Source organism: Squalius cephalus (genome assembly GCF_949319135.1).
Source record: "Squalius cephalus genome assembly, chromosome: 10".
Classification (NCBI taxonomy): Eukaryota; Metazoa; Chordata; class Actinopteri; order Cypriniformes; family Leuciscidae; genus Squalius; species Squalius cephalus.
The window spans coordinates 37,416,696-37,705,053 of record NC_137131.1 but is presented as its reverse complement, the minus strand read 5'-3'; the positions used below and the strand labels follow the sequence as shown (position 1 = coordinate 37,705,053).

At 38.1% G+C, this 288,358-nt stretch overlaps 9 protein-coding genes and 1 long non-coding RNA gene across 14 annotated transcripts; 7 read left to right on the top strand and 3 right to left on the bottom strand.

Moving 5' to 3' along the window:
- The first annotated feature begins 99,161 nt into the window (after positions 1-99,161).
- Positions 99,162-113,163, top strand: vps16 (VPS16 core subunit of CORVET and HOPS complexes). The gene is made up of 22 exons (XM_079884952.1): positions 99,162-99,380; positions 100,548-100,636; positions 100,746-100,837; positions 102,038-102,166; positions 102,251-102,395; positions 102,517-102,632; positions 103,641-103,763; positions 103,967-104,022; positions 104,129-104,313; positions 104,797-104,873; positions 105,076-105,207; positions 105,319-105,482; positions 105,629-105,737; positions 106,832-106,966; positions 107,064-107,172; positions 107,299-107,396; positions 108,106-108,210; positions 108,446-108,523; positions 108,669-108,838; positions 111,574-111,670; positions 111,747-111,850; positions 112,357-113,163. Exons 1-22 carry the CDS (start codon positions 99,331-99,333, stop codon positions 112,499-112,501), a joined length of 2,508 nt encoding a protein of 835 aa, XP_079741078.1. The 5' UTR covers positions 99,162-99,330; the 3' UTR covers positions 112,502-113,163.
- Positions 113,164-113,888: 725 nt separating this feature from the next.
- rgn (regucalcin) lies at positions 113,889-123,362 on the top strand. 2 transcript variants are annotated; one of them, XR_013822625.1, is made up of 8 exons: positions 113,889-114,032; positions 115,160-115,325; positions 115,538-115,723; positions 117,904-118,110; positions 118,193-118,324; positions 119,632-119,786; positions 119,876-121,178; positions 121,856-123,359. XR_013822625.1 is itself a non-coding variant. In XM_079884796.1 (7 exons), the coding sequence occupies exons 2-7, from the start codon at positions 115,163-115,165 to the stop codon at positions 119,924-119,926; spliced, it is 894 nt and encodes a 297-aa protein (XP_079740922.1). In that variant the 5' UTR covers positions 113,889-114,032; positions 115,160-115,162; the 3' UTR covers positions 119,927-123,362. The 2 variants fall into 2 exon arrangements, 1 of the variants encoding a protein (XP_079740922.1); XM_079884796.1 differs by having other exon boundaries at positions 119,876-123,362.
- An 84-nt stretch (positions 123,363-123,446) lies between these two features.
- Positions 123,447-134,059, top strand: LOC307166433 (PI-PLC X domain-containing protein 1-like). The gene is made up of 9 exons (XM_079884792.1): positions 123,447-123,863; positions 123,989-124,125; positions 124,402-124,530; positions 124,614-124,769; positions 125,160-125,340; positions 125,456-127,641; positions 128,952-129,200; positions 132,852-132,950; positions 133,304-134,059. Exons 1-6 carry the CDS (start codon positions 123,761-123,763, stop codon positions 125,701-125,703), a joined length of 954 nt encoding a protein of 317 aa, XP_079740918.1. The 5' UTR covers positions 123,447-123,760; the 3' UTR covers positions 125,704-127,641; positions 128,952-129,200; positions 132,852-132,950; positions 133,304-134,059.
- Positions 134,060-134,550: 491 nt separating this feature from the next.
- Positions 134,551-139,302, top strand: sft2d2b (SFT2 domain containing 2b). The gene is made up of 8 exons (XM_079884797.1): positions 134,551-134,788; positions 135,025-135,114; positions 135,208-135,293; positions 135,704-135,785; positions 135,910-135,945; positions 136,097-136,155; positions 136,701-136,730; positions 137,164-139,302. The coding sequence occupies exons 1-8, from the start codon at positions 134,726-134,728 to the stop codon at positions 137,201-137,203; spliced, it is 486 nt and encodes a 161-aa protein (XP_079740923.1). The 5' UTR covers positions 134,551-134,725; the 3' UTR covers positions 137,204-139,302.
- Positions 139,303-139,833: 531 nt separating this feature from the next.
- tbx19 (T-box transcription factor 19) lies at positions 139,834-153,883 on the top strand. The gene is made up of 8 exons (XM_079884791.1): positions 139,834-140,280; positions 142,172-142,436; positions 144,984-145,118; positions 146,359-146,420; positions 150,740-150,801; positions 150,950-151,150; positions 153,222-153,357; positions 153,486-153,883. Exons 1-8 carry the CDS (start codon positions 140,054-140,056, stop codon positions 153,721-153,723), a joined length of 1,326 nt encoding a protein of 441 aa, XP_079740917.1. The 5' UTR covers positions 139,834-140,053; the 3' UTR covers positions 153,724-153,883.
- A 2,674-nt stretch (positions 153,884-156,557) lies between these two features.
- iqcb1 (IQ motif containing B1) lies at positions 156,558-235,207 on the bottom strand. Of its 2 annotated transcripts, none has more exons than XM_079884784.1 (13): positions 235,147-235,207; positions 165,166-165,331; positions 164,949-165,069; positions 163,835-163,928; positions 163,652-163,751; positions 163,389-163,561; positions 162,793-162,899; positions 162,207-162,328; positions 160,555-160,697; positions 159,656-159,804; positions 158,988-159,119; positions 158,701-158,857; positions 156,558-158,346 (listed from the first exon to the last, which is right to left on the bottom strand). In XM_079884784.1, the coding sequence occupies exons 1-13, from the start codon at positions 235,181-235,183 to the stop codon at positions 158,126-158,128; spliced, it is 1,722 nt and encodes a 573-aa protein (XP_079740910.1). In that variant the 5' UTR covers positions 235,184-235,207; the 3' UTR covers positions 156,558-158,125. The 2 variants fall into 2 exon arrangements, with proteins under 2 accessions (XP_079740910.1, XP_079740909.1); XM_079884783.1 differs by lacking the exon at positions 235,147-235,207 and adding an exon at positions 165,615-165,869.
- On the top strand, positions 178,301-180,680 carry LOC307165453. Its single transcript, XR_013822485.1, has 4 exons — positions 178,301-179,860; positions 180,064-180,152; positions 180,240-180,469; positions 180,611-180,680. It is a non-coding gene; the product is annotated as an uncharacterized lncRNA (long non-coding RNA).
- On the bottom strand, positions 182,182-189,585 carry LOC307165951 (coiled-coil domain-containing protein 14-like). Its single transcript, XM_079884036.1, has 10 exons — positions 189,472-189,585; positions 189,311-189,366; positions 189,152-189,221; positions 188,985-189,057; positions 188,756-188,903; positions 188,144-188,214; positions 184,545-184,683; positions 183,522-183,615; positions 183,207-183,381; positions 182,182-183,134 (listed from the first exon to the last, which is right to left on the bottom strand). The coding sequence occupies exons 1-10, from the start codon at positions 189,499-189,501 to the stop codon at positions 182,224-182,226; spliced, it is 1,767 nt and encodes a 588-aa protein (XP_079740162.1). The 5' UTR covers positions 189,502-189,585; the 3' UTR covers positions 182,182-182,223.
- Positions 186,585-188,135, bottom strand: ccdc14 (coiled-coil domain containing 14). Its single transcript, XM_079884790.1, has 2 exons — positions 187,996-188,135; positions 186,585-187,100 (listed from the first exon to the last, which is right to left on the bottom strand). Exons 1-2 carry the CDS (start codon positions 188,062-188,064, stop codon positions 186,627-186,629), a joined length of 543 nt encoding a protein of 180 aa, XP_079740916.1. The 5' UTR covers positions 188,065-188,135; the 3' UTR covers positions 186,585-186,626.
- On the top strand, positions 193,487-283,137 carry kalrnb (kalirin RhoGEF kinase b). 3 transcript variants are annotated; one of them, XM_079884771.1, is made up of 48 exons: positions 193,487-193,623; positions 219,571-219,663; positions 219,847-219,961; positions 220,667-220,859; positions 221,585-222,085; positions 223,336-223,458; positions 223,587-223,778; positions 226,743-226,874; positions 228,365-228,595; positions 230,603-230,725; positions 230,943-231,134; positions 231,917-232,089; positions 232,818-232,992; positions 233,976-234,171; positions 239,876-240,042; positions 243,749-243,868; positions 246,395-246,613; positions 247,916-248,065; positions 248,391-248,505; positions 248,622-248,737; positions 249,465-249,587; positions 249,707-249,889; positions 250,057-250,181; positions 250,434-250,500; positions 250,665-250,771; positions 251,749-251,818; positions 252,143-252,232; positions 254,282-254,374; positions 254,476-254,587; positions 254,846-255,036; positions 255,158-255,259; positions 255,847-255,989; positions 256,157-256,259; positions 261,110-261,356; positions 269,781-270,058; positions 270,344-270,457; positions 271,162-271,268; positions 271,407-271,473; positions 271,842-271,945; positions 272,916-272,985; positions 273,076-273,162; positions 273,244-273,336; positions 276,188-276,238; positions 276,356-276,433; positions 277,530-277,715; positions 278,237-278,408; positions 278,573-278,736; positions 282,062-283,137. In XM_079884771.1, exons 1-48 carry the CDS (start codon positions 193,554-193,556, stop codon positions 282,278-282,280), a joined length of 6,942 nt encoding a protein of 2,313 aa, XP_079740897.1. In that variant the 5' UTR covers positions 193,487-193,553; the 3' UTR covers positions 282,281-283,137. The 3 variants fall into 3 exon arrangements, with proteins under 3 accessions (XP_079740897.1, XP_079740898.1, XP_079740899.1); XM_079884772.1 differs by lacking the exons at positions 193,487-193,623; positions 219,571-219,663; positions 219,847-219,961; ... (28 more) ...; positions 255,847-255,989; positions 256,157-256,259 and adding an exon at positions 258,267-258,478; XM_079884773.1 differs by lacking the exons at positions 193,487-193,623; positions 219,571-219,663; positions 219,847-219,961; ... (29 more) ...; positions 256,157-256,259; positions 261,110-261,356 and adding an exon at positions 265,469-265,669.
- The last annotated feature ends 5,221 nt before the right edge of the window (positions 283,138-288,358 follow it).

Sequence of the window (288,358 nt, the reverse complement as noted above, 5' to 3'; positions counted from 1 at the left end):
AATTTGAAAACCAAATCGGACTGCAGTGTGAACATTAGAAACTCTTATAATGTCTCTCCTCATTAGCAGCATCTTATCAGCACTGAGGAAAATCTAAATCTGCAGGCATATTAATGCACTGAAATGAAAATGATCAAGGGTTATCTTCCCATCTCTCTCAGTCTTGTTTCTTTTCATGAATGAACTTGGTTTTAATTGCCAGTTGTATCCATATCCTCGCCTTTTCACCCATGTCTGTTGACATAATGAAGGGGGAAAGATGCAAAAGAAGAGTTTTCAGAAGAAAGCTTGATTTCAGCTTAAATCATCTTTTGGAATTAAAGTTCAACGCAGCTTAAGTCATTAAAGGAGTTTTGATGAGAACGGCATGCTTGTGTTTGGATGTGTTTTCAAACAAGCTTAGAATTGGGGAAATATAGTGTCTGACAAGACAGAAGAAGTTAAAAGTGAGGGCTGGTTTAAGAGCTCGGAAGTAATTTTCTTTCACGTCAACTGGAATGTTGTGAAAATGATAACCATTGAACTTGTCAGACTTTTGAAACAAGCAGTGCTGGTGATAGTGTGCTTATCTATGTCACGTTTGGAGAAAAGGAGAGAATTCCAAAGAAAATGATGGTAAGATTAAAAGGAATGCTGGGAGAGATAGAAAAGGCACACAAATGTATTTACAAGTACTCAACGTTGATAACCCCTAGTCAAATATAATGTAGTAAAAGTATACTGGTGAAAACCCAGGTCTTTGATCCTCCCAGAAGAGCGAGGCAAAGAAATAAAGCGTTTTCATGCAGTTGCATCAAAAACTATGAAAACGCACCTAAAATCTTTTTTATTTATTTATTTATTTATTTATTTTTTACATATTTTCAGCTGTAACTTCTAAATATCTTTTTCATTTTTGTGCGAAGAAAGAGCTCCTCACAATGTGGTGAGTTATGCAGAAGAAAAATAAACAAAGAAATAGTTATTATTATTCTAACATTGTTAATTAACATATTATTGCTACACTGCTAATACAGTAGAAATTAAGAAAAAGTGCCAGTACGCGTGTGCAAATTCAAAAGTGATTAAATTCCAAAGCTTTTTCTTCCTGTACACTACTGTTCAAAAGTTTGGTGTCAGTAAGATGTTTTAATGTTCTTGAAAGAAGTATCTTGTGCTCACCAGTGCTGCATTTATTTGCTAAAACATACTGTAAAAATACTAATATTGTGAAATATTCCCCTGGTTTCACAGACAGGGCTTAAGACTAGTCCTAGACTAAAATGTAAGTCTGAGCTGTTTCCACTGAAATAAACTTGCACTGACTGATCTTAAAAATATATCAGTGCCTTTTTAGTTTTAAGATGCACATCGGTAATGTTTTTTTCTAAGCATGTTTATAAAAATTGCTTAAATGTCCTAATTGATCTATGGTCTAATCCTGGCTTAGTCTAAGCCCTGTCTGTGAAACCGGGCCAGAATTACAAATGTTTTCTATTTGAACATATTTCAAAATGTAATTTATTCCTGTGATGGCAAAGCTGAATTTTCAGCATCATTACTTCAGTCTTCAGTGTCACATGATCCTTCAGAAATCATTCTAATATGCTGATTTGCTGCTCAAGAAACATTTCTAATTATTATCTTTGTTGAAACCGGCAAATATATATATATATATATATATTTTTTCAGGATTCTTTGATAAATAGAAAATTCAAAAGAACCGCCTTTTTTAATTAAACTTTTAATTTATTTCAAATGTGGGGTAAGCTGTCACATTGGAGCTTGCCTTTAAACAGCCTAGGATTTTAAGGCCAATTAAATCAATTATGAGTCACGAAACAGTTGATGAAACGTCGATGACAGTCAATTAACATAATGCATAACATTTGGTAAACATGTTACAACTCATAGAAATAAGACAACTTGGATTATTTTTCCACAGAGCATGGCAAGGATGATTATGTAGGCAGTTCCCTTGTGTGTTGACAAATGTATATTAAGAGATCTGACTTTCAAATGACCTTAAAAGCTGCAAAGACTGTATCCCATCTCAAAGGAGAGCCAAGGTCAAAGGCCTGTGTGAGAGCGAAGAGAGAGATTTTCAATCCTTACAGGATTCTCCCACACTCCTGTGGAAATACATAAATAACCAGCATTAAAAGCATATTATTGATATGCATGACCTTTTAGGTCTTGAATACATTAACACGATCATGTGTCATTATCTGAACACTGAAGCCAGAGAAGCTGAAGATTTTTCCATGCGATAGCCCGTCTTCTTTCTCCCTCTCATCTCCGAAAAAACAAGATGTTTCACCTCCTCAATCTGTTGTGTGGAAAGAGGTGCGTGTGTTTATGTGTGCGTGCGCATAAAAGAAGAGAAGAAAGAAGATATGAGAGGACTTCTCATTGCACTGTTTAAATGCCATTTTACTGCAGGGTAAAAAGGAGAATGAAACCGCGAAGAGTTATCTGAAAGAAAGATTTGTTTTTATCTGTGATAAATCATGCTGTCGCTTTGAGCCGTTTTGCTGTTAAATGACAGGTCTTTCAGCTTCTGTAGCTCTGTACGGCTGCTAAACGCAAATCTTCATAGCAGCATGAAGACCGAATTTCACAGCCTTTCCACAATGATAAAACAGTCACAACATGCCAAAGAAAATGTACGCACCTGGTTGAGCTTTGAAAAGTAACTAGTGAGAATTTTGTCACATCGCAAACTTTTGAAAACAGAGATTAAAGCTGGAAAAAAAGAGAAGGAGAGGAAGAGTTTGGATAGACAGATGCACGGATACTTTTTCTGTCTGCATCTGTGATCGAATCAAATCTGTAAATTATCTTTCTACTTTCGCTGCAGGGGGTGGGGCGGTAATATTCAATTCAAGAGATTCAGTTTTTCTTTTATCTTTTATCAACTCTTTTCCCCCCATCTGATCTCTCTCTTATATGCAGACTCTAACGCTCGCACCAGAGAGATGTGTCTGAAATACAGGAGCCTCCCTTTGAGCATGTGTGCTGAGGATAAAAGAATCTCATCTCATATAAGAGTTTAGAATTACTTTAACAAAAAGAATCAGAAAGTTCTTTCCTCTGAAAATGATTAAGTCCACCCATCTTTAGAGGACCTGAGTGTGCTTTGACTAGATTTATGAATACACACAAGAATAGCAATTTTCACTCTATTAACATTTTGTGTTTCTTTGTTTATTTTCAAAGATATTTAGTTTTGCTGTGTTTGCTGGGCCTATAAAGCATAAAACTGCATGACAATTGAATAGAAATCTACTATAAGTTGGGATTTGCAAAATTATATATATTTAAAATATGCTAGTCAGGGGTCATCTGAACGATTAGTTCATTAGTAGGTGGGTAAATGACTGATAATTGTCTCACACACACACGTTTATACGTTTTTGGCAAGCCACACCATATGACATTTTACAACCTAAAAATATCAGACATTTTAAGAGACTTGTTTTCATTGTCAAACAGTTGTGATGGTCTTCTAAATACGGCAAGTGGCAACAACGAAGATTTGTAATTTATAGAAGATAATGATTAACTGATTAATATATATATATATATATTTTTTTTCAAGAACTTCATGAATTTCAAAATTATTTTTAATATAGAAATTACAAACATTCTCATCATAGAATAATAATAATAATATTTCGTTACATTTATATAGCGCTTTTTCTGAGACCTCAAAGCGCTTTACATAGATGGGGGAATCCCTCAACCACCACCAATGTGCAGCATCCACTTGGATGATGCGACGGCAGCCATATTGCGCCAGAACGCCCACCACACACCAGCTTACTGGTGGAGAGGAGACAGTGATGAAGCCAATCAGTATATGGGGATGATTAGGAGGCCATGATGGACAGGGGGCGGCCAAGGGGCAAATTTGGCCAGGATGCCGGGGTTACACCCCTACTCTTTTTCGAAGGACATCCTGGGATTTTTAATGACCACAGAGAGTCAAGACCTCGGTTTAACGTCTCATCCGAAGGACGGTGCTCTTTTGGCAGTATTCACCTTATTCCGCCCCGCCCACTTTTACTTCTGTCCAGTACTTCCGTTGTAAACCAACTTCCGGTTTAGCGGACCCTCATTCAATTTCGAGGAGAACTGCAGAGAAGTCTCACTGATAAAATGTCACATAAGATAAGCTAATTTGTGCCAAATGTGCTATGTACGTGTGTACCAACAGCACAGCAATGCACTGTTTCTCGGGGTAATTTTTAAACGACTTTTAGGTGTTTATATGACCCGTCTGCCTGTCTGATCGCAGCCCGGCCGATGTGTAGTGTTTAGCCTACATTAGCCACAAACATCTAATGTTGTAATGGTCTCACTACAGGACACATACACATGCTATACCTTGTTTGAAAGCTATGGTCCTCTAGAATTCAGTCGCTGGATTTATTTTACAGCCATTACTTGTGTTAGAGATCAAACCATAAGAAATTGCAGCTAGCATTTAGCTAAGCTAACGTTACCCTCTTGTTCATCTAGTTGAGGCTCTACTTTCTTTCTACACCAGTTCGTGGCTATTTTTTTCTCATCTGTTGGCAAATGCAAATGTATCTGGTGATTAAGCAAACAAACTGTGGTGTAATAATGTTTCAAACTTTACATGTAGTAGTGTTTGTGCACATCTTCATAACTAAGTAATAGCTATTAGAAAGACACAGCTATTAAATAATTTGATTGTGGCATTGTTTCAAAAGCTTCAAGTGAAATGTACTTTAGTACAACGTTGTTAATAACCATAGGCCAACGCATTTGGCTATAATATTATAGTCTATCTACTTATATCAAGACAGATAACAGATTGGACCAGGGCAAACAAAGCGCTAAGTAGCTAAACCAGGAAGTGAGATTACGCGGATGGCGCCACCCAGTGCTACTTCCGGAATAAGGTGAATAGTGTCCCCGTCACTACACTGGGGCATTAGGACCCACACAGACCACAGGGTGAGCACCCCCTGCCGGCCTCACTAACACTTCTTCCAGCAGCAACCTGATTTTTCTCAGGAGGTCTCCCATCCAGGTACTAACCAGGCTCAGCCCTGCTTAGCTTCAGTGGGCAACCAGTCTTGGGCTACAGGGTGATATGGCTGCTGGCAGATATGCTAGAAGATGTACAGTACATTTAAGCCAATGTGAATTGAATGTATACATTAATAGATGGGACAAAAACGACACTAACCCAAGTGTTATGGATCCCTTGATGACGGATATTCAGCAAATAAAAAGTCTAAATATCTTTAAATAACACTTTTTTTTGCACAAGAAATAAATGGAGAGCTATGGATTATACCTGGCATAATACTCACGGCAGTGGATTGAAGCCCAACAATTGTCTTGAAATGTATTATAAAAGGCTGAATTTGTTACAAAAGCAGGCTTTGGCTGCAGCAGCGATGCTACAGTATAAAGGAACTTCATTTTTATAATCTAACAGTAGTGACAGACTACGAGAAACCAAAACCTGCTCAAAGCTGCATATGTCACACTATTAAATCATCATCACTAGAAAATAACTTTTTAGTTGACCTCAAAAGACCAACCATCCTGAACTAACCGTAAAACATAATAAATACAATCACGACATGAGACAGTTAGTCTGTCTCTTTCTATTAGTTTGAACTTCTTTACAGAAGCCTGAATTATCCACTATTCCTGATTCCATCTTAAGAGTGGCCCAAAGCCATATCTACTGAGCTAAAGGAAACTCTTGTGAAATGTGAAACTCAATTAAACAAATGCATTAAAATGTCGCAAATGATATCAGGAATTATAGCCCCATGGTCATGGTGGCCTACGATTGGGCAGCGCACCAACGTCTGGGTAGGTGTGGCAGGCTCGTGTGTCACTTTCTCCTCTGCTGTGATCGGCAAAGGTTGTTCGCTGCTGGCCTCATTAAGATTTAATGCGCTATATGAAAGGAGATCACATCACCAGCCCAGGGATGAACACATCAGCATTGAAATCAGATATGAAAACTCTCCCTCAGTACAGAGAGAAAAAGAAAGAGTAGTGTAAAAGATCTTGGATGTTACATAAACTTTATTGATACCATTGAGAGTAGATGTACTGCATTTTCTATTTTATTTATTTTATTATTGATTCATTTTAAATGATTGTACTCTGGGAGGAAGGAAGACAAAAACACATTCTATGCTTTACTGCAAATATCAAATAAATTCAATTAAACTTGTAATTTTGCAGTGCAAAATGCAGTCCCACAGTGCTAAATGGTGGTTGGTATGGCTTAATTGGTTAATGGTATAATGAACTTCACCTAAATTTAGCTTTAGTAAGCGAATAAACATTAGTATTTTAAAAATAAAAAAATGTAGCAATCAGAATAAATAAACAGAAAGAATAGTACTTTGTCAATTTCCTTCAGGGATAGTATGATGTGTAAGACAAAATTACAGTGTTATATTTTCATGTACGCTCTGGGAGTTTGGGGGCATCAAATGTTTTTGCATTGGTTCCAATACAATCCTATTTGCGCCACTGGATAGAGGTACCTTTAGCTGTCTTTGGCATTCAATCAACTGTATCTAACTTGCTCAGCAATACTCATTAAATTGTTGCTAAAAGGGAGAACTGATTGCAGAAGAAAACGGTAATACCCACTAGAGTTCCCCTTGAGGCAATGCTGAGAATTGAATGTGTTAGTGTGAGTGTTCACTTACTTGCGTAAAGTATGTTGCAGGAAACTAATTGTATTTTGTGTGTTTTTTTCCTCACAATTTTAAAATTGTAGAAAGTTAAATATGGTTTTAACATAGTTAGCAAACTCTTGTTTAAATGAGAAACTTTTTTTGCCCTTTGTCTGGCCAAGGGACACATGGAAAGAATGGCAAGATGGAAATGTGTATGTCAAATCCCCTTCAATTACGGCATTCCTCCATACAAAGAGAGAGGATCTGATACCTAGGGAGGAGGTCCTAACTATCCTTGATTTTACTCTACGGATCTGCTGCTCAATAGGGTGTGAAAAACCTCTCTGCCTCTTTCCTTACCACTATTAGTTCTAATTAGCTAAGAGTTGGAGCCATTATGTCCAGACTGATTCTCAGAGAGGCTGTGTGTTCTTTATTTAGGCTATTAAAACTCCCAACACCTCATCTCTCAAACCCAGAGAGCACCATTACTCTTTAAGGACGAGAGGAGAGGAGGAGGAGAACAAAAGAGGATGAAGTGAGTATTCATTAAACTATTTATGGGTCATGTTATGTTGTACCTTTGGACTCTTTTAAATAAATAAATATATAGGCTTGTGTTCTAATTTATTGATTGTATTTAATAAAATGGTTTACAGCCTTTCGTCAAGTTCAGACATTTTGACTTTAGAAATTATAACTCAAATATCTGCACAATGGTGAGAAAATAAAGAGCGGAAGTTTCTCAGTGAGGGATTGTGTTAGCTTGCATGACAAGTTCATTTAGATTTTTTTCAAATGAGGACAATATACAGATTTTGTAATTTTATCAAACAGGATGGAATGTTCTAGAGTGAGATAAACCAACTAATATACCACAAAACATTGCAAAATACTGCCAGTACTCACTGATGTTTGTGCTCCAATAGGATGTCACTTCCTGGAGGATCATCTCATTAAGAAACTAGCTGTCGCAATCTGTTTTGGTTTCTGGTTTGTTTTCAAGGACTTCTAGTTTGTTATTCGTTATTTCCTGGGCCTCATTTCTAAAATGCTGTATAGAAACCATCCGACCTTTTGATCTTACGATAATTTCTCAAATGTGCGTACGTGTGATTCAGAGAACGAATGTGCTGTACACCTCTCTTTAAGAAAGTGAAATTATCTTGAATTTGTGCGCAGCTGAATGGTTTCTGATCTCTGCTTTGTAAAGGCCAAAGATCGTTTTTATAAATATTAATGTTGCCGTGGAATTAGTGTACACACACTCTTTGTGTACGCACATTCCATTGCCATGGTTATTCAATGTTTCATTGATTTGATCTCACCTGTTCCTCATTTGTTCATTAGTTCTCGGTGTATATAATGCCCTCAGTTCTGTCTGTTCATTGTCTGTTGTTGTCTGTGCTATGCAAACTGTTTCTTTGCCTTCACACTTGTTTGGATTACTCTTCGTGTTGGATCATACTCTTTTGTTTGATTTAATAAAGTAATGCTATGCTTCATTCTCAGCCAATCCATGACACTAGCTTTTTTAAAGGAACCTGGAATATTACATTTACTGCATGGTAGGAATGACCCTGTTGTTGTAAAGCAATGAACATATGCCAATAAGACAACAAAACCCTTGCAGTATTTTTCTGATGTTGACAGGTTTGTTGGTTGGTGTGACTCTAATTCCTTGATTTTAAATGAATTGAAGACTGTTGAAATGATTTTTGATCCTAGATCTGTGGGAGACCATAGCCCTGTAATAATACATGATAATATTATTGAACAGTTTTCTTTATATAAATACTTAGGCGTTTATATGGACAATTCATTATGCTGGTCTTCTCACATCAACACTCTTTGTTCTAGACTGCAGCAGAGGCTATACAGTATATATCCTGCAAAGGTTAAAAGTGTTTGGGGTGAACCAGAGGATCTGGTTTCTGTTTTATCAGTCTGTTTTTGAGAGCTTAAGATATGGTATCACTGCATGGTATGGAAATCTGTCTGTTCAATCAAAACTAGCAAGACTGTTGCATACTGCTCAAAAAATTATAGGGTGGGAGGAAAAACTAACCATACAAGAGCTGTACGAGGCATCTATTTTAAAGCAAGCTAAAAAAAAAATTGTCTCTGATGATACACACATTTTACATGTGAATTTTAATTTGTTACCATCAGGGAGACCATTCAGAGTCTTGATGTGTAAGTCTAATCGTTATAAAAACTATTTTGTGCCAACTGCGGTCAAAATTTTAAATAGAAATTTTCCAAATTAATGCTAGTTTTTATTATTGGAATGTTGTTATATTCTAATTATTGTATGCCATACTGTGTTGTGTGTGTGATCGAAGTTGTGTACTGGCCGTGTCATGTTGTCCAAGACAAATTTCCCAGGAATGGGACAATAAAGTATAAAGTAAAAGTAAGTAAAGTAAAAAAAAAATTAGGCTGCAAATCAGGCCACTTCCTCTGCAACATCATACCTTCCTCATTGCCTCTCTCTCTCTCTCTCTGGACTGGGAGAGAAGATCAAAGCACTCTGCTTCAAGACAGAAATGTCTAAAATGAGCCAAGAAGCTCTTATGTATGTGTGTGTGCAGCTGATTCATGAACTGTGTTTGTGTCTCCACACCTGAAATTGCCCTGCAACACATGCACACCATGAATATGTTGCATAAAAGCTCGACATGACAGTAACTCTGTCTGCAGAGTTTTTGTCCTAACCAGCCATGACCACAACAAATGACATGTGTGCTGGGCAGCTTCGCAAGTTTTCATTTAGATTTGGTGAATGGCTGGGTGCGTGTGCATTGTTTACCTGGGGAAGAGATGGCTGCAGGATGCACTATGGGAAGAAGGCAGGGCGGCAGAGACAGCGGGATGTGCTGGACCAACAAATCCGATCCATGTGTAACGTAGGCCAGTAAGAGCTGTGTGTGTAAACCTTGCTCCCCTCGCCTCAAGAGGCGTGTTAGTGACTGACGTTACAGGCTGTGGTCTTTAGCCTGCTTGTTAGCGTGCACATCTCTCATGCCGGAGACCCAGGGTCGAATCCCACTCGGAGCGGGTCGAGTAAGACCGGTTCAATTAGGTGCCGTGACCATCAGGTGCCGGGAGTGAGGTTTAGGGGGGTGAGTGTAACGTAGGCCAGTAAGAGCTGTGTGTGCAAACTTCACTCCACTGGCCTCAAAAGGCACGCTAGCAACTGACACAAGAGATTGTGGTCTTTAGCGTTAACTTCACTCCTCGAGCCTCAAGAGGCGCACCACAGGCTGCGGTCTTTAGCGTCCTTGTTAACACGACCGCCTCCCACACCGGAGACCCCAGTTCGAGTAGGACCAGATACACATGGAGACCCCACTTTGCAAATTACAGGAATTAAAGGATCTGCTGTTAATGACATCATGCGAGATATAACAACGGACACATTCAGAGTCTATGGCCGAAGCATCAGAGCTGTTTTGGCAGCGCGAGGGGGACTGATATTAGGCAGGTGGTTTTAAAGGGGGGGTGAAATGCTATTTCATGCATACTGAGTTTTTTACACAGTTAAAGAGTTGGATTCCCATGCTAAACATGGACAAAGTTTCAAAAATTAAATTGTACGTTTGAAGGAGTATTTCTGTGCCAAAAATTGTCCTTCCGGTTTGTCACAAGTTTCGGAAAGTTTTTTTCGAGTATGGGCATGTGTGACGTCAGATGTAACGGAATTTCCTTATACGGGTCCTAAGGGCACTTCTCCGGTAAGATCGCGGGCGCGCGCGCACTCGTACACCAGAGCAAGAGAGCGAAAGCAGTACCTCATCTAAGCGCTCTGCTCGGCTTTAGGGAAGTCAGTGTCACCAAAGAAGTGGGTTTTTGGTTGCCAGGGCAAGACAAACCTGCACAGATTCCCAAAGAACCCAGCGTTAAGGGAATAGTGGATGCAGTTTGTTTTTCCGGGGCAAAAACGAGTTGAGCAAGACTGTTTCCCTGCATTTTGACGATGATTGTTTTATAAACAAAGCCCAGATCACGGATTTGCAGATCGTCTAATGCTTAAGGATCGAGCAGTCACAATGATAAAGGTCCGCAGTCGTGCGTTGGAACCGCAGGCGGTGAGTAAAACTGTTGAGCAAATGTCTCTGTGTGTTGTTAACGTTACTAGCTCGGCGCGTTAGCACAGCTTTAGCACATCGCCCACACGGCCCGCCCCCAGCCGCTCGGTTTTTTCCGGAAAGACTCGGTACAGTCTATCTTTCACTTATAAATATAATAAAACTAAAGACTTTTTGGAGATATGAACGATGCAATACTACTCTATAGGTACTCAAGATTAACAGGAGATTGAGTGAAAATGAGCATTTCACCCCCCCCCTTTAATGTTGGGGCTGATCAGTGTATTCTCCATGCTCACAGCAGTGTGTCTGTGTAGATAATGGTAGTACAAAGTCCATGTTTTTTTGGCATTGAATTTATTGAACATTTTTTCTCATTTCAGATTAATTGCATTTTGGTGCAATCCCATAATGCTTTGGGACAAGTTGAAGGAAATAAAAATCATGAAGGGTGCTTCTCAGTTAGGCTGCATATCTCAACTGCTACGTCATCAAGCTACATTGAAGGCTGTCTCCATTAGAAAGCTGTGGAAGAAATTTTATCTTTAAGATGTGTGTGACCATTATATGACAGTAAAAGAGCACACACAAACCTTATTCTAATATGGAATTGTATTGGAATGGTAAAGAGTGTTGGTAGGTGACAGGAGGGCCTCCACTCAAGGATAAACTATGATGAACAAGTCTAAGAAAGTTCCACATATGGTTGAAAATGCCTAGAAAATTAACATTCTGGGAATCAAGACTATAAAGAAGAAACGATGCCCTCCCTTCACTGTCACACTCAATGATATAATTTGGTTTGCCACCACAATTTGGTGTTGTCAGCAGGATTCCTTGGATGTGCCTCTTGGACCTGAGAGTGGACTGTGTTTGGCCACCTGGACTGAGCAGTTCCAGCCCTACCTCGTAAACTTGAGAGACGAGGGGCCGACCGCCAGGGTCCAGGAGAGACACCACTGGAATCACAAAAATAACTGAAGTGGCGTAAGCTGAGACTGGTAAGAGGCAATGTCTAAATTATAAAAGGTACCTGAGGGGGACTGACTCATGATGCTTAAAGGAACACTGTGGTGACTAGTATGGGGATACTCGTCTTGTGGGTTTAGTTAATCCACGGTACTGTAGTGGGGGATACCCCGAGGGTCTGGCTGATCAAAACTGTGAGCAAGTGCTTTCCTTTTTCAATTGAGGTAAAAATGTATCTCTCTAGAGACGTCTAGAGTTATGTAGGCGCGCCGGGGGAAAAAAACACTGAAAATACTGACCATCATGGGGAAATCTCAGAGTAAAATGTGCAAAAAAGATAATTATGATAAACCGGTGTTTTGTCTGATGAGGAGAGTGTATGGGTTCAAATGTTTGAGAAGTATTGAAAGGTTTATTAAATGCCATGATTTCCCTAGAGAAGGAACTTTAAGTGTCACTAGGCTGACAGTAGTTAAAGACCCTGTTGTAGAGGGACGTGAATAACAGAAGGAATGTTGTTTGTTTGTTTGTGTGTGTGTGTGTGTGTGTGTGTGTGTGTGTGTGTGTGTGTGTGTGTGTGTGTGTGTGTGTGTGTGTGTGTGTGTGTGTGTGTGGATTATAAGCCAACAATACTGTGCTGGTTAGAGGAGGCAGAGTGCAAAGGAAAAAGTCAAACTGCCAGGAGAAAAAAAAGTTTTTACTTTTTCATCCAGTAAATGGATGCATGACATGAATCTAGATGTCCAGAGAACTTACATTTATAATAAGGATTGAAGGAGCAAGCAGCTATAAGGCTGTCTGTGTGAACTATGGGATTGAGATATGAGTAATAAGATATTTTGTAAGATATTAAGTAGGCCTAATAAGATAAACAGTAGAGATAAGTGGGACTGAGACAATAGCCGCTTTCCGACCGGAGGAACCTTTTCACAGTTCCTAGAACTATTGGCTAAAGTACCCGGATGTCGGCGTGTTCGCACCACAGGAACTAGGAACGATTTTAGTTCTAGGAACTAATTTAGGTCCTACTTCAGAGTAGGGTCTAAACCAGCACTATAGGAACTACCCGTGACGTTAGTGTACGCTGATTGACCGAACGCACGTGGAACACCAGCACCCGCCATTTTTAAAACAGCTAGAATGTTAACAGACAGATTATAATATAGCCTATATATTTACTCCATAAACTAACTATACAAGCATGGAAAACAGTGATAGATGGGTCTCTAAACCTTTATGCTGAAGAGAAAATCTAACGCAACTTTGAGGGGACCAAGCCAAACATGATTATGTTTATCTGCCCAGCTAGCTGCTAGCAACACTGGACATCAACCACACGGCATAGGCTAATAAGCTTTTTTTCATATACTGTCTACTTTCTATAACAGTTCTATCTAATAACATATTAAACAGTACTGTTAGACAGATCGCTAACTAATAAACACAGAGAATGCGAGCATTGTTTGCTCTGGCGTTCTCAGCGCCGCCAAAATAAGGGTCCGTCGCGCCGTCAAAATAAAAGTCACCGTGCTTGCGTCACTCCCTTACCCCTCCTACCAGTTCCTATAGCCACTTGGCCAGTCGACCATTTGTCGACCAAAAGGGGTCGACCATTTGTCTTGAGAGACCACCTTCCTTTGTAAGTCAGTTATCTTTAAACTCTTAAAAACCTTATTACCTTTTGTTTTACTTATTGGAAATGAGACATTTGTACCAGTCGCACTGTGACATTTTAAATGATACCAAACATGAAAAATACTCTGTGATAATCATTCACATTAAACTATACATTTTCTTGGGTGAATTCAGGTGATCATCTGAGCATGAGAGAGAGGGGGTGAGGGGAGAGGGAAAGAGATGTAGATTAAGATGACTCGGAGGTGAGACTTTCGTCTCAATGGTGCACGAGGGCCAGTTCAAATGGTAATCTCCAGAGAGGTCCTTTTGTCCTCTCAGGGTCTGGTCACCCCCGAAACAGACTGTCCGGCATTTTGTAATTTCTCAATTCTTACAACAGAAATTTCTGGTGTTAATGTGGGTTTGAAAGTAGATCAGTGTTTAATATGACGATAATAACGTTTTCGTCTGAGAAAGAATAAGAGATAAAAATAAGGTCAAAAGACTAAAGTCTTAAGGAAATCCTTTTGAAGGAGTACAGAAACTATTTGTACTACTGTATAAGTTTGGTACCATTCTGGGCATTATTAGTGGGGTAATTTACGAGATACAAACTAGGATCCATTAGCGCTAAGTCTGCACTAAGCCATACGTCTGATATCTCTAAATAAGCTCTAACTTTAATAATGTTCGACCAAGGGAAAAAATGCCTTCTGGGGGGGTGTTTGGCTCGAGGTCATGGTGCAAAGGACCCTAGGTTGATTTCACTCTGAACCATCCCTTTAAAATGTGGCTTGTAACTGTAGAAGACAGTTTATGCTAGTGTACACTACAGTGCCCCTTGTGGCAAGACTGAGAATGCAATGCATACTCGTGTGACATACTAGGACCTGTGTCACAGAAAGTCAGTACTTTCACATACTTGCGTAGAGTGTTTCACTTCATTCACCATCTTTTATGGATTTTGTTTCACTTAATGAACCTTGTTGAAAAGCATTATGGGATCTCTGTGAAGGATACATGTGATGCTGCCTTAGAATTTGGCCAAAAGAAGGTGGAATGGGCTCTGTGTTGCAAATGTGCTTACGATGCTTTAGGCAACTCACTAGGTTGTGTAACAGAGAGAGTGTGTGCTGTGATATTGGCAGGTTGGTTGACACATTTGGATTCATTTCGGGTTCATTTTTAGGCTCTGGCCCTTTCTAATGTGCTTACTGATCTCATATGACTCCTCTCCTCTTCCCTGTGACTTTGTGTGTCTCAGTCTCTTTCATTCCTCTCCTTCTGAAGAAAATTTGATTTGTTTGAAGCCGCCTGACAGAGTTCATATGACTCGTACCTCAGGCAGCAGGGCTGTGAGAGCAGTCACAGTCTGGTTTGTCAAAAACAGACCTGCTGTTCTCTCTCATCTCAGCTCAGCTCTGATGAGACACCATGTGGCTGATATGAGTCCCATCAACAGCCCGTATGTGATCCTTATCAAGAAGTTGATCGATCAAAACGAATAAAGGAATAAAACCGACTGAGAACTACCACCGGCGCTTTTCTGACGTGATTCTATTAAGGGGGATATTACGAAGTTACACTTCTGAAAAGATTTAGAGCTGTCCACACACATCATAAAAGTTTAAAGTCTAAAGACAGCTTTGTAATAGTGGACTTTAAACATTTTTCCATGTGTTTCATTCTTTAACAAACACCATAAATTGTTAAAAAGTTATTTAAAGATCAAAAATACATTCTATTAGGCAGTGTTGTTATTGTTTATACCAACTGCACTGTGATTGGCTGGATTAGTTCCACCTTGTAATTGCATTGCACACACTACAAGATCACGTGGCAACAGGTTTGAAAACATGACAGCGTCTGTGACTGCTCGAGACAAGCTCAGATTGCGTCGCTGATCTGCTCATACTTAACAAGCACTGGCGACCGCAATGTGCACCGATTTGGCAGCGATCTGGGTTTTTTTGTCGCAGACCTTGAAAATCTGCCACAGCAAAATCCAGCCAAAAGTCATGTCGTGCGAGCTTGCCTTAAGATATGCTGCTGCTGCATAAATAGACATACATAAATCCCGTAGCAGATCTAGGCAGGTGGAACTGCTGGAGCTGGAGGGTTTCAGAGGAACTCTGACAAGCTTACAGCAACCACTGAACCAGACTATTTAAATGTTGAGCAAGCAATCTCATTGGCTACAAAATCAGTGATGCCAATCAGCTGTCCCAGCATGGTGATGACGTGCCAGCCCTGAGATTGCATGTAAAGGACATTAGCCTGCACCCTCTAAACTAGATGTATAAACAATACTAAAATAATACCGTACTTCTCCTATCCCACTTTAGTGAGCAGAGACAACTAAGCCAATAAAAGGTTTCCAAATTGTGTGAATATGTATGTAAAACTTTTAAAACCATTATTTTTGCGTTATTCTGCGTGGTGCCTAGGAGCACAGAAATTACACACTTCAGCTTTAAATATTAATTTTATTCTACATCAATTCAAAGTCCGGTTATAAAGCTTGTTTTTCCCCCTTCCATTCCAATGTCCCATCTGCTTAGAGAGATGATTGTGGATTGTTAGTGGGCGATTACACTATATTCATTTCATAATAATAATCCTGACAGCTAGAAATACACTGAAGTGATTCTTAATGCTCCTCCAGGTTTTTAGCTCCATCCGATGGGTGGAAACTGATGAATAACTTGGGATTGCTATTATGTTGGTACAGAACAAATAGAAATCTTTCGTTTATATGGTTTGTGTGGCAGTCGAGTATGAAAATAACACTTAAAGGAAAAATTCATGTTTATATCAGTAGAGGCGAATATAAAGCACGCATTAGCCCTATTCAGAGAGTAAATGTTTGACATGGGGACTTGATTTTAGATTGTGTAGGTGGTAGTTGGCCATTCAAATCAGAAATGTTTCTTATATAGAATTTAGCCCTAACAGACGCATTTTTATATTAGATTAATATATGTAATTATGGCCACACACTGCAAAATGTTCCAAGTGATACGGTTTTTATGCATTTTTAAGATATATACAAGCATGAATTCCATAAATTATCATTCTCACTCTCTGTGTGTCTGAGCTGTATTTCACAGTCATTTACAGGGGTTTATTGCCTTTTTTCTAAGCTCTTGGTGAGAGATGAGAATGAGAGCAGACCCTGTACTCTCAAATGCACCATTACAGAATATGACTGCTGGAGATGAGGCAGGTTTATGCCACGCTCAGCAAAGTCCAAAGACAGACACAGTTAATGAGCTCATTTACATGACCTGATACGGCCATTACCGGGGCCTGAACTGCTACCAGGGGTCGGTTATAATTATATAGAATATTTTCTGAAAATTGCAACTCTAAAATAGGAAAATTCAGCATCAGAAAAGTCAGTTTAGATATAGTCAGTGCCCTGCAATATCCTTTTCTATTTCCTCGACCACTCAAGATGATTATTTAATTTAAATCTGCTGGGTTTAATTTCTTTGTACAGTAAAGGTTTTCTATAAGAAATATGGTATTTAAGAATGATATTTTAGAGTAAGGAAAAAAAACTGTTACAAATTGCAGAGTTTGTTGGAAAGAAAAGTTGATACAAAACCATGACATTTAACCTGCAGAGGTGTGGAGAAATGTGCTTTTTACAGTAACTTGAGTGTATTCATTATAATCACATTTACAGATATTCCGTATTATATGTTCACAGGAAAGACAGTCAAGAAAATTATTTCATTTTTAAAGGACAAGTTCGGTATTTTACACTTAAAGCCTTGTTTACAGATTGTTTCTGATGAAATAGAACGGTTAAGATTAAATTTTGGACAAATGCTGATGTCCCGAGAATTTTAGGTTTCTTTCGCTTTCCCCCCCACCAGTAGACTGGGTGTATAGGTGCACTCGAACACTCCTTCCTAAAACACATTAAACTTTCGTTTACAAAGATGTGAAACTCACCGAGTGGTCAGGGGTGTCCACTGATATGCTCACACAAAAATCGCTGCAAAATATGCTTTCCAACAGGTGTTTTACCATTCGTTGTAAAACTGTGGAGCTATTTTTCCAAATGCCTCACACCCGAACTTCTTCCGTTGAGAGCTTGAATAATAGACACTCCAGCCCAGTTGGTGGCGATAATGCACCTTTGCAAGCAAACCACTGGCATTTCATTGTTTGCGATCCGCCAAAAAAAAAAAAAAAAAACACGAAGAAGAAGAAGAAAACAACCCCTGAACCCCATTTCAGTTTCCGGCGCGGAGTAATACCGTACCTCACAGCACATCCAATGCAAGTCAATGGAGGAGACAAAAACTACGATAAAACCTGTTGGAAAGCATATTTTGCAGCGATTTTTGTGTGAGCATATCAGTGGACCACTCGGTGAGTTTCACGTCTTTGTAAACGAAAGTTTAATGTGTTTTAGGAAGGAGTGTTCGAGTGCACCTATACACCCAGTCTACTGGTGGGGGGGGGAAAGCGAAAGAAACCTAAAATTCTCGGGACAGCAGCATTTGTCCAAAATTTAATCTTAACCGTTCTATTTCATCAGAAACGATCTGTAAACAGGGCTTTAAGTGTAAAATACCGAACTTGTCCTTTAATTGAAAATCTACAAGGGCCAGATTTACTAATAGCTTGCACCAACACATACCATCTTTTGGTGTTAAAAAACTACTGTCAGGATTTACTAAAGACACGCATTAAGAATTAGCAATAAAAAGGCCTGGACACAGTTATTTTTGCAGCTGACCTTATTGCATATTTGTAGGAGTTTCCCTTTCAGACGCAAAAATTATGAGAGAGTATTTAAATGAATCATGCAACGTGATTTACTAAAGTTTGCGCTAGTCAATTTACTGGTATTTGCACCGTTATTTAACGCCCCCAAAAAAGCATAAGCCATTTTGTGCTTGTGTTGTTATTAGATCACATGCACCTGATTATCATCGACTCTGTGTGAATGTGTGCTGTTCTTAATAAGATTGTGTAGATCATAATGGAAATAATCTGGCTGCATCTGGGTTTTTAATGTGCGCATTGTCAGTAGATCATCCGCAGAACTTTCCTCTTCCATCGGCACATTTATTGGATTGCGGTCTTACCCTAATTTGCTCTGTTTGGTAAATCTGGCCCTAAGTCTGAAGCATTGAAAGGAATAGGATACAGTCATAGTCCTTGTATTTGTGTGTCTGTGTGTGACGTGTTCATTCTTTTCTTCCCTATAAACCCAGTTTGAGTTTCACACTGTTCCGGGCACACACTGTTCATCCTGTTAGTTGTGAGTTGACAAATGGACAGACACATACATGCACACACACATATACTGTACAAGTAATATGTATGTAGTCATTTGTTTCGATCTTTAAACACACACACACACACACACACACACACTCACACACACACACACACACACACACACACACACACACACACACAAGCCCAAGGCAGCTGCAGGGTGGGCAGAATAACTGTTCTACATTTACCTGCTGACGGCTTTTCAATGGCTCAGCAGGGTCTGAGACTTCCTGATCAACCGGACATGACAAATACAGTGGCAAAGAAATGACAGAGAGGGAGAGCTAAATATACTTAGAGAGAGAGAGAGAGAGGGAGGGAGAGTCTACACATAAAGGACTCCTGCTCCTGGCACAGCCGGGACTCAAACCGGTGACCTTCTTGCTGTGAGGCGAATTCTACAAAGTGGCCGTGGTAAGCTTATACATTTACTGTAAAAGCTTCCCAATTGTCATTTCATTTTAAGGTTAAGTCTTGGGTATATTGGATGAAACACAAAGTATTTCCGTAAAAATTTCTCTCATGTGAAAATTCCTAAAATCTCAAGTAGTCATCTCAGTAACGCTAATACTCTCCTCTCAAAAAATGTTCTGGTTTGTTCTGAGTGCAATTTCCTGTCAGGGCCATCATCTCTGACTCAATTATGGTGATGTTATGTGCATATGCAGACTGTGCAGCGAACACACTCTGCTTCGGAAATTAAATCGCATACAAACACTCATGTCAAAAAAGCACAGAGAGCTGTCGATACTGGCTCTGATTACAGATTTAGGCTCATTTTAAAAAAGAGCTTTCTGTGTGTGTAAAATCAGAACAATGCTGTGACATTTCATCGATCTACTGGTTTTCTAATTGTCTTACATTTACAGACTTTTGATTATCAGCATAAAGTCACTTTAATCTGGCCAAGAATTGCTAACGTAGGGTGTGTTCACACTTGGCAGGTTTGGTTGGATTTAAACAAACTCTGGTGCAATTGCTCTATTAGTGCGTTTCAAGTATGAACGCTGTCATCCGAACTCTGGTGCACACCAAACAAGCAGGGGTGCGTTTCCCGTGCAACGACGTAACTCGCTGCTTCACTACCATAGTATGATGCATCATTGGAGAAATCAACTAGCTAGTCACGACTGTTTCCCGAAACCATATTGCCATAAGTTGTTTTGTTTTGTTTTGTTTTGTTTTGTTTTTTTAATGCAACAAAAAATATACAAAGATTTGTGCATGCATATACACCTCACAACAAGCAGAAAATAACATACATAAGAATATGTAAAATAAAGTAGGTCATGCCAGGGGTGAAATTACAACAATTTAAAGTAACAAAAAGCTTTGTAGGTCTTTCTTGCTTTTTTGTTCTTAATTGTATCTAATGTAGTACCATATTGTTTAATCTCTTTTATAAAATGTTCAAAGCTTGGCTTAGCTTTAGGTCATTTTCTCACATGAATGTGATATTTTCGAAGTAAAATAAAAAGTTGTATAAGGAAGCACATTGTACTTTTGGAATCAACATTGTCCTGTACAAAAAACAAAAAAAACAATCTAGAAATGAAATTTGAAACATCCAACCAAAACATTTTTGAATATAGGCTATACAATCAAAAAAAAGATGAGTCACAGATTCTTTGGCATTGCCACAAAATTCACATAAGTTTTCAATATTCAAATGGAAACGTTCAAGCAACTCCTTGACAGGGTAAGTTCTTTGTACAATTTTATAGGATACCTATCTTTGTATTATTATTTGTAAAAATTATTTGTTATTGACCATACTCTTTTCCAGTTAATATTTTCATATTTAGCAGTCCAAAACACTGTTGAACAAGGCAAATAGTTTGTTTTTAAAATATTTCTAATATATTTGTTACTGCATTTATCTATTATTATATTAATATCCCCAATAAATATTGTATCACTACAAAAACTTGTTTGACGATCAACGTTTATAGGATAGAATCCATGATTTCGTAAAAGTGATGCAACTCTGCCAGGGATTGCATCAAAAACCAGTATCTGGTGTGACTACCGTTTGCCTCACGCAGTGCAACACATCTCCTTCGCATAGAGTTGATCAGGTTGTTGATTGTGGCCTGTGGAATGTTGGTCCACTCCTCTTCAATGGCTGTGCGAAGTTGCTGGATATTGGCAGGACCTGGAACACGCTGGTGTATACGCCGATCCAGAGCATCCCAAACATGCTCAATGGGTGACATGTCCGGTGAGTATGCTGGCCATGCAAGAACTGGGATGTTTTCAGCTTCCAGGAATTGTGTACAGATCCTTGCAACATGGGGCCGTGCATTATCATGCTGCAACATGAGGTGATGGTCGTGGATGAATGGCACAACAATGGGTCTCAGGATCTCGTCACGGTATCTCTGTGCATTCAAAATGCCATCAATAAAATGCACCTGTGTTCGTTATCCATAACATATGCCTGCCCATACCATAACCCCACCGCCACCATGGGCCACTCGATCCACAACGTTGACATCAGCAAACCGTTCACCCACACAACGCCATACACGCTGTCTGCCATTTGCCCTGTACAGTGAAAACCGGGATTCATCGAGTCGAGACCCCAATGAGGACGACGAGGATGCAGATGAGCTTCCCTGAGACGGTTTCTGACAGTTTGTGCAGAAATTCTTTGTTTATGCAAACCGATTGTTGCAGCAGCTGTCCGGGTGGCTGGTCTCAGACGATCTTGGAGGTGAAGATGCTGAATGTGGAGGTCCTGGGCTGGTGTGGTTACACGTGGTCTGCGGTTGTGAGGCCGGTTGGATGTACTGACAAATTCTCTGAAACGCCTTTGGAAACTGCTTATGGTAGAGAAATGAACATTCAATTCACAGGCTACAGCTCTGGTGGACATGCCAATTGCACGCTCTCTCAAAACTTGCGACATCTGTGGCATTGTGCTGTGTGATAAAACTGCACATTTTAGAGTGGCCTTTTATTGTGGCCAGCCTAAGGCACACCTGTGCAATAATCATGCTGTCTAATCAGCATCTTGATATGCCACACCTGTGAGGTGGATGGATTGTCTCGGCAAAGGAGAAGTGCTCACTAACTCAGATTTAGACAGATTTGTGAACAATATTTGAGAGAAATAGGCCTTTTGTGTACATAGAAAAAGTCGTAGATCTTTGAGTTCAGCTCATGAAAAATGGGGGCAAAAACAAAAGTGTTGCATTTATAATTTTGTTCAGTGTAGATTAGTTGCCAAGCCAGCAGTGCCTGCTTATGAAAGTTTGCCAGTTTAACTGGGATTTTTTCAACTGAGAAATTACATTTTAAAAGAAAATGAATGCCACCCAAGAGTTAAATATGTAATTTGGGAAAGCATTCCATTCACTATCTTTATTTTTTAATAAATTCGATTATCCATTTGATCTTAAACACTTTTATCTTAAAAACTGAGATCTGTAAAATTTTAAACTTCAAGGCCACCAAAGTCTATATTATTATTTAGAATATCTTTCCGTAAATAGTTTATTTTTTTCCTCCAAATAAAATCATAAAGAATCCCATCTAATTCCCTGACAACATTATTTGGAACATCTGCTGACATAGATATATAAACAGACCTTGAGATCCCTTCTGCTTTTGAAAGTAGAATACGTCCGTTTAGGGACAGATCTCTCATAAGCCACATATTGAATCTGTTTTTAATTTTCTCAGTAATAGGCTCAAAATTTAACCGGCTTCTTTGATTCAATTCTTTACACAGCATTATATTGTCGCAAAGTGGTCGTTCAACCACGTTGGTTTATTACATCACGTGGAGTAACAACTTCTTTAATGAAACTGTTTGAGATTGAATTAACGCTAGATGTTTTGATATAAATCACAGACATGGCATCTGAGGACTATTTCTCAATTTTCTCAGTTATTTTGCTTTATTTCCAGATTCAATCATAGGCTCGTCCTTAGTAGAGCACGTTCGCACATGTGCAGTCTTCAAAAACGGTGCTTTAAATGTCTTGACAAACTAAAAGATGTAACTGGCATTATTAAATTCTAAATAAAAGACACGTGTTGTACTGAATGTCAGCTTGCTTATTTTGCTCAAGATAAGTATTTATTAAGTCCATATGTCATGTAAAATAGAAACTATGCTTCTAACCACAGGTCGAGAGCTGTCGTTCCAACCACACAAGTTTGCGATGCTGTTTGCGAATGTTTGTTGGAACGATGGTTTCAGGAAACACAGACTCATTGAACTATGCTGATAAAGACGGAACTTGCGAACATAGTTGGCTAACGATGCTTTTGGGAGACGCAACCCAGACCCTTGAAGAGGTGGGTCTTCCAAGTGAACTCTAGTAAGGTTCGAGGGCCCTTTCACACCTACCTTGTTTGGTCCGGATTTTCTGACTTTTCAGTTTGATCCGAATCAAAATTACAGGTGTGAAACCTCCCCTGGACCACGGTCCGGACCAAACAGACGAAATTTGGTTCGTTCCTAGTGTGAAAGCATTTTCTGTATGGTTCGGACTTTCAGACCATTTACAGGAAGTTCCGGTGGTTTGCAAGGATTGCTTGCAGTCTTCTCCTCCTTTCCTGCCGGCGACGTTAAAATGTTCGCACAATGAGGACGTTCATTTGGCGAATTTGAACTAGATATAGTTGGTGCTGCAGGTAGTAATGGGGTAATAATAACAGTATAGTGGCAACGATATGCGTCTGTTCATTTCATTCTTGTCAAAGTTACCCGCCGAATTGATAACACGCTGACGTCAGACCAATGTCAAGATGCAGCCCACATAAATGATGACGACAGGACACAAGTATGTCTTGTAAAGCTCTTTAGTGCGCTCGCATAATTGCAATGTGAAAACAAACCAAAACTTACAGAATGTATAAAATGTAACAAAACATGAACTTTGGTTCGGACCTTGGTGCGGACTTTCAGGTGTGAAAACGCAACACGGACCAAAGACATTTAAATGAACCAATAAACAGGAAGTGATGTCACCAGATGCAACTCTAACAAGGACAAAATTCTGAATTGTCACGATGTTGCTTAATTACAGTTCAGTACAGGTTTCTGATCCACATCTTCTTGCAGCAGATCTTTGTTTTTGTGTGACAGGAATTCCTGCCACTGTTTTGACTCCTCAATTGGTAAAAAAAAAAAATACCATCATATGTACACACAGACAATGAGTGTGTTTAGCCCAGCACACAGCAATGTTTTGGATGTTCGGTAAGTTCTGTCGCAAAATCTCTGCCATTTATTTTTTGTTGTTTTGTATATTTAGGCTCAGTTATAAAAATGACAGTGCAAATGCTAGGCTAAATTAACTAAATGTATAATTTTCTTTTTTGGTCGGGACCGAAAGAATCAAGAAAACCAAACTACAAGCATGAACACCCTTACAGAGGAAGTTAATGTGTGACTGGCATATAAAGTGACTAAGCACAGTTTGTTTTTCCATGTGTAATTTGGTTGTGTTAAAGGAGAACTCGGCAACTCTAGCGAACTCTAGTCACTTCTTCGCTGATTTTTCCTTTTGTTGTCGCATGTTTTCCCCACGAGCTCCCCCTACAGCTGTGGGGGGGCGTATATTTCACAACACGGTCGTGAAAAACTCACTTGCGGCGGCCTCCTCCCCCTCTCTACCGCTGCTCATGTGCGTTTGTTTTGATCGGAGCAAGCCAACTGTATCGTGTGGAGCTATGTCTACCAAGGTGGGTAATCTGGTAATACATCATACATGCGTGTGTTTATGTCGAATTGCCGTAAAGCAATTCGTGTTTCGCGCTCGTTCTCGTTCTCGTTCTCGCTTCTCACGAGACTTCCAATTTCTATCTTGCCGGGACGGTGGTCCCCAAGTTGCAAGGTTGGTTTTCCGCCTGGGAACGCTGGGGGGAGCGGGGAAAGTCACCAATATCACCAGAACAGGTTGTTTAACCATCCAAATGAATTCTAGAAAGTTTTATTAAGTTAAAAAAGTTACCAAGTTCTCCTTTAATTCCATAATATGACATATTTCTGAAACAGATTATTATATACAGAATATTTTATCCATATACATCCATTGACTGGATTGTAAAAGTGGACGTTAAATCCGTGTAAGTTAGGAGATTAGTAATTTAAAGGACTGGTATGACAGATTGGAAGTTTAGTAGTGTGCAATTATCTTTATGTACATTAAAAAGAGGTGCATCTTTGAGCGAATGCACATGTGCGTATACAAAGTTCTGTCATGAAACTATTAATTGTGCAGGCTAATAGGTCTTAACTCAAACTGCTTGCGATCACATCATTATCTATAGGGCACAGCTGATTGGTTCCTGCTGTATCAGTTGTGCTTTCAGAAACCCTCCACCTCCCCCAGCTCCACCTGTATTCACCTTATTCCGGAAGTAGCACTGGGTAGCGCCATCCGCGTAATCTCACTTCCTGGTTTAGCTACTTAGCGCTTTGTTTGCCCTGGTCCAATCTGTTATCTGTCTTGATATAAGTAGATAGACTATAATATTATAGCCAAATGCGTTGGCCTATGGTTATTAACAACTGCTGCAACGTACTAAAGTACATTTCACTTGAAGCTTTTGAAACAATGCCATAATCAAATTATTTAATAGCTGTGTCTTTCTAATAGCTATTACTTAGTTATGAAGATGTGCACAAACACTACTACATGTAAAGTTTGAAACATTATTACACCACAGTTTGTTTACTTAATCACCAGATACATTTGCATTTGCCAACAGATGAGAAAAAAATAGCCACGAACTGGTGTAGAAAGAAAGTAGAGCCTCAACTAGATGAACAAGAGGGTAACGTTAGCTTAGCTAACTGCTAGCTGCAATTTCTTATGGTTTGATCTCTAACACAAGTAATGGCTGTAAAATAAATCCAGCGACTGAATTCTAGAGGACCATAGCTTTCAAACAAGGTATAGCATGTGTATGTGTCCTGTAGTGAGACCATTACAACATTAGATGTTTGTGGCTAATGTAGGCTAAACACTACACATCGGCCGGGCTGTGATCAGACAGGCAGACGGGTCATATAAACACCTAAAAGTCGTTTAAAAATTACCCCGAGAAACAGTGCATTGCTGTGCTGTTGGTACACACGTACATAGCACATTTGGCACAAATTAGCTTATCTTATGTGACATTTTATCAGTGAGACTTCTCTGCAGTTCTCCTCGAAATTGAATGAGGGTCCGCTAAACCGGAAGTTGGTTTACAACGGAAGTACTGGACAGAAGTAAAAGTGGGCGGGGCGGAATAAGGTGAATAGATCTGCTACGGGTAATTCATGTACGCTATATTGTACAGCAGCAGCATGTCTTACTTGCTCACAGCAGCGTGTCGTGTTTGTATTGGCAGTAGCAAGTCCCGTACTTGCTCTGCAGCAGCAGCAGCGTAGCAGATCTATACCTCCAACACCAAACACATCAACATTGTCATGTTACCATGCCAAACACTCAGAGAGTTGTCATGACAGAAGTATGTTTGTATGTCTTATTATTATGTGTTTTATAGTAAGTATAAAGGTCTGAAAGAAATGCTTGCATGCGCATGTGTCTGAGTGTGCGCATGTTTTATAGTCTGGAGTATGTGTCAGTCTGCCTTCTGCACAGAACTCTCACGACCATGTGCTTTGAAGCCAGAGTGCTTCTCTTTGAAGATCTCCTTCCCTCCCTCTCCTTCATTAAGTCTGTGTTCAGTAGCAAGAGTAATAGGAGTGTGGAGAGCGACATGTTCTCAGCAGGAGAGAGGGGGAATCTGAGCCCCATTAGTGTGCAGGTAGGCAGCCTCTGTCAGTGTTAATTTCTGCACATGTCTTCCTCGTGAGTTGTCATGGTTCTAAAATAATCTGCCTTTTGAAAGTGCGGCAGGGTGAAGAGAAGCCAGGAGGCAAAATCATACCTCACTTCATTTCTCTAAATCTACATCACATCTGTTAGAATATGAAAACTCCGAGAGGTGGACAGGAGGGAGAAGAAGAACAGGGTTTCACTCTGAATCTCCTGCTGTGCTATAGAAAACGGCTCGATTTATATGAATTTAAATGAGTCCTGATGCTCTTCCTCAGTCCCTCGTCTGCAGCGAGTCTGTTTACAGTATGTAGTGATTTGAACTATGTTGCTAGTCTCTGATGGGGTTTTTTTCCAACATGGGAGGAAAAAAACAAGGCAGTCTGTACCTAAAGTATCTCCATTCTCCATTAATTAGCATTTCGAAATAACAGTGTTTTCTGATGAAATATTTCTTGAAAAGCATGTGGTGTAAATGGAAAATATTTCATTATATTATAGTAGATGTTTTTGCAGTGACACTCTTAAAAACATGGAATTGGCTTTTCCCTGTCTGCTGCTTTGGTTTGCACAATCTGTGCTGACTACAGAATAATGAATTACTCTGCATGTTCAGCTCAGGTGATTGGCTCAACAAACCCTCTTACTCAGAACTGAGTGCCACGGGCAAAGATGGCAGCAAGCAGGTTGCGTACTTGGCAATAACAAGGTTGAGTACTTGCCAAACAACTGCAATCGAGATGAATGGGGATGCTAATGGATAGCTTTTTCCAAACACAGACCTCTAGGGTGTCATCACCACCAGTGTCAGGGAAAGTTACTTGTAAAAGTAATGCGTTACAATATTGCGTTACTCCCTAAAAAAGTAGCCAAATACATAATTGCATTTTTTGTGTTTTTTTTTTTTTGCATTACTTTTTCTCACCTGGGTTGGGCTTGCTTGTTGGTTCTATTTTTGACAAATGTGAAGCCCATTGCATACCAAAAGTGAAATAATGAAATTCAAATTGACTCCTGTACAGTAGAGGGCGCAGCTCAGACAAACCTTTCAGCTGTGCTGCCATTCTGAATTGCAGAAGAATAGGATGCTAGAAAAGAAAGTTTAACACTATCTTCAGCTGAGTTTGCATTTCACTGTTTTTACTCATTTTGAGGAACTAAATCTGTTTTTGCTCAAGCGAGATGACTAAATGCCTGCTCACATTTAGACTAGAACTACAATAACCATCATGTTTACAAAGCTCATACAATGCTTTGCTCTGCACCTTACGCACTATTTTTCTCAACTTGGGGACAGGAGAGGTGTCAGTCAATAAATGGGAAAACAAAGTAACTTGTGTTTCTTATTTGAAAAAGTAACTTCGAAATTTAGTTGTAAATTGGAACCACACGTTACTTGTAATGCGTTACCCCCAACACTGACCACCATTACATTGCACTCTAGTGGTTATAAAATAAGAGCCCTAAAATACATTGAACAAAGTTTACATTCATTGAATGCATGAATTGATAAAAAATGTATACAGTACTTTCAATGCAATGTACTGTAAGTGGCATTGGATAAAAGCATCTGGCAAATGCTTTTAAGTTTAGAAGTTTTAGATATTTCATGTATGACATGATGTACATTCAGGTAATTTTTGTCAGAATAAAATGGACGCTTTTTACTCCCTGGCATAGACAGGATGCTTTTTCTTTGCTAATGCATCATAATAAAGAACTACCAAAGCACATTAGGTGTGTAATTGAAGTTTTATCTTTGTATTTCATCATTCTTATACTATCAGAGAAAATGATGGGAGGAATTTGGTCACAAGTCTGTCTAGAGTGTTTTCTGGAAAGCTTAAATCACTGTTACTTATCAACAGTACACAAACTACTATAAACTAAATTGAACATTAAACATTAGAAATTAGTTATTATTATGAATAGTAATTTGCTTCTGCCATAATTATACAATTGGCTAGGGATGTGAGTATCATTAACGGTTTCAGTTGTTATTACTCTGAACGATTACGTTTCTTTACCAGTTCAATTAATGATTTTTTTTTTTTTTTTTTTTTTTGTACTTAAGTATTTGGTAGAAATAAATGCACTCCACTCCACTGTAAAGTAATGAGATACATTTTTGAAAAAATCTTGCAAAAGGTGTGTTTACAGAGACTTTTTATTTACTTTTTGATTTGAAGTATTTTTAGAGGTGGCAAATATCCAAAGGTCTCTAAACTATACACAGTACGATATTTTTTAAAGAAATTAAGTTTTATTCAGCATGGACACAATAAATGTATCAGAAGTGACAGTAAAGTCTTTCACGTTGTTACAAAATAAATTATGTTTTAAATAAATGCTGTTCATTTCAGCTTGCTATTCATCGAAGAGCAAATCACAATTTCTCTCTTCAGCATTGATAAAATATGAAATGTTTTATGAGCACCAAATCAGCATATTAAAATGAATTCTGAAGGATCATGTGATCATGATGCTGACTTCTTTCAAAAACATTAAGACATCTTACCAAACCCAAACTTATAAACAACACTAAATAAAAACTATGGTTATATTTCATTCATTAATATTTATGAAACACCTCATGTGTATACTTAAATACACATTATCAGTGGCTATATTTTAGTCTGTTTTTGATTTAATAAAAGAACGGAATCATTAGAGAGTCATTTGTTTTGGGAATCAGACTACTAAAGCTGTATGTTGATTCACTAAAACTTAGCATCATTCATTCAGGAATCTGACTAGATTGGTCAAGCTGTTTCAGGCTGTAGGTTCAGTATTTGTGGCACCAGTAAAATATATATATAATATTAAATATTATTAAAATCATAGTCAGAGTATTTAAGTGGGTATTTCAATTCCCAACGCTATAATTGAAAGTCTGTGAAGAAAGAGCTTCCCACTGGTATTTATAATAGTGTTCATGTGCATTCATGTGTAGTCAGGATCATTCACACATGACTTAAAAGCAGCATTAAAACCAAACACACACCCTGGGCAGGTCAAAACCTCTCTGTGGACACCTGCAGACAGGGCTGGTATACATATAATGCATCTATATGCAGGTAATCGAGCCCCTGCAGCTCGTGATTCGCTGAGGCCGCAGGGGTCTCTCTTAGACACACACGCAGACTGTTTAGCAGTTAAACCCAGGATCCTCTGCTGTGACTGATGCTGATTAAAGCCAGCACCTCAACAAACACATGCATTCTAATAGAGGAAAGTGTGGTTTTGGTCAATCTTCCTTTGAAGCTGCTGTGTGTAATTTTTTGGATGTTACAATACTTTCTCCTATCCAAGCTTAAATGTGCAGAGACAACTTTTAGTAAGCTGTTTGTAGGTTCATTCCACCAAGAAGTGTAAACACTTGGGCTGCAGTACATGCATCCATGCTAAAGAGAATAAATGTCAGTTCAAACTAGTTTAGTCCATTTATGCAAGATTATCAGTCGTGAAGAACACTTGCGGTCTTTGCACTTGAACACTTAGACCTTTACACTTAAGTACTCGTTGGGACACACTTATAGTGTTGTAAAAATGCAAGTGTTTAGAGCTTTATTTTGATTTCCAATACTTTGCATTGTAAAATAAACTCCTAAATGTTTGTCCCTAGGTAACTTCTAATGAATTGATGAATAGCAGTTGCATACAAAATACACATACTCATCTTTTTGCACCAATAAAATGTGCAACACTATATTTTACTAACTAATCATATGTAATGTTTGATTTAACTTATAGTGAAATGCATTCCTCGACATCTCACGGGGAAAGTGAGTTCCTGAACATGGTGCATGATGGGATAGCTTAGTGTGGGTTTAGTATGCGTTAAGGGCACTGAGCTTAGAAGACATGGGACAGTCTTACACACTAACCTCCTGTTGCGTGCATGAACTCTCAAGTGGCCAAGACCGCAACTATGGGTTTTTGGAAAGGCCCTCCCTCTTCCCCTCATGTGTTCCTGTCATGTGGTTCCTTTGGTTCATGTGTTGTCTTCTCATTGGTTCATTGTTTTGATTGCTTTCAGGTGTCTTGTTTAGTCATTCGTCTATGTGTGTATATAGCCCTCTTGTTTCTATTGTCTCTATAGCTTTGTGTGTGTCAACCTACAAGTCTTTTTCCTTTTTGGTATACGTCCTATTTGATAAAAAACTGTACTTGGATGTAATCTCATACAGTGGATTAAGTGTCAACTATTTCATAATATTACTGTTTTACTGTATTTTTGATCAAATAAATGCAGCCTTTTAACTTTTTGTATGAGAATAGATCCAGTCCATTAGAGGACTAGAATATCAGAACACTGATATTCAATTATGTACGGTACAAGGGCCTCATAATTTAATTATCAGTGTGACCCAACATAAAATCACATTCTATAAGCAGAACATTTTGAACTTTCCACAACCTCGGCTATTAAAGGTTTAACACAGACGATGATCAGTTTTAAAGGCCAAGCGCATCAAATAGCAGTTCAGAACCGTTAAAGTAATGAAGATAGGTGTAAGATTGGGCATGGTGAGGACTGTGTAGAAGATAAGACTTAACTTGTGTATAATCCAGAGAGAATTCAGTCTTCAATCTCATCACGCTGTAATGAAACACTCGGCTCATTGTGGGTTAATCATGTGGCACGCTGGTACACTGGCACTCTGCCATCCTGGCACCGCCGCTCAGATGTTATTCAGTTATTCAGAACAGTAAAGCGGCCCCACTTTGATAATTGTGCTTCATGTGACCTGATTAATGCTGCAACAATTTCACACCAACACTGTCCTTAATTGCTGTTCTGATGATTTTATAAATTCTTCCGCACAGCTGCACAGAAATAGGCTCATAATACTGCCATCATAAAATCAGATTAATTAGTCAGACTATAGCATTTACAAGGGGTGGCCTTACAAGTTGTAATTTCTTTGTTATGTCCAATCTGTTTATGTGTATAGATATTAAAAAAGCTTTAAAAATCAAACAATATGCTTTTATTCTAGGGTTTTGCTGATAGCCACTGATCATCTCCATCAAACAATGTATAACATTGTAAAATATGATTATAATTTAAAATATCTGTTTTCTATTTGAATATATATTTTAAAATTGATTCATTTATTCCTGTGATGGCAAAGCTGAAGTTTCAGCATCATTACTCCAGTCTTCAGTGTCACATGATCCTTCAGAAATCATTCTGATATGCTGATTTGATGCTCAAGAAATATTTCTTTCAATTATCAATGTTGAAAACAGTTGTGCTGCTTAATATTTTTGTGGAAACTGTGACACATTTTTTGTCAGGACTCTTTGATGAATATAAAGTTCAAAAGAACAGCATTTATTTGAAATATAAATAAATCATTATAAATGTTGCTGAATAAAAATATTAATTTCTGTTAAAAAAAAAAAATCGTACTGACCCCAAACATTTGAACGGCAGTGTATATAAGTATATCAGTGTGTATTCAGTTTCAATATTTCTATTTTAATATGAATTTCAACATTTAACAAGTTCCTCATTCAGCCCTTGTCTTGTTAATAATCATGCATGTTGCTGGACCCATGCAGTTAATATTAATATTAGCTATTTTTTAATAGCAAGCATAAAATGTTGCTACTGACAGATATCCTTGAAATGGGTGTGCTTAGAGATCACACCTGTCTCTGGGACAGTGTCAGGGGAACCTTGAAACACTCTCTGCCTGTCAGTCATTGTGCATGTTTGGGTCTGCTGACATCAGGCTGACTGACATGTCTTTGGGGGGTGGGGGGTGGGGGGGCTTTCTTCCAAAGTTTCAAATTATTTTTAGGTTTAATTTGTATGTCTGATTCAGACTTCTTTTTTTTCTTAATCGTTAACATTCAGAATTGATCCTTTTGTGTTCTATGAAAGAAAGAAAGTCATACGTGTTTGGGGTAATATGAAGATTATAGTAAATAATGGCAGAATTGACCCATTTTTGGGGAGAAATATCCCTTTAATTTCCCAAATGCATGATGTGTGCATGCGTTTGCACGAACACATGATGGGTTTCCATATTTTATGGGGACTTTCCATACACATACTGATTTTTATACTATACAAAGTAAGCTGCATACTCTATCCCCTAACCCTACACATCACAGAACATTTTCTGCATTTTTACATTTTCAAAACACATCATATGATTTATAAGCTGGTTTCCTCATGGGGACCAAAACATTGTCCCCACAAGGTCAACAATCCCAAAGGAAAACACACACACACACACACTGGCAAAACCCCATTATCAATCCGGACACACCGACCCATCTATGCGACAGGATTAGGATGCTGAGGCTGTATCAGGGAGGCATGATGGGAATGCAGAGACAATAACCATCATGATGATAATATAGAGAACACTTAGCAGCTCTCCAGTTCAACACCTCTGAGTCTGCTTCGCTATATGTGGTTAGTAGGGTATTCTGAATGGTTACTTGGGTGTTGTTGGTTTCTATTTGGTTGCTTACTGGCCCAACATAGCCAAAATGTCTTAATGATATCCTATTTTCTAATGGCTCAGGTTCCTTTATTGAACTACATGATTTTTTTTTTTTTTTCATATTTATTTTTATCTTTGCTAGTTGGGAACTGTGAGTCTGATAGCTTAGTAAAGTAAACACATTTCTCTTCAGCAAAGCCGATGAGTTGAGGTATCATTCATGTCTGTAGCTCAAATGCAGGATGTGTTATGTACTGAAGTATAATACTTATGGTTAGGTGTTTGTTCAAATTAATAAATCAAAGTATGTGCAATTGTAATACTGATGCTTTCCTTACAAAACTCTTCAGAGTGAGAAATGGCTTGTTTAATCTGTAGCCTATTAATGTTCCACCTTCAGCATCGCCAGAGGTAATAAATGACGACATTTCAAGATAGAGACAGACAAAGAGAGTGTAATTATTAGATCTATTTATAACACAAATCTGATTCTTTTCAAGATCTCTTTTTCACAAAAGCGCACACACACAAACACACACACACATTTAGATGATACATTTTAGGGTCATTTATTTGATAAAAAAATACAGTAAAACAGTAATAATGTGAAATATTATTACAGTTTAAAATAACAATCTTCAGTGTCACATGATCTTTCAGAAATAATTTTTGATATGCTGATATGCTTTGATATGGTATTTAAGTTACATGTCTTATTATTATCAATGTTTACAATGATTGTGCAGCTTTTTTTCAAGAAACAAATTATACCACAATTTACCCTTTTGCTTTTGCAAAATTCATGATCATCTGTGAGTCCAAGCATCTGCCAGTGAATTCTAAACTGATTTGTTTGTCTGGGTCTGTGCTTTGCATTTTTGTCCTCGCATGTTTCTTATGGTGGCAACTCGAAGGAGATGAAATGACTGTCTTTTAGCTATTGCACGAACAAATGAACCAAAACATTATAACCAGTCAGGTGAAGCAAATTAAATTATTATTATTAAAGGGTAACTCTCGCCAAAATGCAACCTAGGGTCTTTTTGTTAATCTACCCAAGGCAAACCTTCTTTTAAAAGCATAATTAGAATGGAAACGCCACTTTTAAGTTTGACCGTATTTTCGTTTTCAGTCAAATTGCCTTTTGAATGGGAGTGCATGGGGCACTTCTTTGATAGCATCAAAAATTGCTATTTTTAAAACATTAAGAAGGCTCGACACAACATGAAACTTTGCTCGAAGTATCACCAGGGGCTCTACCCATGAACTCGAACATTGAGAACATTGTTTGTGTACACAGAGTTTACTAAAAAGAAAGATTTTGAACAACTCACTGTAGCTGTTGTTGTTTCCGGCATTTTGTCAGTCAAAAATAGTCGATCTCCGAATGCGAATGAACTGACTCTGAATTTTAGTATTGTTTCTTATATGAGGATCCTTTTCCAAATACAAGGTCAATATTGATTTATCTGTGAATTTATATGGAACTAAGCTTTAGGAGCTTTCCATCTTTACTCTCCTCCCTGTTACGCTGCATTCGTGAGATCGACTATTTTTGACTGTCAAAATGGCGGCGGACACAGCTACAGTGAGTTGTTCAAAATCTTTCTTTTTAGTAAACTCTGTGTACACAAACAATGTTCTCAATGTTCGAGTTCATGGGTAGAGCCCCTGGTGATACTTTGAGCAAAGTTTCATGTTGTGTCGAGCCTTCTTAGTGTTTTAAAAATAGCAATTTTTGATGCTATCATAGTCGTGCTCTTAGCACTCCCATTCAAAAGGCAATTTGACCGAAAACGTAAATACGGTCAAATCTAAAAGTGGCGTTTCCATTCTAATTATGCTTTTAAACAAAAGTTTGCCTCAGGTAGATTAGCAAAAAGACCCTAGATTGCATTTTGGCGAGAGTTACCCTTTAATAATAATCTCTTGGTATTACTCCTGCTACACATTCGTTAAATCTCAAAGCCCCACAAAAAAGAAAAAAAATTAAATAATGTTTTATTCATAAACATAAACATGTTCAACAAAGAAGTAAATTCAATTCATTACTGTATGATTTTTTTATTAAATTAATAGATTCAGAAAAAATGAATGTCATGTTATTAACCCTATTATTTTGTTAATTTTAATGTTATTACCATTGAGATCCTCATTTATATTTGTATCCAAATGGTGTGATTTGAAAAAAAAACAAATTATATCCATTAAATATGTTTTATGTATAATCTACCTATACATAAAGTTTTGAAAAGCTTGTAGTTTGAGAAGTATATCAATAGAATATTGATGCATTACACAGGTTTGATGCACAGTCTATTTTAAAATCCCTCAGCTGCAATCAGAGAGCTGATAATGCTTGTCAGAATGATACTGGACTCATATAATGCCTCAGTGCATTCTGCATTATTGTTGATGCCAATGACTGACTCAATATCCTGAGTTTTGGATTCGGAAGTGTAACAGAAAGGAAATGGAAACTGCACACTGTGATAGAGTTGTGGCTTCAATGCATCTATGATGAGGCATCATTTCTTATATATTCCAGCTCTTGAAATCATTTTTGTAGCCCCGACGATATAGAGATCTCTTTTTGCTCTTGTTTTGTTTGATTTGAAAAAACATCAATCTCTGCACAACTTCTCCAAAAGAAGATATCACATAAGAACTAAAGCCACCTTGCATTCAAATGGACATTAGTATGACCATATTACTACTGTGATCTGACTAATTAAGTTCACGTGGAAACTGTAAGCTTATTTCATATTTTATGCTAATTGTGCTGTATTTGTATTCATTGCCATGTGCTTATCATAGTGTTGCCATAAAAACAAAATTCCTTAAACCCTAAAACCCTACAATTATTGTAATGATGATTTAAATGGCTTTACAGCACGAAGAATACTCATTTTAACAGAGGAATTAATGTAGGTGCTTTTTTTTTTTGTTACATTATAAAATAACAAATTTAATATTAAATTCTACAAAAATGACCCCCTTTCACAAGGTGAACTAGCCGAAATATATATATATATTTTTTTTTTTTTGTTTAGTCAACATTATGCTGTTCATTTATAAGTTTAACTTGGATTGAACCAAAAATATTCCTTTTCAAAAAAGAACTAGAGATCCCAATCCTGTCCGGATCAGTGTACATTGTGAAATCGCAGACGCCCTGTAAATAATTGTGACTCAAACATTGTTTGAAAAACTAATCCTATTCAGAGAAGCGCTAATGAAGCCATTTAAATTCTCCAGAAATCTGTCGAGCTTTCCGTTGAATTCTGCAGACTTATAGCTTATAGGTTTCTCATTTGCTCTGACAACTTTCTGGAGAATAGAAGTGTCAAGCCAGTCTGTGCCTTTGAGCTGTCATAAGTTAACTGCGTTTGGGGGATTGAAGATAATACAAACGCTCTATCCAAACAATTTCCCATATAAAATTGACTTGTTGAGTGACCCCGTCACTCAAGGAGCTGTGTGATGGAGGAACGTGGGAATGTACTGATCACAGGGGTCAAAGGTCATAGAGAACCAAAGATTGCGGTTCCTATACCTCTATCTTTCTCCTCCCCCTCACTTGCTCCATAGAGATGGAGTCAAACATGCAGCATGAACTGTTGTACTGAGAAAAGACCTAAAATCAAGCAAAGCTGCTGCACTGCTGACCTACTGGCCAGTGCAGCTAAAACTGAACACAAGTGGGACAAAATAAAGTTTACTCTTGAAAAAAGATATGAGACCTTTAATTTGACCTCGGAAGCGGTTCGTTTTGGAGAACAGCAGACAAACCCATTAGATGTTGAAGCCAGTTACAAGTTGAAAGCGCACAAGAATTGCTTCATTTTCAGTGGATGTTTTCAGCTGTGAGTTTATATAACCAGAGAAGTGATCATTGGGCTTCATGTTCCTTAAAAACTCACATAGGTATAATACTAAATCTACAACCCACACACAAACATGTGAAAGCAAAAATCACACTCAATCTCAGAGGTTGACATCACCCTTATACCACCTCTAATGGAATTTTTGAGCATGTTTGCAAAAGTAAAGCAATATGCTGATTCGCTGGATTACACAAAGCTTCCTATAATGCCTTAATCTGTCTTGAAATTTAATAATGTCAACAGTGCACTGTGAATTTGCTCACGATTACAAGCTGCTGCGTGTGCGATTTGAATTTCTATCGAGTGCATCCTCCTTTCACAGCCATTTGCATTTTGATTTCCATGCCAACAGATCAGCTCTCCTGATGAAAGCAAAATAATTCGCCTGGATCCAACAACACAGACAGGGTCAGGAGAGTCTATTAGGAGGAGCTGGAGAGGATGGACTTGATTTTGAAACAATATACGTTGCGTAATGTTCCCTTGAGTCTTGTGACATAACATGTCTAATGCAGTTGGTGACAAATAGCAGAAAATGACTATGTAGAAGAGCGTCATTTGAATATGGCTGCAGAAGCACTTGTATGTTTCGGTTTTAGCACAGTAAACTAACACAGTCTTGTGAGATGGACAGGACTTGTTTTATACTGAACTATTCTTACTCAGGTTAAATTAGATTTTATTAATCTGATGCTTTAATACGCAATAACTCACTACACTTAATCTTTAGGACTCTTCACACTGTTTTAGTGATGAAATCTGTTCTATATCCAACAAATTTTCATCACAAGACATTTAAGACGTTGTTAGTTTAAATTTGCAGTGAGATGTTGCCATACAGCAATTGAAATTCAGTGTGGAACGAGAGGATGGAAAATGTACATGCTCATGTTTATTGTGAAGTCTTGACACACTGCTGAACTTGAAAACAGTGTAGCCTATATAACGACCAAAAGACTAGTGTCTAAAAGACTCTTTCAGTCAAGCACATTCATGAGTGAGCAGAAGTGCATTCGGACACCGCTTCAAACTAAAAAATTGCACACTTTATATTAATTTACAAATGTATCACATCCTGGTTCACAAAAACTTCTGATCTGAAAAAGTAAAAAAAAATCAAATTAAAAAAAATCAGATTTTAAAGTGGATTTGTTGGTTTACAAGCATCAATGGTGTTGGGGGGGTAACGCGTTACAAGAAGTAACAAGTTCCCTTCCGTGTTCACTACGAGTTACATCAGTGACGACAAAATGGGGGTTTCGCATAGAAAGCCTATCACCTTCGAGATATAGAAAACGAGCCAATGGCAATGGAAATGCCTTGGGTCTGCGGGTTTTGCATGTGTAACTCCGCCCCACCTCGTGGGTATATAAGGAAGTACGCCGGTATAGCGCGGTATGTTATCGCTTCGGAGCCAAGATCATCTCTTCACTCCACAAGCCATTCCTGAGTTTTTTCATCCTCTTTCTCAGCACTCTTTGAGACGAGCGACTCTCCGGTGTTGGTGTGACGGCGATTTCAACGAGTTCACATTGCCTGCTGATCTGTGCAGTGATCTGCCAGTGAGTGTGTTCTCCCTGTGCGCTTCAACATCCGCAGAGTTTTCCTCTCACAAAAAGAGCTTGCACGCGGCACGTCTTTCTAAAGATGCCTCGCCCGTGCACTTCTGGTTGCGGTCGGACAGTTTCTGACTCTGATGGGCACAATTGCTGTCTTGCATGTTTGGGCGTTGATCACGCTAAGGCAGCGTTTGTGGATGAGTCATGTTCCCACTGCGGGAACATGACCATCACAACACCCTCTGGAGGTCGTACTTCGGCTGGTGGCCAGGGTGACCTGAGGGTGACGGTGTGGACTAATACGCCGACGATTTGTCCTTGGCCCACATCCCCACTTCAGGGGGGTCCGCTTCACTATGGTCGGTGGCAATGCCCCTATCATGAGAGCGGAGGTTGCTACCCTGCTGGCGAAGGGTGCGATCGAGACTGTCCCTCCAGCCGAAATGAGGTCCGGGTTCTACAGCCCCTACTTCATTGTCCCGAAGAAATCCGGTGGGTTACAGCCAATCTACGGGAGACCTGAACTGTGCAGCCGACGAGCTCTCACGGAGAATGGAGACTCCATCCCCGGTCGGTTCAGCTGATTTGGGATCAGTTCGGGGATGCACAAGTAGATCTGTTTGCCTCCCACGACTCATCCCACTGAGACCTGTTCTATTCCCGCACGCTCGGCACGGATGCACTGGCGCACAGCTGGCCGCGGGGCCTATGCAAGTATGCGTTTCCCCCAGTGAGCCTTCTTGCACAGACCTTGTGCAAGATCAGGGAGGCCCAGGAGCAGGTCATCTTGGTTGCGCCACACTGGCCCACCCGGACCTTGTTCTCCGAACTTGTACTCCTCGTGACAGCACCTCCCTGGCCAATTCCCCTGAGGAAGGACCTTCTTTCTCAGGGACGGGGCAGGTTTGAGTACCCTACCACCAGCGGTGGTGGCTACCACCACTTCCGCTAGAGCATCGTCCACGAGACATGCCTATGCGTTAAAGTGGAACCTCTTCGTCAACTGGTGTTCTTCTCACCAAGAAGACCCCCAGAGATGCCCCTGATCGGGTTTCCTGTTGCCCCTGTTGTGCTTTCCTTCCTGCAAGAAGGGTTGGAGTGAAGGCTGTCTCCCTCCACCCTGAAAGTGTATGTTTCCGCCATTGCCGCACATCACGATGCAGTCGAAGGTAAGTCGGTTGGAAAGCATAACCTGATCATCAGGTTCCTGAGAGGGGCGAGGAGACTAAATCCTCCTCGCCCTCCTCTCGTTTCCTCTTGGGACCTCTCAGTGGTGCTAACTGCCCTGCAGAGTGCTCCCTTTGAGCCTGTGCAATCAGTGGAGCTTAAGTTCCTGTCAATGAAGACAGTGCTCCTGGTTGCATTGGCCTCCATAAAGAGGGTAGGGGACCTGCAGGTCCTGTCTCTTCTTTAAGAGACAGAAGAAGAAAACCCACAGCATACACCACGAATAAAAAGTAACCTTTAATCATCATTGCAGTGCCAACCTTCTGGTAAACACCACACAGTAGTGCCACACCACCTAAATCACCTACACCGAGGGAGGTTAAGTGTCGATGCAGGCCCAGCCCTGTACAAAGTCACTGAGCACTGTAACACACAAAAAGAGGAGAGCAGTACCACAGAAACAAAAAGCAATAACACAAACAATATTTAATATAAAAATCACATTAAACATTAATATCAAGTAAAATAAGAAACACCACAATAGAAAACTTAAATACACAAGAAACAGTGGCTGGTCTGCCCCTTTAAGAATTAAAAAAAAAAAAAGAGAACAAACAAAACATACTTTAGCGAAAGTACAACTGCAGCACAGTTACCCTATCTCAGCTCTCAACATGATAAAAGTACTATAAAACAGGAGCGCAGAAATTAACTGTTACGAATTTGAGGATGAACCCAAGCGCAGACAGGATGCTTAACACTCAGTTTATTGACAGACAGAAAAAACAGGGAAAACAAAACCCACGAGGGGGCAAAACATGGACAGGACAAGGAGTGACTAAACGAGACTATTACTTGACAGATAACTAGACGATAAACAAACAGCAAATACAGAATCAGAACTTTCTCTAGACAATACTCTTGACAGGATACTCACAAGGTATGATAATGAATCGGCACAGGACAGCAAACACAAGGGGATTAAATAGGGAGAAACTGATAAAGACAGCAGGTGACACAGATGAAACAATGACTAACGAGGAGAACAAGGGGGCGGGGTTAAGTAACGAGACAACACAAGCACATGGCCCAAACAAAAGGCCATGTGCTTGCACACAAAACATGGGTCTGTCATGATCCTGCCCCAAGACTTAAAGAACGACAAAGACTAGATGGCAGAATCATGACATTAACCACATCAAATAAATGTTTGTGTATTAATTGCGTCAAACTCATAAACAATCGGCCTCAATAAAATATACTGCATTTACCGTTATTCAGCATTCCAACAAGGCTGTCAGCCCATTGAAGGGACCGCAGCAATAAATGTTTGTCTGCCCCGCTTCCCAGACAGAGAGTAAAACCTCTTCATAAATCAGCCTAAAAGAAGAAAGGATCACATAAGGATGGAATTGCGATATCAAGGCACAGTCATTCAACACAAACAAACCACACAGCTAATAAATGTTGATTTATCTATATGAAAGGGTACAGAGGCTGCACGTTGAGCACAACTTCAGAAACATGCCAGAACTGCAGAAATCTGACCATCTGATGTTGCAATAACCATTTATGCTGTCTTGGTCATGACTAGCCACCTGCACCTGAAACTGATTGCTAGCCAGTCTCCTCCCACATGTAGTTCTAGACTAAATGTGAACATGCATATACTCATCTCACTTGCAAAAAAAAAGTTTCAGTATTCCTCAAAATGAATAAAAACAGTGAAATGCAAACGCTTGATATTACACAAACCTGCAATGATTAAATGTTAAATAACACAAATATACTTTAATCTCACTTTATTAACCAAAATCTTTGCTACTGACCTACGGTGATCCAATTCAACCATAATAAGCAAAAACGACTTTAGATAAACATCACATTTGTGTTCAATTGTTTTGTTTTCATTGCTGAAGTAATAAGGCTTGCTCGATTACATGCAGCTCTGCGCAGACCGATCGGCGGCTGACTTGAAGCAGTGCATGCCGGTTAGAAATTTTGTCCGACTTGATACAGCGCCGACGCCACGTGACTGTGACGTATGCCATCAAAGTACCGCGAGAGCTATTCGAGAGTAGCCGGAGAACTTCTAAAAAGCGGCTGCACTGGGCTGCACAAGCTCCGATTATGACACAGCTGTTCCACGATTGGCCGGATTCACCGCATGACAACGATCACGTGTGTTTCGTGTTTATTCTCACACCTTTAGTTCCACTAAAGCTCACAAATCAGTTTTTTATAACAGTAAACACTCTTTTCATGTAGTCGCAATGTTATACTGTGTCATGTTTATCAAAATAAAACTGATTAAAAAACCTCGACTCCACTTCATTGATAGTAGCTAGGCTTATGTTGAACTTTAGTCTTGTTCAAACAGATGCTGTATGAAGCAGTACATTAAGTATTGAATGGAAATGTCTCTGAAACATCTGTGTATTTGGCAAATATTGCATTTATTTCACTTCAGCTGTGGTAAAGTATGCAAACACCACGTGAGCGGTCACTACGGGAACCAGAAAGTGTCTGACTTCACGTCTCTGGTGTTTGCTCCTCCCCGCTTGCACGCGGCAACTCTCGCCGCTTGGTTACATCCAACCGCAGCCGATGTCGAACAAACCTATAGTCTTTAACTTTATTCTGCGATCCAGAATGGCAGCACAGCTGAAAGGTTTGTTTGAGCTGCGCCCTCTACTGTACAGGAGTGAATTTGCATTTCCCTCAGCCTGAGGCTTATTGATTTTTTTCAATTCTTTACATTTGCCAGCGCAGATGAGAAAAAGTAACTTAAAAATTTTCCATAAAAATTAAATAACGCAATTAGTTACTTTTCAGGGAGTAATGCAATATTGTAATGCAACAATATCCTTTCCCCAACACTAAGGATCAGACTACAAAATACAAAACATATTTAAGTCCAGTACATCAACAAAAAAAATTATATAGCTATATAGAATTATTTGCACAATATTTTATATGAACACTATGCAGTTCTTTTGCAATTTTAAATGCGCTTCTTCATGTCAAAGTTAAATATGACAGTAATATATGACAACCTTACTGGTTTGCACTATGCATTCGTAGGGAAAGTTTGATTTTCACCCATAATGTTGTACCAAACCTGCACCACTCTCTGTGGAACACCAAAGAACATATTTTGATGAATGTTTCTACTGCATTTGTCCAAAACAAATTCCCTTTGACTTACATTAAATTTTCAAAATAAAGTCACTGTCACATTACGGACTCTTTCTTTCCTTTCGTTCTTGTCTCCCTGATCTGTTTAGTTTCGGTTTCCTTTGTTACTGATTATGTCCTCATTTGTTTCTATGGTTACTTATGATTTGCATCTGAATCTCATTATGTTCGCCTTATACTGTATTTATACTCCCTGTTCAGTTTTGTCCCTTTTTGGTTCTCGTTTTATAATTTTTCTCTGCATGAGTTCCTGTGTTTCTCCTCAGTACTTTGGATCATAATAAAGTCTGTCTACTTGAATCTTCTTCTCCGTGCATTGCTTTCCAGAGTATTTGTGACAGTCACAGGTTTGGTTGTTTTCTGCTGTACAAAATACAGATGGAAAAAGAAATGTAGAGACTTTGGCAACTTTAGGCACCCGCAGGCTTAAATGGGTCAAGTGTCTTTAAGGGGCACAAAGGTGTTGTGATGGTTCATGGCTCAACCCCTCTGAGGTTTGAATATACAACTTTTCAGTTGCCAGCCAAGATCATTAAACACTAGACACACCACCCCAAGTTGCTCATTACAGGTTCTGTTCTGAAAGTGACAGATCCTTTCTAAACTTTTTTCTCACTAAACTTTTTTACACAGTATTACCTTTTACCAATATGTTCCTAATTTAACAGCAGGCTTCTCCAAATGCAGATCTGATTAACCAATCTACTGTACAAAAACTAAAACATTAACAATGCAATGATTGATGGATTTCACTTGCTGATCGGGAATGTTTTATAGGACATATGTGCCTTGTCAAAATCAGGTAAGTTAAAAAATAATGGCCATCTTGCTGTTGGGCATCAAAGTCTTGAAGTTACTTTGCAATTCACAAAAAGTTTGCAAACTCAGACTAAAAAAAGAAGAAAGAAACCATGGTGTGAAAGAAAACAAGTGACAGGACAGCAGAAGAACTGCTGATGTCCTTCTCCTCACGGACTCATGTAGAACCTCGGACTGAAGACGAGTCTACAAAACGCAGCAGTCATTATGACAGATGCTCAGCCCCCTGACTTACCGATAGCTTGCTCCTCCTACTTTGAAGTCATGGTGCTTTTGATCTTTTGGTTTTCTGACTACAGAGGAAGAGAAGGGTTGAAAAAGTGAAGTCTCAGAGTTGTCCTCAGCCCTGTGACAGCAGCTTCAAGTAAGTGTGTGTTGGTTAGAGTATGTACAGGGTATGACAAAAGTCATAATTGTCAATTATTTCCCTTGATATTTTAGATGATTAATAGAACTTAATTAAGAACTCTCTCTCTATATATATATGACACATATGCTGTGTCTAAGTGTTCTTAAGTATTTTAGTGTAAGTTCTAATAATCAAATCAACAATATCAAAGGAAATAATAATTGACAATTATGATTTTTGTCATTCCTGTAAAATGATTTCCCTTAATATTGTAGATTTGATTTACAGAACTTGCACTAAAATCCTTAAGAACACTTGGTGTGTCCCTACGTCGACATCTTTAATCCGGCATAGACAGCTTTTAATCTTTGGAATAAAGTCATGAAGAGACTGTTTTAGTGACATGTGAGCCTCGCTATGGTTGGATTATTCAGTTGTTCAGTCTGAATGAATAGCTGAATAATGGTGTTAATGGGAAGAATAATAAAAAAGTAAATATATAACTCACCCACTTCCCAGCAAACAATAGCCGTCATTTCACTGTCTAGGTTAACTATAGACCTGATATAGTCCTGCTATGAGTAACCCACTTATAGCCAAAATAACCTTGAATTTAGTCACATGTTGTTTTTGCCAAAACAACTTGCGAGATGTATGATATTCAGTCATGTAAGCAGTCATCAGTTATTACAAGATGTTTGGTTTCATTTCTTTGACATGTTTTATGTGTAGCCTGTGTCTATTCTTGGGCTATGGTTAGACGTCTATACAATTTTCATTGACAGCCCAAATTTTGCCTTGTTTTAGCCTAGACATCAGGACTGTGTTTGGACAGCTATTAGACATCTTTTAAATGCAAAATTGCTAGCTGGGCTAGATATTAAACTATTAACTATTAAAAAAGAACAGCTGAACATCAGCTCATAAATAGAATTAAGTTTTTCTGCGTTCTTATTATTTTGGAATCTATGCAAAAACTTGATGAGATTTATATACTTGGTTTTAATAGGCCTTTTTAAACAGGCCTTTTTTCCTCTGATTCTTCATCCATCTATCCCAGATAAAAGAGCCCAGGTGCACTCATCCATACTTTTACATCATTTGCATTTCTTGCCTGACCTGGTTTTCCATTTGTCCAGTCACTCTTCCAAACCCCTTTCCAAATGACAGTTTTTACACCTGTGTCTTTTCCGGAGCAAACCACACGACACATGTTAGGGCCTGATCCGTCACCATTGGTAAGGGGTCCGTTTACCTGCTGGTTTGGTAATAAGGAATATGCTTTTGAACAAGACTGTGTTGTAGACTGGGCCAGTGGCCAGTGCCTTGGGTTCTCAGACTGACAAGGGCCTCCAAAGTCTCAGGCTACATGACCCAGGACTGCCAAAAGATCCTAAATATTAGTGCCCTCTACATTTACAGTGCAAGCTGACCATTATTTTCCAAGGCCCCATTTTGGGGTGAACTATGCCTTATACCCAAACCTTATACCTATATATATATTGTTAAAACATAGCTTATATATTGTTAAAACTTAGCTGTGCGGTTTATAACTTTAGCTTACATTCTAAATATATTCAACATAAATTCTGTCATTTTTATTGTGATGTCAGGTTTTATTTTCTTATTACAGAGATTTTACAGCTATTCTCAATTTCCACTTGCATAATAATCATTATAATGAAATTGACTCCATCCCACACACACTTTGAGATAATCAATGCTTTTTAAAGACCTTCTCAGCATTATGACATTTTGGTTCTCTGACATTGACATATTGCACTATTGCAGTGATGTAATTCCCCTTATTGCTGAGGAAATAATGCCAAACTGGTGTTTAGAATCGATTCCAGTCCTTATCTCCTCAGTTTACCTCTGACTTTTGCTATAACACTATGGGAATTATGTTTTATTTTTTTTATCTTCCCAGTAAAGGCAGAGCAACTCATAAATGCTCCAAGCTTGACTTTGTCACCTTTCTTGTGCCTTATTCTTGTGACTGTTACCTCAGACATTGTCTTCGATGTTTGTTCCTCCCCCGCACTCGCTGAGGCAGGACTGCCACAGAAACTACTATATGGTTGCCTAAGCAACAGCTTCAAATGAGATTCTATTATTAATGACTTGAGAAGAAAGTCTCTCACACTATTTATCGATTAGTCAAGCCCAGCCCTACGATCAAAATGTCACCCAGAATTTTTCTCTATTCAAAACTCCATGGATTTATGAGTCAATACAGGAAATCAAAAGTGAGATACATTCATTTGATGGTTTATTTAGTTTTTTTGAAACTGTTAGGGGCATAAAGAAAATGAATGGTTGCAGAGAGAATAATTGGGAAAGTATTTGTGTGAATGACAAAAAAATGCTAGCTCTGTTTGAAAACTCACTGGGTTTCGACGGCAATCGTATACCCCAAGAACTCTATGACACGTGCCACTTCTGTAATACTTCTTTTTTAAAACGCTTGATGCTGGTCACTATCACTGCCATTAAATCACAAAACTGGTCCATAAAAGAAAGAACAGCATACGTCATTAGAAATTATACTAGGGTGAATAAAAAATGACTTCATTTTTTGTTAAATTTTAAGGTGAACTATCCCTTTCAGCTTGTGGTCACCACATCTTATTTTTAGGCATTTAACTAAAAAGCCTTTCAGAAGTACTAAAATGCTAACTCATTTCCGAGTTTTGGCCAACAAAAATACCTCATCCCTGCAACACACTCAATTGTGAGTCAGGTCTTTTTGTCCTCACTCTTAATTACTAGTTACATTTATTTAATCTTCTCTGTCATCACCAGTGCGTAGCACACACCTGGATAATGTGACGGCAGATGTAGCAATCAGCAGAGAGGAGACACAGAGTGAGGTTTAGATTAGGAGGGAATGATTGATAGAGGCTATTGAGCAAATTATTTGGCCAGAGCTACACCCCTACCCTGTGACATTTATTGACCACACAGAGAATCAGAAACTCAATTTAGTGATTTATCTGAAATAAAAAAACAATTTTTTTTTTTACATTACTACACTACACTGGAGTGTTACATAAGATGAGCACCCCCTGATGGCCTGACCACTGATTAGCATCAACCCTGCTTAGCTTCAGGGTTAAAGCAAGAATTGCAGGGTGGCTGCTGCTGAAATTTGGTTTAGTACAGAGATATCAGATAATTTATGGGGATGTCTGGTTATAGATCACATACACCCACACAAATACACCAACTTTGAGCCTCACCATGTCAAAGATGTGCATGACTGTTAATTATTGTCAGATTTTGTGTCTTCTTAAAGGAAAAGTTAAGCCAAAAAATGAAAATTCTCTAATAATTTACTACCCCTCATGCTATCCCTAATATATGACTTTCATTTTCAGATAAACACAAATAAAGATTTTTAGGAAAATAATCCATTTCTGTGAGTCCATATAATGCAAGTGAATGGGTGCCGCTTGTTTGATGCTTGAAAAATCACACACAGCAATCGTGACGGTAATCCACAAGATAGGTGTGTGTGTAACAGATGAGCTGTACACGTAAACCTCACTCCCCTGGCCTCAAGAGGCGTGCTAGCGGCTGCGGTCTTTAGCGTCCTTGTTAGCACTCCCACACCAGAGACCCCGGTTCAAATCCCGCTCAGAGCAGGTCGAGTACAGGACCGGGTTACATGTGTAAGAAAAATACTAATATTTTAAACTTTTTTTACTAATATTTTTAACTTGCTTCCAACCAACTGTCATATGAGCATTCACGAGAGGGACATTTTCTCATGTGACATAAGTGCGTTGTGAAATTCACAGGCGTTACTTCTCATGCGAACTTCACATTGCACTAATGTCTCGTCAAAATGTCCCTCTCATGAATGCTCATATTTGAGTTGGTTGGAAGCAAAGATTTATAGCTAAAAATGTAAAAATATTAGTATTTTTTATACACACACCTATCATTTTACTTCAGAAGACATTGATTCATCCTTTGGGGTCGTATGGATTGGGCACGTCACGATTGCTGTGTGTGGTTTTTCAAGCGTCAAACCCCGTTCACTTGCATTATTGTATATGGACTCACAGAGATGGATAATCTTCATCTGTGTTTATCTAAAGAAAGAAAGATGGCATAATTAAAATTTTTGGGTGAACTATCCCTTTAAATGTCTTTTGCAATTGTGTCACCATACAGAAGGTTTTCCACCTTATCTACCATAACTTGCCTCCTTAAAATTTCTCATACTCGCCATCTATCCTCATGTGCTTTTCTCTTTTTTTCTTTCACTTTCATCTACTACACTCTCTCCAACATCTGAGCCCCTGCTCGGCTGTAATGGAACATTTACCCTAAAAGCACGGCTGAAACTGTCATATCTCCTCTGTGTGTTATACCGTGGCTGCTTAAACCCCAGCGCCCCCTCTTTCTCCCCATCTTATCTCTGACCTGTAATAAGGGTGCTGTTCTGTGTGAGTGAACATTTCATCTCCAAGAAAATCAGTCTCTGAATGAGCAGGACATTTCTGCCTGTTCCCATCAGGTGAGCTCTTCGGCGGCAGGTAAAATCCAACATGCTGCGATGCTCACGGATCTGATGATGAAACACACTCATGCATATCCTGGCATGCTGGCCGTGGGCCCAGAGCACTCCTGTTTGCTGTGAAAACTGATGCGTGTTGCAGTTTGCTATGTGCGGGGAAAAGCATATTTTAGGCATATTTGTGTTTTGAATATATAATTTGAAAGATTTAAACTGCAGGACTGACAGAACATTGATACTGATAGGATGCTGGTGGCATAGCAAATAGGTTAGCTGTTCTCCATCCAGACTCCCACTAGGTTTGAGACCGAGAACATCTAGTTTAATCCACAGAAGCTTTCCCAAAAATAACTCCAAGGGTGTTGGAGATTGGACGACCCCCAGTTCTAAAACTTCTCCTTCTCTGTGTGTGTGTGTTTATATATATATATATATATATATATATATATACATACATTTTTGGCTATATATTTTATCAGGCCCTGTTTACACCTGGTATTACTCTGGTCGAATCGATCAAAAGTGCACAAGGCTAAATACAGGTGTAAACAGAGTTTAAAATGGTTTGAGCTTGTCCACTTTCGACCACTTTCAGAGTCGAAAACACATTCAACCATATTGTTTTCGTAGTGTAGACGCTCATGTGGTCGAATGCATTCGAGCAGCCACAAAAGACAGTCTACTCTCCACCTACTGACCTAATGCGTAAACATTATGGGAATCGCGCTAGTCAGACGGGATTTAAACTTTGTCGGCTGAAGACCCAGATTTAGTTTGAAGACGAAAAACGTACCAAGCACAATGTTCTCACCATTCCTGATTTCTAACACACACTCACAGCGTTCAGCGTGGTCTTGCGGCTGTCAGAGCAGAAACGAAAGTCTCCTGGCACGTTCATTGTTAATTGGTTGAGCTTATTTTGTCCATTAGATCGAATTATCTGAAAAAGCCCATCCAAAAAGCAGGACAGAAGTGGCTGAAAGTGGACAAAAGAGACGGAGTAAAACACCAGGTGTAAACGAGAATGTGTCTCCCTCATCTGCTTGTGACCCGATCGTCCAAAATGTATCTTAATACTATAGGTGTAAACAGGGCCTAAGATAGTAAATGTTTTGCCCCTTGAAGTACATTTTGTATATGTTCAATCTGAAAAACATTTCCTTAATCTGTGCTATTTACATAATATATTTAGCACATAATTTGTTTGTTTTTTGCCAAATGGGTCCATTGTCTAGTCCCCACTGTAATTTATGGCACTCTCGAGGAGCACATTTGAATTATTAATGTAGGTGTGCACTTTCGATTCAGAACACCAGCATGAATTTGTGAAACCACAGGGAGTGTGTACATGAAGAAAAACCCACCTTCAACTGTCTAGACAGATTTTGTCTGCATACTTGTTAGTTTAGGCTTTATTTTGCCCTTTTTTTTTACTTTCTCTCACACAAACTCAAGTTGTTTTGCATGTAGATCCCATTAGACTCATCGCACCTGTGCCTCAGGGCTTCAGGTGGACACCCACTCTAGCACGTCTCATGAAAATTTCATATGCATGAGAACAAGGAGAGACGGCGGGAAAAGAGACGGAGAGGGAGGGAAAGAGGTTCGATGAAACCGGTTACCATGGTGAGACTGTCAATGTCGATATCCGATGTGTCATCTTTTAGACTTTAATTGGGTACCCCAAGTGTTTTTCTCTTTTTCTTTCTAGCCAAACCCCCTCTTCCTTCCACCCACTCATTTGTGTGGAGAGCGTGCCAAAGTTTTTGCAAAGAATGACTCAACCTCAATGCCTGTTGAGAGTATCTCCCTGGCAATAAAGTCTTCATACACTAACAATGCTTTCTCACAATCTGCCGCTGTCACCAAATCTACAAATCTTTTATAAGTAGTCTTTTCCTTGGCCGACAAAACCACCTCCTTTAAATCTCAGGTGACTTCAAGAGCAGTTAAATGGAAAAGGATGAAGAACACAGTGCCCAAAGATGGCATCTCTGTCTTTATAATGAGATTTTCACCTGACGTCAATCTGCAGACATGCAGGCTATCTGTGAAAGTTGTTGATTGAAGTTTAGGAGAGAGAGGCAGACGTTTGGGTGACGATGGCACCAACTCTAATCCCCCAATACACCAAAGCAATCTCAGGCCTAATCTATGGCAGACGATTGGAATGAGACGCGCCGATTAAGATGGTGTCTGTCTGTCACCCTTTTTTTCTCTCCCTCCATCAACATCTTCTCCTTTTTGTGTTCTCTCCCACTACGCACCTCAGAATTCAATTTGATTTCAATTCAGGGAGTCACAATCTGTTCCCAAAATGATTCTCACTGTACCTCAGTTTTTTGGTATGGGCAATGTTTTAAATGTTTTGACAATTTAAAGTGGCGCATGGCTGAATTCTGTGTACCGATGTGTCCTTTTCTGTGGCTGTGAATGATCATCTTTCAAGTGCATGATTGTAATTGTTATCCCGCATTAAATTCCACAGAGTACACACATGAGCTCATAACATGTAAGTGTTTCCAAGAGACTTATTTCTCTGTTGACGGCCATTTAAAGAAGACTAAAGGTTTTTTTATGTTTATTCAGCATTAAATTGATCAAAAGTGAAATTAAAAATATTTACAATGTTACAAAAAATCAATTTATAATAAATTAATAAATAAATAAAACCTTTCTATTCATCAAAGAATCCGGGGGAAAAGTCAGCACAACTGTTAAACATTGATAAGAAACTTTTTTTTTAGCACCAAATCAGCATATTAGAATGATTTCTAAATCTTAAGGATCATGTGACACTGAAGACTGGAGTAATGATGCTGAAAATATTGCTTTGCCATCATAGGAATAAATCGTATTTTAAAATGTGTTAAAGGGGGGGTGAAATGCTCATTTTCACTCAATCTCCTGTTAATCTTGAGTACCTATAGAGTAATATTGCATCCTTCATATCTCCAAAAAGTCTTTTGTTTTATTAAATTTTTAACAGAAAGATAGGCTGTACCGAGTCTTTCCGGAAAAAACCGAGCGGCTGGGGGCGGGCCGTGTGGGCGAAGCTTAGCTGTGCTAACGCGCCAAGCTAGTGACAACACACAGAGACATTTGCTCAACAAACAGTTTTACTCACCGTCCGGTTCCAACGCACGACCGCGAACCTTTATCATTGTGACTGCTCGATCCTTAAGCATTAGACGATCTGCAAATCCGTCGATATGGGCTTTGTTCATAAAACAATCATCGTCGAAATGCAGGGAACAACAGTCTTACACAACTCCGTTTATGCTCAGGAAAACAAACTCCATCCACGGGGTTCCTTAACGCTGGGTTCTTTGGGAATCTGTGCAGGGTTGTCTTGCCCTGGCAACCAAAAACACACTTCTTTGGTGACATTGACTTCCCAAAAGCCGGGCAGGGCGCTTTGATGGCGAACTGCTTTCACTCTCTTGCTCTAGTCTACGAGTGCGCGCGCGGCCGCGATCTTACCGGAGAAGTGCCCTTAGAACCCATATAAGGAAATTCCGCCCTATCTTACGTAAGACAGAGCCATACTCGAAAAAAACTTTCCGAAACTTGTGACAAACCGGAAGGAGTATTTTTGGAACAAAAATACTCCTTCAAACGTACAACTTAGTTTTTGAAACTTTGTCCATGTTTAGCATGGGAATCCAACTCTTTACCAGTGTAAAAAACGCAGTATGCATGAAATAGCATTTCACCCCCCCTTTAAAATGAGTTTTAATTGTATTGTATTGTAAGTTGTAATTGTAAAATGTACTTTACTGTACTTTTTATTAAACAAATGCAGCCTTGATGAGATGAGATATATTATATTTCACTGCTTATCATTTCCCCTTTTTCCTTATGTTTTTTTAGTGCTTTTAGCCTGAAATTGACTAAATATTGTCCCTCATAATGTATGTTTGTTTGTGTGTGTGTGTGTAAACACACTTCGTTCATGATATAAAAACTGCTCCAGATGTGCCCTCTGTGCCATCTGTAATTTTTTGTTTGTCATTATGCTTTTTAAAAGCAGATTTCATTAATATTCCCATTGTGATTTTTGTGTGTGTGTGTGTGTGTGTGTGCGTGCATGCGTGTGTGTGTGTGTGTGTGTGTGTGTGTGGATCAAAGCAGAATCATTTGAGAAAGTATCATGATGCATTGGTGAAACAATTTTTCCCAACCCCTACAACCCACTCTTTGCTCTGGCTAGATGACATCATCCTCCGCCATCATTACTTCACACGGGACCATCTGTCCTATCATCACTAGGTTTATTAACTGTGACAATATGTCATATTTAGCGACCACCTGTGGCGGGACACACACAGTCATGGTACATATGAATGATTTGGGCCATCATTCTTCAGTTTCCATCTGTTCGACACTCACCGTCTCTATAACTACCCCACGATAACGTCTCATACCGATTTCTCTTCCTACTGTGATTTATGCTCTTTTTCAAATTAGTTCTACTTTGCTCAGCAGTGTTAGTACATGTTATAAAATATAATGTCCCTGCAGTGTCCTAAAAGCCATCAGGCACTCTGGAAGGAGAGAGACAAGGAGGAAATTATGAGACATATACAAAAAATAAGTCCATGTAAAAAAAAAACAGCCGAGTAGCCAGATGCCAATGTGTGAGACGCTGAGTTCATACTAATTAAACCCTAGGCGAGAACAGAGAGAGAGAGAGAGTTTAGAGGGAAAGAGAAAATTAGGACAGGAAAGTGAAGACTTAAAGAAAAGTTGAAAAAAAGACAAAAAAGAGAGAAAATGTGAGGAAAAGAGAAAGGAAAACATCAGGGGTATACAACAATCAAATATAACAGATTTTAAATTATTTCGCTACCTTGTTTTGAGCAGATGTTGCCATGTTGTCCAAGTTCCCCAATTATGCTTTTTCGGTCATTACGTTTCATGCAGTGTGTAATATGGCTGTTGTGAATGTAAAAGGACTGCAAAGATTTATTGTCTCCTAAAAGAAAAAACTGATTCGGAACTGCCTGAAATGAGTCATCAGCAATTCCAGTCTTACTTCTTGCTCAAACCTTCGTAGGTTTGTAACAAATTTGCATAATGCCAGCCTATATTGTCTTCATTGGCTGCCCAAAAAACGTTTACTTTGATCCTCAAACACAGCAGTTGTAGCTGAGGCCGATAAGAGTTTGGTTCGTGTTGTTGACATGTAGAAGATGCTGTTTTCTGCGCTGTGGATTCATATCCACTTTGCAAGCACTTCCAAGGATGAGGACTTGATCTCAAATTGATATGGTAAAACCAACGCCATCATTACTGTTCGTATCACTGAGGAAGTGCTGAGGAAGCCTCTGGAGCTGAAATTCAGATGAGTAATTTCCAACACATGCTGTAACCCGTAGACTAATCACAACAGACTGGACCATCTGACCAATCAGAGCAGAGTAGGCTCTCAGAAAGGAGGGGTTTAGAGAGACTGGATCATTTATCAAATCGTTTGATCATTATCGAAACTGTGAGAAAAGAGGTGATGCTTCAATGTATATTATGAGAAAACAAAGTGTTTTTGTGACCATAGATGCTTAGTAACATCCCTAATCTCTCACTATATATACACTCACCTAAAGGATTATTAGGAACACCTGTTCAATTTCTCATTAATGCAATTATATAATCAACCAATCACATGGCAGTTGCTTCAGTGCATTTAGGGGTGTGGTCCTGGTCAAGACAATCTCCTGAACTCCAAACTGAATGTCAGAATGGGAAGGAAAGGTGATTTAAGCAATTTTGAGCGTGGCATGGTTGTTGGTGCCAGACGGGCCGGTCTGAGTATTTCACAATCTGCTCAGTTACTGGGATTTTCACACACAACCATTTCTAGGGTTTACAAAGAATGGTGTGAAAAGGGAAAAACATCCAGTATGCGGCAGTCCTGTGGGCGAAAATGCCTTGTTGATGCTAGAGGTCAGAGGAGAATGGGCCGACTGATTCAAGCTGATAGAAGAGCAACTTTGACTGAAATAACCACTCGTTACAACCGAGGTATGCAGCAAAGCATTTGTGAAGCCACAACACGCACAACCTTGAGGCGGATGGGCTACAACAGCAGAAGACCCCACCGGGTACCACTCATCTCCACTACAAATAGGAAAAAGAGGCTACAATTTGCACAAGCTCACCAAAATACAATACAATGCTGTTTGCTACCAGTAAATTGCGCAGAAGAAGAAGAAGAGTCAATAGATCGAATTGTTTGTATCTCTCAATTAGTGTTTCAACTGTGGAAAGATATCAATAAAACAGCTTGAGAATAATATCTCATGTAGCTTTACATTTGCCTCAGGCATTTAGTGTCGACAACAGATTAGTTCACTAGAGAAATGAACTTTAGAGAGGAGCATTACATGCACTATTAGCCTATTCATTAAATGTACTTAACCTGTTGGTAATGTCCTGATTATTTAATGTATGTTTAAATAAATTTGTGAAGAAAACAAGTTATGAGAGCCACTGTGTATATGATTATATTTCAAATATGAATTGGAGTAGAAAATTAACTTTATAAGTAGATTTAGAAGTTAATTGAAAAATCGCCTTGTGTTTTTGTGTGTGTGTGTGTGTGTGGGTGTGGGTGTGAGTTGATTATTATATCTAAAAATTAATAGCAACTGAATTTAATAATTTGGGCTCTGTTGTTAAAGGATTAGTTCACTTCAGTGAAAGGGGTGGATTCTGGAATGCACTGCTGTTTCAATGTATATGTAATGAGTGATTATAATCAAGGTATTAAGGGGGTGGTTGATTATGATTTCACTTTTCTAACTTTAGTTAGTGTGTAATGTTGCTGTTTGAGCATAAACAACATCTGCAAAGTTACAGTGCTCAAAGTTCAAAGCAAGGGAGATATTTGTTTGTAAAGAAATTGTTTTTTTAAGGACTACAACAAACGGCTGGTAGGGACTACACGACATTCCTCCCGGGTTAGTGACATCACCAACCCCAAAATTTACATAAACCCCGCCCCCTGAACACGATTTATAGATTATCAATGACTATAGAAGATAACTACACATCAGCTACATAAATGAATCAACTAACCATTCAGAAACGTCCTGTTGCTCTACATGTTGTCACTTCTTCTTGAGTCTCTCCATCATTGACTTCGGACTCCATCTGACTCCGGTTTGAACATAAAAGACTAAAAGTTTGTGCTTGGAGCAGCAGCTCATTTGCATTTAAAGGAACAGACACAAAACCGTGCGTTTTTTGCTCACCCTCAAAAAGTGACAATTTTAACATGCTATATAAAAATCTGTGGGTTATTTTGAGCTAAAACTTCACATACACACTCTGGGGACATCAAAGACATATTTTACATCTTGTGAAAAGGGCATTATACCACCCCTTTAATCAATATGTTTCCTTCTAAATATCAAAAGAGTTGAATGACTTCTCTGGAGATTTTACTTTGTTATAGAAGTTACCAGTGTGATTACTGAAATGTGCTTTTCATGTAATCTTTTATGTCTGTATTTGATATCTGAATGCAGTAACAGTGCTTGCTCATTTAGCCCGGCCTCCAGAAATGAAATAGGGACTTGTTTTGTGTTTGAGAAAGGTCTTCAACGTGTTAAAACTTATAGCGGTCATTGAAGCTAATAGTTTAAAGGACCATTTCTTTGTTAAAGCCTTACTTTCCAGTTAGACTAAAGTGTAGCTCTCCTTGAGAGAAAGAACGCATTATCTTGATGTTTTTAGAGGACTCTCCTGTTTAAAGTTAGAGCCTGGCCAAATCCAACCTTGGAAAAGCTGTGTGTCGATGTGTGTGTTAGTCTTCTTGGTTACAGGTTAAGGAACCACTGGCATTATTGGAGATTGACTGAGTTGTTGTTCTGGACATGCTGGTGCCCAGCAATGCAGATCTGCGACCTGGAAGGTCACGACGTGCCTAACTTCAGGGTCCAAGTGTCAGCTGCCTAATCGATGGAGATATGCTTCAGTCTATCTGTATATGTGTGGAAAATTACTATGTTTATCTATTTCTTAGCCAATCAGAAATTGCAACCTGAAGCAAGGACGTAGCTTAGACCTTGGTGAAGAGTATAACTGCTGTGATCTTTGTAACTGTAAGCGGGGCGGCCTACAAACTCCTGTGTGAGTCTTGAAGCTGATTTCTGCTGATGAAACTGTAAACTATCTTCAGTAAATCTGTTCTTTAATTTATTATAATTATAATTATATTATAAAAAACCCTTACATCAAAATAAAAATAAAAAATCCTGATAATTTACTCACCCCCATGTCATCCAAAATGTTCATGTCTTTCTTTCTTCAGTCAAAAAGAAATTAAGGTTTTTGAGGAAAACACTCCAGAATTTTTCTCCATATAGTGGACTAGATAAGATGCTTATGCTTCGGCTGGGATCATGTAGAGCCCTTTGAAGCTGCATTGAAACTGCAATTTGGACCTTCAACCCGTTGATAACTGTTGAAGTCCACTATATGGAGTAAAGTCCTGGAAAGTTTTCCTCAAAAACCTTAATTGCTTTTTCGACTGAAGAAAGAAAGGCATGAATATCTTGGATGATGTGGGGGTGAGGAAATTTGTATTCTGAAGTGAACTAAACCTTTAACCAAGTTCATAAGTTTGTTCTCAATATAACTGTCTTTCAACTAAAACTTTTGTAAGCCGTTTTTTTTTAACCTAACAAATGAATGCCTGTAGCCGAGAGGAATATCAAGTGTATGTAAAGTTACAGGGTGTTGATGAGCCACTTATAATCACCATCGATTTTTACAGGCAGCCATATGTCTACCTAATAAATGATTTATAATGTGATTTTACTGCATCCTTCTAACCAACAATCTTTGTCTCTCACACATACACACACAGCAGTACTGACACACTTCTCTAATGGGATATTGACTGGACGTGAATTTCAGGACACGCTTGGGAACAAAGTAATACTCAGTTATTACAGCCAACCCAAAGCCTGCCATTGAATTCATGTTATGATCAATATCACATTAATCTCTTTTCTCACCATTCAAAACCCATGACGCCTTTAGAGGATGGCACCGGCGTGCGCTCCGAGGGGCGTAGGGCAACAGAGCGCTCAACCCTGCGTCTGCGACAAGGTTTCATCTCTCAAAACACAGCAGACTCTTCAGTCACCGTCTGGCAATCCCACTTGATCAGCCTCAACTTCTTCAAAACAAGCAGCCAAGCAGGGAGGCGGCCTTGGTTTGTCCATACACTAAGGATTGATCACTCAAAAATCTTCATGAATAATTTATTCGAATTCCCAGCTGACTATTTATGGAAAAACCTTGACTCAATGATAAGATATATGATATGGGACAGTGCGAAGATGAGGAGAGTGTTGGGTTTCGTGACTAACTCCTGGCTGAATAATAGCACATATCAGAGGGGGAAAAAAGCATCCTGAGCACACTCATTTATCTGTCATTCCTGTCACCTTGACAACTGCATTTTTGTTAGTTTGCATTTTGTGAGTTCTACTCTTACATTTCAAATGTTCTTTTTGGACCAGAGATTTTGACAATGGCACTCCCTCAGCAGATACAGAATTTAGGGATAAACAAATGACTTTTTCTAAGAAAATGTAGCAATTTTAAAAAATAATTAAATAATGGTTAAATAAGTAAAAGCATGGTTATCACATTGTGGTTATCTCAGGAACAGACTGAAGACTCCGATTAAAGATGCAAACTCAAACTTTAATAACTCTCTGGAACAAGCTGACAAGTAAAGTAACCACATTAACGCAACAGAGACCAGACCAAGACCTAAAGCAAGGGTGCATCTTAAATAACAAGAAACGAGATAATTAATCAGACACGGCTGGGACAAATGAACTTATAATGACAGTAACCATAGAAACAAAGGAGTGGCGGGAAACAGAACAAATTAACTCACACTGAACACACACACACTGAAACTTGACAATGGTGTGGTATTTTAATTGCATTAAAGACAAATTTTAGGAAGAAATTGTTTTTCATAAATCCTATATATAACCCATTAAAATGAATGGCAGAACAGGCAAATTGGCTGATATTACATTGAAAAATAAACAATTGAAGAGTTCAGATGCAAAAGCCTCTAAGTGCCATCTGAAATTTCCTTCTAGAATGATAATTTTTTTCAAGCTTGTATGTTTATGTTCACTTATTTCACTTTAATGGCAATGAAAATTACCTATTAATTGTCATTAAAGTGAAATTACTGAACTTAAATATACGAGCTTGATAAAAATACAAATTTTAGAAGAAAATTTCAGATGGCACATCTGAAGTCTTCAATTATTTAATTGTTTTGTTTTTAAAGTTAAATATACTGTAGTCAAGTCTATCAAATAATGTGACAAAGTGCAATACAGCATATTTTCCATTTAATGATATCAGTAGGACAATTGTGTTGGTTCAAATGGCACACTTTCCTGAAAATGAGCCTTCAGAATTCAAATACCCTTTTTTATTATTCAAGGTCTCAAAGAAAAAAAATTATGCAGTGCAGCAACATATCATAAGCAATAGGAAAATAGTAAACTTTAGCGAGGAAAATTATATAATAAATAATAATTTTTGTGACATGGTATGGTATAAGGAAACTGGCTCACTTTGTATTAGGTGTCCTTGCCTACTATGTGCTTACATTAAAAAATAAGTACAATGTACTTATTGTGTCCATGTTGAATTGCAAATCACTTGTGCTGCTATTGAGGTGAGATACGGGTGAGGTTAGGGACAGGTTTGGTTGTAAGGGTAGGTTTAAGAGTGGGTTAAGGTGTAAGGGAAGGGTCAACTGTGTAATTATATAGATGTATAGATGTAGGCCTAATTAAAAAAAAAATAACACATGCAGGTATTTTCAAAATATAAGCACAATATACAAAAAACATGCATGTACATAACAAGTGCATTGTGTTAAATTATTCATTTAAATTAATACAAATATTTAAAGGACTTATTATAGTGGGATCTGAAACTGTTAATGGGGGTTATATGAGCAAAAAACATCTGTATTCTGTAAAACAGGTCGCATCGCTTCCATTTCAGGTCTTTTGTGTGTGCTTCTTTAAATATAGAGCATAACTAAATGTCCATTGTTTATATGCAGATTGATATCTACCAGTTTGGTTTCACTTTATTTTAATGGTCCCTTTAACAAATTCTGTTGACTAAAAGCAACGTTGCACCTACAACTCTCATTAACATGTTAGTAGAGTATTAGTAGACTCGTAGGGTTAGAATAAGTTGATATGTAGTTGCAAAGTTACTTATAGTCAGTAGAATGTCTGTTGGAGGACGAACACAATAAAGAGATACTGTATAGCAGATATAAAGCAGACAGTCTACTAATACTTTAATGAGAGTTAGTTGTAGCCTAGTTGCAAAGTTACTTATAGTCAACAGAATGTTCAAAAGGGACCATAAAAATAATAAAGTGTTAATAAAAGTTTTTTGTTTGTTTGTTTGTTTGTTTTATTCTCACCAATATTTAAGTATTTAAATTGAATAAAATGCCACCAATAAAAATAACTGGCTAGGTTAGCTGATTACCAAAAAGTCTATAGATATTGCCATCAGTTTGTATTGCTAATGCTTTCTTGGAAAAGCAGATACAATGAGACCTGTTCATTTATGTGAAGTTTGGCATAAAGCATATTTAACTTAAGCCACCCAATTCCTGTCTGTTGTACTTTTGGGTTATAGGAGCCACAGGTCACTTTATTTATCCTCTTGCAGGCTGAAAACAATACCGGCGGTGCATAACTAACATGCATGGCTGAAATGGAATATTTCACCAGTACTGAAAACCTGCTCACTTAAAGGGTTAGTTCACCCAAAAATGAAAATTCTGTCAGTAATTACTCACCCTCATGTTGTTCCAACCCCGTAAGACCTTCGTTCATCTTCGGAACACAAATTAAGATATTTTTGATTTTGATTAAATCTGAGTGCTGGATCACTCCTCCATAGGCTTCTAAGGCATTATAACTTGCTGGCCCAGAAAGGGTATTAAAGACTTCGTTAATATAGTCCAAGTGACTACAGTGGCTCAATCTTAAGTTTATAAAGCGTCAGCCAATAGTGAGCCTACGTGTGACGTACAACACAGATGCGCTGCGCAGTTATACTACGTGAAAAAACTCGAGGCCCAGAGAGAAGGAAATGAATAGTGGAATAAAGTCGTTATTTTTGGGGGGGTTTTGCGCACAAAAAAAGTATTCTCGTCGCTTTATAAACTTTGAGCCACTGTAGTCACTTGGACTATATTAACAATGTCTTTAATACATTTTCTGGGCCAGCAAGTTATAATGCCTTAGAAGCCTATGGAGAAGTGATCCAGCTCTCAGATTTCATCAAAAATATCTTAATTTGTGTTCCGAAGATGAACGAAGGTCTTACGGGGTTGGAACAACATGAGGGTGAGTAATTACTGACAGAATTTTCATTTTTGGGTGAACTAACCCTTTAACAAGTTTAACTCTGATGGAGAGAGGAAGTCAGTGACTACACGGGAAAAGGAGAGGAAAGAAGGGAATAACTGGCATTTAGATAAAACCATATAATCCATGAATAAAAAGGTGTGCTATCTTCAATGGGAGCAGACTGTTTGAATTTCCGTTTTCAACCAGCAGAGCGTAAAAGAGACATGTCCATTATTTCTCCTGCAGAGAATTTTAATGAAATCACATCCCCATGTGCAAGGCTGTTTAACTATTCATAAAAATATTTTTTTTCCTCACACGTTCAAATATTTCTCTTTCTAAGTTTCTAAGTGTGATGTTCCAATTAAAGCATTCCAGGCAATCAAAGGCAATCATTATGAATTCTAGAAGACCTACTGTATAATCATAAAACAGTTTAAGCAGCCAAATTATGATTGAAATACAGAATTATTATTTATTTATTTTTGTTAGAAATTAGTAAATGAACAAGTACATAAAAAAAATTAAAAAACAGTGTCAAAACCTTTCCGTACCCACAAGTCACTATACCGTTCGTCTAAAATGATGATTTATATTGTGAACTGTTGGGTTTCATTTGATGGGAAATTTCCATTTGTCCTTGAGTCTTTACATCATGTCTGTAAACAGGTTCAGCGACTACATGTTTACCCACTCAGAAATTAAAAAATTTGCATTGTGCAAAAGTCTTACATGTCAGTATTTTCACCCAAAAAATGGTTTTAAGCCAGTTACAGTATTTATATATTTTGCTGTAGTGTGTCAGTATGAAATATCAGTTTACATTCCAAATATTCATTTTGCCATTAATTGTAATAATCCAGTGAGATTTTTGTATGCACAAGGAGTCTGACAACAGCCGGTATGATCCACACGGAGGTCTGATCTCACCATCATCGAGTCTGTCTGTGATTACGTGAAGAAACAGAAAAAAACGAGACAGACTAAATCCAGAAGCACTACAGCAACGTCTTGAGGAAACCTTCCTGTAAAGCTACCTGGAAAACTATGTGCAAAAGCTGTTTTAAACGCAAAGGGTGGTCACACCAAATATTGGTTTGACTTAGTTAACAGAAGTTAATTAATTCATAAAATCTATTTATTACATTATTTTTGAAAGCATCCTCACTTTACAGTATTTTTACACAAGTGCCTAGAACATTTAACGGTACTGTAGCTTTGCAGGTAGGTTTCTTCAAACGTCTTGGAGACTTTGCCACAGTTCTTCTGGATTTAGTCTGTCTCAGTTTTTTCTATTTCTGTTTCTTTTTTTTTGTTTGTTTCTTTAAGTAACATTTCCAGTACTGTACTCCGGATGATAGCAGTTTGCAGTGTCCTTCACAACATAGCAATCAAAACCAACACAAGATTGGAACTTGCATGCATATTGCATTGAACACAGATTTTGTGTTGTATTTGTTCTGTTACCTGACTTCCATAATTCTTTTATTGAATCTGGTGCTACATCAATACTTGCGAATAAATTATCCTACCTGCAGGTGAAATTCAGTCTTAATGAATTCTTTCTTAAAAACCATATGAAAGAGCCCCAAAACTAATATAAATCAGCCCAAAAGATGAAACATCAGTTACCAAAAAGCATGTAATCCTAAAGTAAGCTTGTTACAGTCAAAGCCCCATTAACGCTGATTATCCAGCACGCTAATGCAAACAGCGTCTCGCTGCAAAAGCAATCAACTCTGCTGAAAAGCTCATTCACAAACACACAAACAGACCTTACATCTATAATACCACTTTTAGTGAGGTCTAAAAAAATATTGCAGTGTGCAAACCAAACAGAACTATGGCACAAATAATATTTGCGCTGCAAAGCAATTAGACAGGCCATTAGTAATCTTTACTGGTCTTAACTGAGAGTAAAAACAAGGCAAAAATCTCAAAATGCTCATAATTTCTCTTTTTTTCAATCTTTTCCTCTCTTTCCTCTCTCTTTTTTTTTTTGCTTTTGTTTTCTTTTTTTTCTTTTTTTGGAAGATGTGATCTGACTTTGATGTGTATAAGTCTGTTGGAGAAAGCAAGTGGTTGTTGCATGTTCAGAGATGGGTAGGAGGCAGTGCACCTCTGGTTATGACCTATCAAAGTGATTTCTACTCACAGCTAAGAGCTATTCAGTTCTCATTTAAAGTGGATGAACTCAGGGGGACTATAATAACACTGAAGCTATGAACTTCAGGAGAAATCTTAATCACCTGTGAAGTGAATGTTTGTTTGAATGAGTGCTGCATTGTGGGAAAACATCTATCTATCTATCTATCTATCTATCTATCTATCTATCTATCTATCTATCTGTCTATCTGTCTATCTATCTATCTATCTATCTATCTGTCTGTCTGTCTGTCTATCTGCCGGTCTGTCTATCTATCTATCTATCTATCTATCTATCTATCTATCTATCTATCTATCTATCTATCTATCTATCTATCTATCTATCTATCTATCTATCTATCTGTATGTCTGTCTGTCTGTCTGTCTGTCTGTCTGTCTATCTATCTATCTATCTATCTATCTATCTATCTATCTATCTATCTATCTATCTATCTATCTATCTGTTTGTCTGTCTATCTATCTATCTATCTATCTATCTATACCAATAATTGGCCGATACATTAGTGCATCTCGACGGACGGACGGACGGACGGACGGATGGATGGATGGACGGATGGACGGATGGATGGATGGATGGATGGATGGACGGATGGATGGACGGATGGACGGATAGACAGACAGACATAGATAGATAGATAGATAGATAGATAGATAGATAGATAGATAGATAGACAGACAGACAGACAGACAGACAGATAGATAGATAGATAGATAGATAGATAGATAGATAGATAGATAGATAGATAGATAGATAGATAGATAGATAGATAGATAGATAGATAGATAGATAGATCCCTATATCAAACATTATTTGTAGCGCACCTCCCATCCAATAATCACAAAGAGCTTTGTGTTTTGTTTCATGATAAGAAACAAAGTCTCAGCTTTCAAATTCTGTCCATTTTATCACGAAATTCAAACAATAAATGGCGTTTCTTAAATGTGACGTGACACATCGCTGTAGTGGCAGCGGGGGAGCACGAGTCTTTTCTTCCACTTTAATACAAGTTATATCTCAAAAAACATGCATGAATATAATACGTTATGATATTCATGCATATGAGAAAGATACAGTACAACTTACTGAAATCCGTATCATGTCTCAAGTAATCACTACATTTTTAAACCGTGGAAAGCTGTCAATAAAACAGCTTGTGAATAATATTATAGAGTACCAAATGAGAGGGTTCCTGGTATAGTTTTCGTCATTATTTGGGAGAGTTTTTTTCCTTAAGAAAAATCGAACTATCTGTATCTGTATCTGTATCTGTATCTGTATCTGTATCTGTATCTGTATCGGTATCGGCATATCATTCTGAATAATCAGCTATCAGTTTAGTATCAGTGCATTTATCTATCTATGCAACAACAAACCACGAAAAGTACCTAGATTATTAATTTTCCTTTATGCACTGGCATGGTGACTATGAATACATTTTATTCTAGCAGAAATCTCTTACATTTCTAATCTTGATCAACTGCATAGATTGACACTTTTAATTGAGGTCAAGAACTTGGAGATCTCAGTCAGCACCTCTTGCATTCAGGCAGCTTTAGGATTCCTGACCATGAGAGAACACCCTTAATGAAGAACACAGCCTCTGAGATAACTGTTATCTACCTTTTCAAATGTTTTGTCTTGATCAACACTTGGTTCTGAATGCTCCTGTTTTGTACACAGCATGGTGTTTGTGTATAATGCTCATGAAATGTATCTACTGCTAAGGCATTTATAAAGGCTTTGGCAGTCTGTGCAAGTAATGACAGGTCGCAAATTTGTTTAAAATGTGCTAGCCGGCTGAGCCTTTTTATTTGAGAAAAAGCATAAAAAAGTGGTGTTAAAACAGCTTGTTGAGAGAGTGAGAAAAGGAGGGAGAAAGAGAAAGGATGTGTATGCATGTAAAACAGGAACTAAGCTTCAAGTGTCTATAGCCTTTACACATTTTTCATGTGGGCGGAGCAGGGGGTGTGGCTTGGTGATGGATAGCAAAGGAGAAAAGAACAGTTTAAATGCAAAAAAGGTAGCAAGCAGCAAAGGCCAGGAGTTGTTCACTCTATATCAGAGGTTGAAATTGATTCTGTGAGGTGGAATGAGAGTTCACAATGCAAGACAATCATATGTTAATCCTGTTTGGCGGCAATCACTCTCGGTGATAGGGGAGGAAAGCTCACTGATTTTTTTTTATATATTTACAGTAAAAAACTTGCAGTTGCAAAAACAAACAAAAAAGAATATTAAAAACATTACAGAGACAATGTTACAGGATGGTTTGAGAAACATGACTTTAAAATATATAACATTTAAAATAATAAAATTTCATGTGTCTTGTTTGGGCTTCTCGGAACGTCCTCTTTTCGCTCAATTTTTTATTTATTTTTTGTAAATTACATGGGTGACATACCTTCTATGACTTCTAAAATAAATACAGAATTTTAAAGTAAAAGTACATGTACTGTATTATTCCGTTAAATCTAATTCTCATAAGATTCTCATCTAATTCACTCACTATGTAAGTAGGCAATTTGTAACTTACTGTAATCAGTGTTTTGCAGATAATTGCAAATGAAACATATGAACAAATGTTTTATTAACTAAGCTCGGGAGGAGCACTTTCAGATAATCTAACCAATCAGCGCGAGAGGAGGCAAGTATAGAAAGCCGACTCCTCACTCTCGATTATTCTTATCCCAGCCAGGGGTGAGGGGAGTACTCTGGGTTCGAGTATCCGAGCTCAGAGCCGTCTCGCCGGACAGCACGCTAAATATGCATATTCTATACCTTATCTGATTATATGTGCGAACTAGTGAAAAGGATTATTGAGAAAAAGGTGAATAATGTGTTCACACTAATGAAACGCAGATTCTAAGCAGATTCTACACACAGGTTTGTTCACAACATCAGTGATGTTTTAAGTTACTATGAAGCCCCAACGCTTTTCAAATGCATGATGGCATCAGTGAAATACAACAGTAGTTTAAAAACTCACCCACACACTAATTATAAACATTATGCAAATTGATGCTGGGTTGCCTTCTGTGTTCTTCATGAGTTGGACCCTCAATTCTGACTCTAAAAGCCGCTGTTACAATCATACCAACAGCATCAGAACATGTTTTATACCGGTGCAAGATCAGACCAATAAACGACATGAAAAATTACGAGAGAGAAAAAATGTTCACAACAATTTACAAGTATAGGCTTCTGTACTCAACTCACAGTGTATAGAGATGGATTATGGATTAAATATATGTACTGTATATGTCTGCCAATGTCAGAATTGATGATGTCTGTGCTGACTACAGATCAGTATACCATAAATTATTCTTAAGGCTTGGTATAGATCAAAACCAATGATTGACGTTTCTTGATATCACTTCTTGCTTTTGAATCTTCTATTGCTCTCTCCTGCTGATGGTCATAAATATGGTGGCTGTGATGAAAAGGTCACATGACTGAAATCTATTGAAAGATTGAATATACTGAGAGATTACACTAGCCATCTTGTGTGCCGAGACCAAATTATTCATAGTCCTAGGCTGTCTAATCCGGATACATTTGAAAACAGCATTTTTCATTTCAAAACGTTCCCCTACTGGCGTTTCCCAAAGATGCTCATCCACAACGTTTGAAAAAGTTTAAACCACCTCACTGCGCGTAAAACATAATAAAAGCTCACAAGAGCAGACATAATAAAGTCATCGTGCTATTCTTCTGGTATCACATGCATCACATGACTAAACATGCGTCATCATTTTCGAATACCTCCATTTTCACAGTCTATACTACAACGTGAAAATACCGTTTTCAAAGTTATCCACTTGGGAAAGCTCCATCTTCATTGACAAAAAAGGCCATCTCAGTGTGGGCGAAAGGCCAAAAAGAAAAGGACGAGAGAAAAAATAAGCATTTTCAAATGAAAACAGATAGTGTGGACAATGCCCTAGATGAAACCAGCCTTGTGATTCTCAGAGACCAAACATCTTTTGATTTCATAGATTGAAAGTAACGCAGGCTTCTAGTACTGGGAGATTAAACCTGGATTTTGACATTCATAGATTTCACCAGTTCATCTGATAGGCCTACTAAGAGACTAAAGAAGCCCTCAGGTCATTTAGATATTATTCTAAATTAATTCATTCCGTGTATCTTTCTGATAGCCAGGAATAGAGAAACAGACAACAGAACAGACTAAGCCAAGAGAACAAGGAGGGTTTAGAGAGGATCACATGTAGTATCAGATTGTAACCATTTCTGACTGTGTTCTTTTCTACTGAGGCATATAGCTGATTTTACAATTAGTCTATAATATTAATAATGTTACTTTTATTAATTTACACTATATGTTGCTTTTAAAAGAAAGATAACTGTTTTCTATTTTAACATATTTTAAAAAGTAATTTATTTCTGTGAGGCAAAGCTGAATTTTCAGCTTCATTACTCCAGTCTTCAGTGTCACATGATCCTTCAGAAATCATTCTAATATGCTGATTTGATGCTCAAGAAACATTTCTTGTTATTATCAATACTAAAAAATGGATGTGCATGGAAATAGTACACTTATAAGTATACTACTAGCACATTGATATTAGTGTACATACTACATAAAGTATGCTTAAAAATATACTTGAACTTTACTTAAGTATACTTAATCCAATTAACTTGAAGTATTCTTATTTTTTGTAAGGGCATCCCGCAGCCTGTGGAGTAAATCTTGGATATGGAAGGAAATATTCCTGAAAGGTCCTCTCAGCGTGTCTGAACTGAGCAAGGATATAATGCATGTCCAAGTGGAAGATCGATTTTCAGAAACATGGCTGTTTCTGTTTTGCCGGCGATCAGTTGATTGGTAATGACATAGTGCTGTCATAATGACACCATCAGTCTGTATTGCTCTCTCTGCCTGATGGAAATTCTTCGGAATGGCCTAAAGCTCTTTACTGGCCAGGAGCAAATTGACTGGGGTATTTATTACTCCGACGATAACATTTGTTTCCTCTGACATCTGGGTCATTACAAGAAGCGGAGGCTTGGACTCAACCGGCCCATTATGACCCTGATGTGTTTCGCAATGTCATTATGGGCGGATTAATGCCAACCATCAGAACGGCTATATCACACTTTAATCTGAGAAGGAAACCAGAATGATGAAGCCTACTCAGGACCCAAAATTCAATCATTCTCCATTCTCTCATGTTCAGGATAATGATCATAACACTTTAGTTATGATTTTTTTAGAAATATATAAACTAATTATGACTATGGAGAGTCGTTTATCTCCAGCTGAACAGCTGCACTCTCGGAGTTGCCTTTCCTTTCTGGTAGAAGATGATCTGTGTGTACACAAGAGAATGTGTCTCGGGTTTGAGCGTCTGAATTGTAATTACCTTAATCGCAATGTATTATTATTCTCTGCAGTTCTTTTTTGTGCTTGTTATTTACTGTGTACAATAAATATACCCTGAAATTCCTATGTCTTAATGACTGGTACTCAAACACCCATTTCTCCAAGACCTCAAACAAAACCCACCTCAATTCCAGACGAAGGACAAAGTGATTATGAATGCTAAATTAAGAGGTGTCACTCGTTGTCCCCACAGAATAGACAGAGTAATTATGAACGGAATTAGGATGCAAACAATACAGTAAGAGCAAAGTCACAATTAATTAACTAAAGTGACAGTTAAAAAAAAAAAAAAGGTTAACAGGAAGTTCTGGCATGAAAACACTTTTTGGTGTCGATTCATAATGCAACATTTATCCTGTAAACTGTAGTTGGACACTAGCAGTTTTTTATCGCCATTTACATATTATAGTAATTAGTAATTACATATTGATACTATTGATACATATTAATACCCTATTACATAGTTTAGTAATCATCATAAATTTGGTATCATTCGAAAGTTTAAACACTCAAAATTCATACTGTAAAAACCGTTTTGATATTGGACATTGTATTACTTTGGAAATGGTACTTTACAGCCTTTTAGTGGGCTCCTCCCCCTAATGGGCGGTCTCGTGTTTCAAATATTACTGAATTTATCATCAAAACCTATTCTTATCTTGACAAAATACACATCTTGGAAAGCTCTGAGACCAAGATTCCATATTGTTTATAAAAGAAGTGATATTCTGACAGAAATGTATTCATTTGCAACAGAAGAACACATAAAAAATCAATTTAAAAAAGTCACTTTTCAGAGTATCAGAGTGTCAATCTGTGATTATTTTTGGCATAGCACCTAAACAAAATCAAAAACCTACATTTTTGTGATATCAACTTCAAATTTGGAACACAACTTGGCTTTGATTTATAGCAATTTTAGAATCCAAATAATTTTGTAAAATAAATTTTGCATAAAATGAAATGAAAGTCAAAATATCTTCAGGAAGTAATAGAGGTTTGGAATGACATGAGGGTGAGTACATGATAACATCATTTTTAGTTTTTTGTTAACCTATTCCTTTAATTATGGGTCAGACGCCTTGAAACACTTCCATGAATCAAAACCTGCTGTTACTTTAACAAGATGTCAAACTGTGAAACAATTCAATCAAATCTGTTTGTGCTAGTCAGACATTCATTAATTTTTTCCTTTTAGAAGTAAAGCTCAGCTGCAGTCTGTGAAGGAGGCAGTGGAGCATCTGAGATGTGGCATGGTGTTCTGGGGCAGAAGTTGATACAGATGCTTATTTCATGCTCTGAAGGCTGTGCCTTCTTCTATTAAATGATTGGTCAATTAATGTAGGTTGAAAGATTTGTTAAGCTGATTTTATCCAAATGAGAGCATGCACATTCATTTATGTTTTGGGAGGCACCGTACCATTAGACCAGATCACAGAATTAGCAAACCCAAAAGACATAAAAAGTTTGTTTGTAACCCAGTTGGATTAATGTAATTTTTATGTCATATTTTCTCTATTGTGAACATGAGATTACTTATTATATCTTGTTCATTTGAAACAGTTTTTAATTAAATATTATTCAACAGATATTGTTATGCTGCTTTTACTCAACATGATTTTAGCCCTGATTTTACACTGAGGTCACAGACAAATTGGTGCACACTGAATGATCTTTTTTTCTTTTTTCTTTTTTTTTTAAACAAGACAGAACACTGTACACAAAACAGGCTTTTTTTTTATAGGTCACATTTCAACCTACAAAACACGTGTTTCCCAACTTGTTCAGCAAAAATGACTGTCACTTATTGTAGAACCTCACAAAAGTATTTTAACATCAAAAGCAAAAAGTTTCAAAAGTGACTTTGGAAACTGAGTGAAAACAAATACAGTACAAGATTATTTGGTAACACTTTACAATAAGGTTTAATTTCAACATTAGTTAATTATGAATTAGCATATTACTAGGATGTTGTCTGTTTAATAGTACTTATAAAGCACATATTAATGCCTTATTATGCATGACCATATTCTACATCCCTTAATCCTATACCCAATTCCTACCCAATACCTAAACATAACAACTATTATTAAGCAGTAATTAGATGTTTATTAAGGCAAAAGTCTCAATTATTTAATAGTGAGAATTGAACCTAATCTAAAGTGTGACCAAATGAAGTACAACACTTTTAAAACATTTATTAATCTTAATTAATGATATTGTAACATTTACTACGTTATTAATATCTAAAGTTGTCTGTTAATATTATTTAATGGGCCTGAGCTAACAGTTCTATTTTTATTAACTAATGTTAATGAAAATTAATAAATACTGTAACAAATGTATTACTTATTGTTAGTTAATGTTAGTTAACTAACTTTAATTAATGGAAGCTCATGGTAAAGTGCACTGGTTTTTTATACATATAGTGCAGTCAAACTAGAGTGTCACAGAAGCTAAAACTTTACAAAGAAAAACTAAAAGTCACATGTACTGTAAAAGGCTATACATTTGCTTCTGTACATTAGTGGAAGTTATAGAATGAAAATGTTCAAACAATAAAAATTCTTCTTTCAACTTTGGCTCACATTTTTTTACTAACAGTGCTTTCTTTCTGCTTCAGAGCTGACCACTCGTGCAGCAGTCAGGGTATATCAGCAATTATGGATTATACCATTAAAGAAAGTCTCTTTAAAGCATCCCAGAAGGGAATGCAGTTTAGTGTGCAGGGCTCATCAAGGCCCTCGCTGATGGCTCTTTCTCTCTCCTTGATGTCCACTTTCGGCTCAGATCATTTATAAACAAAATGGAGCCTGCCAGATGCAGAAAGCTTCAAAATGGCTGTCCCTCTGCCTGATTGAGATTAATGCTCCCTCCCCGGCACAGATTAGAGGAGTGAAGTAACCGTGTCTGATTTCAACTCAAACTGGGATTTATGATAGAAAAACACAGAGATGGGGTTACGCTTGTCATTGATCCGGCCCTGGCTCAGATAGGCTAGCGAGCCCTGGAGATGAGCTGCTGTTACTATTGATAGCTGACAAATAATATCTGTCAGAGTCGTATGACTGACAACCAATGATTTAGCGTTACAGTAAGAGCTTAAAGGAGAACTCCGGTCAATTTTAACATTGAGCTCATTTTTTTGTAAATTTGGAGTGCTGTCAGTACAGAGAACAACGACAAAAATTGGTGTTGCCTACACCGTGTTATCCTCTTTTTAAAATTTGCACCCTGTTGACTTCAATGGGGCAAGTTTTAAACCTGCTTTTAGCCTCTTAACATCCTTGATGTGTCATTACAAGTGCCCAGCCATTGTGAGTGATTCCTTCAGAGTGAACGCGGGTGAATCTGACTGCAGTAGATGTGAAAGATATTAATAAAAGTGATGTTAATTCAGCCAGCGCACATACCTGTATTTACATCCTGTTTTCGGTCGAAGTCCACAGTAATCGATTGTCGAGTTCACACGCGTGATCATAGGTAACTAAACCTATGCGCGTGAACTCGACAATCGACTACTGTGGACTTCGACCGAAAACAGGAAGAAAATACAGGTATGTGTGCTGGCTGAAATAACATCATTTTTATTCATATCTTTCACATCTACTGCAGTCAGATTCACCCGTGTTAACTCTAAAGGAATCACTCACAATGGCTGGGCACTTAATAGCATCAAGGATGTTAAGAGGCTAAAAGCAGGTTTAAAACTTGACCCATTGAAGTCAACAGGGTGCAAATTTTAAAAAGAGGATAACACGGTGTAGGCAACACCGATTTTTGTCGTTGTTCTCTGTACTTACAGCACTCCAAATTTACAAAAAAATTAGCTCAATGTTAAAATTGACCGGAGTTCTCCTTTAAGGGGTTTGTATTGCACTTTTCATGAATAGGTTAACCCTTGGTGTTCCATTAATTTTTTTATAGCATAAATTGATTCTCTCATCAATTACGCACCCTCATGTCATTCCAAACGTATAAGGGTGTGTTCACACTTGTAGTTCGGTTCATTTGGTTCATTTGGTCTGGTACTGTTCACACTGGTATTTTAACACCGAATCTAAAGGCATAGGGATATGTTCACAATCTGATTGGTCGGCTTTAATTATGTATATTTCACAACTGAACTCACCGAACATCCAAAACAATGCAGTTTGCTGGGCTAAATGCGCTCATTGTATGTGCGTAAGCCCACATATGATGGTATTTTGACCAACTGAGAACTCCTGAAGAGCTTATAAAATGTGTAATGGAGTCAAAACAGCGGCAGGAATCCCTCCGTCACACACACAAATGAAGATCTGCTGCGAGGAGACGCGGTTCTGATGACATAGCGAACTGTGATGGGCAACGTCGTGAAAAAACTGGTATGCTTGAGCATCCTGTCCTTCTTTGGGTCACATATTGTGACATCAGGTCCCGTTTTTGGTTCGTTTACATGTCTTCAGTTCAGGTTGCGTTCATATTTCAGATGAACCGCACCAGAGTTGGTTTGGAAGCGGACCGAGACCCATCTTTTCAGCATCACGGTCTGCTTGTTTGGTGAGCACCAGGGTTCGGATGGCAGCGTTCACACTTATTTAAATGAACCACACTAACAGAGCAATCACACCAGGGTTTGTTTTAATCGAACCAAACATGCCAAGTGTGAACACCCTAAGACTTTAATTCTTCTTGCAACGATTATTTTTAATGAAATCTGAGGGCATTTTCAGACCTGTAGATAATTAGCTTTGTTCTGAAACAGGGACTTAATTTGTAACAATGTTGCAGTTTCTTCTTGGTTCGGTTCACTTTCACTAGGCAACTTTTTAAAGCGTACTAAAATGTATTTATGCAAGTCACATGTGAGTAAAACTGTCCTCTTATTGGTAAGAGTTTCCTCTGCATCATCCATCAAGATGATGACAAATTCGCTCCACGAGCTTATTGTGGCTTATTTGTAACTGTCATCAGACACACACACAAACTCTATACGAATGTAGCTGTCATTCCCGCATTATTATGTAGCCTGTATAATGCAGTTGGAGCGGGAAGCAAGGCTTCGTTGGGGACAGCATTCTTGCAATGCACGGAGAGAGCGATTACACAACATTTCAAGATGAAGGGGCGCTGTTTGGTTTTTAACTGCGACAACTAATTTGCTCACATATACTAATTTATTCACACATAAACATTGATCAGCGAATGTACATAGTGCACTCAGATTTGGTAAACACAAGATCAAGCATGCTTCATTGACTTGCGAGAACCAATGAGGTTCATTCTCGCGTGTCAAGCAAATGCAGTTGAGCTTCATTTTACCAAATTTGACTGCACTGATCAATCTTTGTGAATAAAATCCTAAATTAAATCTGTTCATAAAGTGATTGTGTCTCTTCCGAAGACTTGGATTAAACCGCTCGATTTATCTTCATATGTGTCTCGAAGATGAACTAAAATTTTATGGATTTGGAATGACATGAAAGTGATTAAATGATGACAGAATTGTAATTTTTGGGTGAATTATCCCTTTAACCCATGAAAAGTAGTAGTGGCCTTAAACACACTTTTAAATCAATTTTATTCACCAAAAACAAGAGGCTGCTTATTTACTCTCTTTTTTTTCTTCCTCCATGTTTTCACCCTATTCATTAAAATAAAATTTCAAACAAATTGTAGCACTGGCTACATTAGTCAGACTCAATAATTCAACCCTGTTTCTCAAGTTATAAGACAAATAAAAAAAATTATTTAATTTATGGGAAATCATCTATTTTAAAAACTGAAATTTGTCTCAAACCTGAAATAAATGTCAAATAAAACTTCCTTATATAATATTTATTTTGATTTCTAAAGGTTGATGATCAACATATTCTGAGGATTAAGTACCATCTTTCATTGATCATTTGCTGAAAAAGACAACAAAAAATGAGTTTCAGACCATATTCATGAAAAGAGCCATTTCACATTTAAGAGTACTTAATGGGTGTTTTATGAGGTATAAATGCTTCTTTAGATAAAGACACGCTGACTTGGTATTTATGAGTACATTATACTTAATAATTATGTATGCTATCCTGCATGGTTCAGCAACATATACAGCCATCTCAGATACCTAGTCTGATCATACGCTCCCTGTCTCCTCTATGAAGAACGAGGACCTCTGATGCATAAACATTATCTGCTAAATTTTACATAGTAATCTTGCAGTTGCCTGCTGCTCCTTGCCCTTGCCCTACATTTTTAAACATAAATCATACTGCAAAGAAGAGGAGAGGATTGGGTGAAATTGGGTTACACTTTATTTTACAGTGCAAGCACTGATAATAAGGTAACTACATGGGTTAAGGTAAGGTATAGGGGGTTCAAGGTTAGTAGTTATAACCCAGTTATTGTACATTTGGAGCAGAACTGTAAAATAAAGTGCTACCGAATATTGAAATGTATTAAATGTTTTAAGATTCTCATATTAATTGATTCGGCCTAATAATAGCCCTGATGAAATATCCATCTTAAATCAACATAGATTTACATGCTTGCCAGTGTGAACTTGAGGGGTATACACTGAATACATCCACCAAAAATCACCAGTTGGTTACGAGTGGTCGCAAAGAAAAAATGCCTCAGAAAATAGATATTTCTGATAAAAACAATGTTTATGAAATTCACAGTTTAAAGGGAGCTAGGCCTAAAAGTCCACTGTATATCAATTGGGTTGAAAATGCACTAAAGACTTCCCTAACTTGTTCAACATCTAAATCTATCGACTGCTTTCAACAGCATCGCCAAAAACTCAAGTTACTACATCCGTGTTATAGCCCTTTGTTGTTTAATATGCCGTAATTATTGCTCATGTTTTTTATGGATGGTGCGAATACGTGTTGTGAAATTGGCAGTAAAATTAACAGGCTGTTAGATGATCGCACAGAACAATTATCTGCTTTGTGCGTGGGCAGGCATAAAGCACAGATAACACTACAACAAAAAAATAAAAAGCCTTTTACTGGGTTTCACAAGCTTTCTGCAGTTGGGGTTTTCACACCGCATTGAACACCAAATGTTAAATGCCTTTTTTCTTTTACCAGCTTCTTTCTTCGATTCTCTCTTGAAACGACTGCAGAAAGCTCTCCGCTTTGGTTCCATTGTGTTTTAGAGCTGTTCAGAGCACCTCTGCATGCAGTTCTGTTAAAGAAGTATCTTCCAGGGCTTGGCTCATTTCTCAGAGCACTTAAATGAGCTCATTTTTATTTCAGAGAACCACTTCGTTTTTTGGATGAACAGACGGGAAAAAGTGGCTTTTACTGGCTGGCCACCTGTTCTCATCTTTTCTAAAGAACGACAGAAAGAGAAGCGTGTGTACTGTATGTGTATGGTAGAGAGAGATAGACAGGGAGGAAAGGAGAAAGAATAGGTGAGCTGAAGGGAGGATAGAGAACTCAATGTGATTGAAGCATCTGTTTTTCTGTTGTATACTTGCCTTTGGGAGAGAGCATCACACACACAGAGAAAAGCCATGTTATATCACTGCAAGCTGTACCATTTCTTACTTTTCAGAGCTCTACATACACACTGTACCAGGGTTTATATGATTTCAGCCTTATAGGACAGATCCTCTTACCCTAATATGTGATTTTGTGGCTCAGTGTAAAGCCATGTTCACACAGACAGATGTCTGTCAGGTTACCAGGTTGTTTTGATCGCTAGTTGGATGAATGTTATTGGTGTGCTAAGCAACTGGCCATATACCTGTTTAAAATCTGATAGTAAACTGTTTGTATTGCCATTAAAAGTAAGATTTTGTTTGATTTACTTGCTGATAAATGTGAACATTTTCAGAAAGAAATGAGTTCTTCTGAAGCAACAACTTCCAGCTAAAAGTTCTCTATTTACTGTATATTCAGCAAACAAATCAACAAAAAGTTTTAATAAGAGTTACTGATTTGACCGTTGTGGGCGTACAAGATGTTGCAAGTTAAATTTCTGCATGACTGACATCATAAGCCAGTAATAGATAGTTGATGTACAGGAATTTATTTTAAAACCTGTATGAGTTTCTTTGTTCAGTTGAACCCAACAGAAGCTAATATGAACAAAGGTTTCAACTGTTTTTGTCCATAAAATGAAAGTCAATGGGACCCCAATGACTTTCATTTATATGGACATAAGAAAATATTTAAATATATATATATATCATTTTGTGTCCCACAGAAATTCATACAGGTTTGGAAAATAGCTGGAATGTAATTTAGTAATATGCAAATTATTTTTATAAAGAAAGAAATTCAAATGATAGAGTCCTATTAACTAAATCTCTGGTCCGTGCTGAGGCTTGAAATTCATTTATTACAAAATTGCTGATCATTGCAGAAACTTCAGAATCTTTAGGGAGGAATCCAAGTGGTCCTAAAGCGGACACCTGAGGCATGCCGCAGCCAGACTCAGCAGACCAGAAAAGATACGTAATTTGGTGGAGTTGTACATTCACACTCACCGATCATCAGAACAGATAGCGGGCCAAAGCATGCCGCAGGGTCCTATTAACAATGAAAGTGGCCAGGCAAGCGTACAAGCATTTATGACCTCTGTGGAAAGAACAGAGGGAATATTGTTCCTATTATTCTCGGTTCACCGTTTCACTTCTTGTGTGAAGGTCAGTTCCAGAAAGTGGTCGAACTAAGAGGTGGAAAGGGAGGAAAGGAGAATAATTCATATTCTCATAAAAGGGTCAGTGCAAAAGACCATTGAGTCAACCTCTATGGGTATCTCTCACTCTTTCCCTCTCTTTCTTTCTCAAAGCTTAAAAGGGATCTACAGGAAGCTGGATGCCTTTAGTCAAAGATGTCCGTGCATTCTTAAAAATAAAAGGTTATTTTATTCCTTGCAACTCTGTCAATAAATGCTTCTTGTTCAAATTTTCTTATGACACAGTCGTGCCCTGTCTAAAAGCCCAACGATCCTATTATTTATTGTTGAGCGGGGGAGCGGAAATTAGTGGTTGGTGGGAGAAGTGGTGCGGAGCAGTGCTTCGATTTCTCGATTCCTGCTTCTAAACTTTCGTGTGACTGTAAAGGCAACAGATAGGGAAAAACTACATGTTTATTTCATGCATTAAGAACCCTCCAAAAACATATGTTCTTCATAAAACATCTAGATCTATACTTTTTAGCATCTACCAATGGCCACTTATGTGAAAATGCCAACCAGCTTAACTAACATGTTCAGAACAGCATATTGGTTTGGTTTCTAGGTTTTATAACTAGTAACCATTTTAATGGGAAGGAATAAAAAATACACCAGCACATTTATTTAGTACTATCTTTTAGGACTCATAATTATGGCCATGCTTCTTACATTTAGAACAATATTACAAATATTTTTGTAACAGTTTGCAGTCAAGCTTTTACAACACTTTAAAAAAAAATATTAAACAGCAAAATTAAAACTGCTTTATAAAAATGGCATTAAACAGCTATAAATCTCTCCTTTTTTTATGAGACAATAAAATGCACATTGTAAATAAAGATGGTATAAAGTGCCTGCCATTTTTTCTGTTGTTTGTCCATCCACTGAAAGACACAGCCTGGCACACACACACACACACATCCACAACTCTAAACACAGCTGATGGGAAGGCCTGGGGCTTTACTTCTGCAGTCCTGCCGTATCTCCAAGCTTCCTTCTGCGCCTACATCTGCTCACTTTCTATTCTACTCAAATAGCCAAACCCACATGGATTTGTCCCTCAATTTACAAAAATTGAAAGTTTATTTTAGTCTCAAACTTTTAATGTCACAAATATCCCCCTGAAAAAAAGTAGCAACATGCTCAGAAAAGGATCTTCCATGTCAGATGAGATTGTTGAAATGGAGAACTCAATGACATTTGGTTTGGTTATAGTGTGCGGAGTCATTGTAGAAAGGGAATTCCGTAACGATATAGACTCAGAACACACCGGGAGAACAGTAAACATCAGTTTATTGAAATTGCAAGAGAATGACCATACGTAGATAGCAGGAAACAGCGTGATGAGGAAGGAAACCACGGTGACAGGGAAATGCACAGAGACGAAAGAGAATGACTATGGAGATGGTGACAGAGTGGAGATCGTGGAACACTGGATAATGTATACGATGCTTTCGTTGAGATGTTGTCAACATGTAAGTAGCATATAGAGTGTCAGTCTAGTATCCACTTGGGAGAACAGACAATGTGTATGACTGAGGTGTGTGCTTAAGTAGTCCATGGCTGATAAACAACAGGTGCAGGTGATTAGTATTTTCTGTGATTGGGAAGTGTATGCAGGTGAGGGCCAGGGAGGATCATTAGTGGATAATGTCACTGTTTCTGTTTTTTAGATTATCATATTATCACTCGAGTAGAACTGAGAATTCAAGAGCTGTGGTTTTGTTTGAATTGTTGACATGTGGTTTATGAACTCAGGGAGTTTATTAATGACTCCATGTTGCAAAACAAAAGCCTTTTGAGAATCAGTGCTCTAACCAGAGTTGTTAGTCATGGTCCACTACATTATAACACCATAAAAACCCATAAAAATTAGCGATATTATGATGCAAGTGACATCTTCTATCAGAGTAGTAATTAGTGCTGCAGCCTGTTAATTAAGGCTCAGAGTTTCTCTCAAAATTACTTAGAAAAAAAATATTTTTTTACATTGCAAAAATAATTAGTTTACTCTTATATTTATAGAAAACATTTTTTGTTTGTTTGTTTGTTTGTTTTCCACCAGAAATTATATATATATATATATATATATACACTCACCTAAAGGATTATTAGGAACACCTGTTCAATTTCTCATTAATGCAATTATCTAATCAACCAATCACATGGCAGTTGCTTCAATGCATTTAGGGGTGTGGTCCTGGTCAAGACAATCTCCTGAACTCCAAACTGAATGTCAGAATGGGAAAGAAAGGTGATTTAAGCAATTTTGAGCGTGGCATGGTTGTTGGTGCCAGACGGGCTGGTCTGAGTATTTCACAATCTGCTCAGTTACTGGGATTTTCACGCACAACCATTTCTAGGGTTTACAAAGAATGGTGTGAAAAGGGAAAAACATCCAGTATGCGGCAGTCCTGTGGGCGAAAATGCCTTGTTGATGCTAGAGGTCAGAGGAGAATGGGCCGACTGATTCAAGCTGATAGAAGAGCAACTTTGACTGAAATAACCACTCGTTACAACCGAGGTATGCAGCAAAGCATTTGTGAAGCCACAACACGCACAACCTTGAGGCGGATGGGCTACAACAGCAGAAGACCCCACCGGGTACCACTCATCTCCACTACAAATAGGAAAAAGAGGCTACAATTTGCACAAGCTCACCAAAATTGGACAGTTGAAGACTGGAAAAATGTTGCCTGGTCTGATGAGTCTCGATTTCTGTTGGTAGAGTCAGAATTTGGCGTAAACAGAATGAGAACATGGATCCATCATGCCTTGTTACCACTGTGCAGGCTGGTGGTGGTGGTGTAATGGTGTGGGGGATGTTTTCTTGGCACACTTTAGGCCCCTTAGTGCCAATTGGGCATCGTTTAAATGCCACGGCCTACCTGAGCATTGTTTCTGACCATGTCCATCCCTTTATGACCACCATGTACTCATCCTCTGATGGCTACTTCCAGCAGGATAATGCACCATGTCACAAAGCTCGAATCATTTCAAATTGGTTGCTTGAACATGACAATGAGTTCATTGTACTAAAATGGTTACTGGTTAATGGTACTGGATGTGCATCCCACAAATCTCCATCAACTGCAAGATGCTATCCTATCAATATGGGCCAACATTTCTAAAGAATGCTTTCAGCACCTTGTTGAATCAATGCCACGTAGAATTAAGGCAGTTCTGAAGGCGAAAGGGGGTCAAACACAGTATTAGTATGGTGTTCCTAATAATCCTTTAGGTGAGTGTATATATATATATATATATATATATATATATATATAGGCTTATTCTTTTTTTGATAATTTTTTTTCAAAGATTATTGGAGTATGCTTTACAAGAAATGCTTTTCAGTTTTTCTACTTCAAAATTACTTGTTTATGTCACGGTTCATGAATTCACTGTTTTCTTCGTGTCTCGTGTATTTGTTGTTCTGTGTGTGTGGGTGTGTGTGAGTGGGCGTTACCGCTCATTCCAGCTGATCAGCGCGCCAGCTGATCTCATTCCCCGCACCAGCTGCTGCCAATTCATTCACCTATAAGTTCTCATCGCACTCTCCTCTCTTTGTCAGATCGTTGTTTTGGTGTCCTCAGTGTGTGTTCATCGTGTGCCGTCTTCAGTCCTGATCCTGGTTCGAGTTCCTGTTCGGTGTCTTCTTGGTTTTCGTTTCGTCTGGATGTTCACCTGCACTGGATTCACCGTCACCACTCTTCACCAACACGCTGACCATCTTGTCCCTGCGCCACCAGCCCACCCGAGTTTCTGAACTGTGTTTGTGTCTTGTGACCAACCAAATAAAGAGTTTACTTGCATCCTTGCTTCCGCTTTGTGTATTATGACAGAACGATCTGACCAAGCGATGGAAGCAGCAAGCGGACCCTCTTCTCCTCTGGAAGAATTCATCAAGTCCAGCATTTCACGGATGGATACCCAGGAGAGGAATATGAATGAGTCGGGTCGGGCTATTCAAGTTCTTGTGGCGCAGGTGTCCGAGCTCACCCAGCAATTACAACATCTGCGAGTTCCCACTGCGCCACCCACACCGCCCGCTCCCCTCGTACCACCAGAGAGCGTCTCCCCGTCAGAGCCCCGCCTTCCTGTTCCTGAGCCATACAACGGTGAGCCAAACTATTGCAGAGCATTCTTAACGCGCTGTTCAATGCACTTTTCTCTGCAGCCCAGGACCTTTGCCAGTGAACGGAGCAAAGTGGCGTTTGTGCTCACGCTACTGACTGGGAGGGCAGTGCTATGGGGGACGGCGGTGTGGGAGAACCAAGATCCATGCTGTGCCTCGTTCCAGACACTCTCCGCCGAAATGAAAAGAGTATTTGACCGCGCGGTCGCGGGAAGAGAAGCGGCTCGGATTCTTGCGGACCTCAAGCAAGGCGAAAGATCTGTATCTGATTACTCTATCGAGTTCCGGACTTTGGCGGCAGAGTGTCAGTGGAACGAGGAGGCGCAGTGGGATATGTTCCTGCATGGGCTGGCTGACTGCGTCCAGAGAGAGATTTATGCTCTGGACTTACCCACTACACTCAATGAGTTGATTGAACTGGCGCTTCGTGTGGATTCCCGATTCTCACGAGTCGAACGTCGTATGTTACCCGCTCGTGTTTCTGGAGCGGCTGAGACTTTGCGAGCCAGCAGCAGGGACGCGGTCAGCCCCGCCTACGATCACGAGTCCATGCAGGTCGGGCGAGCTCGGCTTTCCCGGGAGGAGAAGGAAAGGCGGAGATTCCAGGGCCTTTGCCTTTACTGTGATACAGCAGGACATTTCGCTTATAACTGCCCGGTAAAAGGGCAAGCCAAGCAGTAAATCTGAGGCTACTGTCGGGTGGGATCTCCGCTGAGAAGACCTCATCAACATCTACGCTCCTCCCGGTAAGACTAAGATGGTCAGCCTACACTCACGACTGTCGAGCACTACTGGACTCCGGGGCAGAAGGTAACTTCATGGACTACACATTTGCACTCAAGATTCAGGCTCCTCTTCTACCCCTCACCCGTACCATTGCAGTTCACACTCTCAACGGCCAAGCTCTTCCCACCATTTCATTCACCACTGGACCCATCACACTCATCGTATCTGGCAACCACATTGAAAACACTTCCTTCTACATTCTGGACTCCCCCCTTGCACCCATTGTTTTAGGACACCCCTGGCTCATTGAACACAATCCCAAGATAGACTGGCAGCAGAAATCAGTGTTGGAGTGGAGCAGTAAATGTCATGAGTCCTGTCTTGTGTCTGCTTGTCCGTCTGTCTCTGTTTCTGCGTTTCAGGAGGAAGCAGTGGATTTGTCAAACGTGCCCACGGAGTATCAAGACCTGAAGGAGGTGTTCAGTAAGTCTTGTGCTGCTTCTCTCCCTCCGCATCGTCCCTATGACTGTGCTATAGAGTTACTGCCAGGTACGTCTCCGCCCAAGGGCAAGTTATATTCACTTTCTGTTCCAGAAAGAGAGGCTATGGAGAAATATATTTCTGATTCTCTAGCAGCGGGGTTCATCCGTCCCTCCTCTTCTCCAGCGGGGGCGGGGTTCTTTTTTGTGGGGAAGAAGGACGGATCCCTGCGACCTTGTATTGACTACCGGGGGCTGAACAGCATCACGGTAAAGAATACTTATCCTTTGCCGCTGATGTCTTCGGCCTTCGAGAGGTTGCAGGGAGCGTCGATCTTCACTAAATTGGACTTACGTAATGCTTATCATTTGGTCTGCATCAGGAGGGGGGATGAATGGAAGACTGCTTTTAACACCCCCAGGGGGCACTTTGAATACTTGGTCATGCCCTTCGGCTTGTCCAACTCCCCAGCAGTCTTCCAGGCACTTGTCAACGACGTGCTGCAAGATATGGTCGATCAGTTCATATATGACTACCTGGATGACATATTGATTTTTTCTTCTTCTCTCCAGGAACACGTGCAGCACGTTCGATGAGTGCTTCAGAGGCTGTTAGAGAATGGTCTTTTTGTCAAGGCGGAGAAATGCGCTTTTCATGCACAGTCTGTTTCTTTCTTAGGGTACATTGTGTCGTCTGAGGGAATGCGTATGGATCCTGAGAAGGTTAAGGCTGTGGTGGATTGGCCAAGTCCAGATTCCCGTAAGGCCCTACAGAGGTTTCTGGGGTTCGCCAATTTCTACCGGCGGTTCATTCGCAATTTCAGCCAACTAGCCTCACCTCTGACCGCCTTGACCTCCCCCAGAACTACGTTCAGGTGGTCAGACGGAGCTGAGGCTGCGTTTGCTAAACTGAAAGGCCGCTTTGTTTCAGCCCCCATCTGAGTTACCCCTGATCCATCACGTCAGTTTGTGGTGGAGGTCGATGTGTCAGAGGTGGGGGTAGGTGCAGTGCTATCCCAACGTTGTCCTGCAGACGACAGAATGCATCTGTGCGCGTTTTTGTCTCACCGTTTGTCCCCTGCCGAACGTAATTATGATATTGGTAACAGAGAGTTGTTGGCAGTCAAGTTAGCATTGGAAGAATGGCGTCACTGGTTAGAAGGGTCGGGGGTACCTTTTATCGTTTGGACCGATCATAAGAATCTGGAATACATTAGAACTGCTAAAAGATTGAACTCTAGGCAGGCTCGGTGGGCACTTTTTTTCGTACGTTTTGACTTTACTCTCTCGTACCGCCCGGGTTCCAAAAACATCAAGCCCGATTCTTTATCGCGCATTTTTGACCATTCCGATCGCCCGTCTACTCCCGAGTGCATTTTTCCGGAGACCCTAATTATCTCCACACTCACATGGGAGGTCGAATCGAAGGTCAAGACGGCCTTACAAGGGGTAACGCCTCCAGTCGGTTGTCCACCGAACCGTTTATTTGTGCCAGAGGGATTACGGTCCGACGTTATTCAGTGGGGGCATTGTTCCAATGTGGCTTGTCATCCAGGAGTCAGTCGCACTACATCTTTAGTCAAGCAACGATTTTGGTGGCCACGTATGGCTCGCGACGTTCACAGTTTTGTTTTGGCTTGCTCAGTTTGTGCCACTGGTAAGACTTCCAATCGACCCCCAGATGGGCTCCTTCAACCGCTGCCGATCCCTTCGAGACCCTGGTCCCATATCGCACTAGATTTTGTCACCGCCCTCCCACCCTCTCAGGGTAACACGGTAGTTTTGACCGTGGTGGACCGGTTCTCGAAGGCGGTCCACTTTATTCCCTTGCCCAAATTACCCTCAGCCAAGGAAACAGCGTTAACAGTCGTTAACCACGTCTTTCGGTTACATGGCCTCCCGACGGACGTGGTTTCCGACAGAGGACCCCAGTTCGTATCCAAATTTTGCAAGAGTTTTGTAGATTACTGGGTGCGACTGTTAGTCTGTCCTCAGGGTTTCACCCCCAGAGCAATGGCCAAACTGAGAGAGCCAACCAGGATTTGGAGAGAACGTTGCGATGTCTGGTCTCCAAGAATCCTTCCTCATGGAGCCATCAACTGTCAATGGTGGAGTAAGCCCACAATTCGTTACCAGTGTCATCTACGGGCCTATCTCCGTTTGAGTGTAGTCTAGGTTACCAGCCACCAATTTTTCCTAGTCTGGAATCTGAAGTCGCAGTCCCCTCCGCTCACGCTTTCGTCCAGAGGTGTCATCGACACTTGGACTAAAGCCCGCGAGACTCTACTTCAAGTGGGAGCACGCACCAAGGCCAAAGCCGATCACCACCGGTCTAGGCCCCCCATATACGTCGTTGGTCAAAGAGTGTGGCCTTCTACCAAGAACATTCCTCTCCGTTCCGTCTCTAATAAACTTGCTCCCAAATTTATCGGCCCGTTCACTGTCATCAAGATCATTAGCCCGGTGGCAGTCCACCTCAAACTCCCTCCAGTGTACAAGAGGATTCATTCCCCCTTCCATGTTTCCAAAATAAAACCCGTGTTTCGTTCTTGTATTAAACGCCTGTCCTGGTCCCCAACCCCAAACCCCCCCCCCCCCCCCCCCCCCCCCCCCGCCGCGACTCGTAGAAGGGGAACCTACATATTCGGTCAATCGTATTCTGGACTCAAGGCGGAGGGGACGCGGGTTCCAGTACTTGGTGGACTGGGAAGGTTACGGTCCGGAGGAGAGAAGTTGGGTGCCTGCTAGAGACATCCTGGATCACTCCCTTATTGATGATTACAATCGACAGGTAAGGGAGTCTGGGGACGCCAGGAAGCGTTCCTAGGAGGGGGGGGGGGTACTGTCACGGTTCATGAATTCACTGTTTTCTTCGTGTCTTGTGTATTTGTTGTTATTTGTTGTTCTTTGTGTGTGTGAGTGGGCGTTACCGCTCATTCCAGCTGATCAGCGCGCCAGCTGATCTCATTCCCCGCACCAGCTGCTGCCAATTCATTCACCTATAAGTTCTCATCACACTCTCCTCTCTTTGTTAGATTATTGTTTTGGTGTCCTCAGTGTGTGTTCATCGTGTGCCGTCTTCAGTCCTGTTCCTGGTTTGAGTTCCTGTTCGGTGTCTTCTTGGTTTTCGTTTCGTCTGGATGTTCACCTGCACTGGATTCACCGTCACCACTCTTCACCAGCACTTTGACCATCTTGTCCCTGCGCCACCAGCCCACCCGAGTTTCTGAACTGTGTTTGTGTCTTGTGACCAACCAAATAAAGAGTTTACTTGCATCCTTGCTTCCGCTTTGTGTATTATGACAGTTTAATTCAATGTGTTACTTGGCTTTTTTGGGAAATTTACTAGCAATTTTTATTTATTTAAAAAAAAATGACTAGTGTGTGTGTGTGTGTGTGTGTGTGTGTGTGTGGTTAATGCATGTATCATATGATAGAGTAGGTACTCAATGAAATTGTTGCAAATCATAGTTAATAATCATAACCTTTCTCATAAACAATAACAAGGTCAGACAGATGGCCAGGAGTAACATGTCTTTGCTGAACTTTCACATAAAAATATATTTTACATAGTTTCATTAAATCATTTTTCTGTAATAGAATTCAGCCCATTATCAGCTTGGTGCGAGTAGTTTGACCTCAAAGGCTATTATTTATTAGACTTTACTGAACAAAGATCTCATTAAACTGTAATTATATGAGAAAATCACTCTGCCATTAGCAAGAACAGTTATTTATATAATGAAGTGGTCTCAAAACAACAGAATACATGACTGATCACATTTCAATGAACATGCAATGAATAAAAATGGGCATTTTGCCACATTTTGAGGTAAGGAAGTACAGTTAAAGTCCCTGTGTACCAGAAGTTGCAACCAACTTTACTTCAGTTGTGATGTGTTACTGGTAAGTCTGGAATGGTAAGTTCACAGTACTGGTAATGTCTGCAACTTCATACATCATCTGTTTCAGAAATATGAAACAATAAAACTGCATAATATATGCAGCTTAAATTAAAACATATGAAATGGTCTCCAATGTATGCACGTCATTACCTACATTATCATCATCAGTTGAATGTGTGGAAAGGACATGAAAATTCCTCAGTACTTAAAATAAATGTTTATGTTTACACGTGAACTAAACAGCAGTTAATAAACTATTGCTTCAACTGATCTTTAACTTCAGTAAACACACAACTATACCTCTGCCCAGCCATGAACTTACTGTGGTCGAAAGCAGATGACATGGGCACGACCTCACGTGATTATGATTGGTCGATTGATAAGCTTAAATCTGATTGGCTAAAGAGTACGACTGATCCGTGTAGAAGAAGAGCGTTGCCAGGAAAGTCTCAAAAATACACACACACAAATCCAAGGCGAATCCAAGGCGATCCACACGCAAATGACAATTTGCACATTCACAATCACATTCAAGGATAAACTCGTACATTTTAAAGCTACACTGTGTAATTTTTTAAGTTGATTCTTAGCAAAAAACACTTTGTTCTTTCAAAATGATATGTGCTCATTAATGTGTAATTACTTCTACCAACTAATCAAGTAATCTCGTAAGCGTAGAATCTGCCATTTAGAATACATACGAGCGAGTCGCTCAAATGGCGGCAGCCATGTTGCGCATCCATCTTGAAAATACATTAGCCAAAGAGGGACATACCTGGAAATTCAAGCTTCGCTTTTCACGTTTTTACACTCAGTGGCACCGTGACGAATGCGAGGGGGAGATTACTCGCGACTGCCAGCAGATTTGAAATAATAGGGCCACCGTAGGAGTTAAAACGCCCTCGGAATGGGAGGGGCTACAAAGTAAAATTCAGTTGGTAGTCATAAACAATTTCACCGCTAGATGGGAGAAAATCCTACACAGTGTAGCTTTAAACATTCGAAGGTTTTTGTGCACAGTATACGAATTTTGTTTTGCATTTGTGAAATGTATTTTATGAATATATCATTTTATTTTGCGCATGTGTGAATTGCTTTTTGTGATTTTTTTTTTTTTTCGCACACGTGTATGTGAATTGCATGTGTGAATCATGTTTTTTTGCGTGAATTATTAATGAGACTGATCTGGCTCCATATATTTCACCCAAAAATGTCCACTCTGTCATCAGTTATTCACCCACACATTAATCCAAACCCATAGCCTTTTTATTGTGTGGAATACAAAAGAAGATGTTAGGATGTTGTTCACAGAGCCGGTCTGCATATCCCTCAGTAAATAATAACCATCAAGTATAGATTATTGCTTTTATCATTTAATACACAGTGACATGCTATGACAAGCCATTTTAGCCATTATTCATTCATATAAAAAATGCATATCAATAATTAAATTTGTACTATTTAAAATGTGAATTCTTGATATTAAGAATGTACTTTTTCTAGTAACAATGTCTATTTCTGATATCAGGAATTACATTTTCATTAGTACTAGTTAAAGGAGGGAAGATTGTAGTGGGAGCACAGGGGTGTCAGGTGTGACTGTGTGGCAATGGCAAATGGTTTACATGGCTCATGGGTCAGGTATGAGGGCCCCTTAACAGAATTTTGCTTAGGGCCCCAGGGAGGTCAGGATCGGCTCTGTTCATGCTGCTCTTCAAAGGCGTCAGAGGTGTAAAGTCCAGGGGTCAGAAAGTAAAAGTCCTGCCATATGTTTGTTCCACCCATGAACTCAGCCAGTTGATTTCACTAATTAGTTCTATCTACTGGCTGAAAAACTGGCTGAAAAATTATTTTAAAAAACAAAATACTGAGGAGGACTTTTACTTTCTGAACCTGGACTTTACACCTCTGAATGGCGTTTAGCAATATTGATGTCAAAACATTTCAAAACTGAAATAAAAATGTATATTAAAAAAAAATTATATGTGTTTATATTAAAGATGATAAATACAACAAAATTACTAAAATTTAAATGAAAACAAAGTATAACCATACAAACTGATTCGAATTATTAATAAAAACTATTATACCGTAGTATCTTAAAGAACTTAAAGAACACTATATACATCAAATATACAGTGGGGAGTAGGGCTGTACTGTCCTAGTCGATTAGTCGATTAGTTGGTCGATACGTTCTGGTTCGACCAAAATTCTGATTGGTCGATTTTCTGCCGCGTTTATTTCATCAGTTTTGCCGCGCTGAGGCGCGCTCATTTCATCAGGTGGAAAGCACTAACTGCTAATGGGGGTGTTTTCAGAGTACCATTGTTTCACTGTAACAGTCTGTCTTCAAAACACCCCCCTTGTTTTCACCTTTTTTGGATTAGTTCAACCCAAGAGAGAGCGTCGAGCGTAGAAGGTTTGATGCTGAATATTATTTATTTAATTGTGAGAGCGTTTAATAGTCAGTCCTCTTCTAACATGTCAACAACAAAGAAATCGACAGTGTGCCAGCGTTTTGTTAAAATTGATAACAGGAAAAAGGTCGAATGCAAAGTTTGCAAGCAACAGTTTTCCACAGCTTGACGACAAACATGACATATCATCTAAAAGTGGTAAGCTCACTTGTCTGCGTTAGCTTGCCCAGTCTGTTTTGAGTAGGCTATGAACATATCAGAATTTGCATATTTCAATGTTTTAGTGTGATAACCTAACTTTTTTATTTTTTATTTGGAGCCTAATGCGCAATTGCGCTGTGCTGTTGGTTGTGTTAGTTTTGAGCCTAGGATGCTTTATTTTTCAGTTATGCACTTTATTTCGTTTCTGCTCTTGATCTGGTTTGTTTAATAAATTTTTTTTTTTTATTAAAGTGGACGTGCCTTTTGTGTTTATTAAGAGTAAAAGCTTTAAGTTAATAGTCTATTCGTGTCTCAGCTGCGAAGCTGAGCTCATGTTCAACCTCGCTCGGTGCGAAGACATGCACGGTGAAATGATAGTGTCTGACAGTTATAACTTATTATTATAACATATGACAAAAATAATTGTCTAAATTATGTTGCATATTCCTCAACAGTTCTTGTGATGATATCACTAGTTGACAACATAGTACTATTTTCGGAAATCATAAGCTATGATATTGCGCAGGTGCACGTGATGCAGCGCTGTCAGAGCTGACAGACTCGAGTGTCAGACTCATTTCAGTGCAAAATAATTAGGTCAAAAACGATTTAATATACTGCAAATAGCCTACTAGTTGTTTATGTTTATTTATAATTCATTTAGGCGGACAACAAGGCTACCAAGTACTGCGCACAGTGCGCATCTAATTAATTTAACGTTTTTTTTTCTAACATCATTTTTAGTCGATTTTAGTCGATTTTTAGTCGAAAATTTCAGGACTTCAGTCGACCAAGATTTTCTTTGGTTGAGTACAGCCCTAGTGGGGAGAACAAGTATTTGATACACTCCCGATTTTGCAGGTTTTCCTACTTACAGTTACAATGCATGTAGAGGTCTGTAATTTTTATCATAGGTACACTTCAACTGTGAGAGACGGAATCTAAAACAAAAATGCAGAAAATCACATTGTATGATTTTTAAATAATTAATTTGCATTTTATTGCATGATATTAGTGTCACGAACCACACTCAGGAAACAGGGAGATCCAATATGCAGAAAGTATTTATTAAGGGTAAATCCAAAATCAGTGGTCAAGTCCAGGCATAGGTCAAATATCAAAAGAGCAATCCAAAAACACAAGACAAAAGCAGACAAGAACAGAACACTGAAGTGGCGTGATAAATACAAGGACTCCGTGACACATACTAAAACAGACACGGTTATATACACAGGAAAATGACAATGCTAATGGGGAATTGGCTGAGTGCAATGATTAGTGACAAGGGACAGCTGAGTGCAATGAAGAAACAAGGATCGTGGGGAATGTAGTTCAGAATGTGACAGACACCGTGGGGAAGGAGGACATCTAGTGGTGACCCAGGGAACACAAACCAGACACTGTGACAATTAGTATATGATCACCTACCAACCAGTAAGAATTCCGGCTCTCACAGACCTGTTAGTTTTTCTTTAAGAAGCCCTCCTGTTCTCCACTCATTACTTGTATTAACTGCACCTGTTTGAACTCGTTACCTGTATAAAAGATACCTGTCCACACATTCAATCAAACAGACTCCAACCTCTCCACAATGGCCAAGACCAGAGAGCTGTGTAAGGACATCAGGGATAAAATTGTAGACCGGCACAAGGCTGGGATGGGCTACAGGACAATATAGGCAAGCAGCTTGGTGAGAAGGCAACAACTGTTGGCGCAATTATTAGAAAATGGAAGAAGTTCAAGAAATGAACTTGGAAGAAGTGGAAGAATTTCAAGGAAGAAGTTCAACTACACGGCAGGACCTGGTCAATGACCTGAAGAAAGCTGGGACCACAGTCTCAAAGAAAATCATTAGTAACACACTACGCCGTCATGGATTAAAATCCTGCAGCGCACGCAAGGTCTCCCTGCTCAAGCCAGCGCATGTCCAGGCCCGTCTGAAGTTTGCCAATGACCATCTGGATGATCCAGAGGAGGAATGGGAGAAGGTCATGTGGTCTGATGAGATAAAAATAGAGCTTTTTGGTCTAAACTCCACTCGCCTTGTTTGGAGGAAGAAGAAGGATGAGTACAACCCCAAGAACACCATCCCAAACGTGAAGCATGGAGGTGGAAACACCATTCTTTGGGGATGCTTTTCTGCAAAGGGGACAGGACGACTGCACCGTATTGAGGGGAGGATGGATGGGGCCATGTATCGCGAGATCTTGGCCAACAACCTCCTTCCCTCAGTAAGAGCATTGAAGATGGGTCGTGGCTGGGTCTTCCAGCATGACAACGACCCGAAACGCACAGCCAAGGCAACTAATGAGAGCCTCCGTAAGAACCATCTCAAGGTCCTGGAGTGGCCTAGCCAGTCTCCAGACCTGAACCCAATAGAAAATTTTTGGAGGGAGCTGAAAGTCCGTATTGCCCAGCGACAGCCCTGAAGCCTGAAGGATCTGGAGAAGGTCTGTATGGAGGAGTGGGCCAAAATCCCTGCTGCAGTGTGTGCAAATCTGGTCAAGAACTACAGGAAACGTATGATCTCTGTAATTGCAAACAAAAGTTTCAGTACCAAATATTAAGTTCTGCTTTTCTGATGTATCAAATACTTATGTCATCCAATAAAATGCAAATTAATTACTTAAAAATCATACAATGTGATTTTCTGGATTTTTGTTTTAGATTCCGTCACTCACAGTTGAAGAGTACCTATGATACAAATTACAGACCTCTACATGCTTTGTAAGTGGGGAAAAATCGGCAAATACTTGTTCTCCCCACTGTACATGCTAAAATCTTCAATGCAAGAAAAAAATAAGGAAACACTTTAGTTTAGGGTCCAATTCTCACTATTACTAGTGCTTATTAGCATGCATATTACTAAAGTATTTATTGGCTGTTTATTAATACTTGTAAAGCACATATTAATGCCTTATTCTTCACATAATAAGACCATATTCTACATCCCTTATTCCAACCCAATTCCTACCCAATACCTAAACGTCAACTACCTTCCTTACTATTAATAATCAGTAATTAGGAGTTTATTGAGGCAAAAGTCGTACAGTTAATATAGTGAGAATTGGACCCTAAACTAAAGTGTAACCAAAAAATTATCATACAGGTTTGGAATGACATGAATGACATTGTTTTATGTCAATCATCTTTCTATGGATTCTTGCAGGATTCTTTTTAAAATTATTTTATTTAAATTCTTGCATCCGTCTTCAAATAGATGTTTTCAAGGACATCCATTTGTGTAGACCAGATATTGACATTCTCTTTGTTTAAAATTGGAAAGAGAGGTCAAACAAAACTAACTCTTTGAAAAGGTAACAGAATTCATAAAAAGTTCATTTCTGTTTGAATAATCACTTCAAATGCATTAATTAAGAGCGCATGACATATAATTATAGATAAAAATCCACCCCCAGAAAAAATATCTTCTTCACAGAGATGCGTTCTCACCTCTTCAGCATTTGGTAAGACTATGCGTTATAGAAAATAAATAATACCAATCTTTGCTTGGGTGAAAGAATGAGCTCTATTTTTCAGAGCTGAGAATATCCTCTTGATCCAGGGTAAATAAGGTACATCAGTTTAATTAAAAAGCCTTCGAAAGGAGATCTGCTGAGATTTACATTTCAAAGCTCCTCTGTCTCTGCTGTATATCCTCCTGGAATGGAAAACAGGGATGTAATTCGGTTAGAACACCCCTCTGAAAATGATTTAGGTGATTAAGTGACCTGAAATGTTTGAATATCAAATGAGAAACCTGTGAATTAAGCATGAGAAAGAGATGAGCTGGGATGAGGGAAGACGAGGCGAGTGTTTAACTGATGAGGCGAAGATCTTCAAAGGGCATGAAAATAGTCAATCACATTTATTTGCATTTGTCAAAGTAATAAAACCTGAAAAGGTAAGCCCTTATAACGTCATCTCCTCTCTCCGACCAGTCCGATCTGAAGAGCTCAGACTATTTGGACAAAGGATATTCAGTTTGAAGCCTCTGGGCAAGATCATGTCTTGCTGGTGTAGATTGCAATATTAAGCATGTACTTATAAAGCAAATCGAATTTTGATCTTTTTATGTGTTCTCAGACAGTGTGGCAAAACTTTCTGCAGAATTCAAAGACTTGAATGAAGGCATCTCCCCCAGCTCTTCCAATTTTAAATAAAAATGAGCTCACTTCTGACAGGTTACACATTTTTATCCAATTTTATCTTTATTCCACTCCACTTTTATTTGTGGAGTATCATCCACAGGTCATCCACAGTTAACAAGCAGATTTTTAAAGGGAGAAATATTCCCACATCATCAGGCCAGCCAATTTAGGTCACAATGGCAGGTCCTGCCGTACACTGTTAAACGGAAAATGTACAGGTCATTTTCTGCCGGGACATCCGTTAACCCTAAAACACAACACAATGCAATGCATCATTCAAAATGCAAGTAAAACACCTGTAAAAAAAAAAAAAAAAAAAAAAAAAAAAAAAAATACGGAAAATTCCTTCATATTTAAAGTAAAATTTAAAAAAAATGTTTTTTTTTACAGTGTAGGTGAAATAGGCAACATGTTCTAGGGAGGCATTGTTGAAAATGTATGTTTAATTAATGCAGGATTTGAACAAAGTTCTCTATGATTGCATAATCATGATAACAAAAAAAAACTGATCTTAAAACTAATTCATGTAAAAATAAATGTAAATAAATAAGTGAATTTTATTTGAGCTGTATATCATCATTTTACATTCATTCTGGGTGTATGGCATTGCAAAAATACATATAGGCAATAAATATTAAGTTAACTTCAACCTACGGTAAATTTTCAAAAGCTGAAGTTCAGCTGAAAGTCATTATTCATCCCACATTCAAATTAAAATGTAATGTAAAAGTAAGTGATTCTGTACATCAATAATGATTATTTGATTACCTTTGCAATGCAATTAATCAATGTAAATACACTACTACAGTACTATATGTGTCCAGGCATACAAAACAATAATTAATTTAATGCTGTGCATGAGTTTCATCTCTTTATCCACCAACGTTAATGACCCTTGATATCGTTTTTTTTTTTTTTTTTTTTTTTAACGGCTATAGACATCATAAAAAGGAAATATGCTTTCCATATGTATAAAAAAACATATGAAAATTACTTATATAGGCAATAGTTTGTATTAAAATGGCATAGGTCCCAGGCAGGTTTTTGACTCAATCTTTGGTTCAATCTTGTGTGTGTGTGTGTGTGTGTGTGTGTGTGTGTCTGTGTTTTCACATAAGGCCATGCACTGCCTCATCGCATACGTCCATAACACAGACACCTGAGCCTTATGCCTCTCTGAGTAATGACTCTGCAGGGAGATCTTTCCCAAGACTCCACCCCTCACTTCCAGTCCAGGTGGTCTGATGCCAAACTGCGTTGCTTCTCCAAACTCCGATAACTGACGGGCCTTTTTCCCTCTAATCTGATTTCTATTGAGTGAGTGCGGCCAGCAAGTGCTGCTAAAGCCTCTCTATGGTGTGTTATAAATTTTACCACTGACACCTTAAAAGCCAACAGCCCCCACACACCCCGTCCCGCTCTGACAGACCATATAAACACACACGCTCCCCTCTTGCCCCTTACCCATATGCTATACTGCCAATCCACTGCCCTGCAGCCTAATGGGGGAGATAGTGTTACGAATGGAGAGGGAAGTGCCCCTATCATGATGTCAGACTTCCTAACGGCTGCTTAAGTGCTGCTTAAAAATGACCCCAGCACTCTCTGAATCTGAGCGCATTGTATCAAGGACTAATGATTACACATGCAATGAGATGCAGCTTAATGAGGAAGCATTTTATGGCGGAAATGACTTAAATCTTCTTCTCCGGCTGTGGGCTCGATCGGTATTAAATGAAAGCAGTCCGGGCAAATGTCTGATGCATGCTGGGAAATGGAGACTCTGTGTTGCAAATCACCTTTCGCATCATTTAAACACACTCTAGCATATAATTTGTCTATGCTGCTCAGCATGAAAAGAGACAGATAGTAAATATCATTTGTTTGCAGATGCCACTTGGTTTAATATGTACTATACACGGCTGTTCATACGTTTTGGGTCAGTAATACTGTATTTTAAAGGAAAATACTATTTTTATACAGCAAGGATGCATTTAATTGATCAAAAGTTATATAAAAGACTTTTACATTGTTACAAAACGTTTCTATTTCAAACAAATACTGTTCTTATGAACTTTCAATTCATTAAAGAATCCTGGGGAAAACAGGTTCGACAAAAATATTAAGCAGCACAACTGTTTTTAACATTAATAAGGTGAAATGTTTCTGAAGCATCAAATCAGCATATTAGAATGTTTTCTGAAGGATCATGTGACACTGAAGACTAGAGTAATGATGCTGAAAATTCAGCTTTGCATCACAGAAAAAAATGACATTTAAAAATATATTGGAAATCAACATTACTGCAGTCAATTGAGCTTAAAATATCATTATTGATTTTAAACCATGATGATTCCTTCAGGAAAGTCTCTGGAAAAACTATATACATATAGTAATTTTAGGGTTAAATCATGTTGTCCCATGTGGCTATATTTTTGAAACAGTGAGTATTTTCAATGTTTACAGGTTGGCCTCATTCACTTCCATTGTAAGTGCCTCACTGTAATCCAGATTTTGGCTTTTGTTTAAAGAAAAAGAGAGACAAGTGGTGCTTCATTTTTGTGGTAATCAACATTATGCCACAAATGCTGTCCATTGAGCTTAACTTGCACCGAACTTGGAACTTTCTTTTCAGGTTTGTCCCTATAAGCTTTTCCACTGAAAGAAAAGCTTTGTACTATAGAGGAAAATTGAGGTTATTTTCAAAGACAGAACTACTCCAGCAGAAGAAAGGCTCGTGTCAGCTGACATTTGAAAAGTAGGCACTTTTGCACAAGCTTTAGGTCCCTCTCTCTCTCTGGCTATAAGTGTGTGAGTGACAATGGTCGCTGTGCGGGCGCTGATGGATGGTCTGGTTTTTCCTCTTCATCACCCTGATCAGAAAGGTGGCAGTTACCTCAGAAAACCCTAGAGCTGCCTGCTGCACTCTCTAAATCACGGGCCACAGTGGCGTAGAAGTGAGCATGATTTCACCAAGTGCAATGTGCTCCTGGATCAACATCTTTGTCAATCCTTAAAGGGGTGGTTGATTATGAATTCACTTTTCTAACTTTAGTTAGTGTGTATGTAATGTTGCTGTTTGAGCATAAACAACATCTGCAAAGTTACAACGTTCAAAGTTCAAAGCAAATGAAGATATTTGCTTTAAAAGAAATCGTTTTTAAGGACTACAACAAATGGCTGGTAGGGACTACACGACATTCCTCCAGGGTTAGTGGCATCACCAACCCTAAAATTTACATAAAGCCTGCCCCCGGGAACACACAGTCCATGTAGAGAAGAGGAAGAGCTGTTGTAGTAGAGCACATTTGTGAGTCTGCTCAAGCTGTCGCATCCGTCTTTTCACATGCAATACCGTACGTTACACAAATGCAATTACATGTCACTCTGTATGCATCTTACAACAGTTCCCACACGAGCGATTTATAGATTATCATGACAGAATATGCTAATCAAAGACTTGAAGATAGTTAACTCCACATCAGCAAAATAAATTCATCAACTAACCATTCAGAAATGTCCTGTTGCATTCTACATGTTGTCACTTCTTCTTGAGTCTGTCCATCATTGTCTGACTCCAGTTTAAACATATAAAAGGCAGAACAGTTTCTGACATTTTAGTGCTTGTCTGCGTGAGGTAATCGGAGCTGCTAACACACACACACACAGGAGCTGTTGAAGCTCCGCCCTCTGTGCTGGGAGCAGCAGTTCATTTGCATTTAAAGGGACACATACGAAAAAACGTGTTTTTACTGACCCTCAAAAAGGGACAGCTTTAACATGCTGTACAAAATTATCTGTGGGGTATTTTGAGCTAAAACTTCACATACTGGGGACAACAGAGACTTATTTTACATATTGTAAAAAGGGGCATTATAGAACCCCTTTAAACAACATTCCAATCAACCAATCAGATTTGAGGGACAAGTTTTCAACTTTTTGTCAAGTTTAGGCTTACAACCAGGGCCGGTTTTTCAAAAGGTTTAATCCGGATAAAATTGATCCGGATTTAGTAATCCTTTTTTTTGCGATCCGTGATCACGTAATCCAGCTTACTTTTGAGCCAGTTTTTCAAAGCAACATCGGATTGGATCAATCTGATCCAGATAGGAACTTTTCAGGATCACCAAATCCTGTTTACTAGAGCCTTAAATGGAACCAACAGTGTAGCCTACTGGCTTAGCAAAGAACAACAGTTGGCAAAATACCGGTGGCCACAAATAACCATTGTTTATTTTAATTTTAAGAAACAGAAACACTGTAATAAACAGAAACATTTTACTTTCCTTATTTTGTTATAATGTTAAATTGTAGATTTTGTTGTTTTACCATATCTCATTAGATGTGACATGCTTCATATATGCTTCAAATATGAAGAAATGTATATATCATCAGTAAACATTGATTTTGTGATCATTCACTTAAAAAAAAACCTCTCTGGTTTTATTTGGTTCGAAAAATCACAACTGAATCCACCCTTCTGATGGGATCAGGATAATCCTGTTTTTTTTTTTGGATCAAATAGATCTGAAAAGTTCTGAAAAACCCAAAGGGCAGGTTTGATCCAGATCAAATTTAAGATCGGATTACATGATCTGATCTTAGTTCAGAATCCCTCTTTTGCTTTTGAAAAACCCATTTCCAAGATTTGATCCAATCCGTGATCCGAAATCCCACTGGATTACTTTTGAAAAACTGGGCCCAGGGTTCTACATCAGTGTTATTCACCTATCATCTCCCTCTGATTTTAGGGATGAGTTATGGGTAGGGGTTAGGTTTAGGTTTAGGGATAGGTCTCAATTTTCAGACATGAATATTGTTCCAGGATCAACAAAATATGTTGAGGAACATGTCTTGCTTGGCAAAATCACAGAGACCCATATAAGCATCAATCTACTGCACCAGCACTGGAGTCAGACACAATCCCTCTCTAACTCACAGCAGCAATAATGGTTGTTTCAACTTAGAATCAACACAAAGTTTGCTTGCACTGATGTTTATATGATTCAATGTATATGATCTTTTGTAATGTGGCTAATTTTAAAGAATGATTCACAGATTTGTATTACTATTATTGTTTTTAAGCTCCCAGCCACACACATCCTAGATAAAATTAACAATAAATCTACCTATTAAATCAAAATAATAAAAATGTATAATATAAATGTAAAATGTAAAAAAAAAAAAAAAAAAAAATATTATTGTCAATAAACGTTTTATCCTTTAGCTAATTTGTTTTGTGCTCTTTGATGAAAAAAAAAATACTCCCAGTGGTCTCATTTGATTGACAGTTAAATAGTCAACCCCCAACCTCACAAGACAAGAGCATAATTATAGCAAGACTGTTTTTGTAATATTAACAATGATGCGATTTTGAGACGCTCAACAGCGGCATGTTATCTCCCACCACAAAAGTCCTAATGATTACAGCCTGCTACATTCTAGCTGAATGAGGTTGCATTTCAAAGAGATCCATTCAATGCAAAAACAAAAAAGACAATAGCTAAGCCCAGACTGGTTCCTGATGTTATGTATGTTTGAGCCAACACACCTGCGGCATTCTTCTGTCCATTCCTGGATCAAACAACACAACAGGTGTTCATATCAGGTGTGGTGCAGCTGGAGAGATGTGACGTGTGGAGGAGCAGCGACACCATGTGGTAAACCGTAAATCATTAGTTATTGCGCGGCAAATTGCTTCCTCCAGAGGTGCATGGGATTTCAAGGAAGCGCTTTTTAATAATTGTCAAGAGGTAACTGTCTTACAAATCGCCTTGTAATGTAACCGCAAACGACTTGACCCGTTCTTACCAGCGCTGAGAAAAGTAACATACCACGTGACAACGCAGTCTACGTGCTTCAGTAGCAGAAAGGACAATAATGTTTACATAAATAACTGCACAGAGAAACTTATAGCTTAATTTAAAAAGTATTGTTTTGTAATACATGATAAATTATATAATAAAATAATAAAATAAATAAATAGGCCTACCCTTCAGTGTACGCTATTGTAGTGCCACTTCCAAAACACTGGAAGGCGCCAAACATAGACGCTAGTCTCTGATCAACGTCATTACAGAAACAGAAGAAGATGATAGGAAGAGATGGGCGAGGGAGAATGAAATAAACAACACCAGACAACACAATAAAAATAATTAATCATAATGCAGCGCTAACTCGGACAATTATCATAAACTAAAAGACTGCAACGTTTCATCAGGAGAGGAGGTCATGGCGTTTGTCACAGCGAACTGGAACCCTTTGGGCGAGGCTTTTTACAGGTAAATAACAGAACAGCTTAATCATTCTGCTTATTAAATGGTGCAGAATATGAGTGTATGAAACCATTACCCTGCACAGATGCTCAACCTGCTCATTTAGGTACAGTGGAGCTTTTAAACGGGACGTTTGCAGTTTGTTATGAGTTGTCACTTGGGTCATGTGACAGCTGTCATGAGTGGCAGTGAATTAGTTAGCAGCACAACTGCCTGTTTCCTCAAAATGTGTTTAGGCGACTGTTCTCAACAAATACCTTAGTTTGTTTTATATAATCGAACTGTAACCACATTGGTCTGATCATGGTTAAATTATTTTATTCATATTTTATGGGCATCTCGAAAACGAAGGCAATGCGACTGCAGTCAAAAACGATGCTTTTCATTCACTTTTTTTTCCTTGCAAACTATCAGACTTCTGCAACAATGATATAGCCTAATAAATGTGTTGAAAAACAATTATTGACATATATATGTTCATGAACAGATTAGTATATATACATTTGCAGTGCCAGCATATAAAAGCTGTTTAATTAAATGTTGGACAGAAATCTCAACTTCTACTAAATACATGAACCAGACCTCACACGTTTTCTTTTATATATTTTATTAAATATATACTGAATTATTTATTAATGTAATGGTTTATTTACTTACTAATTCATTATTCAATTTATGTTAATATGTTCAAAACGAGTTCTTAATTATAATATCCTTTTTGCATGAACTTTATGTACTGCAATAGTGACAGTATTGTTTGAACTTAATAGGAAAAAGTCCTGAAGTTTCCATTCAATAGCCTTCCATCCACTGCTTTGAAAACACTAACTTATAATATGTTTTTGAACTGTAATGTCAGCCAAAAACCCAGACATTTGTGATTTCTATCATATCACTGAAATGATATGTTTAGTGGATGGCAGTATCTCTGCTTTAAAGTATATTAAAAATGTGCCATGTTTGATCTTATAGAAATTGACTAAAAACAAATGTCCTCTACAGAGGACAACCCCAAGAAGGTTTCCCTGAAAGCATGGGTTGTTTTTAACTAGACAAAGGTATTAGCCTGGCTTCGTGTTGTCCAGCAAAGCAGTCATAGCAGGTGCAAATATGCTTTTATTTTTAACCCTGTTCACCTCCCCCTTCTTTGCTTTTTTTTTTTTCCTGAAACAGAAAGATTGAATTGTATGAGATGGGCTGGAATCTGAAAGATGGTCTGAGAGAGTGTCTGGTCGCTGCAGCTCCATATGGAGGTCCCATCGGTGAGTTTTGGGTGAGATCAGCCCAGCTGAATGTTGTTGAGTAAGATTATATCTCAGTACATAGTTATTTTGTGAAATTCAAAGAGAATGACATTTCTTTCTCTACCAGCTCTCCTAAAGGGTCGCATCCGACGCTCTCCCAGTGCCAGACCTCAGTTAGAGATCTTCTCTTCCTCAGGACTGCCTCTGGCCAGTTTTCCAGTAAGAGCACACAGTGGCACAGCGGGGATGCATGATTAATCAAAATAAAACAGAAATCACGATGTGGCTGTGTGCAATTTATCAAACTGCAAAGGCTGCGACTATACAGTATATGCGCTGTGTGATTCAAAGTGAAGCATGGCACTGTGTTCTTGCACAGTTTTGCACCAGCGTCTCAGAGCGGCTCGGTTTGCATTAAATGCTTCTCCACATGAACTCCATCTCTGCATCTGCTTTGAGTTTTGGTCACTTTAACGTGCACTTGGGAATGCAACATGCGCCCATCTTCTTCCTACACTACTTGCCATTAATTTTGTAATGACGACAGTATTGTTAGAATTTAATAGGTTTAACATTGTTAACTGTTTACCACACTGACTTGTGGCATCTTCCCAACATATACTGTACACAACGTCCTGATATTTCCATTCAGTGAATGTTTGGGGAAAATGTAGTGAGAAGCACTTATCAACAAAAGAGAAGCGAAAAATATTTTTTTAGTTATTATTATTATATTGTTATTTTTTAAAATACACATTTTTTTATTTTACATTGACATATTATAATAGTAATATTTATTTAGTTTTTACGGTAACACTTCACAATAAGGTTCATTAGTTAACATTAGTTAACTACCTTAGTTAACATGAACTAAGAATGAACAATACTTCTTCAGCATTTATTAATCTTAGTTCATATTAATTTCAACATTTACTAATACATTATTAAAATCAAATTAACATTAGTTAACGCACTGTGAACTAAAATGAACAAACAATGAGCAGCTGTATTTGTATTAACTAACACTAACAAAGATTAATAAATAATGTAACAAATGTATTGCTCATTGAAAGTTCATGTTAGTACATTAACTAATGTTAACCAATGAACTTTATTGTAAAATGTTACTGTTTTTACTTAGTAATTTTTAAATGTGTATTTATTATTAATAATAATAATGAATATTATTACTATCATTTCATTGTCATTGTGCAGCACTACAAACAAGCAAGACACAAACACAGCAAACCTGGAATGTTTTTAATTTGCATTTTGAATTGCAGTGACAGTTTTTATTAGAAAAATCACAATTTGATTTTTTCCACAAATCGTGTGCATTGACTATGAGTTAATAAAAATACTGCTTTTATAAACAGAAATGCTGTATAGTAACCTGTCTCTCTTTCTTTTGTGTCTCAGTGGAAGAGTGGAGTGGTGAAGCAGTTGGGTTGGACTGTGACCGATGACCTACTGTGTGTTCAGGAGGATGGCACTGTGCTTGTCTATGATCTCTTTGGTGGCTTTAAGAGACACTTCAGCATGGGCAATGTGAGAATGCACACGGCAATAAAGCATTGCTTCTTTAAATCAGTACTGATTTATGACTGAGCCATAGCATTGATTCTCTCACAGGAAGTTTCTCAGAGTCAAGTGCTGGACACCAAGATTTTCCATTCGCCGTATGGGACAGGAGTGGCCATATTGACAGGTGCCTTGCGATTCACTTTGGCCACGAATATTGACGACATAAAACTGAGGCGGTTACCTGAAGTTCCAGGTAAATAATGCATTATTTGTGCTATTATAAAAATACATAATTCCACGTGGGTCTGTAAGTGAGGGTTGAGGTTTCTAACCCCGAATGGTCATTTTTTAAATTTGGTGATATTTTATTTCAGGTCTACAAGGGGCGCCCTCATGCTGGGCAGTCCTGACTCAGGACAGGCAATGTAAAGTGCTGGTGGCTAATGAATCTCAACTGTTCATCTTAGACAATACAGCCTGCACACCTGTGGTAAAGAACACTCACACACACTCATACTACACAGATATTCCTCACTTTCAGACAATCTCACTCACTGCAACAGAAACATAGGAGGGCATCATAGGCAGCTGTCTTCTGAAATGTCATGTTTCATATTATATAAATAAAAAATTGTTTAAGAGCCAAGGTTCATAAGCATTCAACAGTCACTCTAGAGCTACTTGGTTTATATTATAATACTGTTCATAAGTTTGGAGTTTGTTATTCAACAAAGATACATTAAATTGATCAAAAGTGACAGTAAAGACATTAATAATGTTACAAAAAAAATCTACTTCAAATAAATGCTGCTTTTGAACTTTCTATTCATCAAAGAATCCTGAAAAAACTTATCACGATTTCCACAAAATATTAAACAGCACAACTGTTTTCAACATCGATGATATTAAGAGATTTTTCTTGAGCACCAAATCAGCATATCAGCATATGAAGGACCATGTGGCACTGAAGACTGGAGTAATGATGCTGAAGTTCTGCTTTACATCACAGGAATAAATTACATTTTTAAATATATTTTAATAAAAAGCAGCTATTTTAAATTGGAATAATATTTCACAATATTACAGTGTTTGCTGTATTTTCGATTAAATAAATGCAGACTTGGTGAGCATAAGAGGCTTCTATGCAAAACATTAAAAAATCATTTAAAATTGTATTACATGCTTCATGGAATGAGTAGTTTATTACCACATAGAAAATGTCATTCTTTTTGTCCCAAATCAAAATAATGTGATTTATTTTGGACCTGGTCAGTTTAATCAAAGGTTTAAAACTCTTTATTGAGAAACTAGTAGTCACAGTGGCATGACACAAAAGTATCAGAGTTCGTACCTAAAAAGTGCAATTTGGAATCGGACTCTGTTTCAGATCAAGCAATCAAACTAAGTGTGAAAACAGCCATTGTTAAATTGGGTAAATAATATTTGTGTGTGTGTGTGTGTGTGTGTGTGTGTGTGTGTCTTTCTATCTGTCTGTCAGGCTCCTCCAGGTCTTTCTCCAGAAGCATCCAGTATAGTTCACATATGTGTCTCATTCAGTTATAAGTATCTGGCACTCATCACTGACTCTGGCCATGTGTGGATGGGCACGTCCAACCTAAAGGTAAGTGAAATCCAGCAATATCACTTAATGTATTTTATGGACCTGTATATGCTGGTCACAATTTTAGCAACTTGTCTAAGCAAATGTTTTTCAATCAGTTAATTTCTCTCTCCGCTTTAATTGATAAGTTAATTAGTTAATTACTTGGTTAAGTCTTAATACTTTTGCACAACAAAGCAGGTGATCAATGTTGTCTTGTGCAGGAGAAACTCAGCGAGGTGGACACCAAAATCAAAACTCCGCCCAAACAGATGGCCTGGTATGACATCATTTTACACTTTGCTTGATTTATGTATATTTTGTATATGCTATATTTTTATTCCCATTTAGTTTTAAGGACAAGTTTGTAATGTTTTTTCTTGCAGGTGTCGCAGGCCCAAGAGTCAGCAGCCATCAGCGGTGGTCATGTGGGATGGGCTTCTCCTAGTGGTGGGAGAGTCTAAAGAAACAATTAAGTACCACCTGGACGATGAATCGATTCTGGTGCCGGAGCTGGACGGGGTCCGGATCATCAGTGGAACGCACCATGAGCTTCTGCAAGAGGTCCCAGGTTAGAAGATGTATAGAGAAAAATGTATACTACTGTTTAAAAGTTTGGGGTCGGGAGGATTTTTATATGTTTTTAATATGTAATGTATTTTTAATATGTCCTGTGATGGCAAAGCTGATTTTTTAGTAGCCATTACTCAGCCATTTTTCAGTGTCACATGATCCTTCAGAAATCATTCTGATATGCTGACTCAAGAAATTAATGTGTTATATTTAGTTATTTTTGGGGAAAGCACAATACATTTTTTTCAGGGTTCCTTGATGAATAGGAAGTTCAAAAGAATAGCATTTATTTGAAATAGAAATATTTTGTAACATTATAATACTGTCACATTTATGCATCTGGAAATAAAGTATTTTCTTTCACCAAAAAAAAAAAATCTTACTGACCTCAAACTTTTGAAAGGTTTTGTATAATGAATGGCGCAAGGCTCTACATCCCACTAGCCCATGAGTGATTTGATTTTCCCATGATTCTCTGCAGGTGCTTGTGAGGAGATCTTTAAAATTGCCTCAATGGCTCCTGGAGCATTACTGCTGGAGGCACACAAAGAATATGAGGTAAGACACAGTGACTATGTTGGATACACATTAAAAATTGACATGGTGTCTTCACATTGAAAAATGTTAAAAGTTTCCTAATACATAATAGATGGGTAATCTATTAGGACAAGATGTTTCAGTTTTGCCAACATAAAAAGGTCTTAATGGTGAAAGCTAATTACAACAGGTATGTTATGTCTAATGGCTTTTGTGTGTGCAGAAAGAGAGTCAGAAGGCAGATGAGTATCTGAGAGAGATTAAAGAACAGAGTCTGCTGAGCGAGGCAGTGAGGCAGTGTGTGGAGGCCGCTGGACATGAGCATGAACCCGAGACTCAGAAAACACTCCTGAGGGTGAGCCACACTGGCTGAATGTTGCGGGGAAGAGAGACCTTTCATTTACAGAAGGAATGACACTAAACATGGGTTTATGATGTATCTCCCCCTCTCTTATTCTCCCTGCAGGCGGCTTCATTTGGGAAGTGCTTCTTGAGTAATTTTCCTCCAGAGCAGTTTGTCAGCATGTGTAGAGACCTGCGGGTGTTGAATGCAGTCCGAGACTATACCGTGGGCATTCCTCTTACCCACACTCAGTTCAAACAGATGACCCTACAGGTGCTCATCGACAGGTGAGATGATTACAGGCAGAACAGGTGTCTGCTTCCATTGCCGGGATCTGTTTTTGTGATTACTTCCTTCGAAATGAGTAAAGTTTTAAAATGAATGTAACAAAGCAGATTATTCATCTTAAGTCATGGCTCTTTCTCTGTCTCAGACTGGTGTATCGTAAACTCTATCCGCTGGCTATTGAGGTTTGTCGCTATCTAAAGACTCCAGAATATCAGGGAGTGAGCCGAGTACTCAAACACTGGGCCTGCTACAAGGTGTGTGTGTGTGCTTTTTTATTATGCTTTTGAAGGATCTCTGAATCTCTGAAAATATCCCTGTAAAAGTTGAAAAACACAGTTGCGATGTCCTCACTAATAAAAAAGTATGCAAAAATAATGCATTTATTAAAAGCTACTAATGCCAGAAGATGCCTGTAAGCGGTTGGTTTGGCTTTATGGGTTAATTTGAGAACCATAAAACATTTTTCATTTACTACCTATTTTACATGTGTATGACAATGAGAGATAATTATTGAAGACTGAGTAAATGCCATTTAAGAACAGATTTCATGTTTTTATTCCAAGTTAATGAATTGAATGTTAATATTTAATTTATTTAGTTATTTTAATATTCAATGTTAATATGAATAACAACAATCATTTAATATCGTATAATATTATATATTGTATTTATATGTATTAAATTATATTTAATACATATTATATATTTAATATTATATTTGTTTGGGTATATATATATATATATATATATACAAAAGTGACACTAAAGACATTAATAATGTTACAAAAAAATTCTACTTCAAATGCTGTTCTTTCAAACTTTCTATTCATCAAAGAATACTGAAAACATAAAATGTTAAGCGGTACAACTGTTTTCAAAATTTATGATAATGCGAAATGTTTCTTATTATTATGATTTCTGAAGGATCATGTGACACTAAAGACTGCTGAAAATTGAGTTTTGCCATCACATTTTAAATAGAAAACGGCTATTTTAAATTGTGATAATATTTTACAATATTACAGTTTTTGCTGTTTTTTTAATCAAATAAAAGTAGCCTTTGTGAGCATAATTGTGTCCTCTTTTGAAATCTCTATTCATTATAACATTGATTTCTCCTGTTCGTTATGATTTTTATAAAACCACAGACATCAAGGTTTTCACAGCTGTTGTTTACTGAACCAGAGCACATTTGCAGATGCAGACGGCTTTCTTTGCACTTGTTAAAACTTGTATGACATCTCGTCCGGTCTGAGAGGTTTCGATGCAACACAAGGAAGCTTGTTAGAGAAGTGCCTGTCAAGTGAAGCCCTTCAAAAGTTTGTTTCCTTTGTGTGTGTTTACGTAGGTCCAGCAGAAGGAGGAATCAGATGAAGTCATTGCAAAAGCTGTGAGTGTGAAGCTAGCTGATGCTGCAGGAATCTCCTACTCTGAAATCGCCACTAAAGCATATGAGAGTGGACGCACAGAGCTCGCCATTAAGGTACATGCATGCACAGACCATGCACTAATAAAGACAGAATTATTATTAACTGATATTATGGGTTGTCAGTCAGTTTGTGTTGATCTCTGTCTTTCAGTTGTTGGAGTTTGAGCCTCGCTCTGGTGAGCAGGTCCCACTGTTGTTAAAAATGAAGAAGAGTCCTCTGGCTTTGAGCAAAGCCATTGAGAGTGGAGACACAGACCTTGGTAAAAACACATTCACATCCACCTTTCAAAACTTAGACAAAACCCTGTTACAGATACACACATTCTTAATTGACTACTGGATACATCGAGATGGTTTACCTACCCACATGTTTTGTTGTATGCTAGTGTACACAGTGGTCATGTACTTGAAGAATGAGCTGAACAGAGGAGACTTCTTCATGATGTTGAGGAACCAACCTGTGGCTCTGAGCCTTTACAGACAGGTACAAACTATGACACACACACACACACACACACACACACCCTGCTGCTGCAGACCTGAGAACCATAGCCATTATTTATGACGAGGATCATAACTAGCCTATTTAATAATTATAAGCTAAGGATGTAAATGTGACAAATGCCTACAATGAAACCTCATTGGTCCAAACTCCTCTGCTCATAGCTGTGTATTAAACATCAAATCTCTTCTGATTGGCTATGATTTTGTTACTTTATTTACATGTCACTTTCAGAGACAGAAACATTACTACTGCCTATTTAGGACCATTTTTCAACAAGACAATTCATGTCAGCTCTTATATAGCCACAGTGTTGTTATTGTTTTTTTTTTTTTTTTATTGAAATAAAATCAAATTTTAATACCATATGGAAAAACTAGAAATGTTGCCTTGACAAATAACTGAAATAAACTGAAATTACTGGAACTATACAAATTAAATCTAATTAGAAATATTTTAAAAAAGAAATTAATAAAAAAAGACAACATACAACATTTCTAAACCTTAAAATAAAAATGAAGCTGAAAATATACAAATAAAAGCTAATGTTAATATTAATTAACACTATAATATTATAATACTATAATAATACTTTATAGCATCAGAGATCACAGTTTATACTTAGATAATGTCCATGCATTGTATTCTGCATTTTTAAACCTTAATTGTTTGTTATGACTTTATGTTTTAGTTCTGTAAACATCAGGAGCAGGATACACTAAAAGATCTTTTCAATCAAGATGATGATCATGAAGAACTTGGCAATTTCTACGTAAAGGCCAGCTATAAAGAGAAGGTAGGCGCTTACAAATCTTTACAGCAGCTTCTCATTTTTTTTCTCACTTACATGATTTGAATGACAGAAGTGCTTTAAAGAAATTATTATGGCTCCATTTCCACAAATTGGTGAGGTTTGTCGACTTTGCTTTCCACCTTAATTATATCATACTCTAATGGTAGTTGTATTAGCATGTTGTGCAGATTTATTATTTTGTTACAAATGTAATGTGTGTGTGTTTGTATAATTGCAGAGACTGGAAGCTCGGATCGCTCTTTTACAAAGTGCGGTGGACGAGTACTACAAAGCCAAGAATGAATTTTCTGCCAAGGTGAAGACCTCAGACTCTTCTGATACAGGCAGATTAGCAGCCTGGGTCAAGAGTTTATTGTCTGTGTAGCCAGAACATTACATCTGTGTATTATCAAGTGGAATTCTAGCCTTTCTCTCTCTATCTTCTTTTTTCTCTCTCTCAGGCCACAGAAGATGAGATGCGTCTGCTGCGGTTTCAGAGGAAGCTCGAGGAAGAGAAGGGTGAGCCGCTCGTGGGATTCCCTCTTCATGAGACTATGACCATGCTTCTGTCTGTGGGACTGCACAAACACGCCGAACAACTTTACAAAGACTTCAGAGTGCCTGACAAGAGGTGTGCCTTCTAACTATAGTTTCACTCACAGGTTTTGTAGTTTGTCTTTCCCACTGGCGGCGTTGAAAACCTTGACACATATCTGAGTGAATAGAATAGAATAGAATGAGGCATTTATATAGCGCTTTCATATGTACTACTGTACACCCAAAGCGCTTTACAATCATATCAGGGGTCTCTCCTCAACCACCGCCAGTGTGCAGCATCCACTTGGATGATGCGACGGCAGCCACAGAACAACGGCGCCAGTGCGCTCATCACACACCAGCTATAGGTGGAGAGAGGAGAGAGAGTGATAGAGCCAATTCAATGTAAGGGGATTATTAGGAGGCCATGATTGGTAAGGGCCAAAGTGTGGAAAGTGGCCTGGACACCGGGGTTACACCCCTACTCTTTACGAGAAATGCCATGGGATTTTTAATGACCACAGAGAGTCAGGACCTCGGTTTTACGTCTCATCCGAAGGACGGTGCTCTTTGACAGTATAGTGTCCCCGTCACTACACTGGGGCGTTAGGACCCACACAGACCACAGGGTGAGCACCCCCTGCTGGCCTCACTAACACCTCTTCCAGCAGCAACCTGGTTTTTCTCAAGAGGTCTCCCATCCAGGTACTAACCAGGCTCAGCCCTGCATAGCTTCAGTAGGCAACCAGTCTTGGGCTACAGGGTGATATGGCTGCTGGAGTGCTTTTTAAACAAGAATAAAGGTAGGGTGGGACTTGATTTTGTCCATGGGGAATTGACTGGATGGTTGTGGTTTGCTATTGCTGTGATCTCATGTGAGTGACAGGTTGTCAATTGGTTCTTTCGGACGGTTCGTTTTAATGACGATTCAAAAACGATTCACCAGTTCACTTATATAATCCCTTTTTTATTTAATGTTGACTTTAAGGACTGCAGTTGTAATGCAACCTATAAAAAAAATAATATTTGCTGTCAGGGGGGTAACCTGGGTATATGTGTAATCCAAATGAACAGGTTCAAATGTAAACATCTGATTCAGGAAGTGGTAATAAATTAGATCTCTGGGGGGAAAAAGTAAATATATATACTGTATATATACAACCCCAAATCAGAAAAAGTTGGGACACTGTACAAATTGTGAGTAAAAAAGGAATGGAATAATTTACAAATCTCATAAACTTATATTTTATTCACAATAGAATATAGATAACATATCAAATGTTGAAAGTGAGACATTTTGAAATGTCATGCCAAATATTGGCTCATTTTGGATTTCATGAGAGCTACACATTCCAAAAAAAGTTGGGACAAGGCCATGTTTACCACTGTGTGGCATCCCCTCTTCCTTTTATAACAGTCTGCAAACGTCTGGGGACTGAGGAGACAAGTTGCTCAAGTTTAGGAATAGGAATGTTGTCCCATTCTTGTCTAATACAGGCTTCTAGTTGCTCAACTATGATGCAAATCATAACTCTTTATGATGCACCAAATGTTTTCTATGGGTGAAAGATCTGGACTGCAGGCTGGCCATTTCAGTACCCGGATCCTTCTTCTACGCAGCCATGATATTGTAATTGATGCAGTATATGGTCTGGCATTGTCATGTTGGAAAATGCAAGGTCTTCCCTGAAAGAGACAATGTCTGGATGGGAGCATATGTTGTTCTAGAACTTGGATATACTTTTCAGCATTGATGGTGCCTTTCCAGATGTGTAAGCTGCCCATGCCACACGCACTCATGCAACCCCATACCATCAGAGATGCAGGCTTCTGAACTGAGCGCTGATAACAACTTGGGTTGTCCTTGTCCTCTTTAGTCTGGATGACATGGTGTCCCAGTTTTCCAAAAAAGAACTTCAAATTTTGATTCGTCTGACCACAGAACAGTTTTCCACTTTGCCACAGTCCATTTTTAATGAGCCTTGGCCCAGAGAAAACGCCTGCGCTTCTAGATCCTGTTTAGATATGGCTTCTTTTTTGACCTATAGAGTTTTAGCTGGCAACGGCGAATGGCACGGTGGATTATGTTCACCGACAATGTTTTCTGGAAGTATTCCTGAGCCCATGTTGTGATTTCCATTACAGTAGCATTCCTGTATGTGATGCAGTGCCGTCTAAGGGCCCGAAGATCACGGGCATCCAGTATGGTTTTCCGGCCTTGCCCCTTACGCACAGAGATTGTTCCAGATTCTCTGAATCTTTGGATGATATTATGCACTGTAGATGATGATAACTTCAAACTCCTTGCAATTTTTCTCTGAGAAACTCCTTTCTGATATTGCTCCACTATTTTTTGCCGCAGCATTGGGGGAATTGGTGATCCTCTGCCCATCTTGACTTCTGAGAGACACTGCCACTCTGAGAGGCTCTTTTTATACCCAATCATGTTGCCAGTTGACCTAATAAGTTGCAAATTGGTCCTCCAACTGTTCCTTATATGTACATTTAACTTTTCCGGCCTCTTATTGCTACCTGTCCCAACTTTTTTTGGAATGTGTAGCTCTCATGAAATCCAAAATGAGCCAATATTTGGCATGACATTTCAAAATGTCTCACTTTCAACATTTGATATGTTATCTATATTCTATTGTGAATAAAATATAAGTTTATGAGATTTGTAAATTATTCCATTCCTTTTTTACTCACAATTTGTTCAGTGTCCCAACTTTTTCTGATTTGGGGTTGTATTTTTCAATGCTTGTCTCTAAATAAAGATGAATATAATGTGAATGTCATGATGATACGAGTGAAGGTGTTTCTTATTATCAGGTTCTGGTGGCTGAAGTTGAAGGCTTTGGCTGAGAAGGAGGACTGGGAAGAGCTGGAGAAATTTGCCAAAAGCAAAAAGTCTCCTATTGGATATCTGGTAACTAATGTCCTGTTGATCTGTCTTAGAATTATTGTTGTGAATTAATCTTACTTCTGTCTTTCTTGGATTACAGCCGTTTGTTGAGGTGTGCATTAAACACCATAACAAATATGAAGCCAAGAAATATGTCTCTAAAGTCACACCTGAGCAGAAGGTCAAAGCTCACCTTGCAGTGGGGTAAGGTTTCATTTACAGCTAATTTAGTTATCATTATATTTAAAGTTGTCGTCATTCTTTGTGTAAACTGGTCTTTATTCAGCAAGGACGCATTCAATTGATCAAAAATTACAGTAAAGACATTTATTAAGGTACAAACTATTTATATTTGAGGAAAATGCTGCAAATAATCCTAAAAAAATTATCATGGTTTCCACAAAAAAATATATATATATTAAGCACCACAACTGTTGATAATAATAAGAAATGTTACCAAATGCTATCAAATCAACAAATTACATTTTAAAATGTTTTCAAATAGAAAACAGCTCTTTTAAATTGAACAATGTTTCACAATATTACTGTTTTTACTGTATTTTTGATCAAGTAAATGCAGCCGTGGTGAGCATAAGAGACGTCTTTCAAAAAGAAAAAATTCTTACTGACCCCAAACTTTAGAATTTGAGTGTTCATTACTGTTCATGATTAAGACAAAGAGCCACTGTATAATATTCTCTGTCACTCAGGGATGTGGAAGGTGCCGCAGAGGCTGCTATCGAGAGGCGTAGTGAATCCGAGATCAGTACTGTTCTGTCACGTTGCTCATCCACCACTGATCATCTTCTGATAGAACGCCTCAACCGTGCTAAAGCAACTGCTGCCAAAAAGTGAGCCTGTCCACTTCTGCCCTGCTCAACTCAACTGCATTTGCTGCCAAACAGTGAACCCCTGTGCACCGCAAAGAAGCGCGCAGCAGAATTTGCTTTCGGCTGTGTAAACAACTCCTGGTATAATGGAACGTTTTCATGAAAATTCTGCACAATCAAGGAAAATGTCCTGGGTGGACGCACAGAGAAAAAGACAGACAGCAAGAAAACTTGCATGTCAGCATTTTATGTTTTTCTGCCTCTGTCTCGAGCAGCTAGAAGCAGTTCCCATCTTGCACTTCACTGTAAACCTTAACCTTTGTACCTACAGTTGCATTATGAACCATTGTGTTTGTCGTAGAATTATACTGTCATTGATCATATGCCTGTGTTCTGTAGAGATTATCTGACTCTATGAATATAACAAAACATTTGTTATTTTAATTAAACCATGATTGTCTACCAAAATGTGTTCGATGGAATGTTTGCACCTAAATCACAGTTAGGGAAGCCCATTTCTGCCACATAAGAAATAAAAAAAAACATGCTTTGGTAAATCTTAAAAATGACATACTAAGTCATAATTATGAAAAAGTCGATATGACATGCTAAATTGAAATTATGAGATAAAAAGATGAAATTTTTACATGCTATGTCATAATTATGAAATAAAAATTCTAAAATATGACACTAAGTTATGAGATTTGAAAAGTAGAAATTTTGTCTGTCACTACAAATGACATGTCAATTTCTATACAAAATGCTGTCAAAGTTATAACATAATAAGCCGGTTATGACTAAATCATAACAGATTTAAAAGCCAAAAATAAGGGATAGTTGGTTTTTTAAGTCATAATTTCGAAATTTAATGTCATTAATATCTATTTTTTAATGTATTTTAAGTAATGACTTGTAACGTCATAGCATTTAATGTTATAATGGCTGATAAAGTTATATTTACATGGACATCTGGAGTGTGTGCTATAAGTGAGAGTTATCTGCTGAAAAAAGTTTAGGTTAGTATTTGGCATGTGGCTTATTGTACTGAACTTTGTTTTCCTTGATGTTTGCTTATTTAAGCAGTGTCTAAGGTAAAGGTTGTTTCAGGACATCATAAATTAACTATACTTTTGTGCTTTAGGTCATGTCGTCCATAAAAGTTCACAATTTCTACTTTTTGTGTCATAATAAGTTTGTCTTAGATGACTTAGTTTGTCAATTTCGACATTTTTTTCATAATTATTTTCAAAAGCATGCTTTTTTGGCGAAAATGTGCTATACACTTTTGATTCTGGTCTCTGATGGTTTTTTTCCACAGTCACGTACGCTTTCCTCTCATGCCCAAAGATTGAGAGACTGGGGTCAAACTCCTCTCACCTGCACTTTTATCCAGATTTGTGTTTTGGGGCGCATTTATAAGTGTGACCGTAGAGGACGCTCTCTTTCACTCACTCTTACATCAGATCACATACTGTACATGCGGAAACCTTGCAAAGTGCGAAACTACTGCTGCAAGAACACCGATCAGAGAGGAAGAGAGGATATAAGTTAAAAAGGTACGACAACACAAAAGTCTTAGTTTGCAGGCAAGGTGATGTCTAATAACACGACTTTGACAGAGTCGCATGACTTCTTTATCACGTGGTTTTGTAGTTCAGCTCTTCCACAAAATGTGCTGATTTCTCCAGTTCCGATTGTTTTGTTGGTGTCACTTCACTATAAATGAAACATTGTGGCGGCGTCTGTCTTACAAATTTCGTATGTTTACCATGCACGCAGCATTATTTTGTTTTAAAAATCAGTTTTATGATAAGAGAATTAGTTTCTAGTGCGTTTCCAGTATTTTGACAGTTCGTTTGTAAAGTAGACACGAGCGTGTTACACAACGACAAATTGTGATTTAACAATTCATTTGCAACATGCATAATGCATGCATGCATGCTGCTTTTCACATTTTCTTAATTATTTCGTTAATAAGTGTCAATTGAATGATCGATATGATTATGGACAACTACAGCTTATAGTTAACACAGCAACATATACTTGTCACACACATTTATTTAAAGCTCATGATTGAATTTATTGATGTTCTGTGTTGATGATCCATATTAAATGTAGGCTATTTTTTATACTAAATGTTCACAGTTTATATTATGAATAAGTGATTAACAAACAATTCTATAATTCTAAATAGTAGCGCTGTCAGTTTCATCAGCGCTTGTTTGGCTCAACCAATGGCGTGGGGTTTGGGGCGGGACTACATGTTTGCTCGACCAATGGCAGACGAGGGCTGTGTTCTGGGGAAACCGGTTTGACAACAGTTAATTATTGCAATTCCATTTGGTGCCAATAGTGGCGCAGAAATTTAACACGTCATCTTCTACATATCAGAAGTTCATGAACACAAGATGAATATCATGAGAGTTTTATCTATTTATTTTTTAATGTATTTTAAGTAATGACTTATAATAATGTCATAGCATTTAATTTTATAATGGCTGATAAAGTTATATTTACATGGACATCTGGAATGTGTGCTGAAAATAGTTTAGGTTATTATTTGGCATGTGGCTTATTGTACTGAACTTTGTTTTCCTTGATGCTTGCTTAATTAAGCCGGGTCTAAGGTAAAGGTTGTTTCAGGACATCATATACTTAAATTAACTATACTTGTGTGCTTTAGGTCATGTCGTCCATAAAAGTCGAATGTGTTATCAAAGAAAAGACTGAAATCGGTGAGAGCCCAGTCTGGGAGGAGAAGGACTCCTCTTTGTTGTATGTTGATATTACGGGTCAAAGGGTCAGTCGGTGGAACTCTCTGACCAGTCAAATAGAGAGTATTGCCACAGGTAAGCCTGAAGACAAGTTCAGTGTGGGCTTTCAATGAACTTGGTGAATATGCAACCAAATTTATACCTCAGTTGCCACTTTAAAAGTAATATATTCAATGTTTTCGGCTTGCATTTTATTCAAAGATGCATTAGACATTGGTTCAAGTGGGATTAGTTGTATTTATGTTATTGTAGTTTATACTCTAATGCCATATCTTCTCTCTGCACAGAGAAACCTGTAGGCTCTGTGGTTCCACGGCAGGCGGGTGGTTACGTCATCGCGGAGGGAACTCGGTTTGCCTTTGTTGACTGGGTAAAGCGTTCAATTACAGCTGTTGCCCATGTCAACGACAAGGAAAAACCAAACACCCGCTTCAATGATGGAAAAGTAGATCCAGCTGGCAGGTTTTTTGCAGGTATTGCAGAAATGACATTTTACTCTGCATATGCAAACTATAAGAAAATTGAAAACTTGTGAGTGTTATTTTGTGACAGTAGTAGTTCTGCATTGTACGTTTTCAGCGTAAATTACAGAAGCTAATAATTAAATAGTTTCTGATAGAATTTAAAGGGGACATATCATGCTAAATCCACTTTTTTAGCCCTTAAATGCATTTTGTTGTATATTTGGAGTGTTTAGAAGTACAGAAAAGTTTAAATTATTCTCTTCAGGTGCTTCGTTGATATCTTTATATTCAGTTTTGGCCTTATTTTTCAACCTGTTCCGATTTTTCTGTTATCTATTACGTTTTGTGAACTATTACGTCACAGAATTGCAGCGGAACTGCCAAATAAGGACATTGACTTCCAGCCCAACACTTCGAGGAATCCGCCATTTTTATTTCTCGCTGCAATTTTGTAGTCCAAGCTAAAAGATGCAGAAGCTACGAGAGGGTAAGTTAAAATGTTCGGTTGTTGGATGTAGTAACCCACACGCTTCATTACACCGTCTAATGTAGATGAACTGCCGCGCTTGTTTAACTGAAAGAACGAGCAGAGATAGAGAGACCCGGTCGCGCGCACGCACTCTCTCTCTCTTCGGAGCCAGGCGAAAGTGTAAACAAGACACCGTCTCCAAACTAGACGCTGTCTTGCTCTCTCTCCCTCGCACATATTAATCAAAATAAATCGAGACGGCGGTAAAAGGTCGGAAGACCAAAGTTTCATGTGTAAATACAGTAACACACCATTGCGATACATCCATATGAAGACGTTGTTCTGCAGGTTCGTCATCTTCATTTTCATCTCGCTCCGGCTCCGACTCTGGCTCGAACATGTAAGGCTGGCTGGACAAGTCTTCCGTTGTTGACATTTTGTTAATAACGTGTGAATAAAAAGTTTCTGTGCGGATAGATAATCGTATCTCTGCTATCAAACTACAAAAATGGCCGAACGGGGTGGAGTTGAACCGAGTGTCACCCCTGCATCCTGGAGAGGGGGCGGGGTATGACGTGTCTCAATTGTATTTAAAGAGACCGCACCAAAACGAGTTGCTCTCAGACGCACATCAGAAAAGGGGTAGAAAAGGGGCCTGTGGAGCTATAATAATGAGGAATTCAGACCCAAGCATTGCAGTTCCGCTTTATATAGACTACAAATGTATGATTTATATGCAAAAAGGAACGATTTAAAAGCATGATATGTCTCCTTTAAAGGGATAGTCTAACCAAAAATGTACTTATCCTCATGTCGTTCCAAACCTGTATGCGTTTCTTTCATCTGCTGAACACAGAAGAAGAAAGAAATATTTTGAAGAATGTTGCTAACTAATGCCAGGTTCAGACTACACGATATCAGCCCGATTTTGGCACGACCCGTTTGACATATGGTGTCGTGGTGAGTCGTAAACGACAATGGGTGTCGCAAGTCGTTTTATCTTGTATGGTGCGTCATAGTGGACGACAACCGACGTGTCACAATATCAGGACAGAAAGACAAGCATGTTTCATTTTTTTTTTCAGTCCTCCACGATGAGTTCCGTCGCATCTGTGACATTGACCAATAGGAGTTCAGAAGCTTTTCCACACACAGTTTTCAAACATGGCGAACCGAAAGAGAGACGATGGTCTTGGTGCTGCTATGTGGAATTATGCAGTGGAGGATACTGGAATTAGCATTAGGCTAGTGCAACCATTGTTTGTTTATGCTCTTGTTTCCAGAAGTCACTGGCTAGTTCCTCCTTCTCGATGACATCACGTACGTCGCTAAAGACGGCAAGCGATGATTGGTTGGGAAGCACTGTGTATTCTGACATGTTTCTTGCCCATGACAAGAGTTTAGGGGTCAAAATCGCATAATCTGACACAGTGACTATCGTAACCTATAAAAATAATGTGTAGTCTAAACCTGGCATAAACCTTTTCCATTCCCACTGACTTCCATTGTATGGACAAAAAATAAAATGGAAGTCAATAGGAATTCAACAGGATATAAAATCTTCTTTTGTATTCAGCAGAAGGAAGAAATGCACACAGGTTTGCAACAACATGAGGATAAATAAATGATGACCATCTCTTTAATTCTGTACAGAAAATAAGCCAGTTGAATTAATCCCATTTGGACTGTGCCATTCCCACTTCTCCTTTACTGTGTCCAGGTACCATGTGTTTGGACATGAAGCCTGACGTGATGGATGCGGCGCTGTACACCCTCCATCCTGACCACTCTGTTGTCCAGCATTTTGACCAAGTGCACATCTCAAATGGTTTGGACTGGTCACTGGATCACCGCATCTTCTATTACATCGACAGTCTGGCGTTCAAGGTGGAGGCCTTCGATTACGACATCCAGACCGGAGGGCTGTGTGAGTTTGTTTTTTTGATGTAAAAAACAAAATTGAGTTTTGTGGTTTTGTAAAATCTGTATTTTATTCATTTGTGTTTAAGCTAACCGCAGGATGGTTTACAAGATGGAGGAAGATGAAGGCATACCAGACGGGATGAGCATAGACACAGAAGGCAAACTGTGGGTTGCCTGCTTCAATGGAGGAAGAGTGCTGCGTATCGACCCACAAACAGGTGTGTGAGTTTGTAAAAGTGTATTAAATGCTTCTATAAGTATCATACAGCCCAGGCAAAACAATAATTCAAAAACAAATGGTAAAATGTGTAATTTGTTGTCATTTTCAAAATTCACATTTGAGGTGTGACTGTTATGTTTATGTCGTAGATCAAAATGTGAAAGTCTCTTCAAGCATGTTAACCTTAATTTCTCATAAATTGACCCATAAACCCAATAGGAAATTCCTGAGGGAAGAAGCACAAGGCCTGCACACTGTTGCTTCCATAATTTGCAATCAAACTGACGTTCATGACAGAAAGATTCTCATATTCAAAGACATACACCTGACAAAATAACAAATATACACGACAGTTCAAAAGTTTAAGGATAATGTGATTTTATTCAGAAAGTACACATTAAATTGATCAAAAGTGACAGTAAAGACATTTATAATTTTACAAATCATTTCTATTTTAAATAAATGCTGTTCTTTTGAACTTTCGATTCATAAAAGAATCCTTAAAATGTATCATGGTCATCAAGAAAAACATTGATACAAATAATAAATGTTACTTGAGCATCTACTGAAAATTCAGATTTACCCTCCCAGGAACAAATTACATTATAAAATATATTAAAATAGAAAGCAGTAATAAATTGTAATAATATCTCATAATATTATAGTTTTTACTGTATTTTTGATCAAATAAATGCAGCCCAGATAAACATTTTTGTTTAAAAAAATTGAATTGCCATAGAATCAGGTGCAAATACCACAATTTTGCCATCTCATAAATAATGAAAAAAAAGTTAGAATTATGAATAAAAAGAGACTCACAATTTTTTCTTCTCTTCTGGGTTTTATGGCCGGGACACCCCAAGCTGATGGGTCGGACGTCAGGCTGTTTTTGAGCGTCAGTTGGTTTAGTTTTTCCGGTGTGTTCCACACCATTGGCTCTAGTCGGATGCCGTCTGGGTTTTTAGGGCCGATTGAGAGAGAGAAGAGTCGGTACTCTGATTGGCTGTTCAGCTTAGCGAATGAGTAAAAGCGAAAGTGATGAAAGCGAGCAAAGAAGTCAAGACGGTACAGATGGAAGGCTGTTATAATTTTACGTCATCCTACCTGAGCACTAGTTCTTTGACGTCAGCTTGGTGTTTAGGACTGACCATCTCTATACTAAAGACTAGTGTACACTATCAAGATCTTGAAAATGACTAACAGTCAATTAAATATAAATAGAACATCTAAATGAAAAACAAAGAACAGGTGTACATGTTCTGGGGAAGTCTAGGCTTTCAGTATTTAATGAACTTCCTCTCTCAGGCACACGGCTGCAGACAGTGAAACTACCCGCTGAGAAAACCACCTCATGCTGTTTTGGAGGGAAAGACTACAGTGATCTCTACGTCACCTCAGCGTATATAGGCATGGATTCAGATTCACTAGCCAAGCATCCTGAGGCCGGCTGCACTTTTAAGGTAGACGGCTCATTTCATATCATGCTTAAAGTTGCATGATATCACCTCTGACACATAATGACACATTATATTCTTTATTCTTACTCCAGGTGTCTGGTTTAGGAGTGAAGGGCATCCCACCATATTCATACACTGGATGAAATCAAAGGAAAAAGTGATGTTAATGAAAACATGATCATTTTGCTGTCACTATACTACAACAATGTTCTAATTGTGCAATCAGTGATATAACTTTATATAATATTAGAAAATCTCAGCTCATTTCAGATGATTTGGGGTCCATTCACACAGAATGTGTTTTTGCATTCAACTGCACTGCTTTTCCATTGTTTTTCTATGCAAACATGAACTATAGACAGACGCGTTTAACCATTGCGTTCATGTCTCTTGCAGTGTCTTGCATATGACACAGCGTTCTAAAAACTCTGTGCTCAAGTAAAAAATCTGTATCAATTTTTTTTTTTTTTTAACTGACCTGCGTCTCGTGTTTTTAACTACAAAAACATGTTCTGTGTGAATGGCCCCTTAAAGCAGTTTGTCTAAAGGACTGATATAAAAGATGAAATTGCATGGATTGTTTTAATCGTTTACATTAACTACAACAAGAGCAATCTGTAACTTTGTGCAAGGTTTAGGAAAAGATTGCAAGTGATGAATTTTTTAGGTAATTTTACTTGATGCTTGTAATGTATACTAACTATAAAATGAATGCTTGTTTAGCTGTGCTGCTGAAGGGAGTTACTCAATTAAGCCAAACAAGCATGACTTTAAAAATGTGATAACATAATCAACATTTTTAAATGATCTTAAATATCACAATGACACACCATTCACAACCTATTTTATGTCCATAATCTATATTTCAGAGTACAACTGTATTCAGTGGAGGGAAAACATAGGGCAGGACTTTATTTTATCCACTGGGAATTGATTGAATTGGAAAAAGTAGCTTTTATATGCCAGAATGGTGGTTGGAGGGAAGAGGCTGAAAAGGAAGACATTCATGATGACAGCTGAAATATCATTTCAGACCATGCATTAAAGGGATAGTTCACCCAAAAATTAAAATTCTGTCATCATTTTCTCACCCTCAAGTTGTTCCAAACCTGTATGTATTTCTTACTTCTGTTGAACATAAAATAAGATATTTTGAAGAATGTTGATGGACAAACAGTTGTTGGGTTCCATTGACTTGTATAGAGTGAAAAAAAATACTATGGTGTACTATACTTTTATGTTCAACAGAAGAAAGAAACTCATGCAGGTTTGGAACAACTTGAAGGTGAGAAAATTATGACAGGATATTCATTTTTTTTGGTGAACTTTTAAGAGAATGAATAGGGTCAAATTCATGTTTGACTTTAAACTTTAGAATACTAAGTAAACCTACAGGTTTTGGTGCAACGGTTGAATAGATAATTTGTTTAGTTTGTTTTGCTGTATTTGTGAATAACCTGAAATAAGAAAAAAAAATTCAAATACAGTCAAATGATCTCTGAAATTCTAGTTTTTTTTTTTTTTTTTTCAAGAGTTTACATTTCCAACTGCTGGTTGAGCATGAAAAGGGTTAAAAAAAACAAAATGCAAAGCACTAAGTCCACTCCAAAGAGAGTTATTCTCTTATATTCTGAACAATTGTAGTTGGGTTTTCTGCCGGGAACGCAAACATCACAATATCCCTAATAGTGTGTTGAAACCACTGATATCAGTGTTTGAAACTTGCTGTAATGGTAAGGGGCTTGACATTTCCAAAACACACTCGAAGCAGTTGATCAATCACAACACACTGGTCCAGCCAATCAATCAGAGCGCATTGCGCTTTTCGTATTGAGGAGCTTCATGGATACAGGAACTAGACAGAGCATTATTGACAGACTGGAACAATGTAAAACAGGGGTGCCCAATCCTGCTCCTGCCGATCGACTGTCCTGCACAGTTAATCTCCAACCCTAATCAAACACACCTGCCTTTAATTTTCAAGTGAACCTGAAGACCTTAATTGATTGCTACAGGTGTGTTTGATTAGGGTTGGAGATGAATTGTGCAGGACAGTCGATCGGCAGGAGCAGGATTGGGCACCCCTGATGTAAAATATGTGGAATTTTTTTTTTTCTCATCATCCCTTTACTCTACCAGTGACTAATATACAGTAATTTACATACAGTAGACAAACAATAAAGAACAGATGCAGATCTGTTTTCATTTATGGATCAAGTTTCTTTTGAATATTCACTTTTATTTAATTCCCCTGAACAAGAACATAATTGAGTTTGTTTGCTAATCAAATTCAACAGACTTAATGGAATATACCTTCTGTCCTAAGCCTCAAGTGGTACGTATCCTCTGATGTGTCATGACAACCATCTCTCACGGTTCTCATAAACTCATAAAATGTGAATTTAGCACTTTTTGAGTATTACTTATTATGTGTCCATTTGATCCATAGAGGGACTGTTTGTTTCTTGTCTCAACCTGACTTTTAATGGGAATGATATGCTCCTTTACTTCACAAAGTCTTTGAAGGAGAAGACTATGACGGCCTACCCTCTGGCTCTGACAAGTAAAGCATTGACATCATTGCTGGATGTTTTGTTGGGGTGAAGAATAGCATTGCTCGGGATATCATTCAGCTCAACAATGGGTCATGAGAAGGTCTTTGGAGTCAACATGGTATCTCCTTCATACAGGATAAGAATCAGAATCTTCCTATCTAACAAAAATAGGTTCTAAGAATGTTCTACTAACGTTCCCACTTCCAATTAAGTTATGAAAACATTATTCCAGTTAATGAAATGTTTTAAAAACGGTTATACGAATGTTAAAGGTGCTCTAAGTCATGTCACGCGTTTTTTAGGCCAAAACATTTTTTGTCACATACCGCAAACATCTCCTCACTATCCGCTAGCTGCCTGTCCCCTGAACACACTGTAAAAAAATGCGGTCTCTGTAGACACCACAGGCTCCACAAACTGCAACAAAAACAAACTGAGCAACAAACAGAGCGACCCGCAGCACGAAACACAACAAACTGTTCCAGCCAATAACCGACAAGAATGATGTGGGGGTGGGGTTCGGGGGTTAGTGCGCGGATGAGGAGGAGGGAGGGTCTAGCTAGCCTCCGTTTTGTTTGACAATAATTCGAATGTCAACAAGAAGAAACATCTCCCGGGATCGCTTAGACAACCTTTAAGGAAAGATTTTATCAGTTTGAAAACATTATGGGAACGTTACTGTTCTACTAACATTCTGAAACAATCATAGTTATTTTAAAAACCTTAAACAAACGTTCAACTAAAATGTTTAATTAAAAAAAAAGTTCCATGAACAATATATTTTTGTGCGTTTTGAGAACATTATTAAAGATCAGATAACGAACATTCAATTACAATTACTAGAAGAACATACATTTCAGAGAAACAAGTCAGAACGTTTGCCAAAATTCGGAGAATGTTCCCTATTAGCTGGGTTTATGTGCTTATGTGTTTTTTAATGGTAGGCTACAGCTTAAATCTATGGTTGGTTACCATGTAAATCTTTGTAAACTTTTGAATGACAAACATCTTTTAAAAAATAAAAAAAAAATAAAAAAAAAATCTGCATGTGTTTGCCAGTGTTGTGTTGGGTCTCTTCAACAAAACGAAAAACAAGACACTTTCAGATGGTCCCTAACATTGTTGTCATTCCTAATCAGATTCGAGAAAATGTGTCACGAGATGACTATGGAAAATCTTTACACTTCCTCCCAGCACAAATTCATATCTCACAAATAATGATCACGTCAAACACTAAAGAATTCCGTTCATTATCTATCAAGGTGTTTTTCTGTCTGACTTCACGTGACAGAGAAAAAAGCGGAAACAATGTTGTTGTTTTTTCAACGTCCGATGTGCAGTATAGAGGTTGGTCGATACTGTGAATGTACAGTTATACACGTGTTTTAAGGGATTACTGTTCATACTTTAAAAACGTAAGAAATGGAGAATGAAGAAAGATGCATCTCCAGCTGCTATTCGGACTGGATGTCCGGGATGCCCTCGAGTTTTTGGGACACCCCGCTGTGGAATATCGCCATACCCGGTAAATCTGATTATTTCAGTGTTTTTTAATTCTTTTTTACAATTAATTGATGGTCTTTTTGATTGATTATTTACACTTTGATTGACTATTTAACAATGCTTAACATCTGTTTACTATTTTTCCAGGAAGTCATGACACCATGACTTACTGTTTAGATCAGCAGTCCTCAGTACTAGAGTCTGCGCCGAAGGTGCTGCAAGTGCTAGACACATTATTTCCATGTATCGTTCGGCCCTGTATAATCAAATGGGCAACAACACAGGTAGTAACAGACATGATGATCCAAAACTGTATGAATTTATTTCTTAAGTGGAACACAAAAGGCAGAATGTTATCATGACTAACAGCCTCAGTCATCTTTATTGCACTTTCGCTGTAACAACAATGGTGACTGAGACTGTAATGCTGCCTCCTTTTGTGTTCCACAGAAGATGAAGAAAATGTCATGGCAGGGTTGGAACATTGCAAATGTGGGTAAATTATGACAGGATTTGATGATGTACAGCATTTTTTGTGGCTTTTTTTATTTTTTATTCAGGAGAACAGCATCTCTAACCAGCTGGATTTAGGCATTCGGTTTCTTGATCTAAGAATAGCTCATAAGATAAAAGACCCGAATAAAGTTTTCTACTTTGCACATGGGATCTACTCTCTTCTCACAGTAAAGGTACATCATCATTTTAAAAGAATGTTAAATCCTCATTTCACTCGAGAATAACTATGGTTGTGTTCTGGCTGTGTTATTTGCAGGAAGCGCTCTCAGATATTGCTTACTGGTTAGACCAGCACACCAAGGAAGTGGTCATCATTGCACTTTCTGCCTTTGATGGAATGAACCTGGATCAACACAGAGACCTCATTCAATTCCTCATAAGCACTTTTAACAATAAACTTTGTCCCAATCATGTAAGTATGTTTAATGTACAACATTTGCAACTTTAATAAATAACTTGAATCTTAAAGGGATAGTTCACCCAAAAATGGAAATTCTGTCATTAATTACTCGCCCTCATGTCGTTCCAAACCCGTAAGACATTTCTTTTGTCTACAGACAAAAGAAGTTCGTCTTCCGAAGTTCATCTTCGGAACATCGGATGAAATTTGAGAGCTTTCTGTCCCTCCATAGACAGCTATGCAACTACCACTTTGACGCTTCAAAAAGTTCATAAAGAGATCGTAAAACTAATTAATATGAATTGAGCGGTTTAGTCCAGATTTTCTGAAGAGACTTGATCACTTTATACGATGAACAGATTTTTAATCACTGTAATTCCCTTGTTATTTGTGTTATTTCAGGTCACACCCTCACTAAAGGAGTGTTGGGATCACAGTTATCAGGTGATTCTGTCATATGATGACTCAGCTGCTTCTGGACAGGAGGAACTGTGGCCCGGCTGTGAATATTGGTGGGCAAACACATCAGATCCAAATCATGTCGTATCCTACCTGGAGGAGAAAAAAGAGGAAGGGAGACCAGGTCAGTCACAATAAGGAACTGAGTTCAAATTGCACCAAATGATTAGGAAAGAAAGAGAATATCTTTCGTTAAAGGTTGTTTTTTCTTAAATAATTGCACCCACATTTTTTTTCAGAAAAGTTTTTTGCTGCTGGTCTGAACCTAACTGAGGATGCCAGGTATATAGTTTCTCATCCATGCCAGTCATTGCAAAGCATGACCCTGAGCTCCTATAGTCTGCTTTTGAACTGGGTCAAGCACCAGTGTCCAGGCTCAGGCAAAACATGTTTCAACATCATCTGTGCAGATTTTGTGGGGGCTTTCAGCAATGAGTTCTCCCAGCTGGTGATTGGACTCAATCAAACACTCTTAAAAGAGACTTGATCCTTAAAAATGCCACAAATGATGTTACATAAAAACGGTGTATTACATAAAATGTATCATCTTTATGCACATTATAATGATAGCGTTGTATTTTTACATATTAATAATTTTCCAGTCTTTTATGACGGTCCCTAAACTGTGAAGGGTAAAAAATGTTTTGTGCATTGCTGCCATCTAGAGGCAATATTTAGGTTCTTGTTTGTTTAGAAGATACATACTTCAAAATAATGTTACTTGCAGTTTCATTGTTACATCAATCTTTAAAAATGTCAAAGAACTTAATGTCTTTCCTGCTTTTTATTGGATGTTTGATCAAATGGAAAAGGCATATTTCTATAATCAAAGACTAAGTGGCTCAATAGATTATATAGCATTACCCGTCCAATGAGTCACGCTTAATTTTAGTAACATCCGATGCCTTGTCATGACTTCATCTATTGTTGACACTCTGTTTGGCTTTTAGTCCACGTGGGTTACATCTATGTATCTGTGGGGTCTAATTTTAGATGGCGCCTGTGATTGCACTTTCTAAGGTGCTTAACATTTATAGTATCTTAAGTGATAATCCCGTTCACTGATGCCTTTCACACTCAGTTTGTTTGTGTAGAGTGTATGAGGTAAATAAAAACATGTTTTTTTTTCTTATCTGAAAATTATCACAGGGAAACTTTTCAGAAAGTCTTTCCAAATTTATTGTAAATAATGTCTCAAGACAAAAGCAGAATTTGTTTCTTGGGCAACATTTTTATACCATGCAGAGACAGTCCTGGGTGTAATTTTAATTTAAAAAAATTCTTCCACAATTGCATTATAGTATAGTGTGCACTACATACAGTATCCAAAGTATGAGGGGAAAATGTGATATATTGTTAAATAGGTACGAAAATGTGTTAAAAGTGTCTCAAAACAATTTAAATTATATTTACATATATTGAAAAACTGAAAATAATATGACCAATATATATGTTTCACATTCTTTCTGGGAAAAGAAAGCTTCACTACAACTTCTGAAAATGAACAGCAGTGTTTTAGCATTAGTTATCTTAATTTATCTTTGTAATTAAAAATAAGAACAAAGAGGCAAATTACAAACAATAGGATGGGTATAATAAAACAGATTAAAAGTGCTTTAAGTTTTTCAGGTAGGTTTATAGTAGATCTATTTAACAGTAGCATTCAAGTAAGAAACAGTATCCGATAATTGTTTGCATTCACTTCAGACAACCAAGTATGTTTACAAGATTAAGACACTAAGACAGGCATTTTGACATAACTGTGTGTGTATATGACCGTTCGAGTGCAACAAGCCGCTAAACAGAACTCAATTGGGGTTCGCACGCTGTCCGAGAGGCAGCTTTCTGTGCGCACACTTATTCAGATATTGTAATTTCGATATATCGTGCAGCCCTACAAAGTATTTAGAACATTCTAAACAGATCTGGAGCAAAATGCTTCCAGAGAGCTTTGAGAATCCACTCCCTCCTCTTTCAAGTCCCCACCTTCTTCCTAAACAGATTACTCAGGAGTTAAAGGAGCCTGCATTCGGTTGCTGTGTAGTCTCTGTCAGGCTTAGAGCCACAGAGGAAACAGATGGGATAAGAAAACCAGGGGATCTTATTACAGAGGCTTAATCAGCAATCCAAGGCCTGTCCAGAACCCAGTCGCACAGCTTCGGCCCCTCACGGTTTCTCTTTCAGAGCTATTCATCTCAGGGACTGGAGATAAATACAGCTGTTTAACATGGAGAACGAGGAAGAGGAGGATGAAATCTTTACAACATTGCAGGGAGGATATGAAGGTCAGGAAGATGTAGAGGAGAAGGGGGAAGAAGAAGAAGAACAAGAGGAAGAGGAGCCGGAAACTGAGAGGAAGAGCAGTTGGGATATCCCCATTCCAAGTCGATCAATGGCCAGTCGCAGAGCTTCACTTCCATGCCCGGTCAGTACACAATACTATACTGTAGAAAGACACCAGTAGCTATGGGGGCCAAGCTGTGGATTTGTCTTACAAGCAGCCCACGAGCAGTTGATTCAATTAACACTTTTAAATAGTAACTCAAAGCCACACTTGCTTGTTAGGGGCTTTTTCCACAAGCAGTTTATTTCTCTTCCCTACTTAGTAAATTTGCCATTTTATGTTCATATTTTTTCTGTTTATTCTCTTATTTTTATTCTTACATCCATTATGTATGTATATAAAAGTAATGTTTAAAAAAGTTTACAGTGTTAACGTACAGTTTATGAACTATTCAACTGAATTCCATTTTTATTTCTCTTTTTTTTATTTATTTGACAGGTCTGAAGCTAAAACGAATTATTTTAACGTCAGTGATTTGTTAAATTATTCTTCAGCCAAATGATGCTTTTGCGAACATGATAATGTTTGCATAAATCTACACAATTTGCCTTACAGGAATGAAGACGCAATACAATTATGAATTATCATTAAAATGTCAAATTTTTACATAAAAACAATTCAGGTTGCAAATCAAAAGGTGCATCTCACAGCTGTGAAAATGCAAAATTGTCATTTTGATTTACAGGTTAGTGACATCAGAGATCAAAGTAGGACATCTTTTGCATAATCTAAACTCTAAGAAGAGTTTATCTTGAATTTACATTCCAGTGTTTGTACAAAACTGATTAAAGTAGTAGTCAGTAGTAAAGAGTCAGATATTTCAGACAGGCTAACATTAGTTTTTCTTTTTGCTCTGCATCTGCATCAAAACATGAGTTCAAATGAATAAGAAATATGTGGAATTCTCCACTTATCTTCCATGTGAACTCGTTGTACAAAATGCTCTTTGGATCATTTTCACATACTGGATAACATGGATCATCTGGTTTTACACAAACTTGTGAAGTTCTGTAGCTCAGTGCTGCTGCCATTACAGGGATAGTTCACCCCAAAATGGAAATTACATAATAATTTCCTTACCCTCGTGTGGTTGCAAAACTGTATGCATATATTTCTTCTACGCAAACAAAAACATATTTTGAAGAACATTGGGAACCAAACACCATTGAAGCCCACTGACTTCCATTATGTGTTCCATTTTGTGTTCTACAGATGAAACAAGTCATACAGTTTTGAAAATGAAAAGAGGGACAAATCAAATACTGCACCATTCTAAATTTTCAAAACTATTCTGAGAGTTGTCATGATTGTTATACTGTTATTGTTATAATTTCAATTGCAATGCAAAATAATCTGTATGTGCCTTTATTTTATGCATGCATATTTTTCAGGCTCAGCTGAACGCGATGCATCTGAGCCGCCTGCACTCTGCCACCGTGGCCCCAAGCCCAGCTCACCTGAGCCACCGGCTTCAGAGCGGTGAGGCCAGGCCATGCTCTCGCTCCAGCCATGTTGGCAATAATGAGGCAGGAATGCAAACCACATGTGAAAGACGCCCACATGCCATCCCTACCATCCCTGAGGTGCACGAGCCTCTGGAGAGAAAAGCCAGATTTAGGAGCCGCAATGTCATGTCTCTGGTTGGTGTGATTTATATGATTTTGCTTTATAATTGGTAAAGATGTGAATGATTGCCAATAAGGTTATTCAATCTCAGGGGCATTTAGATAAAACGAACATGAGATAAGATAATTGTATTCTGTCATGATACAGTGCTTTGGCAAGGCTAGAGAAATCTGAGGCTGTATCAGTGCATGTATAACGCGTACTAACACGCAGCTAAAAACTAAATGAATAAAGCTAAAAACAAACAGCAAACAACCTGTTGAGCTAATCTTAAATCTAATTTTCAGCAGTTTTTTTACACAACAGGGTTGTTGTTTTCTTACTTTTTTTTTTCTTTCACTCAAGTATAATATTTTGTGTTTGTGAGTTTTAAAGTCGACATGAAAAAAATATTTGATAGTCTTTTTTTCCCCTGTTATGATGTACATATGAGTGAAACAGCTTCTCAAACAAGAAAAAATGTAGAGCGGGACTTGATTTTGTCCATGGGGAATTGATTGGATGGTTGTGGTTTGCTATTGCTGTGAGTGCGAGTTCACACACGTTAAAGAGTTGTGTAAGCTCGCAAATACGATGTCAGGCACAGTAATTTGCTCTGGGCCCTTCCTGTTCACAGGAGTGATGAGATACTTCGTAGACTGTGCTCACTCAATGGCTGGCTGTCTAAGTGGTGTCTGCAAAATAATATAGAATTCATAGACAATTGGAAAAGTTTTTGGGGCAAACCTGACCTGTTGAAAAGAGATGGTATTCATCCCTATTGGGAAGGTGCTGCTCTTCTCTCTAGTAATATGGCACATAGTCTAAGAGCTCAAACATGAAATGGGGCTCAGGTCTGGAAGCAGACAGACTGGCTAAACCGACCGTAGCTGTCTCACGTCACCAAGGTCAGATAAATCCCATCACATAGAGCCTCTTTCACCTAGATATCATCATATAGAGACTGTGTCTGTTCCCCGAATTAAGGCCATACAAAAAACTCCTAAACCCATTTAAGGGTAAAAATTGAATTGATGTTCAACAAATAAAAAACAGATATAATACGGATGAACAAATGATAAAGCTCGGGTTGCTGAATATTCGATCCCTTACTTCAAAAGCACTTATTGTTAATGATATGATTACAGATTATAACCTAGATGTGCTGTGTTTGACTAGCCTGACGTCGTCATACTCAGATTCTAGTCAGAATATCAGTCTCCATTGAGCTGTGATTATGGGGCGTGTTTCAACCGAACCAGGAAAGAAAATGCCTCTGCACTCAATTGGATAGACCTATAACCAATCAGAGCAACGGAGAAACCACAATGACCACAGGGTTTTCATTGCGCCCCATCTTCTTAGCGACCAACGGGGCCAGCTGATAAATTAAACTTTTGCCCGAATCGCGTAGGAAGGACGGCAAAAACATCTTCCTGATCGACAAATGCCTCGATCGCGGTTCTCTATTCCTCTTTTAAAATTAATGCGCTGTCGATATCTTCTATAACAGACGTGATGGCGGCATCTTTGTTGTAAACAAATTCAACCCAATCGCTCTTTGGTGACGTGGTGACGTGGATGATTACGTTACTGTTGATCAACTGTTCATCATCGTATAAAGCCCGCCCTGACAATTTGATTTGTCCGAACAGCCCTGGTTCGAGCATAGTTGCTCCACAACAGATCAAGTCCAGCACGAACTTCCCGACCTCAAATGTTGTGGGCGGGGCTAAGTTCGGCTGGCATCCAGGCTAGTGTTTGACAGAAACCTGGCTAAAACCAGACGATTACATTACTTTAAATGACTCCACCCCCCAAGATTACTGTTATAAACATGATCCTTGTCTGAAAGGCAAAGAGGGAGGTGTTGCTGCAATTTATAGTAATATCTTCAGAATTACTGAGAAGTCTTGTTTTAAATATAATTATTTTGAAGTGTTGGTGCTTAATGTAACACTATCTAGTGTAAATGATAAATCACGTTTGAGATTTGTGCTGGCTACTGTCTAAAGGCCACCAGGGCACCATACAGACTTTATCAAAGAATTTGCTGATTGATTTTCTATCAGAGTTAGTACGGGCTGCAGATAAAGTCCTAATTGTTGGTGATAACCTAGAATACTGTCTAACACTTGATGGCTGCTCTGTCAAGTCTTCGTCGTCGGTTAGGAACCTGGGTGTGCTCTTTGATAACAATCTTTCATTTGAAAGTCACGTGTCTAGTATCTGTAAACCCGCATTTTTCCATCTTAAAAATATATCTAAATTACGCCATATGCTCTCATTGACAAATGCGGAACAATTAGTTAATGCGTTCATGACATCAAGGCTAGATTATTGTAATGCTCTACTGGGTGGTTGCCCTGCACGCTTAATAAACAAACTACAGCTGGTCGAAAACGCAGCAGCTCGAGTTCTTACCAGAACCAGGAAGTATGACCATATTAGCCCTGTTCTGTCAACACTGCATTGGCTCCCTAATAAACTTTATATACATTTTTAAAGATTGCTGATTACTTACAAAGCACTAAATGGTTTAGCTCTGCAGTACTTGAGCGAGCTCTTAACGCATTATAGTCCTTCACGTCTATTGCGATCTCAAAATTCCGGCCAGTTTATAATACCTAGAATATCAAAATCAACTAGTCTCTCCCCTGTGAAGGCCTCCTTCCCTTACCTTTACCTCTGTACAGATAAAACGTCTGGATAATTCCAGTTCACGTGGCAACGCGGAAACGATAAAAATTCTGTATTATAAATTTTAAGGTCAGACAAGTAGTTTGTTGAGGGTTGGTTTGTAAAGAAGGACTACACGCCTGCGCACATATATATTCAAACGCGCATTCCTATAGACTAAACACGTAATATGCATGTGCACACCATCAGCGTTCTCAGAGGTTCGTGTTTTTAAAGTTTGCGCTGAGAGAACTTAAGGGTTTTCTGTTAGAACAGTGTCGTGTTAGCGGCCCCTAAGTTAATAACTAATGATAGTTGCGACGGAACTGAATCAGTCAAAACTAACTTTAGCTGGATAATAACTTTATTCTAGAGCTGCTATAAAGCCAAAACAATCTCTGTTACTTTAATTTCCTATTATCACTGTAAAGCTGCTTTGAAACAATCTATATTGTTAAAAGCGCTATATAAATGAAGGTGACATGACTTGACTTGACTTGACTGTGATGTCATGTGAGTGACAGGTTGTCCCGCCCTCTTGACAGTAAACACATCATTACAGAAGTGAAGAGATGTCACATAGAAAGGGAGGGGAACTTATTTTGATTAAAGATTATGAGGCGACATGAATTTTCAAAAACATAATGGTATGCATGCACAGATAAATCATTTATAGTAAATATTGCAGTATTCCACAAAAAAATACTTTCTTAATACTTTTTACACCTCTCTTATTCACATTCACATTCCATTGATTATTTTATCTAAAACAAACTTGGATAAAAATGTATTTTTTTTACACAAAAGACGATATTTAGATAGATGTTTCCGTGTTTTTAATAAAAGTCAATGGGGTCCAAAGTTGTTTTGGGAGAACCATCATTTTAATTAAATGGACAGGTCACAAAAAAATGTAAAATGGAATTGCATTTTTGTATTGCTGTTCAAATATAATGTGGGGTGAAACAAATTCAGTTGGTTGATATAATCTGGTGTTTGTTTTGTAGAGTGATGCGGACAGTTTGTGTCTGATCTGTCATGACAACCTACGCAAAGGAGGAGGAGGTATCAGAGAGCTTCACTGTTCCCACAGCTTCCACAGTGAGGTAAAAGTTCAGACTTTATAAACTGGTAGCCGGCTTAGGTATTATAAATGGTCCAATTTAACATCAGAAATGTATTATTACCAAACATAAATGGCCCAGAAATCAGTACATTTCAGATTAGCTACTACCTTTTTTACATTTTAACTTCCTGTAGCTGGTGAGCCATTGTTTTCTCCTAAGAGTTCTTCCTCATTCTCCCTAACCATCTTTCAGACATGCCATTGTCCCATGTGGCTTGTTCTCTTGGGTATTGAGATACTGTCCTTTGTAAAGCTGCTTTAGTATATGTTGTTGAAAGCACTGTACAGAACATCTGAATGTAATTGAATATTGTGCCCCTTTTGCTGGTTTAGTGCATAGAGGAGTGGCTGTGGAGCAAGCAGACCTGTCCCACATGTCAAAAGCATGTTGCCATGCCAGAGCCCCTGTACTGGACATCTACCAGAGTAATAGTGCCCTGAGCTCTTCCAGCACCCATTCAAACTACCTTGGACATCAGCTTTTACAGGATGGTTACATGATGCGGACAACTGACGATGGATATGAAAGAAACAGCTATTTTCTAAAAAAGATGGTCATTTGATTTATCCAGGAGAAACCGATGGGCAGAACATCTCTCTGGACATAGGCCAATTGATTTTTGTAATTGTATTTACATATTAAGAAAATGATTGTTATTTTCTATCATGGTTATCTTTTTCTGCGTACATCTAAGCAAACTGAACAAGTTGCATGAAAATGTAAAATTGTAAAATGCACCTCACTATATTTGTAAGTAGTTTGGAGTAGGCATACTTGATATGTAAATCAAGAAGTTCTGTTTTACAAAACATGTTACTAATGTAATGCTTTCAACCAAAAAGTAGGCTTGCATTGTCAATGTGTGTACTTGAGTAATTTTGCTTCTTTACTATACTTAAGGAAGTATATATATTTGGGGAATTTGTACTTCATTTGTACTGAGTTCACACTGCATTTCACTGGTCATCCTTACATGGATTTATTATTGTATTGAAAATATGCACAATGAGTCTTACTAAACTAAAATAACATTCCTGTGAAGTTTACAACAATTTTGTTGAAAACAGCCAATAAAACAGATTTCAACGGGATTGTAATTGGTTCTGTATTCATCATGCATTTTGGCCCAAAGCAAGTTTTGTATTTATCATTGAAGAAGACCTTGACTCAAACACTGTCTGTGATCAGGGTTTAAACAATTATTTAGTGTGCATTAGGCTATTACACAATAACAATTTCACATCTGATGTGTCTTAGAGCCTTACATAGAACATGACATTGAGAAAATAGTGGTTAAACGGGTTATTTTGCACAGTTTTTGTGAAGTTACTGTAATGTGACCATCTGTTTTTGTGCTTCCTTTTCACTCAAGTCTAAATTCTTAATACTTTTTACACCTCTCTTATTCACTCGTCTGCATGTATTGTCTGCAAACATCCTAATGTCCACTTTATCCCATCGGTGTTGAATGTAATGCACAATGAGAGCATATTAATAGGTAACCATTAAGTGCAAACAAAACAGTTTCAGTACAGTGTGTGTCGATTCAGTACGTCGAACGTCATGACGTCGAGCAATCGTTACCGTGGCTACACACACGGAAGTTATATTGTGCACCTGTTACACTACCAAACAGGAAAAGGAACGAATCAATACAAATTTACTTGAACAAAGTAACTTAGCTTCGAGACAGTTTTTTTCAACTTGACACATCTTTTTTGGATTGTTTTTTAAACCAGTCAATCTCAACCTTAATGGACAAATTAAAGAAAGTTTTGAGTGGCCAAGATGGCAATGACGACCTCAACGTACTGCAGGTAGTTGCGTTTGACAGTCTGAGTTAGCCTAGAACTCGGTTTTATTCGCTATTAAGTTTGTTTACTCAAAATACACAGTGTTGTGGTTTCCTTTTGATTACGAATCTTTTGCTACTTGTTTTGTTGACTGCGTGTTTACCCGACTGTCATTCGCAAAAACTTCAAATCGGTCTATTTATGAATATCAAGATGATTTAAATCATTTTCTGAATATAACAACAACAACGTTGTTTTAGGGAGCGAATGAAGCGTCAACACTGGGATGGGGCACGCGCGTCAAGGGATTCCTCGCGTGCTTTGTGTCGGGCGTCTTGTGTTCAGTTTTGGTAAGACGAGAGCACAAATAGTCTTATATGGTTTAATTTTGTTGGTATATACAATAGTCGAACGTATTATCTTTCCTTACTTTTGTTATTCAGGGGACCTGCTTGCTCTGGGTTCCGAGAAACGGACTGACACTCTTTGCAGTCTTTTACAGTTTAGGTAATATTGCTTCTCTTTTGAGGTGAGTCATGCATCTTTATCTCCCCACCTTTGATTCGATCTCAACCAAGGCGTGTCACTGTTTATAATAGACAATGTTTGCACAGGCATGTGGCCAGTGACAAATACTGACTTTTTAAAAAACATTTTTAACAAATGAATTGATTTAGTAACTCTAAAATGTGATAACCATCAAGTGGAACGTGATAAAACATTTAATAGACCTATATTATCTCATAAATATGTGTGATTGTAAATCTCTTAATATTCTGTTTTCTGGGTCTGGGAGACCTTTAATAGCTCAAAAAATTCCTAACAAGTTTATACTTCAGGATTTTATACAGGATTGTATAAAGTAATCGAACGCATTGATAGCATCTATAAGAATCTGTAAGTCCATGCTGAGGTCCTGTGGGTGTGGATTCTTTTCAGCACTATGTTCTTAATGGGTCCATTAAAGCAACTCAAGAGGATGTGTGACAAGACGAGAGCTCTGGCAACTGGCATTATGATTGTAAGAATACACACACATACACAGATATAATTGACTGTAATGCATGAAGAGAGATTCAGTATTTCTTATCTTGTCTTATAATTTGTGGCCTCTTTGTGTAAACTGAACATTTGTGTTTTGAAAGACATGCCTGGTGCTAACCTTTTGTGCTGCCTTTTGGGTAAGTTGGTTTCTTATTTAACATGATTATGATTTGTTAGCCTAATGAAGTTGGTGTCATAATATGTAATACAATGTTTGTTTCAAATTTGCTTGATTATTATGATTAGTGATCCTTTGCTTTCCTTATCTTTTTTTTTTTTTTTTTTTAGTGGAAGAATAAAGGCCTTGCTCTGCTGTTCTGTATCCTCCAGTTTTTGGCTTTTACATGGTAAGAATCCAGATAGCTCTAGTTACACACACACACACACACACACACACACACAAAATATATAGGCTATTCAAGAGTTCTCACTTGTGAGCTATTACACACACTATTACTTTCACTCTTTCTCTCTCTCTCTCTCTCACACACACACGCACGCACGCACACACACATTGAGACCACTGTAATCTGAGATTATTATTATTTGAGTGTTTCCAAAATCAATGCAGGATAGTGCTAACTTCTAGTGATTTATTTCACTGATACACTTCAAATATCACACTCTCAGATTCCTGCTTCCCACTGAGTATGGGAGCACAAAATAACTGAATAATTATAATTATAATAAAAAAAATTTTTTAAAAAGGTTTATAAAGCCTATGGCTGTCACAGAGACAGTGCATTTACAACATTTACTTTCTCTCTCTCTCTCTCTCTCTCACACACACACACACACACACACTATATATATATATACACTGTGTGTGTGTATTAGCTCACAAATATGACTTATTTGTCTGTATTTAAATTACATCCCTTTTATTTTGCAGGTATAGCTTATCCTACATTCCATTTGCAAGGTGGGTTACTTTATATTTTCTAAACCATGCATTAAAAAAATGGCACAAATGGAAATCGACAGTCATTTATGGAGATGCAAATAAACTAGTTCAGAGATATAGCAACCAATAAAAAGTTATTACAAAAGGCAAAGACTGTCAGTGGCCCAATTTATCTGAACTTATTCTAGTAGTTCTATCTATTTAGTAGTGTTTTTTAGTGTTATTCTTGTGGTATTATGCATGACATGGTATATATAAATGTAAAATTGTGAAAATCTACCATTTCCATTTTAAAATACCAGTGTTGCAATTCATCAAAGTGCCTATTAGACTAAAATAAGGTCTTCAGATCAAAGCTGTCATTCTGTGGAAGCCAAAAAAAAGACACTTTTAGTAATCTCTGTTTTTGGCTTTGGCGTTTGTTTACCTTTGGCTGTTTGTTTTTATGTAGGGATGCAATTATTAAGTTGTTCTCCGCGTGCTTCAAGTGAGATGCCTCTACATTTGGCCTTGGCTGTTTCTCCGTGTGCTGCTCTGGCTTCAGCATTGGTTCTGCGTTCAATGCCACTCATGTACCCACTCTGCAACCTGGCACAGACACCACACCACACTACAGGCGCTCCGCTTGCTCTCCGTAACGGATGGACACTCAATCTGTGTGAACAAGCACACACAGACAAGTACTCTCTATCTCTCTCTCTCTCTCTCACACACACACACACACAAACACCTGTGCTTTACATTCAAGTGGGAAAGTATGAAGGATAAAATATGTAACTAGGTAAATTATTTGGTTTCGGACGCTGCCCTGTAACTGTAGTGACATGCTTGGTGAACAAGATGGAATTGCATATTTTATATTACATATTACATTTAACTGCTGGGTAATTGCTTAATAATTCCTTCCTATGTGCCTTTATCCACGGATTACTTGAGAACTAGATTGGGTAGAACTGTCTGTAACCAGTGTTGCTGTTTTTGTTCAGTATTTAGGTTTCTTTTCTTTTTCTTTTCAAGAAAAAATTGTTTTTGCTACCAAGGGTTTTCTATAATTGCATTTCAATTTTTACTTCAGATATTACCTGTAACAGATAAGTAATAGGATGACAGAAATGTCTTATTACTTATGTAATGGTATATTGCTATATTATCTATTAGATAAGTAAAATATTAAGCACTCATTTGGGTGCCAATGTATCTCTAAGGTTCATTCATCGTCGAACAATCCTACTGCTTTCAGTTAGCTTTGCATTGTGGCTTTTTCCTATGAATGTGTCCTTGTTTTTTTTTCAAATTTCCCTTTAAATGTTTTGATTTCAAGAATGACAACTGTAGTTGTTCCTCCTCATTGTCTTTTTAAATAGTTTTAAATAGTTTTGATTCACTGAAGAGGTTACTTTTTTATAGGTATAGAAGTATTATCCTTATACTATGAAAAAAATGCATTCCAGAATTATTTTATCATGACTGAAAATGTGGATTTCCCTTCATCAGGATTAATTTCCCATGTTTGTTTCATAATGAGTGCAATACTGCTACGAAAAATATTGGTGTTTTTTTTATGCGAGATGTTTAATAATTGTTATTGCTACTATATATTAACAATCGTTGCTATTAAAAGTTGTTCAGATTTATTTAGTCTACATGAATCAATTTCCCCTTCTCTAATTCTACTTTTATTTACATCTTGTTCTCAATGCCTGCATCAATTTCATTACTTTCTTTAATTCAGAGTACGTGCTGTCATTTAAGAAGCCCTCTTCCACATAATGCATCTATGAGTCTCAATAAGACTTTTATAAGGTAAAGTTCACTGAAGTGCGTAAGTCATCTCTATGGTGAAAGGTCAGGGGGCTGATTTTCTGATGTTTGATATGCAGGAGGATTCTCGGCTAATGAGACTCTATTTTTCGGATTTAAACTCTTTGAATCCTCTAATCTCCATGCGCGCGGCTGTGTGATTAGAGCGCCGGTCGCTGGATCGAGTTTCCGTTCATTCCCGTTCGCTGCAGAGAACATCCAGTATTTTATTTATGCTCCACATGGCTTGTACAACACTAAGCTCTTTGACAGTATGCCCTTATCTACGCCGTCACATATGAGTCCATCCTGTGAATCACAGTAGATGTTCTGATGTTTCATGCCAGTTAGAAAAATGAGATTGAAGTATCACGTACATGTCGTTCGTTAACTTAATTGTTTTAAGGAAATATGCTGGTTTAGCCTTTTTGTACAGTTACAATGTCAAAGAAAAAAACAAAACAATGACCTGATATCATATACATTTTAGTAGAGACCGAATGCTTATTTGCTCAATAGGCTAATTGTATATTAACCTATGGTTCAATATTTAAGTTTAAAATCCATGTGATCACATAGGCTATCATTGCTTTAATTTTCTGAAAAAGAATTGAAAAAATACCTTTTCTTTTTTCTTTTTTTTTACAGAAATTAAATATGTAGCCTATAAAGTTATGGAGATATCTTATTTCTTATTATGGTATTTCATTTGACCTAAGCAAAACTTTTAATAATAGGCTAATAAAAAAGTAATCCTGACTTTTTTAATCCTGAAAGTTTTAAGTCCCACAAAAAAAAAAAAAGAAAAAAAAAAGATTAATAATAATTATAATATAGGTGTAACCTAAATAACTAGGCTACATCACGCCATTTATAGCCGTACAATTCAAAGTAAAGTTTATTTAATAGACCTGATGAGTCTATAAATTGTGAATTTAAGATTACGATGAGTTTATCTCTAGCGCGCGCACACACACACACACGTCCTTTACGAGCTGTCCGTGGTTCTGAAAAGAAACATCGAGTTGTTGTTAAATTTGCAATACGCCTAACAGAGCGTGATTTACGATTTGTTGGAGACATCACGGTTTTCTTTGTTTTACGTAAATTATTTAAATGTAGCCTACGTTTATTTTTCTCTAATGTTCTTCCTGTCAGAAGTTTCGTTAGAACTTTCTGCGTATTATCTAAACAGCATAACATTGCCTAAATATAAATGTGAAGACTGGAAATAAACTTGAATATAGAATATTAGAATTGGTATTGAAATGGAAAAAAAAAATGCTTGTGAATGAATCACTTAATTAGGGCAAGCCCACGTGACTGCAGGTTAGTCCTCCGGTCATAAGAACAGGTGGTCGCAGTGAGCTGAAGTACAGATCAAACGGCTACTAGAATACACACACACTGCTAAAGAGAGTTCTTTTTCTTTTATGATTGATGCAGTCCACAAGTTGTTAGGCACAGAAATCTTCTCATAAATGAAAGTGAGCTAAAGTTAAAGTCCAGTTGTTTTCCACTTGGCGCGCGCGTGTGAGATCATGAAGGTTGAGGAAGATGTGCGGAGCGGTGGAGCGGTGACCGGTGCTCGGGCCAGCAGTGACTGCTGTATCACCAGACTGCTGAGCGTCGTGGAGAGCGAGTTACAGGCCGGCCGAGAGAAGGGGGACCCCACGGAGAAACAGCTCAAAGTCACCCTGGAAGATGCTGAACTCTGGAGGAAATTCAAAGAAGTCACCAATGAGATGATTGTGACGAAGAACGGCAGGTGAGCCGCGATGAACCTGCGCCAACGCTGTGCAAGTCTTTTGATAAAGCTGTGGTGTTTGTTTATATTAATTAACACATTTGTTTTGCACAGAATATGTTATAAAATATGTTTGTGAAGTTTACTTGAACTTTTGAAGTTAATACGTTCTAATTGCTTATACTTATTTAATTAGTATTTACTTCTAATTTCTAATCCTCTTTTAATCATTTTAAGTCACATAAATTTAATGATGCAATGTCTCTGCAGTTTCACAAAATATTATAATTATGTATTTGTGCTATCATCTTTCTTTAAAACATTTTAAAGAAAGATGATATTGAAGCACTTTTTTGTGAGAAAAAAAATCACAAAAGACATTTATTAGGTTTTAAGTGATAAAACAATATTTATAATGTTTAAAATGAAGAAAATATGGACACTTTCTGGTTGTCACCCGTGAGAACTGATTTCTCATCCAGTAAAAATCACTTTGGGTTCATATGCTTAAAAACAGCTTCATAAATTTAGTTGCTGCCTTTTTCAAAGTGGCCGTATGAGTCATTTCAACTTAAATTATATTAAACTTACTGGAGGTTAATCTCATATATAACCTTTTTTTTTTTTTTTTTGTTAAAGTTGCTTACATTATTTTCATGAGTTAAAATAATGTAAAAACATTGAAATTGAATTATTGATCATATCATTTTTTTACAGTGCATCTAATACAATGACGACAGGACATTTTTTAATCGTGACTTAAGTGTCCAAATACTTTTGGGCACCACATATAAAATTTACTGCAATATTGTTTCTTGAATGGTGTAACAGAGAGAATAGGGAAAAATGAAGATGCAAATAATTTTAACAGTCAATGTCATAGTTTGAACCTAGAACTTTAAAAGCAAATGTGTTGCTCGTAATCTTTTTGATAATGTTAATATCAGTTGTAGTTTTGGTGCTACTTTTTTTATAAGGATTCTCATTACATTTTGGATGACTAAAATGATCAAACTATGTCTCTCTTCTATCTGCTTTCATTTATCCATCTGTCTTTCTATCAAAATGCCTTGTCATAAGCAGGTTTATAATTGTATGTTGCTATTGGCACATGGCGGTGTTTCTGATGGTTTTTTGTTAGTTTTTTTGGATCAGGCAGATTAGTTTAATTGAAAAAGGCTTGTTGTGTTGTCAGGCTGGAGGGTGACTTGACCAACTCATTCAGTAGTTACAGGTCAGCTCTGCAGGTGGGTGTCCTTCCATTTGTAGCCCCTCTTAAACTTGTTCTCATCCATAAAAAATAATCATGGGGGGAAAAAGTGGAAAATGACTAGCGTCCAGCCTCTCATGAAGTTTGTGCTTGTAACTGCTCGTGGAGTTTTGGCAGACGGTGTGGATCATTGTTGGGGAATAACTTTTTAATCACTTATGCGAGTGTGTTAGAGCTTTTGGACGATTAAGATTTTTGTCTTAAAGGGATAGTTCCCCTAAAAATATTATTCACCCTCATGTAAATCCAAACCTGTATGGCTTGCTTTCTTCTGCATGTGGAACACAAACTTTGTTTTGAAGTGTTTTTGTCCATGTATCGAAAGCCAGTTGTATCCAAAACAACACTGGAACCCTTTGACTTTCATTGTATGGACACGAAAAACACAAATGTATTTATGTACCATAGAACATACACTCATAATCATACACATGATTTTGGTTAACCTTTCATTGGACAGTTCCTAAAATAACTTTTCTTTTCTTTTTCATCTTTAGAACCTTTTCCACTATAAAGAACCAGGCGCTGGTTTTAACATAGAAGTCAAAGATTCTTCATGGAACTATCAATTTTTGTAAGAGTGCACAGGAGATCCAGTAAGCATTTTTAAGCAATTCTCCTGTCACAATTCCTCCTTTGCAGGAGGATGTTTCCAGTTCTGAAGGTCAGCGTGACGGGTCTGGATCCCAACGCCATGTATTCGTTCCTGTTGGACTTCAGCCCCGCAGACGGGCACCGCTGGAAGTACGTGAACGGCGAGTGGGTCCCTGCGGGCAAACCTGAGCCTCACAGTCACAGCTGTGTCTACATCCACCCCGACTCCCCCAACTTCGGTGCCCACTGGATGAAAGCTCCGGTGTCCTTCAACAAAGTCAAACTGACCAACAAACTCAACGGAGGAGGCCAGGTGCAGAAACACTGACACGTATACACACATTTGTAATGCATGAAATAGCTGAAATCCGTCTTTCGCCTTAAGTTTGCCAGTCTCCTTTGTTATCTCTCTGTAGATTGCTAAATCTGAGAAATTGACATTTGTTCCCTGCATTAAAACAAAGACCGCCTGCACATTATACACATGTAACGCAGGTGTGTAATGCCGTACGCGGCCTGCTCTGTAACCTTGAGTAGCCTCTCAGGTCTCTTGTGTGTCCAAACAGGCCTCTCTGTAGCTTTTAGGAGTCTTGGCCTGCCTTTAATCACCCTGTGCGCTGCCACGGGGAAATTTCAAGTGTGCATTTATACAATTAGTGCTCTCCTCGGCATCCACTTCACCTATGGAGCCCCTTTGTTCAGCAGGGACTGCATGTAAACAGGAATAAACAGCTCTTAATTGGCACTTTTCTCGTTTAATGCACTTCCTGCCGTTCAGACAGAGAGTGGTCTACTTCAGCTAGCCATCCTGGCTTTCAGCGAGGCCGCTGCGAGGTGCTCCAGCCCGCTCCATTCGAGTATGACTCCGCCACCAAATTATTATTGGTATTTACATGACCCCTCCCCTGCGCCCTCCCCGCCACCCCATCCTCTTCTCCTGTATTCCTGCCTGGTCCGTATTTACCGGGGGTTTTAAACGCGGAGCTGGCAGCGGAGAGGACGATGAGAGAGAACCAGCTCTAAATGAAATAATTGCTGTGGTTAGTTGTACATTATGGTAATTACCTCTGTTTTTTTCTATGCAAAATTAATTTAGCCATCAGTCCTTAGATGTTCAAAAAGGCAACATATTAAAAAAAAGGCAAATGGGAGAGAAAGGCACACAAAGCCCTTTATGTCCCCTGTAACCATGCAGATGAGTACCTGCCCCTCATCAGTCATTGTAATCTACCAATTAGAGAGAGAAAAAAAAATCAGCTTTTCTCTCTCGTTCCGCCTGTCTCTTTCTCAGAATTCGCCCGATAGATTTAATCATGCTTGACGTGGTCACTGCAGTCATTCCAAGAATTTTTTATTTAGACAATGCAGTGTGTGTAAATAGAAAAACCTACTAATATGTAGTGATACTGTTTAAGAACTGGCTCCCTTTTAACTGATGAGTTGGAATTTGAATTGCATTGGCCACGTCCCACAGTGCTATGACCTGAATAATTACATCTTGATATATGAAATGGCCTGTATTATTTCTCATCTGATTAGACATATCAAAACATTTAAACTGCCATACAGCACTTACAAAATAGCCACTGTTTGCATTGTATAATTTCAGGTAATTTTATACAAATAAGAAAATAAATGGAATGGAATTCCTATATATAGCCTAGCTGCTGTAAGTGGCTATTATAATAATAGGCTCCAGAAATAGTTTTAGCATCTACTCCAGTCTTTAGTGTCACATGATCCTTCAGAAATCATTCTAATTTGCTGCTCAATTATAATTGGTCCTCAATTATTAATAATGGTTCTTATTATCATCAATGTTGAAATGTTGTTTATGCTGCTTAATAATTTGGTGGAAATCGTGCTTTTTTTTCAGAAGTCTTTGATGAATAGAAAGTTTAAAAGAACAGCATTTATTTGAAATCTTTTGTAACATTATACATGTCTTTACTGTCACTTCTAATCATGCACCCTTGCTGAATAAAATAAATGTATTTTTATTTAATTTCATTTTTATTTTCTATCTTATCTCAAACTTTTCAATGGCTTTGTATGCTTTCCACAAAAATATTAAAGAGCAAAAACTGTTTTCAACATTGATAACTATAAGAAATTATAATAATAAGAAATAAGAAATCATCATATTAGAATGATTTCTGAAGGATCATGTGACACTGAAGACTGGAGTAATGATGCTGAAAATTCAGCCATCACAGGAATACATTTTTTAATATATAAATATAGAACTTTTTTTTTTTTTAAATTGCAATTAATATTTCACAAAATTATAATTTTTTGCTGGGTTTCACTTTATTTCGATGGTCCACTTTAGTAACTAGTCAACTAACTCTCATTTGAGTATTAGTAGACTGTAGTCGACTAGTAGGTGTTAGTAGAATAAGTTGACATAATTGCAAAGTTACTTATAGTCAGTAGAGTGTCTGTTGGGGAGCATCAAAATCAAGTGTTAACAGATATTAAAAAAAACAGTCTACTAATACTCTAATGACAGTTACTTGACATGTAGTTGCAAAGTTACTTAATAGTTAGTAGAATGTCTATAGCATGTATGTATTGTTACCCAAAAAATTGTATGGACTTCTTTGGACTTCAGTCTGTTTTAATTCTTCTTTACATTCAAAATCTACAGGTATTTGCACTTCTCTATCCTTTGTTTGATACCTCATTTTGAATTTAGTTCAAATTCAGTCTAAAAATGTATACCGGTGCAGTATGGACCTACATTTTTAGCTGAAGTCGATATGTACGCCACCTTACATGTGTTGTAAACCAAAGTCCTGTAAAGAGCCGATTTCTTTCTTACTTTTCTTTTGTCTTCTGTTCTGATCACCTGATCCAGATCATGCTGAATTCTCTCCATAAGTACGAACCTCAAATTCACATTGTCCGTGTAGGAGGAAGCCACAGGATGGTGACCAACATCTCTTTCACAGACACTCAGTTCATCGCTGTAACAGCCTACCAGAATGAGGAGGTTAGAGCATCTTCACTAAACATTTAGGATAAACATGCTTAAAGAGATAGTTCACCCAAAAATGATTTATTCACTCTCATGTTTTCCAAAAGACAGACAAAAAAAAAATTCTGTATAGCTTGAAAAGTACGGTTAGGCAGGAAGTTTATGCTGTTCTTTACCAAAAAGTGAAAGTAAATTATGACAAGCTCTCCAAAGGTACAAAACTCAAAGTCACTCCAACGGGAGTTATTGTCTATATCAGTGTGCGCTGTTTCTGAACTCCCTGAAAGTTTTCTTCTGGGAAAATACACGTCACAAAGTTCCTCATTTAAGTTATTCCCGCCAAAGGCATACGCAAAAAAAGGGACGAGACCTGGTTGAGTTGCTTTAATGGTGTGTTGAAACTCAGTTATGGTAAGGGGCGTGACATTACCCCAAAACGCTTGAAACGGTTAACCAATCGTAACACACTGGTACAGCTGACCAATCATAGCACGTTGAAAGAAAGGTTCTGCAATGTAAAAGAACAAGAAAAATAATGTTTTTGAGCTTTCCAGCACAAAAACCTATCCTAGTTGACCCCAAAAACAAAATCAAGACTTTGAAAAGAGGGCATAATAAGTCCCCTTTAAAGTCGCATTTACACGACAACGATGTACTAAAAACAGAAAAGTTTTTCCTTTGCATTTTCCGTGTACAGACAACATTGTCAAAACGATCCCCATTTACATGGATCCGCAAAAACGATTAAAACCGATTAAACTAGCCAAAAAGTATTGTGCTGCAAGGCCAGTAGTTGGCGATGTCACTTTGTAGGTGAAAAACTACGCGTCTATAGACTGAACACGTAATACGCATGACGTCACCGTTTTCACAAATTTGCATTTTTGTAGTTTACATGAAGACAATAAGAGTATTGTTTTCAGAAACTTGCACTTTGAAACCCGTTTTAAAAAGTTTGCATTTTCAAGGTCCCAAAACGCTGTTGTCGTGTAAACGAACGGTCAAAACGCACAAAAGTTTTTCATTTTTAGTTGAAAACAGTGTCGTGTAAACGTATAAAATTGTTTTTCAGTGGGAAATCTTGCTGGGTGAACTGTACCTTTAAAAAGAAGCTACTTGTTTGTGTTTTGCTGAATGCAAAATTTAATAGTTTGTAAAATTGTTGAAAAATATAATATTAGGAGATGAAAATATGTGACCTCTGGTGTTCAAATATTTTATCCTCATAATCCTTCTGGTTTCCTTCCCTTCGTAGATAACTGCACTGAAGATAAAACACAATCCGTTTGCCAAAGCTTTCCTCGATGCAAAGGAAAGGTACAATGTATTTCAATTCCATCGAACAAACATTGTCGGTATCAGAAGATAAGTTTTCTCACCAATTTAACAATGCGTATTTCAACTCATAATAATATCATAGCAGGCATTAGCGCTAGTCAAGCTAGCATGACTGTGCGAAATCAGCCGTGATTAGCGACCAATTATTAAACGTTTATGCTTTGAATCGAGTGAGTGTGTGAGTAAAGGAGCTTGTTGGAGAGGCAGTGTGAAGTGAGAGTGAGAGATTTTAAGCGGCTACAGTGAAGAATGTGTGAGATATTACACAACAATGTTGGTGGAATGAGCGCTGAATAATTGTACTCCAGTAAATGTAGTCATAACTTCACGGGAGCAGAGGTACAACACTCCTCTAAAAAAAACTACTTAAATGAGACTCACTCTGTACCGTGTACATTTGAACAATTACAGGGTGAATCTCATTAAAAGGTTAAAAAAAAGTTATTTTGGTTAAAGATGTTCATCTAAAACTTGAAAGAAAAAGAAACATTTTGCATAAAGAAAATGTACACATATATAATACGAATATATAATGAATGCATATTTTAGGACCATTTGAATATTTTACATTGCATTACATTCATCACAACTGTAAAGGAAAAATTCCAGCCCCAAATTATTATTAGTATAATGTGTAATTCTTATTCTCATTGGTGATTTTCATTACTATAATACAATAGGTGTGTCCCAATTCGCATACTTATGCACTTTTCTATTTCATTTGTAGCATAAAGTGATGCACTTAATTAACCCGAAAAAACAAACTCTTCATCCGAAATCACGTACTGTCTGAGTAGGTACTATATTTGAGTTTGAATTGACCATGACCGTTAAAAAAGTACGCTCTATATAGGATGAATATGGGTAGTATGCAGTGGCGGCTGGTGATAATTCTTTTTGGGGGGGCGCTTTTTTTGTGTGTGTGTGGGGCTGTGTGTGTGTGTGTGGGGGGGGGGGGGGTATTTAACCCTCTGATTATCTTCATTTGGGACGACTTTGGAGTCCCCAGACAATAACATTTAATTTTGTAACAGAATAATAGTTTTTTTTTGTTTTTTTTTGTTTTTTTTTGTTTTTTTTTACAAATGTAAAAAATGTAATATGTAAAATTCACTTTATAAAAGACCCATATTTCTAACTTTCATTCATGGGGATAACATGGATAATTTTACATGGTTTAGTGTAAACTTTTTGCCCATATTTTGTAAAATGTAGTTTTAAAAGTAAAAAATTATCATTTTAGCTGGCTATAGAGCTCCACTATATGCTATTTGACGAACTGAAAGATATCTTTTCACAAGATTTTCCAGTTGGATTCATATCTAAATATTATGAAATCACAATTCTAACAATGAAATTTGTTTTTGTTGTACTGAAATTTAGTTTTTTCAAGTAATGTTACATTATGATTAGAATCAAATCTGAAAAAGATAAAAGTTGAAATTTTAGAGTTATTCATTTATATCAATCATCTTTTTTTCATATAATTGTACAAATGTGATTTACACTTAAGTTACTAACTGTAACAGAACATATATGTACAGTTAGATTATATATTGAGTACAAATACATGACATGAACATCAAAATGCAATGAATTGAGCATAACAAATAAGCAAATAAAGCCAGCCACCTCCGTTTCACATAACAAGCGCGGGTGAAGCTCCGGGTGTAACGTTAGCTTCGTCCTCTGTCACTGGCCTGCTGCTGGATCTGTAAATTGGGTTGGTCCGGTCGGAGATCCTTTATCCTTTTTTTTCTTCCAGCGAACGCCTTGTGAAAGGTTTTTTTTTTTTTTTTTTTTTTTGTAAATCAATGACAGAATTTGGTTTAACTTCTGCCATTCTCTCTACGAAAATGATCAGCCTAGCAAGGTTTTGACGGAGTCGCCCGCGCACTCGCACTCGCAGTAGTGGCAAAGAGCAATAACATGTATCCAATTCTGATTCGCCAGGGACGCAGCGACCTGCGTCCGGAGGAGAATCTTTAAGAAACCAATTAGAGACCAGCTTCAGGTCACATGCTGCCAGAAAATGTAAGGACTCAGATAGAGCTGGTAAGTCCCGCCCATCCGTAAAACCCTAAGTGGACCTCTAGGTTGAAAAATCGTCAATGCAAGTGAATGGGAGAAAATAATCATTTTCTGATCCCGTTTGAATTGTGCCATGAATGTGAACATATGTTGTCTGTGAATTTTTTATATAATTTTTCATGTTACGAGTTTGACAGTATATTGTATGATTCTTTGGCTAGCAGTTGTGGAAAAGACATAACGAGAAAGACTACATGTCGCCTATGTGACGTCACCCCATAACACATTTTCCCTCCACTTGTCAAATCACGGTGCTAATGCTGCGATAATCTATGGAGACAGATCGAGATGCCTGTGTGTTTTGTACCCAAATGTCAACATTCAAACCAAATGGGCTGTTCTTTCTTCAGATTCCCGTCGAAAGCAGCGAAGAGTTGTAGTCCACAAAGTGCTCTCACACAAAGTCTAACCGTATCAAACTTCTACCTGCTAAATTGTAGCATTCTTTACACGAAAAATTATATTAAAAATTCACAGACAACATATGTTCACATTCATGGCAAAATTCAAACGGGGCCAGAAAATAATTATTTTCTCCCATTCACTTGCATTGACGATTTTTCAACCTAGAGGTCCAGTGGGGTTAGCGGAAGGGGCGGGACTTACCAGCTCTATAGACATCCATTTGTCCGGCGTCCCTCTCACATGAAACCGCATGAAACTTATTGAAAAACATAATAAAGAAAATAGTTAACCGAATGCTGAGGCTCTTACTACTTACATTGTATGAGTAAACTATTTTATTTTTTATTTTTATTTCATTTTTATATCATTTTTGTATGCATGTATATTTCTGGAATTTTGATGGGGGCCTCTATTGACAAGCCGCTACTGGTAGTATGAATGAAATCCGGACATACTACATCCTCCATGTTGTTCTCACGTGACCGACCAGCGTCAGTTGCATCGCTTCACTTCCATTCACAAATCTCCTCTCATGCCCTCACGGGATAGTAAAGTGTCCATCGAATGCACACTTCAGAATCTTGGCGGAATTAGCAGGTCACCCGGGACTTTTCACCTACTGTTACTGTTCGAATACTACTCTTTTAGCGTACAGTTTTTCGCATACTATTTAGTGAGGAAGTATTCAATTTCGGACACCGCTAAAGTATGGCATGTTGGACACTTCAAGCACTCAACTGTCGTAGCTTTAATTATGTAGTGGAGGGGGCAGGGCTGTCAGATTACAATGGTGAATGACTAAATAACCTTATAAAATTCATACTCTACATGTTTGAGTATATAGTGCACAAGTATAGTGTATAAGTGCATGGTGTATAGTGCATCATTTGGGACACAACTAATGATTTTAGGCTAATATAAAAGGCAATACTACTTTACCAAAAAAAAACTTTACCATTTAAATAATATATTATTATATATTATATCTTTTAATTTTTATATATAATTATATATATTTTGCATTACAGTAGAGTTCATGATAAAAAAAGAAATCCACCAATGACAGACCATAAACTAGTAAAATATAAATACTGAATTTAATTACAAGATTTTAAGAAAGTTTATGTGATGAAGTAAAATCAAAAGTGTCAGGAACAAATGAAAAGAGAGAGCTAAAGTATAAGATAGTTTATTTGTAAACATAACCTTTACAAGTGTTTTTTTTTTTTTTTTTGCCTGAAAAGAATATAAATAGTGAAAAAGAAAAGAATATGTAAATGAGGTGATTTTGCATACATCATACAGTTCCAAAGTTTTTAAGATTTAAGTAAGATTTTTTTATACTTTTAAAACTTTGAACAAAACTTTGAATTAAATTGATCTATAGTGACAGTAACAATATTTATAATGTTACAACAAAAATTGCACAAAAACATCAAGCAGCACAACCTTTTTCAACTAATAATAATATTAAGAAATCTCTCTTAAACATAGTAGATTTATTTCTGAAGGATCATGTGACACTGAAGACTGGAGTAATGATGCTGAAAATTCAGCTTTGCATCACAGGAATAAATTGAAATAAAAAAAGAGTCATTTTAAATTGTAAAATATTGTTTTACTGTATTTTTTATCCAATAAATGCAGCAAAAGAGACTTCTTTCAAAAACATTTTAAAAAGTTGTACCTCCCCCAAACTTTTGAACAATGGTATGTGTGCTGATTTATGGATATGAACTGTTTTGATAGGTTAGTTCTTCATTTGAGGTTTGTCTCATTCACAAAGCTTTTTCTCTCCATAGGAGCCATCCTAAGAATCATCTAGAACCTCCAGCTGAAAACCAGCATGTGGGCATACCACACTGTTAGTGATTCATTTTCCACTTTCTTAAAGTTGGCAAAACTAATATTTTTGTCTGAGTTATGGACAATGAACACGTTTAAGAAATATTTATAGCATTATGCTAACAGTGTTATGTGAAGCATATTGGTGTCCATTTGTTGGTTTGCAGGTGGATGGTTCATATCAAACCCAGACACTCTGTGTTCTAGTGGTGGCAACTTTCCGTACCCAGGAGGTTTACCGCTTACTCCCCACCATGGGTACAAACACTACCCAAGTCTGCACGGGCACCGAGCAGCCCCGTACCCATCGCCCTACCTGCCCCGCCATCATCATCATCACCACCCCCACCACCGTGGCCATAACTCAGGTGACACGTCATCATTTGAATCGTGTCTCAGCAATAGCCACAGACCACTGTGCTTTTTGCATTAACCCTTGTATGGTGTTCGGGTCTGTTGGACCCGTTTTCATTTTTTATCAAAAGAAAAATGATACAATTAATTAATTTTCAAACTGAGACTTATTGGCCTTGGCTCATTTTCTGTGAGGAATATATATCAGAACACATTTTCAATGAAAACATACTGTACACCCCCCCCCCCTACACATTTATATTACACACAGGATGTCCGGGTCCACTGGACCCGGGGCTAATAAAAGTGTGGAAATTGTAGGTCCTGTGTACCTTTACTCTGTCCTCCTCCTGTCAGGGCCTGCTGTTAGTGTGTGTGTATGTTCTTGTATATGGTTTATGAGGACACAAATGTGTATAATGACATGGGTATTACAACGTAAACATGGTTTATGACGACATCTGTGTCCTCATACTAAAACATACTAAATGGTGTTTTTTGAAATTCAAAAAATGCCAAAAGTTTTCTGTGATTGATGGGTTTAGGGGTAGGGTTAGTGTAGGGGGATAGATTATACAGTTTGTACATTAGAAAAACCATTATGTCTATGGAGAGTGACCGTACACCACATATCCAAGTGTGTGTGTGTGTGTGTGTGTGTGTGTGTGTGTGTGTGTGTGTGTGTGTGTGTGTGTGTGTGTGTTTTGTGTGTGTCTGTGTGTGTGTGGGTGTGTGTGTTGTGGGTGTGTGTGTTGTGGGTGTGTGTATGTGTGTGTGTGCGTGTGTGTGTGTGTGTGTGTGTGTGTGTGTGTGTGTGTGTGTGTGTGTGTGTGTGTGTGTGTGTGTGTGTGTGTGTGTGTGCGTGTGAGAGAGAGATTGTGTGTAAGTGTGAAAGAGTGCAAGAGTGAGTTTTGTGTTTCTACTCCTGCCGTTCCCACACGAGGTTGCAATTCTTAAATGTGATCTAACAAAGGTAAAGAGAAAATATTAACCATATATGCTGTTTATATTGCTTGTAATTGGGATGAAGTAAACATCTGTTGAGTATTTTAACATAACATTTTTGATTGTGTTGAATTAAAAACCCAAAAATGCGGCGGGTCCACCAGACCCACGAACACTGGCTGTGTAACAAAAATATGAACACCACACAAGGGTTAAGAGAACCAATTAATCTAAAACTGAAAATCCCGTAATTATTTACTCACCATCATGTTACTCCAAAACCTGTATGACTTTCCTTCTTCTGTGGAACATGAAAGGAGAAATGTTGAAAAATGTACTGGTCATTAAATTCCAAGGGGAACGAGACTCAAGTTCTAAACTAACATATGACTTATGCACTATATTTCCAGGTTTTCTATTTATTCTATATTATGTATATTAGAGGAAGATGACCCCCTTAAGAACAATGTATATTTACTTCTAAATTGTAGCAAATTTAGATAAGTTTAGCATGTGCGAAAGAAATAACACAAAATAAATATAAATATATATTAAAAAAAATTACAAAAGATGTAAGTTGTAGTGTAAGATATCTTACCCCAAGGGTCAGATTTTTTTTTTCTTTTTTTTTACTTCAAAATAAAAACTATAATTTTTACTCAAGTCTAAAAACAGTGATGTGTCCGCAAATCCTTCATTAACAAACAAACACAGAATACGTTGATATTCAACATAAAATAATGTCATTGATCACTATTTTCCAGAGGCACAGAAACTCTTTTGACTAACTAAATCTCACAAATGTTGATATTCAGGTAAAATAGCTAGATTAAAAATGTCACACATATTCATCAGGTGTTGAAATGAGATTTTGTGCTTTCTGTGGTGAAGAGAAAAAGGGTCTAACCCGATATTATATTATATTATATTATATTATATTATATTATATTATATTTCATTTTATTATATTTATTAGATTAACTAGATCACATTGTATTATATTATATTAGATTATTATTGTATATAGATATAAAACTACTATTATATTTGTATCCACAGGCAAAAAAGAAAAAGAAAAAAAACCTATAACACATCAGTATGTCTTTGCTAACTCCCTAATTGTTTTGTTTTTCTTTGAAGTGTCTCTATCTGAGAATCTGAGTCCAGGTGCTGTGCAGATGTTCTCTGGTCACGAGAGCTGGACAGGTGTATCTCCTCCTGGCCCTGCTGGGATGCTGTCCATGCCTCCTGCTCCAAGCTCTCCCGGAGCCAGCAGGTCAGAAAGAGAACTGACTTTATACAGATGAGCCTTATTAAGTACGACAATATGTCAAACAATAAGGTAAAGCAGTTTTACATACAAACCTGAAGTAAAGTAATGTTTGCTCATCTGTAATTTTTCAGTCAATATCCATGCCTGTGGACTGTGAGCAGTTGCACTGTATCCTCCAGTCCTCCAGGGGGCATTGTGAGCGCCACACACAGCCAGGAGGAGCCTGCAGGTGGTGGCTCCACTTCTACATCACCCTGCTCCTTACTGCAGGGACACGGACCAACCAGCTCCGAGAGTGGTGTAGATCAAGCCAATCACAGTAGGGTAGGCGGGATGAGCTGGTCTTCTGTCACCACCCACTCATTTTGAGCGCTCTCATGGTGTGGTTTTGAAGTGTTAATAGAGTGCAAAAGTGCAAAAAACACTTTTTCAGCGGTGCTGGTTCCGGAAGTAATTTTCCCATTCATTTCTCCCATAAGGATTTTAAAAAAGTATTTTTTAAAAGGGTTATAAGCCACGAACCAAGCTTACCAGCTATGAGGTGAATCATAATATTACAAACCTTGATTTTAAGCAAATACTGTTTGAAAATCTGACAAAAATACAAAGGGACAAGACTGTGCACTTAACGGATTTATTGAGGGAAAGAACTACAATACTATTAAGCATTGCGAACAGCATAATTGAATTAAAAAACGATATAAAATTACTCATTTAAATTTTTTTATTTGACTCGATTATGTCATTCGCAGTGCTTAGTGGGAGTGGGCGGAGCTATCTATTTTGGCACGTTTTGCTTGTGACTCTCTGATTGGTGGAATTTTATGTACAGCATCATGGGTAATAGGGGTGGGCGATATGACTAAAATCTTTCTTTATGTTATGAGAAATTATTGTAAATAATTTTTACAATAATGATATCATGATACAGATGTTTTTATCTTTTTTATTTTTGTTATTAAACATAAGCAAATTACTAACAATAGGACAAATACAATAACAAAACTATGAATTTAAATTTTCCAGATAGATTTATTTAATATGTAGTTAAACATAGTACAGAAATTAAATAACCAAATGTAAAAATAAAAAACTGCATAGTCTTCACTGTATGTATTAATTTATTCTTATTAAAGCGACAAAAGTTATCCAGTCAACAGCAGTAAGTTATTTTTTATTTGTCTTTTGTTGTTTGATTAACATTAATGATACAGAGAGCAACGGGAATATTAGGCTGCTGTCACTTTAAGACTGAACGCACGGATCCATTATACTGATACACATCAAGTTTTCACCCAACTGTTTAATTTTACTTGAGTAAATACCGACTGCGTTTATATGAATACTCCACACGTTGGGCATTTTGACATAATTTTGTGTGTATTCGACGATTCAAGTGCAATAAGACGTGAAAGAGAACTGAATTGGCGATCGCATGCTGAGTGACGCGGCTTTCTGTGCACACGATTAACACGATTACGCTGTGTGTCAGCTAGTGCACCGCATTGACTTTTTTTTTTTACATTGTATTGCCCTTAATAAGTCTTTATAACATTAAGGATGTCCCAAATTTTCGATCGCCTTCTGAGAGAGGCAGTTTTCCACGCCAGCACCGCCCTTAACGCTTAAATATTTACATACCGCGATACACTCTTTTTAGCAAAATCTCTAATGATATACCATCGCCACAATATCATTATACCACCCAGCCCTTAGTTTTTCACCACAAATTCCACTGTTAAACACAATTATTTTAAAAAATAAGTTGAAATAATGCAGGCTGAAGTTTCAACAGAAGCAATTATCATCGATTAACAAATCTTAGGCTTATAAGTTATCATTAAAAATCAATTTTCCTATGGAGAAAATGAATGTTTCTACTTCCGGAACCCAACTGTTGCACTCTATTGCCCTGTCCCAAATGATGCCCATCTATTATAATAGAAAAGGGGGAACTTTTTGTGCTTTCAGTATTTGTGCTTGGCAGTCTTCTGTCGTAATATTGTAATTTGGTATGTTGCGAGTCAATACAATAGATCTGAGCAAAGCTTTATCGTGAATGTTGTCATCAAGTCAGTGATCATCTAATAACACCAATGTCATGGGTTCAATTCCCAGGGAACGCATACGTTTGGATAAAACCATCTGTCAAATAACTGCTTAACTGGAAATGTACAAATATAATTTAATTCTTGATGGCAAAGCTGAATTTCCAGCATCATTACTCCAGTCTTCAGTGTCACATGATCCTTCAGAAATCATTCTAATATGCTGATTTGCTGCTCAAGAAACATTTGGTATTATTATCAGTGTTGAAAACGGTGGTTTTGCTTAATATTTTCTTGGAAACCCGAATATTAATTTTTTCCAGAATTCTTTGATAAATAGAAAGTTCAAAAGAACAGCAATTATTTGAAATGGAAATTACAAATTACGGCATTGCTGAGATTTAATAATTAAAAAAAAAATCTTACTGACCCCAAATCTCTATATTTTATTTCTCTTCACAGTCTAATTGTAAAACAGTCTTGTCAAAAGTTCAAAGTTGTTATCTGAACACAGAACATCTGACTGGAGTGACTCATAGAGAGCTTAATACAACTACAACTGAGGTAGAAACTCGACAATTAGGCCCCAGCATAAATGGTTACTCTAGTTAATCAATTAAAACACTTTGGCATGTGGAACAAGGCAGTTTTTGGCAGGCACAGTGCTTTCACTCTGTGGACTTTTTTTTTTACCTCCGATTGAGCACACATGCAAACACGTTCATTTACTATCTCTTTTTTTTCCCTCACACACACACATTCATTGCATTCACTCTTTCACAGGCAGAAACACAAACACATTACAGTTGCATTCACAGATTTCACACCACTACACACACAGTTCCGCTTCCTCCAAAAGCAGGCCTCAATTACCCGTAGTTTGCATAAAGAGAAGGAAATTATTCCCCCGTCATTTTTTTCCACTCTTGAAAATGTTATTTTAATTGTGCCGGTGGAGTGGACCACTCTGTTGTTTTCACACGAGTGTAAAAAATAATGACGGCTGTCCAGTGAATGGGGCCTTGGCATGAGTTTAGACCACTATGGGTATGTAGTAGACTCTCTCTCTCTCTCTCACACACACACACACACACCTTATAAAGGGACATACACAGTGTCTAAGCAGCTTCAGAAATGAAAAAGTTCTATTTTCTTGGTCTATAATATTTTTATTTTCCAACACTGACTTGTTTCATATTAGACCTTATTTATGGCTTGTAATGGCAAATCTTATTTTGAAGGTACACTATGTAACTTTTGACCCTCTAACAACGGCTAAAAAACAAAAACCGCATACATTGTTTTGGTTGTGCGTGATTGTGCAGCGGAATATGGTTACTGCTCATAAACATTCACTGCTAGGCTTAAGAGATATAACCAGTCTGGATGGAAAGGATCTCAAGCTGAAGAGCTGAAGACGTTACTGTAGCTTTACCCATTAAGAGACTAGAAAATTCCTCTTCTTAGACTAAATACATCCTTGAAAATAAATTCCAGCACAGCAACAACCCATAAAGAAATGACCCTTCACAATAAAGAATGCTTAAAAATGAACTGTTAGAGAGCAACATATGGCAATTTATCTGTTCAATAAAATACCACACTCACCTGTTGAGTATTACGAACACCATCTCCACGTCGCTTTTACATTTCAAATCCCTCAGTTCTTGCCATCTCTGAATAGCCAATGTTGTTTCTCGTTTTATTACGAGCTCTGTTTGGCTTTTTTTTTCTTTCTTTTTTTTTCGTGAGATTCCCGGAGGTTCAAGATTTAGCGGCTCCATGTCAACCTTTCTTGCTACTCTAACTAACCTCTGCCACTCCCACACCATACACACGTCAAAGTAGCCAGAGCAACTTTTCTCTATTTACCAGATATAAGACACGCACGGGCGAGTGACGTATGTACAGAATTTCCCACAAAAAAATCATCCCGACAGGTCGAAAATATAAACACCTACAATAGGCTTACCATAGTGAATCAGGGTAAGACAAAAACACATTCTGGAAGAAGGATTGATGTATTGACAAAAAAAAAGTTACATAGTGTACATTTAGGCTTTTAAAAAAGGATGAAAATGTAAAACAAACAAAAAAACAATTTAGTAGCCAGCTGATATCTAAACCCCAAAGAAAAAAAGCACTTATGAGAAAAATCGTGACTACAGTAGTCAGTAGTAACCTGACTGCTAGTGTACTATGTACCCGAGATGTTTTTTTGGGTTTTTTTTTAATACAAACTTGTGTACAAGACAGTGCTTGTATTATTCTGCTGTTCCTTAAAGGGATTGTTCACCTACAAATGAAAATTTACCCTCATATCATTCCAAATTTTGAGAAATGTCTCAGTGCTTTTGGAAGTCATTGGTTACAAACTGTTTGGTTACCAACTTTATTTAAAATATCTTTTTTTTTTCCCACAGAAGTCAGTCATACAGGTTTGGAACAACATGAGGCGGAGTAAATAATGACAGAATATTCGGTTTTGGGTGAACTATCCCTTTAACAAGAAACATTTTAAATATGAACAATTCTGTTTTTGTAATTATGTAGCTAAATGATTCCAGCTTCACTGTATTTGTCCTGTTACTGCATTGTATTTTTAAAATACATGTGATCATATTGGAAGCCCTAGTGTGCTATGAAACCTGTTCAAACTACCATTCTTTCAAATATACTGATATGAAAGATATACTGCAAATAAAGTCTGAGTTCATCATCTTTTAGTTGCCACCTAGATACAGTGACTCAATGTCCATGTCACAGTCTTTCCTGGGAGGCTCCTCTGGACTGGAGAACTCCTCACCCAGCATCCTCCACCACGGGAGACGCATGCTCTGCATCAAGGCATTGTGGGATTGACGGGCACGTGTGGCCACAGGGCAGGAACGGCTCAGGAACAGACTAGCATCATCCGCTTTGGCATCCTTCAGGGACGGCGCATCTAAAATCAAAAACAAATGAGTGCTTTTAGGGGGCGTTCACAACTAAAAATTGAGACCTTTTTGTGTTTTGGCCATTCATTAACACAACAATGGCATTAGGGCCTGAAAATGTCAACTTTTGAAAATGGGTTTCAAAGTGCAAGTTTTTGAAAACGATACCGTTATCGTATCCACGTAAACTACAAAAATGCGAATTTGAGAAAACAGTGACATCATGCGTATTACGTTCAGTCTATTTTTTTCTCGCTTTTCAATTTTGCTTTCAAATTCGCAATCACACAGGCCTTATGCTCTGCAGACTTCATGATGTCATACTTAATTTCAGCAGATCAGCCTTTGATTTAGGTACGTACTTAATAAAAGCTCCAAGTCTGTGTTGATCTGCACAAGTAGAGCCTGTCTGTGCTGCTCCTGTGCCCGATCAGATGCCCTGCTGAGCAGATGCTGGTGGAGGAGACTCTGAGCTCTCTGATGGAGATCCACACTGTCCCCTGCTGACATCACAGATGACTGCACAACAGAAAAACCATCATCATTGATAAGATGAATAACTTAACCTGAAAAGCCTGTGTTTTTTTAATTGATTCTTTAATTTCCAAAGACATTTAACATCAGATTTCATTTCTTCATAGTGACTTACAGGATGTAGAGCGATGTGCTCCTGTATCTGTTGCCTGAGCTCTGTTCTTCTACTGTCAGTCAGTCCTTTAGGTCCTTTCAATGGCATGAGAATAGTCCTTTGTGCTTTACGACGTTTTAAAAAACGCAGAATCTGACAAAAACACCATGGGCTCATAAATGATCAAGATTATCAGGGGGAAAAAAACACTCAACCACTTTATTGTATTAATACACACACTACAAAAGTTGGGGGTCTGGAGTCTTACTGACCCCAAACTTTTGAACGGTACTGTATATAATAAATGACAAGTGACTGAGGTCATTTTAAGATTGTTTTCATATAAGTGTCCAGGGTTATTATAGTTAACTAAAACCTTTACTTGAAATTAAATAAACCTTAATTGGAATATAATTGGAAAAAAACTCAAATCAGATAGTTACATTAGATAGATAGTAACATTTCTCATTTTCATTTAGTTTAACTTAATGTACCAAAATAACTAAAACTGAAATAAAAATTAACAACTATTTAGACATGTATAGATTGACAAAAACACACAACAAAATTACTAAAACTTTAAAATTGAAATAGTTTAATAAATAAACATTTGAATAAAACTATATTATTATCTCAATGATACTAAAATAACACTGTAAAAGGTTTATTCAGTGTCTCTGTGCACTCACGGCTCTCTGTAGAGTGACAGCAGCTCTGTGCTGTCTGAGAGTGTATCTGCGCTGCTGGAAGTTGCGTCTCTCTCGGTGTCCTCTCCACACACTCTGAATCCGCACGGCTGCCTTGTTCTCCAGCTCTCCCAGGTATTTCTCCAGCTGGGCTGAGAGAGGTGGATAAGCATAGCAATTAAAGACCTCATGAAATGGTTTGACGCAGTTTTTCTTTCAACTGAAACGGTGAGTTTCAGGACATTTCAAAGGGTTTTTTATAGTCTATAGGCTTTAGTTTCCATCACAGCCATCAACTACAATTTTCTACTTGTTTCCAAATATTATAAACAAATTTTGTTCATTTTTACAAGCTGAGGGAATAAAAACAGTTTTTCTGTGTTTACTGACAGATAATGCTGATTACCGCACACACAACCTTAGACTCAATACACAAATTAGTTGTTTTAGTATTATTTATATACTATTATAGTTTTCATCTTAATTTTGCTTTTGTCATTTTTATTAGTTTGAATTAAATGTTAATATTTTAGGTTTAATTTATTTTTACTTCAATTTTAGTTAAGTTTTAGTTTATCATTATTTCCAGTTAGTAATTTTAGTGCTTCAGCTTATACTTATTTCAGTTAGTTGCCAGGGCATAATTTCTCATTTTTGTTTAGTTTACATTTTTCATCTAATATGTACATTTTATTTTAGCTTTATACCATGGTCTGTCAGAATACGTGATTCTAATTGGCTGAAATGCATGCGCTCAAACCGTGTATTGCGTAGGTAGTTCCAGTCAGTTTAATCATTGTTCTATATTATTCTCACGTGTACGTGCGCCTGATACACACAACAATGGTTATTATACTCATTCCAATTTTACTCGTTGATTAGGTTTAATTGTGTGTTGTTACCGGCTGGTAGTATCTCCATCAGATGAAGCTGGTGTTGGCGGAACTGTCTCATGGCTCTCTGTCTACGCAGACACACTTGATGACGTAATTCCTCTTCTGCGCGTTGACTTTCGACGTGTTCCTGTCGCTGTCTGCGCTTTTCCCTAAAGCACATAAATCTCATTTACCATAGTGTCACTAAACTGGAATTTCCTTTAAGGAGTGTCTAATTTTACACCAAGTGCAAATAGCCTGCCTTGTCGGCAGAGGCTATTTACACTAACTAATGTCTGGTTGAGCCAGAGAAAATTACAAAAGAAACCTATCTGATAACAGGAGGAGTGGTGTGGAGAGTATGGGCCAGGTTTACTAAGCAGGGAAAATTAGCGTGAGAGCGTAATTCCCAAAACAATCGCATGATCTACTGACGACGCGCAAACTAGAGAACACAAACGGAGCCGGATCATTTTCATAATGACCAACGCAATCTACCAAGAGCAGCGCAAATTAGCATCTGGTTTAAGACATGCTTTTTTATAAATAATGGCGCAAATACCAGTAAATTGACTAGCGCAAAACTTAGTAAATCACCTTGCATGATTCATGTAAATAATCTGCTCTAGGGCGGCAAGATTTTTTTCAAATTAAACCGCACGCATTTCGGCAAAGGCTGGGATTATTTTCTGCGCAGTTTGTCAGTGAAGCACGGCTCTGTTCTCAGTAGTAAATGCGGCTCCATCTGAAAGCCAGAGGGCGCTCTCGCACAGAAACTCCAAATATGCCCCTCAGAAGTATGATAAAGCACATCATTCCGGGAAATCCCTATGAGCATCATACTATTGCTGTAGCTGAATAAACAGAAGATTGAAATGCTTTGAGTGATTAAACATGACTAATAAACTACTACAATATATGGTTTATCTGAGTTCTTCAAGCTTTCTCTGGTATTTTCATGATAATTAAGTATATTTAATACTTCAATGCTAATCGACATATCCTTTATCACTGTATAGAATACTATGAAATCATATGTTGTGTGCCTTATTCTGTGTAAGAAGCCACATCATCTCACAGAAGGATGCTTTCAAACACTCCGCTGATGTTATGAAGTGAGTTTGGAGTAAAAACATGTTATTAAATGTTGTCTTTTGTTGGACAAGAGGTTCATAAATGCTTCTCATGTTGGGAAAGATGTTTGACGCATGTAGCTTTTTCAAATGCAAGTTATAAGCGACTCAAACATGCTTTCAGATGGAGCAGAATTTACTACTGATCACAGAGCCGTGCTTCACTGACAAGCTGCGCATAAAAAAAGAATCGCACTGAGCCAAAACGGTTTAAGCGTGATTTCGTGTTAATTGCGATTAATCGTGCAGCCCTAATCTCCTCCCATAAATTTTGCATATGAAAGGGAAACTCCTACAAATGCAATAAGGTCAGCCGCAAAAATAAAGGCAAAAATAACGCTCATATTTCACTGCATGTCTTTAGTAAATCCTCACTGTTGTTCTTTAACACCAAGAGAGGGTTTGCTCTGGCGCAAGCTGTTAGTAAATCCATCCCCAAGTCAGGTTGCATTAGCTTATTGCAAATAGCCTCTTCCTTTTCTTTATTGCATAGTTGTTGTGTTCAGCTCCTTTATTCAGAGGGACTTTACTGTATTATTTCCTTACCTGAAGCTGCGTTGTATTGTGCTGACCGCTCTGGGGAGTTTCCTCAGTCTTTTTCTTGTCTGATGGGCTTTCCAGGCTGCCTGGATAATACAAGCTGCTCTCACACACTCCTCAGATGACTCCTTAATATAATGCAGAGTGAAGAATTACATAATGAATGAGAATATGAGAAAACTTCCTCTACAGTTCATCATTAACTATGATGCAAAATTCAGAAATCCTCATGGTATCGATCAATGTTGTCATTTCTACAGAAAAGAGGTTAGACAAATAAAACAGAGATCATTGATAGATAGAAGTATTAAAGGTACAGTATAAAAAACAGCCAGTTTAATTCAAATGGGTCAGAGAGACGGCATAAAATGATCACGTAAAACTATATTATGAGTTTTGATGCAAGACACCTTAAAGTAGGCATGAAACAGAAGTTGCGATAGGCTTTTGTTCCCTATTGTAACGTATAAATGAGTGAAGCAGCTTCTCGAACAAGTAGGGGGAGACTGAAAGGGGGAATGAAATGCTACCAAATGTGAAAGTTGTCTCCATTAAGGTATTTATCAGATGCTTTACGCTGGTGGCTGCTGACCTTAGTGTCTCTCCATGAGACGTCTGACCGCAGGTGATCAATAAGCTGATCCAGAGCAGAGTCAAAGCCTTTACCACGCCAGTCTTTTACAGCTAAATCAGCCAAACCTGCAGGACAAAACAAAGGAAACACTCAGAGACTAAAGGCTCATTTACACCAAGAACAATAACTACAACGATAACTAAATCACTGTCTAAACCAACGCATGATAATGTCCTGTTCATTATAAGCATGCCCTGCAGTGCTTTAAATGCTCGAGCACTTTACAGCAGGATGGATTCTGATTGGCTCTCAATGTTTTTATCAATCATCAGCTAGAAAAAAAATAGCTATGAAAGCGATTCCAATGATATTATTCCTCTGTGCCGTTATAGAGTGCAACAGTGACTGCCCACTTTTTTAGCGGCGTTGAAAAAAAACTACAAGACTGTGTACTTATGGTACCCAACTGTTGCACTCTAGTTTATTCTTATAGTTGTAGTGTGGACTCTAGAATGATTTTTGTTTTTAAATATATCTTTATTGTTATAGTTATTGTCTTTGATATGAACGGGCCTTAAAGCTCAAAGACGTTCTGAGATCTGAGTCGACTGTACCTCTGTATCGTCTGTGAATGAGCTGATGTGTTGAGCTGCTGTGGTCCATAATCAGAACAAGAGTCTTTACAGCTGCTCTGCCAATCACAGGATTCGAGCTACTGGACATTTTATACACAAGATCATCCATGATGTCAGTCAGAGCCTGGTTTCCCATCTCAGCCACTACAGCACTTCAGAAAAACAAGGGAAAAGATTTTCCAAAGTATGAGCAGTCATGTGGATAAAGACTGTATCATGAACCAAGTAGCTTTCTGTTGTACCCGTTTGCCCTGAAGATATTGTTCCACATGGTGACAGTAACAATGGAGACGTCATCGTCTTCACAGATCTGGACACTTTCATAATGTTTAGATCTCAATACTGCAAAGGGAAAACAACAGTTTTATTTCAGTTCATCATCTCTAAACATCTTGTGATGGTCAAACACTGCTAAATTTATAGACCATGATGAATGAGATGTCCGTGAGCCCTGAGGAGCCAGCCAATGGAATCAAAGACTCTTCTAAACAGACGAATCAGCTCATTATGTGCCTTGTCCTGTTGTAGAGAGAAATGAAATGATCTGGTTGCTATATGCAGTCTCTACCAATTAAAATAAAAGTCAGAGTTGATAGAACTACTCAGAAAGGGTTTATTTTGCATTATTAACCAGCTGACTGTATATGAAATAACCCAAACCCTGTTACATGGTTCTCTATGTCCGATGTTTTCAATCTTTTAGATGCCATAAACCCCCATATATGATCATTCTAATGCAAGGGACTCCCATCCTAAAATTTAAAAGGCAGTAAAGGCCTAATCTTATACTGTAAAAAGATATTATGTAATGTAATACTGTGAAAAAAAAAAAAAAATTATATATATATATATATATATATATATATATATATATATATATATATATATATATATATATATATATATATATATATATAGGTGCAGTTAATACAGGTAATGAGTGGAGAACAGGAGGGCTTCTTAAAGAAAAACTAACAGGTCTGTGAGAGCCGGAATTCTTACTGGTTGGTAGGTGATAAAATACTTATGTCATGCAATAAAATGCAAATTAAGTATTTAAAAATCATACAATGTGATTTTCTGGATTTTTTTAGATTCCGTCTCTCACAGTTGAAGTGTACCTATGATAAAAATTACAGATCTCTACATGCTTTGTAAGCAGGAAAACCTGCAAAATCGGCAGTGTATCAAATACTTGTTCTCCCCACTGTGTGTGTATATATATATATATATATATATATTAATTTATTAATATATATTTTTTATTGTAATCTAATAGTGGTGGTGGTGGAGGAGATCCCCCTCTTACATATGTAAATAGCTGCCCAGAAAATAGTAGTACCAAGAAAAGCACTATATAAATGTAACAAATTATTATTATTATTATATTTATTTTATACTTATATATTAAATTTTTACACTTTTTTTTCTTGAAAATTTTCCACAGGCCCCATAGCACTTCCTTGTGGCCTCTGGAAGTCCCTGGACTCCAGTTTTAAAACCCAATTCTATGTGATTCAGAAAACTGTAATATCTTACCCGCAAAGCTCTGTTCATTAGACGGTCTGCAAGAGAAAGAAGACTTTCCACGGCCAATGGCAGAAATTCATGACTGAACGCCTCCATGTGTCTGAAATCACCCAGACCCACACAGCATGTGCTGGACGGACGAAAACTCGCGTTAAAACTCTGTGAGGCTGCGAATGAAAGCAGTATTCACTGTGTATTTAAAACAAATCATCTTTAATTTGAGTACCTGAGGAGGTCTGCCATCTGTGTGAGGACTGCATAGCCCCCTTGAATCTTGACTGGACTGAATGTCAGTGAAGATGAGCAGTACTGCAGCACACCATCAGAGTAAAGCCTCTGTTTACACGCCTCCAGATCCCTCTGATCTCCTGAAGACTTTCTGTCCAGAAGATCTGTGAATGTGAAAGCTGTTTAAGCTCATAGGAGATACATGCTTGTGTTCTAGGATAGCTGACATGTAACATGTTCTTCATCTAAAACTCATTTAAACAACATATTTATAAATTAGACTAGAATTACTAAACATGCAGTGTTACGAGCTCATAATAACAGATTACATTTGGCACTTTTAAAGAGTATTTGTCAAACTGTCACAGTTTGGGTGAGCTGCAAAAAACTTTAATTTTACTAAACGAAAGTATACAGTGATAAACACTGGAAAGGACAGGGCTTTACCTTTTAATGCAGAAAGCACGTCGTTAAACTTGTTTTCAGGTTTTTCTCTGGTGTTGGCGACCAGACTCTTTAGTTCTGGGTTTATTTCGTCTCCTGATAGAACCATTGCGATCATCAGTGGCTCGGAAAATATAAGGCTTCAAATATAAGGACGATAAAAGTGCATGTCGAATATCGTTCTGCACAGGCAAAGCAACACGACGGACAAGAGCCTGTTTGGTTTCTACGGCGACCTTACGTCATCTCCCTGCGACCAATCCGTCTTTCGGCGCATATGCTGTTATATTTTTACAGTCGTGCTGTTCACATAAACTAATTTCATGTCATGCTAAAGTGTAAGGTGCCCAGATTTATGAATTTTTTTTTATTTCAATCTCATTGTCTATTATTTTAAAAGAGGGAATATTTTTGCGTAGTTTGGGCAACTCAGCGGGTAACAAAATTTTAGCAACTAAATGTCCTCTATTAAATCTATAGCCTTTTAACACACTAGATACGATGCAAAGCCAATCATCTTTCTATAGGATGACATCTGTGTCTGTCGTTGTTTCCTTGACAACAGCGCCCCCATCTGGCTGAGTCGAGGATGGTCTAGACTAGAGACTCTAGATATAGTTGTAGCTAGCAAATAACACTGTTAATGTTATAATGTTAGTCTGTTACAGTATGTTAGTCAGCGGGAAAAGTGCTTCTATATAGGCTAAAACTTTCAATTTGACATTACTGCAAAGTGTACATATATACAGTTACAGGTCAAAAGTTTGGAAACATTACTATTTTTAATGTTTTTGAAAGAAGTTTCTTCTGCTCATCAAGCCTGCATTTATTTGATCAAAAATACAGAAAAAAAGTAATATTGTGATATATTATAACAATTTAAAATAATTGGTTTTCAATTTATTATACTTTAAATTATCATTTATTTCTGTGATGCAAGCTGAATTTTCAGGATCATTACTCCAGTCTATCACATGATCCTTTAGAAATCATTCTAATATGATGATTCATTATCAAAGTTGGAAACAGTTCTGCTGCTTAATATTTTTTCATAACCTGTGATACTTTTTTAGGATACTTTGATGAATAAAAAGTAAAAAAATAAAAATAAAAAAAATAAAAAAGAAACAATTTTTTTAAAAATAGAAATCTTTTGTAACAACAATATACACTACTGGTCAGTAATTTGGGGTCAGTAATTTTTTTCTTTCCTTTTTTTGAAATAAATCAATACTTTTATTCAGCAAGGATGTGTTAAATTGATAAAAAGTGATAGTAAAGAAGATTTATATTATTAGAAAATATATATATATATTTTTTTATAAATGCAGTTCTTTTTAACCTTTTATTCATCAAATTAGGCAGCAGAACTGTTTCCATCACTCATAATAAATCATAATGTTAGAATGATTTCTAAGACTGGATGTCACATGTGACACTGAAGACTGGAGTAATGATGCTGAAAATTCAGTTTTGCATCACAGCAATAAATTATTTTTTAAAGTATATTCAAATAGAAAACTATTATTTTAAGTTGTAATAATACTTCACAATATTACTGTTTTTTTTTTCTGTATTTTTGATCAAATAAACGCAGCCTTGATAAGCAGAGACTTCTTTCAAAAATATAATGTATAATATAATAAAATGTAATGTTTCCAAACTTTTGACCTGTACTGTGTATATATATATATATATATATAATTTTTTATATCTGCCAGTATATCTATCTATCTATCTATATATATATATATATATATATATATATATATATATATATATATATATATATATATATATATATATATATTAAAACTGTACTGGCAGATAATATAATATAATACAATTAAGCCCATTTCTTTTTTCACAAGGGGATAGGCCCACTACACAATGTAATTTTAAATGAAATTTTAATCCTGATTAACTGAAGGAACTCAACTGAATAGACTATAGCTTATTTTAATTAGGTCCACAGAATAGGTTGCTGCATCTGCATGCTCGTTGTTCGTGGCCCCTCAGCCGGTGTTGGTGGACACTTGTTCTAGGGGCGATGGCCCGGAGAAACTAAGGTCTGATCGAGAGTTTGAAAAGAGTTTGGCGGCAGGCCAGGGTGATTGTCACAAGGAGCATGCCGCTCTGCCACTGCCACCTCGGGACTCGGCAGTGAAGCCAGTGCCTCCTTCATATGGAGGAAGCCGTGCTATTGCAGCTGCGTTTGCCATATGTCCCAGGAGCCTCTGAAAAGTTTCAGTGGGACCCTTTCTCACTTTTGTATAGCACCGACCGGACACATTCCTCTTGAGAGACGTTTTGGACCGAGTCCATCTTCAGACCGGAAAAAGAGATCCTCAGCCCGTGGGCAAGTTTACTCTTTTCCCAGTTGACCTGAAGACCCAACTGGCTATGGAGCAATCGAAGGGTAGGACATTGTACTGATTTTGAACCCTCGTTTGCAAACACCCAGGCATGGCCTGCATTGCGGAAGGATAGAGATCTGAAGTACGTGTCCTTCAGGTCGAATACTGCAGACCAATCTCGGGGACGGAGCATTCGAAAATGCGTCTGTGGGGCGGAGGATGCTGCGATGGCCCAGCGGGAGCAGAGGCGGCGGCAGATGGACGCCCTCAGCGACGAGCAGGCGGAGGATCTGCCACCGGTGGACGGGTGGAGGCAGCAGCTGGACGCAGGGGCAGGGTGTGCCGGATGGCCTCCGTCTGCTTCTGGGTGGCAGAGAACTGTTAGGCGAAGTCCTCCACTGTGTACAACCCAACCTGTGATATGGGGGAGTCCAGGAACCGAACCTTGTCCGCATCCCTCATGTCTGGCAGGTTGAGCCAGAGATGGCGCTCCTGGACCACTTGCCAGACCGATCGCGCGAGCTGCAACCTTCGCGCCCCGGAGGGTGAGGTTGGTTGCAGTGCAGAACTCACTCACTGAGCTCACGGTCTGGGCTACCCTCGTGCATGTTCATGAGTGCCTGAGCCTGGTGGACCTGAAGCAGCGCCATGGCATGCAGAGAGGAAGCGGATTACCCACAGGCTTTGTAAGCCATGCCCGTAAAGACGGACGAGAACGTACAGGCCTTAGAGGGGAGACGAGGATTGCATCGCAGTTGCATCGCGACAGACCGCTCCACTGGAGGGATAGCCTCACAATCCTTCGCCGCTCCCCCATCAAGGGTAGTGAGAGCACTGTAAAAAATTTCTAACCCTCCCAAATCAAAAATTTCAAGTGACCGATAACATCAAAATTTTTCAATTGGCCCAAGTGAAATTCTGTAAATTTCAATTGGCCCAAGTGAAAATCTGTAAATTTAATTTTATAATTTACAGAATTTCACTTGGGCCAATTGAAAAATGTAGATGTTATCGGTCACTTGAAATTTTTGATTTGGGAGGGTTAGAATTTTTTTACAGTGAGGGGTGGAACTACTTAGGCGGTTTCTGGCAGAGAAAGGTGCCATCATGCCCTCGTAAGCTCCTCATGCACTTCAGGAAAGAAAGGTACTGGGGTGGCGGGCTGAGAACTGCCCTGCCCGCCTCAAGAAACCAATCATCCAACCGAGATGGTTCGGGTCATGGTGGAGGGTTCCACGCGAGCCCTACCGCCTCGGCGGCCTTTTTTTAGCATAGCTGCCATCTCTGGATCTGAGTCGTCATCTCCAGAGCCCAGCTCCCTGTCCGATGCTGCGATGGACATCCTGTCCTCTGGAGGGACCCCGAACGAAACGGCTGGTCAGTCCACTACAGAGGGACCAGCGCGCTCATTGGGGAGCTCCACTGGCTGCGGTGCGAAGGAGGAGTGAAGAATCCACAGGCGGATTACCCCTCACTGTAATCCTCAGATCACCCAACCCACATGGCACTCTAGCCTTCTTCTGGGAAGTTGGCCCAGAAGAAACACTAGAGTGGGGCATGGGAGTGGGGACTCCACCACTTGCGAACGAAGGCGAGTCTTGATTTCAACACCGAGATGGTCATATTCCCGCAATGGGAACATGAGTGATCCACAAGAGCTGCTTCAGCGTGCTGTAAGCCCAAACATGTGATGCAGCTCTTGTGACCGTCAGAGGGGGACAGAGCCCTACCGCACCCAGAAAGGCACGGATGGAATGGCATCTTGAAAAAGACGCAAACGCACCCGTGTTGCTCTTTCAGGAAATGGGACCCGTTATCAGTGCCGGAGCACACAGGGGAATGACCGCGGCAACACTGAACAGTGAACTGAAACAGTGAAGCACTCACTTCTTCGCCCTCTAACCAACCGTCAACAAACACAGAAATTTGATGTTAAAACAGCAGTTGAGAGCTGCACTCGCGCTGTAGAACCACCAGCACTGGGAGAGTCTTCCAGAAGAACACAGACATACTCGCTCGTTGTACACAACAACACTCTTCAGAGACATCGACACCGATCGGCTCCGAAGTGAAAGACAACTGGTGCGTGCATCCACTTCCGTATTTATACCCGCGCTGCGGGGTGGAGCGTGTGATGCAATTCTCGCACGCCAATGTGCATTGGCTCGTTTTAACAATACTCAAAGATGATAGGCTCCCTAAGCGTGATGGAGGGGACGGGATGAGGAGGAGGGAGGGTCGAGGCAGAGCCATACACTGTAAAAAATTTACCGTAAAATTTACAGTAACTTACTGGCAACAATTAGCCAGTAAGTTACTGTGAATACTTTTTACAGTAAGGGTACTGTACTTCCATTTACAGTATTTTATGTATACACTGTGAAATCAAAAACAATTAAATACTGTGATTTTAGTTGTATTTACAGTAAGTTACTGGCTAATTGTTGCCAGTAAGTTACTGTGAATACGTTTTACAGTAAGGGTACTGTACTTCCATTTACAGTATTTTGTGTATTCACTGTAAAATAAAAAACAATTAAACACTGTGATTTTAGATGTATTTACAGTAACTTACTGGCTAATTGTTGCCAGAAAAAAATAAATACTGTGATTTCAATTGCATTTACATACAAAAAACAGTTAAGCACTGTTTTTTATGTATTGTATGCAATACAGTACTGAGATAGAGTTATGACATAGACAGTAAAAGAAATGGACACAGCGACCCCATTGGATTCAACGGAAAAAAGTGAAGTCAATTAGAAGCACTCACTTCCTGATGGCTGACCGTACTGCGCAGACTCAAACTGAGCTTGACTACGTAGATGTGACGTGAGCAACCTGTCTGTCTTCTAGTAGCTGTGCCAAGAGAAATCTGAATCATTCCTTTCCGAATCTTGCAGAGACGGAGAGTGTGAGTAGGAGGTGTCCATGAGCTTGGAGCAGGAGAAACGTTTGCTAAGTATTCTGATTAATTATTTTGTCATTTTGCCTCCACGTCCCCCCCGATTGCGTGCGAGCTTCTCCTCCTGTCTATATGGTAATCTCTCTACTGTGCGACAGAGAGTCGCGTGGTTATGACGCAATCGTTAGCCTATTTTTACAAAAATAGCTTCTACGGGGCCATAACGTAAGATACAAGGTAATGGAGCCTTTTATACATTTTCGTGTTTCTTTAGAAATAAATAATGGACAAATGGAGTCTTCAAACGCCTCAGATGTAAAGTTATTCGCTGTCAAAGTGACGCCAAAATGAATGGGAGTCAATGGAATGCTAACAGCAGGTGGGGGTCTGCTAATCAATGGCGGCGCCCAGGGAAGCTTCAATGTTTTCCGAAACATTGGCCCCCTGCTCCATTCACCCCAATGGAACGTTTTTGTTTTTTTACAGCAATGGCGGTTTGTGGAGCCTCTCAATAGTTTAAAGAATTAGATTGTATATTATCAGTACATCTGAATCAAATTAACTTGTGAATTAAAGCATGCTAGTTGATTATTTCTCTCTAAATTAGTAGTTTTAGGGGACGTTATCAGATAAAAGATAGATAGATAGATTGGATAAAGTTAGTAGTGCATAACAAACCACAAACAGCTTATTAATGGGTAAACCCATTCTATTAATGCAGTTTTATTCTTTGTTGTGTAGTAAGAGGGAAAGGCTTCTAAACAGGGGTTAAATATAACATTGGGGAGTGTGATACTGATAGGTGGAAGTGATAAAATGAGAATATTCGTTTCATTCCATATTAAATATGTAATAACGAAAGAAAAGTGGAGTGGAGTTTTTTAGGCATTGTGTTTCTGTTGACTATTACCTGTCTATATTATGTTTCAGCTCAGCTGATTTTTGGATTGATGGGAAAGGGAGATGGAAGTTTATAAGATTAAAAACAATGCTTAAAAGCAGCAAGCCATTTCCAAAAATTTTTTTTTAATGGGGCTAAATGGGGAATCATACTAAATACCCTATACTATACTGTATATAATTTGTCCCGTTTTTGTCTCCTTTATCTCTTTCAACACAAGAAGCACAAAGGGGATTCGGTGGATCCTGAAGACTCCCTGCACTGACGCTAAAACCTCACCTTCAATTTCAGCTCCTTGGAATTTGCAAGACTTTCCTTGCTCCTTATTTTTAATAAACATTAAACTTCCCAGTGATGGTCTTTGTGAAAAAGTGCAGATACACCTAAGAATGATTAGCGCACAATTTAGCACAAAATCTTTAGTTTTATAGTTTAGTGACTTGAGCATATTTTCTCCTCTCTGTGTCGGACACTACAAGAACAACATAGAGGAAAGGACAGACAACATGCTTGACATGCAGTTAATTTGACATTTATAAATTTGTATTTAATATAATTTATAATTTGTAAGTCGCTTTGGACAAAAGCGTCTGCTAAATGACTAAATGTAAATGTGACCACAATAAACATTAAATATTAGCAGATTTTTATCTTTTAAAAACAACATTGTTGTAACTACATACACATAATATATTCACATGTCAGTGTATTATATACATATGTAAATCAATGCATTTATTGACTACAAACTTCCAAAAATCACAGTTCTGCTGTCTAACTCCATCGATTTGAATGCGTGACGAAGCACTTCCTGGAACTGTCTGAGGTATACGCGAATCACGTGACAACCAAGCATGTCGTAACTGGCTCTGGGTGAGCTTTATGACGTCATAGACGTGTGTGACACCTTTAGAACATTGCGCGCGAGAGGTAGAGAAGAGGGAAGCTGCTGGAAGTGATTGTGTGATCATATCAACAAACATTATTTAGCAAAAAATATTTGGTAACACCTTAGTCAATATGACAGAAAGTAAAAACAGAGAGCCCGTGGACATGATTCAGCAGAATGCGCTGCATCTCGAGACAGTTATGAAGGAGCAGAGAACCCAGAAGCTTTACACGGGGTTTCACATCAACCCCGCCAAGAAACTGCACATTTTGACTGACAAACCCAACATCATCCCCAGAAAGGAAGAGGAAGACCCAGCTGTCCTCCAGGCCATACAAAGGGCCCGTCTGGAGCCAGTAAAGAAGTACTTTCACCCTCTGACTGAAGCACAAGAGATAGGATGGATATCCACTCCTCTACTTGCCTCAGATCGCAGTGACAGAAGATTACACTTTCCACGGCAGAACACGGATATTACTAAATACATGGAGGCTGTCTGGCGATCGAAGAAGCAGGGCTAATTCGGGATGACAGTTTGGGCTATATTTTCCTGCTGCCATATAATGTAACTTAGCACTAATGCATAACGTTACCTGTCAACCCTCCCGTTTTTCCTGTGATTCTCCCGTAGTTTACCTTGCTATCCCGCTATCATCCCGTTTAAATATTTTCCCGTATTTCTCTCGTATTTTTAATCTTTCTATAAAAAAAAATTAAAAAAATCCCACTGGGCGCAAATCAGTTAAGCAGAAATCCCGCCCTACAGCTAATTGCATTGGTTAAGGGGATCGCGCGAAGAAGAACAGCAGCATCCTGAGGATGGACGAACATGAGAGAGATGGCATTGGAGACTATGTATGTACAAGTTTAACAATTATAAAAAATGTTGTTTATGTTGTCAACTCCAATGTTTTTTTTTTTTTTTTTTTTTTTTTTTTTGTAGGTGACAGACATTTTGAGCCGGCAGTAAGCTCGGTGAGGGAGGATTTGGCGCCGTCTTCGAAGGGATTCGCTTGAAGGATGGCCTTAAGTTTTTATATTTTACTCTCAATATCTAGTTAGCCAATTGTTTTGTCTCATTGTATCCTTTCAAGTTCATTCTTAATGTATATTATGTCCACAATTTAGGGAAAATGATAAGACCGTAAGGGCACTTGAGTTGTTGAATAATGATATGACCTCTGAAAAAATTGTAACAGTTAACGTGTGCAAAGTTTTGTTGTGTTGATCAGGTGGCACTGAAATTTGCCTTGAAGATGGACACCACTGAATATATCAGAATTGTAAGTAGGCTCCTGTGCCCATGTTTTTTTTTCCTCACATTTTTCGATTTAAAACATCTTATATTCATAATAATCATTGACAATGCTTTTTAAAACTCCCATTTACAACAAATTGTTCAAGACTGGACTTAATGCTTCTTTAGGGAAAGCACCTTGTGTAACATAACAATCATAAAAATGATCTTTCCTCGGGCCTGGTCATCATGTGCCCCTTCCCTTAGAGGTTACCCTAACAATGCTTGCTAACAAGGGCCCCAGCGTTCCACAGATAGTTCAGCTGCTGGAGTGGCAGGATCAGATGGGCTTCTACACCATGGTCTTGGAACGCACCTCACCCTGTGAGGATCTGTTTGATTACCACGGAGGCATCCTCAGTGAGAACTTAGCACAACTTATCCTGTGGCAGGTATACAGGTATATAGTGCAGGCCGCCCACATGTGCTGTCGACGTGGAGTTCTCCACCGTGATATCAAACTCGAGAACCTGCTGGTCAACAAGGACACGCTTGAAATCAAACTTATTGACTTTGGGTCCGGGGACCTCCTAAAAACTTCTGCCTATAATACATTCTGGGGTATGTATTGTGCCCATTTTTTACAGTCTATGATTGTGCCTCAAACCTGTAGTTTGGGACTTAATTTTTAGTGACCAGTTACACCGTATACTCCTAATGCATTCCTCTTGTGTATATGCATTCTTCTTCTAACCAGTCAAAAAATGTCTTCCCTTAGGCACACAAGTGTACTGTCCTCCCGTTTGAAGGGGGTTGCACACCGGACGAGAAGCGCAGCGAACTCGAGGTATCGCACACCGGACACGCAATTTCTCAGTTTATGGCCAGCAATATTGTTATGTTTAAGGACATTATGGAATTAAGATAGCGCAGCGCCACGCCGCGTCGCGTCTAGGACAACTCGAGGTATCACACACCGGACGCGCACTTTCTCAGTTTATGGCCAGCAATATTGTTATGTTTAAGGACATTATGGAATTAAGATAATTAGTGCAAAATGCCCGTGCAAAATCAGTTTTTGTGTGTGTTTTTAGTAATTGTTAGTTTGGTGTGTTTGAGTGCTCATTGCACAGCAAATTACACAGCAAAAGTTCAGTGACATTTTTATTTGTGCATGGTAGAAAGCACACAGTGAACTCCGAGAAAACGCTATGCTTGAGCAAACAGTTTGTGAATAGGCAACTACGAATGATGCCCGTGAAAGAGACTGTGAACGCATTGAATAGGATATGTTTAGTTGGTGAATAGCATAGGCTACTATTACACAGTAGCGATAATGTTAAGCGCACCAGAATGAAATATAATATCTCTCTATAAATTACAGAAACGTCTGTCTGTCTGTGTGTGTGTGTGTCTGTCTGTCTGTGTGTCTGTTAACCACATATCTCTCGAACCGTTAGTCCGATGGATTTCAAACTTGACAGGTGTCTCGCTACGGTCACGAGTAAGTGCAGTGCCAAGTTTGACGTTGTTTGGATGAGAAATGCTAAAGATATCGTTAAATATATCATTTTTATAAGGTTGTGGTTTAAAAATAAACATTCTGACACTAGAGAGTTGTATCGGTCAAAGAAGCCCCAAGAAGGTTGTGGTTTAAAAATAAACATTCTGACAACCTGTCAGCTACACTGTTTACTTCTGATTATTATAGTTTGGATCCAAAACGTGATAAATCCATTTTGATTAATTTGAGTAAAAATGTGTTTTCTTTACCAAGAAACCAACAATTACTAAAAACACACACAAAAACTGATTTTGCACAGGCACTTTGCACTGCTCCCTGAATCGACACGCTTATTCATTTGTGGATGTAAACTGAATCTGTAAGTCAGCTAAGCTGTTTACTTCTGAATATTATATTTCATTCTGGTGCGCTAAACGTTATCGCTACTGCTTAATAGTAGCCTATGCTATTCACCAACTAAACATATCCTATTCAATGCGTTCACAGTCTCTTTCACGGGCATCATTTGTAGTAGCCTATTCACAAACTGTTTGCTCAAGCATAGCGTTTTCTCTGAGTTCACTGTGTGCTTTCTACCATGCACAAAAGAAAATGTCACTGAACTTTTGCTGTGTAATTGTAACAATGAGCATTCAATCACACCAAACCAACAATTACTAAAAACACACACAAAAACTGATTTTGCACGGGCATTTTTTGCACTAGTTCAGAAGTAAACAGCATAGCTGACTTACAGATTCAGTTAACATCCACAAATGAATAAGCGCGTCGTGCCCGTGCAAAATCAGTTTTTGTGTGTGTTTTTAGTAATTGTTGGTTTGGTGTATTTGAGTGCTTATTGTTACAATTACACAGCAAAAGTTCAGTGACATTTTTATTTGTGCATGGTAGAAAGCAAATACTGATACTGACATAATGACATACAATAAATGTGGAAAATTGAACTACACGATTCAGGGAGCAGGCTACACAGTGAACTCAGAAAAAACACTACTTAAGCTCCGCTGCTTTCTTCGACCCTCTCTGTCTCTGGTCCTGCGCTGTGCTCACTCAGTGTGTGTGTGTGAGAGGGGGAGTGGCCAGCGGCTAGAGCGGCAAAAGCAAGTGTGTGCTTCTTTTACCGATATATATTTAACGATATCTTTTGCATTTCTAATCCAAACAACGTCAAACTTGGCACTGCACTTACTCATGCCGTAGCGAGACACCTGTCAAGTTTGAAATCCAGAAAAGTTATTTTCCAGCTAAAGTTAATTTGATTGATTCACTTCCGCCGCAACGATCATTAGTTATTAACTTAGGGGCCGCTAACACGACACCGTTTTAACAGGAAACTCTACACAGACTTTAAACGCGAAACCTGTGAGAACGCTGATGGCATTAACATGCGTATTACGAGTTCAGTCTATCGGTATGCGCGTTTGAATATATGTGTGCAGGTTTGTAATTCCCTACAAACCAAGCCTTAAAAAAAACCTACTTGTCTGGCCTTAACATTTTTGATACAGAATTTTATCACTTCGGGGTAGATACGCGAACCGGAATTTCCCGACAACGCTTTATCTGTAGAGTGGTAAAGATGCGATGTTTAATAGGGAGCCAATGCAGTGTTAACAGAATGGGGCTAATATGGTCATACTTCCTGGCATTGAGGTCATGAACACATTAACTAATTGTTCCGCATTTGTCAATGAGAGCATATGGCGTAATTTAGATATATTTTTAAGATGGAAAAATGCAGTTTTACAGATACTAGACACGTGACTTTCAAATGAATGATTGGTATCAAAGAGCACAGCCAGGTTCCTAACCGACGACGAAGACTTAACAAAGCAGCCATCAAGTGTTAGACAGTATTCTAGGTTATTACGTGAGGAAGTTTTTTGTCCAATAATTAGAATCTCTGTTTTTTCAGAATTTAGTAGTAGGAAATTACTAGTCATCCAGTTTTTTATATCAGCTATGCATTCCGTTAATTTTGTGAATTGGTAGTTTTCGTTAGGTTGTGAAGAAATATAGAGCTGAGTATCATCGGCATAACAGTGAAAGCTAATTCCATGCTTCCTAATGATATCTCCTAATGGTAGCATGTACAGAGTGAACAGCAGTGGTCCTAGTACTGAGCCTTGTGGTACGCCATACTGAACTTGTGATTGATAAGACATCTCTTCATTTACTGCTACAAACTGATAACGGTCAGATAAGTATGATTTAAACCATGCTAATGCAATTCCACTAATGCCAACATAATTTTCAAGTCTATTTAAAAGAATGTTGTGGTCAATAGTGTAAAATGTAGCACTAAGATCAAGTAACACTAATAGAGAGACACAACCATGATCGGATGATAAGAGCAAATAATTTTTGACTCTAATGAGAGCTGTCTCGGTACTATGGTACGGTCTAAATCCTGACTGAAAATCCTCGCAGATATCATTTCTTTCTAAAAAGGAACATAGTTGTGAAGATACTGCCTTTTCTAGTATCTTTGACAGAAAAGGTAGATTCGAGATCGGCCTGTAATTGACTAATTTAATTTTGTTGGATCAAGTTGCGTTTTTTTAACAAGCGGTTTAATCATAGCCAGCTTAAAGGTTTTTGGTACGTAACCTAGAGACAAAGATGAATTAATGATAGTAAGAAGAGGATCTATGACCTTAGAGGATCTATGAGCTTAGTCGATATAGGGTCTAACATACATGTTGTCGGTTTAGATGATTTAATGAGTTTAGGGAATTCTTCCTCTCCTATAGCAATAAATGAATCAAATTTTTTCTTAGGGAGACTACAATGCACTCCCTGATGCGATAGTGTAGTAGACAGTTGCATAGTTATAATTTTCTCCCTGATATTATCAATCTAACTCTGATAGAAAGTCAGCAAATTCTTTGATAAAGTCTGTATGGTGGCCTGTATACAGTAGCCAGCACAAATCTCAAACGTGGTTTGTCATTTACTATATATTTTTACATTAAGCACCAACACTTCAAAAGAAGTATATTTAAAACTAGATTTCTTAGTGATTTTGAAAATATTACTATAAATTACAGCAACACCTCCCCCTTTGCGTTTCAGACGAGGTTCATGTTTATAACAGTAATCTTGCGGGGTGGACTCATTTAAAGTAATGTAATCATTTTGCCAGGTTTCTGTCAAACACAGCACATCTAGATTATAGTCAGTAATCATATCATTAACAATAAGTCCTTCTGAAGTAAGGGATCGAATATTCAGCAACCCAAGCTTTATCATTTGCTCATCTGTATTATAGCTGTTTTTTATTTGTTGAACATCAATTAAATTTTTAACCGTAGATGGGTTGAAACGTTTTTTGGATTTCCAAATTTGGGGAACAGACACAGTCTCTATGTGATGGGATTTATCTGACCTTGGTGACGTGAGACAGCTAGTAGACGGTCGGTTTAGCCAGTCTGTCTGCTTCCTGACCTGAGCCCCAGATTGTCATGTTTTATCTCTAAGACTATGAGCCAAATTACTAGAGAGAAGAGCAGCACCATCCCAGGAGGGATGAATACCATCTCTTTTCAACAGGTCAGGTCTGCCCCAAAAACTTTTCCAATTGTCTATGAATTCTATATTATTTTGCGGAAACCACATCGACAGCCAGCCATTGAGTGAACACAATTTACTGACTATCTCATCACTCCTGCGAACAGGAAGGGGGCCAGAGCAAATTACAGTGCCTGACATCGTACTTGCAAGTTCACACACCTCTTTAATATTAATTTTGGTGATCTCCGACTGGCAGAGTCGAACATCATTTGTGCCGACGTGAATAATAATCTTAGAGAATTTACGATTAGCATTAGCCAGCACTTTTAAATTTGCTTTGATGTCAGGCGTTTTGGCTCCCGGCAAACATGTGACTATGGTGGCTGGTGTCTCTATTTTCACGTTCCGTGTAATGGAATCGGCAATAACTAGGGCACAATCAACAGGATTCTCAGTGGGTGTTTCACTGAGTGGGGAGAACCTGTTTAATGTTGTTATCGGAACGGAAGAGTGGTGTTTTGTCCCGCGACTATAGCGTCTCACCGTCACCCAATTGCCCTGCTTCATGGGCTCTACTTCAGCCGGAACCGAACAATGTACAGAGTTCACTAAGCTAGTCGCATCCAAAGCAGTATCTAAAGCCCTTGCATTCTTACTATCCTCGATTAAAGTTTGGATGTGTGTCTCTAGTTCTGAAATCTTCCCTGTCAGCTTTACTATCTCCCTGCATTTATCACATGGCGCTGCGCTTCTCGTCCGGTGTGCGACCCCCTTGACACAAGTGGCAAGTACCATGGGAAACCTGCAACTGTATGGTCGTTGGGAGTGCTCATGTTCAAGTTGATGTGCGGAGAACCTCCAGACAGCAACGACCTGAACATGATTGACGCGGGCATCTGGTCTAAACCTGGATTGTCGAAAGGTAAGCTGCCATTCACCACAGCAAAGAAGGCCAACTGTAATTCTAAATCATAAAAAAAGAAACAAGACAAGAAAATTAAAATGACTGAGTTTCTGAGATTACAGAGTAAGACAAACAAATCAATCACAGTTTAATATTAGGTTGATCAAAGACAGAAGGTATACATTTTAGAGTAATAATCAGACTCCTTTCTTTCTGCACAGAATGCTGCCATTTGATTCAGTCTTGCCTGCAGCAGAAGCCAAAGAAATGGCTTGGTTTGGGAAAAATAATTCTCCATGACTGGTTCAAGGTACTAAGTTCTAAAATGATTTTTTTATTGAGAATGTTGTTTGTTTATTGTGACATGGAAATAAATCTGAAGTCAAATCTCTTCTAGGTGTAATGTATGTAGCATTCTTGCGAGAGCTGAAGCTGGTTCCCAAAGCCACTCCAGCGCTCTGTGTCAACTTTATCCTCGACAGAGAACTCTCTGTCAAGGCTTCCTGGGACCTAAAGTTCCTGACAAAACTGTTCCAGTCATGCCAGTCACAGAGCTCTCCATCTAGGCAATCCTGACTTCAGGTGTAAAGACCTCCTTAAAAACTTCTGCCTAGAAGACATTCTGGTGTATGTATTACACCTCAAACCTGTAGTTGGGACTCAAAATTCTAGTGACCAGTTACACAGTATACTCCTAATGCATTCTTCTAGTGTATATGCATTCTTCTTGTAACCAATCAAAAATCTCAATTTTTTTTTTTGCCAAAGAACTGTACTGCCATCCTGAGGTTGAAACAAGTAGCAAGTACCATGGTAAACCCACAACTGTATGTTCACTAGTGATGCGCGGGTCGGCTTTTTTTCCAATCCGCGGGTCCCTCTTTTATGAAATTATTTGGCCCGCTCCAGCCCGCCCCGCACCACTGTATCTATTTTTACAACCCGCCCCGCCCCGCACCCGCGACCATTAAATAGACATAGCCTACTAGGCATTGTAATGTAAATGAAAACAGCCTTTATTTCAGCCTGAAAGTGCTTGGAAACATCGCCATGTAAATTGGCAATAACAGACGATTCTGAATATGAACCATAAATCAGGTCATATTAATAAGATAATGATTTAAACATTTTCAATATTTACAAAGCAGCGTTTGTATTCATCTAATTCATCATTCACCTTTTTTTCTTTTAATTATGTAAAATCCCGACCTCAATTTCTCCCGCACCTCATCTTCCATCTTCACTTTTATTTCTCCGTCTTTGTTGTTGTGACTGGCGACTCGAGCTGCTTTGCGCGAGCTGTGTCACGTGACGCCAAAGGTTTGGGGAAATCACGCAAGTTGCATTGCTACGGCCTTATCAAAGAACCTAAAATATGCTTAGATTGATATTCCCAAATATTTAATATAGGCTGGACATTGCATGCAACATATATGGATTTTTATTTTATTTTGTTTTTAATGACCCGCCCCGCAAATAAAGTGACAATTTCTTTACCCGCCCCAACCCGACCCAACCCGACGGGTTATGAGACGACCCGCGCATCACTAAATGTTCACTGGGAGTGTTTATGTTCAAATCGGTGTGCAGAGACCATCCAGACAGCAACGGACGTGATGGACCTCTGAGGCCGGAATGAATTCATGAAACTTTCTTAAGAATAAAATTCTTCTTGACTGCAAATTTCTTATATTTTGTATCTTAAGAAAAAAGATCTGAATATTTTGTTTCGACAGAAAAAAAATAAAAAAAAATACTTTTTTTGCACATTTGTTTTTCTATACAGCATGTTTGTTTATTTTGACATGGGAAGAAATCTGAGGCCAAATCTAAGTGTAATGTATGTAGACAAACCTGATTTGAGTTTGTGTGTGTGTTTGTTTCAGTTCACTAAATCAGACATGGTGAAAAGGGGATAATGTAAATGCCAAATTAAATACAAATTAAATATAAATTTAATTTCCCCCATTTACCACCTCAGTTCCAGAGCCCTCCAGTCAGCTTAATGTCTGGCGGCCTAAAATTTGTGTCTGGCATTTTTAACTTGCCAAGGGATATTTAAATAATGTGTTAGGTGTTCCAGAGGTTTAATGTCAGCCGTTTGGATGTATAATGATAAAATACAGGACAAACTGCCCTGTAGAGATTTAATACGGGGCACATTGTTTGCTTAAATACCTGATGTTTCTGTGTAATGCGAGATGGTAGGGAACCCTAACGGAAATGTAGTCTTAGGACCAAAGAAAAAATACAACAAGAAATGTAATATTCACTGATGTTTCACATAATAATTTAATAAAAATAAAGAGACATGTAAAGATATCCATTAATTACATGTAATCCAATTAAAAACAACACACTCAGCATTCAGAAATACTAAATTACTTGTTTCGATCAACTCTCAGGGTCTTCTGCAGGCTTTCTATGCTGGCGTCTAGTGCTGCAAGCCCATCCCTAAAATTCTGTTCATCCTGTGTGTTAAACGTGGACCAGGAGTTTATGCTCCAATCAGAGGCTAAAGATTTAATTTCACAAGAGGAAAAGGTGTTCTCTATCACTGAAGGGTGTCCAAAGTATGCTGACTGAACACCCATCCTTCGGGCACACAGAGATTGCACCGATTGTTTATTCAGGCCCTTATTTTTCTGATTTAACTGCAAGGCCACACCTTGATGTTCTGAAAGGAAATCTCTGCCATCATTCTTTGCATCCTGAATGTGGAGCCCATCTGAGATGTCCAGCTTTTCAAAAGCACGGCCCATATATTTTTTAAGCCCTACATCCACATCCACTTCTCTTTGATTCTTGGCTGTTTTCAGCTCATTACACTGAGTTAGCGGTTTACTATGAGCAACTCCTGAGGGAAGTTGCACTACTGGAGTCTCTTTTAAAGGAGCAAACATTGTTCTTTTCTGCTCTTCTGACTGAGGAATATTCTCAGCTATAGTTTCCAGGGTTTGTTTGTGTATATCCCTATCCGTTGGTGAGCAGACTTTAACATCTGATGGCATAAAGTTGTCTTTTCCACCATTATTTTGACATGGGGAGACTGGTTGTAATGTCTGGGACTTACAGTGAACTCGGTGGAGAGGAGAGGCCCGGCCGATGCCCTCCAGAGTCTGAAGGTAGGTCTTTACAGAGTTTGAAAGTTGATCTGACACAGTGGACTCCCTCTGTGCATTTTCATGCAATTCCAGAACACTCTTAGTAAGCTGAGAGTTTGATTGGCACAAGTCCTGCTGAGGAGAATATTTGCTAGTGTCTTTTGTTTGACTTACTTCTCTCCAGATTTCTGCGTGCATGAAAAAACAAAGGTTACAATGACCGGCATCTCACATGCATCTTCGGTTACATGCTAGGTCACTGTCTTTGACCTCCATGGCTTTCCGTAGTCTCATGTTCTCCTGTTGCAGATCATCAAGCTCTCTACGGCTCTCATTTAACTGAGTTTGTAGAGTGAAGTTTAGAGACTGCAACGCAACCACTGTAACAGAACCATGCCAATGGTTCACAAAGGTTGTTTTCATGCATCCACTCAGCTAGACAGAAAATAAAAGGCTAAATTCTAAAAATATATTTACATATTTGCACATTTACTCTTCCATATGATGTATTCCTTCTTAAGTCAAGCCCTTTACAGACAGAACAGAGAGAACAGAGACAGCGTGGCTCCACTCACCCTCCATGTCACAGGCCTCCGGTCTGGCTCGCCGTTCTGCTCTCTCTCGCTCTGTGGTACTATACCACAAAATAATGGAAAAAATGTCTTGTGCCTTTAGAAGTCAGAATCAGATTGGAAAAAAGATTGTCTTCATTTTCATACAATACCATCGTCTAAAGACGCCCTTTGAAGATAAACGCAGACATTTAGTGCAAACCATTTAGACAGAGTGGACTGATAAATAAAGCATACATTTGATGTAAACAATAGATTTACATAAATTACAAAAACAGTTGATAGAGGAAATAATGTATTCGCCCTACAGTTACAGCATGAAATAAACTTAAATTAAACCGATTACATTTTACATAGACTAGATCTACTAGTATATTGTTGTTTGACTTGTATTGCTGCGTTTTGTGTTTTTGCCACTGACTAGGCAGTACCTCGGCCCATAATACATTCGACATGACCAAAGTACAAAATGATCTGCGATTATGCGTTAAGAGATTTGTATGCCTTGAGCTTTTAGACACTGGGTTGTTTCCACAAGGAATATGAAGATGTCCAGCCACTGTAATTTTGGTCATTTAGTTGGTTTCTTGACCCAAATATGACCGTGAGTACGGGTCAGGAAAACTTATCCCATTGCTAAGGGTTAGCTTAATTAGTGTATGACAACATGTCTTCTGCTTCAAATAACTGGAGAAGACGTCATGTTGTAAATATATTCAAACTACTATCCATATACTATACTACTTTCTGCCACCAGGTAGGCTCCGCCCACAAAATACATCAACACCTTTGTCTAATCAAAATCTAATCAATGCCTTTGTCTGCCACAACATCATAAAGTAACTGACGTAACTTGATGTGGGAGCTTTTCCCAACACATTGATATGCAGTTAATCTGATTAATTGGCATATCATGTAATTCATTCAATTACATTCTTTAATCATTTAATAGCCTTAATACAAATTCACACACATCCTTGCAACACACTGACATGCATGTCTGTAAACACTCTTCGAGTTGCTGACCTTCGCAGCTGTACATTCTCACTCCTGAGTGGCTGTAAAGCGAGCGCAATCTCAGCCTGGATGTTGGTGCTGCCCACCATGACAGGAAGTAGTGAGATACTCTGCTCCACCTCAGAGATCAGACGCACAGCTTCACTGTCTGCACAGAAGAGAAAACGTGTTATAAAACTTGAAAATAACACCCAGAGGGGAAAAATCTGCTTAAATGCCAAGTTTTGAGAAAACTGCAAATCCAGCAACTCAATCATTGGGTGTCTTGAAATCTGAAGGTCCAATTTTTTGATTGTTAAAGAAAGTGAATTAGTTAACCATCTCAAGTTTGAAACAGGATATCAACTTTTATAAATGATAACTTCCAGATGATTGGAAGACAGCCCTTGTAATAAGACCCTGACAACAACATAGAGAAAAATATAAAATTTAAAAAAAGATATGCTGACAAATGTCTCGACTATATAATTAGAGTCAGTGACGTTTTGAACCCCATTTCGGGCTCATTGAATGGAAAAAACATTCTGCAAAATATATTTTAAATCGAGTTTCACAGAAGAAAGAATGTCATACAGGTTTGGAACAACATGAAGACTTTTCATTTTCTGGTTAAATACCACTTTAAAGTCACCATAAAATCAAAATTGACAATTCTTATTTTTTTATGGAACACATAAAAAATTAATTATTTCTTATTTTATCATAACTGGTTTATCCATGCACATCCTTGTTTGTTTGTTTTTAAAGGGGTCATATAATGGTACATGCACTTTTACAAGATGATTGTACTGAAATGTGTGTTGGCAGTGCATGTACACAACAATGCTTTCATGTTTGCGCGAATCATTTCACCAGACTGCTTTACAAACGAGGGTCAGTATAAAGCTGGTTTTGCTAAGAAGCTGCTCCTGAAAAAAGGATCGGTACCAACTATTCGTGTTCCTGCTGCACCTCCAGAAGAAGAAGTGAGTGTAACGTTTTATTAACCTTTATATTAATATTTATATTAATCTTTGCAAATCGCTTGCACGCTTCACGATGAATGCGTCTAAGGTTTACACTCAGGGTACATTACGGCATGTTTTCTATGTACGACGTTCTCAATATAATTCATAATCCCACGTTTATTATGAACAACGCGTTATGGTTATTGTGTTATTACTACAAACGGTGTACGCACAGAACAGAGGGGCGGGGTGAGCAAAGCTCATTATCATTTAAAGACACATGCCCTTAAACGGCGTGCCGTTTTTGACCAGGTAAAATTAGTGTTTTCTTACAATACTAATGAGAATTTTTAATTAAAATATATTACAAACTTTTAATTTAGACCCTAAAGAATCATATTAGCTTGTACAAAAATGGCATTATATGACCCCTTTAATTCATGTGCCCTCATAATCTTTAATTAAAATAACTTCTCCCACTTGCAGTAACATCTCTTCTCTTCTCTGATGATGTATTTATTGGAGCGAGGGTGGGACAACCTGTCACTCACATGACATCACAGCCATAGCAAACCACAAACATCCAATCAATTCCACATGGACAAAATCCAGTCCCGCCCTACATTTTTTCTTGTTTGAAAAGCGTAGAATTTCACTCTGTCACAACAGGGAAAAAAAGACTTTTGCAAAGTTTCATGCTGACTTTGAGGGTTTTGAGATTTCCTAAATCCAAGTACTTAAGATGGATGGAAAGTCAAAGGGAGGGGAAAAAAAATTATTTGAAAATAAATCAAATATTCTCACCCTGATTAGCAAATATCGTTCAGCTATCGTTCAGCTTCAGCTCTCCCAGCAGATTTTTTATTTTATTTTTGTATATTGTTTTTTTTGGTGATTTTCCTTTTATTGTGACAGGACAATAGAGAGATGACAGAAAACGAGGTGGGAGAGAGACCCGGGATGGGATCGGGAAAGGTCCACGAGCCGGGGCTCGAACTCGGACCGCCCGAACGCAAAGGCGCAACATGTCAGCGCACTGACCACGAGGCCATTTGCGCCGACTCCCAGCAAATATTTAACAGTCACCACTTGCTCTGCGGTTTTCTCTGGACTGGTGGGTTTGACTTTTGTGACTCAGAATTGTTCATTTCTCATAGCTGGTCTGACAGCTGATGTCTCTGACAGCTGTATTGTCCATCCCATGTTTTTCATCTTCATCCTCTGCACTCTCCTCAGAGCAGATCTCCTGTACTGGTCCATTTAGATCAGGCTGAGTCTGGCTGACCAGGAGCTGGTTGGGCGTCTGTGTTGCTGAGGGGCAGATCAAGGACCCAGTGGATGATGTCAATTTAACCTGAGGAACACTGCAGACTGGGCTGGTGATTATAGGTAGCCCATGCCCTACTGGAGTGCAGGACCCATTTTGGACAGGAGATACAGTAACTGGAGACTGTCGTTGGACTGCGGGTGGCATTGAGAAAGAAGCCACATACTGATTTGGAGTGGCAGACATTTCTTCAGAAGCATGAGGGCAGGAGGGGATGGCAGCACTCATGGCCCTCGACTGATGAAACTCCCCAGATGAGCCACCACTGCTCAGTACACACTTTGAAGTACACTAAAAACAACAGAGAAAGACGAAAGCAAGGTGAATGACACTTTTACTCATTAGATCTGTTTCCCTACTTGTCTCAGAGTGTAAAAGTAACCAGAAAATAGACAGGAAGACAGAGAGAGAGAGAGAGAGAGAGAGAGAGAGAGAGAGAGAGAGAGAGAGAGAGAGAGTGAGAGGAAAGAGTCATCAATTTTAAGTTTTAATTTAGTACAAGTAATTGTTATTGTGTAATTTAATACATCCAGTGTGTATATTCAATAATAAGAATCATCGCAGCATTTAAAAGAAAGTCATCAAAGCCATTCAAAAGTTTGAGGTCAATAAGTTAAATTAAGACTTTTATCCAGCAAGTATGCATTTAATTGATAAAACATGAAAGTAAAGACTTTCACACATTATTACAAAAAAAACTATTTCAAATAAATGCTGTTCTTTTCAAATTTTTATTCATCAGAGAATCCTGAAAGAATATGACACGGTTACAAAAATATGTGACACGTTTTCAACATTGGCAATAAGAAGAAATGTTTGTTAATTAGCACCAAATTAGCATATCGTTTAAATTTCTTTGTTTTAAGAATTATTTTAAACATTAATTAAGTGCACATAAAGCCACTATAATATTATAATTATAATATATAATATTATTAAGCCACAGATAATATTAAAAATATCTATATGGCATCTATATTCCCCATGGTATCGATATCAAAACTGGCCAGTGAAAATGCTGAGTGGCTAGTAACTTTGGAAAACCACTAGCCACAGCAGCTGGTGAGTAAAAAAGTTAAGACAGAAGTACAGTAAGACATTCTTATAAATGATCATCATTTGAGCAGGCCCTTTACAGAACCCACAGAATTAAATATATAATGTGTTAGTGAGCGTGCCTGTTCACCAGAAGTCGGCAGATTACAGCTAGCAGCAGGCTGAGAGGAGGCCAGTGGAACTGAGACTTGCTGGGCATGTTCTGCTTGAGTTACACAGGTCAGTGCTGAAGGTTGATTCTGTGATCCTTGCGCCCGTTTGACCCCAGGATTCTGATCACCACGACAACTCGGCTGCCCTGCTGAACTCAGGTGACAACTGGAGGATGGAATCGTCTTCTGCACTGCAGCTACAGTAAGAAAGATACAATAGGCTGTGAAGCCGTATTTTGTGCTTCTGCAAATGGTTGTTAAAAAGAATCCCCTGCTGTGGCAATCACACATATCCAATAAGGATTTTACAACAAAGGAGGAAAATGAGCGAAAAGATTGACAAAGATGTAATTTCAAAAACAATGGAAGCTTGTTAAGAAAAAAAAGTAATTATGTCTTTTTATCTCACAAGTCTGACTTTTTTTCTTGCAATTCACAATTCAGACTTTATAACTCACAATTGCGAGTTTATATCTTACAATTCTGAGAAAAAGTCAGAATGGTAAGAATCAACTCGCAATTCTGACTTTATCCTTGTAATTGTGAGTTTAGATATAAGGTCAGAATTGGGAGGTTTTTTTATTTGTCTCAAATTTCTCTTTTTCTCAGATTTGTTAGATATAAAGTGGCATTTACCTTTTTTATTCCATGGTGGAAACCAGCTTCCATAAAAAACAGATATGCCACAAGTATGTCTAAGATGAAAAAAATTATGTACACTATATTAGAGCACATTACCTGCCCTTTTTTTCACATGTATTGCCGTGGTTGTCTTCTTCCCATGCTTTTTTTTTGTCAGTCTCGATTTTTCTTGATAAATTCTTGGGTTTGGATTTGAAGGTGCAGGTTTTTGTTCCCTGTTGTTTGGGCTTAGATTCTGTTGATTCTGTTGTGTGAAGATTAATAATCTCATTACTACTTAATTGCTAAACACAGAAAATGAGGTCTGATTTTGTAAATACAATACCTGCTTGTTCGGCTTGTAGTATTCCATTGAGTAAAGCAGCACATCGGTCCAGTCCCTTGTGTATTGTTGTCACCTGGAAGCAATTATCAATGAAAAGAATGTCACGTGAGTTCAAAAATCATGATACTGATTCTTTATACACAACCTCATGTATGTGGCTTCTTTACCTGATCTTCAGAGTCTGTAGAATATAGAGAATACGCTGGTTCAAGAGGAGACACACATCTTCCAGCAAAACTAAACCAGACAACATTTATGTTTGTTAAATGTTTATGTTTGTAAAATTCATTCAGTATGGACAGGATATCTCTTATCCGGTTTGTTACCGTTTTTTGTGTATTTGTCCCTGTCCGGACCCCGTCAGTCTGCCTGATGAGACCACCTGCAAGAAAATTGGCCTTAATGCTAAAACAAAATACAGCATAATAACTTACATAGTATCATATATAAAATAATTAAAAAATATCTAATCGTTTATAACCGCTACTTTTGGTCTTGATACTCCCTGTCTTGCCATGCGTGATGTATATTCGATAAAACTTTCAGAATTCACCGTTCACCTACAGTACATGCAGCAAATATGTATTTATCATGATCATATGGGTCTAATAATGGTTTACCATTGCTTCTTGTATTTATTGCGCGAATTAACTTCAAAAACGTAAAGACCAAATTACATATGAACCTGTAGTAGCCTAATCTAAAAGCTAATGGATGAAAAGCAAAACAAACTGCCTCTGTTACAATTACCACTACGCAATCGTTGCGTTCAAAACGGAAACCGAGTGCCGTAGTCCAATAGAAAAACAGTTCGTTTTAATCTCTGGATTTGATTGGTGAAGTACGCGTCTATTGGTCTCAGACTATGTCAGTCGTATGAACACTAGACAATCGTTTCCTCAGACTTGGCTAACGCCCATTAAGACTTTCAGCTCAGACGCCAAAAAGGTGTTTCTATGGAGATGGAGTGGCAGAATAATAAGAACTGAAACTTCGCGGTTTTGTAAAATGATAATAGATGTAGAAGTCAAGTCAAGGCCAAGTCAAGTCTCAAATATTTGGGTCCAAGTAAAGTCACAAGTCGTTTTTTTTTAGACTTAAAGGGATAGTTCAACCAAAAATGAAAATTCTGTAACCAAACATTTGTGGGGCACTATTGACTCCCATGGGCCTATGGAAACAATACTATGGAAGTCACTGGTGCCCCACAACTGTTACAGACATTCTTCCAAATATCTTCCTTTGTGTTCAGCAGAAGAAAGAAATTCATACAGGTTTAGAACAACCTAAGGGTGAGACAATGATGAATGATGAAAATTTAAAAATCGCAAACTCGAGTTTTCATCTCTGCCTTGGCGAATGAACTTACTTTTTATTTTGAATTTGCTGCTTTGTATGTATGTATAGTAATTTTCTTTGTCAATAGTAAATATTATTAGCTCAAGTAGTTTTCATCAATTCTACTGAAATGAAACCAGTCACAATAAGTGGTCTACAGTTTTTGTTTATCTGATACTGCTGACCACATATCAGAGCAGCTCGAGTGCTGAATACGCTACATTACATCCAGTCTTGAGTCAGAGCAAGAAAGATGAAAACCCTGAATGCTATTTTTTGACTGGGGTGTTTCAAGGCTCCTGGGAAATGGGTAGATGAGGTTTCAGTCTGTTCTCTTCCTCTCTTTTTCCCATTATGTGCTCATCCCAAACACACTTAGGACTACTGATGAAATCAGACACCTCATCATGCCATTATATGCCTTCCTGTGATGAAAGAAGTTAGAGATAAATCGATTTATGTGGACAAAAATATTGAGTCAGGGTTCAGGTAGGCTACATTTGTATATAGTTAGCTTGTTTATAATCTGTTATCTATATAGTTGAAATTTGTAAAATACACTTTTTTACTTTTTTTGTTTAAAATTAGAGATAGCCTATATTCAAATAAGAAACAGATATCTGAAATGAAAAATGATTTAATTCCCATTTATGCATCCAGGTAAAAGAGTGCCATGTCATCCCGATTCCCGAGTCTGTAAAACCTCTCTGTCCACTTCTGGCAGAGATGTCAGAGGTCACAGAACATTTCAAATGCCAAACATGCAGGTGAGCTGATCGTTGTTCATTTTCTGAATGTCTTTATAAAAACAAAAGCAATTAACAACAATAGCATTTTGCAGACAATCATCCCTTCAACCAAATTATTGAATTTTATGTAAACCATAAATTCTGTCAATGATCACCTGTGCATGCACAGCAGTGAAATGTTCAGGTTTGAGATTCACAAAATCAGAAGTGGTGCGCAGGGGTTTCCCTGGACCAGTGCTCTAAAGTACCTCAAGAATTTTTATTCTTCCTTATAAATGTTTGATGACTTGTATAGATTTGTATTCTGCTTTCTCAGCCGGTTAAATAAATCTACATAAAGTGATGTGAAGCTGTTCGTTTTGATCCTCACAGTGCTGCCCACTCAGTGATGTTCTCCAGCTGGGATTTGATGACATCCTTCCGGAGGGATGATCAACTGCTTTGGTGCAAGAGACATTATGGAAGTTAAAACCAGCAAGAATAAACAATCAACAATCAGGTTAATTTAAATAAGCAGCAAATTTATAGAAATAAAGTCTATCTACTAAAACACTGCGTGCTTGCTTTGTTGAATTCAGTGGCTGTTTCAGACAAAATACTGAATAACTAGCCTTTGTATATTTGTATGACACCACATTTCCTCAAGAGGGCGGCATTTCACCATCCTTTTTCTAGCCTCAATCTCTCTCTAAGAAAACATTTCTCAGTCATTGAATTTAAGTTTATGCACTAGAATGCTTAATCATTCTAATGTTATCGTAATCTGCAAGTCATACTGTGGTAACACAATCATTAAGTATACAATCATTTTGTTTTCGCAGATGTTAAATTCACCCATGTGCACAATCTGAATCACAGGAAGGACTAAATTTCCTGGTTAGAGTCGACAGGGCTATTTAACTTCCAGAAACAACACAATTGTACCCACATTCAAGCATACTTTTGATTTCTAAATAAACATTCTCATTCATAAGGGGTGTGATGGCAAATTCTCACACACAAAAAAATAATATTGTTACAATTATACTTAGACCATACTGAGAATCTCTAACACGCTATTTTACTAATCATTACTAATCTTTTTATTATTATTATTATTATTGTTTACCATAGGCAGACAGGTTAGTTCGGTCCTCTAATTTGATTGGCTGGCTGTCATTCCATGAACGCTGACATCACTTTTCCATCACGTTTAATTGCGTGTTTGTTTGCGAATTGGGAATCACAACGCTAAAAAAAAAAAAGCGTGCGGTTATGCCTTTCTATGGTTTCTAAAAGTTATAGCACGAACTTCACGAAGGCTACACGCGTTTGGAGTAGGGTTTCTCTCACCAGCTAGCAGAGAGTGGGAAGTGGAAAACCTGGAGTGGAGTTCGAGCTGGAGAGTGATTTCAGAACGCGCTCGCTTTGATCTGAGAGGGGACATCTGTGGCTCCGCTCCACTCAAATATTAATTCCAGACCAGTTTTGGTTTCTTTTTTTGCAACCATTTTCGTTTGTTACCTAAAAGTACAAAAAAACTGGCGTTTTTTATTAAAAATACAACATAATTTGATATTAATTATTATTAAATTAATATTTAAAATATCCATTATTATGCCAAATATTATATATAAAGCAAAGCATCCTGTTGTAATAATATGGCCAATATTATTTTTTAAATAATATTAGTTGATATTCAGCGAAGAAATAAGGTAAGAAGTGCAAATAAGTTTTAATATAAAGGAGGTTCCAATGATAAAAGCGTCCTAACAGACAGCGATTCATTGGTTCTAATAAGTAAGCATCCCTTAAAAAGGACCGTATGGTGATGGTAGGGGTTCTCCGGCCTCTTGAAAAATACACACACCCCATTATTAGGAAGCGCTTGAGCGCATCAGGAGCATAGATTGGTCCAGTTCTCCAGACAGGCTGCACCACAATAAAGAGCCTCCCTCGCGCGAACGATTGTATTGGCTATATATCTAACGTTACAACAGTCGTTGCATTAGCTGCATTGTTTCATCTGTAATAGTGGGAGGCAAATTGCGGTTCGTTCGGTCAGTGTAGGGGAGCGCTGCCATTATATCCACTGGGTTGTGCGAGAGATCGAACGAATGGAGGAATATACTACGGGTGGAGGAGGAACGAATGAATAAGGGATTTTAAAAGACCTGCATTAACATTGCACGCGCTTTTTTTACGACTCTCTCTCTCTCTCTCTCTCTCTCTCTCTCTCTATCGGGGTTCCCCCAGCCAGCAGTTGTCTTGCAGAGGCGGGGAGGCTTTAAACAATAGCGCCCGGTGGAGCGCTGGATAAAGTATCGCTGAGCGCAGAACCTCCGGCATCATCATCATCATCATCATCATCATTCACTACTACGAGCGTTCACCAATGGAGACGGCCACGCGCTCTTGTGTTCTTCACACATAGATTATAAAGATCCGTAGGTGTAAAATCTGACCATCATCATAATCATCATCCGTGGAAACATATTCTGCAATGATGAATTCTGCCGAGGCGGCTGAGGAAGGACCGAACGATGCAGATACGGAGCCTTTTTTCAAAACAGGTAGTTTTATTATATGCTTTTGTTACAATGGATGTCAATGAGTTTATTTTATTTTACTCACCATCCGTGCACACACCTTGAGGTTGCATTACTGAGTTAAACAGGATAGAAGCTGTCTGAATGGCATCATTTAGAGGTTTGGATATGCATCACAGATATCACATTGCATACAGTGTAGAGCCTGCAATGCATATGTGTGATAAAACTGCCATATTCCTCAAAAGCCAGAGTGTGATGTTCATATAGCAGTGCTTTTTATTGGCACGTTCAACGCCCTTATATTGTGTGTCTGGGTTATTGTGCTCAAGAGCAAGGAATCCCCCTGTAAATAGGATACTTCTTCACCTGTCACTTTTTCCTCACACCTTCAACACATTCTCTAATTACGTTACTATCACCTCCGGACGCGCCGGGGATCGCGCAGCGCGGCGCCGCGGCGGGCGCGGGAGTGGCTCAGCCTTTTGTCGGTCGTGACATTGATTCATGTTTCAGAGCCTGAAGCCTGTTGATTCACACAAACAGCATATAGTCTCAGTACTGTACTTCCTTTACGCGAGAAACAGAAAGGCTCTTTAATGTGAGAATGGGAAGCGTTTTCTGGCTTGGAGAGAGTAAAGAAGGGCATCTACTCTTCTGCGTCCAGCCAACCCCTTGCTAATGTCAACCCTGACACCTCCACCAGTTGTGGTTCAGTGATTTTATTCACTTTTATTTACTAGACACTTACCAGAGCATGAACAGTCTGTAACCCTTAAAACTGACCCACTTCTGGTTTGCCTGACAACATGCGCCAATAATGTATATTCTATATAAGCTGTGTTGGAATGTGAACATGCATATGTATGTCATGCGTGCTTATGTCCTCATATATGGTGTGCACATGCTGTTTTCTGAATACAAATGTTGTGTTGTTCACATCTAACCTTATGTGTCACAGACAGGGTTTGTTTATGTGAACTCCATACACTGTATTACATCAGTGTCTGCACATCATGCCAATACTTTTGTCATTTTACAATTTAGATAATTATTATATGATCAGAGCTGGCCATATGTGGATGAGTGTTTGTGTAGAATACAGGGGACTCTGGGGCTAGTTGTCATACTTTTCTCCCCTGTGAATATTTCTCAGAGTGGACTTATATTTATACATACCTCAAAGTCTTGCTATTGATCAGTTGTTGGACAGGTACACTAACATACAGTGATTGTATGCCCCAGTTGCAGTTGAAATGATTTGAGCAAAATTGTCACAATGAGAACCTGCTTTTAAATAGCATTTTATAGGCTTTTCAGCATTTAAACTGTAAAACAATTATTAAGCTAAAAAAGTTATATTGGAATTTTAATCGAGAAGATAGAATTCACAAAAATGTTCATGTCTTAGTATTCTAGTCTTGTTTTCCTTTTAAGTAATTTTCATTTCATTTATAAATGGTGCTTTTCAATTCACCTGAAGAATGCTTTACAGAAAATGCATGTTTCAAATGCTACAATCAAGCCAAAATACATTTACTTGAGAAGCAAAATGAGTTGAGATATTAAGCTTTTTTTTTTTGATAAACTAATGTAGATAAATACAATCCTGAAAAATGTGTCGAAATTAATTGAGTTTATACTTAAAACAAGAAAAACATATCTGCCATTGGTTAAGAAAAATAAACTTAATTCAAAAACTTCAAAAGACAGATATTTTTTCTTGTTTTAAGCATAAACTCACTTAATTTTGATATACTTTTCAGAAAAAAACATTGTATCTTATGTCGTTTTGCTTATTAAGTATATGTGACCCTGGACCACAAAACCAGTCTTATGGGTAATTTTTTTTAAATTGAGATTTATACATCATCTGAAAGCTGAATACATAATCTTTCCATTGATGTATGGTTTGTTAGGATAGGGCAATATTTGGCCGAGATACAACTATTTGAAAATCTGGAATCTGAGGGTACAGAAAAATCAAAATATTGAGAAAATCGCCTTTAAAGTTGTCCATTTCTATTGGCGTTAGTGTTGCATCCATTCACAAAAATAAATGTTTTATATATTTAAGGTGGGAAATTTACAAAATATCTTCATGGAACATGATCTTTTTTTTATATCCTAATGATTTTTGGCATAAAAGAAAAATCTATAATTTTGACCCATACAATGTTTTGTTGGCTATTGCCACAAATATACACGTGCAACATAAGACTGGTTTTGTGATCCAGGGTCACATATGTATCTCAATTTAAGAATGCTTACAGTAGATGTTTGTCCTGGAAAACAAGAAATGCTGAGTAAGAAACTCATTTTAATTTAAGACAATTTCGGTTTCAAAGCAACATACAAAACCACTGCTAGAATCAGGCATTCGTGTAATAGGACTTTTGACTCAAAAGCTTAAAGTTGATCAGTAGCCCTCAAGACTATACTGTCAGTCTGTCTCTCTGATATCTCATTTAGCAGGAGGTGTGTGCACAGAGCAATTCTGTTTGTCTTCACCCTGTGATTCCTCCTATGATGGAGATTCTCCAGCACGTGTGCTGTTATCCAACATAGTCTAATAGTGCCTGTATTTCTGGTCTCTTCATCGGATTAGCATGATCACACTGGGTGGGATAATCATGCACAGGATTGGTCGTCTGGGAATCAGGATGTCCCTTGTCCGCAAGGATGTCAGACACCGAGAGGGCAGTAGAGACAGACACCGCTGTGCCAATGTGGGAGATCACAATCACTGTGTGGGGACGAGCGTCTCGGTCATGCACAGCATCCCTGCAGATGCTCATCTTGTTTGAGGTGTGAGAGGGGGGCAGAATGAAACAGAGACTGTATGTTGGTTTATGAACATTAATAATCTCATTACCTCTTACATGAGTCGAATTGATTAGATAGATAGAGAGAGAGAGAGAAACAGATAAAGAGATATATAGATAGATAGATAGAGAGAGAGAGAGAGAGAGAGAGAGAGAGAGAGAGAGAGAGAGAGAGATAGATCTCAACACAATTTGTTACAAATTGGCACAAATTGGCTTTTTTTTAATGAATCCGTATACAACCTCATTGTATGTTTTTTTGTAAGGATCTGTTTACACCCCAGTGACAGGTATGTTTTGACGGAAAGGGTTAGTGGTCCTTCATGGTTAATTTTTTCTAAAAATCATTCATTTTTGTATTATTCACATTGTACAGTTTTATACGAAATCGCCACTTCGTTTTTCCGTGAGATTGGGTTGGAGATAGATTATAGATAGATAGATAGATAGATAGATAGATAGATAGATAGATAGATAGATAGATAGATAGATAGATAGATAGATAGATAGATAGATAGATAGATAGATAGATAGATAGATAGATAGGTGCTATTTGGAATTATGTAAGTCGGCAAATAAGTTGATTTATTTCAAAGTAATTGAATATGGCCAATGCCCAGAGTAACTGGAGTTGACAGAGAGTTGGCCTAAAAACCAAGAAGGTCCCTTGTGTATTATAGCTGGAATCATTTTAAGCTGCTTAGCTTGTGGGTTTCTCTTGCTTAGGCTATGGCCAAAATGTTACGCTTGTCTGTAATGTGATAAAACCACAGTCTCCTTTCTGATAATATAGGCCAATGAAATCATAGTCAAAAATATATTTTTAGAAAGTATCATAGGACTCGTAAGCCTAGTAAACCTCACACCATGTGTGGTCATGTGTGAGGACGATATTTATCTCTCAATGCAATGATTACGTAATGATTCCTAATCCTTTAAATGGCTATTATGCTTCTGGTGGTTTATGCTTTGCATAACTTTTTGCAGAACGTAACTTACCCACAGAGTCTTTTGACATTTAAAGTTTGAGATTTGCCAGAGAACAAATGTTCACAGATCGTTGTGGAATAAATTCTTAGCTCCAACACCCCGATTTTAATGGTCCCGTATTGTACACCTTTCTGAAGTTTTATTTTACGTTTTGATGTCCTTAAGAATATATATTTGAGGTATAAGTACCAAAAACCATCTCAATATATTTTTACAGCTCCTTTCTCAGGAGCTCTGCCAAGAACAGGTCGATTTTGGCCTGTCTACTTAATATTCATGAGCCTCTCTTCTGATTGGCCTGTTGTTTTCTGAGTGACCCATCATTGGTGGGGGGGAGACTGAAGGCGGTGACTGAGTAGTTCTGGCATCACATTTATACGGAAGTCACAACGGCTCGTGAAAAGGCACAGCTACTTTATGCAGGCTGTGTGCATTTGTCTGTGGATTGACTGTTTTGAAACTTATATGGTAGTTTCATAGCCCCTAAACATCTGTTATCATGAAAAAAGCCAGGAAATGTCAGTTTTGACAATATGGGATCTTTAAAGAAACATATTTTGTACTGTGAAGCAAACAGCTGTTAAATTTAAGACTGCTCTTATAATATGTTCATACATTCAAAGTTCATAGATAAAGAGTATTTCCATTTCCTGTTGGGCACCATTCAGTTTAAAAACTGTGAAAATGTAATAGCTGCACTTGAAAACGTTTTTGTAATTTTTTACAGGAAAAAAAACCTGTAAAAATGATACAGTAAAAAACTGTTGATTGGTTGATTTGCAAGCTACCTGTAATGATGGAGAACTCATTAATAAAAACACATAGTCAGGAACCAGGAACAGAACAGAATAAATCTTCAGGAACAAAACTGAGTCACACCAACATGCAGCAGGACAGGACCTGACAAAGAACACAGGAAACACAGGGGTTTAAATACACAAAGGCTAACAACATAAGACACACCTGGGAACAATCAAGTCTAATGAATGGGGTACCAATCAACAAAAGGATTACAAAAAATGGCACAGAAGAGGAAATTACATAAAAGTCCACACAAGACAGGGGGCAGGCTGGGATCAGGACACTACGTTACAGTAAAATGGTTTAACATTGCATTGTATGTCATTTTACGCTACTTTCAAATGCATGTACACTGTAAAAAGTGAACAGTTGGATCAACTTAAAAAAATTCAATTGGTAACACCTAAAGAAATTAAGTTTCCTTAACTTAAATTATCACATTATATCGTGAAAAACGTGATAATTTAAGTTGAGAAAACTTAATTTCTTTAGGTGTTACCAATTGAAGTAATTTTTTTAAGTTGATCCAACTGTTCACTTTTTACAAGTAAAAGTAAAGTAAGTAAAAGGACATTGCCAGAAGCCTGTGACACATCACATATAGGCTAATAATATTTTATATAAATGATTTTGCAATAAATAACATATAATTAATAATATAAATAATTTGTCTCATTTTTGTTATCAGTAATGTTCATTAGAATGTTTTGTGCAATATTTTACGTTATTTACCGGTAGTGTTGTTTAGTGTTGTAAGTTACCCTGACGGTATTTGACCATGTGCGAGTATTGGCCATGTTTTGTAGACAGACCACTTACGCTGAACTCTGATTCATCATGTGGCTTACTGTTGTACCAACTGTATTATCATAATGGTGATCAGTACATTTTAAGGTAAAAAGCAGATTTTGGTACTTCAAGTATATTGGTAAATTACATGACTACGGTTATAAGTTAAATATTTATGCTATCCTGCAATATCTGAAACCTTTTTCCATTTTTCCGTTGTCACGTTCTTGCAACCAGAGATAGCCTGTGATCATTTTCTGACAGTGTCAGAAATTTAGCATGATCATCTCACAGTGTGTTTGCTGCTGTGACCTTCATCTACTGACTAGCCAATAAAAAGGCAACATAAAATGGCTCTAAAACAAAACGACTCACCTCAAGCTCCATTTGTAAGATTGGCATGCCAAGTTGGCCTCTTTTCCCTAACCATGACTGCATCCATATTCTCCTCTTTCGCTTCCTCCTCTTTTTTTCAGCGCACATAAAAACCACAATTGCCAAAGTGCGAATTATCTTGGTCTATTTGTTTACCACTTGCGCATGCTAATGATGTTGTATTCTTCTTTACCTAACTTCAATAGGTGTCATCATCGTTCAGTCTACTCTACATACATGTTGTACCCAAGTTTATTTGATCCATGTTGTACAGTGTGATTTGTAATGATCTTACAAGATTGCTGAAATCTCACAGTCTTTAGCATGCATTAGGGAGTTTATGGTCGTGGCTAGGGTGTTTCAAGGTGGTTGCTTATTGGATTGAGTCAAAAAGAGCCCACATCCTATTCTCTATAACAGTGTTCTTCAACCCTGCTCCTGAAGGACCCCCAACACTGCATGTTTTCTTTTGCTGCGTCCCAATTCGCCTACTTATACTACGCCCTAAAAGTATGTACTCTTTTTGTGAAGAAAAAGTACATACTTTTGAGTGTGTAGCAAAAGAGTAGGCAAGCTTTGGGACAAACTACTTAACGGACAGATCTGTCGCGTGCCTCCTGTCACCGCAAACTGCCCTGTCAATCATCTTGTCACAGTTAAAATCCTCCATTCAATCTAATTTAATTTCCTACCGTTTTGGAGAGAAATGTATTTGCACGTTTATCTGCCAGTCGTGGGTCTTTCATTCGGAGACTCTCCTCAGCAATATGAATATAATGATGCATTTAAAAGTTAATTGCTAAACGTATCTTTACAAAAGTTCACAATGCATCTGCAGATGCAATATAATGTAGACAACATTGAATAAATACATTTTCGTCCGGTTAGATGCTGATAATGAATCACTCAAACCCCTTTATCTAAACCTCTCTACATAACCGCCGGACTCGCGGGTCCTCCATGTCTGTAGTTTTTTTAACACTTTTCACTCATGTTTGTAGTTCTAACCGAATCCTCGTCCAACGCGCGATGGGTTGTGGGCAATATTAGCCGTTAAAGAGTGTGCATCTATCAAGCGGGAAGGAAGTTGACCGGAAGTTGAAGCCGGCCGCGTGCCACCATCTTGTAGCAGAACTTCACCTGCTGTTAGCATTCCATTGACTAGCATTCATTTTGGCGTCACTTTGACAGCGAATAACTTTACATCTGAGGCATTTGAAGACTCCATTTGTCCATTACTTATTTCTAAAGAAACACGACAATGTATAAAATGCTCCATTACCTTGTAGCTTATGTTATGGCCCCGTAGAAGCAGTTTTTGTAAAAGTAGGCTAACGATTGCGTCATAACCACGTGACTCTCTGTCGCACAGTAGAGAGATTACCATATGGACGGGAGGAGAAGCTCGCGGGCAATCGGGGGGACGTGGAGGCAAAATTACAAAATAATTAATCAGAATACCTAGCAAAAGTTTCTCCTGCTCCAAGCTCATGGACACCTTCTACTCACACTCTCCGTCTCTGCAAGATTCGGAAGGGAATGATTCAGATTTCTCTCGGCACAGCTACTAGAAGACAGACGGGTTGCTCACGTCACATCTACGTCGTCAAGCTCAGTTTGAGTCGGTTTGAGTCTGCGCGTCAGGAACGGAAGTCCTAAAAAATCGCTAAAAATGGGCTTCACTTGTCTCAATTGAGTTCCAATGAGATGGCTCTGTCCACTTCTTATACTGTCTATGGCATCGATCTGCACTTCGGATTCTGACCGGAAATAGTAGACCATCCGGGTATCTTTGGAACACTCATTTCAACATACTACGATTTGGGATGTACTAATTCTATTTTCGAATTCTTTTTAGGACGGATAGTATGCGAATTGGGACGCACCATTTGTCTCCCTAATCAAACACACCTGATTCAATTCATCAGCTCATCATCACATGGGTTAATGATCTTATGAGTTGAATCAGGTGTGTTTGATTAGGGAGACAAAGAAACCGTGCAGTGTTGGGGGTCCTTCAGGAGCAGGGTTGAAGAACACTGCTCTATAATATTTGGGTTTCTGGATATTGCTCAATTGAAGTCCATGGGAGTTTTTCATCTGCTAAGTGAAAATTTTGTCTGTTTACATAGAAATGTCCACTAATCACACCATGTCTAATCTTGTTGACTAAGTGACCTCAGTAAATGAGTAATTGTAAAAGTTTTCTTTTATTTTGGAATGAAATCCAGGATGTTTTGCTTGTGAATGTGTTCTGTGGAGACACATTGTTGAGGTTGTGGCCAGACAACCAGAAAAAAACTTGGGATCTTGAACTTGGAAACTTGTCATGCAGCTTCCTCTGGATGTGTCATCACACATTGAACTAGAAAGCGTGTCTCCTCTTCCAAGAGTGCAATAGTACACAAGTACGAAAATTAGTGGAGATAAGATGTCGTCTTCCGGGAAATCTGTTGGAACTTGATAATGACGTGACCTTGGGGTCATATAACAATGTTGGACATTGAACATTGAACATACTTCATTGAAAAGAAATTGAACTACGGGAAAATGAACAGCACAGTAAATAATTACTGGAGTTACTGGAGTTATAAGATAAAAGGATGAACATATTTCACTGAGCACTGATTTTAAAAAGTGCAACTAGATCAAAACCACAACCTATCTTGTGTTATTATGATTTAGCTTACTGTAATCCCTGAACATATGGATTTTACAAGATGCAAGAGTTGCTTTCAACACGTTCCACTCAGAAGATGACTGTGCTTAAAATTTGGTCTTCAGAGAGGCAAACTTACCGCCATACACTTCATCCTCAGCAGGCCATTCTCCTGAATGAGGGCCAGAGGAGTTGCTGTAGCAACTGTTGCCAAGATTCCTGCTCAGGACTGGAGTTCTCTGAGCAGAATAGGTACATTCAGTGATTATGTTGGCCAGGACACAATGAAATCAATTTCAGAAGTATTTTTGGATTATATCCATCAGGGCAAACTCAGTGGCACTTTTTTTTATTAAAATACTTTTACTTCCTGTCATTTGTCATCACTGCACCAATTGAAACGTTTTCTGTAGAAAATCTTGATGGGAGTCCCAATCTTGAAGTCCCATCAAGATTTTCTACAGAAAACGTCTCAATTGGTGCAGTGATGAGAAAATGACAGGAAGTAAAAGTAGTCTAATAAAAAAGTGCCTCTGAGTTTGCCCTGATGGATATAATCCAAAAATACTTCTCGTGACTTGGTTTGAATAAAGGTTTAAAGTCGCATTGAAACAGATGTTTCTCTCCTATTGTGACGTATATAAAAGGGAAATGACTTCTGGAACAAGAAAAAATGTAGGGTGGGTCTTGTTTTTGTCCATGGGGAATTGATTAGATGGTTGTGGTTTGCTATTGGTCAATCTCATGTAAGTGATAGGTTGTCATGCCTTCGTGCCAGTAAGCGAGAGAAGAGATGTCGCTGCAAGAGGGAGGGAAAGTTACTTGGATTTAAGAAAACAAGGGGCACATGAATAAAAAATAATAATAATGATATGCACAACAAACACTGCAATATAAGAATTGTCCATTTTGATTTCATGATGAGTTTAATTTAAGCTTTTATTCACATAAAAACACACATACAGTATATTTCACATATGGTAAACACAGAATCTTGTGCCTGTTTCACGCTTGGCAAACATTTGAGCTTCTGTGTTTGCCATATGTGATGTGTACTATGTATGTGTGTTTAAAGATGTAAATAAAATCCTAAATTATATCTGTTCATCATATAAAGTGATCGTATCTCTTCACAAGTCTTGGATTAAACTGCTCGATTGATGGATTTGTTTTATGACACCTTTATGACCTTTTTGGGTCTTCTAAGTTTTGGTTATGAACTTTCAATGGAGGAACAGAAACCTCCCAGGTTTCATTAAAATATCTTAATTTGTGTTTCAAAGATTAAACAAAATCTTTTGGGTTTGGAACGATATGAGGGCGAGTAAATTATGACAAAATTTTCATTTTTGGGTAAACTATCCCTTAATATAAACATACTAAACATAAACATATTATAGAATTGGTTGATTGTTGATAATGCAAGGTAGATTCTATTCCACATGCCGTTAACCTAAAAACTGTTTGTGAAAATGGAAAATTATGAAATGGAACATGAATGTACATTGGACTAAAAAAAGCCAAACCCATGGGACTTCATTTCAGAGGCCCACCACATACCATTGTTGTATATCTATGTAATATTTCAAAGCCATCTGCCATTAAAAGATATTATCATACGCTAGCAGACTGTCTGATCACATTACACATTTCTGCTTTGAATCACAGGCTTTAGCGAGACTGTGATTTACACAAATGTTTTAGAGATTATTTTTAGATATTTGTTGGAATGTGATTCATCTTAAAATATTAAGGCTGTTCATCTCTTCTGCTCACCAAGATTTTTCTCTTTTTTTGTAGTTGATTTTCATTTATTTGATATTTGATGAGATGTTACAAGTAATAGTTTTTTTAGTCTTGTAGTCCATTTGTGGTGGTATTTCTAAGCACAAAGCAACTCTTCTGAAAATAGCCCTCTTGCCTCATTCAAACCTACATTCCCCTGAATAGCCGGGCACCTATAAAATTGGGTTATATGAGATCACGGGCCAGTGTTATTGGACTGGGACCAGTTTCTGATCTCACAGCTTAGACTTACACAATAGTTCATACTAACACCAAACCTCAGCCAGAGCCAGCCATTGTTTCGAACTTCCCAGGACTGTAAGGGCCATAAACGTAGCTTTACTGGCCTTGTCACTGTTCTTGGAGTCCTTGGCAGGATTCGATCCTGTGGGGCCGTTTGGCAACTTTTTAGCAGGATTGGTTTCATTTAGTAATTGCAAAGAGCTGGCTATTTCCTGGTTCTTCTATGAGCGTTGTGTAACTGTTTATGTGGATACACCCTGATCCTGTAACATGGGAAATTCACAAGCTTCATATCACAACCCTCTCGTCAGGTTGTATGGGTGACGTTTCCTGCTCTGTGTTTTAATCGTGATTCTTTTGTTGAAGTAAAATGCACACAGAGTTAGTCTGCATCACATGCATGCTTAAACCTATACAATATGTACCCCAGTGTACTCACTCATAAAACATGCAGGAAACAATGCATGCATGGCATGCTTATGAAATATGGATACAGGACTTTGTATGCAGTGGATAATTTCATGTGCTTTCATCTGACGTCTTAGATGTTACAAAGCTGTCAGTATCCACAAAGCTTGCAACGGTCTCTGGTATATAGTGCTGGCTAAAACAGCAATCCAGCATTTTCTATTTTATGAACACTAGTCTCTTTTTTGTTTTGTGCAAAAGAAACCGTCTCAGACGCTGTAGGAATACATCATGGATGTGTTTAGGTGCTTCAGAGTTTAATTTTGAAACAACATGGTCGATCAAGTTTAATAATTAGCTGCATCCCAATTTGCATAGTTATATTATGCATGACAAGTACTTTGCTGATGATGGAAAAGTACTGCTGAGTATGTATGACAGACATGCATCTTGTTTCTATGGACTATCTAGCTATCTATCTTAGCATGTAGCTAAATTCATTATTGCATAACTTTTAGATTCATGCAATCTGTAACTGGTTTTTAAAAACGCCATTTGTCTGCAGTTGAAAAGGTTGAAAGAGAATGCAATGAATTGCAGTGCATTCTGAAAAACTGAATAATAATGTGAAAAAATATACTGAAAAGTATTAATTACTGAATAGTTCAGTGGTAATAAAAGTGTGTAAAAAAAGATGCTCTAACATTTTAGCTTAGCAATATGCTAATGTCAAACTCCATTGAAATCAATTGTGAGCAGAGTCTACTTTGCTTTTTTGTGTGGTGTACAGTGTTCCTCCCTATGCAGAGCATTACAAATCAGTCACATCTCAGCTTGGATGCTGCTTTAGAAACAGTTTCACAGTAGGCAGTGAGGCAGCTCAGTAGGTTTTGGAACAGAGCCTCTTTTGTTGTGCAAGATGTTGTGGGCAATACTAGGCCAAAAAACATTCACGTACTGTATGCACACTTTAAAATCCAAAAATATTATATAATCTGATTCTGAGCAAAAATTGATGTTAATGTATGACATTAACTAAATTTGAGACATCATTTAATAGTCTGACATGCTATTAAGGATATGTAGGCCTATACAGTAGTATTTGAATTGGGAGCATGTCTATGTTCCCACAGCCCTATGTTCCCACAAATGGCCTACCCCTGACCCCACCCCTAAACCTACCCGTAACTGGGGTTTAGACAATGTTCCCACAAATGGCCTACCCCTGACCCCACCCCTAAACCTACCCGTAACTGGGGTTTAGACAAATCGTAAAAAAAAAAAAATTCGTAGAAATGTGGGAACATAGGGCCGTGGGAACATAGGCCTGTGGGAACATAGGGCTGACTCCTTTGAATCGAGTCAAGATGCAGCGTTGCATTGGTTTTTTTCATTAAACAATTAGCCTAGCAAGGTTAGCAAGGTATTACTCATATGGGGTTGCAAATAAATACAGCAAGTTTTTTTGTCAAGACCTTTTCAAACACATCTTTGCAGATGCAAACACATCTTTCCTAAATACAGATAACCAATATTTTTTTTCCCTTTCTAGAGAATAGAGATTTAAAAATACAATTATTCTGTATTAGAAAAAACTTGTATTTATTTTGTTGTACTTTGGTTTGATGAAGTGTATTTAACTTGGATTGTTAATTCTGACATTCTATGTCAGTTTCATGTATTAGTTCACTCATTTTCTCACTTTCATGTTTTTCCAAACCAGTATGGCTTTCTTTTTTTCTGTGGGACACAAATGTCCTGGGGCCGTATTCACAAAGAATTTTAAGGCTAAAAGTAGCTCCTAACTGGCGAATTTAGGAGCAACTCCTAAAAATAATGGGCGTGTCACTCGTAACTTTAGGACTCCTAATTTTTTTTGACTAAGAGTAATTCACGAAGCATTTTAGTCCTAAAAGTAGCACCTAAGCCGGCTGGGACAGCTTAAAAGAAGTCGAGAGGACTCCTAACTTACTAAGACCTATTCACAAACCGCTTTTTATGGCATTTCACGTTGCGATGTTTCGCGAGGAACAATTTTGCATTGTAGGCATAACTAGGGATGCAATAACGCCACCAACAACAACCAAAACTAGGCTACTCATTGCATGTAAACTAATTGTAACGTATCATTGTGAATCAAATTAAATGTTCTTCTCTTTGCAAACGTAGGCAGAGGCATATAGTGACAGATTAATTCAATAATGTTGCAAAGATATTGCATCAATCCATATGTTTCATTAGGCTACTAGGCTATTTGTTTTGCCTTACTCTTTATTCATTTAGGCTATTTATTCAGTTATTCATCATCTTCCGTCCTTCGCACTACTTGTGTAGCGCACGCATTCTCAGACCTGTCACCTGTCACTCATCATCGTAGGGGAGGTGTTTGGAATCATTCCCGCTTTACAATCATCAGCCAATCAAAGTGGTCACTTCAGTCAAGCTCGTGCATGAGTAATGACGTCATCCATAGCAACGAAGACTCACTCTTAGTTTAGGAGTTGTCATTTTTCTTTACTAAGAGTAGGTCTGAAAGGCATTGTGAATAACTTTTAAGAGAAAACTCCTAGCTAAAATCTTTTAGTGCGATTTAGGAGTACTCCTCGTGGTAAGATAAAATGCTTTGTGAATTCGGCCCCTGATCAATTAACTCAATGGCTTTAGAAGACTTGGAATATAGTTGCATGGTCCACTTTTTTTGCAATACTTTGTTTGTTTTTTACTTTTTGGATATTTTTGTGATCAAAGGCATTCTTTTTTTTCCACACATTATCTTTTGGGAGCTTGTTAGCCTCAGTCCTCATTAACTTTCATTATATTGGCCAAAACATTAATCAAAAATGTTTGAGTTCCATTAAAGTAATTCTTTATTTTTTAAAGAAATAAGTTAATACTTTTGTTCAGCAGGATGCAATAAATTAACCAAAACTGACAGTAAAGACATAGTGTTACAAAATATTTATATTTCATGTACTTAAGGAACAATATTAAGCAGCAAAACTGTTTTCAAAATTGATGATAACTAGATGTACCGCATCGCGGTACAAAATATGACCGCCGCTCAGGCCTGCACTGGCTTTCCACAAAAATAAATGACGTGGAGTAATTTGGCTGTATTGCGTGTTTATGTATATACCTAAAAAAAGTAGTAGTATGTGCATGTCTGTCTGTGTGTGTGTGTGTGTGTGTGTGTGTGTGTGTGTGTGTGTGTGTGTTTGTGTATGTGTGTGTGTCTGTGCGTGTATGTATGTGTGCGTACATGTGTGCGCGTGTGTGTTTGTGTGTGTGTGTCTGTGCATGTGGATTTGTATGTGTGTGTATGGGTGTGTGTCTGTGCGTGTGGATGTCAGTGTGTGAGCATGCTTGCGTTTGTTTGTATTCCTGCATGTGTGTGTGTGACAGTATCATCCTAAACCAGCAACCCTTCGCTCAACAGCACCATCTACAGGCCGATGAGTGTACAGTCACTAAATGTGCACATAAATGAATTTATTTTATACCCCCCCATGGATGAAATTCTACGAAACTTAGCAGAGGATACCCCCAGAGGATGTCAAGTTAATCATACACATGAAATATGGTGCAGTTCTGAACATCTCCACTGAAGATAGGGGCGATTAAAGCAGAATAATATTGCATTTTCATTTTTTATGGGAGGGGCGCAAATCACAAATGAGTGATTGTGGGCTAGGTTGATGTGGGCCCTTAAGAGCAACATACCATAAAAATTTATTTTGTTTCGGTGTCCCTGGTATCGTTGACGAAAAATTTACGGGGGCCCCAGCGCAGGGGGGAAGTGGCCCCCGGGGACCAAACAAAATTTTTCCGTAAAAGTCTAGTAGACCAACATACCATAAAAATGTCTTCATCCTCGGTGCCACGGTTCAGGTAGTTATTTAGGAAAAACTGCATTTTTTTTAGTTTGGGGGGGCCCAGTGCGGGGGGGAGTGGCCCCCGGGGACCAAACGAAATTTTTCCGTAGAAGTCTAGTGGGGCTACATGCCCACCAAATTTCATGTTCCCTGGTGCTTCGGTGTCCCTGGTATCGTTGACGAAAAATTTACGGGGGCCCCAGCGCGGGGGGTGAGTGGCCCCCGGGGACCAAACGAAATTTTTCCGTAAAAGTCTAGTAGACCAACATACCATAAAAATTTCTTCATCCTCGGTGCCACGGTTCAGGTAGTTATTTAGGAAAAACTGCATTTTTTTGGGTTTGGGGGGGCCCAGCGCGGGGGGGGAGTGGCCCCCGGGGACCAAACAAAATTTTTCCGTAGAAGTCTAGTGGGGCTACATGCCCACCAAATTTCATGTTCCCCGGTGTTTCGGTGTCCCTGGTATCGTTGACGAAAAATTTACGGGGGCCCCAGCGCGGGGGGGAAAGTGGCCCCCGGGGACCAAATGAAATTTTTCCGTAAAAGTCTAGTAGACCAACATACCATAAAAATTTCTTCATCCTCGGTGCCACGGTTCAGGTAGTTATTTAGGAAAAACTGCATTTTTTGGGTTTGGGGGGGCCCAGCGCGGGGGGGGAGTGGCCCCCGGGGACCAAACGAAATTTTTCCTTAGAAGTCTAGTGGGGCTACATGCCCACCAAATTTCATGTTCCCCGGTGCTTCGGTGTCCCTGGTATCGTTGACGAAAAATTCAGTAAGGTGACGGGAAAAAAAAAAAAAAAAAACTTTGACAATCCCTATATGACCGCTTTCGCTAGCTACGCTAGCGGCGGTCATAATAATAGGAAATGTTTATTGAGTATCAAATCATCATATTAAAATGAAGGATCATGTGACACTGAAGACTGGAGTAATGATGCTGAAAAATCAGCTTTCCATAACCAGTGTTGTGGGTAACGCAACATGAGTTACGTAATCAGATTACTTTTTCAGGTAACATGTAAAGTAACGCATTACTTTTAAATTTACAACAAAATATCTGAGTTACTTTTTCAAATAACTAACACAAGCTACTTTGCTTTCCCATAGACTGAGAGAAATCGTGAGTAAGTGCAGAGGCATTGTGTGCGCTGTGTGAACATGATAATTGTAGTTCTAGACTAAATGTGAGCAGGCATTTTCTCATCTCACTTGCACAAAAACAGATTCAGTATTCCTCAAAATGAATAAAACCAGTGAAATGCAAACTCAGAATATCACACAAACCTGCAGTAATTAAACATGTTAAATTAGACAAATATACTTTATGTAATTAATCTCACTGTCTCAATGTCTTTGCTCCTGACCTTTGATGATCCAATTAAACCACATAAGCAAAAATGACTTTAGATACACATTACAGTTTCAGTTTTTTTTTTTATTCCTGAAGTAAAAACTTTCTTCTACTGTGTCATTTCACTTATGGTGTGAAAGGGCCTTTACATTTAGCAAAAACAGATTTTTCTTTTTTATTTGTTATAGCCTAAATAAAAAAAAAAAAAAAAAACCCCAAGCCCAGCCCAGGTGAGAAAGAGTAACGCAAAAGTAACATAACTTATTACTTTCCATAAAAAGTAACGAACACAATTAGTTACTTTTATAGGGAGTAACTCAATATTTAATGCATTACTTAAAAGTAACTTCCCCCAACAGAAATAAACTACATTTTAAATTATATCAAAATAGAAAGCAGCTATTTTAAATTGTGATAATATTACAATATCACTGTTTTTATTGTATTTTTGATCAAATGAATGCAGCCTTGGTGAGCATTAGATACTTATTTTAAAAAAAAAACATTAATAAATGTTACCATCCCCAATCTTTTGAACAGTAGTGTAAATCATATTTTGTTGTGAGCTGTTGGAGGACGTTTAGCTTTAGACGTTGTCAGCGCACAATAGCCTAGATCAAGTTGTAAATGGGAATTGACTGTGTTTAAGAGTGTTTAAGGAGCCTTGTCCTCATATGTGTATGTGTGTGTGTGTGTGTGTGTGTGTGTGTGTGTGTGTGTGTGTGTGTGTGTGTGTCTCCACTCTAGCAGGGGCTGCGGAAAGTCAGTTCTCACAGTAAATTTAACATGCCATGTTCAGCATCATACTCTTCCACTCAGGTTTAATAGTTTATGTAGCCTGCAGACGAGAGCGAGCAAGAGAGATGAAATGCAGACATAAGCAGTGTAAAGACCTTTTTAGGCAGACTCATACAGACTCAACAGATGTACCTTAGTATCGGGGTGTGTGTGCATTTGTTTGTGTGATCAAGTGCATGTGCCACATCTGTGAGCATGCAGCTTGTGTGTATACTGTATATGTTTCTGCTGTCTATATGTGTTTAAGTGTGATTGAACTTTTCTCCACCGGCTGCCCCGGTGCCCAGCTGTCGGCTATGGGATTACAGAGCAGGCAGATTACACCACTAATGAATCTAAACAGAAGGAGACGTGCCAACAGCTGGGTATCCCTGCCCCCTGCTCGATGACCTACTATATTTTCCATGCAGTCAGTATTATACTTAATACTGTTGTCTGTCATTCAGTGTTTACAGAATGCATGTGTCCCTTGTGATCCTTACACAAAATGTACAGAGCAGCAATGGTAGTAGCACGCCCACACACCATCCTGTTTATTTATATATTGACCAAGAAAAACAATGTTGTTGTAATGTTTTTATGTTATATTTGCACACATTTGAATTTGAAGGCGCTGTAGTGAATACAATGATTAATTCCGCCAGCCAATGTCTGGTTGAGCCACACATAACATAGTACAACAGTCAAGTAAATACTCCATAGGGAAATATTTTTTTTACAATGACTTTTAAAGACACCCTTACTGTAAGCTGTTTTGTAAGATATGCCTAGTGTATGCACTGAATAAAGACACTGAGAGCGAGCTCAAACGTTTCAGGAACCTTTACTCGGAACATATGTGTTACCTTCAAAACAGTCCGTGTGTAACCATGGAACTTTAGTTCCCTTTACAGAACACCTCCCCTCTTAAGTAAGAATCCCCCCCCTCTGACATCCGACAACAGCCCTTAAAAGCAATACTCACTTATCGGGAAATTCTTGTCAAACAGAACCTTTATCAACAGAACATTTATAGAATAAGGTTTTTTTTTTTTTTTTCAGTCTCTCACAAATCCAGACGCTCTGGCGGCCGTGACACTCTTCCTGAGGTTGTCACATACGGGGTGTTGGGTGTGGCTGTCTGTCTGTGATTGTCTGTGTCAGCGTTCTCATGTCGGTGTGTGACCTGGTTGTCTGACTCTGTAGTTGTAACAGTCTTATCCAGCGGCACCTGAGGTTGTAGTTGGTGCACCGGACGTAGGTGTGTTCGGTTTCTCCTGATCTGTCCTTCATCTGTGTGAATGATGTAAGACCTGGGTGTTGTAGCTGTCTGAACGACTGTTCCTCGTTTCTCCTCTCTTGGGAGCCACACATTTTGTCCCGGCTGCAAAGGCCGCAGGGGGCGGGCTCTATGACACAGGTTGTAGCGGAGTTGTAGTCTTTCTTTCGACCGCTTTTCTGCCTTCTTGAACCCTCTGATGTTTGGCCAGCGAGGAAGCAGGGATGCTGGAAGCTGAGGTATGGTCGTGCATAGCTGTCTGCCCATAAGGAGTTGTGCAGGGGAGTAACCACACCCCAGAGGTGTGGCTCGATACGCCATCAAAGCTTTTAGTTTCTCACCTCCTCCTTTCCACAGTCCTTTTATGGTTGCCACCGCACGCTCTGCCTCTCCATTCGCTTGCGGGTATCTTGGGCTGCTTGTGATGTGTGTAAACCCATACTCCGTGGAAAAGTCTCTGAACAACCCACAGCTGTATTGTGGTCCATTATCAGACACAACTGTGTCCGGTATCCCATGGCGGCTAAATGCTTCTTTCAGAGCTGCAATGACTGTGTTGGCTGAGGCAATATTGAGGTGGGCAACTTCAATATAACGTGAGAAGTAGTCCACTACAAGGAGATAAGTCTTCTTCTCCCAGAAGAATAAGTCCGTGCCCACTCTTTGCCAGGGTCTCTCCTGCACCGGGGTGGTCAGCAAAGGCTCCCTGTGCTCTATCCTGTACTGTGAGCATATGTTACAGTTCTCCACCAGCTGACTGATATGTACTGACAGTCCTGGCCACCAGACGGACTGGTGTGCTCTCGCTCTGCACTTGGCAATACCTTGATGGCCACTGTGGAGGTTGTTGAGGATGTCCTGTCTCATGTCGTGGGGAATGACGATTCTCTGGCCCCTGACTAGCAGCTCTCCTGCTAACGTTAGTGTCGCTCTTTCAGGCCAGTATGGCCCCAGCTCTGGCGGAAGGGCATTTTTCTCCGGCCAGCCTGTCTTGCAGTATCTGATGAGTTTTGCACACACGGGGTCAGTTTTCTGTCTTTCTTGTATTACCTGCAGTTTTGTTTCAGTGACGGGAAGGGTTTGGATGACAGCATCCACAAAAACTTTAACCTCTGCCTCGTTATCCTTTTCCTCCTGTGTGAGTGTTTGTCCTACAGGGGCTCTTGATAATGTGTCTGCTGTTATTAAACTCTTGCCTGGCACATGCACAATGTCGAACGTGAACTTCATCAGTCTCAGCCTGAATCTCAGCACCCTGGGAGGGAGTTCATCTAGCGCCTTGGTACTCAGGAGTGGCACTAGAGGTTTATGGTCTGTCTCTAACCTGAACTTCAGTCCCAGGAGGTAAGGCGTCAATCTTTCGCATGCCCACGTCGCAGCCAAAGCCTCCTTTTCAATTTGTGCGTAATGTTTTTCGGCCTCGGACAGGCCTCTGGAGATGAACATGATGGGCCTCCATGTTCCATCACTCTGTTGTTGGCTGAGCACGGCGCCTAAGCCAAAGGATGAGGCGTCTGCCGACACACACGTCTCTGCTGTCGTTGAATATGAGGCCAGCACCCGTGGTGAACTCAGTTCAATTTTAAGTCTTTGGAACGCCTCCCTCTGTGGTGCTCCCCAGCACCACTCATTCTTCTCACAGAGTAGGTCTTTAATTGGCCTGGTGTATGACGCAAGGTGGGGGAAAAACTTGCCCAGATAGTTCACCATCCCCATCACTCTCCTCACGTCTTCTACTCCCTTTGGTTCGGGCATCTCCATGACGGCTCTGACCTTATCTGGATCCGGTGTCACCCCACCTGCCGTGACACGATGACCCACAAACATGATGTTATCTTTTGTAAACTCACATTTTTCATTCAGTGTGAGTCCTTCCTCTCTCAGTCTCTTCAGCACCTGGTGCAGTCTCTCGTTGTGCTGCTGTATATCCTCTCCATACACCACAATGTCGTCCGCATGACACACCACTCCGTCGCACCCCTCCAACATCTGTGACATACGACGCTGGAAGTGCTCCGGGGCTGATGAGATCCCAAACGGTAGGCGATTGAATGCATATCGCCCGAATGGGGTGATGAATGTAGTGAGGAGCTGGCTCTCCTCCGACAACGGGATCTGCCAGAAACCGGAGGTTGCGTCCAACTTCGTGAACACTTTTGCCCCGGCCAGCATGGCTAGTGTGTGGTCTACTGCTGGGAGAATGTGTCTCTCTCTCCGCACCCACTGGTTCAAGTGCGTCAGGTCCACGCACAGCCGAATCTTTCCTGGCTGAGCTTTTGGCGCCACAACCATGCCTGCGCACCAGGGTGTGGGCCGGGTCACCTTTGTAATCACCCCCATGTCCTCCATACGCTTCAGCTCCGCCTGCACCTTATCTCGCAGTGGTAGAGGAACGCGGCGTGGGGATGACAAAGCGTACGGAACAGCTCCTGGCTCCAGCTCTATTTTGTAGGGCTCTTTTAATTTTCCCAAGCCTGAAAACACTGTAGGGTACTGCGCTTTAAAATCCTCTTGCTGGGTTTGTACAGTGTGGACACGCCTTATCAGCTTGAGTGCTTTTATAGCAGGAAGGCCCATTAGCGCCTTAGTCAAATTTTTAACAACATAAATGTCTTGTTCTGTTGTTACCTTATCGTGGCTCAGCTCACCTTTAAAGCGTCCTTTTACTTCCAGTCTGTAGTTTCCTGGTCCATACAGCACTTTGAGTGGCGGTTGCAGTGTCCCATGCTTTTTAATGGAGTAGCTGCTGCTTGGAATTGCTGTAACACTTGCTCCAGTATCCAGTTTGAAAACAGTTGCTTCTCCATTTAACTGCACTGTCTCTATCCACTCGTCCTCACCATCAGAGCCCACCTCTCCTAGGAAAGCAAAATCCTCTTCGTTTTTGTTCCCCCTCTGTGCCTCTGAGATTTCATGGACTCCACCAGTCGATCTGCATTTCTTTGCAAAGTGTCCCTTTTTGTGACAACTCCTGCACTCTGCATCACGGGCGGGGCAGTCCTTCCACAGATGTTTCCTTGAAAATCCGCACCTGCCGCATTCGGATGTCTTTGACTCCGGTTTATCTTTGGCCGCTTTCCGCCATTTTGTATGTTTTTGCTGTATTGCTTCAACCTGTGCGGACGCTTGCTCTGTCCCTCGTAACACTGGCTGCTGTTTTTTTACTGCTGCGCTCTGTCTCACTCTTGTCATGGCTTTAGCTAGTGTCAAATCAGCGTCCAACTGTAGACTTTCTGATAATTTAGCATCACTAATGCCAACCACAATTCGGTCCCTTATTAACTGTTCTCTCAAGACCCCAAATTCACAATGTTCAGCCAGCGTGTGCACCGCTGTTATAAAGGACTCAACACTCTCACCGGGCTCTTGGTTTCGTCTGTTGAAACGTGCTCTTTCGAAAATAACGTTCCGCTTACTAACACAGTGCGCCGTGAAAGCCTCTGTAACCGCATCATAGGACTTCTTTTGTTCGTCTGTGAGGGGTAACACTTTTAGAATATCCTCGGCATCGTCGCCAGCTGCATACATAAAGGCGTTCACTTGAAACTCTGACGATTGTTTATCCAATCCTGATGCTATTCTGTAGCGTTCAAAGCGCTTAAACCATCTCGGCCATTCGTTAGCATTGGAGAAGTTGAACTTGCCTGGCAGCGCTAGCTGTGGAGCTAACTGTTGCGCCGTTGCTTCTCCGTCCATCTTCCTTCCTTTTTCGGGACGATGTTTTGTTTCACAGGTTTAGTTCGTCTTTCTACTGTCCTCCTCCACTCCGTTTTACTTCTGACACCATGTTTTGTAAGATATGCCTAGTGTATGCACTGAATAAAGACACTGAGAGCGAGCTCAAACGTTTCAGGAACCTTTACTCGGAACATATGTGTTACCTTCAAAACAGTCCGTGTGTAACCATGGAACTTTAGTTCCCTTTACAGAACATAAGCTACAAGGTTGTTAATCGATGGTATTTGCTTCAGTTGAAGACGTAAGCCTGCATTATTTCAACTTAGTTTTAAAGTCCCCCTGTAGTCAATAATTTTATCCCTTAAAACTCATCTTTGATCTCCAAAATGACATATTAAAACGTTTTCTTGAAAAAAAATCTACATGCCTTAAAATAGCTTGAATGTAACACCCTTGCCTCATTTAGTATACACAGTTCTATGAATATGCAAATTACACGCCTCCACTCACTCACACCAGCTCAGAGATTCACTCGTCGACGATCACAGGTTGACCTGATTGGTTACAGGGTAGTTTGTTACGTCAGAAACACCAGTGATTTTTTGACCAACGACCAAGTTTTTGAGACTGTCTTTCGTTCACTGCAGTTTTAAGGAGAAAATACTCCACATTTGTACATAGTTTGTCTTAAACCATATTAAAAGCACCACATAGACATATAAACAACATTAAAAGCTTGATTTTCACCTCAGGGGGACTTTAAAATAAGTGTGTTTAACAGCCAAATTTGTGGTGATGCTGTACAAAACCCATGATGCCAGTACAGAAAATTCCACCAATTAGAGAGCAAAATGCATCAAAAGATCTCGTTAACTCCGCCCACTCCCATGAAGCACCCCAAATGACATAATCAAGTCTGTCTCCCTACTGTTTGAAAATACTTAAATATTTGAATATATATGCATATTTTGCAATAAACTTAGAATATATATATAATGAACATTTTAATGAGTGGTTTTATATTTCTCCATAGTTTTTAATTATGCTATTCGTTATGCTTCATAGAATTGTAGTTCTTTCTATCACTGCCAACTCACACATTCGGCGTGAGACTCACGCAATTGACACTTTTCACACGCTCACGCTACACAAACATCCATTTTCTCACGCAGAGAAAAATCGCGAAGCAAAGAGGACACTGACACCGACAGACAAGAAAGAGCAGGTTACTTTTGATATGAAAGAAATTCTCCGCTTTCAGATTCTGTCCATTTTATTTCGAAATTCAAACAATAAATACCGTTTTGGCGCTTGTAAATGTGACGTGACAGATCGCTGCGGCACGTGAATCCTTCTTGCTCTTGTCTTTACTACTAGTTAATAGTAAATAAATAAACACGAATGAACAATAGGTATGTTGAAAGATGCAGTAGGCTATAACTTATCGAAATGTAGATGCCTCGTCATACATAATATCGACCATTCAGTGTTTTTTATCCGCGGAAGAGTCAACAAAACTGCTGAAGAACAATATGTCATATAACGTCACATTTACCTCAGTAAAGCCATTTAATGAGCATAGCACGTTAGTGTCTAGAAAATGTGCTATAGAGAGGAGTATTTTGCTAAATATATGTAGGCTACTATATTACCTGTTTATTATATTTTTACTTATATCATTAAAAAAAATATAACGTTATAATAAAAAACGCATTAGGCCTAAAGGGCTCTCTGTATGTTTACAGCATTAGGTGAGATTTTTTTTTCTTGTGAAAAATTAACATGTAATATTTATAAAAATTAATCGATTCTGAATCAAGATTGGAATCAAATCATAAGCATTAAACTGAATTGAAATCGTGAAATTTGTTTCAAGCAATAATAAAAACAGTAACCTAGCCTACCAGTTATTGTACCATGTAAACATTGTAACATGTTGTCACCAAACATAATAAAATTCTGTTTAGTTACCAAGTGTTTTGACAATTACAATAGTTACAGGTTTGTTTTTTACATTCCCCTTCCATTATTCTCACTCCAAGCTAAACTCAAAAGTTGGCAGCCCACTGTATAGTCTTGTACCTTTATACTTTTGTCTTATTTAAAAAAAAAAAAAAATTGTTTCACTTCAAAGTTTGTAATGTTATGATTCACCTCATAGCAGGTTGGCTTGGTTCATGGCTTAAAATGCTTTAACAAAGACTTTTTTGAAATCCCTATGGGAGAAATGAATGATAAAAAAAGAAGAAAAAATTTCCGGAACCAACACCTCTGAAAAAGTGCGGTGGACACTGTTGCACTCGACCAACTGTTGTTGACACGACTGACCCAAGTTCAAATTCGCTTTTCCTTTTCTTTTTAATGAAAATGAAGAAAATATTAGAAAAGTGGGAAATAAAGTGTTTAACAGGTATTTAATAGGCCTATAATTGAAATTGGATGTGGTGTCCTTGCGTTGATCGGATGAGTGCATGCAGCTCATATGGTTCCTGTATCTTTCAGGACATCTTGATTGATCAGCAGGCTTATATGGTTTGGGGTGTAGGGGTGTAGGGGTGGGTTTTAGGCACTGGGACAAGTAAGGTCCCTATAAGGCATCATTTATTTTAATAAATATACACTGAATATTTTGGTGTTGTTTTATATTCTTTTATAATGTATTTAGCTTTTTACACTATCATCTTTTACAGTATTTCCACATGCCATAAAATAACACGTTTTCAGTATTTGTAGGGACTGATCATAATCAATTAAAGGGATAGTTCACCTAAAACTGAAAGTTCTGACATGGTTGCTCACCCTCATGTCGTTTCAAAGCTGAATGGTTTGTTTTCTTTTTGTGGAGCACAAACAGAGAAGTTTAGCTGAATATTCATTCTGCTCTTTCCCATACAATGAAAGTGATTGGTGACCAGGGGCTGTCAGTCTCAAAAACAATTAAAAGAACCATAAAAATGCAGTAGTTGTAGTAGTAGCATTCATACGATATAAAGACTAGCCTACAAAGTTATATGATAGCTTTGAGTGAGAAAAAGTCTGTAATTTAAGTCAGTATTCACAAGTGCTCACATTTGTGTAATATCAAGTATGACACATCAAGATATCTCATGCCGTGTTTAACATCAAGAATGATGTTAAACTTAAATAGTTATTGTCTCATATGTATTGTGAATGCCAAGTTTGAATATGTGCATATTGAAATTGCCAAGTTTGAATATGTGCATATTGAAATTGAGGAAATAGAATATGAGAACCGTAATGGAGGGGAATATTTTCAATGAATGGTCCTCACACAAATCTAATATTCAAATGTTTTGGTTACACTTAATTTCGATAGTTTACTTTGGGGGAGTATCAAAATAAAGTGTTTATAGCCGATCTTAAGCAGATAGTCTACTAATACTCTAATCACTGGTAGTTGACATGTAGTTGCAAAGTTACTTATATAGCTGTTATTAGAATGTCGAAAGTGGACTATTGAAATAAAGTGTTACCAATGTTTTTAATACTTTATGATATGGAAGCTTTTTTCCACCACTGAATAAAAAATTAAAAAGATAATTACGACTTTTTATCTCATAGTTCTTTTCAGAATGGACTTTATAACACGCAATTGCAAGTTTATATCTCACAAAGAGTAAAATGTCTGAATTGCGGGATATGAACTCGCAATTGTGAGAAAAAGTCCAAATTGTGCAATAAAAAAATTGTAATTACCTTTTGTATTTTTTTATTCTGTGGCTTTTTAAAATTATTTTATTCTAAAGACTATTTTTGTTCTCATTACAGCCATCGTGACATCCATATTATGAGACTACTTTTATGATACATTAATGTATCATTTATTTTCTTATTTTTGGAGTTTTGACAGGACCCTGGTCGCCATTCATTTTCGTTGTATGGAAAAGAGCAGCATGAACATGATGTCTAACATCTCTGTAAACAGAAGAAATGAAATCTTATGGGTTTAGATGGAAGGACATATGGTTGAGTAAATGATGAGAATCATTTGAAAAACACTCCTCAGTCAATTACTCTTCTTTAAATTGGAACAGGTGTGTTTCCTTCTTTGTCTAGGTTACAGTCATGAGTCTATATATAACTTTTATATCTCTCTTCTTTTTTCTTTCTCTCAGTTCCGTCTTTCTCATCAGGATCTCTTAGGAATGATGGAATAAAGGCGGCTGATGTTCTAACAGTTTTAAGAGAGAAGGTTGCCTTTGTCTCAGGTGGGAAATGTATAATTGCATTGTAAACACACACACACACTCACACATTAATTCACCGTGGAACAGCTTTGTCTCACCACCCTCTTAAGCATGCACACACACAGACTCATGGGTATTACCATAATTAGGGCCATTAAAGTGCTTTGAGTAAAATTAGTAATAAAATGATCCTCTTCTTTTCAGGAGGAAGAGACAAGAGAGGGGGACCCATCCTTACCTTCCCTGCACGAAGTAATCACGACAGAATAAAGCAAGAAGACTTGCGCAAACTGGTGACCTACCTCTCCACTGTGCCCAGGTTATAAAATTCCAACATTTATTTGTTAAAATGTCCCTGAAAGATATCCCTGAAGAAAAGTGTCCTGAGAAAGCGTCTCTGTGATAGCCCTAGACTCTGTAAACAGCAAAAAAAGGCTTGCTTGTGCTTCAAAAACCTTATCAAAACAGCTCAAATTGCTTTCAGCACCTCTACACTTTATCATAATATAATTGCTAAAGTTTGTGACATAAAGGATGAAGTGGATGCATTTAAAGCGTTTGATTAGAGCATCTTTTTGATCTTTAGGGCATTCTGATGCAATGTGATGCAAGTCTAAAATCATATAGATTTTACAGAACAGACAGAACTTTCAGAACGCTCTGGCAAGGTTCTCGCAAAGTTATGAACAAACGTTAATCCATTAACGTTAATCGAATGTTCGTTCTAAGTTATCTGGTCTTGAAATGCTACTACAGTACTTGATTCAGAATAGTCAGAGAACATTCAAAAGTAACATTACCATAATGTTTGAAAAATAATTAAATGGAATGTTCCCTTAACGTTCACACAACGTTAGCAAAATGTTCTTAGAACATATTTGTGTTAGCTAGGTTCATTGATGTATAACTCTGCAAACTTAAGCAGTTGTGCAAAAGATATGCACAGATTTGTATCCAAATTTTCCTGGATGGCCTTAAGTTGTTGGCCTTCCTCTAACATTTTCAATCCCTGTTTCCTGTGCAGTGAGGATGTAAGTAAGCGAGGATTTACAGTGATCGTAGACATGCGTGGGTCTAAATGGGATCTAATCAAGCCGTTGCTGAAGACGCTACAGGAGTCATTTCCAGCTGAGATCTGTGTCGCTCTCATTATCAAACCAGACAACTTCTGGCAGAAGCAGAAGACCAACTTTGGCAGTGCCAAATTCACCTTTGAGGTATAGGAATGGAATTTTGTCAAATAAGAAACCCACAGAAAACTACATCTGCCATTTGATTTACTTTCATGTAGATTTTTTTTATTTTTTTTATTGTTAAGGTCCAAAGACTGACAAAATGTTTTGATTTGCTAGTACAGAGCCTCCATTGTGTCTGTTTTTGACTTTTCCGACTTTTTGATTTGCATTGCACTATTTTAATTTGTTTAAAAATGTAGTTTATTCCTGATGCAAAGCTGAATTGTCAGCATCACTCCAGTCTTCAGTGTCACATGATCCTTCAGAAATCATTCTAATATGCTGATTTGCTGCTCAAGAAACATTTCATAATAATATCAAAGTTGAAAATGGTTACGATGCTTAATATTTTTGTCTAAATAATCATAATTTTTCCTTTGATGAAGAGAAAGAACAAAGCACGAAAACAGCAACATTTATTTGAAATATAAATGTTGGTTACACTTTATTTTAAAGTGTCTTTTTTACAATGTAATTATACATTTAAGTACTGAGTAATATTAATGAACTACATGTACTTAGTACTATAGGGTTAAGATTAGGTTTTGGTATGGTTTAGGGTTAGGGTTAGTTGCATGTAATTATGCATAATTTATAGTTATTACTATAATAACCGCATGTTACATGTAACAATGTTGTGTATTTATTTGTAAATTAGTTTTACAATGTGCAGTCGATCACTCTCTTAGGCTCTTTTCTTCTCTTAGACCAGTATGGTTTCAGTGGAAGGTCTGACTAAGTTGGTGGACCCATCTCAGCTGACGGCAGATCTTGAGGGGACCCTGGAGTACGACCACGTGGAATGGACTGAGCTCCGCGTTTCTCTTGAGGAGTTCACCGGAGGCGCTCTTCACCTCCTTTCCCGGCTGGAGGAGCTCCAGGAGGTGCTTTCCTGCCAAGAGCTGGCCACTAACGCAGAGGAAGCGCGGAAACTCTTGGAGGAGCACGCTCGACTGAGGAAGACTATGACGAAAGCACCAGTGGATGAGTTAGACCATGAAGGACAGCGACTCCTTCAGAAGATCAGGGACGGAGGAGACGGGAGGCTGTCTGGTGGGGCCGACTTCCAGAGTTTGGTGCCTAAGATTTCCGCCCTGCTGGATAAACTTCAAGTTACACGGCAGCTCCTTCTGCAGGCCTGGCTCAACCGCAAACAACAGCTGGACCAGTGTTTTCAGTTACGGCTGTACGAGCAGGATGCAGAAAAGGTTAGAGCATAGGATCAGCATGACATATGTAGAAGGGCAAATAATGCTAAGGAAAATTGGGAAGAGCTGTCAGGGATGATCAAACAAGGAAAAATAATGATATACAATGACAATCAATTTTTTTTTACAATGTTTAACCATGATGTGATAATGACTATACAACAACAACAATAATAGTAATAATTATTATTATTATTTATAATAATTTATTATTATAATAATTTTTTTTTTAATTATTAAGAAAATTATAATATTTAATTTATGCAATAAATTATTCAAAAAAATACAATTATAAAAAACAATAAATAAATATTTAATTAATCATTTAATTATTTACATTTTATATTAATTTTACTAAATTAGACATTTAAATTAATAAAGAATAATTTACTATAGTAAGAATAATATTGAACTGTAAATTTTAAAATTATTAATATTATTATTATTATTAGGAGTAAAAAAATTACAATGCTAAAATTTATGTCTGGATTTCTTTGCTTCCAGACATGGAAAAATGCAGGGCATAAAAGAGCTTTTGTTGACAACAGATTTATAAATACGGACCCCCCTCATAACGTGGAAGAAAAAATGAATATTGTGGAAAAAAATAGAATTCATTTCCACAACATCGTAGTAGCCATGTTGCACTAATTTGTTCCCTCGGGTACATAGTCTCATATATATATTGCACAGGTAAACACCACTCTCAATTTTAATAGCATGTTTCAACAAACAATTAGCTAACGGTAGTAGAGTAATATAGTTGAAGGTCATATGAAAGTGTAAAGAATAAATGATCGTAATGATAATGGAATGTTCACTGTACTCCCTTCTGTGGCCTGGTGTCCGCGGGAGGCCTTGTGTTCCGTTTAAGCCCAAACGGAGAGACAGTCTCACACTCCCCGGTCCTGCTGACTGAGCCCATCTGTGCTCCACAAGCGCCAGAGCACTAAGGGCTATTGCTTGTACAGCAGCCAAAGAGAAAATCTGTGTATATTAAGGTTCACGTGTAGATCACAAGAACACTAGCAGGGAGTCGAATCACCCAAAGCCCTAGAATGACTGTCAAGCAAATTTGCCTGGGCCTTTGTAAATATTTATGGAGAAATATCCATCTTGATTGGTCCAGTATGGTAATCTTCAGCCTGTGGTCATAGTTTGCTACTTAATGTGTGTGTCTAAGAGTTTTTTCCCCCAAACCGTCTGTGAATGCAGCATTTCTCTCTCTCTCTTTTTTTCGCTCTTCGTAGATGTTTGAATGGATCGGACACAATAAAGAGCTGTTCCTGCAGACACACACAGACATTGGAGTGAGCTACCAGCATGCAGCAGATCTACAGACCCAGCATGACCACTTTGCCATGAACTCAATGGTACGATGGGGAAATTGTACAAGAGAGCCGCCTTGATACACTCTCACTAGACAAAATGAGACAGCCTTTGTGTCTTCTTGTTACTCATTTAATGGTGTCATCCTCTGGCATCCTGTCTCTCTTTTCAGAATGCATATGTGAATATCTCGCGAATCGTCTCGGTGGCGACACGGCTCTGTGAGGCCGGTCATTACGCCGCCGCTCAGATACAGCAGATCTCGGGTCAGTTGGATCAGGACTGGAAGAGCTTTGCCTCGGCACTGGAGGAGCGCAGTGCCATCTTGGCCATGTCCTCGGTGTTCCACCAAAAAACCGAACAGGTAAAACTGGGCTGTTTGGTAGCTTATTGTTTTTAAGAACACGTTTATCAAAATCAGATTTTTGATTTTAGAAATTATTTGTTGATGCCTGTGAAGCTTATCCAATTTTCCACTATTATGCTTTTTTCATTTTGTTTTGCTGCTCTCTTACAACAGGTTTACATGCATTCAAGGTCAAAAAACACTTTAATTTTCTAATAATATACATTGCACATCACTTCATTTGTCAAAGAATCTGAAAAAGGTAAGTTTAAAGATTTAGGGCCCTATTTTAACGACATAAGCGCATGGTCTAAAGTGCAAGGCGCAAGTGCACTTAGGGCGGGTCCGAATCCACTTTTGCTAGTTTAACAACGGGGAAAATGGTCGGCGCACCAGGCGCATGGTCTAAAACGGTTGTCCCTATTCTCTTAATGAGTAATGGGTGTGTTTTGGGCGTAATGTGAAATAAACCAACCAGATTCTCATCTCCCATTCCCTTTAAAAGCCAGGTGCGCTCGCACCATGGTGGACTCGCTATTTACATGACGGAATTTGCAACTGAAACTAAACGCGCCTCCAGAGCGCAAACGGATCTGCTTGTGCACGAGATTAAAGCCCGCAAGCAGACCATCTACGGGACAAGCCAGACTCCACCATATCTTTATGTACACAGTATTAATCTTTTACAATGTAATCCTTTTATATTTAATATTTGGCATGTTTGTGCTGCGCAAACCTGTGTGTGTAATAAGCAGAGTGTATGTGCGAGTTGGACACGCCTATAGGCGCACATTACTAACGCGCTGTTTAAATAACAAAAAAAATACTGTCTATTTCAGTTGCCTCAAAATAGCAATGCTATTAGGTGTATAGCAACACACCTCGTTTTCTGACCAGTTTGGGCGCGTGGCTTAAACATGGGCGCATGTTTAAACATCGTGGCGTAGGACGTGAAAATGATAACTGCGTCAGACTGAAAATAGCAAAAAACACTTGCGCCGCGCTTGGTGCTGCATTGCGCCGTGTGTAAGATAGGGCCCTCTCTAAATTCTTCCTTTCCGCGTGCCTTCTCTGCTCTGATTGGTCAGACGGCCCAGTCTGTTGTGGTCTACCACTTACAGCGCGTGTCAGAAACTCAATGCCAATCTGAATTTCAGCTCCGAAGGCTTCCTCAGCACTTGTATACACAGTGATACGAACGATGGCATCGGTTTCTCCATATCAATTCCAGCGCAATTCCTCGTGCTTTAGTAGTGTATGCAGAGTGGATTCGCTGCACAGAAAACATGTCGATATCACGACCCGAACTCTTCCAGGCTTCTGCTACAACTACAGTGTTTGAGAGCGGGTCAAAGTAGACATCATTCGTGGGCAGCCAATAAAGACCATAGGATGGCATTATGCAAATTTGTTGAATTTTTGTGATTTCGTTTTTGCCTATGTTCATGCCTATGTAAATTTACATTGGCATGTAACAAGAAGTGAGACTGGAATTGAGTCGCTTCAGTAGTTTAGAATCGATTCTGTCTTTAGGAGACAATACCCTAATTTGTTGTTCACTTTGATCTTTAAAACTTTGCAGACCTTTTGTAAAAAAAATAATGTCAGGTGGTGATTGTTTATAAAAAGGACCATATTTTGTACTTCTGGGATATTTTTTTCCCTGACTAGGGTCATCACTAAAATGCTATGTATTGTTTCTTACAACAAAATAGTAATAGTAAATCTGTTGCAGCTCCTGTGATTAGTTGGAGTCTGTGTCACAAGTGACATTTTACACTTTATGTAAATGATCATTTTTGATGCACTACCCTCTTTGCTTTTGAAATGAGTAATAATGCACCTTAATGAATCAGACATTTCTGCTGATTATTTTCTATATTTCGTGGACTAGGGACCGAACTTTGCAATGTGAGCATTGTCAAACTCTGTTTATTTTAAAAGAGCAATCAAAATGTGTAAATTAAAAATATTCTAAAATCTTTTGCACATATTGGTCCTTTTCCATTAAATGAAAAGATTTCAGTTCATAAGTATAATTTTTTCGTGACAGGGAAAAATTTTTTTTCGTGACAGTAATTTTTTAATGTTATTAAATTAAAACAATTAATTTATTATTATTAATTATATTAAATACTATTTAATTTTATTTTATTTTACATTATTAGCAAAAATTAGCTCTGACAACAATGTTAGTATTATTCTTTATCAAACAATGTTATGCTTTGTGAAATCTGAAATATGGCCTCAATTTGATTTGATTCAGGTCGATTTGGTTATTTTGTTGTTTCATAACAATTTTTCAACTAAAATCAAGTATTGTATTTTGAGTGATATTTTAATGTGTATGATTGTTATGAATGTATTAAATTTTTATTTCCAGATCGATGCATTGTGATGCATCATTTCAATTTTACACCATTAGTGTAATGATTTACCCTGTGTGTTTCTAAACTGTAAAACTGTTTTGAAAGGTAACCTAAAATGTGGTACAGGAAGATTAAACTGGATTTATTTAAGTCAAAAATATGATTTAATATCACTGATTCTAACTGTGACTGCATTAGGCTACACCAAGAACTGTTACTACTTTTAAAAATCCAACTAATGCTTATTTAGTTGATGTTATATTTCCTATAGTTCCTCTGTTATCAGTCAATAATTCAGTTCCTTGATTTATTTGATCCTTTTTAAGTATTTCCTGATTTTCTCTATTTGCAACTGTACTTAAGGATCCTCTATCAGCCTCAGTCTGATTCTTCATTAATAACTCATTTGTCTAAATGTGCACACATAGCTTCTTCATGCCTTTTTGATTTATGACCCCAATTTGTAAGATCTTCAGCAACTGTGTTTAATTATGTTTGAGCTTGTTTTTAATGAGTTTGTGCGACTCTGCACCTCTGTCCTCTCTGGTTTTATTACATGGACCTTTTACACTGTAAAGTTTGAGAGCGTGTTCACTCTCTGTGCTGTTCTTAGTTTCTGTCCAGCATGGAGGGATGGGTGAAGTCATGCGGTGAGGGCGGATTGCCAACAGCGACTCAAGAACTTGAGATGGCCATTCACAACCATCAGAATCTCTACGAGCAGGTCACCACAGCATATACAGAGGTGACCATTGACACATAAAATGTAAACTTTTTAAATATGAGATGTAGCCTATGTACTATGTTTGTGGGCAATGCATTTCAGAGTTGGTTGGTGCAATGTTGTGGATCTGGGCTGTCGTAGTTTTATATCTTTTGAAATGGCGAAGACAGTGGAGAAGAGGCATTAGGCAATTATTTGCTCTATTTTTACATTATTTAGATGTGTTACATAAAGTAGCCTCCCACATAGACGGTGATACAAGTGGACATGCATACACTGTAAAAACAAATTGTCGAAGTTATAAATTAAACATATTAAGTATGTTTTGCAATATTATACTATTTCAGTCTTTCTACTTTAAAATTTCACATTTAATTCAATGTGTTACTTGTAGTTTCTTTAATTATTTGTAAAATTTACTAGCAATTTCTGAGTGAAAATTGTTTCATACATTGATGCATTTCATACTGTACAATAAGCTTAAAACGCTTGCCCTTGTAGAGCAGATTTAGTTCACAAACAACTTTTAGTAGTGTACTGTATAGCCTAAATATGATTTTTATTCACGATAAACAATACTAAAATTAACTCTTCATGCCATAACTCAAATCCTCTGCACACTCGAGCTCGAGGATCATATTCATTCTGGTTCTTGATTCATTTTGAGTCTGACAGGACCAATTCAGTGATTTGTTAACAGGGCTTGACATTAACTTTTTTTTTACATTATCTGTGGCTAGTGGTTTTCCAAATTTGCTAGCCACTCAGCATTTTTGGCCACAATTTTAACATTGATAACACCAACAATATTCATCCGGAGCAAAATAAACGGGTGAGTGCGGGGAGGCGGGTTTGTGTGTCAACTCGCTGTCGGAGAGATGAGAGTGTGGGAAAGCGCAGCTGGTATTGTGTATCTATTCTGGGGAAATGAGTATCGGAAGCATTTCAGATATTTCAGTACTGATATGTATCGAAAAATCTATATTTTTGACAACAGTACATTGCACTTAGTTCATTATTTCAGATTCCTTTTTACAAGACTACAATTAAAAATGTATATATTATATATAAAATTCAACCCTCCAAAGTGGGTAGTAAAGTGACTGCGTTACACGCCACTGCTGAAATCCACCCGCATTTGGCAGGTTGGTGGGTGTTAATGTCAAGCCCTGGTTGCTAATCACAATCTTGCTCCGAACGAATTATTGAATCAGTGATTTGATTTGAGAACAGCTGCAACTTGATCAGTCATTCGCAAATGTATTGTCCAGAGCAATTTGTGAAGCGATTTTATAGATTCATTGAAAAGATTCAAAGGGAAGATTTGTTCATGACACGAGGAAACACGACTACATCAGGTTTGAAATGATAAGGAACTATGATTTTATGAAATGTAGAGGAATAAAAAAGTAAGATATTATGCTTTGTAATGCAGTAACCAGTACTTTAAAACACAAAAAGTAACAAAGTAATGAAATACAAAGTAATGAATTTTCTATTTCTGATCGCAGGTCAGTCAGACAGGAAAGACCCTACTGGATGTGTTGCAGAGGCCTCAGCCCCCGGCTGACTCAGGGTCTCTGACGGCAGGGGCCGATTATAGTCAGGCGGTGAGGGTGGTTCTGGAGATGGTCCATGAGGTAGTTATTCAGTATCGCAGACTGGAGGGTCTCCTGCAACATCGCAAGCTTCGGCTGCACCAGAGACTTCAGCTGTGTGTGTTTCAACAAGACGTGCAGCAGGTATATCACACATATGTGCATATCCACACATACAAATGCACACATGCACTATGCAAATCACTCAGATATGCATGCACTCATATGTGCACATGCATGCATACAACACACACACGTACACTATACTCACATAATTCAACATCTGACAAATTTGAACTAAACTCTCAACCTTTCAGTAGCTGGTTTTAGATCTTTGCATGTAACGATGTTTCTCCTATGGCAGAACAAATATCAACTGCACAGAGTATTAGAGGAAGTGACAAGGAAGTGACACGAACTCTGACCCATAGAGTTGACTGAGATTGCCTCAGCATCCTCGAGGGACGGCAGTATTGTGCTTGGCCTATAGTCAGTTCCTCCAACAATACACTCCACTTCCTGTGGCCGTCGCCTTCAGGGGCTTTTTGTTGTACCTTCACCGGTTCTCTGTCAGGACTGTGTTGTTTCTTTGATGTGACTGGATCCTTTCCAGGGACTCTTTAGACAGAAATGAGGCCTACTCGAGCATTGAGCTTGTGCAGTGAACTAAAGAACTTTGACTTCTTACTGATGAAGTCTGTTGAACCTTTTCAAAATCAACTGAGCCTCTTTACAACAAATTATTTAAGCTCTGACTTGCTTTTAGGATGTGTAAGATGTTTCTATAGTTAAGAAACATTACAAATTAGACAACTCATGCGAAAAAGAAGTAAACTTTTGCATACTTATTACAGAAATAATATACTTAAGTGAAAAATTAAAGTGCTAACTCAATGTAATGTTTTGCATATTATTTGAAAATGAAATGAAAGTTAATATTATATTAAGTTTATATTAAACGCAATTAGTTAAACTTTTTGACTTAATTAGAACTTAATACGTCTTTTTATGTCATTTCATAATTACTTCTAAAGTGTACTGCCGAATGTCATTTTTATTGAAACTTTTATTTAAATATATTTGTAATTACACATTTATAATGATGACGATACAATTTAGTACATTTAAAATATTACATTTAAATATAAAATCAAATAACACTCTACAGTTAAAATTGTTATCAAGTACTACATATGCTTTAGTATGATAGTCAACACATTAAAATAAGTGTATTTCTTTTAAGCACGACAAACTATTATTATTATTAAAAATGATACTGTACTTCAATGTACTTTAAATTTAACATGATTACAAAGTGCACTTTTTTAAAAGTGTACTTAAAGGGGCTATATGCTTTTTTCTGAAATTTAAACTCGCGACTGACACCTGTGGCCAAAAAACGGAACTGCTCTTCCTTTCTGCTCGCTCTCGTACGTGCACACTTCACACAAGTCATCCGCTGCAAAGAAGTCAACATTATGTTTACAGAGGTAAGAACAGTCAAATACATATATTGTTTGAGAAACTAAGTTTGTTTGCTGACTAGCGGTGGTGGCAGAGTGATCTGAAACGTTTAACATGAACGCGCTTGACGTCACATCCGGAGACAGCGCGCGAAAAATCCGACCCGACAGAAAATAGGAAAAATAGGATACAGGCTTATAGGTGCACCCACTGTGAGCTGACAAGGTGTCAGTATGCTCATCAGGAGATGTTTGAGTCATACATGGTCAAATAAAAAGGCTATTGTTACGTTTATTTTGGGGAAAAAGTTGCATATAGCCCCTTTAAGTGTGTTAAGAAACAGTTATTAAAGTTTATTCTCTTTAAGTACACTTAAGTGACATTTTATTTAATTGATGTTATATTATCTGGATGTCCAGTTTTTGTTTTTTTTAAAGAAAACTTTGATTTTTATATGTCAAGAAGATTTGAAGTACGCTACAAGTGCACATTCAATGCAAATAAGCATACTTCATTTTCACAAGGGAGGAACTGGAGATATCTTAATCTGGAACGTTCCTTTAAATTTGGAATAGACAATCCAATGTTGGTGTGTGTGTGTGTGTGTGTGTGTGTGTGTGTGTGTGTGTGTGTGTGTGTGTGTGTGTGTGTGTGTGTGTGTGTGTGTGTGTGTGTGTGTGTGCTTAGGTCTTGGACTGGATTGAAAACCATGGAGAGGCATTCCTCAGTAAACATACAGGAGTTGGGAAGTCTGTACACAGAGCACGAGCACTACAAAAACGACACGATGACTTTCAGGAGGTGGCACAGGTTAGAACCCACTCTGTTTATGTTGTTTGTATATATTTTTTTCCTGATGAGAGAGGAGCAAATGAGCATTAGCAGTGATATCGTTTCTTCATGCTATTGATTCCTGTTAATATTCATGGAAGATGTTTTTAATGTACTTCTCTCTCACTCTCTCTCTCTCTCTCTCTCTCTCTCTCTCTCTCTCTCTCTCTCTCTCTCTCTCTCTCTTTCACTCCAGAACACTTATACTAATGCGGATAAGCTCTTGGAAGCAGCTGAGCAGCTGGCTCAGACGGGAGAGTGTGATCCAGAAGAGATTTACGCTGCCGCCCATCACCTGGAGGTCAGAGTTCAGGAGTTTGTACGGAGGGTGGAACAGAGGAAACTGCTGCTGGATATCTCAGTGTCTTTTCACACCCACACTAAAGAGGTAGTGCACCCACACACATTAAACAGTGCTCTCCAAAAAGCTAGTTGTGACTGATCTCTGTTCATGCGTAAGAGATTTTGTTAGTAGCTCTCAACTCCACTTACTGACTGACTGCACTAATTAAAAACTAAACTAAATAGACAAAGCCAACATAATGAGATGCTATTTAACAACGTCTTATGAAAGCAGTATTTCTGACTATAAAGGAGTAGATAAACAGCCACCTGCAATCACCTAGCAACACCTTAACAACCCCCAAAGTGTAATAAACACTTTTGAACAATTGTCTACCAACCACCTACCTAGCACAGGGAGGCTACCACTTATGCAACCACCTAGCAAATACCCAGAACACCTTAGCAACTGCCTAGCAACCACCTATCTGTGCTCAAGCAAATACCTAGAACACTGTAGCAACTGCCTAGCAACAACCCACACAACACTCTAACAAATGCCTAGCAAAACCCCTACATCCACCTAGAACACTCTAGCAACACCCTAGTCACTCTGTTTCTAGAGTGTTCTAGGTGATTCAGTTATGGCATTGTGGGTGGTTGCTAGACAAAATATCCAGAACACCTTAGCAACTGCCTAGCAACACCCTTGCAACAATGCCATAGCAACTACCCAGAATGCACCCTAGTAACCTAGTAACCAAACAACTGCCTAGCAACAATGACAGTCAGCTATCAATATAGAAAGATACAAATTCCCAGGACATACAGTTTAACTATCTGTTTGACTTATGTGACTGTCTATCCATCTGTCCTGTCTGTTTCTAGCTGTGGTCATGGATGGAGGACTTTCAGAAGACTCTTGTGGAGCCGGTGCTGAACTCTGAGTCTGTGGATGCTGTTCAGGAGCTGATCAGGCTGTTTCAGCAGCAGCAGAGCAGCACTCTGGATGCCACACTCAATGTCATCAAAGAGGGGGAGGAGCTTATTCAGCATCTGCGGTGAGTTTGACAGACAACACGCTCCTATTGTACAGCATTTCATTGTAACCCAACTCTTGTCTTTTCACATTTTCCATTCCAGAAGTTACCAAAATTATTCCTAACATGATACATGTAACAGCCTTGAAAAAGTAACAAAGTTGTGAAGTACAGGGTTTAGCACAAAATAACTTAGGTGGTTAGCACTTGAGTCTCAGGACCAAATCTGGTAACCACTAGGCTACAGCCATAACAATTTTCGGTTTGCAGATCAATTTTAATAATATTCGGTAACGCTTTATTTTGATGGTCCACTTTAGACATTCTACTAACTATATGTCACTTATAGTAACTACATGTCAACTAACTTTCATTAAAGTATTTGTGGACTGTCTGCTTTATATCTGCTAACTCTTTGTTTTGATGCTCCCAAACAGACATTCTACTGACTATAAGTAACTTATAGTCTACATGTCAACTTATTCTACTAACACCTAACCCTTACCTAACTCTAACTCTACTCTAATGAGAGTTAGTTGACCTGTAGTTGCAAAGTTACTTATAGTTAGTAGAATGTCTAAAGTGGACCATTGAAATAAAGTGTAAATAATATTCTTTTTAGATTACTTCTGAACATGCCTTTACATGTGATGGCATGCTGGTATATACTGGTTCTGGATTTACATGCCCTCTACTGATATTGATTTGCTCTTGGATGTTTTGGCGTGGGTTTGTGTGTGCTCAAACAGAGACTCAGCGTTGGCCTGTAATAAGCTGCCACATGCCAGCTCCGTGGCTCATATCGAGGGTGTTTTACAGCAGTTGGATGAGGCTCAGGCTCATATGGAGGAGCTTTTTCATGAGCGCAGGATCAAACTGGACATCTTCCTGCAGCTCCGTATCTTTGAACAGTACGCCCTGGAGGTGTGTCAATATGTTTGTGTGTTTGATGGCCATTCCTTAATTAATGCAACTTTATTTCAACAGATATGCTTCTGTGCCATTTGCATTTGCACGTCTGTATATATGTTTGTGTATTATGTAAAATTGTTTTTGGATTTAGGAGTGTTGTTTGTCTTACTGTATATACTTTATCTCATAGTTCACCCCAAAATTCTGCCATCATTTACTCACCCGCATGTTGTTCCATACTTGATTGGCTAACTTTCTTCTGAGGAACACCAAAAGTGAATTTTTTTTTTTTTTTTTTTTTGGAAATATCCTGCCTACTCTTTTCAATATGATGAAAGCAAATGAAGACTAGGGCTGCCAAGCTTCAAAAAAGAAAAGAAAGAAACAAATGCACCATTACAGTATCACAGCAGTGGTCAATCTGACTAATACACTGTCTTCACTTTGGTCTTCTGAAGCCATGCATGCTTTGTGTGACAGACAAAAGTTTGTATCTACTGATAATCTTTGCCTTCTGTGCAATGTTATTTTAGTATTATTTACAATATCGTATTACAGCATTTATTAAATATATTAATAGGTTTTTATTTCATCTTTATATATATATGGTTTTTAGTTTAAGATTTGGGTAATTTTGTCATTTTGATCAGTTTTTGTTTTTTAAATAATTTTTATTTTGCTTTACCGTATTTATATAAAAATCTGCCTTATTTCAATTACCGAAAGTTTAATTTTATACAGCATTTAGTTTTAGTTCATATTCACTTTAATTTTACTCCGCATTGCTCCAGTAAGCTGTTAACCACTGTGAACACATTTTTTAAAGCGTTGAACTGGATCAGTAAAAATGTGTCTCACACACCATGAATCATATTGGACTTTAATGATAATTAAATTGAGCTTTTCACACACTTTTTTCATTATATTGAATATATGTTATTTATTATTTCATGAATATGAGTGTAAACTGGTTATAAATGGTGTCTGTTTCGTAGGTGATGGGTGAGCTGGACGCATGGAAACAAGATTTGATGCGACAAGCTTCTGATTTCAACACAGAGGAACTCACGCTTGCTGAACAAAGACTACACAGACACACTGAGCGCAAGCTCGCCATGAACAACATGACCTATGAGGTCATACAGCAGGGACAGGATCTCCACCAGTACATCATGGAGGTCCAGGCTTCAGGTGAGGAGCTGCTCAGAGATACTAGAGATGTAGAGACTGAGTGAAGGGTGCGAGAGCGAGTAATAGTTTCATACTACAGTTTCTGGGTTCTGTTGAATCAGCGTTTTAACACTTTTGGTGTTTGTTGGCAGTTGTTGCTGTGCTGGTGTCACCATTGGTTTCACGCTTGGTTTACTGATGTTCACTTTGTGTTTGTCGGGTCATGGAATCTTTGACAATCTCATTTAATCAGAAATTATCAGGAAAATTTTAATTCAATTAATTACATACCGGTAATATGCTGATTATTTACTCAAATTATTAGGAATGAATCACTTGAATCAATATTTATGGATATTGAAGATGTTCATAAATAATCTAAAGACATTACTGTGGCAGATTGTGCAAAATCATTGAATAGACATCACAAGAAAACGACTTTAGAAGTCAATGCATTGTTTGTTTTATTTCCATGTAATTGAACATAAGCCTATCACAAGTGTACAGTCCACAGCAATCCATATCTGTCTGCGGTAGACAAAAGGCCCTTCACACAGAACATGTTCTTGCATTCCTTCTCAACACCCCGCATTCTGTCTCATTTTGAGCTGTCTGCTCTCTGTAAGTGTGGTTTGTGAGGCGCGTTGCCTGTGGAGAAAAACATGAACTTGGTACTTTGAGCTTTATTTGCTTTGATGGTAAGAAGACCCCTTATACTGGGATCTGTGTATGGGTCTTGTGCAATGTTGTTTTAGTATTATTTATATACTATCATAGTATTTATTAATAATTTGAATTTTAGCTTTTATTTTCATATATTGTTTTCATTTTAATTTTAGTTTTTGTAATTTTGCAATTTTTATTATTTTTTCAAATATTTTCTTTTACCTTTTAATTTACATTTATTTCAGTTTTAGTTTTAGTAGCCTAATTTTTGTAGTTCAACTTAAAGGGTTAGTTCACCCAAAAATGAAAATTCTGTCAGTAATTACTCACCCTCATGTTGTTCCAACCGCGTAAGACCTTCGTTCATCTTCGGAACACAAATTAAGATATTTTTGATTAAATCTGAGAGCTGATCACTCCTCCGTAGGCTGCTATGTGACCGAAACTGGCTGGCCCAGAAAAGTTATTAAAGAGATCGTTAATATAGTCCAAGTGACTCCAGTGGCTCAATCTTAAGTATATCAAGCGACGAGAATACTTTTTGTGCGCAAAAACAAACAAAAATAACGACTTTATTCCACTTTTAATTTCCTTCTCTCTGGGCCTCTAGTTGGTTCGCGTAGTGTTTTTGCGTAGCGTGTCTGTGTTACACGTCACCACGTAGGCTCACTATTGGCCGAAGCTGGTCATGTGTGTGATGCGTCTGACGTGCAACACTGACGCGCAGCGCAAAAACACTACGAGGCCCAGAGAGAAGGAAATGAAAAGTGGAATAAAGTCGTTATTTTTGTTTGTTTTTGCGCACAAAAAGTATTCTCGTCACTTGATATACTTAAGATTGAGCCACTGGAGTCACTTGGACTATATTAACGATCTCTTTAATAACTTTTCTGGGCCAGCAAGTTTCGGTCACATAGCAGCCTACGGAGGAGTGTGAGAAGGCTCAGATTTCATCAAAAATATCTTAATTTGTGTTCCGAAGATGAACGAAGGTCTTACGCGGTTGGAACAACATGAGGGTGAGTAATTACTGACAGAATTTTCATTTTTGGGTGAACTAACCCTTTAAGCTTACTTATTGCCAAGGCTACATTTTCATTTAATATAGTATAGGCTATATATTTCTGTCATGACAACTCTCTGAGTGTTTGGCACGATAATGAGAATGACAATGTTGATATATTTGGTCTTGGCGGAATGGATCTGCTGCCCTGCAGCAGAGCAAGTACAGGACTTGCTACTGCCAATACAAACACGACACGCTGCTGTGAGCAAGTAAGACATGCTGCTGCTGTACAATATAGCATACATGAATTACCCATAGCAGATCTATACAGGTGGAGCTGGGGGAGGTGGAGGGTTTCTGAAAGTGCTGCACTGCTACAGCAAATGCTAACCAAGTATTTGAAGGTTGAGCACACCAGCTCATTGGCTACTGATACAGCAGGAACCAATCAGCTGTGCCCTATAGAGAATGATGTGATTGCAAGCAGTTTGAGTTAAGACCTATTAGGCTGCTCCATATATTCAGATTTATTTAACTTTACCAAAAACATTGTTTAATAGTTTCAGTTATAGTTAACAATATTTGCATTAATTATTTATTGCACTAGTTAATAAACTACCTATAGTTAATCGCATTACATTTACCAAATTATTTTAAATTGACAGCACTAACCCATTTATTATTACTATATATATATATATATATATATATATATATATATATATATATATATATATATATATATATATATAAAAATAGGGCTGTCAAGATTAACGTGCAAATTTTTCTCAGTTTTATGCGTTAAAAATATTTAATGCAATTAATAAAGCATCCGTTTCTTTCTGTCTTCCTTTAGCTACCGTTTCAATTATATGTCCATGCTCTTATTCATGCAAATGCTTTTAAACCATTCAAGCGCATTAAGACAAGACACAAAAGAGAACTGGTGTGGTACTGGTGTGCGTCTGTGAATCTCCTGTCTGTGTGACACACATGTGACTCAGGCACACAGAATGCCGTTTCAGACAGCACGCAAAAACACAAAATTTTGCCAAAATGCCCGTGTGAAATGATTACAATAAAAAAATATATTAAAAACTGTAATGTTAGATGCGATTAATTACAGATTTTTTTTACAGATTAATTACTTAATTTCTTAATTGATAGCACACTATATATACTGTATATATATGTGTGTGTGTATATTTATCATATTGATATATGTACATACCTGTGTATGTATATATACATGTATGTATATATACATATATATATATATATATATATATATATATAGTATATACAGTATACAGTATAAGAATATATATATATATATATATATATATCCTTTATGGATATGGATCTTCATCCTTTATGGATCTTAACATCTTGCACATACAGATGATTTTATCGCTGACCTGCTGTCCTTCATCCACTGTCCATTTTTTATTTGTGCACATGTCAGTGTGCTTCTCTTTTATTATTAGCTTCTTCTCTCTCACGCCATGTGATGAGAACATAATTTATGTTTCACCAGTAATAATAACCTTTTAAAACAAAGCTTGTTGGAGTAACGTGAACACTCTACATCCAACAGCCTACTTTACAAGGTTTAAATATGTGCTGTTCGTTGAGTCAGTGTGAACCAGCCTTTATGGCAGTAAGACAGTTGGCTAATGTCTGCTGTAAGGGCCAGTGAGAGATGAGAACGCAGGAGTGATGATGAGTTAGTGTTCAGTGGAGAGATAAAAGAGTGTGAATCAGTCATCGCTTCACTCCTCCGTGCTCTGTTGTATTTTATTGACAGTTACCACGGACACAACAGCAGAAAGCTGCTACCCACATTATGGGCTGCCTTAGATACGTGTGATGAAAGAGGAAGAGAGAGAAGCGGACGGAGGATTGGGTGGAAAGATAAGGATGGAAAATGTGTGTATGGCAGCAAGAGAAGATGAAATGGATTGGAGGAAGTGGAGGGAGACGGAGCTCCAGACAGCTCTGGGATCTCTCATACTATTAACTCTGTATGCAGGGGTAAGGTTGCTATGGAAACCCCCCTTTACATCCCCTATACCAAGGTTTCCATGGTGACGGGCCTTTGCTCGTCACTTTGGGGTTCCTCGGACACACTCTATCGCTCATTGTTGGGTTGCCGCGAGGATGCTCGGGATACTGCAGAGGCCGTCCTGTCACTCACACATCGCGTTCCCATGGGAACCGACTCCTGTGGCCTGCTGTGAGGTTGTCATGGAGACAGCCCACGGGCAGGTAGCTGAGGATAAGTGGGGTGATGTAAGGGTTAGTAGAAGGAGGTTAAAACGCCCTGTGTTGTATCTGCAGAGAGGAGTCTCACAAGCACTTACACAGACGCTGGTTGTCTGTCACGCACTAATGCAGTTACAGACACGCGCATATGATCGATGCCATGCATTTGACGCTCTGCTGGGCAGCTGGGACATTCCATCACACAACTCACCTGACACGTTCCCTGCTCACATGCCATAATAACTCCTCGCTGAGATGGAGACCTTCAGAGGAGGCCTGAGACATAGTTGTTCACAGCACAGCGCACCCTGCTGGACAGAGGAAAGAAAATGAACTATTGCTTCCACATTATACTTATGACAACTCAGTTAACAGTGTTCAGCGCACATACATGAGACTGAGAGCGCAGATTAGTACTATCGCTGTCAATTGATTAAAACATTGAATCATGTTCTCTGCATTAACATGAATTATCTTGAACCTGCTGAAATGTTCCTATAAATATATTTTCTTTCCAACTGTGCATAATGAAATAATAATAAATAAATGTATTTTCCCCACTAACCTGCAGCAGTCCAGTGCTCATCTTTTCATTAACAGCGTTTTTCTCTACTGATCATATTTCATATCTGTTGAGTTTCTGAAATACCTGTCTCTGAAAATGTCCATATTTTTTAATCTTCTTGCTGACACTGCCGTTTAGTCAACTAGGTGACTACAGCCAAAGACTATAGAATAACACAAGACGCGGCACTCACATTGTTTTGAATGGGAAAAAGTGCAACGCTTCCTTTGGTGGAATAAGTAAATACTTGCAATACTTGAGTCTGAACAAGACCGGAATCAGACTTAAGTTTGTCTCAAGTCTCAAAAATATGGTCTTGGACTCAGACTTGGACTCAACACTGAACAAGTATAGCACTTTTCAAGCAAAACATTTTACAAAAAAAAGTTAGTTTGGTGATGATAAAGATGAAATGATAGTACAAACATACAGCTCATAAAGAACACAAACAGTATTTGGAGACTTTCTTGTTGTCAAATGTTTGTGGAACATAATATTTTTTAAAAAACAGCATAATTTGTTTACACATGCTACTTAGATTGATATTTTATTATTGATTATTAGTGAATCATATTCACTCCATGACTACTTTTTTTCTCCATTCTGTCACCTGATGGAGTTTGGGTTCCTTGTCACTGTCGTCTCTGGAATGCTTAGTTGGGGACTCTTTAATATTCAACAATATTATTGACCTGACTGTACTGACGCTGCTGTGTGAGATCTGAACTGAGCTGGAAAATGACATCATTGCTTTATAGATGAAATTAACTAATTTAAAGGAACACGCCGACTTTTTGGGACTTTAGCTTATTCACCGTATCCCCCAGAGTTAGATAAGTCCATACATACCCTTCTCATCTCCTTGTGTGCCGTAACTCTGTCTGACGCACCCACCGCTAGCCTAGCTTAGCACAAATACCAGAGGTAAATGGCTCCAGCTAGCATACTGCTCCCAATAAGTGAAAAAATAACGCCAACATTTTCCTATTTACATATTGTGATTTGTATAGTCACAGCGTGTACAAATAACAAGGTCACATGATGAGACACAGCCATCTTCTAACCGTATACATACTGGGAACTATATTCTCAGAAGGCGAAGCACTGCTACTTGGGCGGAGTGATTTGTTCGGAGTACCTGAGAAGCCCCGTGGTGAGGAGCAGAGAGTTCACTCAGAGTTGATGTAAATCACTCCGAGTAAATATGTATGTGTATTTTTCAGGTGTGGAACTCACCGGAGAAAAAGATGTTGATTTGGCGGCAAAAATTCAAGAGCTGCTGGAGTTCTTGAATGAAAAGCAGCATGAGCTGGAAGTGAGCGCAGAACACACACACAAACGTCTGGAGCAGTGCTTGCAGCTACGACACCTTCAGGCGGAGGTCAAACAGGTGTGTGTTTAAAATCAATTGCTACATCTCAGCTCATGCTCACATTTTGGGACCCTACTTGAAGTCACCTGATTTCAGGAAAAAAGCCTGTGCTGTGCTAATGTCCGAGATTCTGACTGATGCCATTAGTACTGAGTGCCCAGCTAATTGCCTTTATCGTTGACACTTTGAGCTCGCACACACACACACACAAACACTGTCGCTCATATCCAGACTCTGGCAGTGCGTGGGTGCAGACTGCAGCCCTGCATTTCAGAAAAATGAATCAATCAATTCACTTGCAGTATTTCATAGACAGCATTGCTTTCTTACTGGCAGTGCTGTCATCTCGGGACCTCTCAGCTTTATCTTTGCTCTTTAATTGATTATATTGTATCTTATTTCTATATGTACTTTCTTGCACATCAGTTTGGTTAGAACATGAATGTAAATGTAGGCAGGGTGTTACATAATGTGGGAGTGGGGACTCCCTCCAGCTCAGCTTTAATGTTTCTGCACCCTTAATGTTTCTGCACATTTCACTGATTCTTGAGAAATGGAACGAAACATTGAACAATTTGCCATTAGTTTTGAAAATGGCAGCATTTCCACTTTACTATGAATCAGAGATGTTAACTAGAATGTTCTTTAAACAAATCATCTTACTTACTGACCTCATATCGTCAATAAATATTTGAAATAAATAAAAAGTACAATAAAATGAACAAAAGTAGACGTACTAAATAGTCCTGAGAGAAGGAAAAGGGTCATTAAAAAACCCAAATTGTAAAACCAGTAATAGTTTTGGATTAGATTTGGATTAGAATTTGCATTTTATTTAAACCACCATGTTTATATTTTGCACAAGTCATGTCATAAGTCTGTTCAAAATACTCCAGTCTTCAGTGTAACAAACATACACACACACACACATATATACATATACACATACATACACACTGTAAAATGTGATCAGTTGACTTAACTTAAAAAAAAGTGAGAAAACCTGTTGCCTTAAGTAAATAAACTTCATGTGTAATTGAAAAAATTAAGTTATGTGAACTTGACAATTCCACACAACTTAATTTTTTCACTATACATTATTATTATATACAGGTGCTGGTCATAAAATTAGAATATCATCAAAAAGTTGATTTATTTCAAGAATTCAACTTAACAGGTGAAACTAATATATAGACTCATTACATGAAAAGTGAGATATTTCAAGCCTTTATTTGTTATAATTTTGATGATTATGGCTTACAGCTTATGAAACCCACAAAATCAAAATCCCAGAAAATTAGAATATTACATGAAATCACACAGTAATTACACAGTAACACCATGGTCATTGAACCAGGTTTTGGTTATTTTGGCAGTGTGGGCAGGTGCAAATCCTGCTGGAAAATGAAGGAAGCATGAAGTGCTCTGAAAATGTCCTGGTAGACGGCTGCGTTGACTCTGGATTTAATAAAGCACAGTGGACCAAAGTCCTCTTTTCTGATGAGAGCAAATTTTGCGTCTCATTTGGAAACCAAGGTCCCAGAGTCTGGAGGAAGAATGGAGAGGCACACAATCCAAGATGCTTGAAGTCCAGTGTGAAGTTTCCACAGTCTGTGTTGGTTTGGGGAGCCATGTCATCGGCTGGTGTTGGTCCACTGTGCTGTCCACTCAACGCAGCCGTCTACCAGGACATTTTCAGAGCACTTCATGCTTCCTTCAGCAGACAAGCTTTATGGAGATGCTGACTTCATTTTCCAGCAGGATTTGCACCGGCCCACACTGCCAAAAGAACCAAAACCTGGTTCAATGACCATGGTATCACTGTGTAATTACTGTGTGATTTCATGTAATATTCTAATTTTCTGGGATTTTGATTTCGTGGGTTTCATAAGATGTAAGCCATAATCATCAAAATTATAACAAATAAAGGCTTGAAATATCTCACTTTGCATGTAATGAGTCTATATAATAGATGAGTTTCACCTGTTAAGTTGAATTCTTGAAATAAATCAACTTTTTGATGATATTCTAATTTTATGACCAGCACCTGTATATATACAGTGTGTATTTATATATATAAATATAGCTACTAATTAGACATACTTAAAATTAGGCATACATATACATATGTATACATATACGTGTGTCTAATTAGTAGCTAACAGCACCAGTTAAAGGTCCCGTTCTATGTGATCCCATGTTTCAAACTTTAGTTAGTGTGTAATGTTGTTGTTAGAGTATAAATAATATCTGTAAAATTATAAAGCTCAAAGTTCAATGCCAAGCGAGATATTTTATTTAACAGAAGTTGACTACAAAAAACGGCTGGATTGGACTACACCCCTCTACATCCTTCTTTAGTGATATCACTAGAACCGTAACCTCCGCCCACAGGAACACAGGCGTATTGATGGCGAAATGTCAACAGACGTGGTTGATGTTTATCTATAATCGGATACCGCAAAAGTTTAATTCGAAGTTGTTAGTTTGCTCTGTCCATTTCACCACGGACTGTTTTTCTAACCTGGAATAATATCAAGCAGGCTTCTCTCAGCGTTTCATACTGACGAAGGGGGCAATTTCAACTATATTCCAGCAAGCGGTAAGTAGTGATTTAATATGGAAGTAGCGATCACTCTTCACATCGTTCGTTTCTCTTAGTAGGATGAAAATAATCTTACTTAAACTGTGATTAATATACAGAAAGCGATCAAAGAACAATCCCTTTCCAATCGCCCAAGCCTGCTGTCGGTGACACAGCGCGAGTTTATCTGGACTCTTGCCAAAACTCGTTATGAAATCAATGACGCTGTTACACTGCACAACGAATCTCTTACTGTATTTATATACCTCATGTTTGCATTGGTGAAATCATTAGTGAGAGTGCAGAAACTGCGTTGCAATGATAAGATCTTTCACGCGATCAACAGACTGTCATCTGCTCAGTGCTCATCATCACTGCAACCTTTTATGTGATTGTAATAAATCTAAATACTTAAAAAACTTCTCATGATTCGTTAATCCCGATAGCTGTAATAGTAAAAACGTATAATAGCTGTAATAGTAAAAGTTTTCCAGATAGTTCCACATGTAATGCCAGATATTTCATATGCAAGCATGTCAGCCAATCACAGCAGAGGGCGTTTACATTGAAGTCTCACAGCAGACACGCCCCTTCAAACAGAGTGTTCAAACCAGGGAATGAAATCAGGCTAGGAAATATGCCTTTTATTTCTAAATTATAACAATTTTTGATCTAAAAAACATACTAACATTATAAGGGCACCCCTGGAAACATTATAAAATAATAAAAATAATCCATGGAATGGGACCTTTAAACAAATTAGCTGCTGACAGTAGCAACAATTCAATAGATGGAGCTGAAAATCGGTTGGGAGCCATCTTATATTGTAAATTTATAGTTGAATGCTAGATTTGCAAATATTTATTATTTGACATGGCACATTATTTCTGTATCTGACAGTGTTGGGACTTTGAGTTACAGCAAGGAAAACACATTTCAAAATTTTTGTCAGAAAAGGGAAAAAGCAGGAGGCTACACCAAACCCTAAATGAATACCTCTGAATATGTTAACAGATTAATCCAAAATAATTCATCGCCTCTCATGTTTCACTTCTGTAGCCTGTTTTGTCACATGGCCGTGTGTGTGTGCATTTGCATACACGCGCATGATCATTTACATGCGTGTGATGGTCTGTGCAGGTGCTGGGTTGGATCCGTAATGGTGAATCCATGCTGACGGCGAGCACAACGAATGCTGGTTCCCTGTCTGAGGCGGAACAACTTCAGAGAGAGCATGAACAGTTTCAGCTCGCCATCGAGGTACACACACACACACACACACACACACTTGTCTGGTGCACTATCTTTGTGGGGACTCTCCATAGACGTAATGGTTTTTATACTGTACAAACTGTATATTCTATCCCCTTACACTGCCCCTATCCCTAAACCTACCCATCACAGGAGACATTCTGCATTTTTACATTTTCAAAAAAACTAATTCTGTATGATTTATAAGCTTTTGTACCCATGGGGACCTCGATTTAGGTCCCCACGGTGACACGAGTCCCCATGAGTCTGTGTGCATTCAGGTTTAAGTCCCCACCGGTGTAGAAAAACATGTCCACACACACACACACACACACACACACACACACACACATATTTTGCTTAATAGATTCAGCAGGGGGCAGATGAATCTGCTATAATATACTATAATATGAACATTAATATTAAATATTAAACCTTGTGTACATTATTACATGCAATTAGGAAACAAAAATTCTGCTAATAGAAAACAGATTATTTATTTAACCCTGCAGGTGGTAATAAACACATTTTGGGGAATGTTAGTATGGGTTCTCATTGTTCTCAATATAAACAGAAGATAAATTGATCTATAAATTATAATGCCTCCCTTCGTTATATTCATCAAAGTCATGGAATACCAAACAGCTGAGTTGATTTTTTCTGAGTTTAGAAAAAAACAACAATTACTCAGCAAATTTATGAAGTAAGAAGCACATTAGTCCAAAATGAAGACCGAGTTTTAATTCAGCAAATTGCTGCGTATAATTCTCCACTAACGACAGCCTCTCTAAATCAAAGGAAGTCAGTGCTGAGTATTGGCCAAATTTTCCCTTTCGCCAAATATATGTTTTAATCATCTACAGCAATGGTTCTCAAACTTTTCAGGCCAAGTACCACTTTTCATCAACTCATATTTGCGATGCCAAACAAATGTGCGAATTTAGGCTGCTAGTTTTATTCATCCAGCATGTGCTCTTGTGAAAGAATCAGACTGTGCTTCACCACTGATTGTTTTGGCTTTGAACGGCAGGACGTCTAACTGAATGTGTCTTAATTGCCCTCCTAAGGAGCCCCTCTGTGACCTTACCCGCCTCTTCTGCGGTCCTGGCAGTTAACAAAATTAATTTAAGTACACCTCAAGAATTAAAACGAGCCCCTTCTTGAAAGTAAGGGTGTGCAATTTTGAGAAAAAAAAAGTTCTATATTTTCTGGAACAACGACAATTTGCCAATTTTATTTATTTACATATTTGCTTATTAGATGTATGCATGCATCATCTTATGTCAAATTCTTTCATTTAATCAATAAATTAAATTATTATAATACACTGCAGAGATCTAATTCTAAGGTCACAGTCTTAATGAGTGAGTCATTTATTCAACCAATTTGCTCAAATGGCTGATTCATTCAGCAAGTGACTGTGGCTGTGTTCGAAATCGCCCCCTATACCCATATTCACTATTCCCTACATTACTCCACTAATATAGTCCACTTTAAGGAGTGAATGAAAACGAGTGAGTGAATTCAGACACTGAGTGCGTCGGAAGGGCTGCCGCTTTTGCATAGTTTGTATTTGTCTTTTAATAATCATTTTAAACTTAGCAAACTGGCAGCTCCAATAGTAATGAAAGATTTATCTTGAGCTCTGTCATGTAAACTAGCATGTATAAACCTTAATTAAACAATTTAATAATCAATTAAAAAGGAATTTATACCTGTATGATATTACGCTGTACCCACATTAGACCAGCGGTTTGGAAAATAGATGGATGGATGTTTCAGTCGCGAACGCAATCTTCTGGCGAGAACAAGAATTCATTCGGCATGACCCTCACAGTGCATTATGGGTATTCTCTAGCCATTGAGCATACATCGGTCGGTTGCGGTGCATTATGGGATTGAAAGAGTGCACTCGATAATTTCCACTATGGTTTCGGACACCACTGCAAATGGCTGCCCCCTCAAATAGTGCCCTATTGAAGAGAGCTGTGATTTCAGCTGTGATTTCAGACACAGCCTGTTGGATCATCATAAATGGATCATTGAATCAATGATTTGTTCAAATGTGCTGATTCATTCAGCAACAAAGTGCCACTGTGTGTTGCTTGGAAGACGCACAGAAGTTTCGCTGTGAAACTCAGTTTGGTATTATTTTAAATTGAGCAAAAACCAGAGTGTCTAAAATGTAACACAATATTTACTTCTTGTTTATTGAACTGTTTTTTAAAAAAAAAATCAATATCTAATTTGCAATCGTGTTGATATTCTGAAAAACTAGCATGCTTGTTTGTGTGATATTGCTTAACTATGGTATATTACAGAAAGATAAGACCCCCATATATTGATTTTCATTCTAATTACATTCTACTAGGCTACATCAGTAAGTGAACGTGTGAACTCTAGACAGGTCTTAGCTTTTTTAGTTTATTTTGTTGTTTTTTTGCAAAGTGAGTGACATTTTTAGTGTCAGCTTCCACATAGTTAAATATTGTTAATTATTTAGCCCTACTTGAAAGTCCCTCTCTTTGCCCACAGTCTCTGCTCCACGCCGACTCCCTCCAGCGCACCCACCAGAGCGCCCTGCAGCTCCAGCAGAGAGCGGAGCTGCTGTTGCAGGCCGGTCATTATGACCCAGACGCCGTCCGGGCCTGCGCCGAGACCGTGGCCCTGCACTGGCAAACCCTCATGCTGAAGATGGAGGACAGATTAAAGCTGGTTAATGCCTCTGTGGCCTTCTACAAGACATCTGAACAGGTAGGTTGTAATGGAGTATGTCATGGTTACCATCAATATCAACAAGTGTTAGTGGCCGAGATTGTGGTTGAACTAGTAATAAACCTGTAAATTTCAATTTAAATGGGTTATCAGCCTTTTTTTAGATTAAAAAATGTTATGTACATGTGAACCAGATGGATGTCTTTGGCCATTGCAGTAAATGCCATGTTTTTTTCAGTGCCTCACGCCATGAGGGCTGCATTTGTAAGATGCCCTGTGAGGTTTTTTAGTAGCTCATTTGAAAATTTCAAGACTCTTTTTGCAGTATACATTGAGTTCACCTTTGAGTTGTAGCCTTCATTTAAAGTAATATTTTAAGGGCATAAGAAGCTGTATATTTTAGAGACTACCGTTCATAAATTTGGTGTCAGCAAAATAAGTTTTGAAATAAGTCTCTTATGCTCACCGTAGCTGCATTTATTTGATCAAAAATACAATAAAACAGTAATATTGTGAATTATTATTACAATTTAATATGTTAAATTGGTGCTTAAGTATAATTTCTTGAAAATTATGTTGAAAACGGTTGTGCTGCTTAATTCCTTTGTGGAAACTGTGATGCATTTTGTCCATGATTCTTTGATGAAAAGAAAGTTCAGAGAAACAGCATTTATTTGAATTTTATTTTTTATTTTTGAAAATCTTTATTGTCACTTTTGGCCAGTTTAATGCATCCTTGCTGAATAAAAGTATTAATTTCAATCAATCAGTCAATCAATAAAATCTTACTGTCCCCAAACTTTTGAATGGTAGTGTACATTAGTCTAACCTGTGGTAATAAAGTATGCTTTTAAAAATCTAAAAAATACAGTTCATAGATAGAGCCCATATGCATTGCTGGCACTTCACATGGGGTCACATGAGATCCTTTGAGATAAAAGAGCCATTGGCATTGATGAACGACTTGCCTTAAAGGTTCATTGATTTGGATATTTGGATATTATTGCCCAATAATCATGCTCATTTGTACCTAAACAGAAATGTTAGCTCCCCCTAGTGTCAGTTCCAACATCTTCCGAAAATACACACTATTATCAGGGGTTTTTTCTCCAATGAATGCAATAAATATTTACCAAATGTTTTATTTTTCATTTAATGGTGGCAATTTTATATATGTCTCTTTAGTGTCATTACATTGTATTGTATTAAATATATTATTACCATCATATCTGTGATTGGCCACCCTGCTCTCTGACTGACCACTGTAAACCATACAAAGACTTAAATTAAGCTTTGTGATGCTACTTTGTATGTGTGTAACATAGTGTATGTCTACCTCAGGTATGTAATGTGTTGGAGAGTCTGGAACTGGAGTACAGGAGAGAGGAGGACTGGTGCGGAGGTCATGATAAATTGGGCTCAATGGCAGAGACTGACCACGTCAGCCCTCTCATCAACAAACACCTGGAGCAGAAAGAAGCCTTTCTCAAGGTACACCTCACACCTACACATACACAGACTAAAAACACCTGCAACAACAGAAGCTCATCAGCTCTCTCACCAATTTGTCCTTTTTATATTTTTAAAAACTGCATCTGCAGCAAAATTTCACCATATGTGACCACATATGTGTCAGTTAAAATAGGTCACAGCATGTAAAAAATATTTTCATTTGTAATAAAGAAACCTTGACTAAAATATTTCCTCAACACTCCTAAAACCTCACTTGCTATCAACATGGTAAATGAAGAAGTCACTGTACAGTTTAGGCTTATGTGCACTGACTCTACGGAATGTTTTATTTCTCTGGTTCTAGGCGTGTACTTTAGCTCGTCGTAACGCAGAGGTCTTTCTCAAATACATCCATCGAAACAATGTGAGCATGCCTGGGGTCGCCACCCACAATCGAGCCACTGAGTCCCAAGTCAAAGGTCAGGACTACTTAAAGGCATTATACCTGCAAAATATACAGTTGGTCTGTATGCGATTGTGCCTGAATGTTTGTAATTGTGCATTGATGTTGTCTTGTGTGTTTTTTTATGTTTAGCCATTCTGAGTGAGCTGCTACAGAGGGAAAACCGTGTCCTTCATTTCTGGACTCTGAAAAAAAGACGTTTAGACCAGTGCCAACAGTACGTTCTGTTTGAACGACACGCTAAACAGGTGAGTGAGAGAGTTTTATACAGGCATATGTTTTGAAGCATTGAAGAAAAAGAATTACACTTCAGCATACTTTTAAAAATAGTATTTGTTACGGAAATAATATAGTTAAGACTATAAAAGAATATACTTAAGTGCAAACTTAATGTAGTGTTTTTAACCCACTTAAGTAGGTCTTAATTTCATCTTTATATGTAATTTCATAATTACTTTTATTGTCCTTGGTTATAGTGTACTGCCAAATGTACTGACAAGAATTTATGGGAAAGTATTTAATATCATTTATTAATTCATTGATTATTTAAAACACAATGATTTCAAATGTCTTTAAAGTATAAATATAAAATATATTAAATATTAAATATTAAATAAATATACAATTTTAATTTATTGCAAAGCGCACTTTTTAAGTGAACTTAAGTGTTAAGCAACTTAGTCATTAAAAAAGTGTATTCTCTTTAAGTACACTTAAGTGGCATTTATTTCATAAAAAAAATGTAATACAGTTTTTAAAAAATCATAATACTGTACTAGATTTGAAGTACTGTACAAATGCACATTCAATACAATTAACGTACTTCTTTTTCACAAGGGTTAGGAACTTTTTGTTTAAACCATTATTTAGACCTTTATCTAGTACAAAATGGAAATCTGCTTGTCCAATGAGAGGAGAGATTGTGAATAAACACATGAAATGACTTAACTTTTTAAAACCCTGTCCTCTACGCAGGCCATTGACTGGTTACAGGAGTCAGGAGAATATTTTCTATCCACACACACATCGCCTGGTGACACCAGTGAAAAAGCTCAGGAACTACTAAAAGAGTACGAAGATTTCCGTGTGTCCGCTAAGGTAAAAACATTGACAACAGTCAATGATGACGATTATTGAAAATTCATTCACTGTCATGTTGTTTCAAACTTGAATTCTTTTTTGGAACATAAAATCAGAATATCCTTCTTCACTTTCAGCAAACGCAGGAGAAGGTGAAGCTGTTGATCCAGCTAGCTGGTAGTTTAGTGGAGAAAGGGCATGTCCATGTGACCGAGCTCAAGAGGTGGGTGTCCACGGTGGACAGACGGTACCGAGACTTCTCCATGCGGATGGGTCATTACCGCTGCACCTTAGATCGAACGCTGGGAGTGTGTTCTGAGGTGAGATGCCAAGCAAAGCCAGTTTATGCATCCTATTTATAAATCATAATTTTATATCATGAGGACTCAAAAGTTTAAAAAGCAATTTTTGGTCTATGTAGCAGAATATGAATGTGTGCAACATATTCCTGGATCAACATCTTTGTCATTCGCTCTGTCTTCAATAGGACAATAAAGATCTGGAGCTGGACATTATTCCAGCCAGCCTGACCCACCCTGACCCAGAGGTCAACCTCAACGACCCTGACCATGAAGTTAATGAGGAAAAGAAGAAATCTGCCAGAAAGAAAGAGTGAGTGATGAAGATTTTAAATATGACTCAGAATCCTTATGGTGCGTGCCAGCTTCCTGTGCACAGGTTAAGCCGATAGTCCCAAACTAAATCACAGCATCAATAACTTCTTCTTCACACAAAATCCTTTTTAATCTAAACCATTTCCTGAGGAATTAGCTTTGTGTTATGAAGTGCTGTCTCAGACGTTCTTTGCATTTGAATGTCTGTAATTTGCTGGGCTTTCAGTGGGACGTTTTGGTCTCTCTGTAGGTATATTATGGCTGAACTGCTCCAGACAGAAAGAGCTTATGTACGAGACCTACAGGAATGTTTGGAGGTGAGAATGTTTCTTCTGCCAAAGAGAAGCTTTAGAGGTTTTCTCAGTGATCTCAGACAGTCATGGCTTTTGATTGCAACAATAATCCAAGGCTGCATAGTTATATACTGTACAAGAATTGTGAACTAAGGATAAACTAACCTTCCTTGTGCTTTTATGCGCAGACTTTTCACTGGGAAATGACGAGCGGTGCAGAGATCCCATCTGGAATTGCGAATAAGGAACATGTGATCTTTGGGAATATTCAGGAGATTTATGAATTCCACAACAAGTATGTTTTCAAACAGGCTTTACATCCAGGTTTATGTACATTGATTTGCATAGGCGCTATAGCTTAGCAGTAAAGCTGTCATTTTGATGGCTCGTAAATCTGTAACTTTGATGGTCTGTGTAAGTATGTGAGTAATTAGTAGTGCTTGCCAAGGAGATCTAGCATTCCCATTCTTCTCAATGGCAGTTGCTTAGCTGGTGCATTTCCACCCTAAAGTATGGCACGCACTACCATCTTTGCACATGAGACTCAGTTTTTACCTCAAATAGTGTTGTTATTGTTAACTCAAACAAAAGCATATGAAAATTGTTTTTGTTAATTGATACAATGCTGAAATAAAATAAATATTATTTAATTAAAAAAATTACATAATATTAATAAAATATAATAAATATTTGTTATTTAATATAAAATATTATATTAATAAAATACATATTAGAAATATTAGATGAAAAACTTAAACTTAAAAAACATAAATGAAAATTATAAGTGGTACCTTGGCAAAGTTAAACCACTAAAATTACTAAAACTGAACTCAAATAACTAAACTGAAATAAAAAAAAAACGTTTGATTTTTTTTTAAGCTAAAATTACATAACATAATTAACTTAACAATATTCCTAAATTAAAAGGGAAAATAAAAATAAATTCAAAATATTAATACATTCTTTAATAGTATAATATTACTATAATAACACTCTCAAGAGCAGATTAGCTGATGCAAAGTGCCAAACTATATTTAATAGATGCAATTTAATATTTCATCCTTTCAAAAGAACAGAATGATCATTTTCATCAGTGTTGTTCATTGGCCAATGCTGATATTCTCAAAATGACCAAATATTGGTCTTTCACTAGGAACAACTACCCTATCAACAGCATGGAAACCACTCACTCCGACGACACGCACATTCATTTTTTTTTTCAGAAAGTGTAAAAAACTAGTTGTGTTTTATCATAATTTGTTGTTTTTGCAGCATTTTTCTTAAAGAGCTGGAAAACTATGAGCAGCTTCCAGAAGATGTGGGCCATTGTTTTGTCACATGGGTGAGATACAGATGAATCACTGTCTTTTTTCCTCAAAATTTTCTTTGTTAGGAGAACATATTGTGATTCCAGTGTGGACAAGTCGTCATCATTTTACTCCATTTGAATATTTAAAAACCAGTGTGTGCTAAGAGGCTGTAAAAATAGGAAATTTGCCCACTCTGTATTTTGTTGATCATTATTTAAAGCATGAAAGGTCTAAAATATCAATTCAGCTGTGAAGTATTAATGTTCATAAGCAGTTGCTTCTGGTACTTTCACAATCCGGTGAGGTTGTTTGCAACATAAATAGTGAATGTGTTTATTTTTTTCCTTGTTCTGAAGGCTGATAAATTTCACATGTACGTCACTTACTGCAAAAACAAGCCCGACTCCAGTCAGCTCATCCAGGGCCAGGCCGGGAGGTTCTTCGATGTGAGTCGGCTCTCTTTTTTCTCTCAGTTCATTTTGGAGGTTTGTGTGGCATGTGAGGTGAGAAGCTAGAGATGACTCACAGACAGGGAGTGCTAGAGAGCTGCTGTCACCCAGCCTGACTACTCTCCCAGCTAACAGGGAATGTTTTCAGAACATAACTTTAGCTAATGTTCTGGCAAGGTTCTTTCAAAGTTATGAACAAACGTTCTTCCAGTAATGTTAATACAATGTTCGTTCAAAGTTATCTGTTCTTTAATAATGTTCTCAAAATGTTAGCACAAAAACATTTGTCTAATATTTTTTAAACTACTTGTTACAGAATGTTCATGGAAAATTCAAAAGTAATGTTCCCATACTGTTTGAAGAATGATACAAATGGAATGTTTTCTTAAAGGGGGGGTACAATGGTGTTTCATGTATTCAGAGTTGTTTACAGTGTTAAAGAGATGGATTCTCATGCTTAACATGGCCAAAGTTTTTAAAAAATATTTTGGACGAATAACGGAGAATTTCTGTGCCGAAAATCTTACTTCCGGGTTGGTACAAGTTTCGGCTGGTTTTTTTTCGACCGTGGATCTAATGACGTAGACCAGAGTGGAACTCCTTATATGAGCATTTCTTCCGGAAAAGCTTGCCCGCGCACACGTCGACCAGAGGAGAGCGAGACCGCGCACATCAACGCGCTTCAACAGGAAATCATCGGCAGCGCTGCATAGTGTCTCCAAAGTGTGTTTTTGGATGTGAGGGAAAGCTTACCATGTTCAGCTTCCCAAAGAACCCAGCGTTAGGAACAGTGGATGCAACGATGAATGTTTTATAAACAAAGCCCAGATCGACGGATTCTCTCTATGGCTCTGGCTTCGCCCACACGGCCCGCCTCCAGACGCTCGTTTTTTTCCGGAAAGACTCGGTACAGCTTATCTTTCTTTTATAAATATAATAAAACTAAAGACTTTTTGGAGATATGAAGGATGCAATACTACTCTATAGGTACTCAAGATTAACAGGAGATTGAGTGAAGATGAGCATTTCACCCCCCCTTTAACGTTTGCATATCCACGTTTTTAAGACATTTAAAAAAACATCTCGGGTTACGACTGTAACCATGGTTCCCTGAGAGTGGAACGAGACGCTGCGTCATGATGACGACGGTATGGGGAACGCCTCAGTGGGACTGCATCTGTAGCCTGTTTGCAACTATTCCACTTCTGTTTGGCGTAACATCACTATGAGGCGTGTGACGCCATACTGCTGAAGCTATAAAGGACACACGGAACAAAGCAACATCGGCTTCTGATTGGCTGAAGCAAGTCGCTCACAGGCATGCGAAACAAACTTTGTTGCATTATTTTCCTGTTATCACTGTAAAGCTGCTTTGAAACAATATGTATTGTAAAAAATCACTATATAAATAAAGGTGACTTGACTTGAGGCGGATAAACCAGCAGAAAACGATCCTGAAGGAACTCCAGCACTGAAGCCATCGGGCAGTTGCACCATAAAGTGAAGACTCTCCACTTTAAATTGTACAGTTTCTTCATGCGGTCAACTCTCTCAACAACCTCGGTTGAGAGACAAGAGCTTAGGGGTTGATCCCCCTCAGGGGCCAAATCCACAACTTCCACTTCTCCGGCTGTGGGTGATAGATTGTGCTGCCTGCCTGTGATAGAAGGTCCCTTAGATATATTCGGTCCATGAACCATACTCGGGCTGGCCAGGACGAATCCCATCCTGGCAAATCCTCTTTGGAACTTCCAGGAGCAGAGCGATCAGGGGAAAGGTCTACAGACGAAGCCGGGGCCATGTCTGTACCATGGCATCCAGCCCCAGTTTTGGCCCGCGGGCCGCCTGTTGCCGACCCCTGTCCTAAAGGATTTTGGGTACTTGTTTTGGGGGCAGACCAGCTGGTCAACCAGCAAACCACCAGAGTGGAAGACCAGCTAGACCAGCTGTATACCATCTTAGACTTACCAACTTACCATCTTTGTTTAGCGATTACCACAGTTTTAAAGCCACAGGATTATTGTCGTTTTCTTCTGTTTCTCACAGGAAATACAGCGGAGACATGGGCTGGCCAATTCAATCTCATCGTACCTGATCAAGCCCGTTCAGAGAATCACCAAATACCAGCTGTTGCTGAAGGTGGAGACTCAGTTTTTTTGTCTGATGTGATGTAATAATTATGTCATTTTAAATACATTTTGAATCAGTTTTCAGCTCTAAATGGGTGTGTTTGTGAACAGGAGTTGCTGACATGTTGTGAGGAAGGGAAAGGAGAAATAAAGGAGGGTTTGGAGGTGATGCTTAGTGTGCCTAAACGCGCTAATGATGCCATGCACGTCAGCATGCTGGAGGGTGAGCGATAATTACGGCAGCTGTGCTGAAAACGCAACTGTGTGCAGAAGGGTTTTTTCTTTTACAATTAGACTGTAGAATAAGATTTGAAAATACGATTTGAAAAAATTGCCGCTTGTTTTTAATTATGTATTTTCTTGCTTGATGAAAAAAATCACTGACCAAAAAGCCAGAATCTGAATTTCAGATCGGTGGCAGGATCATTTTGCGATGTAGTTATGCATCTGTTTATCTGTGTGATTGTTGTTGTGGTTTCAGGTTTTGATGAGAACCTGGCCGTACAGGGTGAGCTGATCCTACAGGACACCTTCCAGGTGTGGGACCCCAAATCTCTGATCCGCAAGGGCCGGGACCGACATCTCTTCCTCTTTGAGATCTCCCTCGTTTTCAGTAAAGAGATGAAAGACTCGTCTGGACGCACCAAATATGTTTACAAGAACAAGCTGTTGGTAAGGATGACACATTGTCAAGAAGTGTAAACATCATCAGCAAAATGAGGTCTTTAGTCACTTTTTCCCACTTTATTAGTAAGTCGCTAGTGGTAGTGTGAATTCAAATGTGTTTTGACAGACATCAGAACTAGGAGTCACCGAACACATTGAAGGCGATCCGTGTAAGTTTGCTCTATGGGGCGGTCGGACTCCCACATCTGACAACAAAACAGTTCTTAAGGTAAGATGTATATATGTGTATGTCTGTGTGTATCAGTGTCAGATAAACCTACAGAGATGTCAGAACGACTACTTAGTGGCTAGTGCACGTCATACTAAGTAATATTTCTGCCTTTATGAGGGTACTTTTTATAACACTGAATCCTAAACAGACATGACACCCGAAACACGATATTATGATAATTAGCACCGTCAAAATAAATGCTTAATGTTTGCAGTTAATTAAATTAAGGATAATATTTCTAAACTGTTTCATCCTATGCGATTTACACAAAGGCTTATTATTTTGTCATCAATCCTGAACCGTCTGAAAGTACTGCAAAAAAAGAGTCACAATTGAGATTAATCAATTACATTTTTGAATCAATTGCCAGCCCTGTTTAGAATTTATCAAATGTTTTAGAAATTACAGAATAAAACCTGAACATTTTTTGCAAATATCAGCAATATTTTTGTCACGCTAATTCCTGACCCTGGTGCACATGCTTTGAGCCATTGTACTCAGTTTGGTGATGCAAGTTCAAATCTCGCTTCTGAAATCATGCATTTCCTCTTCTGTCTCTAACACATCGTCTCATCCACCTGAAGGCCTCCAGTATAGAAGTGAAACAGGAGTGGATCCGAAACATCAGGGAGGTGATCCAGGAGAGAACGGTCCACCTGAAGGGGGCGCTAAAGGAGCCCATACACCCTCCTAAAACCCCAGCCAGGCAGCGCAGCATCAGCAAGAGGTATTTCACCTCATCCACCTGCTCTCTTTTATTCCCTGCTCAGATTATTCTCTAATCTGTATTAAGAGAATCAATACATCTGTAGTCCCAAAATGCACAGCTCTAATCCCTATTGTGTATGTGATTATATTGGAAATTAGGTTAATAGTATTTATTTGATCTTTCAGGGAAACTACTGAGGACGCGGACAGTCAGGGTGATGCCAGCAGCCAGCCGGACACAATCTCCATCGCTTCCCGCACCTCCCAGAACACTGTTGACAGTGACAAGGTAGAACTACACGACAAAAACACAAATCAAGTTTAATTTAAATGTAATCATGTCACAAAGTTTGTGTGAGGATTAGGTTTCAAATATGTTTGTGTGAAAAATGATTTCTGTCCAATGGTAGTTACTTCCCCTACGGAAAATCTGGTTCTCTCGTGGACACATACGCTGTTTAGACAGCAAGCATTACACTGTGTGTTACACCTTTTTATTTTTTGTTGAATAAAAAAGTTCAAGAGGACAGCATTTATTTTAAATAGATTTTTTTTTAACATTGTAAATGTCTTTGTGACTTTTGCTTAATTTACTACATCCTTGCTGAATTAAGTAGTAATTTCTTTAAAAAAGGAAAAGCATTCTTCCAGAAGATACTGTATTCCCTCATTTGGTGTTTTGATGATGATCAAAATTTAAGTCTAAAATCTCAGGAAAACGGTCCAAAATCTCCCCTAGATCTTCCTTTAATTGGTCTCACGTCTGTGTGTGTATGAGTGCATTACTGAAACTTACAATATTCCCCAAGTTATTTTTGTCTGTAGGATGATTCATTTGCTCGCTTTCTTTTACCGCCTTCCTTGTTGACTTGTTTTTGTTATATAATGTTTATCCCTGTCCAACTAAATTTGATTCTGATTCGCTGTTATTCCTTCCAGTATGCCAGTGTGGCACAAGCTGTATCATTGCTCTTCGTCTCTCCCTCTGTTATTTCTCTGTAATTTTATGATTACTTGCGCCTGCGCTTAACCTCAGGGCAGTCTCTCCGCTCTTGTTTCATTCATCCGTCTAATTACAGACAAAAAAGCTCAGTCAACAGCAGCGCTTGTTTCCTAGAAACACTCTTTCAAGCATGCGCTCCTGGTTGTTTTGCAGTGGTTTGTGTGGTTTACATCATGACACAGACTCGTCTCCATCTTAGATGGCACACCCTGACCGTTCACTGACTGTCTGACACTGCATGTTACACACAAAAAGGCGAGTGTTGGCGGTAACCGCTAGCTCCAATCTGATTGGCTGCTTAGCGGTGGGTTTATTTGCAACAATTGTATAGTAATATGTATAGTATAGTAGTTTGTGAGGTTAATGGCATCCATATTTTTTTAAAGAAAAGAGTTTTGAGATACTTTGTATAAATAAACATGACATTTTTAGCACAACTGCATGTAAATATTGCTTAGACAAGTGCTTGAGAAGTAAGTCTGACGGATCACAGTCACTTTATATGTCAGTCCTTCTGTATAATTAATTTTTTCAGTATTTGCTGCAATATAAAAAACACTCTCTGCTAGTCAAAAGAGTTTTTGTCACTTAACAAAGCAACTTGCAAATCACGCGATTAGTCATAATTACACACATACTGTTTTCTTTTTTCCTCTCTCTTTTCTTTCTCTTTGGAGTTATTGTACAGCTAGGCCTTCTTATGTCATTGTGGTTTGAGGTTTGTGAGTTTGTGTGCATGTGCGTGTGTGGGAGGCTCAATGGACATTCAAATATAGAACTATATATAGGCTTCGCTTATTTTTCACAGACTAGACATTTCTTGACTTGTTTGTGTCTCTGTGTAGTCTGGTTTGGCATGTTGACATTTGTCCCCAGAAGTTAGCTAAATCTGACAAAACCTCAATTTTGACGTCATCCTCAAAGGTTCCAATAATTCAAAAACATAGCAAATGTTTGCTTTTATTTTTTAATTCCAAAATAACAATAATATTGTTGCCTTAAGGTTTAGTCTATGGAATGTCCCCATAAAACATGGAAACCCAGTGTGTGTGTGTGTGTGTGTGTGTTGTAGTATTATATGCTCTCTGTCTTCAGCTCACAAACGTGTGCACACACACACACCTCACTCTTTCCTTGCTTAGTTTGGAGTGTTGCGACTTTTCATTTATTTTTTTCCTCTCTCACTTCTGTCTGTCCTGTTAGTCTCTGCTTGTTTTCCTCCCCTTTCTCTCAGTCTCTCCCATATGGGCAGAACCCTCTCAACAGATCTAAATGACAGCTCAATATCTCCGTACTCTTAAGAAAATGTTGAGCATGAGTGCAGTCACTAGCTCTATGCGAGGCTCTGGGAACGAGCACTTGGGTTAGACAATTTTCTACCTGAGTGTCAGCCAATCAGAAGGTGAATTTGGTTGGCAGTCTAACTTCTGGTTGGTTGTATTGGCGGTACAGATAGTGTCATGCCCAGGTGGAGGAGTTTCAGACTACCCAACAGAACCAGACCTGTGAGTACACATGCTTCTGATGGATTTAATGAGGATTTGTGGTAGTTTTAAAGGGAAATTTGACAGTATGTCATTTTCGATATTGTTTGGGATTTGCTGTACAGCCGAAACAAACTTTGTTGCATTATTTTCCTGTTATCACTGTAAATCTGCTTTGAAACAATCTGTATTGTTAAAAGCGCCAAACTTAACTTGACTTGGTATATACTTAGAGATTAAAGCATAATTTTAACGGTTTATTTATGTTTTTAATGATTTATAAAGCAATTTGTTTGTAGATTGACTCTCATATGTGTGTTACCAGTACAGTGTGTTTTTACCAAGATCCATTTAAATTGCCTCTTGTTTTACAATTGAAAACACTGCTTTAGTATCAAAAATTATATTTAATAATGCTTTTTAGACATCAGTGGCTGTCTAATCAGGCTCTAGCCAAGTTTCAACCCAACTATTAAGATCGCCCGCTGATTTAACTGTGATAGTACTCTGTGTTTTCCCCATAATCATTCTCTAATTATTTCATGTGTCTCTGCTGAAGTTTGCACTTTAAATGTAGGAGTGTACTTACACATCTGTCTGTGTTTGTTTGTGTGTGTGTGTGTGTGTGTATGTGTTTTCTGTCCCATAAGCATGAGCTCACATTTGGACTGTGTTTTTTGGTTTGCTCAGGAGGGAGTGGCTGTTCATATTTTACTCCATGTGTTTGTGTGTGTCAGATTTTTAAATCTGAAGCCTACCTAATATCTTATAATTAGTATCAGAAATAATAACTGGACTCCTGATTTCAAAACCAAACAACATTAGAAAATATATTATAATAGTGTACAATATTTTTAGTAATATTTTTAAAGATAATTTAAAATACATTCATTATTTAAAATATATAATATAATGCATAAACCAGTGGTTAATATACAAAATTAACGTGTAAAAATGTAAATTAATGTCTAATTATTTGAATGGATAATACTGATTTACAGATTATATAATGTATTCATGATTTTAAATTACTTTATAATAGTCAAAGTTATCAAATTGATACCTATTATTATTATTATTATTATTATTATGTTATTGTGACTAGTGCAAAATATGATCATTTTACTAGAATTGCACATATACTGTATATGTTACTAGTACACCTCGAATCCAGTCTGTATGGCGTCTGTTGTGAATAAAGGAAAAGTGTCAGCATGTCACATGTAACACCCTGTCTCATTCTCTGTGGGGGATTATGCTTTCCTCATGGCTGGGAATTCTGTCAGTATGGAATACTCTGTTCCATATGGTGGGAATTCCTGGCCAGCTGTAAAGAATCAGGGAGGGAAAACACCCTGCATTTCCCCTGAGGAGGGCGTATCTCTCTCCTCCACCCAGTCACACACTCCTCCATCTCTGCCTCGCTCTACAGGGACTCTAGAGTTGGAAATGTAGAATTATGTTTCTTGTATTTCTATTGTAGCTTTGTGAACAGAATTAATTACATACACACTCACACTCATAAGAATAACTCTCACATACTGTATGCGTCACAGATATTCAAGACAATGAATGATGAATGTGTGTTTCGCCCCTTAGAACCTACATTCAGGGAACGGCGCTGTCTGGGGTGGGACGCTGGGTCAGAGCAGAACCTGTGTCGACACCCAAAAGCTCAGTCTAAAAGTTGGATGTAGTCAGGAAGGAGGTCAGAGATGGAGAGAGAACAGCTGTTTAGACCTGCCTTTTCCTCTCTTACTCATCCTGTTTCTCATAATCTTTAGCTGAGTTTCTGTTTCAGTGGGTGTGCTTGATGGAGATTAGAACATGTTTCTGTGTGTCTGTAAATGTGTGTGTGAGGAGATGAACTGATTATCTGTCACTGGTAGTGTGTGCGTTTGACTCAGGTGGTGATGGTTGCTCTCTGCAGGCTGACCATCCTTCATTTCTCTCAGCCTGCCCTGGTTTTCTTTTCATCTGGGACGGATTCGTTATAGAAAATTCTTGAGAACATTTCCTGTATGAAATTTTGCATGAATGACATTTAATGCGTCCTTGCTGAATAAAACTTTTTTTTTTTTTTTTAATTCTTACTTTTCCCAAACTTTTAAATGGTAGCAGCAAAAACGGTTTTAAACAATAATAATAAGAAGAAATGTTTCTTGAGCAGAAAATCAGCCTATTAGAATGATTTCTGAAGGATCATGTGACACTGAAGACTGGAGTAATGATACTGAAAATACAGCCATCACAGGAATAAAATACATTTAAATCATTTATTGAAATAGAAAACAGTTCTTTATTTCTACAATATTACTGTTTTTACTGTATTTGTGATCAGATAAATGCAGCCTTGATGAGCACAAGAGACTTTTTTGTGTCCTGTAGTGTATGTCCAAATTATTTAAGTGACTGTTCAAAAGTTTGGGGCCAGTAATATTTTTTTATAATGTTACAAAAGATTTCTATTTCAAATAAATGCTGTTCTTTTGGACTTTCTTAACGTTTCGAGGTTTTCACAACTGTTTTCATAAACTGTTTTCAACATTGATAATAATACAAACGCACATCCATCACATACTTTCTTCCTAGATAATAGTAGAGGCTTCTTTAAAAACCTGCATCTGTCTCTCTCTCTCTCTCTCTCTGTAGTTGTCGGGTGGCTGTGAGCAGACTGTGGTTCTGCAGGACTTTGTTGCGGGCTCAGTGGGTGAGTTGAGCATTCAGTCGGGTCAGACCGTCGAGCTGTTGGAGAGGTCTGGAGAGCGGCCCGGCTGGTGTCTAGTGCGGACCACCGAACACTCGCCCCCTCAGGAGGGTCTGGTTCCCAGCAGTACCCTATCTGTGTCTCACTCCCGCAGTAGTGTCGACATGGACTGCTTTTTCCCACCTGGGAAAGGTGAGCCACACACACATAAATATCCACTGCCCACAAACACAGGTCATATTTCTTATGGCCTCATTCCGCATTCTGCTTAGAAACAGCCAAAGCAGCCTCTACTAGTTCAACAGTAAGCACCACTTGGTGAAGTAATATGGAATTGCAATGCAGTCAGTTTATTAACAAATAAATGTTTTGATTCATTTGTTGATCAAGTATTTGTAATTTGTAACAAGATACTTTCTGATATATTTGTGCCCAACTTTGACATGCTTTTACCCAAAGCGACTTACATTGCATTCAAGATATAAATTTCATCAGATCATGCATTCCCTGGGAATCGAACCCATGACTTCAGCGTTGCTGGTGCCATGTTCTACTATTTGAGAAATAGGAAAGCTTGATACATTTACAAAAATCCATTTTACGAAAATCAGTCAATTGCAAAACATTTGTTATAACATAAAAAATAATGCAAAAATAATGATTTTGTCAGAAATAATAATGGATAGCTTATCCAAAAATCTCTTAACCAGGGGCCCGGGGCCCACAAGGGGTCCTCAGCAAGCTTACGAGGGGGGATGCAGGATGGCTAAAAAATAATTTATTAAAAAATATTATTAATATATTAAAACCTTCTACCGTAATAAAAAATATACAATAATGACTGATAGAATTTATTTTTCCTCCTCAGTAAATTTTTTTTTAGCGTAAAATAATTGTATCTATATCAACACTCCCAGTTTATGTTAATAATATATTGTAGTTATAGTAATGTTAATATTATATTATATAGGGACCTTTGAAAATTGTGTTGGGAAGTTTGAGTCAAAAGGTTGAGGAGAACCACATGATTTATAGTAGTTTTGATAGCCTCAGTTACTATGTACTTTCTTCTTCGCATGCAAAAGAGCAACTTGGACATTCTGTTCAATAGCTACTTTTATGTTCTGCAGGGAAAAAGCCATACAAATTTCAAATAAAGTATAATTAAGATAAGAATTAATATTTTTGGATGATCTGTCCCTTTAAGCTGTTGTACACGTGCCCATGGCTGTCTGAACAGCATGAGTTCTGGCTTCTTCCAGGGGAGCCAGTTCTGCTCTCGGTGGGTGAGGCACAAATAGGGTTTGATCATTAATTAGCAGCGTGCTAGTAATGCTACCAAAGGCTTGCGTCCTGCTTTGATCCAACTCAGGGGATTGGTGTATGTGTTTGGTGGGGCTTCAATCCTGGGACTCTCACAGGCTTATGAGATGTTTCACACAATAGATCCACACTGAAACCATGCAGAACCATTTAGCTTTCAATTGTTATCAGAGGGTTCTTTTTATTTTTGATAGTTAGGTGTGGCTCTAGGGCTCCCCTTCTTTGACGTGTAAATGTTCTCCGGTTCAGTTCTTCTGTTCAGCCCGTTGAGGTCAGAGGCGAGTAAACATGAACACATTGGAGAGCTGCTTCATAGTATAAATTGAAGTTATACTTTAATATTGTAAAGTTGCTTGCTTTCTGTTGCATCCCAGCAGTGTGGGCGGCATCTGGATGTTTGCTTACAGTATACCGCTACAAAGTTATTTTGAACTTCTTTTTACCCCTAAAAAGAACTTCTCTGTGAGTATATTGGGGTTTTTAGATTGTCCATATTCTTCAAGTAAGCACCCAGCTTTGGTTTTTGGTTCAGGGTGGTGTTAAAGTATGTCTTTAAGGCCCCATACTGTCTGAAGCGGAACACTCTGTATTGTATAGTCCCTTTACTTCCTGTTGTCTCCCTGCACTGCACTTCCTGTGTTTAGAAGAGCACATTTCTAAACATCCCAACCAGAACCTCCTGACCTCATGACTGTTCAGGCCTGGATCTAAGAATAGACAGAGGAAAGGGGGAGTCGACCTTTTCCAGGTAGGTTTCAAGAAAAATAAATGAATAGAAATCAACCGAAGAACTGACTGGTCAAGATGACTGCTGAACTATGACAAGCTGTGTTGTCTTGAACTTTTAACTCTTTCTACAACTCAACTGTAAATTGTCCACCGCCCTGTGAATATGAATGTTTACATGGTGTAAACTTCATCGACAGGAATTAATATATGTAACACATAACCAGAAGTTCATGCACCTTGATAATTTAGATGCTGTCAAAGAATTTAATCTGGAATGATCTTGGTCAATTATCATTTGGATTTTTTCGATGCCTGTTCACATTTCTGCCTGTTTGTTGTTAGTAGGTGACATTGCTGTGGGTATGTGGAGTGTGTGTATGTGTGTGCTATATCTGATGCAATAGGGTTATAGTAAACAGAAAGTAGTGCATAGAAGCATGGAAAATCTTTAGTCGGCATGAAGGATTCTGTCCTGACAGTAAACTGTACGCTATGCTACACCTCATTCTGTCAACTTCAGCCCTATTATTGGACCGTCATGTTGATGTTCTTGGAACTTTATTTCCAAAATGTTGCCCTGCCGGTTGTCACATAGTTAACCTGTACAATGTAGGTATATAATTCCAAGTAGGGCCAACCTGGAGAAAAGAAAATGGCATATACTGACTGTCCTCCATGAGATAGTTAAAACATGTGAAATATAGTATACCTTTCTCCTCAGTTGAGCTGTACTTAGAAAGTTTGCCACAACGTTTCACATTTTCACTTATACACTGAAAAAAAATTGGTGTTGAAACAGATTTCACAAATAATTACAAAGAAATGGCAAGTAACACACTGAATTAAATGTGAAATTTTTAAGAAGAAAGACTAAAATAATATTTTTACAAAACTTGCAATGTGAAATATGGCAAAATAAGTCCCGCCTTATCTAAAAGAGCCAATCGCTAATTGTTAAAGTCATCGCTTAACTGAAGCTGCCGTTAGAAGCTCCGCTTGCTATTGAAACAATAAAGACAGTTAAGGCAAAAAATGAAGGTAAAAAAACACCAAACAATGAATCTAAGTTAAAAGAAAAAATCATACATTTTTTATTTTTAATAAATTGTGAAATTTCTTTTTTTATAATAAATAACCACGAGGTAATGTCTATTTTTCCATTGATCAACTGAATAACCTTGCAAGTTCTTCAGTTTATTTTATAATTTTCTTAAAAATAAAGATTCTTTATTCCCATTGATGGTTCAGTGAAGAGCTGTTAACATCCATGGAACCTTTCCATTACACAAAAGGCTTTTTATAGTGAAAAAGAAAGTTCTTTAAATTATTAAAATGTTCTTCACAGTAAGAAGAAACCGGTTATTTTAAGAACTGCTCACTGAAAGGTTCTTTAGACTAGAGAACCAAAAAGGGTTCTTCAGTGGCATCTCAGAGCAGAGTCTGCAAAGCGTCACGAGAGACGGTGCACAGAGGTATGGAAATACATATGTTGACAGGCAGGTATCCTATCATTGCATTCGGACAAACATTCTTTGGTCCTGAGACTTCCACAGAAGATATATGTACATGTTTTTATATTTAGACCACTTCTATTATTGATTGCTATCAGGATGTAAAGAGAGTTTCAACCAAGTGTTTATAAAGCAAATTGCCTACCCTACCTTTAAGAGTGTAAACGCAGGTTACCTTATTATCGTGAGTGCTTTTCTTGCTTTTCTTTTCATTGATGTTTGCATATCTTAAATGTGTCTGTTATTTGATGCTTAAGATACTTATGTGTATAATATGACCATTTAGTTGTATGTATGTTTGTGTTCCTGAAACTGCTGTAGTGGGGATGGAGATCTTGTGATATAGACACACCCTTTCAAAAATGGGCCACTGCAGCATGCAGACGTAGCTGATGTAAGGATTCACACACACACACACACAGACACACACACACAAATGAACTACACTTACAATACTACTTTGTCTTTCCATGGAACAACTCAAAAACTGTGACTTCTGCTTTTTTTCCTCCAGTGTCGTTTGAGGAGAAAAAAACTATTTTTGCATATTGGATTTTGCAGACCTCAATGAATTCAGTGGAGTCTTCCTGTATCCCTCTGAATGTGTGTGTGTGTGTGTGTGTGTGTGTGTGTGTGTGTGTGTGTGTGTGTGTGTGTGTGTCTCAGTGGCCCCTGGCCCCGCCCCCTGGCCCCTCCTCTTTATTGTGAAAAAGAGTAGCGTTGAACTTCCAGCTTAGCTTCAGTATTAAAGCGGGCTGAGTCAAAGCGTCCTCCACCTCCTATACCGCCCTTCTCCCTTTCTCCTCCTCTCTGTCTCTCACCTGTCTCTGGACGCACATATGAGACGGTGACCGAGCAGCATGCGGAGTGGGAGGTCGTGTTGCTCTTGTGGAGTTTGTCTCAGTTGGATTTTGGGAAAGATTTGCTGTTGTGATGGCGCAGGTGCGTAAGTCAACACAGTCTGTTTGCTTGTGGAATGTATGCAGATGCATTCAGTTGAATTTCTTTTCACAGTGTGTGTCTGTTCATGCCCTGTGGGAGTTGAGTGTTGTGTGTCTGGGTTAATGATTATGATTGAGTTTTGTGTGTTTAATGGAATTTGTTGTTGGTGTATGTGCATCTTTTCATCTGAACTCTGGTATTTAATGTAACGGTTCACTGATCTGAATCCTGGAGATCTCAGACGAGCTCAAGGGTGTTTTGAGTGATTCAACTAACAATTATTTACAGATAACAGGGTTTCGTGTTTAATGCAAAAGCATTGCTGATTTTTCTTTCAGCAATCTTGTTTTTTTTGGAGGTCGACAAGCATTTACATTGTCAAAAGCAACTAAGTGCAATTAGTGTATATATTTTCCATAAGTCCATGTATTGCTTAAAAATGTAACCCATGTCCTTGGTGTTGCTAGCACCATGTTCTATGGATTGCGCTACAGGAACACCTCAAGAGGTTTTTTTTACCCATCTTACCCTTCGAAATGACTTTTCTGACATTCATTCATAAACATTGAGGTTTAATCTCATGTAGTCAGCTTGCAGTTGTATTATCGAAAATAGGAATTTTGACATGAATAAAAACAGATAATTTAGCGGTTACCTATTTTTTTTTACGTTATAAGGTGATTTGTTATTCATAAATATATCATTCAAATTTAAATTGTATCCCTTTTTCTTTTTTCCCTTTTTCATGTCTACTGTGTTTTGCTTTTTTAAAGCATAATTAATGGAAAAAAATAGGAAAGCTGTGTGTGTGTGAGCGATACTGCCCCCTCAAGCTTCTCTGTTTTCCTGTAACCTAATTTCACCATCAACAAACCAATGTGTCTGCTGTTCCCTCAGCTTTGAAGCTCAAATCAAGTTCTCTGCTCTGTTTGATCATTTCTTACCCTTTTTTTCTTGAAGAATAACACGCTCTTTGAAGATTCTGCACATTTTGGCTCTTAGCAATTGGCTGTGTGAATTAGGATCAGGGGTCTTCGAACTTTTTTTTTTAACAAGAACCTCTTAGTGGACAGATTGATGACACTGTACACTTATTGACTGACTTTTGTATCAGATTTTATGCCTGGGTTATAATGTGAATAATGCCATATCAATGTATTTACATACATTGCATAGATATTGCATAGATATATGGAATGGATAATGTACATCCAACTGGTTGTTATCGCAGAATAAACCCCGACAGGGTGATCAGGACCCCGACGTGAAGCGGAGTTTGTATCTGTTAATATTATTTAACCCCTTACCTGACAGGGATCACTGGTGATCCCAGATTATTTTAGTTCAAAATATGTTTGAGCTTATATATCTCAATATTAATAACAGTCTGGTTAATTTTGAGTCTTGAACTATAAACTCTCAAGGGTTGGCTTTCTAAATGTATGTGTGTTATGTTTCTATTCAGAATTACTTATGAGCAGTAACCTTTTTATTTTGGGCATTTCATGTATGCAGCACTTGCCAAAATTGGGGGTGATGAGCAAGGGGTTAATGGACCTGAGCTAACATGAACTAACAGTGAACATTTGTATTTTTATTCACAAATGTTAACCAAGATTAATCAATACGGTAACAACTGTATTGTTCACTGTTAGGTAACCTTACTATATTAAAATAGTCATTATTTATGTACGGTGTCACATTAATTAAGTATTCTTTAGCATTGGTCGATGTTAACATTAGATTAATATTGCATTTTGATAAAATGCGTTTTTTCCTGTTTTTGTTTTTAGTTTGAGATCCAACAATAATTGGAGTACTGCAGTACTGCTGCTCACCCTACAAAGTGTGAACACAATACATTTGTTCCTGCATTTTCTACAGGACTTTTAGTCCTTCTTTTTGTTGTTTTTGTTCTGGATAGAATGTAACATCAGCAACTTGTGCACATGAGTGTGGGTGACTGGTTATATCAGGTGGGTGTTTTATCTGATATTGAGAGAGAAATTCAGATAAAAAGGTACTGTAGCAGTATGAAGATTCAGTTTGTCTGTTGCTAATGTTGGAATGTTTAACCATCAGGCGCCTGTTGTAGTGACAGCAGTGAAACTTAAGGAAATTAAGCATAACAAAGGAGCATTATCCCTGCACGTGATCAGCGTGGATCCTCCCTGAGGCTGTCAGGACAAGCAGGGTGAGATCTGATTGGTCAATACCTGGGAGGGGGTTTTGGCGGGGAAGTTTCAAGGGGTGGATGGGGGTAAATGGCTCTTTGAAGAAACTCGTAATAAGGAAGTGACCTTTGTCCCATTCTCACCCCATGGGAAGTCACTTACGCAATGTCTACGGTAACTCAGTATTGCAGTGTCTGAACCAGCATTGAGTTAATGATCTGCACTGAAGCGGACAGCAGTGGGCATGAGGCATCAGGTTGGTTGTCTCAGCCCATCCTCTAAGGATTCCTGGTTATTTGCTACTTACAGAAATGTCTATGGACGCTGTTAATTAGCACAGAAAATCATTTTGACTCATCCCTTAGATCCTAAAAACAGATCAAATGCATTTACAGCAATGCACTTACAGCGGAAACCTAGCGGTGGTACTGGTGGGTTTTAAAAAGCACAAACATAAAGCTCATAATTTAGTTAAAGCACTTAACATGAATGTTGGGGGATGTTGTTTGAGCTGTAAAGTTGTCTACATTGTCTCTATGAGGAGGGAATAGATGTCCAGGAGGATAAACTTCTGTTCTGTTTTGTGTTTCTTACGTAATTCCTGGTTTTAGTTTGCAGCTCCGCAGTCAACTCAGCAGTTTGTAGCAGCTTTGGAGCTCAGAATGTTGAAGGATAATTTGAGGATGGTATGGATAGCCAGGATATTTAAATGCCATCCAATTGCTTTTCTATTGAAATGTTGAAAAACAGCATTTATTTCAAGTAGGATTTTTTTTGTAACAATGTAAAAGTCTTTACTGTCAGTTTTGATCAATTTAAGCTGTCCTTTCTGAATAAAACACCTAGTAGTTAGCCAACATCCCTTCCATGTGCCTTTGTGGTATTCTGGATACCAAGTGAAAGAAAGCAACTGGCTTTACCTCTTTTGCCAGTCATAACATGAGTTATGAGGATTTACGCAGACAAGTCTGATAAGCAAATCTATTACACCAGTTTTATGCTAAAACGAAATGTTTAACTGTTATATACTTCAGTATGATAGTTTAAATGACTAAATATTCGATTTTACAATTTGAAGGATAAGTACATTTTTCTGTGTTAAATTCCATGTGCCGTAAAGTCCTCAGTACGTTTCACTGTGACGTGCAGTCTGCCTTTGTTGTAATGTGTGCTATGTGGAGTCACAGAAGGCCTTTATGCTCAGATCAGGTCAAGCTGGTTTTGTCACTCTACAGTTGTCAGCTATAACAACTAGTGGCCTATAGACTAGACAATTGCTTTTCCTTTCACCTCAGAGAGGCTGATGTCCAACATTGTGCTCAGGTTTCTTGGCTTTCAGCTGTTGGATTTGGTTCTGTGGGTTTTTTGATGTTTCGGCTGCAGTGAACATCGCTGAGCTGGTATAAGACCTTTTTTAATGTTCTATATATTATGCAAATTTTTCAGGGGTTAAATGGCTTGTTCTAAATGTTCTGAGGTTATATATTACATGCCGATTTCTTAGGTTATATATTATGTCAAAATTGTGATTGCCTTTATTGGCTGTCTGTTTATTAAAATATTTGTTTAATATTTCTGTGGAAACTGTAATACATTTTTCTGGATTCTTTGATGAAGAAAATGTTCCAAAGACTTTGAAATAGAATATATATATATATATATATATATATATATATATATATATATATATATATATATATATATATATATATATATATATATATAAACAAAAACTGTAGTATATCAATTATACTAAAATAACACTGATGCCACTTTTATCAACTTAATGTGTCCTTGCTGAATAAAAATCTTAGTTTATTTAAAAAAAAATCTTACTCAGAATTGTTTACTTTTTATTGGTTGTCTATTAATTCCATTGTAGGATTTCTGCATGGTCAGTATCTCTATATAATTTCTCTGTCATTTTTATTCAACAGAAAACTATCCTGTGGGAAGTTCAGAGGTCAAATCGGAGTCCTCCGCATCACTGCAGCCACAGACATCGGTGACCTCTTTGCCTACCGGTTCCCCGGGACCCAAACGCTCTGGAACTACTGGAAACACATTAAAAAAATGGCTCACCAGCCCCGTACGGCGTCTCAGCCACGGCAAAGGCGACAACACTAACGCTAAAAAACCCAACAATAAGCAACGTAAACGAGACGGTCGCAAAAGTGTAGAACTGGGGCCGTCACACCAAGACAGCACTGAAGAGGTATGAAAACTATTTAGGAAATGTACTTACACTGCAGTGTTTCAACATTCCAGCACTGTAATAATACCACATACCAAACAATGTGTAGAAATGCATTCTCCTTTTATCTGGTACCACACCTAACATATTTTAGTGTAGTAACCTACAAATCTATGTAAAAGAGCTTCCTGTATAGGTGCATGTTTTATGAGGAGCGTGCCTGCTGTTAGAAGTCATGAATGATAGATTCCTGTTGGCTCAAGGGTGGCGGTTTTTATTTAAATGGGAATGACTCTTTCTCCAAAGAGAGGAAGACGAGGAGTGAACAGCGGAGGAGAAGAAGAGGCTGAAGACGAGCCCCACACACCCCTCCCTCCCCCCATGGAGATCATCAAGGACTCCTCCGCTCAGGAGGAGAAGGTGAAACACAGACTTTCGTTAATTTTTTATTGTTGTTTTTTCCTTTCCTTTTCTTGTTTTCTTTTTTTTTTTTTTTTGCATCCTTGATCCTTTTTAGTAAAGGAGCAGTTTACCCAAAAATGAAAACTTTGTCATCATTTACTCACTCTCATCTTGTTCTAAACCATGTTTTTTTTTTTTTGTCAGCCAAACTTTTTTAACATAAATTATTTATGTTAATGTAGCGCCTTTTCACATTTCCGGGTTTCTCAGAAGCGGAACTCGTTATAGTTGGGTAAACTTAAAAGTCATTAACAACTAGTTGTTCAGTTTGGTTTTGGACACACTGCATAGTCATTACCTGCATTATTCGGGGGTTAATTTGGTTGTAGAATGCGGTTGTCACTCATTGTTCATTTTACAGTTTACAATGATCTGTTTATTTTAATTTTTATGATTTAATTATTTGTTAGCTTTTCATCAATTCACAAACCTTAACTTTCTTCAGTCAACCCATGACATTTTTTTTGATCTTTTAAATGAATAATTTAATTCAGTTCACCTTACCAGTTTGAACATCTTGTTCATAGAAGAAATAATTAATTTGGGTTTGCAAATAACAAAATGTTTAGCTTTTCTTTATACACTTTGTCCTCATTGTTTGTGCATTCCCTTTCAGTTTTGATTCTTATCTCTCTCGCCGTCTTTCACTTTATCTCTTTCAGACTCCAGAGCCTGGCTCTTTCCCAGTGTTGGGTAGCGTCTCCCCGTCTGATCAGACACCCAGAGACCCAGAAACAGAGCAGAAGAACAAGGCCATGAGAGGGCGAATGTAAGTACTCATCTGACCTGCTCAAAGCCTGAGCAAATGAATTCAACAACAAATAAAGGTGCAAATCTTAGTATACCAGTTGAAACATGCTGATGTTATGGTGTATTCTGATATCTCTCATATTTCTACTATCTACAGGTTTGTGTTAAATGAAATGGTGCAGACAGAGAGAGACTATGTGAAGGATCTGGGTGTCATAATTGAGGTATGTGACAGATAACAACAAAATCATTTAGAAAGGTGCACACACATGTTATCTGTTACAAATGTAGATGTCCTGTCATGACACAGCACATTTCAACATTTGGTTAAACCTCTGTGATACTTTTGTTCACAATCATAACAGCTGATTTGCATTAGTCACCTTATATATTACTTGCAGGACAAAAATGATTACAGTGATCTGAAAAACATAGAGTATAATGTGACATCAAGAGCAGTTTTTTCTCCAGAGAACCATATACAGTGCAAAGGGGTTATTGATAAGACTTTTCCTAAGGTGCCGCAATAAACCACAGAGGAACATTTATTATTAAATAGTTTCCGAATGCCTGTTTTTCTCATTATCTCCAGGACTTTATGAAAAGGATTGGGGAAAAAGGTATTCCGGAGGACATGACGGGGAAGGATAAGATCGTATTCGGGAACATTCATCAAATCTACGACTGGCATAAAGAGTAAACCACAGCTATTTTCTTAAACAAAACCTAATGCTAGGCTAGAAATAATTTTTTGCAGCTGGTCAAAAACTAATAACTTAATTTAATAAAGCCACTCAAATACTCATTGAAGTTTTGTTGCTTTATTTAAAGGAACTAACAGAAAAAAAATGATAATATCCTCATTAAATAATAACTACAAAGTCCAAAAAAAATCCTTTTTGTGGAGTGTTGATTTATATAATATATAGAATTTGATATATTTGGTAAACTATCGTTCAGAAGTTTGAGGTCAGTAAGATTTCAGTAGATTTTTTTAGGAAAGTTATAAATTTTTTTTTTATATAAATAAATGCATTTATAATATAACAAAAGATGTCTATTAAATTAATTAAATGCTGTTCTTTTGATCTTTCTATTCATCAAAGAATCCTGAAAAGATTCATAACTTCATCAACTATTAAGCAGCACAACTGTTTTCAACACTGATAATAATAATTGTTTCTTGTGCAGCAAATCAGCATATTAGAATGATTTCTGAAGGATCATGTGACACTGAAGACTGGAGTAATGATGCTGAAAATTCTGCTTTGCCATCACAGGAATAAATTACATTTTAAAATATATTCAAATAGAATGCAGTTCTTTTAAATAGTAATGATGTATTACTGTTATACTGTTTTTTTGTTCAGTGAAAAAATCTTACCGACCCCAAACTTTTAAACTGTAATGTATATTCACTCTACAATGTTGTCACTGTCTTTCACACTATTTCCATAAAATGGTGTCTTTTTCTAGATTGTCATTTTTGATAGCAAATAAAAATAATCAGCATGCAAAACGTATGCATTAAATTTCCTTGTTGATATATCAACAATTACGCACACTGGAGAAGGAAACGGACTGAATCTCTGATGGGAATCTTATTCAGTTTGAATGAGGGAAGCTTATACACGTCACAAAATGTTTTCTGTTCTTATTTTTAAAGGTTCTTCCTCGGTGAACTGGAGAAATGTCTGCAGGACCACGACAGACTGGCCGAGCTGTTTATCAAACATGTGAGTTCGACAGAATAAACTCTGTGTGTGTGTGTGTGTGTCTAAGTGTTGTAGTAAACTTCATTCTAAATCTTATCCTCTGTTATGCAGGAGAGAAGGTTACACATGTATGTCATCTACTGTCAGAACAAGCCCCGCTCAGAGTTTGTTGTGGCTGAATATGACGGATTCTTCGAGGTGAGTGTGATTTGAGCAGCTCAGTTCTGTTTCCTCTTAAGTAAAGTGCTCGTTTGCTGATGTTCTTGGAGTTTCTGTCAGGAGGTGCAGCAGGAGATAAACTCCAGACTGTCCATCAGTGATTACCTGATCAAACCCATCCAGAGGATCACCAAATACCAGCTCCTGCTCAAGGTATTAGCCACTGAATTACACAATCATGATGAGACTTATATCCTTACAATACATACCATGGTAAACATAAGGGCTTTTCACACTTGAAATAGTTAGACCTGGGTCATTCTAAACCCCGGGTAAACGGAATCCTCATAATTTACCTGAGGTTAACAATTAATCCTTGGTATTCATAAACTGACGTTTCACACTGTACATTCATAAACCTTAGGTTAACGTCCTTATTTGCATATTTGCGGTGTCAGTGTCACTGATTGGACAAACGCTGTACACAATATGTTTATGCAAAGGCTTTAACTTTGCCCAACCTCATTATATTCTGACAGCTGTACTATCAAGTTTGTCCTGAATGGACTTTTTGGACTATAAAGGTAAGAATGAAATTTGTGTCACTCAAATTGTGACTGACAATTGTGACTCAGTCACGCTTGTGACCGACGCTAGTGGCTGCGGTCTTTGGCGTCCTTGTTAGCGTGCCCGGCTCCCACGCCAGTGACGCCAGTTCGAATCCCGCTCTTAGCGGATCAAGTAGGACCGGTTACATTTGGTGCCGTGACCCGGATGGGAGAAAGGTTTAGGTGGGTGAGTGTAACAGACGATGCTAGGCGTCTTTAGTGTCCTTGTTAGCGTGCGCGCCTCCCGCGCCGGAGACCACAGTTCGACCAAGTGTGGCACCGCAGTGCGGGGTTAACAGCACAAAAACGGTGCTAACGCCGTCCCAAGAGACATTTCGAAATATATTACTGGTTACATTCGTTTTTGTTGCAGAGACCTTTTATGTCCTATAAATGTGTAGAATTTATGATAATTCGCGCATCTTTCAGTGGACGATACTGTTATTAATTGAAGTTATTAATATCGGAACATGGATGAATGAGATAGTAAATGGGATAAGATTAATATTAAAAAGAAATATAAAAAAGCCACAAAAGAAAACTGAATCTGCTACTGACAGGATATTTTCTGTGCGCACGCTCCGACCCGGGCAGCAACATAATGTCGGCTCCGATCCGGCCCACATCTGGTACACGTGGATTCCTCACGGCCCAGATGTGGGCCGGATCTGGACCCACATCTGTCTAGGGAGCAGAACACAGACAAGCATAGTAGCTACAGAATATGTCAAAATGCCCGCCTTGGTGAGTATTCATGTAAACACATTCGACGTAAGTACTGCGCATTGTTCTGCACTCACTCACTCACTCACTCACTCACTCACACAAGAACAGGATTTATGCAACTCAGTTGGTAACTCAACCTCACAGTGGACGCCCTCCACAATTAATTCCATATTGCAACTTATTTATTGTTTGTTGCATATTTGTTTGTTTTTAGTTGTGTGTGGACCTAATAAATGTACTAAATTTAAATTTAAATTTTATTGAAAAAAAATATTTTTTTCTTTAACCAACAAAATAATAATTGGCTCTTTGGCCAAAAAAGGTTCCGACCCCTTGACAATAACCCAGGGTTTTGAAAAGCTATAGTTTTCTATATTAATAATATTTTACATTTAATTTATTTCCGCAATGGCAAATCTGAATTTTCAGCATCTTCACTCCAGTCTGATCCTTCAGAAATTGTGCTAAAATGCTGATTTGCTGCTCAAAAAACATTTCTCATTATTATTAATGTTGAAAACAGTTGTGCTGCTTAATTTCTTTGTGAAAACCATGATTCTTTTTTTTTTCTTTGGAGCACAGAAAATTAAACAAAAAATTATTACAATTTTATTGTCTGTCACTTTTGATTAGCTTATTGAGTCCTTACTGAATAAAAGTATTCATTTCTTTGGAAAAACAAACCTTACTGACCTCAGACTTTTAAATGACTGTGTATTTAGGAACCATAATAATACAGACACTTGACTCAGCAACAATCCAGAATACCCTAGCCACAACATAGCAGCACACTAAAAACTCCCAGAAAACCTTATGTCAGCATCACACTTTGATTTTCAAGCCTCATTTACATTGTTGTAGAATCAGGGAGTCTGTACACACACACACACACGTCTCTCAGCACAGCGGGTGGGCGTTAGCAAATGGTTATTGTTTACAGAGGGATTTTGTCGGGTTCTTATTCACTTAAGTGACTAATAAAATAAGAGGCAGAGTCAGAACAGTGTGTGTTTATTGAGTGTAAATCCCTTTCTCACTAAAGCTGCGCATAAACATATACTCTCTACGGCAAGCCCTGAAGGAACAATTACGCATTCATAATTCACTTTATTCAGTCTATTACAGTTTGCACTGTGTTCCTGTTTTTCTTTTTTGATGGGTAATTTGAAAAAAAAAGTCAGTTTTATCTATCCCCCTTCCTTTCTTAAGAGTCTGAGAGATGGCAAAAGAGATTTTAGCAAAAACAGACTCACACAATGCCCAAGCAAAACTATGACTACAATTGTACATTTTTCTAAAGGTATTACTACTCGTAGTATTATTATTATTATTATTATTATTATTATTATTATTATTATTATTATTATTATTATTATTTTACCATATGGCAGTGTTATTTTAGTATCATTAATATACCATTATAATATACCATTTTAGTATCATTAATATACCATTTATTAATACTTTGCCTATTAATATTAAAATTTAAATTTAGTTTTTAGTTTTTTTATGTCTTTATTTCAGTTTTAGTTTGAGTCATTTCAGTGCTAAACAGAAATTATGAATGTTGCTATCTGAAGTAAAGTTTTTAATATTTTATTTAAGTTAACGTTTATTTTATTTTAATTAATGTGCATTTTTAGTTTTGGTTAACAATAACAACATTGCTGTATGGTCAAATTATTATCCTATTTTAAGTTTCTTGTCTTTGCTTTATTTGTGACTTGAAGGACTTTTTGAAGTACAGCACTAAAGCAGGTCTGGACTGTAAAGAGTTAGAGGTAGGTGACCTAAGCAATTCTTTATGAACCTAAATAAATTCTATACATCTCATACGCTTCTGTTTGAAGAGTCCAGTGTTGTATTGACATTGCTGGTCTGTAATTTCTGTCCTGAAGAAAGCAGTTGAGCTGATGTCCCTGGTGCCCAAACAATGTAACGACATGATGAATCTTGGACGATTGCAGGGCTACGAGGTAAACTCACCTCTCACGAGACCAGAAAAACACTTCATGAAAATAAACTGCTAATTTGTATTTATTGTAACTGTAATTATTATAATTACAAATGTAATTGCAAAGGTGAATTACTTTTGCCTGACTGGCAGAAGCAATAAATGCTTCAAATTTACACTGACAGTTATTATCAGCATGATGCATCTAATAGTATAATTATATAGTACTATTATAATGCGAACATCAGGTTTATATTGGAAGCATAGTGAAAACTTGAATCTCTATAAACTGGAAGCACTAAAGCACAACTTAGAATATTCTCTAACAACGGACCAATCAGCTGTAAGCTTTGAGGCTAGACTTCAGTAATATACAGTAGTAATAGTAACATTAAAGGGATAGTTCACCTAAAAGTGAAAATTCGGTCATCATTTACTCACCCTCTAGTTGTTCCAAACATGTATGAGTTTCTTTCTTCTGTTGAACATGAAAGAAGATATTATGAAGAATGGCTTCAATGGCTACCATGAACTGTCTGGTTACCAACATTCTTCAAAATATCTTCTTTTGTGTTCAATAGAAGAAAGAAATGATGTAAATGATGACAGAATTTTCATTTTTGGGTGAACTATCACTTTAGCATACTTTATTTACAACAGAAATCCATTAGTAAAATGTGAGTTTAGAAGAAATACTTTTACACATGTAAATATTGCTACAAAAGTGTATACATATGTTTAGGAACAAAACTGTGATGAAATGTGGCGTCTGTCAACTAAACTGACTTTGAACTGTTTTGAACTTTGTGCTGTGCAGCACATGATGTAATAGACTAACAAACGAATGAAGTTCCAAATAATTGGTGCAGAAAACTGCTGTTATTTTATATCGAGGGAATTTTCTGAGAAATTGCACTAACTGCATCCAAAGAGAGTAAACTGCTACCTAAAGATGGCATGTAAAGTCACAAAGACACAGGCCATGTACACACTGCAGCTAAATGCAGTCTACAACCGCTCCTAAAAAATTCAGGTATCTTGACTTGATCTAGAAGATCACAGAAACAGAAGTGCGTGCTCGGGTGATTGCTTAGGATTGCTTGTGTTTCTTTGCACAGGGGAAGTTGACAGCTCAGGGAAAGTTATTGCAACAGGACACGTTCTTTGTGACAGAGCAGGACTCTGGCGTTCTGTCCCGCAGTAAAGAGCGCAGAGTGTTCCTCTTCGAACAGATCGTCATCTTCAGCGAGCTGCTTCGGAAAGGCTCGTCTACACCAGGGTACCAGTTTAAAAAGAGCATCAAGGTACATTCAGCACAAGTTGATCCAAGTTGAGTAAATAAATGTGACCCTGGACCACAAAACCAGTCACAAGGGTCAATTTTTGAGATTTATACATCATCTGAAAGCTGAATAAGTGAGCTTTCCATTGATGTATGGTTACACATGTATGGTCATCATACATACATGTATGATGTATGGTAATACAACTATTTGAAAATCTGGAATCTGAGGTTGCAAAAAAATCTAAACATTGAGAAAATCGCCTTTAAAGTTGTACATTTATGTACAAAAAATTATTTTTTATATATTTATGGTAGGCAATTTACAAAATATCTTCATGGAACATGATCTTTACTTAATATCCTAATAATTTTTGGCATAAAAGAAAAATCGATAATTTTGACCCATACAATGTATTGTATTGTTGGCTATTCCCACAAATATACCCGTGTGAGTATATTATTATACCCTTGATCCAGGGTCACAAATAAGTCTTTTTTTATGTTGTGCAACTTTTTGTGTGTGTGTGTTGACCTTTGCAGGTGAACTTCTTGAGCTTGGAGGAACATGCGGACAGTGACCCCTGTAAGTTTGTGCTGTTATGTCGTGGCTCATCTGAACGACTGACGCTACAGGCCGCCAACATCGACATCAAGAAAGAGTGGGTCCAAAGCATCCAAAAACTACTGGACATGCAGATCAATTTCCTCACCGGTGAGCGCATTATAAAAGGGTTCAGGGCGTGGAATTTGGTATCTTGGTAGTTGCTGGTTTATGACCAAAAAACAAACAGATCTCAGTGCTGTTTATTTTCTTTTACATTTATTTTTTTATTTCCGGGATCGTTCATAACCTGCTGCTCATCTTTTTCTGATCAGCTCTTCAGAACCCACAGGAATACCACAAGAAAGAGAGTGGAGGATCTTTGACCAGGCAGCTGTCCAATAGCAGCCGTTCCTCATCCTCTCACCCCTCCACCCCCCTCAAACCCAACACCGCCCCCAACGGAAGCCCCGCCCACAAGCCCAATAAGCATGCAGAGGTGAGCATGATTCAAAAATATTACACAAATCTACATGTAAACTAATAACTAGGGCTGTCAATCAGTTAGCTATTTTTTATGTTTTAAAGCAAATTATTGAATTAATATGGCAATTAATGAATCAAATTGATAACATATCAATGTTTGCTGAAGAAAAGCACCCAAATGAAGATTTTCCAAGACGTTACATTATTGTGGCAGATGACAAAAAGTGGCTTTGTTATTTTTATGTTACTTTATGTCCATATCATTAAACATAAGGTGGTACTTCAAGCTTGAATTGCTCTGAATGTTGGTAAATTCCATCATGATAACTGATCACTGGAAAAGTTCAAAAAAAAATTCAATTTTAAATAAGTAAAATATCAAATATTTTAAATGACCAAATTTGACATTACTGTTTCATCCTGCTTTCTAAACACTGCTCAGAAATCATGAGATTAATCACAAATTCTTTAAAAAAATAAACTTAATAGTCAACTTAATAGCAAGTAAATCTTTTCCAGATAGTATTTTTCATATATTTATAATATTTTTTTTTCAAAGTATGAATAGGTTTTTATTTATGAAAAATATGAGCGTGCTGTTCAAAAGGTTGAGGGTCAATTCGATTTTTTAATGTTTTTGAAAGAAGCCTCTTAATTTATTCCTGTATTAATTTTCAGCATCATTCCTCCAGTCTTCAGTGTCACATGATCCTTCAGAAATCTATGAAAAGCGTAATGCATTTATTTTCAGAATTTTTTGATGAATAGGAAGTTCAAAAGAACAGCATTTTTTGACAGTTAATTTCATAGTGTCAGCCCAGATCTGGCCCACATCTGGTACACAGGCCTAGCCTGACTTCGTCATACTCATATTCTAGTCAGAATGTGAGTCTGAGACTGCTCCATAGAGATTTGATTATGGGGCGTGTCTCAACCGAACAAGGAAAAAAAAAAAACCTCTGCACTCAATTGGATAGACCTACAACCAATCAGAGCAACGGAGTAAATGACGCATGTTCTTCATTCATATTTTCAACCAACAAAATGTCGCGGCTCTCTGTTCCTCATTTAAAATGAATGCGCTGTGGATATATCTTCTATAACAGACGCGATGGCGGAATCTACACATGATGTTTCATAAACAAAGTTCGGGAGAAGCACGTACAAATAATCAATCCAATATCAACTTGTCATCAAACAATACCATGTCTAACGTTACCCTATATCAGCATGAGGAAGCATATTCACTCTGTCAACTTACCTAACAGTCCTTGACAGTTTTTCAGCATCCCTCCACCACCCCGAATCCTCACTCTTGTCTTGTTCTCTCACAACCAGGAACACGGGGGGAGTATGGCTACCGAGCCCACAGCCCTCGGACAGCACGTCATATACGCATTTAGTCTATCTGACTTATTTGTGTGAACTCGTGAAATCTTATAGGCTATAAGCATTTATTCTATCTGACTTATTTGTAAATGTGAACTCGTGAAATCTCAATTCTCCAGCTGCACTCGTCTTTGTTGTAAACTAATTCAAATCAAGCACTCTTTGGTGACGTAGGTGATTACGTTACCGTTGCTCATCTGTCCATCATCATCGTATAAAGCCCGCCCTGACAATTTGATTGGTCCGAACAATTTTTGTTCGGGCATAATAGCTCCTCAACGGAGCGAGTCCAGACCGAACTTCCCGACCAAAAAATATTGTGGGCGGGGTTCGGGCTGGCACCCAGGCTAACACAGGCCCAGATGTGGGCCGGATCTGGGCCGACACTATGTTGCTGTCTGCGATCTCACCACTCTCACACTTACCAAACGATCTGAACTCTGACGTCAAACTGACTTCCACAGCAAAAGCTCTAGTGTGAACGCACCCTAAACAACCTGTGTGACAGGAGACCAATTATCTCAATTGCATTCTGTGCTTAAATAGGATTGTGTATTATCTAACAAATTCAATTAGATTCCCAGACCTTTTTAATTAGCGTCTCATCTAGGCCAGATAGATGTAATTAAACATAATTAGATCACAGTACACTAGTCTCTGCAGTGTGTATGCGTCTCCTCGCTGAGCTGAATGTGTCCGTGCTGCAGTGCTGTGAAGTTCCAGTCTAATTGTCTTTGAGGGGAGGAGAGGTTCCTGCTAGTTATTCTTAGTGGGGAGAATGGCCTAGTTTTCCAGCTCTGCCCGTGTTCCGTACCTGTTTCTCTTCTCTCTGCAGGGTCTCTTTCTTCCGTTCTACTTTCTCTCGTTCAGTCTTTTCTTCTCGCCGCAGTCTCTCTCTCTCTCTCTGGTGAGCTTGTAACTTGGCCTTGGCACACCCTGCATTCTGTGTCCCTAATAAATCACACTATCACTGAATTCCAGACTGGAGGAGCCACTTGCTACTTTTTATTTTTAAGCGTCTCGAAGCTAAGCTTTTCACCCGGCTATTTATTTCTCATGCCAGTAGAAGGTCAAGGTTGGCACTGGCGGAGACAGTGAGGAACAGACTTTTGTTCTGATTTGTCCTGAAGCGCTCGGCCGTATGAAGAAGGACAAATACGTTTGAAGTCCACATATTTAATTTGCATACATTACCAGTCAAATTGTTTTTTTGTATTTTTCTAATGTTTACCAAAGCTGCATTTATTTGATTAAAATTACAGTTTAAGACGAAATATTACAATTTAAAAAAACTTTTTTAATATATATTAAAATGTATTCCTGTGATGCAGTCTTCAGTGTCACATGATCCTTCAGAAATATAATGATGTAATATGCTGATTTGGTGCTTATCAATTATTATTGGTATTTAATTATTAATAACGGTTCTTGAAAACAGCTTAATATTTTTGTGAAACATTGAAATTATGTTATATAACATTGTCACTTTTGGTCAATTTAATGCATCATTGCTGAATAAAAGCAAAAAAAGGGTCCTACTATACCCAAACTTTTGAATGGTAGTGTATCACGGTTTCCACAAAAATATTAATCAGCACAATTTGTTTTTACATTGATAATAATAATTATAAGTGTTTCTTGAGCAGCAAATCAGCATATTGTATGATTTCAGAAGGATCATGTGACACTGAAGACTGGAGTAATGCTGCTGAAAATACAGCTTTGATCACAGGAATGCATTACAGTCTATTCAAATAGAAAACAGTTCTTTTAAATTGTAATAATATTTAGCAATACTGTTTTTTACTATATTTTTTAACCAAATAAATGCAGCCCTGGTGAGTACAAGAGACTTTTTTCAACAACATCTGAAGTATTCCAAACTTTTGACCAGTTGTGTATTCATAATGAGAACGTTTCATTTGTGTGCGTGTGGTTTTGTCCTCCAGGAGCTGGACGAGGGAGAGTGTAACGGCCTGTCTTCGGTGCTAGTGCAGCAGGATTACAATGCCGTGAAGGAGGACGAGATCTGCGTGGTGGTTGGTGAGACGGTGCAGATCCTGGCGTCCAATCAGCAGAACATGTGCCTGGTTTACCGACCTGCAAACAGCCAATCACCTGCTGCAGAGGGCTGGGTACCGGGTCACGTGCTATCCTCGACTCGGTAAAGCCACGCCCCCTCAACGCCTCGAAATAAAACCACTACTCACATTCACCCTTCAGTTTCACCAGCCTACTCTGGGAAAGCTTGCTGATACATGCCACTCAACCTCCTGTTAAGCTACTGTTGGTCGGACAGAACAGGAAGTCCCGCCCCTTTCCCTTCTGCCGTACAGTTGAGGACTACAGATGCACGCTACGAAAAATGGTGCGACATCACCCCCCATAGTCGATATGGGCAAAAAAAAAAAAAAAGAAAACAATAGAAAAAAGGAAGTTCAAGAAAATATATTATATTGCTAATAATTTAAAAAAAAAATGATTGTGTTGTATAGAGAGGAAACTGAGGTGAATTTGTCAGTGAATTACGTGTGGATGTGTATGGATCTTAACGTCATCCTTTCTCATCAACACGCTCCATTACGCGCAACAGACTGTTTTCAAATGGGGCTCCCCCTTTTTCCCCTGTCTGTCTATGCCAAGTCATTTGCACACTGTGTATATTTTCTTTTACTGAGATTTTTATTTTTGGAAAGGTTTTTTTCCCCCAAGTGTCTTATTTTTACAGCTGTTAGGCGTGGCAGATTTATTCTTTTCTTTCAGTTCTGTCAACCAGTTCAGTGTTCTGTACAAAGTATTCTGCACTTTTCCAACAAATAGTATCGCAATGACGACAAGTTGTGCAATATCACAATCGTCACAATGCTCATAACTGTACTTGTAACTAAAGATTTAAATGTATTATTCTGTATCATTTTAAATTTGTACATAATATTTTTGACATTGCCATAATAGATACACAGCAGAGGAAAACGGTCCCTCTATTCCTGTCAGGCTCTAAAAAACCAACACACACACACACACACACACAAAAAAAAACGAAATCCTGGTAGTCAGCACTGCCTCCAAAACCTGACCCTCTGATTTTTACATTTGACATCATCAGATTTAGTATGTAATAAGTTATCATCTGAACCATATCAGACCAGATGTTTACTCAAATTAGTCAATTAAAAATGGATGTTGTTGATTTCTGAAGAGTAGTTTCTGCTGTCAGCATTCAGATCTCAGAAATACGTGTAAATAAACATACAAAAAAACAAAAAAAAAACTAATTCTAGCAGGTATTTCACTTGTTAAACTCTGGAATGTTGTTCATAATAAAGCTGGCAATTTTTCATCTTGGACATAATGTGTTCTGTATCATTTGTGCATCTGTGCATCTGTCATCTAAACAGTATTGTTTTAAATGTAAATATAAAAAGTAAAAAACAATATTCATGCAATCAACATCAAGCATATACAAATCGTCTCGGTGTTACAGTATTGTATGTTTGTACAGTGAGTTCTTCCAATTACATGCACTATGATACACATGAACAGTGTAACAAAGTGTGACTGACAACTGTGTTTCTGATGAATCAGTCTGAAAGCAGAACAATGGAACAACAATATGAAATATGAACAACACAAACATCGGGCTACTGCTGTCATTCACGGTAGTATTTTAATTATATATTTTAATACTGACTGGTTAGGGTTTGATTTAGCGTTAGTTGCATGCATAATGTAGGCTAGGCCAAGTTATAGTCACTACATGTAACGAGTAAAATAGTTTTACACATAAAGAAAAGTTTTATGCTTAGAAACGTGTTTGAAATAATACTGACATGAGATGAAGATTGATAGCAACACAATTTATTCTAATTTATTTGACTTTATTTGGGATGAAAGATTATTTTGGTTTGTCAGGAAAGCTTGACATGGTCACATGACTAGTCGAATGTTCTCGTTATCTCAGTAACCATGCTGTTATTGGAAACTTTATTCTAATAACAATAAAAAGTACACGTATTAATTTAATCCTGGATAAGCATATTTCATTAGTAAGTGAAAACTTTCCCGTTTTTGTGATGCGGCATCCAAACCACTAGGTGTCAGTTTAAGCTCAAGATGGCTGCCATTCATCCAAACTAAGTCGCTTTAATAACAATCATAAAACAATCTCTGTCCGAACCATCAGGCATGATTGTTGCATATACAGCACCTATACACAATAATACAGTTATAGAATAACAGGCCACATATTCTTTATGTAACTCTCAAAAATACATAATTAAAAAGATTGGGGATTATTTATTTTAAGTAAAAAGAAACAGTAAGATTTCTTTATCCTTTGGGTTAATAATTCATGCATCAGATGGTTAAATAGGCTACAAGACAAAACTATGAAATATTTACTGTTACCTCAACAGAAAACAAAGAGACGTGTGTCCACTTCTATCCATTGAGGTATTGTCTGTGGATATTATAAAATCCACAGATCTGCTATAGGATCTCTCTTCATTAATGAGATTGGAGATTGATGAAAGTTGCAAATGTTGGTAACACTTTATTTTACAGTGTCCCTGTTACACATCTTATGTAGCTACTTACTATAGTAGGTAACTGCACAAACAAATAACCCCGAACCAACCCTAAACCTAATTATAAAATGAATACATATTGTTAATCAATGCTAATACTATTAATTAATACTAATACTTATTTGTATAATCACACTGTAGCAAAGGCACCCTAAAATAAAACCTAACCCTCTCTTTTTTTCACCATTTAGTAATGCTACAATAGGTTACTTTATTTTTACGGTGACGTAGTATTTTACTTACGTACGTACTGAGTAATATTAATTAACTACATGTACTTAGTATAGAGTTGCGGTTAGGGTTTGGTTTAGGGTTAGTTACTTGTAATTATGCATGATTTGAAAACACTGCGTTAAAATTTTATTGATGTAAATTATTTCCTAAAACTAATTCCTAAAAAGAACAAAACACTCCCACCCTATCATTAAAAAATTAATTAAAATAAAATAAAAATAAAAGGGTGATTCTTCAATTAGGGGAACTTTTATGTCCCCAGGTTATACATTCATGTTAAAAATACTATATTATAAAATAAATAGTTTAGTTATTTCAAATAATATTTATTGCACCACCAAAAAATGTTATACACTAAAATCAGTATGATTTCCATTTTTAAAAATGTTTTCATCACTAATATTTTGCTACTCAGGCCTTGTCCCCAACCCAGACAAGGGGACATATCATGCTAAATCCACTTTTTTATCCCTTAAATGCATTTTGTTGTATATTTGGAGTGTTTAGAAGTACAGAAAAGTTGAAATTATTCTCTTCAGGTGCTTCGTTGATATCTTTATATTCAGTTTTGGCCTTATTTTTCAACCTGTTCCGATTTTTCTGTTATCTATGACGTTTTGTGAACTATTACGTCACAGAATTGCAGCGGAACTGCCAAATAAGGACATTGACTTCCGGCCCAACACTTCGAGCAATCCGCCATTTTTATTTCTCGCTGCAATTTTGTAGTCCAAGCTAAAAGATGCAGAAGTTACGAGAGGGTAAGTTAAAATGTTCGGTTGTTGGATGTAGTAACCCACACGCTTCATTACACCGTCTAATGTAGATGAACTGCCGCGCATGTTTAACTGAAAGAACGAGTGGAGAGAGAGAGACCTGGTCGCGCGCACGCACTCTCTCTCTCTTCGGAGCCAGGCGAAAGTGTAAACAAGACACCGTCTCCAAACTAGACGCTGTCTTGCTCTCTCTCCCTCGCACATATTAATCAAAATAAATCGACATGGTGGTAAAAGGTCGGAAGACCAAAGTTTCATGTGTAAATACAGTAACACACCATTGCGATACATCCATATGAAGACGTTCTTCTGCAGGTTCGTCGTCTTCATTTTCATTTCGCTCCGGCTCCGACTCTGGCTCGAACATGTAAGGCTGGCTGGACAAGTCTTCCGTTGTTGACATTTTGTTAATAACGTGTGAATAAAAAGTTTCTGTGCCGCTATAATCGTATCTCTGCTATGAAACTACAAAAATGGCCGAACGGGGTGGAGTTGAACCTCTGCAACCTGGAGAGGGGGCGGGGTATGAAGTGTCTCAATTGTATTTAAAGAGACCGCACCAAAATGAGTTGCTCTCAGACGCACATCAGAAAAGGGGTAAAAAAGGGGCCTGTGGAGCTATAATAATGAGGAATTCAGACCCAAGCATTGCAGTTCTGCTTTATATAGACTACAAATGTATGATTTATATGTTAAAAGGAACGATTTAAAAGCATGATATGTCTCCTTTAAAACTTATCTGCTCTGAAAATGTGATAAAGTCAGTTCATCAGTTTATCAGTTCATTAAAAAATCACAATATATGTTTAAACAGAAACTTAAAAAGGCACTTGATGCAAAATTCGGGTTCATATCTGTGCAATTTGTGAATATTTTTAACAATTTAGTAACAATACTGTCCTTACCGCGACAGTCTATGATTACAACAAGGATATTTTTGAGGGTAAGACTTGTTTATGCCGTAACCATGGAAATGAAGACTAGCAGGGGAGCACATGCCAGCCATGAAAGAACAGTGATATTTGAAGTCTGAAAAAGTAAGTAATTTAATCATGAATTCCTTCTGATCATGGAGTAGACTTATTCAGCGTCATTACCATAAATACTGTAGCAGCAATATTTTGATAAATATATATGTATATTCACATGATTTATGTGTATTTAAAGTTATTTTTGTACTAGCATGTTAGCAATGTTAGCAAATCCATGACCTAGCATCTTTTTTCCTGAAATAAATAAAAAATGTCATTACCGCAACACGTCATTACCAACACACAACTTGTTGTGATGGTAATGACAAGTGATGGTGGTAATGACATGTTCTGTGTCACTATCTATATCATATTATGTGTTTATAAATTAAGTTAAAGAAGCATAATAGTGTGATTTTACAATGAAACTTAAGTGAGATGCCTTACTTCCTAAAACTATTTTTTCTTATTTTTTAGAGATTATAGAAAAAAATTGAAGGAAGATCCTGTAAATATCAGCAGTACATTGACAGAGAAAAGGAAAGATACAAAAGAAGAAAAGAAACAGGAAAGCTTAAAGTAATCTGGAGTTCTGGATATTCATGTTAGGTCAACTAGTGTGCTCTCTCCCTCAACTTTTTTACTACCTCTTTTTCTGTAAGTGGGCCCTAATTTAAATTGCAGGAAAAGTGCAAAGTCTAAATTCTAAATAAAACCTAATTTTATAACAAGGACAATTCTTATGAAATTAAATTAGCTTATTTTAATACCATGACCAAGATCCTAAACAAAAACATTGGGTCACCACAATACTCCCACATGACACACAATGGCATGGCTGGAGTTAATCTTCAGGACACTTTGCTTATTGAGTGACTACACTATGCCTGTCATTTAAACTAGGGCCCAGTATCTCTTTCTCTCCACATCCCATCCATCTCCCTTTATCATCTCTAATTCACATTTTGAATGTTCAAATACATGTTTGAAAGCAAACGCATTTCATTATGCATTGTTAGTTTTAACTCAATGCAACTTTTATGAGTTCTTAACCCAAACATATAATATTTCACCTAATGGTAATAGTCATAGTTATGAAATGTTTATGAAGGATATTTTTATGCTGTTTTATCCCATTGTGACAATTGATTCTCTAGAAAATATTGTATGGTTTCTTCATGATTGAAATAAACATGTTCAAGTTGATGGTTGTGTCATATTTATATATATCTCCTCACATCTGTCCATTTCTTTCAACAACACTCACCAGAAGTCATTATTTAAGCCTTTAAATTTGCTTTATGTATCAGTGCACTTTTCATTTATGTCATTACCAAAACACTATGTCATTACCAGAACAGTGTGCCATTACTGCCACGTTGCTTAATTTACAGCAAACATGCCTTTAAAACTGTTTTATGTTCAATCTTGAAGTGCTACATGAAAAGCCTAATGAAATACTCATCCACCTATTCAAAGAAAAAACATCTAAAATTAATTTTCCAGAAATTAAACAAAAGTGTGCTTTGATGAACACAGAAAAACACATTTTGATGGTAAGAACAAGAAAATATATGTAATTCGCTGAATGGAAACATTTTGTTTTGTATACGTATTGTTGAAGGTTAACAATGTTTGCAAGATAAATGAGTTTAAATGATCTTCTTGATACATTCTTT

What these genes read in the sequence shown, in the direction of transcription:
- vps16 (XM_079884952.1), top strand. Translation starts at nt 99,331, where the DNA reads ATGGCGTTTGTCACAGCGAACTGGAACCCTTTGGGCGAGGCTTTTTAC. An exon ending in TGCCTCTGGCCAGTTTTCCA is followed by an intron (nt 100,838 to 102,037) that starts GTAAGAGCACAC and finishes TTTGTGTCTCAG; the next exon opens with TGGAAGAGTGGAGTGGTGAA. An exon ending in TGGGCACGTCCAACCTAAAG is followed by an intron (nt 103,764 to 103,966) that starts GTAAGTGAAATC and finishes TGTCTTGTGCAG; the next exon opens with GAGAAACTCAGCGAGGTGGA.
- rgn (XM_079884796.1), top strand. Translation starts at nt 115,163, where the DNA reads ATGTCGTCCATAAAAGTCGAATGTGTTATCAAAGAAAAGACTGAAATC. An exon ending in AGCTGGCAGGTTTTTTGCAG is followed by an intron (nt 115,724 to 117,903) that starts GTATTGCAGAAA and finishes TACTGTGTCCAG; the next exon opens with GTACCATGTGTTTGGACATG. An exon ending in CATCCAGACCGGAGGGCTGT is followed by an intron (nt 118,111 to 118,192) that starts GTGAGTTTGTTT and finishes TTTGTGTTTAAG; the next exon opens with CTAACCGCAGGATGGTTTAC.
- LOC307166433 (XM_079884792.1), top strand. Translation starts at nt 123,761, where the DNA reads ATGGAGAATGAAGAAAGATGCATCTCCAGCTGCTATTCGGACTGGATG. An exon ending in GTGGAATATCGCCATACCCG is followed by an intron (nt 123,864 to 123,988) that starts GTAAATCTGATT and finishes CTATTTTTCCAG; the next exon opens with GAAGTCATGACACCATGACT. An exon ending in ATAAACTTTGTCCCAATCAT is followed by an intron (nt 124,770 to 125,159) that starts GTAAGTATGTTT and finishes GTGTTATTTCAG; the next exon opens with GTCACACCCTCACTAAAGGA.
- sft2d2b (XM_079884797.1), top strand. Translation starts at nt 134,726, where the DNA reads ATGGACAAATTAAAGAAAGTTTTGAGTGGCCAAGATGGCAATGACGAC. An exon ending in AATATTGCTTCTCTTTTGAG is followed by an intron (nt 135,294 to 135,703) that starts GTGAGTCATGCA and finishes GATTCTTTTCAG; the next exon opens with CACTATGTTCTTAATGGGTC. An exon ending in CAGTTTTTGGCTTTTACATG is followed by an intron (nt 136,156 to 136,700) that starts GTAAGAATCCAG and finishes TTTATTTTGCAG; the next exon opens with GTATAGCTTATCCTACATTC.
- tbx19 (XM_079884791.1), top strand. Translation starts at nt 140,054, where the DNA reads ATGAAGGTTGAGGAAGATGTGCGGAGCGGTGGAGCGGTGACCGGTGCT. An exon ending in CCACCGTGGCCATAACTCAG is followed by an intron (nt 151,151 to 153,221) that starts GTGACACGTCAT and finishes TTTTCTTTGAAG; the next exon opens with TGTCTCTATCTGAGAATCTG. An exon ending in AGCTCTCCCGGAGCCAGCAG is followed by an intron (nt 153,358 to 153,485) that starts GTCAGAAAGAGA and finishes GTAATTTTTCAG; the next exon opens with TCAATATCCATGCCTGTGGA.
- iqcb1 (XM_079884783.1), bottom strand. Translation starts at nt 165,729, where the DNA reads ATGATCGCAATGGTTCTATCAGGAGACGAAATAAACCCAGAACTAAAG. An exon ending in CAGATGGCAGACCTCCTCAG is followed by an intron (nt 165,070 to 165,165) that starts GTACTCAAATTA and finishes TCGTCCGTCCAG; the next exon opens with CACATGCTGTGTGGGTCTGG. An exon ending in AATATCTTCAGGGCAAACGG is followed by an intron (nt 163,562 to 163,651) that starts GTACAACAGAAA and finishes GTTTTTCTGAAG; the next exon opens with TGCTGTAGTGGCTGAGATGG.
- ccdc14 (XM_079884790.1), bottom strand. Translation starts at nt 188,064, where the DNA reads ATGCCCAGCAAGTCTCAGTTCCACTGGCCTCCTCTCAGCCTGCTGCTA. An exon ending in CTGTAATCTGCCGACTTCTG is followed by an intron (nt 187,101 to 187,995) that starts GTGAACAGGCAC and finishes TGTTGTTTTTAG; the next exon opens with TGTACTTCAAAGTGTGTACT.
- LOC307165951 (XM_079884036.1), bottom strand. Translation starts at nt 189,501, where the DNA reads ATGGCAAGACAGGGAGTATCAAGACCAAAA. An exon ending in GGAGGCCTGTGACATGGAGG is followed by an intron (nt 183,382 to 183,521) that starts GTGAGTGGAGCC and finishes TTTTCTGTCTAG; the next exon opens with CTGAGTGGATGCATGAAAAC. An exon ending in AGCCATGGAGGTCAAAGACA is followed by an intron (nt 183,135 to 183,206) that starts GTGACCTAGCAT and finishes TCATGCACGCAG; the next exon opens with AAATCTGGAGAGAAGTAAGT.
- kalrnb (XM_079884771.1), top strand. Translation starts at nt 193,554, where the DNA reads ATGATGAATTCTGCCGAGGCGGCTGAGGAAGGACCGAACGATGCAGAT. An exon ending in ACTTTGCCATGAACTCAATG is followed by an intron (nt 223,459 to 223,586) that starts GTACGATGGGGA and finishes CTCTCTTTTCAG; the next exon opens with AATGCATATGTGAATATCTC. An exon ending in AGAAAGAAGCCTTTCTCAAG is followed by an intron (nt 248,066 to 248,390) that starts GTACACCTCACA and finishes CTCTGGTTCTAG; the next exon opens with GCGTGTACTTTAGCTCGTCG.